The sequence below is a fragment of the Balaenoptera borealis genome (assembly GCF_965194805.1).
Source record: "Balaenoptera borealis genome assembly, chromosome: 12".
Lineage (NCBI taxonomy): Eukaryota > Metazoa > Chordata > Mammalia > Artiodactyla > Balaenopteridae > Balaenoptera > Balaenoptera borealis.
In genome coordinates, this window is record NC_138869.1 from 35497996 (window position 1) to 35786353 (window position 288358).

At 37.8% G+C, this 288358-nt stretch overlaps 4 protein-coding genes, 1 long non-coding RNA gene and 2 pseudogenes across 74 annotated transcripts in view; 4 read left to right on the top strand and 3 right to left on the bottom strand.

Annotated features, from left to right (window-relative positions):
• Positions 1–270: 270 nt before the first annotated feature.
• SLMAP (sarcolemma associated protein) lies at positions 271–151184 on the bottom strand. Of its 50 annotated transcripts, none has more exons than XM_082344728.1 (25): positions 151069–151184; positions 149546–150858; positions 88506–88653; positions 70416–70488; positions 66333–66369; positions 64599–64661; positions 59948–60043; positions 59615–59686; positions 58125–58265; positions 56907–57048; positions 55146–55310; positions 55010–55060; positions 54469–54519; positions 49213–49275; positions 36011–36070; positions 30879–30959; positions 30538–30597; positions 17189–17311; positions 16119–16193; positions 13524–13844; positions 13007–13124; positions 9674–9845; positions 5707–5841; positions 3536–3625; positions 271–2159 (listed from the first exon to the last, which is right to left on the bottom strand). In XM_082344728.1, exons 2-24 carry the CDS (start codon positions 149741–149743, stop codon positions 3542–3544), a joined length of 2529 nt encoding a protein of 842 aa, XP_082200854.1. In that variant the 5' UTR covers positions 149744–150858; positions 151069–151184; the 3' UTR covers positions 271–2159; positions 3536–3541. The 50 variants fall into 50 exon arrangements, with proteins under 50 accessions (XP_082200854.1, XP_082200877.1, XP_082200851.1 ...); XM_082344751.1 differs by having other exon boundaries at positions 88500–88653; XM_082344725.1 differs by having other exon boundaries at positions 35945–36070; positions 88500–88653.
• Positions 111513–118840, top strand: LOC309607347 (pyruvate dehydrogenase E1 component subunit alpha, somatic form, mitochondrial pseudogene; annotated as a pseudogene). The gene is made up of 2 exons: positions 111513–111558; positions 112334–118840. The product of its transcript is annotated as a pyruvate dehydrogenase E1 component subunit alpha, somatic form, mitochondrial pseudogene (transcript).
• Positions 151185–153340: 2156 nt separating the features above from the next.
• Positions 153341–178599, top strand: LOC309606964. Of its 9 annotated transcripts, XR_014232159.1 has the most exons (8): positions 153341–155166; positions 165361–165451; positions 166089–166195; positions 166728–166805; positions 166927–167110; positions 167753–167816; positions 172140–172222; positions 178450–178599. It is a non-coding gene; the product is annotated as an uncharacterized lncRNA (long non-coding RNA). The 9 variants fall into 9 exon arrangements; XR_014232154.1 differs by having other exon boundaries at positions 153341–155181; positions 166728–167110; XR_014232155.1 differs by having other exon boundaries at positions 166728–167110; positions 167690–167816.
• A 13272-nt stretch (positions 178600–191871) lies between these two features.
• On the top strand, positions 191872–245520 carry DENND6A (DENN domain containing 6A). Of its 9 annotated transcripts, XM_082344776.1 has the most exons (22): positions 191980–192116; positions 203951–204054; positions 204398–204444; positions 206195–206233; positions 206334–206376; positions 214574–214686; positions 216765–216845; positions 218344–218449; positions 219054–219133; positions 220224–220286; positions 221093–221148; positions 226788–226910; positions 227397–227492; positions 229551–229645; positions 237947–238012; positions 238101–238165; positions 238746–238835; positions 240620–240673; positions 240780–240889; positions 241423–241525; positions 242725–242799; positions 243267–245520. In XM_082344776.1, exons 3-22 carry the CDS (start codon positions 204442–204444, stop codon positions 243396–243398), a joined length of 1593 nt encoding a protein of 530 aa, XP_082200902.1. In that variant the 5' UTR covers positions 191980–192116; positions 203951–204054; positions 204398–204441; the 3' UTR covers positions 243399–245520. The 9 variants fall into 9 exon arrangements, with proteins under 9 accessions (XP_082200896.1, XP_082200897.1, XP_082200899.1 ...); XM_082344775.1 differs by lacking the exon at positions 203951–204054 and having other exon boundaries at positions 192010–192116; XM_082344770.1 differs by lacking the exons at positions 203951–204054; positions 204398–204444 and having other exon boundaries at positions 191872–192116.
• On the bottom strand, positions 243945–260767 carry LOC309606959 (ATP synthase F(0) complex subunit C2, mitochondrial pseudogene; annotated as a pseudogene). Its single transcript has one exon. The product of its transcript is annotated as an ATP synthase F(0) complex subunit C2, mitochondrial pseudogene (transcript).
• An 8320-nt stretch (positions 260768–269087) lies between these two features.
• ARF4 (ARF GTPase 4) overlaps positions 269088–288358 on the top strand; it is a 19612-nt gene continuing 341 nt past the window's right edge. Inside the window, exons 1-6 of one of the 3 annotated variants that reach the window (XM_082344834.1) lie at positions 269088–269469; positions 276671–276751; positions 277199–277308; positions 282075–282146; positions 283670–283795; positions 285567–286528. In XM_082344834.1, the coding sequence (XP_082200960.1) occupies positions 269403–269469; positions 276671–276751; positions 277199–277308; positions 282075–282146; positions 283670–283795; positions 285567–285653 (543 nt within the window). In that variant the 5' untranslated portion in view covers positions 269088–269402 and the 3' untranslated portion in view covers positions 285654–286528. Of the gene's footprint in view, positions 269470–276670; positions 276752–277198; positions 277309–282074; positions 282147–283669; positions 283796–285566; positions 286529–288358 lie in introns of those variants that run through there. The other 2 variants (XM_082344835.1, XM_082344836.1) reach the window with 2 other exon arrangements.
• PDE12 (phosphodiesterase 12) overlaps positions 277316–288358 on the bottom strand; it is an 18177-nt gene continuing 7134 nt past the window's right edge. Inside the window, exon 3 of the mRNA XM_082344769.1 lies at positions 277316–277491. Within this exon, the coding sequence (XP_082200895.1) occupies positions 277451–277491 (41 nt within the window). The 3' untranslated portion in view covers positions 277316–277450. The remainder of the gene's footprint in view (positions 277492–288358) is intronic.

Below are 288358 nucleotides of genomic sequence, written 5' to 3' on the forward strand. Positions count from 1 at the left end.
GTAAATATTGACTTTATATTTAAAGAGACTTGTCTGGCAAGTGAGTCACGTTTTAACAATAACCATAGTAAAAGGGAAAAAATTTAGAGCAGTAAGTTAAATAAAAGGCTAATAAAACCTGGAGGAAACAGCTCAGTGTTTTCCTTTAAACCCTGAAGAACACTAAACGTACATTATGTTGCATAAAGAGTCATTTCATGAAAAGACTATTAACAATACAATAGTAGAGTCAGTACTAAGAATTTCAATGATATCCAACTCAAAAATGCATAGGGAGAGTAAAGTTATTTTATTAAATCATGCACATCACGTGTGTTAGTGCAAATAGTTTAATCTGTACTCCAGAAATTCTATTGTACTTTATATCTTTACAAAATAGATTTAAAACAATTATTTACTTTAAAAAATGTAATTCTGAAGTTAAGCATTTCAGAACAATATTTGCAATAACCTATATACAGGAGGTACTGGGTACCACTGGCATATTAGCATTCTGTGGTGGAGTGGCTTCCTGCAACAGAAAATGATGAAATGAACTATATGACAGTATTTTCTACAAGTCATTTGTGACTAATTCCTCCATAAATCTAGTGATCCTCCCAACAGCAAACCCCAAATGGCTTAAAATACAACCTTTAAAGTATAAACAATGACTGCCAAACATCACAAGGCAAATTATATCCTAAACTTCTCTTTCAATATTTGGCCAGGCCTGTGGATTGCCACAGAACACTCAAGCCAATTCACTGACATTCCCTCCCAGTTTTCATTGACTGAAAAATGTAACTATGTGATACTTTAGGATATTCTATGACCTAAATAAACTTCATTGACATAACTGTGGTGCCGCACAAAAACCATAGCTAAACCTTCACTTCCGTGTTTTAAATTTGTAACATCAAGCAGTGTTTAGGTGCTTTACTGTGCATGGAACACTATTAATCTTGGGAATAGTGCTTCTCGTTAACAGAACGTCCCAATTAACAACAATAAAAAGAAAATAACCATTTGCCTCCCCAACCAGGAAATCTGTTGGTAGGTAACAACTGCTCCCCTCGAACATGAATTAGCTTTGAAATATCATTATCCAAATTAAGTCAGTAAAAGCTTATCTAAAGAGATATTAATTCTCTTTCTTCAATTAAACATGCTTGGAGGAAGAGATGATAGGAAAAAAAAAGTCATGCTTCCTAAAATGCTGTATATGAGAAAGTAACTTGGCTTTTAAAGAAAATATCTCTTTAAATACATGAGGTTTAATAAATTACATTCCAATTGACTCAACAGTTTGGTTTACTGCACTGAAACTGTATAATTACTATGTTTTTGCTCCCAGAAATACTTCAGTTTGCTCAAGAAAATACACACTCTCATGGAAAGTTTTTCAAAGTTGATGTCCTCCACATCGTCAAGTCACATTAAGGCTGAACAAACGTGCACATATTCCCCAAATTATCACTAGAACAGAGTATTTTCCAAGTGTATTTCTCCTTAAAAAAAAAAAAAAAATCCACGCAAATAGTTGTCTCTAAGTCTTGTTCCCAATAGCTCAGTGGTTTTATAACAAGTAAAAATGGCGTAAATATGTAAAAAATATATATATATATGTGTATATATTCAAACTGATAGGCACTGAGCACACAGGGCCTCTCTTCCCATGTATGTATCAGTTGTTTGGTTTGGGTAGTTATCGAATCAAAAAAATGAATTATCTGGCCATTAGAATTCAGAGTAAAATACCCATAAATTTAATGTTATAAATAATTTGGTGTACCAAGAAGCCTACTTTAGGCCACCATAATATTCAGAATTTCAACATACTAATTTAAAAATTACATGAAAAATTGCAAGCAAATTATTGCTTACAGTAGAATAAAGTCACAATTTTATATCCTCTTTATAGACAGATACATTTTATATAATTTAAAGCAATGACCCTACAGCTGTATTCTTGCACTTCTGCTGTTTTAAGAGGTAAAAAGGAAGAAAATGGTTCTGTTTGTCCCCAGCATGAGTGTGGTGCCAGCTTCTAGAGGGAGGACGGTGTACGGACTCAAGAAACGCTCTCATGGAGAAGCTCTGGCCAGACCTGGCACGTACAGCACGATGGCTGTCACCGCAACCAGGGCAGCCAACATGGGCATCCAGGGCCAGGGTTTCTGTGTGGAAAGAAACCAAGAGTCAAAATCACATTCTCCCTTCTTTTTTCATACCTATTAACCCCTTGGTTCCAGAGAGTCCTGAATACTTAACAGAATATTAGAAAAACCTTATCTTTGCATAAGAATAAATTTTAAAAAAAGAAAAAAAGGTGAGGGAGTGCAGGTGTGAGGAGAGCCATAATAGCAGGAACTGTTTTAGAGGACCATTGTGTGGAAGCCAAATACATTGCAGGAAACTCTTGGGCAGTTTTCAATTTTCTTTGAAGCCTAATAGTGACTTCTCTAAGAAACCCTTTGAGCTCAGCCTGTTTTATTTACTCCGGTATCCACATATTACAGCTAACTGATGTCCACAAATGCCTGGAGTATGTTTCTGCCTAAAATGTTTATTTCTTGATAAAAACCAGACTCACATGTTGGCATAGTTTTATACAAGGGGCTGGTGGGTAAGGTGATAGAAAGAAAATGGTCTAAGCTTTGATCCTCTAATCTTAAACCACAGAAGACAAAATCAGAAGGGGTTCAAGATGGCAAAGTGATGTTAGAGACCCTGCTTCTCTGATGCTTTTGGTAAACACCATGTCCAGGGTCATAATGCCACGTGATCATCTCATACGCTCTACTAACCAGTATGCTTGTTGGGGGCGAACATGGATGGGCTGTTCTCTGTTAACTATCAGAGGGCTTTACAATATCAATTTGCATTGTTTGAAAACTTTATTTTCACTAGTGTTCTGAGTTGTATTGAGAAAGCTAGCTTTTAAAGAAATATTGTGATGTTGCAGATCAGGGCTCAGAAAGACATGGGACAGGCTGATACTCTCACAAGTAAATGCATACTGAGGTTGAGATTGTGAGCCAATGGTCCATTATGCTACTCTCATCCTTTTTCATCTTCTTAGCCACAGTGTAATATAGGCAAAGGGTTGAAACAACGAATCTCTACACCATGGAAAAGAAGAGGGAAGGAAGGAGGGGGAAGAAAGCTCGCTGAAAACTTCAAAGAGGCAAACTCTTCATTTCTCATTCAGAGCTGATTAAACATATAATTGGGAAGGGGGTACTAAGCTGCAGCAATTCACAGTTTACTCCGGTTTGCTAGAGACAAAGACTCAGTTAAAGACAGCATATTAACATCTGGTTAGGTTGGAATTAATTCATGGTTAGCATTACTACAAAGGAAACAAGACAATATGTTATGTGATTAGTTGATCATTCAGTTCATTTGTATGACACAATACATAGCATACTAAATGAAAGGTTTGCTTCAGGTAACAAAATACCTGTGTGGTTTTGCCATGCACTATATTACAAATATGGCACAAACAGGTGACGGGGACAAACAGACAAGGACTCAACAGTAGTGCTTGTACCTTTCTCTACCACAATGGACCGAAACACCAAAACAGGAAAGCCAGGAATAGGCCGATGAATACGGCTGGGACGGGTTGTAATATGGAAGGCTAAAGAAGGGAAGGGATATTAAAATCATTTTATGCTATAAAAGAATCAGATAAGATGATTTAGAACCCAGGGGGGTGGGAGGGAGGGTAGAAAGACATTTTAAAGACATCTAATACAATCCAGAATGATGGACTGTGGTATGTAAGTTGGCAAACTACCAGTTTAAAAGGAACAGCTGGAGGCAATGTGGGTGTCCCTACTCCCTAACGAAATGTAGCACATTAAGACAGAGCAATGAAAATACCTCACCAGCTGATGCTCTGCTTGACAGTACATTATTTTTGTTCCATACTCAGAAACCATTATTTGACAATGTACTCCTTTGGAAACAGCTAAGGTTTATTTTATCCCTCTAGCAAAACCTTTTTTTTTTTTTTAAACCAAAACTCTTTTGCTTGAGATAGTATTGCTTTCAAGCTTAAAAATAAATGCCCTGTGATGCATGGCATTTATTTTTCTAAATCAAGCAAGAGATCTGACATAACATATGAGAAACATTTATTATATAAAGACAGGCAGCTGAATCTCAGGGCTTTCAGTGATGTTACAAGAATATAAGTAATTTTTAATTTAATTTTATTATTATTATTTTTTTGGCTGCACCACATAGCATGTGGGATATTACTTCCCCAGCCAGGGTTTGAACCTATGCCCCTTGCAGTGGAAGTGTGGAATCCTAACCACTGGACTGTCAGGGAATTCCCAGTAATTTTTTAAATTGGAAGGGAATTACTACAAGGAGTGTTATTACAGAGTAATATTTCATTACCATAAGTCTAATGTCATAAAAATAGGAAATCCACCCTTAAAGTAAATTATTTGTATAACTATAAATAATAATAGCAACGTTACTTTCAAATAGGCTCTAAATCATATAGAGGGATCCATTCTGATTATCCTAGATGTCTTCATAGGTTAATTTAGTAGAAGGTAGACTGAAATTCCATAATCAGAGAGATATGAATTAACACAAAAGAGAGAAGTAACCAAACCATTATGATCTGATTTCAGGAGAGTTCTGTAATTGACATTTTCAAAATAAATGCAATCCATTTTTGCTTATCATAAAGCCTCCATACCCAATTCATAAATTTCTGAAAGGCTTCTACTTAAGCAACAAGTCTTTATTAAAAAAAAAACAAACTAGGACTTTCTTTAGCAAAGAACAGTTGGACACAACTCATAAGCATTCTGAGTGTGACTGTGTAACTGGATGGCCATGCAACATTACTCTTTTGTACTTGTGCTGCAAGTTAAGCAGAGTGCCTTCCTCCATAAGAAGTATGCGGCTCATGCCCACTGCAGTGTCCAAGCCATGACAGGGGTTTGGAATAAGTCAGAGCACAATCAACCACACTGAACATCCATCAATTAGGGCCCACAAAGGCAATGATCACTAAAACGTGTAACACAACATTTATTTAGTATAACATCTTTTAAAAGACCATCTGCCTCTCTAGCAAATAAAATACAAATTAATATTATTAAACTCAATTTATACCAAAATGTTCCAATTTCACACCACACACCCCCCTAGAGAAACTCACCAAATACTTCCTAATATTTATAGGAGGCCCAGAAGACACTAAGCTTTTTAGAAATGTGCCTTAGTGAGAACATTATTACTACAAAATGAAAACCATCATTAAGTCTCCATTTTTTGATACAGCCAAATGCTAAGGAATCGTCATGTATTACTCTTTCTTCAGTGGGTCCCTGGTGGTATAGTGCTTTGTTTCCCAGAGGGGGAAAAACAAGAGCTAGATGAAGGCTTAGTGACAGAACTTCAGATTCATTCGGGAAAAGCTGACAGTTCTTAGGTAAATTATTTTTTTGCAAACAAGGCTCTTCCTCCAGGTAGTCCTTAGGCTCTTCTAGGTGTACAGGTTAAAGGGGCAAATTCTTACTCAAAAATCTGACAGCCCAATGATTCCATCATAGAATTTCATAATAAAAAGCTTAGTTCACGTGTACTACAGGTCTTAGTTTCTCAAATCAGTAATAAAGTCCTCTGAAAAATCAATTTCAGGGCTCTCACCTGCCTCTCAATCAAAGCTAAGCCAAGTTTGCAAAGACTTACATTATTTCCTTTCTCTCGGAGCAGCTTCAGGTTGTCTTTACATTGTTTGAGCTCATCTGTGATTGATTGTTTTTCCTGCTCAGTCTTTTCAAACTTCAACTTCAGTTCTGAGAGTACAGTCTGTGTCTTTTCATACTAAAGGCAAAGAAAAAAGAGTGTGCAGACTCAACTTAAAATGGGTATGAAGTTATGCGTCTAGTCAGGCTTATATACCAGAGCCTGTTTAGTCACCTGCAACACCACAGTCAAGCCTTTTTGTTATAAGGAGAATAAGAATCACTTGCACTAATAATAAGAAGCCTTTAGTGTTTACTTGATTCTATGTAAGAATTTTGTGGCCCTGGTGTTAAAAAAAATTGAGAAGTCACCACCGTGTCATCTGTTTCTAATATAAGGGGTCACTTTTTCCACTAAGAGAATTAGAGGAGAAAAGTAAAATTCCAAACTGAGCAAAAGAAAAGCAAGTGAAGAAAAACTCCATAGCCTAATTAAATGGCAAGGTTAGGAAGTCTGAGTTTATATCCTGGTAAGTAATGTCAGCCAAGCTATTTTAGTCTTGAAGTAAAAAGTATTAACTCTCATTAGGCCTCCCTGTACCCAGCATCATTGGGTATTAAAGTGTTCTGGACAAGGAATTTCTAGGCAAATGAAGCAAAGAAATGTATCTAAGGCACCAATCACTATGATTGGGACATTTCTATCTCTCTATTTAAGACTTATAAGCATCAATTAAAAATAATTTAAAAAAATCTGTTTCTGATATTTTTCCATAGTGAAACATGCCATTTCCTGCTCTGGAAAACAGTTCACTGTATATAATATGACTTTCAGACAGACTACCTAGCCCTTGAACACAGGTGAGATCAATGCAAAACACAGTATGGTTTGCCCCTACTTTAAATGCCCCAGAAGGCAGGAATGCTAGACTGGTTTCACTTCTAGATATTGCATCTTACATGCAAGCTGGGCTCTCAGTCAAAGAGCAAAGACTGTTCTGCTGCTGGCTGTGCCTCTGTCTCGGCCTCCACTGCCCCACTCTGCCATTTCTGAAGGTTTTAGAAGGAAGAAAGACAGACAAGGGCTGATTATAAAATAAATATGCCACAGGTCTGGCATACCAGAAAGATGCCTCCTCTTCCCTAAACACAGCCCACGAGGCTGGAAAGTCTATAGTTCCTTTCTGCCTGTATACTAGAAATTTCTCAATAAAGGACACATTTATATAGTGCTTCTGAATAATCCAAACACCTTGGAGTGATTAATCAGGAGCTCATCATTATGCACCCCAAAGATAAATATTACAGATGCAAATGTATAAAAACATTAATCAGAAGTGGTGGAAGCAGGGGGTTAGGGTCAGCAGCGAGTTCACCATAAAGTGGGAAGAAAGATACGGGTACAGAGAGGGAGGTAAAATATGAAAGGAACTCTCTGTTACCTAACAACGTTCCCAGAACAAGTCTGGGTAGTATGCCAGAGAATGAACTAAGGAGTAAGATTCATGGACTTCATGACAGCTTTTTTTGTGGGGTCTGTGGACTTCCTTCCAGAAGGCAAAAGGTTACCGGCAGGTTGCCAAAGCAAATTCAGTGTACCTAGACTAGTCTCCGCACTAAGTCTCTTAGAACATAATCAATTCTCAATGATCTGATTCTTAACAGTGACTAATAAAGAATAAGTGAAACGTGCTTTGCTGACCAAAATTTTCCTTTTCCACCATTCTTACATCCAGCCTGCCCTTTATACCAAAGCACTTAATCATTTCTCCGTTCCAGGAGTTGTGGAGAATGACAGGAAGGCAGCTTAGTCCCGAAGATCCTGCTGTTTACCTTCAGCTTGTGAGTGGGTGGGAAGGACTCTGGCCCCAGGGCAAGATGGTGAAGCCAAACAACTTTCCTCAGTCAGTCTTTGCAGGGTGGACTTGTGTGCTCAATGTTTTATGAATTCTTAAATTACAGATATTCCTACTAAATCAAAATATATAGCCGCTTTCTTAAGTCAAATATAAAGATGGTATACCATTATTTTTCTCTTAACACTGAGGATTAGATTTTACTTTGCTCATGTACTTTTTCTTTTTTAAATGTTCAAACAAAAGCTGCCGCATATATAAAATTTAATTGTCAGAACAAAGGTCACCTTCTGTAGCCTTAGTGTCACACCTCCCTTGGATATCATTTTGCTCCATCTTGCTTTCTAACTCAGAGATGAGAAATGAGCTCAGTTCTGATTAAGAGGGAAATACCACACAATATTACCAGCACCTTTGGTTCTTCTTCACAAAAATAATCATATCTGGGCTTGCTTAGTTTGTAACATTTGAACCTGTGACAGTGCTGAAGATACACAATCATTACATTGTGCACATTAAGTATGATTCTATGAGAGAAAGGAGACAAAGGGGAAATGCTGAAAGGGAATGTATGTGCATTAATAAAAGGTAGTAATTCATTTGCAGTGGATTACACAGATATAAGAATCTCATTAAAGAAGGTTTTAGTTACAGACTAGTATCCAATAGTTGACATCAGGACAAACGGAAAGAAAAGCCATTTCACATTATAAAGGAGCATGGTATGGTGACTACACTTCATTTCACAATGAAAACATTGAACAAGAAAATAGGAAAGAAACATACTGACAAGATCAGACATATTTTTAAATGTGCTGCATTTAATGCAATCCAAAGGCTACCAACAATTTAGATGCTGTGACAACATGCCACTGCCATTTGTGGGAACAGTTAAAGCATTTCGCACTGATTGCTCAGTGACCAAAAACAGGCAAACAAATAATGCAACAAAATGGCTAACGCATTCAGAGTAACATACAACAGAATCATCTTCCGACCACAGCATTCTTCCCAGATTTTGAAAGAATTATGGCATGTGGACTGAAAGGACACAAAGTGCTTACAGTATTAAATACTAGTATATTTACTTTGGCACAAAATTTGTGTTCCAACCAAATAAAATGAGATTTCTCCCAAAATACATATCCTTAGCAAGAAGATAAAAGATGAACATATTACAAAATCAATATGGCCACATGTGAATAAAAAAACGTTACAGTTTTTTTCTTTAGGAACAAACATGAAGACAGAAGAACAACAATCATTTCCAAGTTCAGGATACTACAGGGAAAGAAAAGTGCAAAGGAAAACTACATTGATTAAACAGATTTTCTAAAAACAATTTTGGGAAAATTTGTTATTGAAGACAAAGAGTTGTCTTCAACTTCCTTCTGTTTAAAACAAATCCTTCATTTAAGAGGGTCTACAACTGGGGTGAGCCCTGCTGGGTAGATGAAACTGCATCAGCCTTCTCCATTCCCTAAGCTGGCCAGAAGTCAATGCAGGGAATAGTACAAGGCCAGTAGGACTGATCGCAGCTCTTACTGCCCCACTCTCAACTTCAAGGCTCTGCTCAGGAGAAGCCTGGGTGGGGTCTCTGCTCCAACATCAACCCTCACCATTTTAAACATGATTTTTTTTTTAAAGCCACCAAAAAAACGGTCACAGAACATGTGTTTGGCTGGCTGGGTATGAGCTGAGTTTTCTCATAAGCAACTTTTCAGGCCAGTGTCACCTGAGGGGTTTAGACAGCATTATGGTGTGGTCCCAGTTAGCTTTCCAAAAGTATTCTAAATTAAATATGATACTGTCTTTGAAAGATAAACAGTGAATTAAGTAATGTGGTACAAAGGACTTCTCATATAGGTCAACTAACTGGTAGAGAAAAACTTTTAAAGTAATTTTGTATATTTATATTTTTGAGACCAAACCTTACTGATGAATTCTCTATATATGGATCATGATACACAGCTAGAAATCACCAGGCAGAGATGCTCCTAGTATCAACTCTGTGACAGGTAATGCTTCCCTTTAGTTCTAACTAGCATGAATATCTGATTTGCTTTTGGCTTTAAGTCCAACCATAATTGGGCTCATAATGTCTTTTCGCTTTACCTCTTTCTGTACATCCTTTGCTTGGTTTTCAGCCTTACTGAGAAGAGTTTTTAAATCAGCTGAATCCCGAAGATGCTGTTCTTTCAAGGATCCCACTTGATTCTCAAGCTCTTTCCTAGTCATCTGCAGGATGCTGAGATCACTGGTAAGCTCTAAACTCTGCTTCTGAGAACTGCAACATAAATATTGACAGAGTTATTCATGTAGAAACCAGACACAGCAGGAAGTCCAATTTCTTATACATTTTACTAGGACGGATGAAGTGGATTTCAGATGAGGAAAGAAAAGTGTAAAAAAGAATGATATTTTCAATAAGTAAAAAGCATTAAAACACTAAAACAATGAAAGTTTAAAGCTGTGTCCTATTTTCAGATAATCAAATACACACAAAGTTTGAAATTGTAAAAATAGAAGGTGACTAATTGTATATTTTGTCATATCACATTATATTAACTGTATCATAAAAAGATTCAGTGTAGGTCTTCTACAGGAAAAGAAAGCACATATTCCAACTATTTTCTTTAAGTACTTGACAAATAGGATGGCTGACAGAAACTTAAAGCTTAGGAGCCACTTCCAACTTAAGTAAAGATAAACCTACTGAAATGAGAAGACACCAAATTGGGGGGGAAAGCACAAGACAAAGAACCAGGAGTCTGGGTTCTAGACCCCAGATCTGCCACTATTTAGTTGTGCGATGTTGAGCAAGTCATTTAACTGGTGCCATTTCATTCTCTGAGTAAGCATTTCCTGAGCTCTGAGATCTGTGCCAGGCACCATTTGCACAGACACAAATAACACAAGGAGAGTCTCAGTGCCCTCCACTGTCAAACAAGAAGACAGAACTCAATAATTTCTGAGGCTGTTTTCCAGCTTAAATTCTATAATTGCTGTTACAACCTGATGTAAAAAAAAAGTCCCATTTACACACTAGGAAAACAGCTTGATAAGCAGGAATAGAAATTCTTTGTTCAATTCCTTCTACCCCATGGACAACCAAGAACAAAAGACCTGTCTACTGTAGCTGTGTTAAAGAATCTGGCTCCCATCTACAGCAGAAATAGCTAAAGGAGGATAAGGTTTTCGAGACATCCTCTCAGGATGGATCATGAGACTCAGACTCAATAATGTAACTGAAGTACTAGAGTATAAATCCCATGCTGATTAGATGCTAGGCAGATCGTAGGGTGTAAGTGTGATGTTGTCAGGGCAATATAGCTAGGACTATATGGCATGTAAGACACTGTAAAGGGAGACTAGCTTCTAAATACTACTTACATGCTGGGGAGGCTTAACAAATTAACTTAGAGAACTATTAAATCAGAAAAGTTTAAAAAACAGAATTAATGTCTTTAAATAGTTTATGTGAGTTTAGACAGATAACTTGACCAATGATCTAATATATTCCACCCTTCTGGGGCCTAATATTATTAAACCATATGCTTCTAACTCATGAGGAGTTTGTAGGATTGCTTTTCAACATTTAAACAAAATTTGAAGTAATTAAAAAAAAAACATTTAACAATCTGCCAGATTCCAAATTAATCATATCTCAAAAATAAGGGATCAAGTCTGAATCTTTAAAGTATCAAAAATTCCAAAACAAGAATAGTTTAAGATAATCAGTACTGGTAATCAAATATCAGTATTTCTTGATAGAATACCAAACTAAATGGATTCACCAAGATCCAAATGTATTCCAAATATGAAGAACTTGAGTGTCTGTATCATCTTACATACACTTTATACCAAACAATTTGCCCACATGTTCTGTCACACAGATGAGCAGTTGGTACACACATATACACAAATGTGTGCATGTGTGTCTGTGTGAGAGCATCCATTTATTTGTTTGTTTGTTTGTGTTTTGGGCCTTTATTTTGTCATTTTCATATTTTGAAATTGCTTTTACAAACTTTTACATAAAAAACAAACATTTGTTTTGTTCTTTATTATTAGTTATCTTTAAACATTCAAAAAGTAATACACATAGAAAAGACTATGGAAAGATATGACACTGGAAGAGAAAAAAATGCTTTAAAGATACTGATATTGACCATATGATCTTGTAAGGCATTTTAGAGAATAAGTCAGCACATCTTGCTCCTTCAACTAGTTCTTGATTTTTTAAATGTAAAACCGATATTACAGTTGCCTTTTTTTTTTTTTAATTGAGGTCCAGTGAGGTTAAATAACTTTTTTTTTTAAGATTTTTTTTTTGATGTGGACCATTTTTTAAAGTCTTTATTGAATTTGTTACAATATTGCTTCTGTTTTATATTTTGGTTTTCTGGCTGAGAGGCATGTGGGATCCCCAACCAGGGATCAAACTTGCACCCCCTGCATTGGAAGGTGAAGTCTTAACCACTGGACTACCAGGGAAGTCCCGCCTTTGTTTTTATAAGAGATAACGAGGAATACTATTTTCTGATATATCTAGTCCTTTCGTTATCATTTTTCCCTAAAGCTTGTTTTCTATGGGAACTGACCTTGGTCACTGAGTTTTTGCTAATCTTAAGGCTCTTCAGGAATATAAATGCAAGGCTAATAAGAGAGTAATGACTCCCATTTTTGGTGTACTCTGGGGAGGGAGATGGATTAAAGAATGGCTTCAATAATAAACATGTACTACTTTCATATCTGAATTAGAATGTAAACATTGTTTAAATAAAAAACATGGAATGGATCAAATATTTAAGGAAGAAATAAATTTTAAACTGTGCAAAAAGTGTTGATGAGAAAATAGGACTCCACTAAATTTGCTGGAATAAATCTATTACATTCATTGGTTTGCCTGTAAGGTAATGGATGTTAGAAAGATTTAATTGGTTTTAGCAAATTTTTGATCTCATATATTATTACTTTTTATATAACCCTGTTTGAAATTCAAAAGCTGAATTTGTATCTTTCAACAGTATCAATTCTTTATCATAGCCACCTCCTGATCACCCTTATAAACAGAAGGGATCATTGGCAAGAAAGAAAAACAAACTTGTATTTGAAATTTATTATCATTTAGTTTGAAGGGCAAGTTCAATCATAGACCTTTTGCTGTCTGTTTGTTTAGATCTTCTGTCTGTCTTTTGGTGAGGAGAAGGGGCATTTAATGAATCTGTATTCCATGAGTACACCAAAAGGAAAGGACATGCAGGTGATGGCAGAAAAAAAGTGCTGAAGTACTCATTTAGCGTGGTTAACCTGCCAGATAGCCAAAGAGTCTGGCTGAATATTTTGCTCCAAAAAGGTATTTAAGTATCAAAATTACACTTAAAATTTAGATGAAAATCTAAAGATAAAGAAATATTTTGAACCTAAAAAAGAGTTCTTGCATACTTGTGCAATTCTTTTTCTTGCCGCTGCAGTTCTGATGATAGCAAAACATTTTCCTTTTTTAGAGAACGGCATTCGGCTTCCAATACATTCCATTCCTTTCTCAACTTCTCTAGTTCACCTAAAATAGTCCCAAAACACATTTGTTAATATAGGAACATAACTATTTTTTCCCTTAAACACGTAGATTTTACATGGCTATTCTTTGACTCCTGTTACTTCGCAGTGGCGCCTCAGGGAAGTTCCCATCACCCTAAACTTCAGTAATATTTTTTTCTCACTTCACTTTTATAAGACAAATAATTTTTAACAGTATTTAAATAAAATGTAAAATTGTAAAGATTTTCAATTTATTGTAGAGCTTACAGACCTGAAGAATGCTTATAGCCCCAATATAAAAACACTGCTTTATACAACCAATCATCGTCAAAGACAAAACTAGCCTGAATGGTTATTTTGTACAAGTTATAAAGTTATCGTTATCAAGAGTTAAGAGCTTTATGTAAAATACATTTCTTACCTTGTAGCCTCGTTGCTTCTTCTCTCTGCTGGTCCTCACATTGCTGACATCGAAGCTGAAAAGTATTTTGCAAACTCATGATTTCTTTCTCATATTCAGATGCTGCTTTCCGCCACCGCTCAAGCTCGGCTCGCACTTTCTTAAGCTCTTCTTGTAGAGAAGCAATGTCAGTGTCCCGCTCAGAGGCAGCCTTTTCTGCTGCTTGATGAAGGAGTAAAATTTCATCTCGGGCACTAAGCAATTCATCTCGAGTGCTTGTGATTTCACTGTCCTTCTCCTCCCGGAGATTCTCAATATTGATGTGTAACCTCTGCAGTTGGGCTACAAAAGTATATTTACTCATCATTTTCTTAGTCCATAGTAATCAGGAATAAAAGAACAGCCCATATGGGACTATAGTTACTGCATGGCCCAGGCTGTCAGAGCTGTTTGTTGCTTTTGATTAAACTGTACAAGCAATCCATGTTTAATGCAGAAAATGTCAAAATACAGAAACACAAAGAGAAAAAACCCCCAAAGCGATCTTTATTTCTCCCACACAGAGAAAATTGTTTCTAACATTTGGTACTTCCTCTCCTAGATTTTTTCTATGCATTTATACACATATAAAAACAAAAATAGGGAGGGATCATAATAAATACAATGTTCTCTATGCGGCTGCTGATGAATATTTTTCAATAATAAAAACCAGCTTTACTAACTTTTTTTTTTTTATACTAACTTTTTTGACTAATCCTTTATTTTAGACACTTGAGGCTGTTCAGATTTTAATTACTCTAGACAATACACCTTATAACGCAATCTTGATTTTTTTTTTTCCTTAGGGTGAATTTGTAGACATAGAATTGCTTGGTCAGAGCGTAAGCATTAGTAAAAGCTTTGATGTTCTTGACTCAATTTTCTGTTCAAATGTCAATTCCTTAAAGAAGCTTTCTCTGATGGCTTATCTAAAAATAGCCCTCTGTCATTCTCTAGCCCTTTACTCTGCCCTTACTGGACATCATATTATATACTTATTTGCTTATTCATCTTTTCCACTAGACTGTACATCTCATGCGTGCTATCTCCAATACTAGAAGAGTAAACAATCAAGAATTATTGGTTGAATTAATGAATTAATAAAGTTAATGAATATTGCCTAATGAAAGAGGTATATTTTTTAAGGATCTGGTCTTGTTGCCCTCATGACTTGAACTGGAAACAATTTGTATAAAATCATACTTGGTTCAGAACTAGAATACTGGTCTTGATTATAGTAACACAAGAAAATTATAGGTATAAAAAGTTCCGTAGGTAGAAAAGAAGAATAATTAAGATAATTAAGAGGATTTAAGGCTTGCGTAGGAAGAAGTTGCCTAATAAATAAACATTAAAGAAAATATTAGACCTTTTAAGTCTGTGGGAAGCATTAAGAGGTAACAGGTTCAAAAATCTGAAAAGACACAATGGCCATGGATAACATGACCATGGACCTGTGGATAAAATCCTGAAATATACATGCTGGCACTAGAGAGCACTCAACGATGCCCACGTAAGACAGCTTTAAGACAAAAGGAAGCACTACATCATAGAACCTTTAGGGATAATAGCCCATACACAATACAGGATGGAAGTATAGATTCAAATCAGATTTATATAAACTAATGGATAATGGCATTAAACTATAAGAGTATAAAGAGCTTTCAATTTAAAAAGATATACAACCTACCCTAGAAATTCTTGTTGGACCATAATACAATTTTTTAAAATAACTCACATGTCCCACTCAAAAATAAGAAAACCCAAAAAGAGGTTTTTCTTTGGGATATTTTAGGGCAAATATCATAGGCCTTATACAATGACTCCCCATTTCGTCTCAACAGAGATTACTTGTCTACTATGTAACTTCTTACCCTACCTCTCAAACTAAAATTTTAAAATAACATTGGTTCCTTCTTTGACAATGAAGGCAAATTAATTTTACTTTAGGAATTTTACAGTGGCACAGGAAAGACATCTCCTGGAGTATCTCACAATTATAACCTCAAAGTACCAGGAGCTCTGGTTCGAAGAAAACCCTTGACAGGCAGGGGTCTTTCGGGTCATTTCTGTAATGACCCTGTGATAGCCCATACAAAGAGATAGCAAAATGGTGGATATGAAGAGCAGCCTTTACCAATGAAGGGAGTGCAGGGACCACTGTTCTATTCCATTTGGTAAATAATTTTTGTTGCAGTGAAAGTGTGCTATGAGCATTAGAAATAACATCACCAACAAGCTAAAAGTGCTGATGCACAGAGCTACTCAAACTGATTTCCTGTCTGAAGGCCTCCTTTGTAGTAAGTCACTACATAACCCAGAAAATGACAGTCTTACCAAATCCATATCTTCAATCTTCCTCTTCCCACTCCAAGTGGGAGGTACTACTGGAGTACTAGGGAATCTTCCCTTAAAAAAAAAAAGGGGCCACAAAGAGCCCAGTTACAGTCTCAGATTCTAGGGAAGAACCAAAGCCTTGAAAAATGGGAACCCTTTGCATTCTTACTTTCCATTTCTTTTGAATTGCTACAAACAAAGAACCAATAATAATCCCAAATAGCCTCGGGTGTTCCATACCTTGAAGAACCTGTATTTGTTTACTGGATTCCTCAACTTGATTTCGATAGGCTTTTCTTTCTTCTTCCAAAAGAGCTAAAAGTAAAGCACAGTATATGTAATTTTGTGATTTAATGAAAATATTCAGAATTGAGCAGCTGGAAGGTTCTGAGAAATTCTCTCCTAAACCTCACTGAAGGAATCAAAAGTTAGGCAGTGTTATCAGTGTTAGCAGTTAGGTAGTTTAAAGATTTTTTTAGGAGCACAAAACAGTAGTAAGTAATAAATATATTCAACTGAGTAGTAGTTGTCTATACCTTGTATTGCCAAGATAACATGTGCTGTTCTTTACTTGAGAAGCATTCTTGATAGTTGTTAATCAGGATTTTGAGCTTAAATGTGAAAAACAGACTTAAAATCCTCATGTTCACTGCCAAGTACATAGTAAGTACTTACTGACAGGAAGTTCACAGTTCCCCGTGGGATGCAAATCTTCCTCCTGGTCAGGAAGGCCCTTTTAGAGAACATGAGGATTCTAAGACTTTGTAAGGTACTAATTGACTGCAACTAGGTAACTGCTGTGAACGCTATAGAAATGTAAGCTCTAGGGAATAGCACAGACTCCAACTGGCCTATGACTCTTAATCAGTTGGGACATTAGAAAATTCTATACCTTAACCTTGCCTGGTTCCTCTCACTTACTGAAGAATCCACTGTAAAACTGCAGGGAATATAAATTTCCCTTATCTTATACTGAGTAGCTAATATTAGGTATAACTAAAACGTAGAAATTTATATTTCTATGTTTTTTCCTTTTGCTGTACTTAATGTGTAATTAACTTTTAAGATCTTTCATTGGTACAGGCCTTTCTTAATCTTCACAAGAAAGTAGTACAACTGTAACTCTCCTCACTTTACTGATCTGAAACATAAGCTCAGAGAGCATAAGTGATGTCCCAAGATCACATATCTAATAAAGTTGTAGATTTGGAAGAAGATAACCATGCCTCTGGGCTTGGAAGTTTGGGGCCATTCAGTTATATCTTGTTGCTTTCACATCCCCTAAAGAATCAAAGTAATCTTGATCTCACCTTGAAGTTCAAAGCATTTTTGTTTACTTGCTCTAGCTAGTTCCTGGGCTTCAATCAATTCCTTCCGAAGATGCTGAATTTCTTGTTTTGCCTCAGTTTCTGACTGTGCACCCTGCAAGTCATCTGACAAAAATATGTTTATTTTAAAAGCAAGAGTTAGTATCATACCATAATCTCTACAACCAAAGATTAGCAATCTTTCTCATGTTTGGAACATGCATAGTTAACAGCATAGCACAACTAAGTTTAATAAAATTTAGAAGCAAACTGTATTAAGCATTTTAGTCATTTTACCTTGGAGAAAGAACACAAATATGATTAAATTATTTTAGTAATTCATGGCAATGGTACTATAACATACATACTAATATATACTAAATTATATGTTTCACTTATATAAGGCTTATGTAGAGCTTATGAAAGGTTTGAAATTTAGTAGTATGATCATAATGCTATTCTTCTTTATCAATTTTGAAATTTCTTCATAACAAGTCAGAAAATTTTCACTTGGAACTTAACTGGAAATGGAAAAACAGAAAGAAACTTTTCTTCAAGAAAAAATATTTTAGCATGATTTCCCCAGCTGTGGAATACAAAATAAAAACTAAGCTGAAAGCTCCACTGTGCTCCCTTCATCATCACTGTTTCCTCAACACTACATACATAACAAGCAAATATTTGCTTAATTATCATTATTATTTAAAATTAATTAATTAATTAATTTTTGGCTGTGTTGGGTCTTTGTTGCTGCGCGTGGGCTTTTCTCTAGTTGTGGCGAGCGGGGGCTACTCTTTGTTGCGGTGCGCAGGCTTCTCGTTGCGGTGGCTTCTCTTGTGAAGCATGGGCCCTAGGCACGCAGGCTCTAGAGTGCAGGCTCAGTAGTTGTGGCTCGCAGGCTCTAGAGCGCAGGCTCAGTAGTTGTGGTATACGGGCTTAGTTGCTCCGTGGCATGTGGGATCTTACCGGACCAGGGCTCAAACCCATGTCCCCTGCACTGGCAGGCGGATTCTCAACCACTGCGCCACCAGGGAAGCCCTGCTTAATTATTATTATTTTTTTAGAAATTTATTTATTTTATTTCAGTTATTTTAGTTTTGGCTGCGTTGGGTCTTCGTTGCTGCACGCAGGCTTTTCTCTGGTTTTGGCAAGGGGGGGCTACTCTTCGTTGCCATGCGCAGGCTTCTCATTGCGGTGGCTTCTGTTCTTGCGGAGCACGGGCTTTAGGCATGCGGGCTTCAGTAGTTGTGGTACACGGGCTCAGTACTTGTGGCTTGTGGGCTCTAGAGTGTAGGCTCAGTAGTTGTGGTGCACGGGCTTAGTTGCTCCGTGGCATGTGGGATCTTCCCGGACCAGGGCTCGAACCCGTGTCCCCTGCATTGGCAGGCGGATTCTTAACCTCTGCGCCACCAGGGAAGCCCAGCCCTGCTTAATTATTAAATGATGTAACCTAAGTGATTTTATCAAAATAAATTAGAGCCAGCATTACATCTCAAATAAGCTCCCTCCCTAATTCTTTTCTCTCTAGTTACTCTGCTCATCATCTTTCATTGTATTAGAACTTTCTACTACAGAACACTGACTGAAATAAATGTATCATCAGGTAGGCCATATTCTTCTAGTACATTCTATTTGACTACTACTTTGGTTTACAAACAACTCAGGCATAACAACTTCAATCTATCAAAAAAGAATTAAGAATAAAATTTCACAGTGTAATCACTGCAGGTCTTAGATATTACAAACCCATGTTTTCATCTTCATATCTTACTTCTCCTTGTCAAAAATCTGACTCTAGGGGCTTCGCTGGTGGCGCAGTGGTTGAGAGTCTGCCTGCCAAGGCAGGGGACACGGGTTCGAGCCCTGGTCTGGGAAGATCCCACATGCCGCGGAGCAACTAGGCCCGTGAGCCACAACTACTGAGCCTGAGCGTCTGGAGCCTGTGCTACCAACAAGAGAGGCCGCGATAGTGAGAGTCCCGCGCACCGCGATGACGAGTGGCCCCTGCTTGCCACAACTAGAGAAAGCCCTCACATAGAAACGAAGACCCAACACAGCCAAAAATAAATAAATTAATTAATTAATAATTAAAAAAAAATCTGACTCTAGGTTCATCTATTTTAGCCAGTCTATCAACTCTTCCTTCAAACAGTCATGGTAAGGGTGGAGGCAAAGAGAGAGAGAGATTGAGAGAGATTTTCCAGTGGCAGGTGCATTGTCACAGCAACTACAAATCTTCTCTTTCAATATCACGCATTGGGGTCTGCAAAGGTTCTAGCTGCCCATCTCTGGACCTGTCATTATGTAGGACAACGTCCTTATTCTTAGGAGTATTAAAGCAGGAAGTATCATGATGCCTTTATCTTCTTTTTTTTAAAAAAAGTTGATTTACAATGTTGTGTTAATTTCTGCTGTACAGCAAAGTGACTCAGTTATACATACATTTATTCTTTTTCTTATTCTTTTCCATTATGGTTTATCACAGGATATTGATTATAGTTCCATGTGCTATATGGCAGGACCTTGTTGTTTATCCATCCTATACATAGTAGCTTGCATCTGCTAATCCCAAACTACCAGTCCTTCCCTCCTCAACCCCACCTTCTCCATGGCAACCACAATCTGTTCTCCATGTCTGTAAGTCTGTTTCTGTTTCGTAGATATGTTCATTTGTGTCATATTTTAGATTCCCACATACAAGTGATATCATATGGTATTTGTCTTTCTCTTTCTGACTTACTTTGCTTAGTATGATAATCTCTAGGTCCATCTATATTGTTGCAAAAAGCATTATTTCATTCTTTTTTTATGGCTGAGTAATATTCCATTGTATATAGATACCACATCTTCTTTATCCATTCATCTGTTGATGGACATTTAGGTTGCTTCCCTGTCTTGGCTATTGTAAACAGTGCTGCTATGAACATCGGGGTGCATGTCTCTTTTCGAACTGGGTATATGCCCAGGAGTGGGACTGCTGGATCATATGGCAAATCTATTTTTAGTTTTTTGAGGAACCTCCATACTGTTTTTCATTGTGGCTGCACCGATTTACATTCCCACCAACAGTGTAAGAGGGTTCTCTTTTCTCCACACCCTCTCCAGTATTTATTATTTGTAGACTTTTTAATGATGGCCATTCTGATGGGTGTGAGGTATATTTTGATTTGCATTTCTCTAATAATTAGTGATGATGAGCATCTTTTCAGGTGTATGTCTTCTTTGGAGAAATGTCTATTTAAGTCTTCTGCCCATTTTTTGATTGGGTTGTTTGTTTTTCTGTTATTGAATTGTATGAGCTGTTTGTATATTTTGGAAATTAAGCCCTTGTTGGTTGCATCATTTGCAAAGTATATGTAAATATCATTTGCAAATATCATGATGCCTTTATCTTACTTTCAAGTGGTTTGGCAAAAAATATCTACATAATATCCTTCAGTAGATATTTTCCTACTTGTATGTTAGGGTTTTTTTCTAAGCACTTTTGACAATTTGGGCTAAATAATTCTTTGTTTTGGGGCTGACCTGTGGATTGCGGGGTGTTTAGGAGGTTCATTGGTTTCAACCCACTAGATGCTAATAGCACTGCCTCTCAGTTGTAACAACCAAAAATGTTTCCATATATTGCCCAATGTCCCTGGGGGTATAAAATTGCCCCACCTTGAGAACTACTGTTCCATGTTAATAACTTTATAACAAAGAGAAAACAAATCTACACATAGGCTTCTTTCCCACAGAAGCATTGGTTAGTAATTCTGAAACTATTTTCTGTATATTCTAAAAATGTTTTAAAAAATAAATAAATTGTAGATAATGGCATCCAGGTTTCTCACTATTGGGAAAGACAATTACAGATATGGAAATACGAAAGACAATTAATTCTGTGGTGTAAGGTATGAATTAGAAGAAGATCTGAATGTATAAAATAGACTCTAATAGATCTGAATGTATAAAAATAAATAGATATAGAAATAAATATAGACATGTGAGGCAGTAAATATAGCCATACATGTATGTATGGATATGAATATACATACATCTATTTCTTAACTCTGTCCACTCAAGTGGGCCTAGAAGTAATGAACACATCATATACTCAGATCTTAGTTTGTCAATACCATTCTCTAGTTTAAAAAACTAGGGCTCTGTGGAGAAATGGCTGATTTCAGGACTAAAGCTAAGTACAAGATGAATGTAGAACATCTTTTTTTGTGTCAGAAAGTAAGAAAGGACTCAAAGAATGATTGGGTCCAAAAAGACATAAGGGGCTCCCACTGGCCAAACATGAGACAATTTGAGTACCAAAATAAATAATGATAGTGACAGATGATAATCGACTGAATAAAACATGAATCCATGAATTCACACTGATATAGAAAAAGAAAGGAAGGAAGGAAAGAAGAAAGGGAAGGGAAGAGAAAACTTTTCCATACTGTAGAAAGCTTGCTAATAAATGTAGAAGGATGACAGAATTATGAAATCACTACTTGGCAACTATGATTATAATAAATGATTCAGGCAATCATCATAAGGAGACATTAAAGCTAAGAAGATAAATGTTTGAGGAGTGGGCTTCCCTGGTGGCACAGTGGTTGAGAATCTGCCTGCCGATGCAGGGGACACGGGTTCGAGCCCTGGTCTGGGAAGATCCCACATGCCGCGGAGCAACTAGGCCCGTGAGCCACAACTACCGAGCCTGCGCGTCTGGAGCTGGAGCTTGTGCTCCGCAACAAGAGAGGCCGCGACGGTGAGAGGCCCGCGCACCGCGATGAAGAGTGGCCCCCGCTTGCTGCAACTAGAGAAAGCCCTCGCACAGAAACAAAGACCCAACACAGCCAAAAAATAAAAATAAATAAAATTAATTAATTAATTAATAATTAAAAAAAATGTTTGAGGAGTAACAGGATATTTATTTAAAGTTGACATCATCAGCGACAGAACAATTCAACATCAGGTGCCTCCTGATATGATGCCCAAAATTATTTCTGTTACATTACTGCCAAAGATGCACAACTTTAATCTAATCATGAGGAAACATAAGATACAACCAAACTGAGGGACATTTTAGAAAATGACCATGGTTCTTCAAAAATGTCAATGTCATGGAACACAAAGAAAAACTGAGGAACTGTTCCAGATTAAAGGGACTAAAGAGACATGACAGATGAATGCAACGCATGACTCAGGATTTTCTGAGGACATTATTGAGACAACTGACAACACGTGAATAAGGTCTGTGTATTTGATAATAGTAATATATCAGCTTGTAGTTAATTTCCTGATTTTGAGAATTATATGGTAGTTATGGAAGAGAAACAGAAAACACACATGAAAATATTTAGGAGTAAGGTTATCACGCCTGCAATTTACTCTCAGTGGTTCAGGGAGAGAGAGGGAGGAGGAAGGAAGAGGGAAAGGGAGATGGATAAATCAAATTTGGTAAAATGTTAACAGCAAATAGGGTGAAATGTTAACAGTTGGAAAATCTGGATGAAGAGTATATGAGGTTCTTTGTTCTATTCTTGCAACTTTTCTGTAAATCTGAAATTATATCAAAATAAAAAGTCAAAAGGATAATTTCTACATATATACATAAACAAATAAAGAAAATATGGCAAAATACTAACAACTGCTGAATCCAGGTGATGGACACATATGGAAGTTTTTGGCATTCTTTTTTTTTTTTTTTTTTTTTGGCATTCTTCAATTTTTCTTGTGTTTGAAATTTTTCCTAATTAAAAAAGGTCTCTTGAAATTACCAATCCTAACGCTACAATCTTGGAGCAATCATTTCTCCCTATATTCTTATCCTTAACCTATCTTCCCCTTCTGCATTCTATATTGCATTGTGACACTAGAGCAATTTTCTTACTGAGATCAAGAACCTACACTGCCGGGGCTTCCCTGGTGGCGAAGTGGTTAAGAATCCGCCCACCAATGCAGGGGACACGGGTTCAAGCCCTGGCCTGGGAAGATCCCACATGCCGCGCAGCAACTAAGCTCGTGCGCCACAACTACTGAGCCTGCGCTCTACAGCCTGTGAGCCACAACTACTGAGCCCGAGAGCCACAACTACTGAATCCCACGCACCTAGAGCCCATGCTCCGCAACAAGAGAAGCCACCACAATGAGAAGCCCGTGCACCACAATGAAGAGTAGCCCCCGCTCGCCACAACTAGAGAGAAAAGCCCGTACACAGCAACGAAGACCCAACGCAGTCAATAAATAAATAAATAAATAAAATTATTTTTTAAAAAAGGAAGATAAATGAAAGCCTTATTGAGCTAAATAAAAATCCATTTTATTTAGATGTGCAAGTCAAATGGAAATAAATGTTTTTTAGGAACTATGATGAGGTGAAAAGATTAATAGAATCTGTTTTCCTTTTAACACAAATCGTGTCTTTAGAAGTGCTTGGTGTATAGTCTGGGCCAGGAACCAGCTTTTCTCAGACTAAGGCTAAATTCTATAAAAAGGTCTACACCACACAGTAACCCACTAAAGAACCAGCCGTGGCACAGAGAATACATGATACTCTAAATTAAATTTGTTGTCACTATTTCTTCATAAGAGTGACTGGAGATTTAAGTTAAAATCTGACCTTTGCTTTAAATGTGGGTGAGACACTCTGAACCACGTGGTAAAGAGCCAAATCAAAACATTTCTGCCTGAGTTCTATTTTGCACGTGCATGTCTGTTGAAGGCTAATGTAGCCATAACATCTGTTACCTCAGCAACTGATAGAAGTGACCTAGCAGAAGCAGCTGTCCAGGTGGGTGCCATCCTCTTTCTACTACTATCACCCATTCCTTTGGAAAGTCTGGTAGTTTAGTTGCAGGCTTGGTTGATGAGAACCTTCACAGTGGAGGAAGACCACTTTCTTGCTGTGGATATGTGTAGTCATGTGAGATAGTCCTAGGTGGTAGCCTATGAATTTAGCTTTGGCAGCAGCCTCTTACTGTTGATTCTCACCCCTTTGCCATTCCTTCTGACCAGCCGGGTTCCCTCTTGACAACTGGATCTTTTGTTGGCTCCTTTGTCCTTCCCATTGTTCTTCTCTTTCTCTATAAATTCCCTCTGCTATCACAGTCTATCCCTATGCAGAGAATTCCCAAACACTGTTACTGACTTCTTTCTGACCCAGTCTTATCTTTCTCCACATCTGCCCCACACAGCCTGTGTTGCACCACATTTTCCTAGTGGTAAATGTTAATTCTACATTAAACATTAGTCCTATTTGTAAATGTCAGTACTATTTTAAGGAAAGGCATGGCGCCCTTTTCCCTCTTGGTGTACCCTGACTTATCTTTAACCAACACATTTGGGAAGCCCATTCTGACTACTGCTCCACTCCACCCCTGCCCCTAGCCAGGAAATTAGCTCTGCTCTCCAAAGTTTTCACCACACCTATTAAAACACTTATTACACTATCAACCTGTCTCCTTACTCCATAAGACTGTAGCCTCCTCATGTGTCTTATCTCTGTGTCTCCTGGGCCAATAAATGTCACAGAATTAAATGAAAATGGCTTTCCAGTCCTAGTTTCTGTATCACACTTCCAACTGCATTTCTGGTTCCGAGGGTGACAATACAAAACGTCTGAACGTGAAAGGAAGAACTTTTAATAATTATGCTGGGACAACGGGTATAAATGGTTTCAGGCAAACCAGAACCTATGGAAAACCTTCCTGTTCAACATGTGCCAAACTAAAAACATCACATTGTCTTTCCACCACATCATTTAGACTATGTCCCTAGTTATTTATATGTCCTGCAAGTTGGCAGTTGGATCTAGAATCTTGATCAGATTCAGGTTCAGTTTTTTGTCACTGAATACATCACATGTAGTATGACACACTTTCAGGGTCATCTCAAATGATACTTCTTCCATGAATCGCCTTTCCTCCCCATCTTCTAAGATAAACAAAAAGAAACAAATATAAAATCTGGACATTCTTTCTCCTTTCTTTGACTCCTAATGGCAACAACCACCAAGAAACAGTTTATCATCTATACCTCTTCTATAGCCAATTTGTCTAGAAACTCCTCAAATCCCAAAGAGAGTCTTACTAGACTTTGAAACCACTGGAGTCTCTGGCACAATTCCCTAAATAGAGCAAAGTTGCATTAGACACTAATTGGACTGAATTCCAGTTTTCCTTTTGTCTTTTTTTTGGGAAATGATTTCAAGCATATAAAAACCTGTGGATCAAGCCACAGCTTTATTTCTCTCAAAAGTGGCATAAATTGGTTGAAAATAATTAATATTTCAGGAAAAATTACTACTGCTATCATCATTTCATTTATATCTCATGGTGAATGTTTAATCTACTTTAGATTCTTTTCCCAACCCTAGATGACTAACATGACAGGTAGCACATTATAATTCTAAAAAAAGATTGGCTGTTTTTTAAAAAGGAAATAATAAAATTTGAAAATAATGGTTCAAGAAGCCAGGCATAGGGTTTCAATGAATAAAATAAAGGGGCTACTTTCTACAACTCTCAAGGTTAACACTGTGGTCTAATAATTTATACTCTTCATCTAAGAGAAAAATTCTGTCGGTCTACTGAACCTAATTACACAGACAACAAAACATAACCACATATACTCAAGCATAACCCAAATGTTTCTAATAAATGTCAGTAAATACATTATTTTAAAGAATTTAGGACTTCCCTGGTGGCGCAGTGGTTAACAATCTCTGCCTGTTAATGCAGGGGACACGGGTTCGAGCCTTGGTCCAGGAAGATTCCACATGCCACGGAGCAACTAAGCCCGAGTGCCACAACTACTGAGCCTGTGCTCTAGAGCCCGCAAGCCACAACTACTGAGCACGCAAGCTGCAACTACTGAAGCCCGCGCGCCTAGAGCCCGTGTTCCAAAACAAGAGAAGCCACCGCAATGAGAGGCCTGCGCACCGCAACAAAGAGTAGCCCCTACTCACGGCAACTAGAGAAAAATCCGCACGCAGCAACGAAGACCCAATGCAGCCAAAAATAAATAAATTTATTAAAAAAAAAAGAATTTACACAACTCTTACAAAGAAAAACAATGGATGAAACAACCATTTAGGGCTATGATGACTGTTTCTTGGAGACTCTTCTAAAATTTGCCGCTTCTAATGGGTGATTTTTCTTCATCTAATTACTGACTGACTTAACAATTCTATTCTTAAAATCAAGCTGCAAAATCTTTCAAGAGGTGTTGATAAAAATACCACTTCATTAAACAAAAGTTGGCAATCATATAGGAACGTAAGGAAAGTTTTTGGGTTCTGTTTTTGTCACCTTAACTGAAAGCAAGGTTAGGGAAACTAACCCATTTTCATCAATGGCACTCCAAGCAATTACCAGTAGCATTCGTACACCCACCCTCCTTCCACACGCACCTTGTGTTTTCCAGTCTCTATCTCCTACAACTCCCCCTTTTATACCCTCTTCCTTGAGTCTGATTCTCTAGCCTATATCATGGGCACTTTTACAGATATAATTTAGCCTTCCCGTTGTACTCAAGGATTAAAAAAATTTTGCCCTGACATCTGGCAAAGTAAACAAATAAATACATTATTAACTGGAAAAGATCCACAACCAACAACTGCTTTTCCCTAAAAGATAAAGTAGGAAATATTTTTTTAAATCCCACAATCTTATTTAATTAATGAAAAGTTACCCTTTAACTGATAGGTTTGCCTTTTATTAAAAAAAATAAATTTATTTATTTAATTTAGTTTTTTGGCTGCATTGGGTCTTTGTTGCTGCACACGGGCTTTCTCTAGTTGCGGTGAGCAGGGGCTACTCTTCATTGCAATGGGTAGGCTTCTCATTGCGGTGGCTTCTCTTGTTGCGGAGCACGGGCTCTAGGCATGTGGGCTTCAGCAGCTGTGGCACACAGGCTCAGCAGTTGTGGCTCGCGGGCTCTAGAGGGCAGGCTCAGTAGTTGTGGCGCACGGGCTTAGTTGCTCCACAGCATGTGGGATCTTCCCGGACCAGGGATTGAACCCGTGTCCCCTGCATTGGCAGGTGGATTCTTAACCATTGCACCACCAGGGAAGTCCCCGGATAGGTTTGCCTTTGTTAATCACCATCATTATTATTATTATCAGTATCTTCATTATGGGGCTTAACATGTTATGTTCCCAACAACATAGTAAGTGATCTACTTGTACTGTTTCATTTAATCCTCACAAGAATCCTATGAAGTTGGTTTTCCCCAAACCAACAAACCAAAAGACACTGAAGCACAGAGGGGTTACGCAATTTGCCCAAGGATATATTACAAATAAATGGCAGGGGCTTCCCTGGTGGTGCAGTAGTTAAGATTCCACGCTCCCAATGCAGGGGGCCCGGGTTCGAATCCTGCTCGAGGAACTAGATTCCACATACATGCTGCAACTAAGAGTTCACATGCCACAACTGAGACCCAGCACAACCAAACAAATAAATAAGTAAATTTAAAAAAACCCCACAAATAAATGGCAGAGCTGGGACAGAACTCAGAGATCTTTGGCTCTTAGCCTCTTGGCTAGAGCCTGTCACTTTCCTAATGCTCTTGTGGTTTTATAACTTTGATGTAAGAAGTCTATTATTAATTCATTCAACAAACATCTGAGTTCTTCCAAATATCTGGCATTGTGGTAGGGAAGAGGATAAAAATAAAATCTAAAGCAGATGGACACATAAGATTACAAAAGCACTAATAACATTTGAATATAATTAACACAGTCATAAACACTATTTACAGGAGTTACTCAGTTTTCCTGGGTATCTCCCTTGTATACCGGAGGTATACATGTTATTAAACTCCTGTTGATGTTGTTTTTTTCTAAAAAAAAAAAAAAAATGACTACTTATAAATCAATCTGGATTTGGCTGCTGAAAAGCCTTCTGGGAGATTTCTACAGTAAAAAAAGATCATGAGAACAGCTACTTCTTTACGACGGGTGTCCCTTCCTCATTCACCTCCCTTCTTGTTTCTGTGTGTCCCCCAAAGGCCCAAGGTTCCCAAACTTTTTCAGGATCAGCAACAACATTCTATGCATTAATGGTCTTACGTTTCTGAGAAGAATCAGAAATGCTCCAAGATGAGATTTCTGGCCTGTACACACATTAACTTAGATTTACTATTACCACACTAGAAAAAAGGTATGTCTCGTAAACACCAAAGGTCACCTGAGAAGAGTGCGGATCGGTAAGAATACTGGAAACTATTATCATACTTAAAAACAGGTTGGCAGTTGGTTGCCCGGGCCAGTAATCCTCAGGGCTTCCCTTGGTACGGGAATTCAATCAAAGGTGGCTCAGAGAGCCATGTCAGCTTCAGTATCCATGGGGGAGAAAAGAGAAGGCCATGATGCCCAGACTAAGGAATTCGAGAGAATCTGGGTAATCTCTTGGTTAACCAACCCCAATGCCAATCATTATACAACTAGGAGAGCAGCAGGATCATGCAGGGTGAAACTAAGGCTTCCTTATATAATCCAAAACTTAGGGTCTGTACTGGGAGATCCCTTAACAGCCCAGCCAGAAGCAAAGGCATTTCTATACAAAGAAACCTCCACAGGCTGCTTTTGCTGCTAATTTCCGAGAGTTGCCTGGTATTGGTCCACTGCTACTAAAATGCGTAACCTAGTGAGCTGAACTTATATGTCAACTTTTCTTGTGTACAATAAGGCAATTATAAAAGAGACTAAATGCTGGGTGGGAGAGGGAGGGGATATGGGGGTATATGTATACATATATAGCTGATTCACTTTGTTGTACAGCAGAAATTAACACACAACATTGTAAAGCAATTATACTCCAATAAAGATGTAAAAAAAAAAAATAATTTTCTCTAAATGAGAAATGGATCAAAACACTTAAAAGTGAATCTTTTGTGTGGCAGCTGTTGTCATGATTGCAAAAAAAAAAAAGGAGACTAAATGCTGACAATCACAGATTTATCAATAAGCCATCCCCAAGCACTTTATTTTAAAAACACTTTTATAAATGCTAATTTAATTCCTACCCATTTCATTCTAAACAAGTAAATATCAAATAAATGTACTTCTTATTTAGAAGTGACACAAGTGAAAGAATTTATTATATGCACTGCTCATCTTAGCCCCACCCAAAATTTCTAGAAGAGTCCTAAGAACCTGGGGTTATTTACTGGAGAATGAGGAGGGCCAGAAAATGAGGAAATTTACAACTGCTACCATATGATAACAGAGCAAACAGGTAGTTCTTTCAAGAAAGTTAATATTTTTGGGCTTCCCTGGTGGCGCAGTGGTTGCGAGTCTGCCTGCCAATGCGGGGGACACGGGTTCGAGCCCTGGTCTGGGAGGATCCCATGTGCCGCGGAGCGGCTGCGCCCGTGAACCACAATTACTGAGCCTGCGCGTGTGGAGCCTGTGCTCCGCAAGGAGAGGCCGCGATAGTGAGAGGCCCGCGCACCGCGATGAAGAGTGGTCCCCGCATGCCACAGCTAGAGAAAGCCGTCGCACAGAAACGAAGACCCAACACAGCCATAAGTAAATTAAAAAAAAAAAACAACAAATACTTAAAAAGAAAGAAAGTTAATATTTTTAATCTTTTTTTAGTTTACATTAAAAGTGGTAATGAGTTTCTATCAGAGACATCAAGGTAAACACAAAAAAACCACAGCTGCATTTCACATTCTACCACTTATTGCCTTGCCTTCATTTAACTTTGATTGATACAAACTATTTTACAATTTAAATGTTTTTCTTTAAAGCACTGGCACCAACATCAACATTTTAAATTTTAGTTCCTGCTACTTTAGAGAACCTATCTTAATCTTTTAAGTTAAAACTTAGTTTTAACTAAAGCTTAAAACATCATATAATACATGATTTTGTGGCAAAGGGTGAATCTGATGCCCTGGTTTAAAACTGACTGTACTGCTGAACTGAATGAATAAGCATTTTCAGAACTAATGAAAAACTGATGAACTCATAAAAGTACTAACAAAAGATGAAGATGAAAAAAAAAATTAATTACATGGGACTGAGTGAACTGATGAGGATGAGTATAATTTGTGTGACTTTCTGTCTGAATTTAAAAAAAAAAAAATCCCACAAGGACTCAGAGGCAAAGAATATACAAATCAATTTTCACTGCAAAGTAAAGGAGCTGTTACGGTGAAGGATTACTGGACTGAATGTCAATATTATGACACAGTATGAGTGTGTTTCATGTTTGGTAATTGCAATCATTGTTGCTTTTGTTGTGGTCATCCATGTACAATGCTTGGTGTCAGTCTATTTATCTCTTGTAAAAATAAAATACAGTGTGTGTGTGTGAAAAAAAAATAAAAAATAAAAAAAAAATAAAAACAAGTTAAAATACCTTTTAATAGGGACACTTTAGCAAAGGGTTCATTTAGGTCTTGCTCATCCATTTGGGCGTCTACAGAGGGGGGAAAAAGATAATTATAAACAGTAAACTCTATTAGCAAGCTATCATTATCAAAATAAAAAACTGAAATTTATACAGCTATTGTATTTGGATCATTGAAAGTAGTTTTTAAATTTATCCAAGATTCAAGGGAGTGACTTGATAAATAGAAGTATTGCTTTTTCCCTCAAACACAAACTTTGAGATCTCCACCCACACTAACCTGCATACCTAAACTGCTTGGTAGGTAACAATAACATCTACAGATTTATAAATATTAGGTTAAAACTGACCTGTAGTGTCGTCACTACTTTTCTCCTTGCTTGGACTCAGAGTATCTGATAAATCAGATTCCTTTGCTCTTGCCTGGTTCTCTAAGAAGAAATAAATAAATAAATAAATAAAAGTAGAATCTCTTTACAATTAAATAGCTTATATCAATAAAACTGCTTCAGGCTATGCGTGCTCTAAATCTACTGGTATGCAAAATACTTTTAAAATTAACTGAGGTCACTGGATCTCTTACTTCTTCACCACTCTAGTCCAAAATGGAATGCTGGTTATTACACGTAGCTCATATTAAATTATAATGTGGATCATGATTGCTGTGCAGAGGAGGGCTGGGGTTTTTGTTCAAGGCTGTCCACTGGCCAACTGGAAACAAAAATGAAGCAAGCTTTGCTAAAGTATTCAGAGACCTGCAACAAATATAGCAAAATTCCCAGGACAATGTGGATACCGTATGAAGATGATGAAAGAAAAGGATTCTATTATATAAAAACACTAGTTAGGTTGCCTTAGTAATATTTATACTCATGATAAAGACTCTTTTTAAAAAAATCACCATTGTCTTTTATAAAAGTAACATTTAAAACAAGAAAATTAACAGCCTTTTATATCTAAAGAAAGTATTACTGTACCTGAACCACAGGCCTGAAATTCTTTGCTTGAGTTGTTATTTCCTTAAACTCAAGGACCATTCTCACTACTTGGCCTATTCAAGCTATATTAAGATATAGCTTAAGCCCCATCACCTCTAAGGAAGTCTTCATTTCTCCAGCATGTTGCTCCTTTTTATTTATCTTCTCTGGGACATAGGGTTTTATAATTAATCATGTTCTATTTTATATCATTCTCGTGTATACATATATCTTGTTTCCTTAGTGAGATTATAAATTCACTAAACATATAATTACTTTTTATAATGTTACGCACTTAACTATACTGTCTGTGGTAATCTGTATCAAAAATTTAAATGTGTACATTCACTTCTAGTACTTTTCCTAAGGAAATAATAGGCAACATATAGTATATATATATAAGGACGTTCATTGCAGCATTGTTCATTATGGAATGGAAAATGTCCAAGATATATTCACTACTATTAAGTAAAAGTAAAGTCTGTTAAGCCATGTATAAGATGACCCCCTTTAGACTGAAAATAGCTATACACTTAGCTATGAATTTTTTGTTGTATATATTTATTCAAGTCTAGAAGGATCTACAACAGAGATACCATGGTCATTTCTGAAGGTAGGGATGAACATTTATTTTCTAACTTCACATTGTTATATATTGTTTGAAAAATTATAGTGAACATATATTGTTTTCATAATCAACTAAATCAAGAGATATTTTTCATTTTAGAAGCAGTCAGAAACATATCTAAAACCAATACTGTCAAAATAATTAATACAATATTAAAATATAACTTGTTATGGCTATTCCATGTAAGAATACATTAGAACTTATGGCTTCACTTGTGAAATGAATGATGGATTACAAGAAGCCTTTTGCTTCCTTTCTCACTGCCATTTCTAGTCAAAGGCCAACAGGGGAGAGACAGTGAGTTTAGAATAGAAGTGAAGTCACTGATTACTGAGGTCCATGGGAATCTAATCTGTGACCTCTGGTGCATTCACAGTGTACTATAGTCAGACATTTCTGAATGTACTAGTTTTGATCACTAAGTTACAGTCTCAAATAAGGCAGGCTAACACATCTTGTCTATATATAGAAAGAAAAGAAACCACTGTGGGAACAAAAAGGAAAAGACAAAAATGACTCTTTCCTAATTTTAATATTCTTGGCAATTTTATGATCAAGATATAGAGGTAAACCAAGAGGAACGTATTTTCAAAAGTATTCTTCTGGCTTAGAAGGAACTTTTATTTCCTATTTGGAGAAGTAGCCAGGAAGGTAAAATTGCCTTAGAAGTGGGACTATCTTCCATTAAGATCTTATTAGAATATAAGCTCCATGAGTGCAGGAATTTTTGTTTTGTTAACTGCTATAATCCCATTGCATAGAACAGTGCACAGTACATAGTACGTGCGCCAAAAAGAGGACCATTAGAGACACAATTTTACTTTGAGTAAGAAGGCAAGCTTTTAGCAAGTCAAGTCATGGTTCACCATTGTTGTGTCCTGATACTAGAGTTATTATATGGAGGCAAACGAAATCTATTCAAGATGAAACACAGGACACAACAAATGCGTGGTAGAGTCTCTACTGTTCAAAACATCTACTTTTCAGCTATTAAAAGTCATTACTAGCTGATTTTCTGTGCAATATTTAATCATTAAAATGCATACCAATAGTATATAGAAGTAAATGGAAGAATGGCTACCAACATCAATACCAAAATTGTTCCCAAACTGGCAAGTCTACAATAAGGTGAATATTTTCACTATATCTTCAAGCAGACATAACGACGGATGGGCAAGACAAACACAGACCACTTCCTAAACCACTGGAACCATTATTTGCAAAGAAAGCAAGGTCAAGGATCAAGGGAAAAAAAAAAAAGGAGAACTAACATTTGTTGGACAACGGACCAGTGCTTCCTGCTTTATAAGCAATATTTCATTAAATTCCCACAAAATTCTCTAAGTTATATACTGTCAATCCCATCTTACAAATGAGGAAACTGAGGTTTAAAGAGCTAAAGTAAGTTGCCTGAGGGCACATAGCTAGTTACTGGTAGAACCTGGAATTAAAAGCTACTGTTTGACCTACTCTGTATTCTTTCTACTTCCACCTTGAAATCTACTGTAAACTGCACGTTGAGTTAGGACTTAAATAGAAGGCATATGCAACTTATGATTACATTTTTCATTAGGTGAAATACCTGAAGGGAATACTACCAAGACTTGTAACAGCTGGTAATTGGCAATTTCCAACAACTGATATTTAAAATCAGTTTTAAATATCATTCCATTAAAAACATCAGCAATGAAAGCATTTAAAAAATAAAACAATCCAGCCAAACCCAAAAGAAAATACTTTATAGCCAGATATAAAGCATTTAAAATGTAATTTATTTCAGCCAACTAGTTTGTCACAAGGATTAGTGTACCTCTGCATGCTAACTGTGGGAAGTACCAGTAAAATGTTGACTGCTGATAGAAATATCTCTGGGTATATAAAACATCTGTATTATCATTCTTTTTTTTGGCCACGCTGCACAGCTTGCAGGATCTTAGTTCCCTGCCCAGGGATCGAACCTGGGCCCGGTCAGTGAAAGCTCCAAATCCTTACCACTGGACCACCAGGGAATTCCCTGTATTATTCTCTTTTATTGGGCTGCGTTGGGTCTTCATTGCTGCGTGCAGGTTTTCTGTAGTTGTGGTGAGTGGGGGCTACTCTTCCTTGCGGTGCGCGGGCTTCTCATTACGGTGGCTTCTCTTGTTGCGGAGCACGGGCTCTAGGCGCGCGGGCTTTAGTAGTTGCAGCACGCGAGCTCAGTAGTTTCGGCGTGTGGGGCCTAGAGCACGCAGGCTCAGTAGTTGTGGCGCACGGGCTTAGTTGCTCCGCAGCACATGGGATCTTCCCGGACCAGGGATCGAACCTGTGTCCCCTGCATTGGCAGGCAGATTCCCAACCACTGCGCCACCAGGTAAGTCCCTGTATTATCATTCTTAAAGGATGTATTCTATTCACTTGCATGGACTTACTTGCCATAATTTATTTAATAAATGCCCTTATTATCGGACACTTACGTTTTCCTTTTTTTGCCTTTAAAACAACACAAACAAATGCCCTTGCACATTTGTCCAATTTGTTCCTTAAGATAAAAACTTAGAAATGAAATTGCTAGGTCAAAAAGCATGTTTTTTAAAACTTTCAATACATATTTTATAGCCAGATTTCAAAAGGAAATCATAACATTTTCTTTTTCAATAATGACATAACATAATTTCAAGGAAATATATTCTAATTCAGAATGCATTAAATAGAAGCACTTGGGTAGCAAGATACTTTTCTTTAATTATAAGAAGCACTGATTTTTTTCCAAGGCTCTACTTCTACATCAAAGTGTTGGCTATTTAACCAACTAATCTGAATAGGTATTTAGATGGTGAAGTAAAAGCTATTTTAAAATCTGTTCTCATCTCACTTTAATAAGATGAAATAAATTGCCATACATACTAAAAATAGTTCACTGTTCTGAAATTCAATGCCTGTTTGCCAGAACAGTATTAGTGACGCATATTTTATGCATTCTTTCCCCAAATATGGCATCTGCCATGCACAAAATTCCAAATGGAAGCCACCAGATATATGAAATAACACTATCCTTTTAAATATTTTTAAAAGCCAAATGGATCCAGTTACTTTCATAAAACAAAATGTAATGAAATGGAGTATTGCAAACTTTTATCACTCATTGTTTTAGCTAACCAAAATGATTGTCAATTTAGTTTTAAATTTTATACGGGTATGTTCTTCTGATGAAAGTCCTAGAATGAATAATGAGCATATCCCACTAAATTTATTTGCACAATTTCCCTATATATAAAAGTGACTTGACAATACGATGCTTTAAAACTCACTTTTCTTCTCTAAGCCTGACAATTGTAACAGAAAAGAATCAACAGAATAAATTACTTCAAGCAATTACAGGACTGTTCATTAAAAAATATAAGGTTCTACATAATCACTTTTGTTTAAGTCAAATTGAAATGCTAACAATTAAGATAATATTAAATATCGTAAGGACTATTAAAGGTACGATAACCAACAAAATGGAACTGCAAGCATTTTTCACCTGTTTCAAAAAAGATTTACATTGCGTTTGATTAAAATTTTGAGATCAAAGCTGAAAATAATGCTGGAAGTGAGACAGAGAGATTGCCACAAATCTTTAATACCTAACAAAACCTATTCCAAGCATTTAAAAAAAACCCACACATATATACCCACTTAAAAAGAAACTTTCTGATGAACATATCCTTCTTAAAACAGAACTCCAACTATTTTATATTATTATCTGATATTGTCACTGCATTGCCATTTTGTGAGCTGTAAGACATAAACTGATGGTTAAAGTACTATGACCTTGGAAATGTATACTAACCTTCATTATCCAAAAGAGTTGTCAAAACCCACAGAAAAATGCCACAGAAACCCACAGAAAACGAACCTTTTGAAAGCTTTGTTTCTTCTACCACTTTGGTTAGATGCCCCTCGACGATCAGCTTCTCTGCCAAAGAAAATAAACGTTACTATCCAAGCCCAAACTGAGTAGCAAGCACTTCCCTGAGCTGGGCAGTGTAACACATTCCATGACCAAATTTAAAGATGATGACATTACTCCCATGACTAGGCTTGAACAAAAACTTGAACCTGGAAGGGGAACTAAGAGAACTGGAACGATACTAGAGGAATCAGGTTAATGCAGAAATCCGAGGGTAAGGGAGATGAACTGCCTTCAGTTTTCATTAGCTTTCACATTATTTTAAAAGCCTTGAACTTTTAAAAAAGGACTCAGAACAAACAAAGCAACCCTCTTTAAATCAAGGATATTAAGTTGAAATAAAGGAATTCTGAGAAGGTATTCCATTTAAATAAAGAAGTAATACAAATCATACTATATCAAGTTTACTTTTCCCTATTGACACAATTTAGCAGAGATGCCTATATGACGTTTCAGTAAAATGAGTAATTTTAGAAGAGCTAATTATTGAAAGAAATTTAAAAAATTTTTTTTGCTTTTGTTTTATGGGGGATTCTCTGCAAATGTATAATGTAGTTTCTTTGTAATTTATTTAAAGTCAGATTTTCATATTCTGCCTTTCAGTCAGGAGGATAATATATCTATTCTGTATACACCATTATCTGATCCTATATGTCACTTGGTCTCCTTCATTTTACACTTTTGCAGTATGTGAAATAATTTCTCTATTCTATCCTTTAACCCACTGCAACTTGGTCTACACCCATTACTCAACCACTGAAATGGCCCCAAGATCACTATAACCTATCTGCCAAAGCCCATGGTTCCTTTTCTTAATTTTCATTTAACATAGGCTCTTTGCAGCATGTGGCACTGTTTGCTCCTGCCTCCTTGAAAAATAGGAAGTCGAAGTAACAAATTTAGATAATTTTAAAAGGCATTAACCCTACAAGATATGTAACATAAGCTGTCTTACCCATCCTCTGTCCTACTCCATTCCATTCTTGAAAAATCACTGCCTACAAACAACAACTTTTAACTTTTAGCCATTTCTTCTGGTATTTACATTTATATTTCTAAATAATACATTGCTATTTCTTAATTTTTCCATTTTAGGCATTATTTACTGACAATCTCTTACAGATGATTATGCTCTCATATCCTATTATCATCCTCATAAGAGTTACATTTTGTCCATCTGTAATCAGTATTTATATTATGACCATTATCTATTCCTGAGTCATATAATATGCGATAATTATATTTCTTTTCCTGTACAACATTTACTATTTTGGGAACTTACAATGCCCTCTTTTGTTTTGCTAATTTTTAAAAATATATCTCAAACACAGCCCAAGTTCTTATAGAACCATAAAACTCTCAATATCCTCAAACATATCAGGCCATCTATCACATTATATATCCCTGTCTCTCCCTTCTCCTGGCCCTTTAATCTTCCTGCTCCAGTCTGAGCTGTATCCTGTACAAGATCCCCTGCCCCCAGATTCCAAATCTTCCTCTTCCTGTTTTATTCCCTTGTTTTAGTGTAATATATCCTCTGATAATTTCCTGATAAGGGGTGGATAGAAGGTAAATGTTTTGTAATTTGTTCCTCTGAAAATGTTAGTGTTCTACCCTCACATTTGACTGGTTTGACAGATACATAATTCTACAGGACATAATTTTCCTTCAGAATTTTTAAAACATTGTTCCACTGTCTTCTAGCTTCAAACTGGAAGGTGAGTCTAATGCCAGTCTGACTCTTGTTCCTCATTATGCACTGCAGAAACTTCTTGTGCTCAGCAATGCCTGGTTTGCCTGTCCTTTCTGGGCACCTGAGAAGACTGCACATTCCAAGTCCCTAGCACTCAGGAAGGTCCGTGTGACTGGTTCTAGCCAGGGCCGAAGCATTTAAAAGAGAGTACGGTAGGATTTTCATATACTTGTTCTCCCCCCACTCTAGAAACCATGTGTTCAGATTAGCCTAGATTCCTGAGTAACAGTATAGAGCAGCGTGTTCTCCCTCACCATGCACATGTAGCATAAATGAAAAGCAATGTTTGTTGAATTAACCCATTATGATTTCAGGATTTATTTGTGGCTATATTATAATTTAGATTATGATTAATAATACAGTATGAGATCCTTTGTTTCTCTCTGGCAATTTTCAGAATCTTTTCTTTATCCCTGGTGTTCTTAAATTTCATATACCTCAGTATGTGGTCTTGTTTTTAAAAACTGAGGTTAAATTCACATAGTGTATTAATTTTAAAGTGAACAATTCAGTGGCATTTAGTATATTCACGATAATATGGAAGCACCAACTTCATCTAGTTCCAAAACATTTTCATCATCTCAAAAGAAAACCTCATATTCATTAAGAATTTACTTCCCATCCTCCAAAATCTCTTACAACTCAATTGATCGTTTTATATTTCTAAAATTAGTCTCTACTCTCATTCCCTTTGTCCTTGTGTCCTATGTCTTTTATAATATTTTACTGTGAATGGATCCATTCACCATATTTAATCAAAAGTTTACTGCTTCCCTTTTAAAACTCTTTTCCTTTGACTTCTAGGATACTACTCATTCCTACTTCTTTTATGCGCCTGCTCATTCCTTCCTTCTCAGCTTTTCACTGACTTTCCTTTATTCTATGATCTAAATCTGTATGTACAACTCAACAGCAAGAAAAAAAAAAAAAGACAAAAAAAAAATCTGATTAAAAATTGGGCAGAAGATCTGAACAGATATTTTTCCAAAGAAGAAATACAGATGGCCAATAGGTACATGAAAAGATTCTCAACATCACTAATCATCAGGGAAATGCAAAGCAAAACCATAATGAGATATCACCTCACACTTGTTAGAATGGCTATTATCAAAAAGACAAGAAATAACAAGAATGTGGAGAAAAGGGAACCCTGGTACATTGTTGGTGGGAATGTAAATTGATACAGCCACTATGGAAAACAGTATGAGGGTTCTTCAAAAAATTAAAAATAGAACTATATGATCCGGCAATTCCACTTTTAGGTATTTATCTGAAGAAAACAAAAACACTAACTTGAAAAGATATATGCACACCTACGTTCACTGCAGCATTGTTTACAATAGCCAAGATAAAGAAACAACTGAAGTGTTCATCAATGGAGGAAGAGATAAAGAAATTACGGTAGGTATACATAATGGAATATTATTCAGCCATAAAAAAGAATAAAATCTTGCCATTTGTGACAATATGGATGGCCCTCAAGAGCAATGTGCTAAGTGAATTATGTCAGACATAGAAAGACAAAGACCATATGATCTCTCTTATATGTGGAATCTTTTAAAAAAAAAACAAAACAAGCTCATAGATACAGACAGCAGACTGATGGTTGGCCAGAGGAGGGGAGTGGGAGGTGGGAGAAGTGAATGAAGGGAACACAGGGTTTAAAAAGGGGGAGGGGAGGTAGGCAAAATGTAGACTTCAAAAGCCTCGTGTGAAAAAAGTGATAGAATTGACATCATATAAATTAAAACTTTCTATATGATCAAATTCACCATAAACAAAGGAAAAGGGCAAGTGCAAACATGGAAAAAATATTTGAAACACAAATAACAGATAAAAGGTTATTATTCGGGCTTCCCTGGTGGTACAGTGGTTAAGAATCCGCCTGCCAATGCAGAGAACACGGGTTCGAGCCCTGGCCCGGGAAGATCCCACATGCCATGGAGCAACTAAGCCCGTGCGCCACAGCTATTGAGTCTGCGCTCTAGAGCCCGTGCGCCACAACTACTGAAGCCTGCACGCCTAGAGCCCATGCTCCGCAACAAGAGAAGCCACCGCAATGAGAAGCCCGTGCACCACAACGAAGAGTAGCCCCCGCTCGCCGCAAATAAAGAAAGTCCACATGCATGCAGCAACGAAGACTCAACGCAGCCAAAAATAAATAAATAAAAAATAAATAAATTTATTTTAAAAAAAGGTTATTATTCACTCCATTCATTCATTCATTGAACAATTAATTAGGGAGTGCCTACTATATGCCAGACACTGTCCTAGGTGCTGGAAACACTAGAATGAACAAATGACAAAATCCCTGCCCTCCTGATTCTTACATTCTAATGGTGTGGGGAGGGACAGGCAATAAAAAAATAAACAAATAGTATGTCAGATGGCAGTTACAGAGAAAAATAAAACAAGAAATGAGGAAAGGGCCTGTGGAGAAGGCAAAGATATGACGCCTTCCAAAAATGAGTAAGAAAAAATCAAACACAAGAGAAAAAAGGCCAAAGAACAGGAACACAGAATTCACAGGCCAAGAAATGCAAATGTCCAGTAAACATGAAAAATTCTTGGTCTACCCACTAACACAACGCCACGGCATTATTTGCCCATCAGGTTGGCAAACATTCAGTACTGGGAGGAGTGGGTAAATGAGTAATCTTGTGCCCTTTCACAGTGGAAGTGTAAATTAGTATCAATTTTTTTTTTAGAGGGCAATTTGGCAGGAACTATCCAAATGTTGAAAGCACATGCCCTTTGACCCCACAACCCCTCTTCTGTATATCACACTGGAAAGAGAGAGGCTTGTACAAAGATTTCCAATGCAGCACTTGTCTGTACTGGGGGAAAGGAGAATACAAATTTTTAAAGTTTGCCAAGCAAGAAAAAAAGAAAGCATTAGCCTTTGAGATTTCAAAAATTCTTTTCTAATAGCATTAACTACCTGCTACACTTGAATAATTTCTAAATGTTGATGCCTAGTCTAGCTCTCTCTCTCTCACATCCCAGAACCCTAATGCCTAACTGCTTCTCAAACATCTTCACCCAGAAATCCCACAGGAACTTAATCTCACCCCTCAGAACTGCATTTATCTTCTCTTCCTTTCTCCTACATGGATCTGGTATCTCTCCTCTCCTCTTCCATAGCTCTTCATTTGTATCTCTATTAAGCTATACTGCAACTATTTATTTATGTCCACCTTTCCCAACATACTACAAACTCTTTGAGGAATATACTCATTCCTTCAAGTACTCACTATGCACCAGATACAGTACTAGGTACTCTTCATGGATTACCAAGATAAATGTGATAAATCTAGGAATTTAGGGTCTAGTGAAAGCAGGGAGGCATCTTATTAATAATTTAATTCTCAACACAATTATGTCACATAATACAGGTTCCACAAAAGCTTGTTATATGAATATAGCAAATAATGAAATAGTATAAACACAGGTTCTGAAAGCCATTCCATCTTTCTCTAGGATGTTGAAGATTGAAGTACCAACTTTAAAAAATTATAAACACACATTAGGAATAATTTATTGCTCAAAACTCTCTCACCCTTAGAACAAAATCTTAAGTCCCTACCATGATCTACAAGGTCTATAAGCCAACTATGGCCCCACAGAGCCAAATCCAGCCTTCTGCTGCCTCAGTAAATAAAGTTTTATAGGAACATAGCCAGGTCCATTCATTTACATATTGTCCATGGCTGCTTTCCACAACAATGGCAGAGTTTGGTAGCTATAACAAAGACCTTTTAACACACAAAGCCTAAAATATTTACTATCTGGCGTTTTATTTTTTAAAGGCATTTTTATTCTATAACTCCAATTTCAGACCTGCCTTGGGTTTTCATATGGTTTCTCTCCATCTCACACACTCTTTCTGCAGACACATGTACAACTCACTCAGCTTAGTCCCAAATCTGTTCAAGTCCTACATAATACTTTTATCACTCCCTATTGTCTTATAATCTTCCATTTTTTCTTCAGTGGATTTATCACTACCTGACATATTATTAGTTTATTAGTTTTTATCTCCTCAAGAGAATATAAATTCCATGAAGGCAAAGCTATCTTTGTCTTGTTCATTTCTATACCTCCCAAAGCTAAAATAATGCCTGGTATATACATAGTAGATGCTTAATAAATATTTGCTGAATGAATGAATTAGGCATTTATGTTTAAAGAGTTCAAACTTGGAAAAATTATTTGAATATTTTCCTCATTCTAAAAAACTAAGGATTAAATACATATAAAAAGTTTTGAACAGTACCAGTATTAAGCTCTAGATAATAATTACCTGCTGTTATTATCACTATTGAAATTATTTAAGGTTATATTACCAATCTAGTGAATCATTAGTGGCCTGTGATTAAAGTGTTAAGGAAAAGAATATGGTTTTTAAAAAAGTTTCTAACCGCTAGTTCTAAAACTTGGGGTGGAGACCTCAACTCTTTTAAGAAGTACTGAAAATCGGAGACCCCTCAGAGACAAAAAAGAACTTCCATATAATAATAACTACAGGTCTTGAAAGAACTATTTGCCTTGGCACAAATGAAAGATAGATTTTCTTTCTTTTTTTTTTTTGATGTGGACCATTTTTAAAGTCTTTATTCAATTTGTTACAATACTGCTTCTGCTTTATGTTTTGGTTTTTTGGCCGCGAGGCATGTGGGATCTTACTCCTCAACCAGGGATCGAACCCGCACCCCCTACATTGGAAGGCGAAGTCTTAACCACTGGACTGCCAAGGAAGTCCCCAAGATTTTCTTTCTTTTTTAAAACTCCCTCTTTTTGAGGGTTACTCTGGAGAGATTATTATTCATTTTCCCCTGTTTTAAAACCATATTTATTATTTATTATGAAACAACACTTAGAAAGGGGCATAAAACACAAAGGTACAGGTTAATAACATTTTTTTAAAGTTAATGTCTGTATGACTACTGCCCAAATTAAGAAACAGAACCTAACCACCACCTCCAAAGCCTTCCACATTTCCTTTTCCAATCAAAATCCCATGAGGTAAGCATTATCCTGACTTCTATGGTATTTAATTTCTTGCATTTCTTTATAGTCATACTACTCAAATATGTGTGACTAAATAATATAATTTTAGTGGTTTTGAACTTTATTCATCCTATATACCTCAGTGTTTTTTATCCATTTAACTACTGATGGTCTTTCGGGTTATTTCCAGTTTTGAATTACTGTGAATAATGCTGCTCCTGCGAACATTCTTGAATTGCACCTGATATACGTGTTTAGGCATTCTGTAAGGAACCTACCAAGGAAAAGAACTGATGGGTATAAGTTTGACATTTGAGAACCACCACCAAAGCACTTTGTTTAGTCAGAAAACATATTACAGAATTGCAAAAACTGCCAAATATTGTCAAAGACTGAATAGAAGAGAACCAAATTTATTTCTTGGCTGATAAAAATATATTATATACTATCTGTATTACTATGTGGCGCAAAATGAAAGTGAGAAACAACGCAAACAAAAGAAGCTCAAAGGGAGTACAGGTGTGCCTAGTTCTTAGCCATTTTCCTCACATGACAGCTACAACCAATTGAAAGCAGAAGATAAACTCAAACAGTACTATCAGATACTGATGTCAGTTCCCTTGGGATCTTAAACAGACAGAAAAGTAGAAGAATAAAAAAGAACTGCATAATCTGCTGTTGTAAATGCCAATCTGGAGAATATTTCTAAATCTCAAAGTTAAATTTCATTAAAAAAAAAAATGTTATGACTAGGGCATCAAAATAATGTGCTTGAGACCAAATTTTTAAAATGGCATGTATATTGTTAATTTAAAAGTTAAACAATCCCTAGATTGTTGGAAACAGATTACTTTAACAGGAGCAATAAAGCTAGATCAATTAGCTTTCACTGTCTTGAAAATGGGAATAAAAAGGAGGAAAACAAGTTACTTCAACATGAAAGCTCCCACTAACACCCTCTCCAAACTCTGCCCCACGCCCCTGCAAAAAGTCTTCTCCCTTCTAGTTAACACGTATTTCTGTGTGCCAGGAATTACTTAGAGCACTTAGTAAACATTATCTCATTTAATTCTCATAATCCTATGAAGTAGGTACTACCATCCCATTTTATAAATGAGGAAATTGAGGTTTGAAGAGATCATACCACCCAGAGTCATACTGCCAATGAGGGACCAAATCAGAATTCTCATAAAGGTTCCTCTGATCCAACTCTAAACATCATAAATGAAAATGAGCTAACGTTACTTAGAAGGTCATTAAGGGAAATACAGCTAAGAAACTGAGATTAGAATTAACATCAAGGGGCTGGTAGTACAGTGGTTAAGAATCTGCCTGCCAATGCCGGGAACACTGGTTCGAGCCCTGGTCTGGGAAGATCCCACATGCCGTGGAGCAACTAAGCCCGCGAACCACAACTACTGAAGCCCGCGTACCACAACTACTGAAGCCCACGCGCCTACAGCCCGTGCTCCGCAACAAGAGAAGCCACCGCAATGAGAAGCCCTTGCACTGCAACGAAGAGTAGCCGCCGCTTGCCCCAACTAGAGAAAGCCCGCGCACGGTAACGAAGACCCAAGGCAGCCAAAAATACATAAATAGAATAAATAAGTTTATTAAAAAAAAAAAAGAATTAACATCAAGATACAACCAAAGTAAAAATTAACAATCAGCATTCAACATCAAGCCAACAATTTATTTCCCTTCAGAGAATAGCAGCTCACATAGTAGAAAGAAAGCTTTAGAACTGCACAGGGTGACTCTGAGAGGTTGCTAATGTGAATAATAGAGACTTTTTCACAAGGTTATTTGTTTCTGCAGCAAAATACTTAAAGCAATTCCTATTACAGAAGATAATCTGCCTTTCCCTAAAAACAGTTCCAGAGGCTGTCTGTCTTAAAATCTAAGAATAAGGAAGAACAAGAGAAAAAAAAAATTAGAATTCAATGACAGATTTAAAATTCAACGAAATGAACCAATTTCCAGAATACAGAAATGGATTTTTTTTTTTAAAGGAACAGTCTATATACCAAAACACTACTGGCATGAATTTAAGACTATATTCTGTGCAGTTATACTGGAAGAAAATCTGGCAGAAATATTGGAAAGCTAGCTGACTGGGGAAATGGTTGGTACAAATCAACAACAAACAAAAACCCTCCAATACTCTAAGAACAAAGAAATAAAAAATTAGCAACATCTAGTTTAAACTCAAGAGTTTTCCTGTAATGGGGACATTAACTACTAAGAGAAGGGAACCACACCAAGTGTTTTCTATTCTCTGGCATAAATAAACTGCTTTGGCTTAGAGAAATAAAAGTTTAAAAGATGAAAATTTAAAACTCTGTTTCAAGTACAATATGTAATCAGAATAAGCCTGAAATTGTTCAGAGAGGCTGATCTCATAGAGTGATGAAAAGTAAACAGTCACAAGAGCAACACTGATTCAATGCATTACTCCAAATAAGGCAATTTCTATGTGAGAGCAAAGCCCTAAGAGCACAGAGGGTGGAATGAGAGAATCATACACAGATAGTGACTGTAATTTCAAAATGGGGGTGGGAGGCAGGGAGAGAATTTTTTTTTTAATCAGGAAAAAAAATAAGACATGAAATATTAAGAGAATTAGACTTTTGCCTAATATGATAGTAAAAATGATTAAGTCGCATAGTAAGCATGGATTAAGAATACAAAGACATGAGGTTTATTTCATAGGATTCTTAACTCCATCATCAAAAGGGAGATGCCCTTGGGGGAGTGGGTAGTTTGTCTCTACAAAGCAGACCTCAGAGGAAAGTTTCTCTGGCACCCAGACACTGCGACAAACAGTAGCAAGAGAAATCAAAGGGGCAGGCAGCAGTCCAGAGAAGGCTGTTTTTCACTCCATGCCCACCAAGTGATGGCAGGTCTCTACATCCTTAGCTTCTCTACCTTTTACGCCCTTCATCCTTTCACTCAGCATACAAGTTAATCAAGTGGCAGAATTCACAAAATATGTATGAAACAGATTTAGAGATGTACAACTTTTAACTCAGAAAGCATCTTTAGCAAGCATACAAAAGTCTCAATGTATTCATTAAAGTTTATATGGTAAACCTTGAGTGACTAAAATTTGCAGGGAACATGGTATGTGGAGTTCAGCTTAAACCAAACTTCATGCCTGAATCTCTGAAGAAGAAAATTTGCGAAAACTTTTTAGTAAGTTTTATTAAAGTTACTTGTTAATTCTAGATTTTATATGATGTATTTTTATATAGAAAATTTACTTCACAGTTCTGGAATTATGCAAAAGGTTATATTTGAATCTGTTCAAAATCCAATCTCTATGCCAGAGATTAAAAGCTTTTCTCCTAGTGACTTCCCTGGCAGTCCAGTGGTTAAGAATCTGCCTTCCAATGCAGGGGACGTGGGTTCCATCCCTGGTCGGGGAACTAAGATCCCACATGCTGCGGGGCAACTAAGCCTGCGCGCCACGACTACTGAACTCCGGCGTGTCAACTAGAGAGCCTGCGTGCTGCAAACTACAGAGCCCACGTGCTCTGGAGCCTGAGCACCACAACTAGAGAGAAGCCTGCCCGGTGCAGCGAGGAGCCCACGAGCGCAACGGAAGATCCCACGTGCCACAACTAAGACTTGATGCTGCCATAAATGAATGAATGAATGAATGAATAAATATTTTTTTTAAAAAGCTTTTCGCCTAAAAGATAATTAAAAGAAATAGTCTGTTTTACCATAAAAGGAAAACAAATTGAAATGTGTTCCGACCCATTTAATTTCCTCAAAATCACCTTATAAATGGAGAGAGCCAACAACCAAATTGTCCTCTTACGGAGTCATACACATAAACTGAAAAAAAATCTGTCAATATATTTAAAATAGGCATGATGAGACTTCCCTGGTGGCACTGTGGTTAAGAATCCGCCTGCCAATGCAGAGGACACGGGTTTGAGCCATGGTCCAGGAAGATCCCACATGCTGTGGAGAAACTAAGCCCATGCGCCACAACTACTGAGTCTGCACTCCAGAGCCCACATGCCTGAGGCCCGTGCTCCGTAACAAGAGAAGCCACCGCAATGAGAAGCCCTCGCACCACAACGAAGAGTAGCCCCCGCTCTCCACAACTAGAGAAAGCCCGCGCACAGCAATGAAGACCCCACGCGGCCAAAAATAAATAAATAAATTAAAAAATAAAATAAAATAAAATAGGCGTGATGACTCCTATGGAAGTGAACTATTTGCTTTCTAATTTTTAAAACACCAAGTGAATTTACACTATACAAGCACAGTAAATAATGAAAGCTAGGTACTTAATATTTGCTTTTTAAAAGACGAAACAAAAATATGAAGTATTACTGCTCACAGAATATAAGCTTCATTGTCAAGATCATAAATCAGTTCAAGATGCCTATCAATGAAAATAATGGCAAAAAAGTTTGTGTGCTTGTCAAAAAATAATCCAAAATTGTTTCAAAAGTTCACTTGAGTAAGATTTTTGCTGAATTTGCCTAGCTTGCCATAATACTTATTATTAAGCATGACAATTTCAATAATGGCACCTTGTCATCAAACAATAAAAATGTCATAAAATAATGAAAATGAGAACAAATCAAACCAGAGGTAACCCTTACTATGCCAGCTCCAGCTATCCAAATTTAAGGAGCCAAACAGATTTGGAAAATTTGAGATACAACTCTTGCTACTTGCCACCAAAACTCAGGAACCAAACAGATTCAGATAACAAGCTATATCCCTAGCTACCTGAATTTACAATCCAAACTTCCACTATTTATACTTAAGAACCCAGTGGATTCAGACATCTAGGAATGCTTATATTTTATTTTTTCTGTTCTTTGGTTCACTCTTTGTCCAAAAAAACAGGGTTTTATATTCTCATTTCCCCTCTGTGTATCACATTTAGCAATTACCCATGCCATTACATAGTCCTTGTAAACATTATTTTATTGACTAATATCCTCACTGAGGGGATTCCTGTAATTTATATAACTTCTGCTCAATCTCTGAATGTTTATTTGCCCCCATAACTATGACCCCATAAAAATCTCCAAACATCTTTTTCTTTATTTAAAACAAACATTGCTCTGTGTTAAAACTACAGCTAATTATTTTACACATTTTATAATAACACTTTAAATGATTTTTGCAAACTGTAACTTAGTAAAACATTATTTTGATAGTTCTCTGTTCTTATTTCTTTAGGCTCAAAATATAAATCCCAAAAGCGCAAAATAAAAATAACTTATTTTAAAATGGTCACATGTAACACAACTAAGCATAAAACCCTTCTCCTAAAGATTTATATTTTAGATTACATATTCTACTTTTAGTTGGTTTCAGTGGGTACCAATTATTTTGCCCCAATCCCTGCGTCTGCTGTCTGTAAAAATGAGATTTAGTAACCAGAAGGTAACAAAAAGATGCACTAATCTATGCTTTATGAAAAGACTGTTAAAGAACAAAGAAATGTGCCATATTTATTAAACAATTTGGCTCAAAGTAATATTAAACTTACATTCAACATTAGAGTCTCTAAAATGGACAAAAACAGAAGTTCTTCTAAAACTACTAAATGAAATTCCATGTTTCCTTAAAGCATCTCTAAGGAGTATAACGTGTGATCTGTTGAGTTTGTGCCTGCTATAACTACCAGGTGTGACCCTTACGATCCACGAACGCTCTTGAGATTGGCGGGGTGGGAGCAAAGGGTGGAACAGTAACCACACATGCATGCACACCCATAAAATGAATTCATGAGCATAAATACTGGGAAAACCACTCATTTCAAAGAGAGAGCGAACAGGAAGAAAAAAATGCCTGACAAAGTGTGTGTCTGATAGGAAAAAGTATAGATTTCACCAATGAATCTTTACTACACATAGTGACCTTTAATTGTTACTAAGAAACTAAGAGAATAACACAACCTTGTGATTGTTACAGGTTTAAGCAGTCACATGATTTTCAAGTAAGACGGAATACACAATTCTTTTGTTCAGAATTCAGCATTCAGAATTCTTTTGTTCTAAATCACCTCAAAAGCCAACCTGTCTATCTTTAAAATATTATTAAAATTAGCCTTGTACAACTTCCCCAGGGTAGGTAGTAGATGTCACACTGTCGGACAATCTATTACTACTTCTTCTCTAGAAAGCTCTTGCTACCCTAAGGGGTATCTCCAGATCTGAGTGTCCAAACGAAATCGCTATTTTTGTGATTCATAAATTATAAATTTTTGAAAAGAACCACTGCTCTGAAGATGGCCTTTGTGCACTTCTACCATAAACAAACACGTTGAGATGTTAATTTTTCCTCTCATTTTTCAGTTTAGACCCTGACTTCATTAAAATCAATGTGAAAAATACTCTGTACTCACTCTGGCATTCTATGAATTGATGAATAAAAGTGCAGTCCCCGCCACTCTTTGAAAGCAAGTGCTCTAATAAAGAAAGAAACACCTTTAAGGATACAGTTTTTGTTGCTGTTTTTGAAAACCAACAGCAAAGGTAGGAAAACCAAAATGTATTAACATGGGTAACTGAATAAGATTAATAAAAGTTTAATATATTTTAATACTAACAGCAGACATATTTTGGAGTTAAAGTTAAATGACTGAAAATTATAATTATATAATCTTAATCTGTACCCCAAATGGTTAGCTTTTAAAGGTGCAGTTTCTATCCAAATAGCTCAAGAAAACCATAGAAATATATTGCTTTAAAAAGCTTCTCCCACTTTTAAAATACATCTTTTTCTATGAGAGCTTAACAAATACCCTTAAATAATTTAAAAATTTTATACTTGTTCTTACTGAATTAATTTTCAAATGACTGTTCTCTAACAGTCCCCCTTCAAAGATATTCATCTTAGTTAAGAGGCAAACAGTAAATACTTTAAGAATACCAGAAAATGCCTTAAAATTTTTAAGAAACTGATATAATATTTTAATTTTTCCACTTTCATTTCACTAGTAGTCTTTCCCCTTGAGTCACTTAATCTATACTTCATACACTATCAAATCATTACATTATTATCTCTGCCTAAATGATTAAAATCAATGCCCGTACATTTTAAAATTAGAGCTTGGTAAATCGTTTCGCTCAGGTCAAACAGATATTTTTTTTTTCAATAAGTAAAGAGAATCAAAACCTAACACAGTAGTTTAATAAACGTTTCAGCCCTTTTCTTACAATAAGCTTTATTTACTTTGATTCAAAGAGTTAACTTCTAAATCTGGATAACATCCTTCAAGTACATATTTGTATCTTTCAAAACTACCAAACAGACATTGGAAGTTCAAGTGTTAAAAATATATTCCAACATGATGACTATCTAGAAGGTGTAAAAGCACAAAAACCTGTCAAAGAGGACGAGTCAGTACCACTCTGACTGTAAAAGCTTCTTTTCTCTTCCACCTGGCCTCACCCCTCATCATTTCAATTTTGCTTAAGAGGCAGGCATCTCCCACTCTGATGGCTGGACAACCTCTCTTGACACCCTTACTGATAGCCTTCTTCTTTACCTTCATATTCAAATCTCTCATTATCCTTTATCTACTTACATGGTATGCTGATATATATTTCTATATAAGTATACATACACAGTTATATATAGTTGTAACTGCATGTAACACATACATATATATAACTACATACAGTTATACAGAAATACAATGAAAAAGAAAAAAAAAAAAGGCTAACTGCAATAGAAATTAGAAATTAAAAAAAAAAATCGAATAAGTAGCATTTGCCAATTGCAGCCAAGAAATCCAAAACAGGAGTCTTCAGTTGAATAGTAATTACCAAAATAAAAAGTTGTTTACATAAATCCTATGTAAGCTATATAACATTTTCAAAACTCAAACTGTACAATATCACTGTTAAATATGAAAACTCAGTAAAACCAAATTTTAGCCTAACTAAAGGACTTTATAAAACATATTTAAATATATATATATTTGAAACCAAATTTCAGAGAAGCATCACAAGACTTCAGATGAAATTTATTAATGCAGGACATCCCACCATCACACACCAAGCCAAAAATCAAACTTTTTACCTACTCTGATTTTACTATTGGACTCTACATTAAAATATCTACTATACTAGTTTGGATAAAATGCAAGATTAATATAAAAAGATAAATATACATGTGACTTTCACAAAGGTTATTTCCTAAGATACATGAGAGAAAAGTCTTTCAGGTAGTATATGTAAAGGATTTGGATCATGACACTTTTAACACTTCATTACTTGAATTCAGGCCCTTGGGAATTTCACTTTGCAAAAAACTATAAAAGATGTCACTGATAATCCAAACCAAGAATCAAGAATCAGATACTGAAAGTGCCGGGGCGGGGGAGGGGGTGTGTCCTATGATACCAAATAGAGCTGTAGGAACGTAAAGAAAAAGCAGATACAGAAACATAATAGAGAATCATGACACTTAAAATGTGTTTTATTTATACATGAGTTACCTATGGGTTTTGATTTTTTATACCTGTGTTGTCCAATACAGTAGCCATTAGCCACATGTGGCCACTGAGCCCTTAAAAAGTTGTTAGTTTGAATTGAGATGTGTTGTCAGTGTAAATTAAATATATACTGATTTCAAAGACTTACTAAGGAAAAAAGAATGTGAAATCCTCATTTGTAATCTTTTAATATTGATTACATATTGAAATAATATTTTGGATATAGTGGGTTAAAGTAAATATATTATTAAATACATTATTAAAAATTTACCTATTTCTTTTTATAATTTTAATGTGGCTACCAGAAAATTTTAAGTTATGTGTGTGGCTCTCAGAATAGTTCTATTAGACAGAGCTTTTCTATGCCTTCTAAGATATATTTAAAATATGCTTATAACATTTTAAAAATTACAGTACAAAACTGTGCTTATAGCAGCTACTTTAGATTTAAGTAATCTCAAAAATGGGATTTAGTGGAGAAGTATTATTAATCTTAACTTCTCCAGACATTTTTGAAATATTCTCTTACAACCATACTTGGTTCTCACTCTATTTAAAGAGTAGTTTTAGTTAAAATCATATCTGATAGCACATTATGATTGTGGACTTTCGCAATATTTGAATACTTGACAATTGGTTTCTTACTATATCATAAATGATTCAGAATAGACCTATCTTATTCCAAAATCTACTTTGTAACTAAATCCAGTGTATGAATCTTTTGTGCATATCCAGATATTTACTACTCAGTTTCTTTAAAGACATTCTATTAGTCACTCTCACACTACTCAATTTAGCACTACCAAAAAAACAAATACCAGCAAGGGGAAAATAATCATAGCAAGGAGCACCCTAAAGTGTCCGAAATATCTTATTCAGTGTTTTTTTTTTTTGGGGGGGGTGCTGCATTGGGTCTTTGTTGCTGCCCTCAGGTTTTCTCTAGTTGCAGTGAGCGGGAGCTACTCTTCGTTGCAGTGCACGGGTTTCTCATCGCAGTGGCTTCTCTTGTTGTGGAGCATGGGCTCTAGGCATGGGCTTCAGTAGTTGCAGCACGTGGGCTCAGTAGTTGTGGCGCACGGGTTTAGTTGCTCCGTGGCATGTGGGATCTTCCAGGACCAGGGATCTAATCCATGTCCCCTGTATTGGCAGGCAGATTCTTAACCACTGCACCACCAGGGAAGTCCCCTTATTCAGTTTTAAATCAAGGAGCTGTCTACAACTATTCTCATCTAAATCAACTGGAATTGGCAAAAAATTTTAAGCAGTAATTTGACAATTCTAAATAGTATAAAGATGGTTCAATGTATATAAAAAGATTTAAAAAAAATATATATTTGTTATTTATTTTTGGCTGCATTGGGTCTTTGTCACCGTGCAGGCTTTCTCTAGTTGCCGCGAGCCGGGGCTACTCTTCATTGTGGTGCGTGGGCTTCTCATTGTGGTGGCTTCTCTTGTTGCGGAGCACAGGCTCTAGGAGCACGGGCTTAGTTGCTCCACGGCATGTGGGATCTTCCCGGGTCAGGGCTCGAGCCCGTGTCCCCTGCATTGGCAGGCGGATTATTAACCACTGCACCACCAGGGAAGTCCCCTTATTCAGTTTTAAATCAAGGAGCTGTCTACAACTATTCTCATATAAATCAACTGGAATTGGCAAAAAATTTTAAGCAGTAATTTGACAATTCTAAATAGTATAAAGATGGGTCAGTGTATATAAAAAGATTCTTAACTGAAGGAATAGAATGTTCCCAGCTCTGAGTTAACACTAACATTATCCATGAATACATGCTCAAGTCAAAAGGGTGATGGATTTGAATAAGAAGTGTACATGCCAGAAAGAGAAAACAGGGCAAAATAATGACAAGAGAAAAATATAAATTCATTTAAGAATGAGAAGCTTTTAGAAGATGAGGATTAAGTCTTTTTACATGTTTGCTAAATATACTTCAGTAATAGTGGTGCAATGAATATAAACTACACCTTTAAAAAGTCTCAAATTGAAACTCAAACTGAAATTTTAAAATGTCAATGTATTTCACAAAACATACATAAAATAGCCAAATAACAATGATTAATGAAACATTTTTAAAATTTAGAGTTTCAAGATTTGTTATATACAGAGCATTTAGCTCTTGACCTTGCGGCTCACGTATACATGATTACCTGAGCCTATTATCCAGTTCTTGATTAAAAACCAACCAACCAAACTGAATCAAAACAAACCAAAAAAGCACCTCCTAACTTTATCAGAGTTTGGTTGCTGCCCAAGAACTATAAAGATATCCCCTGATACATGGAAAAAGTATTTAGTAAGAAATTCTTGGGTATCGACCTTGATGTCTTCCACCAACTTCTGTATAAAAACTGAGTTGAGAGGCACATATATTTGTAAACACAGAAAACAGTTTTATTCATTTTGTACTCTAAGCAACCAATGCAGAATTTGGCATATAGTTGGTGCTCAATTAATGCTGGGTGAATGGGGTGGGGAGGAGGAATCTTCATGACTGAAGGAATATAGAAACCATTGAGTAGAAACCCCATGTTGCTGTAAGAAAACCAACAGAGGCTGTACATTTTTGGCAAGAGATAACCCAAGCTATCCAGAAAGAAGGGTCATGTATCAAGAACAAATAAAGAATTTTTCAGATGGCAGAAATGACTGACCCTGTTATCTCTAATTGATGAAACAGACGGATAAAGAGAGCAATTTCTATGACACGTCCAAAGGCTCACTGGCCTCTGAAGTAAACTCTTGGCCAGGAAGGGGGCAGGGGGTGCACAAACATTAAAAAATGGCGGCCAATTATCCCCAGGAAGCGGTATTTGATGGAAGAAACTGGTAGTATCATCTCTGAAAATATAGTGGGGGAAAAAGGCTATACTATGTTATATAAGCCAGTACTAAAGTTGAACATTATCATTTTCTTGTTATTTGAATAATTGAAATTTCCATATAACAAGGGATATCTAACCATAGATCACAGAATTAAGAATTACAAAATAAAGGGAAGCTTGATTTTTAAAAGATGGGATTTAATAGTCAATGAGCAGCATGCTTTTCATTCCAAACGCTTAAAACCTAAAAACCCTGACTTCTCTATCCTCCTTAAATAGTAAAAGGATATCATGAAAGAAAAATATTTAAGTTTTTTACACTACCTTTTTCTGTGCTCCCATTTATTTTAGGTAAGAAGTCATCAACTTGTATCCCTAGGATTAAGACAGTGTATCATTGCCTGATCAAAGAAAGTATTATTTAAAACTGGTCTCAAGTGTAACCATGGCATTTTGTATCCCTACTTACATTAAGACTGATAGAACACTTTAAATTTATTTTTACAAGAAGGGTTCAACTTGCCATTTTCTATCATCTCAGAGAAAACCTACAACTGCTTAGTAAGCTGCCAGTGACCCTCAAAAGAAAAAGGATCCTGCTGTTGATGTGTTTTTCTTATTTAAATATCTCTAAGCAGACCGTCTCAGAGGTAGAAATTTCATTCATCTCAAGGACTAAACAATGGTGCCCACTGGTGGCAATCAAGCATATTTTTAAAGGAAATTTTCTGAAAGAGGGTAGATACTTTACACCTAATACGTAAAACACCCTTCTTAAAGAAATAAGTACCCAATGTGAGATAGTAAACATCAAAAATCTAATAATAAAAATTCAGCTTTAAGTAAGAAATTTGGTGACACCTACCTAAGCTGCTGCATTCTTTAAGAGTTTTCTCTTGAAGATGTTCTAACCGTACTGTAAATAAAAGTCCAAGAAAAAGATATTTCACAGATAAAAAGAAAAAATCAAATCAAATCAATTTCTGGATTAGCTAACTTACCTTGTAAAGCTGTTAGCCTTTCATTGGTGAAGTCATTATCAGCTTGCAAAGCTTCTATTTTTGCCTGGAGCTCCTGTTCTTTTTCTTCCATTTCATCTATTTTATGTTGTAATTCTTTTTTCTCAGCTTGTCCCTTCTGTTGGATTTCCTCTTGTTTTCCCTCTGCTACCTGTTGAAAAAGAAAAAGAAAATTCAGCTGTTTTAATAAAATCGAACCTTGATTTAAGAGGTCTAAAGCAGGACTGCTTTTATTCACATAAACTTCTAAAGAGAATATTCTATATTATAGAACATATCTGTAAATGTCAAAATGATGTCAAAAGTGATATGCACTGTGTCATGCCTCCATATCACCTAGGAGAGAAAAACTTGTAGCAAGCAAGCAAACTCAGTACATACGGAGATTATAGGGGTCAAAATGAAAAACACATTTTTGAAGAGGGAAATAACGGTTTTCCCTGAAATTACTATTGTTCCAATTAGTTTGTAAGTTCTAAAATGTAACTTATTCTGAAATTTTAAACAAAATTACCTTTAGCTAAAGGAATGATGATTACAAGCACTTTTTTAAATGACCTCTTTTTAACAAGTCCAATATTTAAAGCTATTATAGGTTAACCAATCACACAAAGGGGAGGTACGCTCTGGTCTTCTCTAACAAATGTGTATCTTCTAGCCACTCAATCCATGGTTTGAATTATATAAAGATGCGTCTTCACAAACTCAGTTCTAACATTTTACAGCAGTAGTCCCCAACCTTTTTTTTTTAAAAAAAGCATTTTTAAAAATTTATTTATTTTTATTATTAATTAATTAATTTATTTTTGGTTGCACCGGGTCTTATTTGCAGCACGTGTGCTCCTTAGTTGCGGCCATGGGCTCCTTAATTGTGGCATGCAAACTCTTAGTTGTGGCATGCATGTGGGATCTAGTTCCCTGACCAGGGATCGAACCTGCGTCCCCTGCATTGGAAGGTGGATTCTTAACCACTGTGCCACCAGGGAAGTCCCAGTCCCCAACCTTTTTGGCACCAGGGACCAGTTTTGTGGAAGACCATTTTTCAACAGATGGGGGGGATAGGGATGGTTCAGGTGGTAATGTGAGCGATGGGGGGGATGGTTCAGGTGGTAATGTGAGTGATGGGGAGTGGTAGATGAAGTTTCGCTCGCTTGCTCGCCCACCACTCATCTCCTGCTGTGCCGCCTGGTTCCTAACAGGCCGCGGACCATTAGTGGTCTGCGGTCCGCGGGTTGGGGACCCCTGTTTTACAGGACCAACTTGGCATTACCTATGGTCTGGTCTGTCCTCATCCTAAATGTCCTACAGCTACAAGGAGATGCAGCTGAAGCAAAGCCAATGGCCTCCTTGGAAGGAATCACTCCAAGGTTCCCTCTGGGCTTGTACTAGCACTAACATAGCTGGGCCCTGATTTTGGGACACCCGAAAGATAAGCAGATTCCAGTTTTTCAAAAGTCTAAAATAAGTATCTTGGGTTTTGCTGACTCTCATCTATTTCCTGTTACATATTTTTAAATGCCTATTATGAAGTACTACTTATTTCCATCCAAAGGAAATATGTCAGCTTTTACAAACTTTCAGTTATCTGTGGTAAGGGTGTTTGGGCTAAATGGCACCTGATTTTTACTATAACTTTAAACCATTACCAAATTTTACATCAACAACTATTCAGCAATAACTAACTCTTAAGCTATCCAGTGTATTAGGGACGATTAATTTACATACTTCTAGGTTGAGAAATACCTACCTTTAATTTATCAGATAAATCTTTAATCTCATTAACTGCTCCATTATATTTATTGGCTAATTCTCTTAATTCTTCCTGAGTCCGTTCATTCATTTCTTTCAGGTGGGTACATTCATCTTCAGTATTACTCAGACTTCGCTGTAATTCAAATTCACAGGCAATTGATTTAGCATAAATGCACATTCTAAATTCAATTTATAGAAAGTGTAACTCTATGGGCTGTTCTAAATCAGCATCTACCTTGGACTTTATATAAAGCTGAGTTAAGTAACATAAGAATTTCAATTTACTTCAGGTACATGCTAAAACAGAAAATACCAAGAATTTGGAAAAACAAAAAACAGGGGGAGGGAGAAAAGGACAATACTTTATATAATTACACTTTTTAAAGGCCATTGGTTATGAGTTTTAGCCTTGAAAATATTTTAAGCCTATCAATTCCTGAAAGCAAGTTTAATAATGTGCACAGAGTCAATTTAATAAAATTAGAAGACAATTAGCAATTCTCTTTCCTTGCATGTCATATTAATGACATGACAGTGAATCAGTCACTTTGGGATGGGGCTATTATAGAAACTACCCTTATATTAAAATATGTTTACTACTTAGCTTACAATGGACATTTTAACTAAATCCAGTAACATGTAACTTCTGTGGTAATTTTCCAGTAGTTCAAAAGAATAACCCATATTATAATTATGTTGTTTTAAAGCAATGAGAATCACATTTTGATTATTCCTAAAAGACCTAGAAAGGACCTCAGAGATAATTTCCCCTGTGAACCTCCAAACAGGCACAATTTTCCTCTCTGGAGGATGGGTAAAGTAAGAATAGCGGTGTTGCTCTCTACCTTACACTGACTATCCTCAACTGCAAGAAAAACAAAACTATGTGAAATGAGATCAATTCCCTGGCACATATCGTGGTCCATTGTGTGGAGGCTGAATCCTAACCAAAGTGCAAATAGTAAAATTCCCTGGTTAGGCTTTTATTTCCTCAACCACTGACTAGAGACCATAAGCACCAGAACTCACAGGGTTATGTTGAGAATTCCTGACAATGAAAACAGCACACTGCTCCTTCCCACCAGACAGACAGGAAAAATTTTCTAGCTATATAATAATACCCAAGTTTGAAATGTCCTGAAATGCTAGCACTTTTAGGCTAAAATTTTAAAATCATAGTACTATTTAGTATTTGTTAAATTTAAATACCTCAACTTCTGAAAGTTTTCTAACCACTTCAATTTTCTCCTGAAGAACCCGCCTCAGGGACTCTTTGGCTGTCGTCTCATAGTTGTGTTTATCCTCCTGTAATGCTATAAGTTCCTTCCGTAAACTATCTTCTGTTTGATTCTAGGATTAAAAAATATTTATAATTATAGCCAAGTTATTTTTTCAAAGTATTTACCATTTGAAAAAAAAACACATTGTGATGCTCTTTGAGTTCCATATTAAGGTACCTCCAAACACTAATTATGTTGACTCTGTATTAATTGAAGCTGTATTTAAAAGCTGCATTAATAAATTATGCCTTCACAAATATATTAATCACACTTCCAACAGAAAAAAAAAGGTCGAAATAAACTGAAAATTTCTCTCAAGTATACAAAATGAATGAACTCTTCTACTTGCCATATTCTCTGAAAGCCACAACATTTACATTTATGGGCAAAAATAATCTCTTACCTCTAAAGGGGCCAAGCGTTTTAAAATAATAACTAAACCAAAAGGAATAACAGCACCCTGAGGAAAAAGCTGATTCCACGGCTAAGGCAGGAAAATGTACAGGATGAGTCTGGACTATCTTGTCTGATATGACAGCAGGAAGCTATCAAAGTCTACCAGGGTTCTACCAAAAGAACTCAGGTGCCAACCTGAAGAAGTTCCCATAGACCAAAGGTGGGATAACTGGGAATCAATAAGGAAAACAAATGAAATAGGTTTATACACATGAAATATATTTAAATCTAAGTTGGGGGGAAAAAAATACTTCATTGGTCATTCTTTGGTGGATGAAAAGGAAGCAAACCATTATTTTGAAATCCAGTAAATAAAGGGAGAAAATCATTTATCCTGCTTTGCCTAAAGAAAATGTATCTCAGGATAACAAAATGGTTTATGCGGGGAAGTTTCTCTTTATAGAAGTAACTCAGCTAGTAAATGAAGGAAAGATAGAATTACAACATCACCATTTTTGCAATCCTTAGTAAAAGAATGGATCTAGGAAAGGATAATCAAAGACTGCTAATATCTCAAAAAGAAAGACAACTAGACACTATGGTGCTTCCTGGTGAAAGTACACAATATTATCCACGAAGTGTTGTTGAAAGAAAAAAAATTTGAGCCTACATCAGAGTTGATCTAAATCTCTAGATCAAACTACGAATTTATGGTGTGGAAGGAGGAGCTAGAAGACTGTTTAAGTATCAATCCAGATTGAGGGAAATTATACAGAACAAATAACCCAGTTTCTCCAACAAATATCAACTATGACAGAAAAAAGAGAGAGCTGTACATGGGTATTCACTATACAGTTCTTTCCATTTACATGTATGTCTGAAATTTCCCATAATGATAGAAGATTAAAAAGAATGGTGAAAATGTATAAACGTTTTTGCATGTATTCAAAATGACAGTCAAAGACATGAAGTCGCATAAAAAAACTATGCATTCTTCTTTATGTACTTGAGATTAATACTTACTTTGGAGCAAGCCTGTAATTGGTTTCCCATAACCTCTAACCGTGATAAGAGTCTATCTTCATCTATTAAAGCCTGTTGAAGAAAAATTAAATATCAATAAAATCCCAGAGTAATAAAAAAATATATATATCAAAAAGGTTGCTACTGCCAGAAAAGATCTAAAATCATAACGTTGACCAACATCCACTGTAAAATGCTAAATTTTCATTATTTGTTCATTAGGAAATAACTTTGCCTTTGCTTGCCACAAAATTTTAGTTTTAGCTTAATCAACAGCTAAGGGATATTAAACTGTGCTTAAATGCTTCTTGAATATAAAGACAACTGGAATACCTGCCAACTGGTATCTGAAGCCTCTTGGGTGATGGCTAGTAGCCGCTGAAGCGTGGCTAACTTCTGTTCCAACATCTGTTCCCGATGTAAGGCTTCCTAATATTATAAATCACAAAAGAAATTCTAATAAACTCAGCATGATACCTTTGAAGAGTAATCAATTTTTAGCACATTCTGAAAATATTCTCATATTACATCCCACAGTGTATCTTACTTTCAACTCTGATAAATCTACTTTGTAAAATATATTTAGGCCACATCATTATAGCCTCATTTGTTGAGCTGTAAGTAGTGCTATTAGGGGTGCTCTAGCTGCAACTTCCCCTATAACAGAAAACAGGTCATCTGTTTTTGTTTTTTTACTTGTAATTAATAAGAGTTTAAAAAACCAAAAACCTAGAGTAGAAAATTTGACAAATGTTTTAACCCTACATTTTATATATACACATTTAAAAGATATATATGTGTGTGTGTGTATATGTGTGTGTGTGTGTGTGTGTGTGTGTGTGTGTGTGTGTGTGTGTGTGTATATATATATATATATATATATGGCGAGAGAGAGAGGGCGAGGTGAGAACTCATTCCAAACTAAATCCAAACAATCTGGTTAGCAGCAAAGATACTTCCTAATGGCTTAGCTACATCAGTAGACATCTACAAAAGAAATAACTTTTAATTTTTCCTTTTAAAAATGTTATATAAATATAAACACAGTGTTATATATATATAAAAAGAGAGAGACTGCTTTATTCTCACAGTCTACTCCATTTTCAGGTGTTCTAATTCCCCCTGTGACTGTAAAACACTTAGCTGTAGTCGAATATGCCAAATATAAGTAAGAGTCCACCCAGTGTTAGTTCAATGTAATTAAGGGGTCAAGGAGTTATATAACTATTTGGTAGCTCCAAAGTAATATTTTTACAGAGAAAGACACTGGCAAGCAAAGCCTTATCTCTAGGTCACTTGTTAAAATTTGATAGCTGTTAAGAGGGTCTCCATCACTGGAAGTCAAGGTGAAAATGCTCACACAGCATTCAGTTGCGGTTTTGGCACATCTTTAAATTCACTTTCTTCTATTTCTGTCATTATCCAAAGAAGAACATTTACTACCATAATACCTCTGAGGCACCTCAACTGAGAAGTATATACTTCAAACACAGCATTTGAGGTTTAAAGCGTTCATTTGTTGCTCTCCACATCCTTGATAAATAATGAGGGAAAGTTTGGTCTAATTAGAGTTAGAGGTACTGCTTCTTTTAAAAAAAATAAATTTATTTATTTTATTTATTTATTATTTTTGGCTGCGCTGGGTCTTAGTTGCTGTGCACGGGCTTGCAACTCTTCGTTACAGTGTGCGGGCTTCTTATTGCGGTGGCTTCTCTTGTTGCGGAGCACAGGCTCTAGGCGCGCAGGCTTCAGTAGTTGTGGCTCACGGGCTTCAGTAGTTGTGGCTCGTGGGCTCTAGAGCGCAGGCTCACTAGTTGTGGTGCACGGGCTTAGTTGCTCCACGGCATGTGGGATCTTCCCAGACCAGGGCTCGAACCTGTGTCCCCTGCGTTGGCAGGCAGATTCTTAACCACTGCGCCACCAGGGAAGCCCCAGAGGTACTGCTTTTTAATATAACTCTAAAAGTACAGATTAAGGAATCTAATAAAAGTCATTCTGCCTCAGAACACACATTAAAACACAGCTTACACTTAAAAGGGACTAGGTGCCAAGTTTATTTTAAACTTCTAAAACATTCCTAATATTCAGGAAGTTACACTAATGCTGCAAAAAGTTTTACTTAAAAACAAAACCACCAAACAACCACTACTTCCACTAGATGGTGTAATTTCTCCTTTTTTACTCAATTCCATTTAGAGTTTCATAACTCCATGAACCACATCCTAACAGAAATCTAACACTTCCAGGAACGGGCTTTTAGTTCTAAGGCATGAAATGCATCTATTTCAGTTTTTATTCAAAAGGTTTACAACTTATATTAGAACTTCAGCAATTCAAAAAGACGGATACAGAAAATACAATCCAGTATAATTTTCTCTCAAAGAATTAGAAAAAGAACAGTGAAAGATTATGCCATTATGAATATTCAAAGAACTGACAAGAAAGTTGGAAAGAGTATTGGAGTGAGTCAGAACATTAGATTCACAGTCCACGATGACTAGTAACTGTAGTATATACCCCTGGGAAATCATTTTACCATATTTCTCATATGAAAAGTGAAGGTTAGACCAGATTAATCTCAAAGTTTTCTTCTACCTCTAAAAATAAGAGATACTAGGCTTCCCTGGTGGCGCAGTGGTTGAGAATCCGCCTGTCAATGCAGGGGACATGGGTTCGAGCCCTGGTCCGGGAAGATCCCACATGCCGCGGAGCAACTAAGCCCATGCACCACAACGACTGAGTCCACGCGCCACAACTACTGAGCCTGCGTGCCACAACTACTAGCGCCCGTGCGCCTAGAGCCCGTGCTCTGCAACAAGAGAAGCCACCGCAATGAGAAGCCCGTGCATCAAAATGAAGAGCAGCCCCCGCTCACCGCAACCAGAGAAAGCCCGCGCACAGCAATGAAGACCCAATGCAGCCAAAAATAAATAAATAAAATAAATAAATTTTAAAAAAAATGCGAGATCTATGTTAATTAATGTGACTTCCTACTGAATGGTAAACAACTACTAACATTTACAGCATACGCTCTATGTGCCAGGCACTGTTCTAAGTGCTTTACATGTATTAATTCTTTTTTTTGTTTGTTTTGTTTTGAATATTTATTTATTTGCGCTGGGTCTTAGTTGTGGCACACAGGGATCATCGTTGCAGCATGTGGGATCTAGTTCCCTGACCTGGGCCTCCTGCATTGGGAGCTCGGAGTCTTAACCACTGGACCACCAGGGAAGTCCCTTGCAGCTTGTGGGATTTCAGTTCCCCAAGCAGGGATCAAACCCGGGCCCTCGGCAGTGAAATCACCGAGTGCTAACCACTGGACTGCCAGGGAATTCCCTGCATTAATTCATTTATTCTTTACAATTCTGTGAGGTAAGTGCTATTATTATACACATATCATAGATGAGGAAAATGAGGCACAAACAACTTTCCCAACAGGTCAGAAGTTAAAGCCAAAGATCAAATCCAGGGAATTCTGGCTAGAGTCTACCTACGTTCGTAAATACTCTACTAAACTGCAAGCGTGTAAAACCACTTTTCAATCCACCATCACATTATGCCCAGTGGAATAAAAGATCTGATTAATACGTTGATAATTTTCACAGATGTGTACATTCTTAACTGAGGTAGAACTGCTCTTAGTGATTGACCTATAAAAGAATGTAGGGACACAGGATCACTGGTTTGGTCCTACCATTTTAAACAAAAAGCAACTGAAGACCTACATATGTAAACTGACTCACCCAAGGTCACAGAACTCATTGAGTAGGAGCCAAGATAAAAACCTCAATCTCTAAACTCCTGATTCAGGGTTTTCCTTAATCATGCTCCCTCACTAGAATAATAAGAACCATAATCCGGTCTAAATCTATCAAACTCAGAAAAAAAAAAAAAAAAAAAAGAAAGAACAACCACTTGTTTTCTTTTTAGAGATCTGTATGGCTCTTTAAATACGGCATTAACTTCTTCAGGAGCCCATTCTAAGTATCTGCCCTACCAAGAGATCTTTCTACAGATTGAGCAGCACAGAACAGTAGTTAAGAGAGAGACTCTGAGGTCTGACTTGTCTGGGTTCAAATCCCAGCTCAACCACAGAACTTGGTGTGTGATATTGTGCAAACTATTTAAACTTCATGTCCCTCAGTTACTCCAACTATAAAAATGGGAATAAAATATGTACCTCACAGGAATTTTGTGAGGATTAAATGAATTAATATAGGTAAAGTGCTAAAGTCTGCTAGAGTCTGGCATATAGTAAGTGCTACATAATTATTTGCTATTAATAGTTAATATTTTAATAGTTCATATTATTTGCTATTATAGCTATTAATAGCAACCAAAATCTCTCCGGATTTAATTTTATTTAAAAGTCACCTTTGGGGCTTCCCTGGTGGCGCAGTGGTTGAGAATCTGCCTGCCAATGCAGGGGACACGGGTTTGAGCCCTGGTCTGGGATGATCCCACATGCCGCGGAGCAACTAGGCCTGTGAGCCACAACTACTGAGCCTGCGCGTCTGGAGCCTGTGCTCTGCAACAACAGAGGCCGCGACAGTGAGAGGCCCACGCACGGTGATGAAGAGTGGCCCCCGCTCACCACAACTAGAGAAAGTCCTCGCACAGAAACGAAGACCCAACACAGCCAAAAATTAAATAAATAAATAAATTAATTAATTAATTAATTAAAAAAAAAAGACACTGCTTAAAAAAAAAAAAAGTCACCTTTGGACAAAGAACAACTGTGGAACTTCCTCATATGTGAAGAAAAAAACTTCTCTTGTACAGAACCTTATCTTCTCTAGACTTAACAATCCGGATTTTTTAAATCCTTTTTTTTTATAAGACCTATTTTTTTTTGGGTACTTTAAAAAGATATTTCTTTTGTACTTGTATCCAGCCAGTATTTCTTTAGCCTATATTTGTGAACTAGCAAAATCAAATCTAAGTTCTGCTTTTAAAGACTAAGAATTCTCAAGATTTATTTTACCTGAAGATACTGAGAAAGCTGGAATAGTTCCTGAGAGTACATACTTGGAGTGTTAGCAGCAACCTAGAAACAAAATGACACACCATTGGCAGTCACACAAAATATTTGCAGAAGACATTAAAGCCAAATCAAGTCCTTGCAATGCCTATTTACTGAACTATGCAAAATAAAAATTATTTTTCAAATGAACGATTTCCTTTAGTTTTCAAAATATTTCTGCTCCATGTCTAGAATTTATAAATGGTATTGTATTATGCTGATCAGTTTGAGATTTACAAGCAGGATGGTGCAACAGGTGCTACCCATGAAAACATTCCTTGATAAACCAAACCACAAACTTAGGGCACAAAGGCAATACAGCCTTTTCTTTACCCAGAAATAATACCTGCTAAATCAACAGATCTACATTTTTCCCCTTTAAAATTCATTGTCAAATAGTTCTTCAATATGTCAACAAGTCACAATTCGTTTAGAAGTAGCCATCTTCAAAATGATATTTGTATGTGGGCGCGTGGGGAGAAGCAGGACACGAAATACAATACTTTGTCCAATGGCCAGAGGCAATGAAAAAAGGTCTGTCTTTTTTTTTTTTTCCCTTTAAACTGTAGGTAGGTTTTAAGAAGAAAAAGATGGGAAATAATGGTGTTTAAACATTAAAGTCACAGCCAAAATGCTTAGAACTCAAGAGTATTGGAAGAAGTAACTTCTATAAAGGGTTTCTCCTGGGTGTGGAATATAGAACCACAGAATTATTAAAAAAAAAAAAAAAGGCACTAACAGGTTGCTGTATCATTCATTTATCCACATTCTCAACACTACCCAAGCCTTATATGTTAACTTATTAGTGATGTTAACAGCATCATTCCTTATTAAGCTCAGAAAGTCTATTTTTACTAATATGCTAAGTAGAAGACAGAGAGGTGGCATTATTTTTTTAAAAGTTAGTCCTAAATCAGCAAGGCCATTATTTACTTCTGAAATGACTCTTGGTATTGCTGAAGTTGATGATTAACCACTTTTACTTCTAAAAAAGGAATCTAACAGTGAACTTCAGTTTCAGGTAGGCTTTCATTCTTTATCCAGATGGAAGGGAAAAAAAGTAAAATGTTTTTCCCAATAGTTTAGTTACTTTACTAAGAAAACTCAACATACACTTTAATGCCAAAAGATACAAGAGATTTTTTTTTTTTGCTACCTAGCAATGATATCTACAGTTTAATACACCATTATTTCTGAACAAAAGAAAAATATTTTCTAACAAGTAATTACTGCAAAGTTTCTGTCCAAATCAAGTTAAAACTGATCTTCAAGAACAATTAAAGAGGAATTTCTGTAAGCCCACATTTCTGTGTTATTTCCATGTGTAGGTATATTTTGAGTAAATTATCTGGGTGCAAAGCTTTAATAAATATTTCTAGACAGAAATGTATTATAGAATAAAAAGTAGTAACTAACACTTCTTACCTATGGCTAGGCACAAAACAAATGCTTCTAGTCTAGAGTCTGCCACTGACTTGAGATAACAAAGCCTTTGTCCTAAGAAACATCCATCCTAAATTCTCCAGTTTTTGAAGATCAGACTAGAATAACTCTACAGCTATATGCATTCTTGTATTTTTGTTACAAAAGAGAAATAAGTTTCTAGGTAAAGCATATTAAAAACGAACAAACAGAAACCTTTTCAAAAGCAATATAGCTGAATCAGCTTGGAAAAAATAATCATTAGCAACTTACTTTGTCAACAGGACTTGGTAATGGAGCATGGATGACACTGAAAAGTAAAATTTAGAATTTTTATCTAATTTCCTGACAATAGAGGAAATAGAGTATGACAGTACAAGAATATCTTAAACCCCAAAGTTGACACACTTGTTTTCATATAATTAAAAGAATGTGAATTATTTTTGAATCCTTCATAAACATACAGAATTGTTAGAAAACAAGGTAATAAATACACAAACCTTTTACACATTAATGTATTTCTAAACACAAATTCAAAATCCAAAATGTATTAAATGCCCTTGCCAGATCTACTATTAATGAGGGCTATGGTGAATTCCTTAGTTATAAGAACTTCTAAACAGAAAAGAAGCACTCCTTAAATTATCCATTTAAAATTTTAGAATGTGTAAATTAAGTTCTCTTAAAATTAAATAATTCTATACAGAAAGCCTTAAAAAGCAAAGTTCTACTGTAAAGAAGGCTATAATTTGAAAATACATTCTAGTGGAGAACAACTTCAGCTAACCAAAACATTAGTACTACTCTTCTCTACCTAGCCACCTCACACACTGAAAGCTTACATGTAGTTATGATTCTAACTCAGTATATCACTTTAAAACTAAACAGTAACACAGTATTAATTGGTATTAATTGCCTTTTGGGCCTTATAAAGTACATAAGAGGCAGTACAGTGTAGCAGTTAAGCATGCAGGCTCAGAAGCTATACTGACTGGGTCCAAATTTTGGCTATACTTACCAGGTATAAAATCTTGGGCAAGTTATCTAACCACTATAGGTCTCAGTTTCCTCATCCATAAAATGGGGATAATCATAAAACTAACCACATAGGGTTATTGTGAGTATTAAATGTGTGAATATAAGTAAAGAGCTTAAAACAGTACCTAGACATAGTAGCACTTGATCACTACTACCACTCCTATGAGAACAGAGCCGCTAAGGAAGCCAGGGTTCCTGTCTTACAAGCACTGCAAGATACTGTAATGTGGGCTGGGAGGGTAAGTAGACGGAGCACAGAGCAAGACTGCCACCCATGGCCCCTACCAGTTGCTCCTCACTCCACATCCTAGAGGCCAATCTGGTAATGGTCTGCTTGATGGTTGATTAGGTAAAGTTCCTAGATTCAACAGGTTAATCACGTGTAAGTTGCTGACAAACTGATCTTACAGGACTTAAAAATAGGGATAAGTCTGATTCCATTGTAGTAACTGCAAACATCCTAAGAATATTTCAATTCAATTAGTCACAAATACACTAAGATGCTGAATAAAATGGAATATTAAGTATTAGCACCCACTTCCCTTCTGAGCTCCCATGATATCCTGTACAGACTCCCACTGAGACCATATAATCCCCTGCTCTACTCCTTTGATTCCACGTCTGTGTTCTCAGCACTTTGAACAATTCACCTCTGCATCCCCAGAACCTATACAAGGCCCTAACAAACCTGGTGCCTAATGAAGGTTTAAAAAATTACATACAGCTTTAGTTTTTTTCTCTGCCTCATAAAAATGGAATAGACATTTTAAACATAAGTTTCTTTTTCTTGATTTTATACAAGTAATACATATTGACTAGGGAAAATGTGTGAAGTAAAGCATGAGGAAATAAATAAAAACTACCCAATGCCAGCACCCAGATATAGCCATTCTGGGTATATACCTTTTCTCTGTAGATATGCACATACAGGGAAATGAACTTGAGAAAGTATAAATAGAAGCAAATGGTATTAATGGAGGTTTTTTGTTTTTTGTTTTTTATTTTGGCTGTGCTGGGTCTTCATCACAGTGCCTGGGCTCTTTGTTGTGGCGCACGAGCTTCTCTAGTTGCGGCACGCGGGCTTAGTTGCAATATATGGGATCTTAGTTCCCTGACCAGGGATTGAACCTGGGCCCCCTGCACTGGGAGCACGGAATCTTAACCAATGGACCACCAGGGAAGTCCCAGGAGGTTTTGTTTTTGTTTTTTTTAAAACCAGTTTTCTTAGTGACCCAAGTACAAAATTTTCTGTTCTCATGAAAATCTGGTTGATAAACAAAAGGCTAAATATCTAGCAAAACATTCCATAAGTGATATATATTTGTACTTTACAAAAACTATTGTGGATACAGGTGTATTTTGTTTGAATTATGGAAAAAGTTCATATGCAACAAGGAACTGTAGAAGGAAAACTTAGGGTGGTGGGATTATAGGCAATTTTTCTCTGTTATTATTTGAAAATTATTTGTGCAATAAAAATAAAAATCAAGGAAGAAAAATGAATCAGCTTTTTGAGAACAGTATACCCACTGAAGACCTTAAAAATATTAAATGCTATGTATACAATGTACCTCGAACTCTAAGCATTCTGGCATACTTAAAAGCATCTTGATTGCTAGAAAATATTAGATTACAATAAGAGAAATAGTATTCATCGTGTGCTCATTATGCACCAGGTACTACACTAAACTCTTTAAGTGTACAATCTTGCTTAATCCTCCTCATAAAATTCCTGCTCAATAGGTACTATTATTAACTTCATTTTTCAAATGAGAAAAGGGAGGCCTGATCAAGTCACAGAACACGTGGAGTTGGGCTTTGAACCAGACTATCTACCTCTAAAGACCATTCTGATCTTCCTCCAGCTCGAGGATTGCCTGTTCAAAATTCATCTTCTCCAGAAAGTCAACCAGATTACACACAATGAAACTGGCAGCAAAATTTTAAATGATGCTAACATTTAACCACATAAGAAAAACCAAACAAAGAGAAGGAAAAAGGGACAAAGATGAAAAGCACTGGGGAAACAAGAGGGATAGGAACACAATTCACTGATGTAGACTTTGAAAAAATTCATATGCCCTATCGGATGGAAGCTGAGAACAGACATGACCCTTTATGCAGCTGCTCAAAGCTTTTGAATCCATGAAAGAAAAATCTCATTATCAAATACAAACATCCAGGTCTTTAAGAAGCCATTTGTTATTAGTTGATTAATAGTTACTCTTATTTTTAAAACCTTAACTCTTGACTAACTCATTTTAAAAGCTAAATCACATTAATGTTCCCAAAGTTAACTATATTTTTAATAATTAAACTATAATTTAGAATAGGGAACAGATTAACATTTTAAATTTAAAATGTTTTAAAATTTCTGTTATATTCAGATATCCTGAAAGGTTTAAAAAAAAAATTGGTAGCCTCCAACTAAAGCATAATATACAATAATTCTAATGAAAGCACTATCATAGTAATAAGAGGATCTCTCTCTGTTTCCTTTCTCCTTCTCTCTTTCCTACTCACTACTCTACTTCACCTTCAACTTACTGCTGCTCTCAACCTCCCACCCTCAGATATTTGTTTCTGCTTTTGTAGGACAGAAAATATTATGCTGGGTGTAGAAACAAGCCTCTACCATATCCAATATTCATATTTATTTACTCAGAATAAAAAATGCTTAAGTTTAAAGACTGTTTAGCTCCCTCTAACACTTCATAATAATAATCTGTGAAAAGTACAAGATCAAAATGTATTTATGCTTACATTTTAACGTTTGCATTTTATGAGCAATTTTTCCCTCTCAAGTTTGTCCTCCTCTAAGTGACCTTTCCACTGCTTCATTTAAAAAAAGAAAAAACTACAGAATTGGAAAATCCCTCCAAAAACTCCCACCAATATAGACTACTAACTGTGTCAACATCCTTAAAGTCCTTTAAGATTATGACACTGGCATTAACTTCAGAGGCAACCGTAGTTTAAGAAGTCATATATGAAATGCAGATCAAAATGAATACAATTACCACTCATCAATAACTTATATACTCCAAATATTCTAAAAAACTAATTTTCCATCAACATATAAGTTATAAAGTTAATTTTGGAAACAAAATAACTGTGCCTCCTTACACATTATTATTTACTAGAATTGTAACTAATGTGAAAAGCAATTATACTGTAGTACATTATATTCCAAAAGTACTACATCAATTTTCTAACATTATTAGAATAATCATGAAGTATAAACAGTATACTATCGTCTAGAATATTATTAACCAATGTAATTAATACAAAAAGTTCATAGCTCTATATTATACTCACTCTGAGCGGAGCCGGGCTTCCATACCATCTGGTAGAAAAAGTTTTATTGTGGAAACAATACACCCATGGGTAACTGGTTAAAACAAACAAATAAGATGGATAAAATAATTGTATAAAAATATAAACCTTCGTACCTTTCATGTCTAAACATATATTTTATTCTTAAATATAATAACTTCCGGGAAAGAAAATAATTTTGGTGGTTTAACGACAATATTCATTCCCCTGAAGAAACTCATTCTTATCCACAATGAATCACAACTGCAAGGCAGAATCACAGATAAAATTGCTTTGAAAAGTGTCCTAACGTCCAATGCTATAGCAACAATAAACCAAAGGTCATTGGAGTATATGGAAATACAATTGAGGGTTGGGGTGGGAGTGAGAGGGAGACGCACTTTCTCCTCTATATGCTAGCATCAAAACCTAAGCACAACTAGTTCCCAGTTTAAAATTTAGCCCTTAGTCCTAAATCTCCTGTCCCCAACCTGTAACTCCTATCCATACCTCACAAAACTCTAAAGTTCTGTATAATAACAGCTTGGAATATGCCATTCAATACCCCATTTTATGAGCGAGAAAACCAAGACCTCAGACAAGTGAAATTGCTTCTACAACTCTCTGCTATTAAGTATCAGAGCTGTTGGCTAGAACTCAAATCTGAAGTTCCCAGTTCAGTATTTAAAATTATGGTTTTGTTTTCTCGGTGGTTGTTTCCTCCTCCATCTCCAAACATCTTTATATAACATTACATCAGTCACTTTGTAGATAGCTTCTTTTTTTTTTTTTTAAAGGCTTTTAATTAATTAATTAATTTATTTTTGGCTGCGTTGGGTCTTCATTGCTGCACACGGGCTTTCTCTGGTTGCAGCAAGCAGGGGCTACTCTTTGTTGCGGTGCACAGGCTCTAGGCTCACGGGCTTCAGTAGCTGCAACATGCAGGCTCAGTAGCTGTGGCTTGCGGGCTCTAGAGCGCAGGCTCAGTAGTTGTGGCGCACGGGCTTAGTTGCTCCGTGGCATGTGGGATCTGCCCAGAACAGGGCTCGAAGCCGTGTCCCCTGCATTGGCAGGCGGATTCTTAACCACTGTGCCACCAGGGAAGTCCTGTAGACAGCTTCTTACCATTGCTTCTTACTTCCTCCTTCGTCTGAAGATTTCAAGAGACAAAACCTCTCAAAAGCAGTACTTGTACAGAGCTTCTTTTTCTTTTACAGAAAAAAATTATTTTCATAGTTTAAAAGTCGATGGTTTGGGGGACTTCCCTGGTGGCACAGTGGTTAATAATCCACCTGCCAATGCAGGGGACATGGATTGGAGCCCTGGTCCGGGGAGATCCCACATGCCGCGGAGCAGCTAAGCTCGTGCACCACAACTACTAAGTCTGCGCTCTAGAGCCCACATGCCACAACTACTGAAGCCCGCGGGCCTAGAGCCTGTGCTCCACAACAAGAGAAGCCACCGCAATGAGAAACCCGTGCACCACAACGAAGAGTAGCCCCCGCTCCCCGCAACTAGAGAAGTCCCGTGTGCAGCAACGAAGACCCAATGCAGCCAAAAATAAATAAATAAATAAATAAATTTATTTTTTTTAAAAAGTTGATTTTTAAAAATTTCTCTATTCTTCAGATATTATGTCCTTCAGGGTTCAAAGAGTTAATTCATTTAGTTTAACAAACTCTAATTAAAAGCTAATGTAGGGTGATGAAACTCTCTGCCTAACACAGCAATTACTGCCATGAATCATTGACCTTCATTTCAGGTCTCACCCTCCCGTCCTGCTACCACAGATACGCTATACAAAACCAAGCTACCTGCATCTCCAAATTTCTTACTTTTCATAACCCCATGCCTTTTACACAAGCTGTGCTCTCTGTCGGTGATGTCCTTTATCCCCTTGCCTGCATAACCAAAGGCTATTTATCTTCCAGGGTCAGACTTTTTACTTCCTTCATAAAGTTCAATACCTGAGCTAGGTGTCCCCAGAACCTATGTCTACTTATAACACTAAACACACTGCACTGTGAATATTTACCATTTCCACAACCATTCTCTCACCAATTAGAGTCAACTCTTTGGGGGTAGCAATGACTGTTGCTTCTCACTTTTTAAACCTGGTAATTAGCAGAGTTATCTGGTACAAAGAGGGTATTTAATAAATGAATGTCAAAGAACATGTCTGGTTAATATTTTACAGTTTCCATTACTCGGGGGAGAAGGTATCTCTTACTACGAGGACAGTAGTGTTCATCTCTACTTACAAGAAGCACCTAACTGCCTCCTTTCCCTGGCAGAAGATAGGGAAGGGATGGATTTATCCCAGCTTGATGGCTCCCCCAGAGATTTACTACAAACAGGCTACAATAAATAGAGGATCACAAAACAAGAAGACCCAGCAATACTGATAATTTACCAATATATTTAAACTGATAATAAAATTGTTTTTTTAAAAAAGGTACAGTGAATTACAGAATAAAACTGTAGTGCCAGAGCTGACAGCCTACGACATGTTACATAAGGATTTCTTCTGCTCACATATATCACGCTGAAGCCCAGCAACTGGGCCAATGTATAGATTTGTGAGATGAACCAAGGGCTAATACTACCTGGGCAGTTTGAGGCTGCTGTACTATTGAAAGCAGTTAAAGATCATGTCTGACTAAGCTGACAATCTAGTCTAGTCAAACCTGCCTTTGGAAAGGTTCTTGTGACAGCATAGAAATGTTAGTAATCTTTTCAATTTGCAAAAGGCAAGTATTTAAAGCAACCTGACAAAAATGTTTCGTTCTAATACTTTTATTGATGACTCTACCTAGCAGCATTTCCTAAAATGGAGCGCTAGCAGGTATTAACAAAAAAGGATTTTGGGGTCAGAAGAGTTTGGAAAATACTTGGTTAAAAGACATTTAAAGAGTTTTTATTTATTTAAACCACAGGCTTTCTCAGAGCTTAATGGGTTTTTTGTCCATAATGAGGCTCTAAAGGTTAGATGTGTTTTCCAAACTTATTTGACCATTGAGAATCCCTGCTCCCCTTTTTAGGAACACTGGAACCGGCACTATGGTATAACATATACGGTATACATGGTATTATGAAGAAACTACTTTGGAAATAGGAAGCTTTTTATTTATTTATTTATTTTTGGCTGTGTTGGGTCTTTTTTTTTTTTTTTTAATATTTTATTTATTTATTTATTTATTTATGGCTGTGTTGGGTCTTCGTTTCTGTGTGAGGGCTTTCTCCAGTTGCGGCAAGTGGGGGCCATTCTTCATTGCAGTGCGCGGGCCTCTCACTGTCGCAGCCTCTCTTGTTGCGGAGCACAGGCTCCAGACGCGCAGGCTCAGTAATTGTGGCTCACGGGCCCAGTCCCTCCGCGGCATGTGGGATCCTCCCAGACCAGGGCTCGAACCCGTGTCCCCTGCATTGGCAGGCAGACTCTCAACCACTGCGCCACCAGGGAAGCCCTGTGTTGGGTCTTTATTTCTGTGCGAGGGCTTTCTCTAGTTGCGGCAAGTGGGGGCCACTCTTCATCGCGGTGCGCGGGCCTCTCACCATGGCGGCCTCTCTTGTTGCGGAGCACAGGCTCCAGATGCGCAGGCTCAGCAGTTGTGGCTCACGGGCCTAGCTGCTCCGCGGCATGTGGGATCTTCCCGGACAAGGGCTCGAACCCGTGTCCCCTGCATTGGCAGGCAGATTCTCAAGCACTGCGCCACCAGGGAAGCCCTAAAGCATTTTTGAAGCACTTTTAAAACAAACTTTGCTCTCGAAATTCATCCAGAAACATTATTACTGTCATACTGCCAAGATTCAAAAACAAAATTAATTGTAAAACACAATTTTAAAGTTTTTTGGGCGGGGTACAGAGGCTGCAGGAACACTGCCACGTTAAATGTACACATGTATTGTAAGCTAAATGCAAATTTCAGAAACGTTAAAACATGAAAAACATGTGTTGAGGAAAAACAAGGTATCTGCAGAGAAAAATCTGCAATTACCTGCTGTATTTACGGCACTTTATTAAAAATCAGAATTAAGACTATACAACCTGACTGCCATTTAAATGAGTTGTTTCTCTATTACCTTATACAGATTATTTATTTTGCTTTTGAGTTAATATATTTACTTTATGATATACAGTCAGCCTTTTCTATTACCTCTTTACACATACACCACTTAAAGAACCAGTGTTCACTGTGATAAGTTTAAAAACTGTTTAAGACACTTGACTGGGAGACTGAAACTACTAGTATGTTGGAGTCTGGTTCTGTCTCCTTCCCTGCACTGAGTAGGAAGGTCAATACTACAATCTACTTGAGTAGGTTGAAGGGTCTCTTGAGATGACCGGCAGTAACGGGAAGTAAAACTCCAGAAACGTTAAAAAGAAAACAAGACCCAAATGAGAGGTTTTAACATTTCCAGGATGGGAAATTATTCATCTGATTGTCTTTTAAAAAAATAATTTATTTATTTATTTATTTTTGGCTGCTTTGGGTCTCTGTTGCTGTGCACGGGCTTTTTCTAGCTGCGGAGAGCGGGGGCTACTCTTCGTTGCAGCGTGCGGGCTTCTCATTGCGGTGGCTTCTCTTGTTGCGGAGCACGGGCTCTAGGCGCATGGGCTTCAGAAGTTGTGGCTCGCGGGCTCTAGAGTGCAGGCTCAGTAGTTGCGGTGCACAGGCTTAGGTGATCCGAGGCATGTGGCATCTTCCCAGACTGGGGCTCGAACGCTTGTCTCCTGCATTGGCAGGTGGATTCTTAACCACTTTGCCACCAGGGAAGTCCCTCTAATTGCCTTTTGACTGCAATCTAAGATGAAAGTTACCAAACCTTCATTCTGGTATTTTTTGCTACATAAAGCTTCTGATTCTAAGACTTTTTTTTTTTAAGGTTAGAAAAGAGACAGGGCAAGTTAGCTGGATAGACAAGTACTCTTCAAATTAAGAAAAAAATTTTTTTTAACTTGAAGTATAGTCGATTTACCATGTTCTGTTAGTTTCTGGTATACAGCAAAGTGATTCAGTTATACAAATACATACATATTCTTCTTCATATTCCTTTCCATTATGATTTATTATAGGATATTGAATATAGTTCCCTGTGCTATACAGTAGGACTTTGTTGTCCATTTTATGTATAGTAGTCTGTATCTGCTAATCCCAAACTCCTAATTTATCCCTCCCCCACCCCCTTTCCCCTTTGGTAACCATAAGTCTTTTTTCTATGTGAGTCTGTTTCTGTTTTGTAAATAAATTCATTTGTGTCATATTTTAGATTCCCACATACAAGTGATATCATATGATATTTGTCTTCCTCTATCTAACTAACTTCACTTAGTATGATAATCTCTAGTCCATCCATGTTACTGCAAATGGCATGATTTCATTCTTTTTTATGGCTGAGTAGCATTCCATTGTGTATATATACTATATCTTCTTTATTCATTCATCTATCAATGGACATTTACGTTGCTTCCATGTCTTGGCTACTGTAAACAGTGCTACGATGAACACTGGGGTGCATGTATCTTTTCAAATTATGGGTTTTCTGGAGTTTTCTCCAGATATGTGCCCAGGAGTGGGACTGCTAGATCCATATGGCAACTCTTTTTTTAAGGAACCTCCATACTGTTTTTCCATAGTACCTGCACCAATTTATATTCCCAACAACAGTGTAGGAGGGTTCCGTTTTCTCCATACCCTCTCCAGCATTTGTTACATGTAGGCTTTTTAATGATGGCCATTCTGACCAGTGTGAGGTGGTACCTCACTGCTGGTTTTGATTTGCATTTCTCTAATAATTTGCAATGCTGAGCAGCTTTTCATGTGCCCCTTGGCCATCTGTATGTGTTCTTTGAAGAAATGTGTATTTAGGTCTTCTACCCATTGTTTGATTGGGTTTTTTTTTGTTATTGAGTTGTATGAACTGTTTGTATATTTTGGAAATTAAGCCCTTGTCGGTGGCATCGTTTGTAAATATTTTCTCCCAGTCTGTAGGTGGTCTCTTCATTTTCTTTATGGTTTCCTTTGCTGTGCAAAAGCTTATAAGTTTGATTAGGTCCCATTTGTTTATTTTTGCTTTTGCTATTGCCTTAGGAGATTGACCTAAGAAAACGATGGTACGATTTATGTCAGAGAATGTTTTGCCTATGTTCTCTTCTAGGAGTTTTATGGTGTCACGTCTTATATTTAAATCTTCAAGCCATTTTGAGTTTATTTTTGTGTATGGTGTGAGGGTGTGTTCTAACTTCATTATTTACATGTGGCTGTCCAGCTTTCCCAATACCACTTGCTGAAGAGACTGTCTTAGAAAAACTTTTTTTGAATTGATATTCTATCATCCTGTCTTCATTTGTGAGCTGGAGTTCAGTGATTAAAAAAAACATTTTCTTCAACTACTTGTTTATCTCAGGTATAATTCCTACAGGAAAGGTAACATAAATGCTTTATTCTTCTCTTTATCTACCTGTTTTCAGAATGAGAAATGGGTTTCCTAAGTTCTTCCAGAGGTGATCAAATCTTTTTTTCTTTTTTAGTATCATTGAAACTTTATGGATTTAAACATATTTGATATATTTCAATCCACTGCTCTTATTATTGTTTGATGCTCAAATTGTCTAATCTTTAATCAGTCAAAATTCCACGTTAATTCCTGAGTTCTTCTAACAGAACCTCAGCAGTCTTAGATAACTCCATTGCTTCCTGATATAACAAAAATCTTATAAATTCAATTTATACATTTCCTGCCCTAGATTCAGAGTCAGCTATTTCCCAGAGAAGTCCTGTTTCGACCTATTTATTTGATGGGAGGAATCCTTTCTCTAGGTATGTGGATTAATTTGCTACTTTATTTCTCTTGGAGTGATATTGCTTGTTGGTTTATCTTTTGACTTGGTTGGTTCTTTGGCTTTACCTGTTGGCTCAATATTCACTGAAAACATGCTGGCTACAAAGGAGCATGCTGGGAATGACAGGAAAAACCAAGAGGACTACAACCAGGTCCTTGTCCTTGAGATTTCAATTCAGTTTGTAGACAGAACTAGAAATATCTAACATAACAACAAAGGGGGAAAAATGCTATAAAGCACTGTGGGAATTTGAAATGGACAACGGCAGGGGCATTTATGAAGAGGGTAAAGAAAAAAAAAAAAGAATAGGATTTCAAAAGCTATAAATGGAAGGAAAGGCAGAGAGAGTGGCACGAGCAAAGAAAAAGAAAACGAGAAGGATGTGAGAGAGTTGCACATCTAATGAGGGCAGCTGGAGGAGACTGGAGGGAAGAGGTAAAGAATATATTTCAAGGCCCTTTAGGTGCCAGTAGTTAACATGTATAGGTGCTAAGCACATTATACATGTTAACTACTTATGACAAACCACATAAATAGTTATTTTTTTGTTCTATTTTTACAGATGAGGCAACTAAAGTCAAAGAAGCTAAACTTGTTTGAGATCTCATTTTGGCAAATGGCAGCGCTAGTATTCAAAAACAGTTTCTTCTCCCTCTTTCCTCTAAATAACGTTGCTTAACATATATTAAGGGAAGTAATGGGAAATAAAATCAAAAGGTTGAATTGAGTCCACATTTTTGAGGGCCTCAAGTGTACAGGTAAGCATTTCAGACTTTATTCTACAGTATGACACGGCTACTTAAGGCTTCTAAAAGCAGGAGAATGACATGAATAAAGCTGTAATAGAAGAATATTCTGGAGGCACTGGGTTGGCAAAATATGGTGGCCAGAAGTGGAGAGCTACTGTAACATTCTAGGTTGGCATCTGGAAAAACAAGTAGTAGCAGGGAAGGGAGGCAAATGGTGTAGGTGACAACTGCTAAAGGTAAAGAAGAGACAGGATTCAGAAAAGTTACCAATATTCTGAGCTAGAGTGTTTACAGAATGATGGAGCAATAAATGAAACTGGGAAGTTAGTGGATTGCTCTAGTTTGAAGGTGGAAATTAGGCTTTGTACAGAGTAATTATAAGGTGAAAGTAGGACATTCAAGAGGAAACAACCAAGCAAGCAGCTGGAAATACAGGTACAGAGCCAGGAAGCATGTATTCACAGCAGACAACATGAGAAGGGAAATTTGGGACTTGAGGATAAGGGAAAGCACATAAAACCGTTGCCAGAAACTTAACAGAGCAGAGTTCTTAAACCTAGTTGTCCAAAAGAACAACCCAAGGCTTTTTAAAAATAGGTATGCCTAATAGACGGAACCTACCTCAACATAATAAAGGCCATATATGACAAACCCACAGCCAACATCGTTCTCAGTGGTGAAAAACTGAAACCATTTCCTCAAAGAACAGGAACAAGACAAGGTTGCCCACTCTCACCACTATTATTCAACATAGTTTTGGAAGTTTTAGCCACACCAATCAAAGAAGAAAAAGAAATAAAAGGAATCCAAATCGGAAAAGAAGAAGTAAAACTGTCACTGCTTGCAGATGACATGATACTTTACATAGAGATGCTAAAGACGCTACCAGAAAACTACTAGAGCTAATAAATGACTCTGGTAAAGTAGCAGGATACAAAATTAATGCACAGAAATCTCTTGCATTCCTATACATGAACAATGAAAAATCTGAAAGAGAAATTAAAGAAACACTCCCATTTACCACTGCAACAAAGAGAAGAAAATACCTAGGAATAAACCTACCTAAGGAGACAAAAGACCTGTATGCAGAAAACTATAAGACACTGATGAAAGAAATTAAAGATGATACAAACAGATGGAGAGATATACCATGTTCTTGGATTAGAAGAATCAACATTGTGAAAATGATTATACTACCCAAAGCAATCTACAGATTCAATGTAATCCCTACCAAACTACCAATGGCATTTTTCACAGAACTAGAACAGGGATTCCCTGGTGGCGCAGTGGTTAAAAATCTGCCTGTCAGTGCAGGGGACACAGGTTTGAGCCCTGGTCCGGAAAGATGCCCACATGCCGTGGAGCAACTAAGCCCATGCGCCACAACTACTGAGCCTGTGCTCTAGAGCCCACAAGCCACAACTACTGAGCCTGTATGCCACAACTACTGAAGCCCACACGCCTACAGTCTGTGCTCAGCAACAAGAGAAGCCACCGCAATGAGAAGCCCGTGCACTGCAACGAAGAGTAGCCCCTGCTCACCGCAACTAGAGAGAGAAAGCCTGCGTGCAGCAATGAAGACCCAACACAGCCAAAAATTTAAAAATAAATAAACAAATAAAGAACTAGAAAAAAAAATTCAAAATTTGTATGGAAACACAAAAGACCCTGAAGAGCCAAAGCAATCTTGAGAAAGAAAAATAGAGCTGGAGGAATCAGGTTCCCTGACTTCAGACTATATTACAAAGCTACAGTAATCAAGACAGTATGGTACTGGCACAAAAACAGAAATATAGATCAATGGAACAGGATAGAAAGCCCAGAGATAAACCCACGCACATATGGTCACCTTATCTTTGAAAAAGGAGACACGAATATACAATGGAGAAAAGACAGCCTCTTCAATAAGGGGTGCTGGGAAAACTGGACAGCTACATGTAAAAGAATGAAATTAGAACACTCCCTAATGCCATACACAAAAATAAACTCAAAATGGATTAAAGACCTAAATGTAAGGTCAGACACTATAAAACAGAGGAAAACAGAGGCAGAACACTCTATGACATAAATCACAGCAAGATCCTTTTTGACCCACCTCCTAGAGAAATGGAAATAAAAACAAAAATAGGACTTCCCTGGTGGCGCAGTGGTTAAGAATCCACCTGCCAATGCAGGGGACATGGGTTTGGGCCCTGGTCCAGGAAGATCCCACATGCCGTGAAGCAACTAAGCCCATGCGCCACAACTACTGAGCCTGCACTCTAGATTCCGCAAGCCACAACTACTGAGCCCTGATGTCACAACTACTGAAGCCCGCACACCTAGAGCCCATGATCTGCAACAAGAGAAACCACCTCAATGAGAAGCCCGCGCACCACAACAGTAGCCCCCGCTCACCACAACTAGAGAAAGCCCACGTGCAGCAACAAAGACCCAACGCAGCCAAAATTAAATAAATAAATAAATTTGTATATATATAAAAAAATAAAAATAAAATAAAAACAAAAATAAACAAATGGGACGTCAGGAAACGTAAAAGCTTTTGCACAGCAAAGGAAACCATAAACAAGAACAAAAGACAAGCCTCAGAATGGGAGAAAATATTTGCAAACTGACAAAGATTAACCTCCAAAATCAACAAGCAGCTCATGCAGTTCAATATCAAAAAAAACAAACAACCCAGTCCAAAAATGGGCAGAAGACCTAAATAGACATTTCTCCAAAGAAGATACAGATTGCCAACAAACACATGAGAGGATGCTCAACATCACTAGTCATTAGAGAAATGCAAATCAAAACTACAATGAGGTATCACCTCACACTGGTCAGAATGGCCATCATCAAAAAATCTACAAACAACAAATGCTGGAGAGGGTGTGGAGAAAAGGGAACCCTCTTGCACTGCTGGTGGGAATGTAAATTGATACAGCCACTATGGAGAACAGTATAGAGGTTCCTTAAAAAACTAAAAATAGGGGGCTTCCCTGGTGGCGCAGTGGTTGAGAATCTGCCTGCCAATGCAGGGGACATGGGTTCGAGCCCTGGTCTGGGAAGATCCCACATGTCATGGAGCAACTAGGCCCGTGAGCCACAATTACTGAGCCTGCGTGTCTGGAGCCTGTGCTCCGCAACAAGAGAGGCCGCGATAATGAGAGGCCCGCACACCGCGATGAAGAGTGGCCCCCACTTGCCGCAACTAGAGAAAGCCCTTGCACAGAAACGAAGACCCAACACAGCCAAAAATAAATAAATAAAATAAAATAAAAAATTAAAAAAAAACAAACACTAAAAATAGAACTACCACATGACTCAGCAATCCCACTACTGGGCATATACCCCGAGAAAACCATAATTCAAAAAGAGTCATGTACCACAATGTTCACTGCAGCACTATTTACAATAGCCAGGACATGGAAGCAACCTAAGTGTCCATCGACAGATGAATAGGTAAAGAAGACGTGGCACATATATACAATGGAATATTACTCGGCTATAAAAAGAAACAAAATTGAGTTATTTGTAGTGAGGTGGATGGACCTAGAGTCTGTCATACAGAGTGAAGGAAGTCAGAAAGAGAAAAACAAATACCGTATGCTAACACATATATATGGAATCTAAAAAAAAAAAAAAAAAAAAAAAAGAAAGGTTCTGATGAACCTAGGAGCAGGACAGAAAAAATGACGCAGATGTAGAGAATGGACTTGAGGACACGGGGAGGGGGAAGGGCAAGCTGGGACGAAGTGAGAGGGTAGCATTGACATATATACACTACCAAATGTAAAATAGATAGCTAGTGGGAAGCAGCCACATAGCACAGGGAGATCAGCTCAGTGCTTTGTGACAACCTAGAGGGGTGGGATAGGGAGGGTGGGAGGGAGACACAAGAAGGAGGGGATACGGGGATATATGTATACATATAGCTGACTCACGTTGTTATACAAAAGAAACTACCACAACATTGTGAAGCAATTATACTCCAATAAAGATGTTAATAAATAAATAAATAAATAAATACAAAGGGAAACAAACAACAACAAAAAAATAGGCATGCCTGGGTCCCACACCTAACAAGTCTCCTTCTTAGGGCTGAAGGGTGGGATACACACATGTGTAGTTTTACAAAGCTCTGCAGGTAATTCTGGTGCATATCCTGGGTTGAGAAGCCACCTTTTAAATGAACAAAAGAAGACTGCCATGCCATCAGACAGATTCTCTCAGTCAATCTGGCAAATCTGGCACATTCTGTGGTGAATCAGCTTTGTGATTTCTGCTAGTAGCAGGAGAGTGGAAGTATGTAAAGCTTATGGTGAAAGTTTCCAAGAGCTAGAAATAAGCAAAACAGCATGGCCAAAAATCACGGAGTAGTCAAGGAGTTGGTGAGAGTACCTCTGAAATGCCAATGATGGGTTCCAAAGGACAGATGGGTAAAGAAGCCTGGGGCTGAAGCTACTGAGAAAGATGGGCAAACTTGATGGTAAAAAAAGATGGTGCAAATGATTGGCAAGGGTTTCAGTAATAATTAAAGCACCTGACCCTGAGCTAAGCACTTTATGTTCACCCTTTCAGTGTTCACATTGAACTGTGAACTGTGAACATTCAACTGTGCCACAATGTGAACACTCAATATTATACCACAAACCTTGAGATAGTAGTATCATGAGTCCCATTTCACAAGATGAGGAAATTAAAGCTGAGACAGGTTAAGGAGAGGTAACTGAGTCACAGCAGAATAAAAAGGGCAGTGGGTAAGAAGAAGGTTGCCAATACCCAATCCTCATATAAGCCTCCAGATTAGGAGGAAGGTTGTCAAAATCTTAGTTGAGATGAGGTGGTAGAAAGAACTTTTGTAAAATGGCAGATAAAGATTTATGAGACGTTTGAAAATTTATTCAACCAATATGTGCCAGGTTAAGTGTGGAGAGTCTACAATGAAGACAGACACGCTGCCTGTTCTTGAACAGCTTACAGGTTAGTGAGGGAGGCAACCATACAAAGGGGATGAGTACAGTGTGCAACAGGGACATGGAAGGGCATTTTGTTCAGCCTAGAAAGGTTTCTAGGTGAAGGAAAGATCATGTGCAAGGGCTTGAAGGCCAGAAGGGGCAAGATCTACTGCGGGGAGTAAAAGCAATTCAGTGCAGTTGTAGCAGAAAGCAAAAGGAAGATACCATTTGCCTTACTCATAACAGGCCCTTTGTTCATAGAGGCTTAACCTAGCAACAGAGTGGGTAAAGTGGGACCTGGACTGATCAGCTAATTGGAGTTATATGTGAAGTTTATAGAACTAAATGGTCCCAAGATTTGCAACAGAGGGTTACTGTAATGTATGACCCAGAAAACTCATGCCATCTGAGCAGTTTGTGGGTTTGTGAACAGAGCAGTGGCCAGCAATCGGGTTGTTAAGGCTCCCATTCCAGGAGGATCTGATAGGTTGGCTTTCTCTCTTTCTCCCTTCCATTTTCTTTTTCTTTCTTTTTTTAAAAAAGTCTGTTAGAATGTCATCCTATTTGTTTGCAATAACATTTTATATCTATAGGGCAGGGTGTTACTAAAGTGCTGACCAATGAGTCTTTTCCCTGAAGCCACACTGTGTGGAAAGCCAAACATCAAAATCAGCTTGTTTTGGAGAGCTTGGAAAAGAAGACACACTAATATGAACTGATATGTTCAATGACCTCAGACTCATCACATTTTTAACAAAAATCCTGATTTATATATACATACACACACAAATATAAAAACACTTTTATATATTATATATATATATTTTTTTAATTTCCTTTTACACAAACATTATTTTATACAAATACATAAATGTCATATATCCTAGAGGGGTTTTATTTCAGTTTTGCTAGTCTTGCCCTTTTTAATTTGGCTCCCACTTCTCCTTTACTCCTCCTCTCCAATCATACTCCAGGAAGACTCACATTAATGACTAGTATGTATGCATTCTTCCATGTTTTCCCCCCATGTTCATAAAATCATACACAAACATATGCATATAAATGTACATTTATAGGGATTGATGAGACTTTTTAAAAATAATGAAATTACTAAAAGTAATCCTTTCCTCACTCAACATCTTACAGAAATCCCTGCAATTCATATAATACTAATGTATTCTTTTTAATACCTGCATGAAGGGCAATTTAAAAATTATCCTTCCATTGTTTTTTGTACTATGCACACTGATGCAAAAAAATCCTTTCATAGATCCCCACAAACTAGTTTTTATCATTTCAAGTGTCTAATTTGATATCTTTATTATAAATGTATTCAAAAGCACTATAGAGCATCTGTCTCCTAGAGTAATGGAAATATAAACAAAAATAAACAAATTGGGCCTAATTAAATTTATAAGCTTTTGCACAGCAAAGGAAACCATAAACAAAATGAAAAGACAACCTACAGACTGGGAGAAAATATTTGCTAATGATGCTACCAACAAGGGCTTAATTTCCAAAATATACAAACAGCTCATACAACTCAGTAACAGAAAAAAAACCCAACCCAATCAAAAAAATGGGCCCAAGACCTAAACAGACATTTCTCCAAAGAAGACATACAGATGGCCAATAGGCACATGAAAAGATGCTCAACATCACTAATTATTAGAGAAGTGCAAATCAAAACTACAATGAGATACCACCTCCCATGGGTCAGAATGGTCATCATTATAAAGTCTACAAATAATAATTGGTGGAGAGGGTGTAGAGAAAAGGGAGCCCTCCTATACTGTTGGTGGGAATGTAAATTGGTGCAGCTACTATGGAGAACAGTATGGAGGTTCCTTAAAAAACTAAAAATGGAGTTACCATATGACCCTGCAATCCTATTCCTGAGCATGTATCCAGAGAAAACCATAAATCAAAAAGATACGTGCACCCCAATGTTCATAGCAGCACTATTTACAACAGCCAACACATGGAAGCAACCTAAATGTCCACAGACAGATAGACATAGACAGATGAATGGATAAAGAAGATGTGGTTTATATACAAGATGGAATACTACTCAGCCATAAAAAGGAATGAAATCATGCTATTTGCAGTAACATGGATGGACCTAGAGATTATTATACTAAGTGAAGTAAGTCAGATAGAGAAAGACAAATATCATATGGTATCACTTATATGTGGAATCTTAAAAAATGATGTAAATGAACTTATTTACAAAACAAAAACAGACTCACATAGTTTCATTTCTGAATTTAATTTATTAATATCCTAATCAGGATTTTTTATCTATTGTCACAAATGAAATTAGTTACAATTTTCTTCTTTGTACTTTATCTGTATCAGAATTTGGCACTAATGACAGGCTGCTGGCTTCTTCAAAGGATTTTGAGAGCTTCCCACCTTCACCTATGTTGGAGTATTTAAACAACATTGGATTTATCTTTTTTTTTTTTTTTTTAAAGCTACTTTATTTATTGATTTATTTTTGGCTGTGTTGGGTCTTCGGTTCGTGCGAGGGCTTTCTCTAGTTGCAGCAAGTGGGGGCCACTCTTCATCGTGGTGCGGGGACCGCTCTTCATCGCGGTGCGCGGGCCTTTCACTATCGCGGCCCCTCCCGTTGCGGGGCACAGGCTCCAGACGCGCAGGCTCAGTAGTTGTGGCTCACGGGCCCAGCTGCTCCGTGGCATGTGGGATCTTCCCAGACCAGGGCTCGAACCCGTGTCCCCTGCATTAGCAGGCAGATTCTCAACCACTGCGCCACCAGGGAAGCCCCCTGTTTTTTATTAAGACCTAATTCGGCTGTGAATGCCCGTTTCTGGTCAATCTTTAATAACTTTTTTTAGTCTCTTTTAAAGAAATCAACTTAAAAGTCTCCTACATCTTGGGATAATTTTGCCAGGAAAACATTAATTTATTCTAGTTTTTTTTTTTTTTCTTTGCCATAGTTTGGCATGTAACAGTCTCTAATAATTCTTTTGGTATATCCCATATTTGTGTTTATATCTCCTTTCTCATTCCTTACATTTTTTTTTCACCTAATAAAGGAATCAAGGCTTATTAATTACCTATTTTACTGTTTTGTTTTAAAGATCCAGCCTTTGGGTTTGTTTAATCCCTTCCAGAGTTTTTTGTTCATTTCATTAATTTCTGCTTTTTTATTTCTTCTTCGCAACTTCTTTTTCTTGTTGTTCTTTTTCTAATTTCTTCTAAGTGCCAAGTTCCTTCATTGTTTGTCTTTCTTCTTTAATACGGAAAATATTTAAGATTATAAATTTTTATCTGAGTAAAGAATTTACTGTATTTTGGTATGAAAGTCTCCTTTCCTTTCCACATAGTTTGAAATTCCCTTTTTGATGTCTTCTTTGATCCAGAGGTTATCCAGTAGTGTTGTACAATTTCAGTAGGATTTTCCAAGTGATATAAAGCTTATCATAATACTGTTTAGCATAGAGCATCTTTTTTTTATTTTTTAAAGCATATGCTTAAACAGTAATACTCAACTCATGACACAGCTGTATCCCAAGAGGCCATGCATAATATAAGTCAACTTTTTGAAGGCAATAAATACCAAAAGAAACAACATTTTAAATGATGAAGAAATTTTTCTTTACTTCCCTTACAGTTGGCATAAAAGATAAATTTTCAAAGAAGCCTGCAAGAATCTATGTTGTCAAAATAATATTGTACTAATAGTAACCCTGAATCTCAGAGTTGCCCTCTTAGCTTTCTACAGCATTTTCTAAAGTGGCCCCCACAGCTAGATGGGGAAGAAGAGTGGGAAGGAGTTTGGAACTTACCTACATTTTATAACAGTCACCCCCTTGGAGATCTGCATATATGTTAGCATGTTATAAGGTCGGAGAAGTCCTGACTATCTTTGGTTAACTAAGCATTCCTAAATGTATTTGATTACTTCATTCTTCTATCAATTAACACCTTTTAATTCTCTTTGAGAAATGCAAGCCAAGAAAATAGATATTCCTTGGAGAGAAAGATGGTGTAATCAAATTCTGTCTTCTCTGTGGGCTCCTCACAGCTGGGGTTCAGTAAATGTTTGCTGAATGACTTGCTAGCAGAGGAGGTGTGATGTGGCAAGAGCAGATATCAGAGTGTCCACTGCAGCTGTTCTCAGTATGTTTATACATAAGTTGAGTTCTCTTAGTAAGGAGCACTCAATATTTTGCATCAAAATACAAACTTTCCGTTCTATTTTAAATTGTAAATGAAAATTCCTAAGACGTTGGCCCTACACACATCCAAATTTCAAAACCTAACACCTTAAAAAAACAAACAAGCAAACAAACAAAAAACCTAACACTCTGAGGAGGCCAACAAAACCCAGCAAAAATAATACTGCAGTTGCAGTATGTAAACGTATATGCACGTGTACACACACACACTATCATCACCAGCACCCCCTGGATTCCCATATCTACTGTGCAAAATGCCAGAGACTAATGACTTAGGGTATTACCAGATCAGAGTGTGCTCAGAGAAACAAAAGGAGAAACTTGCCAATCGGTTCCACTGTCTATACTGAACTGCGACAGTGGGACTGCATACTTTTGGTTCCTACTTATTTAGTTTTATGATTCAGTCATATAATTTCATGGTCATAAAGTAAACAGTGAACTAGGTAGGGCCAAAAAGCCTCAGAATTGTAAAATTAATCTAAATTTATTTAGCTAGAGAAATCCTAGTTTCAAAAACTTGAGACATGAAATTTTATATTCGTGGTAGCTGCCTACAGAATTCTGATTTTGTATGGGGCAACAATGAAGACACAACCAAAAGGGATAAATCATAATTGTTCTATGCCAGTCACGGATCTCCTGCTCCCCTTTGCCAAGTAACTTCCTTCCCAGGCTCCTTTGTAGCTACAGTTAAAGGTATGTATGTGACCTACCCATGCAGCCAGTGAGACAAAAGAAAGAATCTGCTGGAAGGAGTCTATGAAAGATTGTTCTTTCAAACATGAAAAGAGAGCCACACAAAAAGGCATTTTGCCCCCACCTTATCTTTTTTGCCTAGGACACTGGTGTGAGGAAAATAAAGCCTGGGGCTGCAGCCATCACCCTTAGACCATGAGGCAACAAGCAAAAGCGTAAAAAACCAACATGTAAGGGATAACAGAATGGGAGGACCTTGGATAAGTAAGACCCTGGATTCCTGATAACGTCACTGAGCCAAGTGAACAAAGTCTGGACCTACCTACCTCCAGGCTTGTTAATAAGTTAACAAGAAATATCCTTATGGTTTAAGCTCCTATTGGTTGAGTACAGCATCACCACAGCCAACTGTTTCCTAACTGACACAGTAGTGCCCTGTGTTTTCATACTGTGATAAAGATTATAAAGTATTTAACATTTTAGAATTTAAAATTTTAGAAAAACAATAGGGAAAGTGAGAAACTCAACTTTTCACTGCATAAAATGTTGTACTTAAACTGCTTCTGCAAGCATGAAATGTTTTGTAACATTAAACAATAGAATAAAAAATTAAACAAACAAGACAAATAATAGGAAAAATCGATCCATACCCGTACCTTTCCGTGTGTTCTCTGTCACATCTACCCCAAACTGGATAATGTCACCGGAAAGAATTTCACATGGTGGACTTTCTTCAGAGCCTCGACTCAATCTCTGACTATTTATAAAGGTACCATTACTACTTTTAGTGTCTTGGAGATAAAACTGCAAAAATAAAATTTAAAAAAAGAGCCAAAGATTAGTAGTAATAATTCCAAACTTACTTTTTAAAAAAAGTATCAATACTTCCAACTTTGCAAACTACTGCAGGTAGATTTTTTTTCCCCTATCAATTCAAACCGCTTATTTTAGCTAAGATTCTCCTTCATTACATATGAAATTAGAACCCTGAAACTGGGTGATTTAAAATCCAGCTGGACAAAATGGTATATCACTTCAGAAAACAGTTTACAAGGTCCTCAAAGTGTTAAACAAAAAGTTAGCATATGACCCTGCAATTCTACTCTGAGGTATATACTGAAGAGAACTGAAAACATATGTCTTCACTAAAACTTGTACACGAATGTTCATAGCAGCATTATTCCTTATAGCCAAAAAATGGAAACAACCCCAATGCCCATCAACTGATGAACGGGTTAACAAAACATAGTATATCCACATGAATTATATTATTTTGCAATAAAAAGGAATGAAGTACTGATTCAAGCTATAACATGGATGAACTTTTAAAACCTTATGCTAAGTAAAAGAAGTCAGTCACACAAGACATATATTATGTAATTCCATTTATATGAGATATCCAGAATAAGCAAATGCATAGAGATAAAAAGCACATTAGTGGTTGCAAGGGGCTGAGGTGCTGGGGCAGAGGGTGGGATGGGGTGGGGTGAATAACTGCTAATGGGTATAAGATTTCTTTTTGGGGTGATTAAAAGGTTCTAAAATTAGATAGTGGTGATGGTTGCATAACTCTGTGAATATACTAAAAACCAATGAATTGTTCATTTTAAAAGACTGAATTTTATGGTATATAAATTATATCTCAATAAAGCTGTTATTTTTTTTTTTAAGCCAGCTACACAAAACTCTGATTTTATCTTTCCATCTCACTCTGACTTTGTAACTTTGCTCCTAGGATTTCTGGGTTAAGTCAAAGGAAGTGCTGTTTATTCCACAGGCAAGGACAATTGGTATTAAGTAACACCTATATTAATTGCTATCAGTTAACTAACATACGTGGTATCAGGCCCAACACATCTTCAGTAAACTCTTTGTGATAAACATTTTGGAGACCCTAGAAACTAAAATACTGGAATCAACTATGAAGGTACCATTTCCTGGCCCCCGCCAAACTTGCCTTTCATCACTTGGGTAATCTTCCCTCTTTAAGAAGGGAAGGGACAGCAGGAGGCACAGGAAGCCTACCTATTTATTATCACCTACCTATTCCAAGAGAAATTAGGAACAACTGGGATCACACAATAGACTTACTAGGAAGAGAACAACCAATAAAAAAAGATGTACCTTTCTTTTTGCATCTTTCTACACTCTCCAGCCCTGCTTATTCTAGCAACACATTTTCACTGAATGCCTTCCTAAGGAAGAAAGGAAAGAAGAAAACTAATATTTATTAAAATACATGTTGCACCACCAGGCCCTCATTTAACCTTAACATTAAAGCTATGATATAGATATTATTTCCATTTATAAGTGAGAAAAATGGGGCACAGGCAAGTATCTTTCCAAAGTCACAGAGCTATGGAATACAGAAGCAGGGATTTATATCATAGAATTAAAATGGACATTTTCCCCCACTACTTCACACTGACCTTTATGTTTCATTTATCCTTCACTCCTCCCAAAAACCCTCTTCTAAAATGAAACACAACAGAAGAATAAGCAATTTGCAGAAGATACGAAAATGACATTTCTTTTCATTAATTCCTAGGTGACAATTTAAAGGCCACCAGGCTGTCTATAAATGACTTAGTCTCTGTTTATAATTCAAAAAGAGACCAACGGTTACTTTGGCTAGCAGTTTATATATTTAATTACAGACCATTAATAAAGAAAATTGTGTTGATATTTTACAAGTCCATTTGAAACTTAGAGGCCTTAATATTTCACACCAGGGAGATAAGCACAGGCAATATGCTTAAGTAGGAACAATTATCCTCAAGATTTTTTCTACACTGGAACCTACTGTTGCACTGTATAAACGAGTTTGTTTTTTGTTTTTTAATTTTAATGTATTCTTGGGAAATGTGGCAATATCTGAATTCTGGTTTGGTCATTTTCAGTTATACGTGCCTTGGCAAGCCAAATAAGGGGATTATAGATTTACAGTGGTTTCCAAACTTCAAATTCTGATCCATTAGTGTGTTACTAAGTCAATTTAGTGGGCTGTTACTAGTGGTTTAAAAAAAAAAAATTAAGAGAACAAAAGTAAGACCAAATGTAAAACAGATAGCAAGTGGGAAGCAGCCACATAGCACAGGGAGATCAGCTCGGTGCTTTGTGACCACCTAGAGGGGTGGGATAGGGAGGGTGGGAGGGAGGGAGACGCAAGAGGGAAGACATATGGGAACATATGTATATGTATAACTGATTCACTTTGTTATAAAGCAGAAACTAACACACCATTGTAAAGCAATTATACTCCAATAAAGATGTTAAAAAAAAAAAAAGAAACTCAAATTTTATCTTAAAAAAAAAAAAAGAGAACAAAAGTAAGAACATATGAAATGAGGTTCAGTACTGTTTAGAAAACTTTGTTTGAAAAACAAAAATGTGTGTGTGTTTTTCTATGTGTATACACATACACACACATATATCTCAACACCTCATGTTTGTAGCTCTTAACTCTAAAACCATAAATTTTCAAATTAAAAAAAATTTTAATCAATATTAACCCATGTTCTTTTCATTCTAACATGTCTATATTATGTCCAAAGCACACCATGGTATCTTTGGCCTTCATTTAGCTTGAACATACCATTTACGTTAGTTGCTCAATGATCAACCTGTTAATGGCTTCCAAACACCCTGGAATAAAGTCCAAAGTTCTTACCATTACAGCCAATAAAGCCCCACATGATCTGGCTCCTGGTTCCCTCTCCAAACTCATTAACTCACACTATTTTCCTCCCTTATCCCTCTCAGCCACACTAACCTCCACTCATGCCCCTGAGCCTCCACACTTGGGTATAGCCAGACTGCAATTGTTTACTTCCCTGCAGAAATATTTTCACTGATTTAACCTTCTGCCCTTGGTGTTTTGAAAAACTGTTATTAAAAATAATGTTTCTGCACCTTCTACGAAACAACCTGCCACTATTCAGTCTACATTGTACAGAAGCTATTCTATTTACTATCAGGTTAGATAGGTATAAATACGTCAACTTGTTTGCAAGGCACTGGGAAGTGACTGTGCTTACAGTCCCCGGATGCATTTCCCACAGCAGGTATGTCAGTTGGTCCTTTGTCACTTTCAAACCAGAAATATCTTTCTCCTCTATGCTGATACACCTTTTTCTATCAGGCCTTTTTTTTTTTTTTTGATTTATTTATTTTTGGCTGCATTGGGTCTTCATTGCTGCGCATGGGCTTTCTCTAGTTGCTGCGAGCGGGGGCTACTCTTCATTGCAGTGCGTGGGCTTCTCATTGCTGTGGCTTCTCTTGTTGTGGAGCATGGGCTCTAGGTGCGTGGCTTCAGTAGTTGTGGCACATGGGCTCAGTAGTTGCGGCTCTTGGGCTCTAGAGCGCAGGCTCAGTAGTTGTGGCGCATGGGCTAAGTTGTTCCGTGGCAAGTGGGATCTTCCCGGACCAGGGATCGAACCTGCGTCCCCTGCACTGGCAGGCAGATTCTTAACCACTGTGCCACCAGGGAAGTCCCAAAAGAGATAATTTCTAACTACTCTAAAAAACAAATCTTGTTGAAGCTTTAACTATCTTTATTTCCTAGTAGCCTAAGGAACGCCCAAGCATCTCTGGTGTTTGTATTAGCCACTGGGCATTCACTTTGATGTTGAGCAGATGCGTAAGGAGCCCGGAATTTATAAAACCCCCTGTAGCTCGTGGCCAAAGTTCAACTTTCACTGTTTTCAGGCTTTATCTTCAATTAACTCCCTGCCTTACCCTGATTGAAGGTTAAGCTCCCCCAAATCAAGCACTGATGGTGATCCTTGAACTGAAAGGTTGTCCTTGCCCCATCAATCACTTTTCCTTGTTTCTTGCTTATTACGATTACCTTTAAAGACGCAGGCACAGCACTTTACAGGTTGCATAATTTGCTCTTTGGCCTTCAGAAAGTTTCTGCTCTTTCACTCCATAAACAAATACATTTTGCATCACTTTCAACTTCGTTACAATTTGTAAATGCTTTCATTTCCACTATAATGATAAACTGCTTCTTTCTAGCTTTTCTACGTTGACAGGTTTTTGCAATATCCAACCACCAATAGGGATTTCCCTGGTGGTCCAGTGGTAAAGAATCCGCCTCCCAATGCAGGGGACGCGGGTTCGATCCCTGGTCGGGGAACTAAGATCCCACATGCTGTGGGGAAACTAAGCCCATGTGCTGCAACTACTGAGCTTGCACCCTCAATGAGAGAGCCTGTGTGCTGCAAACTACAGAGCCCACGCACTCTGGAGCCTGTGCACCACAACTAGAGAGAGAGGAAAAAAAGAAACCCACGCGTCACAACTAGAGAGAAGCCAGCATGCCACAAGGAAGAGCCCGCGAGCCGCAACAAAAGATCCCGCATGCCTCAGTGAAGATCCCACACGCCTCAACAAAGACCCGATGCAGCCAATAAATAAATACACACATACATACACACACACACAGATATGATGATAGTAATTATAAAAAAAATCTAACCACCAATAGATTAATAACATTTGAATTAAAGCTTCAGAACAAAGCACAAACACAGGAGACATGCCACAGGCCAGAGGCCAGAAATTCTAAGTCCATACAGAGGGGTTTTAAAAATGTGAATGCAGAGTAGATTCTGGATTCTAGATGGCAGATACTACATCATATATTTTTTTTTTTCTTTTTCTTGGCCTGCACCACGCGGCATGCAGAATCTTAGTTCCCCGACCAGGGATCAAACCTCTGTCCCCTGCAGTGGAAGTGTGGAGTCTTAACCACTGGACCACCAGGCAAGACTCCATACATCATAGATTTTTAATTTACTTGAATCACCACCTAAAATCAAAAAGAGTGACTAAGATAGCAAAACCAAAATCCCATGGGCAACATTTGCAACAAAAATTGGTGACGAATTATCCATATGAACCTCAAAATACAAGCGGGGAAAACCATCAACAGTCACAAGACCTTCATGAAATCAGCATCTGTGCAGGAGGATGTATATGGAAACAATGCGGGATTTGAGGGACTTGAGAACCTCAAAATAGTCACTAGATATTTACTGGACAATATGATAGCCAATTTGAGAAGAGAAGATGAAAATGGGAAAGGTTCAGCCCAATCCACTAACAAGTGAGTATGAGGTAGATTCTGAAAAAGGCTGGAGCAGTCTGAGTCATATAAATTCTTAAAACCAACCTACCAACCAAAGCTGCCTTCCAGGATACGGCTCCACACTGTGGGAAAGCTGTTGGGTGTGGAACCAAAATTGATCAGGGCAGGGATAATAGAGACAAGGAAAGAAAAGACCCAGATAAACGTAGAAAAGGGGAAAGGAAGCCATCATATTTTTTAACATTTTACAAAAACAACAGAAGAGGGAGCTCTGTGACATTAGAAAATTTATCCTGAACCATGACCCCCCTCTGTAAGTTCAGGAAAACAAATTTCACATAAAAATGAGCCAAAGAAAAATATCAATGTCCCATGCCATACAGTTATTTTTTTAAAAAAAGAATAAAGAGCAAAATAACATTCCCTACACATAATGACAGACATAGCTTGGGAACAGATCAAAATTATATTATTTCAGAACAAGCTAAAAGACATTAAGAAAATAACTCAAGGCACGAAAAAGAAATATAAATCACAATTACAAAACTCAGGGAAAGGTGAAAGAACTCAAGAAGAAATAGAAAAAAAGGAAGTCATTTCAGGAATGAGTACAAAATTAAAAGGACACAAGTAACTAAATATAACAAAAAATGCCTTAAGAGAAATAAGAAATAAAAAGAAGGAAATTTTTTTTGAATCAAAAAAAATGAAGAAAGTTAAATCAGCAAAATGGCAGAGTAGGCGGCTCCAAGCTCTCATCCCCACACAAAGGCTGAAAAAACAAGCAGAAACTGTCAGAACCAACTTCATCAGAACCTTGGAAAGCAAAGTTTTACAGCAACCATGTGAACACTGAATCAAGAAAAAGGCAACTTAAAAATGGTAGGAAATCTTGGGACTTCCCTGGTAGCACAGTAGTTAAGAATCTGCCTGCCAGTGCAGGGGACACGGGTTCAATCCCTGGGCCAGGAAGATCCCACATGCCACGGAGCAACTAAGCCCATGCACCACAACTACTGAGCCTGTGCTCTAGAGCCCAGGAGCCACAACTACTGAGCCCGCGCACCACAACTACTGAAGCCCATGAGCCTAGAGCCCGTGCTCTGCAACAAGAAGCCACTGCAACGAGAAGCCCACGCACTGAACGAAGAGTAGCCCCTGCCTGCCACAACCAGAGAAAGCCTGCGCACAGCAACGAAGACCCAACACAGCCAAAAAAAAAAAAAGGGGGAAATCTTCATGGCATTCCTCACTGTTGTCCCCTCCCTTCCCCCTGTAAAACAGAAGCCTTGAAGACATAAGCCTGAATTCCCACTGTGGGACCCTGCTACCTGGTTCCAGAGAGAGCAGACCTAAATTGCAAATTATTGTGTCCGTCTACTCTAACGTGTCTGGGGGCTACCTGAAGGTCTGACTAGAGGCTCTCACCTCTGTTTAGCCTAACTCAGAACTCACCCATGCTGGAAAAGCAGTGGCTTGGCTTGCTGAAAAAGTGGGATTTATCCAAAGTGGTTCAACATAAGTCAATCAATATAATATACCACATTAATAGAAAAAAGGAAAAAAACAAAATGAAACCACAAGATCATCTCAATTGATGTAGAAAAGGCATTTGACAAAATCCAACACCCTTTCATGATATTAAAAAAAACAAAACAAAAAACAAAAAAAAAAACCAGAAAGCTAGGACTGAAAGGAACTTCCTTAACATGATAGAGGACATTTATGAAAAACCCACAGCTAACATAATACTCAATGGTGAAAGACTGAAAGCTTTCTTCCTAAGATCAGGAACATGGCAAGAAAGCCTACTTTTCACCATTGCTACACAATACTGTACTGAAGTTCTAGCCAGACACAAGAAAAAGAAATAGAAGGCATCCAAATTGGAAAGGAAGAAGTATACTATGTCTATTCACAGATGAAAAGATTCTCTATATGGAAAATCCCACAGAACCCAGAAAAAAGCTATTAGAGCTAACAAATTCAACAAAGTTGCAGTTTACAAGAAAAACACAGAAAAATCAGTCGTATGTATACATCAGCAATGAACAATCCAAAAAGGAAATTAAGAAAGCAATTCAATTTATAATAGCATCTAAATAAAATACTTAGGAATAAATTTAACCAAAGAAGTAAAAAACTCGTACAATGAAAACTACAAAATACTGCTGAAAGAAATTAAAGACAAATACAGGCATAGCTCGTTTTACTGCACTTAACTTTACTGTGCTTCACAGACATTTCATTTCTTACAAATTGAAGGCTGTGGCAACCTTGGGTCAAACAAATCTATTGGCGCCATTTTTCCAACAGCATTTCTTTTAATTAAGGTATGTACATTGTTTTTTTTAGACATAATGCTATTGCACACTTAATAGACTACAGTATAGTGTAAACATAACTTTTATATGCACTGGGAAACCAAAAAATTTGTGTGACTCGCTTTATTGCGATATTTGCTTTATTGTGGTGGTCTGGAACTGAACCCACAATATCTCTAAGGTATGCCTGTAAACAGAAGGACATCCTGTGTTCATGGATTGGAAGACTAAATATTAAGGTGTCAATATTACCCAAAGTGGTCTACAGAGTCAATGCAATCCCTACCAGAATCCTAATCACCTTTTTGTAGAAATGGAAAAGTCAATCCGCAAATGTACACGGAATTGCAAGGGACCCTGAATAGGCAAAACAATCTTGAAGAAGAAGAACAGCGTCCATCCAATAGGAAAAGAACAGTTTCCTCAACAAATAGTGACGGGACAACTGGATAACCACTTGCAAAAGTTGGACCCCTTCCTCCCCCTATATACAAAAATTAACTCAAAGTGGATCAGAGACCTAAATGTAAGAACTAAAACTGTAAAGTTCTCCTCAGCCATTATTTCTTCAAATAATTTTTTTCTGCCCCTTTCTTACTCTCTTCTGGGATTTCCAAAATGCATATGTTGGTACACTTGATGGTGTCTCATAGGTCCCTTAGGTACTGTTCATTTTTCTTCATCTTTTTTCTTTCTAGTCCTCAAACAGAGTAATTTCAATTGCCCTATCTTCAAGTTTGACTCCTTCCACCTACTCAAATCTGTCACTGAATCTTCCACTGAATTTTTATTTCAGCTATTGTATTAATACTTTTACAATTTCTATCTCTCTACTGATCTTCCACACTTATTCACACATTGTTCTCCTGTTTTTCTTTAATTTGTCCATGGTTTCCTTCAGCATTTTGAGCATATTAAAAACGGTTAATTTAAAAAGTCTTTGTCTAGTAAGTCCAATGTCTGGGCTTCCTCAGGGATGCCTTTTGTCAATTTCTTTTTTTTTTCCTGTGAATGGGCCATAATTTTCTATTTCTTTACATGTTTTGTAATTTTTTTTGAGAATTGGACATCTTGAATACTGTAATGTGGTAACTACAGAAATCAGGTTCTCTCCTCACCCTAGGGATTGCTGTTGTTACTTGATGAAGGCTGCAGTCATCAGTTTATTTACTGACTTTTCCAAACTATTTTTTGCAAAGACTATATTCTTTGTCGTGTATCATCACTGAAGTCTCTGTTTTGTCATCTCCATGGTCATCCAGTGACCTAACACAGATTCCCTTAAATGTCAGGATCCAATAAGAAAAGGCAGGAAGGGTGTGTTTTGTCTCTTTAATCCCTTTGGCAGATGCCAGAGAAGCCATTCTAGTCTGTGGGGTTTGAAACAATGGCCAGCCTCTGTGCCAGGCCCTCAGCAATAAAAAGCAGTGACAAAAACACACAACCCCAATTTTTGAAAGACAAGCAAAGTCACACCAGGAATCATGGGCCACCATACCCACAGTTACCCGCCACAGGGCTAGGGGATGGAAATGGTAGCCACTGTGCATAACTCTGAAATTCTCAGAAATTTATCACCCTCTTCTTCATTAAGCACTCCTCTGGATGCTGCAAGTGTTTGCTTAGACTCCAGAGTTCCAAAATAATTGCTTCAGACAGTTCATGCTAGCTTAACAGTCATCCTGGTGAAGAAAACCAATTTTTGGAGCTCCCTCCTCCATTATTTTTTATGGCGTCACTCCACAAGTCCCTAATCTATAATAACAGCTACCATTTATTGACTGCCTGCTATGCACAAGCACTTCTGATCTTCACAACAATCCTACCAAGTAGCTATTACCATGTCTATTTTCTAGATTAAGAAACTGAGGCTCAGGTATATTAAGTAGATTGCCATGGTCTCACAGATAGTACAGATTTGACATTGTTATTCCTTCAAAACCTCTACAACGCCTACCTTCTCTCCTACTTAGACTAAACAGTCTCTGGTCTTTGAGTCCAAAGTTATGAAATCCCACTTTGTTTATGAAGTTTTCCTGAAGCAATCAGAATAGGAAGAGCCAATTTCAACTCTAACTCCACTATTAAGGCAAATCATTTAATCTATAACGTTTACTTGGCACCTGTCTGGAGAGATTGCACATCCATAAAATCAAATGCGGAGCAACTCTACACTGAGAATAAATTAAGAGAGTATGCATTAAGTACCAAAATCCTGAGAGGCAGGATTAGGATTAATAAAGTTAGGCACAGTCAGTTGCTAACAAGACACTTAAGAGTAAGAGAGGTGATCTGAATGAAAGGCAAGGAGAAGGAGGAGATGGAGGAGGAACAGGTACTACAGTATATTTATATATAGTTAAGGCTCAGCCCTAGAGGGTAACCAAAAACAAACAAAGGAAGAAATGGGGAAATATAAAACAGAGTGAAGCTATAAAGAGAGGGCCTGAGCACTGCACTTAGGAGTTGAGATTTCTTAAGACAGAAGCTACTACTAAAGGATTTGATGAAAATACTGTTTTAGGGAGATGATTCCAACAGCTCTGATAATCTAGCAGCTGTGTGTAGGATGAACTGCAGTGGGAGTCACTAGAAATAGGGAGATCCATAACTTGTACGTTTTTGCCACCAGCAATTTAGTTATTTCTTAGAGTACACAAACTTAGTTTATATGCATGTTCAATATGGATTTGTTTATATAACCTTCCTGGCTTCCTGACTAGCAAAGCACCACGTATTTCAGAGGCTGGAATTTTTAAGTTGTGCCACTGAAGGGGGAAATAAAAGTTTTATTCACATGCCGTAGGGAAACACATAGAAAAGTGGTAAAATGTTCTCACCAAAATAAAATCTCACAGGTAAACTAGAATGAACTTGTCAATATATACCCAAAGGTCTTACAAATGTTATGAAATTGCCAGGACATTTTCCATCTCCAAGTGACATCCCAGACACATTTGTTGTAAAGTAATTCTTTCTTGTGGAGCCAGTCCATAATAGAAAGAGAAAGCAAAAGTATTTCTATCTCTCTACGTAGGAACAGAGATACGATTATGAAGAACAGAAGTAGAGAAGATGGGCAGAAGAAATTTTTTTAATTTAATGAGAACATTACAAAACATATAAAACACAGAATGATTACACCCTTCTAAAATATGCAAACAAAATTGTGACAACCCTTCACTGAGAACTCAAGACAAAGTAAATTAGATTTCTGAATCTCAGCAAGATGCAAAATAAACATATTATCAGAACATTACAGTTCTGAGAGGTGACGCTACTGAAAGCCTGTACCAAATTCCAATTTGGAAGAGATTAACCTATTTCCTATAACCGAAAACTGATGGGTTGACAGGCAAATCCTGATTATTTTCTCCTCTCATGGTGTGTTAATCACAGCAAGATGCATTCTTCTTTGTCTTTGAAGCTCCTACTGAGGTAATTAAAGAACAGATACTGATCTCAAACTCAATCTTTTAGACCCCAAGAGGTCTTAACCTCAAACGTTAAAATTTTAATGACAACACCTAAAATAAACATGTATTTATTAAAATGCCACATATTTTAGCATATTAAGGATAGAGCAAGGGGATATTGTGATATTTTAAATACACAATACTCTGACAATAATTTATAGATCATTATTTTCCTCACAAAATGTTAGCTTAAACCATCCTGAGATCAGCTGAAATAACAATAAAATAATTGCACCTCCATTCTTTACCTCTGATAGTTAAAAAACCTCACCCATAGAATAAGTCTTGTTTGCCACAAAAGGAAATCACTGTGATCACATTTGTGGGAAATACAGAACAAGGTCACTATATTTAAAGGATGTAGCCCTACATATTGTTTAATAATGCACACTATGGGCTAAATCTAAGGACAGTTGATATTGACTTATACAGTCACTAGGAGGTAGGGGAGAAGGAAAAATTAATTTTTTTCCATTAAAGATTAGCAAAATTGGCAAAACAGGAATCTAGATCTTATTTAAGAAAACAAAAACAAAAACTGCCCACACATGAAACAGTCTATTTGGCAAACAAACTAAATGGAAATGTTAAAAGACACAAATAGTACATCTGCCCCCCAAAAGAACATACATAGCTTTTTAAAATGCTTAATAAAGTAATCAAAATGACTATGATGGCCTTTTCTATTCTTTAAGCATAACCACTCAGGTTGGCATATAATTTTAATGTTTAAGACAACTTGTTCTTTACTCATGTCTCCCTGTTTTTAGTGACAGTTAATTCTTCAAGAGATTTATCTCCTCAAGGCTTTGACAATTCACACATCCATAGGGGAGTTCTTTAAAAATTATAATACTTCTACTTTGAAAGAGAAAAGGAAACAGTTACTGAGGACTATAAGTGAATATATAGAAATAATAATGATGAAATTTATGAAACAATGGGAAATGACTATTGGGACCAAAGAAAATAAACCCCTTACGGGGTTGAGTATAGTGCAGAGGCTCCCATTTTTCTGCCCCCCACATGATTCAGATATTCAAAACATAGTCTATTCCCAATATCTCTCATGACATTTCCCAATATCTCTCATGACATCCACTGTTTCTCAGGATGAGTAGGTAATGCCTCCAACTAAGTCACTAATTCTTTTTTAATTTTGAACAGAAATTTAGTAACAGAAAGTATCACATTCAAATTCCACCTCCATCTACCGCTTAAACACAAGGTCTTAAACATTTTTCCAAGGTTTTTTTTTTTTTGGGGGGGGGTTATTTATTTATTTATTTATGGCTGTGTTGGGTCTTCATTTCTGTGCAAGGGCTTTCTCTACTTGCAGCAAGTGGGGGCCACTCTTCATCGCAGTGCGCGGGCCTCTCACTATCGTGGCCTCTCTTGTTGCGGAGCACAGGCTCCAGACGCGCAGGCTCAGTAATTGTGGCTCACGGGCCTAGTTGCTCCGCGGCATGTGGGATCTCCCCAGACCAGGGCTCGAACCCGTGTCCCCTGCATTGGCAGGCAGATTCTCAACCACTGCGCCACCAGGGAAGCCCCTCCAAGGTTGTAAGGGCCAAAGGTGAAGCTGCTGGGAAGTTTTTCTTTTAAAAGGGTTGTTGATTTCTTTTACTACCATGAAACGCAACATCACTTATACCCAGAATTCACCTATGTATACAGAAATTTTAAACACAGAGCAAAGCCAAAGAAGAGTTAATTGTTCAACAGTGTCAAAAAGATACCACATAATTTACAATAATCACAAGTTTTTGAGTTCTTACCATATGCTTGGATAAACTACTTTCCATGCATTTTTCCACTTACTCTTTAAAACAGTCCTATGAGGTAGATGTTTTATTATCCCTATACCACAGATAAAGAAATTAGGACTAAAATAGGTTAAGTAAACTGCCAAAGATAGTAATGGGGAGAGATGTACATTTTAAACTTTTTAATCTCAACTATTCTGCTATGCTACTTATGTCTGTCTGGTCATTTCACATCCACTATCTCTAATGTTTCTACCAACCATCACATGAATTAGGAATGATTTTGTTCATTTGATAGATCCGCAGGTTGAGGCTGAAACACAAGCAACCTATCTAAGTAACCTCTCTACGGTCACAATAAAATCATAAAACAGCAATCAGGCCTTATGATGCCAAATTATCAGGAAAAGTAAACTTTTAAAATTTCTTTCAGAAATGCCTTCACTACCTTCTACCACCTATTTGACATACAATCCTAATAAATTTGAGTTTCCCAGCTTCCATGTCCATGGCAGATTAAAAGGGAACAAGCATATGCCAGGGACTATGCTAGGCACTTTATACACATAACCTTATCTAAACTTCAGAATACTATGAAATAAGTAGTATTCCACATGAACAGACAGGTTAAGAAGCTAAATTATATGCCCAGAGATTACACAGAAAGTAAGAATGGCAAATAAGGTCTATTAGACACCTCATGACCATGGCAAATCCCTTGAAGATCAAGATAAGTTATATCCCTTTAACTCACTGACATCCCTAGCCCTTAACAAAATGCCTGCTGAACAGGCATCAAACAAGTATTTTATTTTTTTAAATAAATTTATTTTATTTATTTATTTTTGGCTACGTTGGGTCTGCGTTGCTGCGCGCGGTCTTTCTCTAGTTGCAGTGAGCGGGGGCTACTCTTCGTTGCGGTGCGCAGGCTTCTCGTTGTGGTGGCTTCTCTTGATGCAGCAGGGCACGGGCTCCAGGTGCACTGGCTTCAGTAGTTTTGGCACATGGGCGTAGTTATTCCGCGGCATGTGGGATCTTCCCAGACCAGGGCTCGAACCCGTGTCCCCTGCATTAGCAGGTGGATTCTTAACCACTGCTCCAACAGGGAAGCCCCACACAAGTATTTTAAATAAATATTTCGTGAGTGTGATATTTATAGCCCTGACTCATTCCATCATTTACCCACCATTTCCTGAGCACCTGTGAATAGGAATTCAGCCATCAGCCACTAAAAATAGAATATGTGACTTTCCAAAGTCACTTAGAGCAAATGCAAAACAGTAATAACAACAAATACTATCAGTAGTAATAATGTCAATAACCCCATAGGGCATTCAATGTCACCAATTCCTAGAATTCTGATTCAGAATAATCTCTCAATTCCACACTGCCTTTCCCTCCCCATTACTGTTCCTCTAACTCAGGCCCATAACATTTGCAAAGACGATGGCTATGATTCCACACTCTTCACCCTCTACACTGATGCTAGATTTATTTCCTAAAATACAAACCTGACCATTTTGTTTCCCTTTGTAAAATGGCTATTGACCCTTTGCCTTCAAAATTAAATCTGAGAGCTCTGATAACTTTCAAAATCTTTCATAATGACCTCAATCACCCTATCAAACTGGATTTTCCACTTTTCCTAAAAGTACCATCCATTCTATCCTTGCTTAACTACTAGCAATTCCCTACACAAGCCCCAGGTATGATTCTTGCTTACGTTGTGCTTGGACCCGAAAAGCCCTTGCTTCCACCCACCCACACTCTTTACTTGTTAAAAGCCTCCTTTTCTTTCTGAAGCCCCAGTTTAAATATCTTAACAAATAAGATTTCTCGTTCAGATAACAATTCTCACTAAATAATATTACACCTAAACCAGAGACTCAAGGCTTTATTCCAGGTTAAGTCTCTAACTCCCAACCCTTTAAGTCCAAATCATACTCTGAACAGCATTACAATTCCATCTTTTTAAAACTATAACATTTATTCCCTGTCAGAAAGTTCCAATAGGCACAAGTAACAAATGATGTTTTGTTTTTTTTTTTTTAAGAACATGAGTAACTTTTTTTTTTTTTTTTTTTTTTTTTGGCTGTGTTGGGTCTTCGTTTCTGTGCGAGGGCTTTCTCTAGTTGCGGCAAGCGGGGGCCACTCTTCACCGCGGTGCGCGGGCCTCTTACTATTGTGGCCTCTCTTGTTGGGGAGAACAGGTTCCAGACGCGCAGGCTCAGTAGTTGTGGCTCACGGGCCTAGTTGCTCCGCGGCATGTGGGATCCTCCCAGACCAGGGCTCGAACCTGTGTCCCCTGCATTGGCAGGCAGATTCTCAACCACTGCGCCACCAGGGAAGCCCACAAATGATGTTTTAAAATACATTTCGAATAAATGAAATAATTCATACTTTAGAATGGAAGCTATAAAGTTTTGATTTACCATAGGATAGGCCAAACTGTATTACATCTAAATAGCAATATGCTATATGGAACAGAGCATACGTTAAAGGTTTGAATTCCAGCTCCATCACCTTCTAACATACTGTGTGACCTTGAGCATGTTATTTAACCTCTCTGAGCATCCCTTTAGTTATAAAGGGTTATTTATAAATCCCTATTTATAAATTGGGGATAATATCAGTACGTACCTCTGAGTGTTTGTTGTAAAGGTTAAATGATGTTAAGCATGTAAGGTATTTAGCACAGCATTTGTACATAGTAACTGCTAAACAAATGGCAGCTATTATTACTAAATTCACAGAATATGCATAAACGTGTAACCACTGCGACCTTCTTCAGTCAGAGAACTGATGCAAGACTTTCCTTTATGTCTTTTCCTTATAACCTTTCTTAAGCTAAGGTTCTTAAAAATAATTTACCAGTTAATTACTTAAACAGTAAACAGCTGATAGAGATATAAATAAATCAGTAACAGCTGAACTCTAACACATACAGATGTTAAAAATAGCATGCCATTGCCCCATTACACATGAATATTACCATAAATAACCACAACCTGTGCAAAGAAGCAGCTAAATCTCTGTCTCACAGCACAGACTGAAAACCATTTATAAAAAATATGAAACACACATCACAATATGGATCAGGGAATTCCCTAATCAAAGTTATATCAAAAGGAAATTACTACCCTCAGATATATGTAAATACACTCAGAATATATAGCACAGATTAGCAATCTACAGCTCACTTGACAGTGTGAACTAGCTTCTGAATAAATTAAGCAAGTGATATTTAACAGATGTCATATAATTCCATTTCTAAACCAGAGCCCTACTATACTCCTGGCCCTGAGTGAGTGACAGGGTTGGAAATCCAGTGAAGTCATGGAATAATGCTCACAGAAGCATTAACTCACTCAGTTCAAAACTCAAAATGCTCCTTAGGACACCTAGTAGCATATAAATTACTAGGGCAGGGCAGAGGTTTTCCCATTACCCCCTCCTATACTATTTGAATTTTCTGTTTAAAAAAAAAAAGAGAGAGAGAAAGAGACATGTATGGGAAGGGGCAAACAAGCATCTAACTCCAAAACTTTCAAGAGACCAAAAAGCTCAGGAAGATGGGCAATTATCAAAGTGGTCAATATCAGTTTGGCAAAGATTAAGAATAGTGATACCTGGCTCTGGCAAAATAAAAATGTGGAGAAACAGCTCTCTCACATACTGGGCATATGTACACTGGGCATAAGAGTGTAAACTGCTACACCCATTTTGGAAAATGATTCAGCAACACCTATTAAAATTTTAAATGCTTATATTCTTTGACCGAGCAATTCCACATCCAGGAATCTAACCTATAGAAACAATGAAATGCACACATGTACAATGGCAAATGCATAAGTATGTACCAAAGCAATGTTAATAGAAGTTAAAAACTGGAAACTACTAATGCCCAGCCAAACTGTCTGTCTGATTAAATATCAGACATCATAATCATCAAAAATAATGTAACGGTATGGGTACTGAAATTAAAATATATCAAGACATACAGTGATCCCTTTTATAAAAAGAATGATAGGGACTTCCCTGGTGGTCCAGTGGTAAAGAATCCACCTTGCAATGCAGGGGACGCGGGTTTGATCCCTGGTCGGGGAACTAAGATCCCACATGCCATGGGGCAACTAAGCCCACGCGCCACAGCTACTGAGCTCGCGCACCTCAAGGAGAGAGCCCACGTGCTACAAACTACAGAGCCCAGGCGCCCTGGAGCCCGTGCGCCACAATTAGAGAGAGAAAACCTGCACGCCACAACTAGAGAGAAGCCCAAGCAGTGCAACAACAGATCCCGCGTGCTTCAAAAAAGATCCTGTGTGCCGCAACTAAGACCCGACACAGCCAAAAAAATAAAATAATAAAATAAAATATCCTGAAATTGAGATTCATCTTTAAAAAAAAAGAATGATATATGCTTATACACCATTAGAAAACAAAAATCTGAAAGAATGTATACAAACTATTCACAGTGCTTATCTCCACAAAAAAGAAATCTTAGAGTTAAACTTTAATATTAAAAAAGATATAAAACTTTATTCAATAAGGCTAACAAATCTTCAATTCCGCATTATCATCATTTGATGGAAGAAAGTGGAAAGAAGATGAAAAGAAGAAACAAACAAAACAAACCCCCAAATAGAAAAATATAACTACACAAAGAGAGAAAAACACAGAAAAACAGAATTTGCCAGGAAAAAAAAAGGAGGTAAACATCAAGGGAGATCAAAGAAGGAAAAAGTTCAATAAATTCAAAAGGGTTAATAAACTAGTCATCTCCTTGACACAAGAACAGACTTCAAAAGTAGAATCACTGACTTATGAAAGGTACTTAAGAGGGTTAACAGCTCACTTGCTCTTTGTTCTTTCAGATTACAGGACTCAGTTCTGAATGGAAGAGCTTCAGCAACCCACCAGAGTTCTTTATGGGGCGGCGGGGGGAGAGGGGGGAATCAAATCAAGGCATCTGGTATAAATATGGTCTTCAGGATCCCTGCCCTTAAAATAAAACAGGGCTATAAAACTGGAAGAGCATAACTTTTTATACAACACACACACAAAATGATAATATTTGTACAGCACAAGATTTCCTGACAGACTGGATGTAAAATATGAAAAAAAGGAGTCAAGAAGGATACCAAAGTTTTTGACCCAAGCAACTTAGAAGGATATACAAGTGACCCTTGAACAACACTGGGGTTAGGGACACCAATCCTCCATGGAGTTGAAAACTCCCATATAACTTAACTTATAGCTGGTCCTCTGTATCTGCAGTTCCATATCCAGGAATGCAACCAACCTCGGATCGTGTAGCACTGTAGTATTTACTACTGAAAAAAATCTGCATATAACTGGACCCATGCAGTTCAAACCCATGTTGTTTAAGGGTCAACTGTAACTGCCCCCACGTGAACTGGAAGGGCTGAATGTCGGAAGGTTTTTTATTGAGGTTAGGGAGGTATCAGGAGTTCAGCTTTGGACATATTAAATTTGAGGTGTATGTTAGATATCAGGTGAAAATGTCAAAAAGGCAGCTGGATATGAACCTAGAGTCCAGGGAGAAAGTCTGGGCTTGAGATAAAAATGTGGTTGTCATCAGCATATACAAAGAACTGAAAGTTAAGAGACAGAATGAAATCATTGAGAAAGCAAGTACAGATAGACAAGAGGACCAAGGACAGAGTCTTGAAGCAGTCCAAAGTTTATAGGTCAAGGAGATGAAGACCAAGCAAAGGAAATTTCAAAGATGGCCAGTGAAGTAAAGTGTTGTGTCCTGGAAGCCATTGTGAATGATGTTTCCAAGAACATGGAAGAGATCAACTATGTCAAATGATGCTGAAAGATCAAGGAAGATTAGGAACAAGAACTGACCAACGGAAATAGCAACCTGGAAGCCACTGATGACCCTGACAAGAATTGTGGATGTAGTGGACAATGAAAGCCTCACCAGAGTGATTCAAGAGAAAATGGATGGAGGGGAATGAGAAAGTGTACATACAGACAAATCTTTTAAGAAGTTCTGCCCTAAAGGGAAGCAAAGATATGGGCAGTAGCTAGAAAGTTAAGTGGGGTCAGGATAATAATTTTTTAATATGACAAAAATTACACTCTTTCATATACTAACTAGAATAATCCAGTAAAGAGGAAGGGTACTTGGCCCAATCCTGAGGATTCAGAAAAGGCTTCTGATGGAACTGTCCCACGCTGAGTCATGAAGGCTGATTAAGAGTGAATCAGGATGAGAAGGGAGGGGACTGAAACAGCATGAGCAAACAGAGGTGAGAAACAACTTAGTGGGGGGGTGGCATGCGAAGCACAAGACTGAGAATGACAGGAAGTCATGCTGGAGAGGTGAGCAGTCACCAAGCCTTTTAAGACGTATCAAGCAGTACAACCTTTATGATATAGATGATAGGGGACTTGCCACTATAGGGTTTAGATAGGTAAATACTAAGATCAAACTGACTTTCACTCAGGGAGGGAATAGCTTGAGGGGTACTAGACTGAAGGTAGGGAGACCAGTTACAGTTATTGAAATAAAGAAATAATAAGGTCCTAAACTGGACAGTGTTAGAAGCAGTGAAAGGGGCTTAGTGACAGATCTTAAGTGCTCAGTGTTGAAAGCAGCAGTTTCTAGTATGAGCTACTGAGATGATAAGGCCATTACCAGTATTTGGAAATACTGGGGAGGGGGTGGTGAATGATTCATTTCAATTTGGGGTATATTGTTTTTAGAGTCTCTATAGGACATTCAAGTGAATAAATGTAAGCAGGCAGTGGGTAGAAAACTCAGACCTTAGAGCTCAAGATATCGGAGAGGCATTTGAGAAGTAATTAAAATTATTGTACTATATGAGATGATCCAAAAGTAACATTTACAAGGAAAACAATGATTGAACTTTTAAGAACACTACCACTTTATGGAGAGTTAGTGGAGAATATGCTTGAAGGAATTTCAGACAAAACAGTCAAAAGCTACAGAAAAAATCAGGAAAAGAAATAACCAAGAGGCCAGGGAACCAGCCAAGGACTAACACCTTTACCAGTTTAAAAAGAGATGGTGTAGTGACCTGAATACACTGGTGGGGATCAGAAATCAAGTCAAATCACGTAACAGTCTGGACTTTCCAATTCTGTTGTATTAATTTTTCAAAAATTAGTAGAATCTACAGGCCATCTCTTCCTGAGGTCCCTAAGTAGTCAAGCCAATCTGAGTGGAAAAGACGAAAGGAACTAAATACAGTTGCACCACTACCTCTCGTAGAAGAGTATTTATAGTTTTAGTAGAAGAGTATTTGTGGTTGCTCTATACAAAGAAAATTGGTGATGTATTTCTTAATAAACCAAAAATTGTTGTCAAGTATAATAAAATGAATAGGAAAATTTTTACTTTTTATCATACCTGACTTCTTCATTGTTACATAATACTTCACCCACAACTTTACATAAACTCAACTAACAATAAATCTCATAGCCTTATATAACAAGGAAAAGTATTTAAGTATGGATGATGTAAAAACCTATAATGCTAGTACTTAGGGAAAAATATTACCAATACAATAAAAATTTGTCAGGAATGGAAAGAATTTTTGACACTGGAAGAAAAAAGATAACTTGAAGATACAGGGGGAAATAAACAGAGCAAGGATCAATTTCCGTTTCTTGATTTTAGCTCTACAATTTTTTGGCAGACAATTTGTCACACTGAAAAATCACTTACTCTTGGATGGCTGTACTGTACTAACTGGGAGTGACTCATAAGTGCTTGGTCCCACCCATACAGAAGAACTCTGCAAAGAACTTTAAAAAAAGGAAAATCAACCGGAAGCGTATTTTCATATGAGCACCTAACACAAAATCATTAAAGCATAGAAAAGATGTGACAGAATTATTACTCGCTATGAGAAAGTTAAAAGCATTTTCTTGGAGTGGGGTGGGGGTGACTCTCAAGGTGTGAGTCATAGGATTAAAGAACAACTGGATCCAGGATTTAGCGAAAGCTGGAAAAGCAGGATTCAGATCACACGCAGCTCTCCAGGCCAGAGAGAAAAAAAGTTGAGTTGGGTTAGTGCCTCCAGAGTTTAGGTGAGTCACAGAGAGAGTAGAGAGAGAAAAGCACGACCAGACTGGACTTCAGCACATGGGAGAAATCTGTAGCTGTTATCTTTTGGTTTATTTCTTCCCTTATTAATTTACTATTAAAATATGTTAATTACATTCAAAGAAGCTAAAACAGAGGTTACCCCAGAATCTTACTACTCCACAGATGTGGACAAGCTCTGCCCCATTGCTTTGCATGTGGACTAGACCAAAACACAAAGCTAACGTCACTATCACAACCTTTCTAGCACTACATATTTTGATTTTGCTAATTTAATATAACAAGCATCTTGTAAGATATTTATTTCTGTGGTTACTAGCAAGGATGTCTGTTTGTTTACTACATATACTCACCTTGAACGAACTGACTGCATAGTTCTTTGGTCTACCTACAAAAATCTTGTTGACCTTCTTTTATATTGCAAAGGACATTTTGTGTGTTATATATACTCATTTTTCTGTCATAATTAATGCAAATGATGTTCTATTTCCATTTTTCTCATTTTTCATGGAACCAAAGTAGTTATCAATGTTTATTTAGATATTCATTAATTTTTTTTTTTTTTTTTGCCTTCACTTGGTTTTAGGCTCTAGCAGTTGCTCATGTACCAATAAATCCTGAAGGGGTTTCCATTATTATACAGTCATACTGCATGTCTTAGAACTTTTCACTTGCCTGATCCAATCATTCCAGTTTAACTCTTTTATATCATTTATTTATGTTTCTTCTCAAATACAGTGCTATCATCCTTTCTTTAAAAGAAACATTTTTTGTGGCTAAGTAATGATATAAAATGTAATGGGTTCCAAGCAATTCTACACCTAGGTATCTAGCCAAGAGAAATAAAAGACACAAAGTACTGTACACAAATGTTCCTAGCAGCGCTGTTCATAGTAACCAAAAGTTGGAGGCCATCCAAATATCCATCAACCACTGAATAAATAAGATATATCAGCAATAAAGTGAATGAACTATTGATACATTCTATAAAATAGATGAACCTCAAAAACATAATGCTAACGGAAAGAAGCCAGACACAAGTGACTGCATATAGTATGATTTTGTTTATTTAAAATTTCTGGAATATACAAACCTATAGAGGCAGAAAACAGATCAGTGGTTACCTAAGGCTGCATGTGGGATCAAGGACTGAATGCAAATAGGCACAAGAGAACTTTTGGGGGTGATGAAAATGTTTTATAGCTAGATTATGGTGATGATTACAAAACTACAGATTTACTAAAAACCATTAACTTCAAGTAAACTAAACTTACTTTTATAATGGGTAAATTTTATGGAATGTAAATTCTACTTCAATAAAGCTGTTTTTAAAAAGCCAATGAACAGAGGAAGGATGAAAAGAATATATGAATATATACACGCACATAGAAAATAACTTTGTAATATAAAAATTTAAGGGATTCAGCTTGTTACTGATAAAAGTGGCAGAAAGTATTTTAAATAACACTCAGTGCATTCAAGAGTGACATAAGAGAAACATTTTCACAAGCTGGTCATGGGAGTGTAAATTGGCACAACCTGTCTGGAAAGCAGTTTGGCAAAGTATACGAAGCGAGCTTTAAAACAATGTCCCCTTTGATTTACTTCTGAGAGCTCAGCCTACAGAAGTAATAAAAAACATAAATAAAGATCTAGGTATAAAGATATTCAGCAAAGCAAAATGTATAATAGTTTTAAAAGATGGAACCTATGTAAATATTCAACAATGGAAGAACAGTTAAGAAAACTACAGCCTATCCATGAATATTCTGCACTCTTTAAAAATATCTGTGTGCCTATGACCCAGCATAGAGCATGACATCACTGCTGCCACCACCACGACCTACACTCAGGAGGAAGATCCTCTAAGAGGAAGATTCTCACCATTTCCTGCGGGTCATGGCTAGCAGAGCACTGGTGGCATCCCGTAACTGTGCAAATGATGGTACATTTGAAATGAAGAAATGTGACCTTCATGGGTAGTAAGAGGGCCCTCTTATCACAACAGTGCTCGGTAGTGAAGAGAGACTCAGACTCTATGGGATGATACAGACTGTTTGCCAATGGAATCAAACAGAAAGTTATTCGTGGTTTTTGTTACTTATGTAATGTCAAGAAGATTGTGGGGGACTTGAGGTCGGGATAAATATCATAGATCATCTCATCACCGCTTACTGGGCTCATGGCTTTAGCTTTACTTGTGGACTTTCTGTCCTAGAAATTTGTAGAGTTTACAGGACAAAGAGAAGGTTGTGCTAAAGGAAAAGTAGGATTAATACACATGTACACTAAGACCTTCTACAGGGATCAGGGCATTGTCAGAGCTCAGGTTCCCCTGAGCACTGGTCTGGCCTGTAAGTACAGTTACCACTCAGTATCCAAGGGGGATTGGTTCCAGAACTCCCATGGATACCAAAATCCTCAGATGCTCAAGTCCCTTATATAAAATAGCATTGTATTTGCATATAACCCTATGCACATCCTCCCATATACTTTAAATCATCTCTAGATTACTCATAATACCTCATACAATGTAAATGCTATGTAAATAGTTGCCGGTGCATGGAAAATTCAATTTTTGCTTTTTGGAACTTTCTGGAATTTTTTTCCCAAACATTTTCAATCTGCAGTTGGTTGAATGGGTGGATGCAGAGCCCATGGATAGGGAGGGCCAATTGTATAATGGAAAAAATGAGGTCTGTTTTACTTTATATTTGAAGCATACAATATGGCAACTTTGTGGAAATGACCATTTATTTTCATCTGTGAGAAAAACCACTGTGGAATGGAAACATCTGTTTAGAGAGCAGCAGCCATCACTGATTACTACAAGAAAGGCAGTTTTCTTCCTGGGCTTAGGTCAGATGGAATGGATGCTCTATGTGTCCAGGAGGCAACAAAGATTGCAGCTGCCTATTATAGATCTGTATAGGGGATCATACTGATAGAGCTGCAGACTCAACATTATGAAGGACACAGTATGCATGATCTTGGAGCCAGTTACTATACACAAGAAGAAATACAAGAAGTAAGAAGAGTGACCCTATTATGCTTCTCCGAGATAGAACAGCACACAGCAATATTGCCAGTGTTGAAGAATGAAAGGAAACTGATGTTGAAGTGAAGAAAGAAATTGAGAGCACAGTCTAGTTTGCTACAGTTGATCCCAAACCACCTTTAGAAGAGCTAGGCCATCACTTCTATTACAGTGATCCACCTTTTGAAGTTTATGGATCAAGTGAATCATTTAAAGGAAGACTGCAGGGACTTCCCTGGTGGTCCAGTGTTTAAGACTCCATGTTCCCAGTGTAGGGGGCCCGGGTTTGATCCCTGGTCAGGGAACTAGATCCCACATGCCACAACTAAGAGTCCACATGCCACAACTAAGAGTCCGCATGCCACAACTAAGAGCCTGCATGCCACAGCGAAGATCCCGCGTGGTGCAACTATGACCCGGAGTAGAATGAATGAATGAATGAATAAATAAATAAATAAATAAAGGAACACTGTAAATTTACTATTATGCCTTCAACAGAACATTCAATGGTCAACTTCAAGAAACTTTGTGTTCTCAACTTTAAAAGAAATAAAACCCATCAAACAAACAAACAGTTTGTAAACGTGTTTATGCTACTCTATAAAATTAAGTTTAAAAAGATGGGAGAAAAATTTAATGGGTTCCAAAATTCCAGTGGTACAGTGAAAAGTACATCTTCTTCCCCATGTCCCACAGTTTCCCAATTTCCCTCCACAGAAGCAAATATGTTACTAGACTCTTCTACAAGAAAAAATGAAAATTTTAAAAACTGAAACAAATCGACAAACACAAAAGACAATTCAAAATGTTTAAAGGAAAAGTTCATAAACTCTTACATTCAGAAAGAAAAATATGGAGGGAGAAATAGGAACACTTTGTAATTAACGTGAACCAAGTAGCAGAAGATAGGAAAAGTATAGGCTGGGGGAATTTGGAAGCATTGAGTTAAATCTATGGGGAGATAGAATAAGATATTAGACATGTAGGAGAGGAACTCTCTCATATCTATACTTACACAAACAACTCATCCTAAAATAAAATCCAATTCCGAAGTCAGGCAGAGATTTTTCCCTCTTGTGTCAGTGAGTCACAAAGCTGTCTCAAGCTGATTTTACCTATCAAGCCAAAAGACATACCACTCTCTTGTTATGAGGATTATAGCTAGGTATGTTTAATGAACAAGTTATTACAATTAGAGGAAAATACCTTATATTTGTTATAAGTAACAAATTGTATCACTTAACTGTGGCAGTCAAACTACTGCCTTTTGCTTCCTGGCAATGTTAACTCTACTAATTTATTCTCTAACACAGAAATAATGCCTCCCATGGTGGGCTGCCTACTGCAGTTACTCCATGTAGAAAAGGAGAGAGCTTCTGAAGATCTAAGAATAAGTGTATTAAAATACAAATTTCATCTTCATTTTGACTGCCATTATAAACTGAGGTATCACAGAGTGACTTGTTCGCAGACAAAAATTTCCCAAGCAATGGAATAGCTGAGTCACTATTCACCAAACACTTAATTATCTCATATAGCCAGTGAAAGAAAATGATATAATATTATAAAAGTCATCTATTTTTGTAGTCTTAGTTCAGGGTTCCAAAAATGAATTTCAATATGGTTGCTGACTCTGAAAGTAATTTTCACACTCAGATTTACCTCTTAAAACATTTGGGTACATTCTTTTTCTGGGATTACATTAAATAACATCTATGCATCAATCGAGTTACACCAGAGGTAATGCTCCACCAACTTCTAGCTGAGTTTACAATATAATGTTAGCTTTTTCTAGAATGGGCAAGTCAACTGAGCTGTAACATTCCCTTGGGCTTTATGCCATTTCTCAAGTTTAAAACTGAAACATCAGTTGAAGAAAAACAGGTACAACCTAACAGCCTATGCAACTTAATTACAGGCAGATTAAGCTGCACACATCAGCTTCAGAACAAAAAGAGTCAGAAAAAAACTAAAAAATCAAATATGAGATTTTTACTGCTGAAATGGTCTATAAAATACTCTCATGGATGAGATAACTTAGGACCTCAAAGAAGCTGCCTGCACAAGAACACAAAACAAATAAGGCAAGCTGGGGGTGGGGGCCAGGGCCTCCAAAACATTCTATTTCACAAATCAATAGCCTCCACAATCTCAAAAATATCTATATAGAAAATTGACTAAACTTTCAAATGACAGATTTAAGAATCACTCACTTGACTAAAAATATTGGCAATAAATAACCTCATTAGAAAGGATCTACATACCAGTAAAAATGGTTAACATTTACTGAATTCTTACTGTGTGCCAGGCTCTAATATTAAGTCCTTTACATGTATTTAATTCACTTAATTCTCACCACTCCCCTGTGAGGTACTATTATTAACCCTACTTTAAAAACAAGAAAATTGAGGCAGAGTTTCTGGCAAATTACTTGCCAGAAGTCACCAAGCAAATAAGAACTAGGGTATGAACCCATGTAATGATCTCCTCAGCTGTAGTCCCTAACTCCCCACTTCTGACCTCCCAGCTCTTAACCATTCTACTATACTGCCTTTTAAATTTTAGTCCAATTTCTCATTTACATATAAGGAAACTATGTCCCCAAGGAAGAGATAAAATTCAATCAAGGTTTAAAATCATTTAATAACAGTACTCGTATTAGGATGCAGCTTTCCTATTCCCATTATGCTCTCCTATTTCACACTGGGCTTTTCCTATTTTTCTATCATCCTATTATCCTCTTTCACATTGGGCTTTTCCTATTTTCCTATCATTTTTCCTATTTCACATTGGGCTTTTCCCCTCTTCTGGTCTTTTTCAAAATTAATTTGTTTTTCTGAGTATAAAATACCTATCACTGAAGTCAAGAAAGTACAATAAAGTATAGAAGAAAATTAAAATTATTCCTCCCAGCTTCCAAGGATAATCATTGTCAACAGTTTAACTTATTTATTTATATGCATTACAAGACCAACACTCCATTTCCCTGCCCCATATGTTTAAAGAAGTTTATAGACCTACTTTACAAGTAGTTGTATATTAATTTGACTTTTTCACTTAAGTCACTATTTTCCCAAGGCATTAAATATTTTTTGAATATGACTAAATGGCTACATGACATTTCATAAATTTCATTAAGATATTTAACCATAGGTCTACTGACTATATATATGGAAGACTTCTTGCAATTAATCTCTTTGATGAAACTGTTATACATACATCTTTATGCAACATATCTGTTAATATTCTTAGATTAAGTCCCTGGAAATGATATTACTGAGTTAAAGGGTATAATAATATGTAACACACATGTGCTGCTTACTATTGCCAAACTATTCTAAGTGCTTCACAGATATTAGCTTGTTTAATCCTTGCAACAACCCTGAGAGATGAAATGAATGCCCAGAGAGAACAAGTGACTGGCCCAAGATCATATGGCTAAGAAAGTGGCACAGCCAGGATTCACACCCAGCTAGTCAGAATCCAGGATCCAGGCTCTTCATCATTATGCTGGACTATTTTAATTCCACACTTTTCAACCACATGATGCCAAGTCTCCTAGACATTTACTACAAATGTACAGAAATCATCTGAGGAACCTGTTTTCAGTAAGCATCTCAGGAGATTCTAAAGTTTGAAACCACTATCCTGATCTAAAAATTTTTAAATAGTACAACATCTAATAAACCCTTCTCATAAAACTACTGACAGACCACTGACAGTTTATATTGGTTGACGTTTAATATACAAATGGGAGGGCCAAGTAAGAGAACACTCAAAAATGGTTAGAATATGACCTCATGACCTGGGATTAGGCAAATGGCTTCTTGGACGTGATACCAAAAGCACAAATGGTAATATAAATTAAAAATTTTAGGGTTGTTAGAATTATTTTTAAAATAAAGGATAAACTGAACTTCAAAATTTAAAAATTCTGTGCTATAAAAGACACCATAAGGACACATATTATGTGATTCCACCTATATAAGTCACCTAGAATAGGCAAATTCATAGAGCCACAAAGTAGAAATAGCAGTTATTAGAGCCTCAGGGAGAAGAGGAGAGTTATTATTTAATGGGTAAAGAGTTTCTGTTGAGGATGAAGGAAAAGTACTGAAAATGGAGACAGCAGAAGCCAACAACTACAATCCTGCAGCCTGTGGAACAAAAACCACATTCACAGAAAGATAGACAAGATGAAAAGGCAGAGGGCTATGTACCAGATGAAGGAACAAGATAAAACCCAAGAAAAATAACTAAATGAAATGGAGATAGGCAACCTTCCAGAAAAAGAATTCAGAATAATGATACTGAAGATGATCCAGGACCCTGGAAAAAGAATGGAGGCAAAGATCGAGAAGATGCAAGAAATGTTGAACAAAGATGTAGAAGAATTAAAGAACAAACAAACAGAGATGAACAATACAATAACTGAAATGAAAAATACACTAGACGGAATCAATAGCAGAATAATTGAAGCAGAAGAATGGATGAGTGACCTGGAAGACAGAATGGTGGAATTCACTGCTGCGAAACACAATAAAGAAAAAAGAATGAAAAGAAATGAAGACAGCCTAAGAGACCTCTGGGACAACATTAAACGCAACAACATTCACATTATAGGGGTCCCAGAAGGAGAATAAAGAGAGAAAGGACCAGAGAAAATATTTGAAGGGATTATAGTCGAAAATCCCTAACATGGGAAAGGAAATAGCCACCCAAGTCCAGGAAGCGCAGAGAGTCCCACACAGGATAAACCCAAGGAGAAACACGCCAAGACACATGATAATCAAACTGGCAAAAATTAAAGACAAAGAAATATTATAGAAAGCAGCAAGGGAAAAATGACAAATAACATACAAGGGAACTCCCATAAGGTTGACAGCTGATTTCTCAGCAGAAACTCTACAAGCCAGAAGGGAGTGGCATGATATACTTAAAGTGATGAAAGGGAAGAACCTACAACCAAGATTACTCTACCCGGCAAGGATCTCATTCAGATTCGATGGAGAAATCAAAAGCTTTACAGACAAGCAAAAGCTAAGAGAATTCAGCACCACCAAACCAGCTCTACAACAAATGCTAAAGGAACTTCTCTAAGTGGGAAACACAAGAGAAGAAGAGGACCTACAAAAACGAACCCAAAACAATTTAAAAATGGTCATAGGTACATACATATCGATAATTACCTTAAACGTGAATGGATTAAATGCTCCAACCAAAAGACACAGGCTCACTGAATGGATACAAAAACAAGACCCATACGTATGCTGTCTACAAGAGACCCACTTCAGACCTAGGGACACATACAGACTGAAAGTGAGGGGATGGAAAAAGATATTCCATGCAAATGGAAATCAAAAGAAAGCCAGAGTAGCAATACTCATATCAGATAAAATAGACTTTAAAATAAAGAATGTTACAAGAGACAAGGAAGGACACTACATAATGATCAAGGGATCAATCCAAGAAGAATATATAACAATTATAAATATATATGCACCCAACATAGGAGCACCTCAATACATACGGCAACTGCTAACAGCTATAAAGGAGGAAATCGACAGTAACACAGTAACAGTGGGGGACTTTAACACCTCACTTACACCAATGGACAGATCATCCAAAATGAAAATAAATAAGGAAACAAAAGCTTTAAATGACACAATACCTCAGATAGATTTAATTGATATTTATAGGACATTCCATCCAAAAACAGCAGATTACACTGTCTTCTCAAGTGTTCACGGAACAGTCTCCAGGATAGATCACATCTTGGGTCACAAATCAAGCCTCAGTAAATTTAAGAAAACTGAAATCATATCAAGCATCTTTTCTGACCACAACGCTATGAGGTTAGAAATCAACTACAGGGGAAAAAACGTAAGAAACACAAACACACGGAGGCTAAACAATACGTTACTAAATAACCAAGAGATCACTGAAGAAATCAAAGAGGAAATCAAAAAATACCTAGAGACAAATGACAATGAAAACACGACAACCCAAAACCTATGGAATGCCGCAAAAGCAGTTCTAAGAGGGAAGTTTATAGCTATACAAGCCTACCTCAAGAAACAAGAAAAATCTCAAATAAACAATCTAACGTTACATCTAAAGGAACTAGAGAAAGAAGAACAAACAAAACCAAAAATAGCAGAAGGAAATAAATCATAAAGATCAGAGCAGAAATAAATGAAATAGAAACAAAGAAAACAATAGCAAAGATCAACAAAACTAAAAGCTGGTTCTTTGAGAAGATAAACAAAATTGATAAACCATTAGCCAGACTCATCAAGAAAAAGAGGGAGAGGACTCAAATCAATAAAATTAGAAATGAAAAAGGAGAAGTTTCAACAGACATCACAGAAATACAAAGCATCCTAAGAGACTACTACAAGCAACTCTATGCCAATAAAATGGACAACCTGGAAGAAATGGACAAATTCTTAGAAAGGTATAACCTTCCACGACTGAACCAGAAAGAAATAGAAAATATGAATAGACCAATCACAAGTAATGAAATTGAAACTGTAATTAAAAATCTTCCAACAAACAAAATTCCAGGACCAGATGGCTTCACAGGTGAATTCTACCAAACATTTAGAGAAGAGCTAACACCTATCCTTCTCAAACTCTTCCAAAATATTGCAGAGGAAGGAAAACTCCCAAACTCATTCTATGAGGCCACCATCACCCTGATACCTAAACTAGACAAAGATACTACAAAAAAACGAAATTACAGACCAATATCACTGATGAATATAGATGCAAAAATCCTCAACAAAATACTAGCAAACAGAATACAGCAACACATTACAAGGATCATACACCATGACCAAATGGGGTTTATCCCAGAGATGCAAGGATTCTTCAGTATATGCAAATCAATCAATGTGATACACCATATTAACAAACTGAAGGAGAAAAACCATCTGATCATCTCAATAGATGCAGAAAAAGCTTTGGACAAAATTTAACACCCATTTATGATAAAAACCCTCCAGAAAGTGGGCATAGAGGGAACCTATGTCAGCATAATAAAGGCCATATATGACAAACCCACAGCAAATATCATTCTCAATGGTGAAAAACTGAAAGCATTTCCTCTAAGATCAGGAACAAGACAAGGATGTCTACTCTCACTGCTATTATTCAACATAGTTTTGGAAGTCCTAGCCATGGCAATCAGAGAAGAAAAAGCAATAAAAGGAATACAAATTGGAAAAGAAGAAGTAAAGCTGTCACTGTTTGCAGATGACATGATACTATACATAGAGTATCCTAAAGATGCCACCACAAAACTACTAGAGCTAATCAATGAACTTGGCAAAGTTGCAGGATATAAAATTAATGCACAGAAATCTCTTGCATTCCTATACACTAATGATGAAAAATCTGAAAGAGAAATTAAGGAAACACTCCCACTTACCATTGCAACAAAAAGAATAAAATATATAGGAATAAACCTACCTAGGGAGACAAAAGACCTGTATGCAGAAAACTATAAGACTCTGATGAAAGAAATTAAAGATGATACCAAGAGATGGAGAGATATACCATGTTCTTGGATTGGAAGAATCAACATTGTGAAAATGACTCTACTACCCAAAGCAATCTACAGATTCAATGCAATCCCTATCAAATTACCAATGGCATCTTTTACAGAACTAGAACAAAAAATCTTAAAATTTGTATGGAGACACAAAAGACCCCGAATAGCCAAAGCAGTCTTGAGGGAAAAAAACGGTGCTGGAGGAATCAGATTCCCTGACTTCAGACTATACCACAAAGCTACAGTAATCAAGATAATATGGTACTGGCACAAAAACAGAAATATAGATCAATGGAACAGGACAGAAAGCCCAGAGATAAACCCACATACCTATGGTCAACTAATCTATGACAAAGGAGGCAAGGATATACAGTGGAGAAAAGACAGCCTCTTCAATAAGTGGTGCTGGGAAAACTGGACAGCTACATGTAAAAGAATGAAATTAGAACACTCCCTAACACCATACACAAAAATAAACTCAAAATGGATTAGAGACCTAAATGTAAGACCGGACACTATAAAACTCTTAGAGGAAAACATGGGAAGAACACTCTTTGACATAAATCACAGCAAGATCTTTTTTGATCCACCTCCTAGAGTAATGGAAATAAAAACAAAAATAAACACATGGGGCCTAATGAAACTTAAAAACTTTTGCACAGCAAAGGAAACCATAAACAAGACGAAAAGACAACCCTCAGAATGGGAGAAAATATTTGCAAATGAATCATCAGACAAAGGATTAATCTCCAAAATATATAAACAGCTCATGGAGCTCAATATTAAAAAAACAAACGACCCAATCCAAAAATGGGCAGAAGACCTAAATTGACATTTCTCCAAAGAAGACATACAGATGGCCAAGAAGCACATGAAAAGCTGCTCAACATCACTAATTATTAGAGAAATGCAAATCCAAACTACAATGAGGCCTCACACCAGTTAGAATGGGCATCATCAGAAAATCTACAAACAACAAATGCTGGAGAGGGTGTGGAGAAAAGGGAACCCTCTTGCACTGTTGGTGGGAATGTAAATTGATACAGCCACTATGGAGAACAGTATGGAGGTTCCTTAAAAAACTAAAAACAGAATTACCATATGATCCAGCAATCCCACTACTGGGCATATACCCAGAGAAAACCATAATTCAAAAAGACACATGCACCCCAATGTTCATTGCAGCACTATTTACAATAGCCAGGTCATGGAGGCGACCTAACTGCCCATCGACAGATGAATGGATAAAGAAGATGTGGTACATATGTACAATGGAATATTACTCAGCCATAAAAAGGAACGAAACTGGGTCATTTGTAGAGACGTGGATGCATCTAGAGACTGTCCTACAGAGTGAAGTAAGTCAGAAAGAGAAAAACAAATATCGTATATTAACGCATATATGTGGAACCTAGAAAAATGGTACAGATGAACCGGTTTGCAGGGCAGAAATTGAGACACAGATGTAGAGAACAAACGTACGGATACCAAGGGGGGAAAGCAGTGGGGGGTGGGGGTGGTGGTGTGAGGAACTGGGAGATTGGGATTGACATGTACACTGATGTGTATAAAATGGATGACTGATAAGAAAAAAAAAGTACTTAAAATGGATGAAGGTGATGGTTGCAATACATTGTGAATGTATTTAATACCACTTAAAATGGTAAAAATGGTAAATTTTCTGTTATGTGTATTTTACAATAATACTTTTTTAAAGGCACCATTAAGACATTCTACAAAATGGGGAAAAATATTTGCAAATCATTCATCTGATAAAGGAATTGTATCCAGAATATACAACTCAACAATAAAAAGATAAATAATCCATTTTTTTAAACAGGGAAAGGATATGAACAGACATTTCCCCAGAAAAGTATACAAATGGCCAATAAGTACATGAAAAGATGCTCAGTATTACTAGTTAGTAACTGGGGAAATACAAATCAGAAACACAGTGAGACACTTCATACTCACTGAATGGCTACAATAAAAGAGACAGATAATAAGAAGTTTGAACAAGAAGTAGAGACACTAAACCTTCATAAGTTGCTGGTGAGAATGTAAAATAGTACAGCCACTTTGGAAAACAGTTTGGCAGTTCCTCTACACAAAAACTTGTACATATATGTTCACAGCGGCAATTTTCTTTTTCTTTTTTTAATATTTATTTATTTATTTATTTGGTTGCATGGGGTCTTAGTTGCGGCAGGTGAGCTCCTTAGTTGTGGCACATGGACTCCTTAGTTGCGGCCTGTGAACTCTTAGTTGTGGCACGTGAACTCTTAGTTGCGGCATGCATGTGGGATCTAGTTTCCTGACCAGGGATCGAACCCGGGCCCCCTGCATTGGGAGCGCAGAGTCTTATCCACTGCGCCATCAGGAAAGTTCCGGCATTTTTTAATAGCCAAAAAATAGAAATGACCCAAATATCCATCAGCTGATAAATGGATAAATGAAATGTTATATATATCCCTACAAAGGAATATTATTTGGCAATAAAAAGGTATGAAGTACCAATACATGCTACAACATGGACGAATCTTGAAAACTTATGCTGAATGAAAGAAGCCAGGCACAAGAGGTCACATGTTGTATGATTCCATTTATATGAAATTCCCAGACAGGTAAATCTATAGAGACAAAAATTAGATTAGTGGTCACCAGAAGCTGGGAGAAGAGGAAATGGGGAGTGACTACTAATGGGTACAGAGTTTCTTTTGGGGGCAACGAAAACATTCTGGAATTAAATGTGGTAATCACTGCACAATTCTGTGAATATACTAAAAACAACTGAAGTGTATCAAAACACTAAAAATAAACTAAAAAATATCATTAAGAAATTCATGATAAGGACATAAATTTTGAAATTAAGTGCTTAGAAGTGGTAATTTAAGACTGTAAATAGGGCTTCCCTGGTGGCGCAGTGGTTAGGAATCCGCCTGCTAATGCAGAGGACACAGGTTCGAGCCCTGGTCCGGGAAAATCCCACACGTCGCGAGCAACTAAGTCCGTGCGCCACAACTACCGAGCCTGTGCTCTAGAGCCCACGATCCACAACTACTGAGCCTGCATGCCACAACTACTGAAGCCCACGTGCCTAGAGCCCGTGCTCAGCAACAAGAGAAGCCACTGCAGTGAGAAGCCTGTGCACCGCAACAAAGAGTAGCCCCCGCTCACCGCAACTAGAGAAAGCCTGTGTGCAGCAATGAAGACCCAATGAGGCCAAAAAAATAAATAAATTAATTAATTAATTTAAAAAAAAAAAGACTGTAAGTATATGAATTTTGAGAGAGAATGGGGCGTGGAATCTAAAGGATAAAGATAAAGTCTTTATGGAAACCATAAACAATGGAAACAGACGGAAATGTCAAAACTGTCAAAAAGTCAAAAAAATTAAGAACTAGGAAAGTATGTGTCATGCAAACAAAAGTTTGAAAAGTTCTATTAAAATTCACACTGAGGAAAATGGAAAAGTAAGTTTCAGAGTAGGGAGAAAACAACCAAAACAAAATCATTCAATGACTCATGTAAAGAGATTCCCTGATGACTTAAAAAAAAAAAAAATCTAACTTAGTACATAAAAAACAAGGTTAAGAAAATACACATACAGTCTAAATTTATAAAATTGAAGGCGATATGGACAGATTTTACCAAGTGTAGAGCACTAGCAATTGAGGGCAAAACTGAAATTTAACCAGAATACTTTGGATACATATTAACAGTATTGCTTTTACACAGCAAATTTATAGGACAAGATGAACTGAACTATGTTGGATTCCCTGTCAGTAAATCAAGCACTCCCTTTTGTCCTAAATACACTGAGGTGATGATGAAAAACTGATGATGGCACACTGCACGCCAGAATGTCAGCTCCATGGGGCAGGGACTTTGTTTTGTTTAACTAGAACAATGCTTAGCACACAGGAAGAACTCAATAATACTGGCTAAATGAATCAACAGCACTTTGAAATCTAGAGAATACTGTGTATATGTTTTAGGAATTCCCATCTAGATTAGGGAATTCTTCACATCTAGAAATGGAATTTTAATGAAGAGCCAGAGATAACTGAGCTCTAAAACTAGAGTTTCAGGGAAGAAAAGAATTTTCCTTGAAATACCACACTGACTGGAGGCAGATAAGAAGCCTACATAACTTGCTTGTGTTGTTAAATGCTTAAACATAATCATAAATTTCTTTTATTTTTTACATTGCCAGTATAATGAAAAACATAAATGAGTCCACACAATTCTAAAGAGTTAACTTTTTAAATGGTAAAAATAACTATATACGCTTAGAATTCATCATGGTCAAGTTATAGGAACACACAATACAGAAGATAAAAACCCCTAAAGACAAAGATATGATTTAAGTAAAATATAATAGATAAAGCCACTATCTAAGAGATCAAAGCAGAAAATATAAAACCTAACTGTTAAAATCTATTCAATGCTAACTAAACTTAGAACGATGAACACAGAAAGAAAACAAAATCCTCCAGCTTAAAGGAATTCAATTCACGATAATAGAGAAGAAAAAACTACTAGACAGTGATAAACACCATAACAACGATAAAAACAATTTCTAACAATGCCTGATTCAGCTAATTTACTTATAAATTTACATGGAGGATCAAAAAAAGACACATCTTCAGATGGGAAAAGACACATACTATAATTTCACTCATATGTGGAATATAAAAAACAAAATAAGTGAACAAACCGAACAAAAACAAACATGTAGATGCAGGGAACAGAGTAGTGGTTACCAAAGAGGAAAGGGGGAGTGAAATGGATAAAGGGGGTCAACTGTACGCTGTATGGTGACAGATGGAAACTGAATTTTTGGTGGTGAGCACAATGTAGTATACATATAAGTAAAAATATAATGTTGTACGTGCAAAATATATAATGTTACAAACCAAATTACCTCAATTTTTAAAAAGACACATCTTATTTTAAAACATTACATGTATAAGAAGTTTCTATACCTGTCACATAAATAGTAAAATCAATACCAACGAAACAAATGGTGTTTTTTAATAAAAATATCACTAAGAAGGTTGCATTTAAATATTTAATCAACACAATTATTACAAAATTTTGTTCTTTAAATCAAAGCACTCTATTGTTAGAATAATGACAAATATCACTAGTTAGTTCATTTCACCTCACCTCTCTTTTTAAAAAAGATACTCGTGGTCAATAGACATGCAATTAAAGCTGTAGTTCAAGTTCAAACAACTCCCTCTGAACACACTAAAAAGACAGCCCACTAAAACATCCTGTTATATTTCTCACATTTGAATACTGTCTTAGATTTACCTCTACTAAGAATTTTATTTGAATCTAAAATATCAAGCAAATTTTGGGACTTCCCTGGTGGTCCAGTGGTAAAGAATCCACCTTCCAATGCAGGGGACACGGGCTTGATCTCTGGTCGGGGAACTAAGATCCCACATGCTGCAGGGCAAGTAAGCCCGAGCGCCACAACTACTGAGCTCACGCGCCTCAACTAGAGAGCCCGCGTGCAGCAAACTACAGAGCCCAGGTGCTCTGGAACTGGCATGCCACAACTAGAGAAGAGAAAACTCGCACACCACAACTAGAGAGAAGCCCATGCGCTGCAACAAAAGATTCCACAAGCTGCAATGAAGATCCCATGTGCCGCAACTAAGACCCAACGCAGCCAAAAAATTAAAAAATAAGAAAAAAATTTTTTAAATACCAAAAAAAAAAAGCAAATTTTGAGATGAAATGTTGTTTTGCTTTCCATTAATAAATAGGTATGTCTTTAAATCAGTTTCAACTCTAAAGTTTAGTAAAGAACATAAACTGGTTCAAGTATCAGAGATTTCTATTACTAAAACTAATTTTAGAGTATTTAATCTGAGCAAACTTGATGCTATGTAAAAAAGCTTAAGCAATTTTTGGCACTTTCTGTTGATACAGGAGTTCACTTGATAGTTTTCTGAAAATTATGCTGCAAATACTGAACTTTTAAATAGTCATAAACCAGAAAATTAATCATACCTTAACTTTTTTGTTCATTCTCAAATTGTTTTTCAAGATCCTGAGAGATTTACGCTCTGTTTCAGGCACATTATCTTAGTAGCAAAGCCGAATTTACACTAAGGAAGTGACAGTGCAGATTTGGGGTTTTGACATACATGCTTTACAATAGAAAACATTGTGCAAGTAAAAAAGTACTAATGTTGAGAACTACAACATATGCTAAATAAAATGGTACATTTTTTAAAAGTAAGACTGCTGCTATATACTTATACTGGGCCAAAATTCCTAAAAGGCTATTCCTCCAAAACCTCCTTCTTCCCCTACCCCCTGCTCAAAATAACTTTTTCCATCCTAGAACTCGTAAAATGTATTTAAAATACATATTTCAGTACATCTTTATTATCTTTCCATTAATGGATATAACTCTCTGAAACTGAAAATAGTTTATTTGACCCCTTTGCTCCAAAGCAACTTAATTATGTTTTTCCATTAAATATATTTATTTATTTATTATTATTATTATTTTTGGCTGCATTGGGTCTTCGTTGCTGCACACGGGCTTCCTCTAGTTGCGGAGAGCGGGGGCTACTCTTGGTTGTGGTGCGTGGGCTTCTCATTGAGGTGGCTTCTCTTGTTGCGGAGCACGGGCTCTAGGCACGTGGGCTTCAGTAGTTGTGGCTCGTGGGCTCTGGAGCGCAGGCTCAGTAGTTGTGGCACACGGGCTTAGCTGCTCCAAGGCACGTGGGATCTTCCTGGACCAGGGCTCAAACCCATGTCCCCTGCATTGGCAGGCGGATTCTTAACCACTGAGCCACCAGGGAAGTCCCATTAATTTTAAATATAAATGTTTAAAATTCACTCTAAATTTAATGGAGGGCCTTAATCCATTGTCAGTGAGCTTCCATACCCACCACTCCACTGAATAGCCCTCAAGTCACTGATGAGACTACTACCTGACAAATCCAAGGACTGCTTTCAGCTCTTAAAAGGTGACATGAGTATTTTCTCAAAAACTCTTCCCTGCCTTGTACCTCACAAATCCAATCTTTCCTGGTCCTCCTACTTCCCTGGTTGTCCCTTCCAACTCTCTTTTCTTTTTCCCTCACAGCAGTTCAAATGTTGATCATCCCCAGGGTTCTTTCCTAGCTTCTACTTTTCTAGAGATGTACAAACCTCCCTGGGCGTGTATTTCCTACAGCCTTCACTATATCGGGTAGTGACTCCCAAATCTGTCTCACTCCATGCAGATGATTTGGTTGCACTCTGGGAATTTGTCTCTAACTGATCTTTCTACTATATCATTCTACTGGGTCTCCTTGCCTCTGAGCACAATTCCAATGTCTTTCACATTGTCACTAAGACTGCTGCTCTAAAAACAAAGTTTTAACCGTGTAATTCTATTACTTAAAATCTTTTGGCACTCCTCACCACTTGTCCTAAAGGAAAAAGGAGCATGACATTAAAATCCCTCACAACCTCATCCTGAACTATCTTTTCTGCCTCATCTTCTATTCCTCACCTAAATGATATCACACAAAATCAGTTTCTCAAACAAGCCAACTATTTTTATTCCTATCAGTACTAATAAAACGATCACTCATGCTGCCTAAAATGTACTTTCCCCTCATTTGCATGCTAAAACCTGCTCTTCTTTTAAGATTTGTTTCACATATCACCTCTGGAGAAGCCATTCCCTCCTTCATTGCCTTCTCAATTGGTCATTCCATCCTCAACATTTCTACTGCAGTTCATTTGAATAGTATCTCTCTAAGCAATTATTTCACTGAATTGTAATTTTTTGTAGACATGTCCACTTACACAGAATCTCTAAAAACAGGTGTTATATCTTTTCACCCCTTTATCCCTGTCAGCTAGCAAACATGCCATAGTAGATGCTTAATAAAAAGATGTCCAATAAGCAAATGCTATGTAATTATGTTGCTCTCTATTTTAAATACTCTAATGTTTTACAGATGGCCAACAGGCACATGAAAAGATGCTCAACATCACTAATCATCACAGAAACACAAATCAAAACCACAATGAGGTATCACTTCACACCTGTCAGAATAGCTATCATCAAAAAGACCACAAATAATAAATGTGACAAGGATGTGGAGAACAGGGAACCCTTGTACACCATTGGTGGGAATGTAAATTGGTGGTCACTATGTAAAACAGTATGGAGGTTCCTCAAAAAACTAAAAATAGAACTACCATATGATCCAGCAATTCCACTCCTGGGTATATAGCCAAAGAAAATGAAAACACTAAATCAAAAAGATACTTGCACCCCAACGTTCACAACAGCATTATTTATAATAGCCAAAATATGGAAGCAACCTAAGTGTCCATCAACAGATACACACACACACACACACACACACATACACTGGAATACCACTCAGTCATAAAAAGAATGAAAAATTTTCCATTTGCAACAACATGAATGGACCTAGAGGTTATTGTGCTTACAGAAATAAGTCAAAGAAAGACAAATACTGTATGTTATCACTTACATGTGGAATCTAAAAAATAAAACAAGCCAATTAATGTAACAAACAGAAACAGACTCACAGATATAGAGAACTAATGGTTACCAATGGGAAAGGTGAGGGGAGAAGGGCAAAATTGGGGTAGAGGATTAAGAGGTACAAACTATCAATATTACGTATAAAATAAATAAGCTTCGAGGACATATTGTACAACACAGGAAATAGAGCCAATATTTTATAATAACTTTGAGTGGAGTTGAATCTATAAAGAATTTGAATCAATATATCATACACCTGAAACTAACATAATACTGTAAATCAACTATATCTCAATAATAAATAAATAAATACTCTAATGTTTGACCCTATGAACTAATATATCCCAGTGTTTTATTTTAAAATATGATCAATACAGATTCAGTCCATGACAAGGCAGATAAACTGGCAAGATAAAGTTGATGAATAGATGTCTGGGAAAAAAACATCACTTATGACTAAACCCCATAACTCAATGCCAGAGTTATTCACAAAAGATACTAAGTACTGTATCAACGATATAGACTTCTCTCATAAAAAGGAGATCGCTACTTCAAATTATAATTTCTTTAGGCCTTAATTTTCTCTTCTCTGAAAGAGATACAAACCATTTACCTTATGGATATTAGAATACTCAAAAGAGACTAGAAAACTTTATTTTTGCTAAAATGCATTCTTCTTTGACAGCTCCCAAAGCTGTATAATTTTCACTGAGTTGGGAAGTAAGCTGAGTGTAGCAGAATGGATGACAGTACTCAATTATGCCACTGATTTTTCCTAAATGAATATTAATTACACTTCCCTGCCCAATTATGTCATGTTTGACCATATGACTTGCTTTGGCCAATGAAATGTGAGTGGAAGTGACATGTACCACTTCTGGGCAGAAACTTTAACTGTACTTCCATGGCTCTGAATAGCTCTTCTCCTTCTAATACCTACTACCAGAACATGTATGTCCCAGACAGGAGTTGCTCCTTCAGCCTGAATTCCAGAAAGGAGAATGACTGTGGATGGAGCTGCCATCTACCTAAGTATTTAACACAAGCAAGAAATAAATCTTTATTGTTATAAGGCACTGAGCTCTTCGGGTTGTTTATTACCACAGTATAACTAGCATAAATTAATCAACACACTGAATCAGCTGTTCTTCCTCTATAATATAATACACAGGCATATGACACTATAAGATATTATACTAAAGGTTTTTTATTGTCTTATGCAAATAGACTTATGATTTTAAGAAGGCAGACACTTCTTTTTTCACCTCTAGCACCTGGTAGTAGAAGACTGATAAATTTGACTGATAGTTTGCTGAAAGAACTATAGAAGTACCCATTATGTATTTTCCAACAAATGAAGCTACATAGTTACTGAAAATTTTTAAAATGTAATACAAAAATAACTTGTTTAAAAAAAAAAAAGCTGAAGAAATCAAAATAACTTATACTCTAAAGAAAAGTTGAAGAGATCTGATGACCATCTATTACCTGATCTTAGGTAAAATATCTTAACATTATTCTAAAAGGTTTCGACAATATATTTATCAAAGATTTCAATAATACCAGTTTACTTACAACATATTCACTTGATAACCAGAAAGGAAAGAAGTGTGGGAACAGATGTCCAAGCTGATGCACTGTAAAGTTCACATGCTTCCTTATCGGTTCATATTTACATATGTTTAGTTATTGTTTCTAAACAGTTCCTATAGGAATGGCTGACCTAGAAAACTGACGAATAACAACCCAGAAGAACCAACACATAAAAATGCATAATTCAGTAATTTTAAAACTGCTAATCTAAAGTCACTTAGCACTGGGATAAAAAACATATAACCTCTAATGGTATTAGTAAATTAGGTCATTAAGAAAAGGTTATGTCCAATACCACATGATATCACTTATATGAGGAATCTAAAACATGACACGAACCTATCTACAAACAGACACAGACTCACAGACATAGAGAACAGCCTTGTGGTTGCTGAGGGGGAGCTGGTGGATTGTGAGTTTGGGGCTAGTAGATGCAAACTATTATATATAGAATGGATAAACAACAAGATCCTACTGTACAGCAAAGGGAGCTATTTCAATACCCTGTGATAAACCATAATGGAAAAGAATATAGAAAAGAATGTATATATGCACAACTAAATCACTTTTCTGTACAACAGAAACTAACATAACAGGAACTTCCCTGGTGGCACAGTGGTTAAGAATCCGCCTGCCAAAGCAGGGGACACGGGTTCGAGCCCTAGTCCGGGAAGATCCCACATGCTGTGGAGCAACTATGCCCGTGAGCCGCAACTACTGAGCCTGAGCTCTAGAGCCCGCGTGCCACAACTACTGAAGCCCGCATGCCTAGAGCCTGTGCTTCACAACAAGAAGCCTGTGCACCGCAATGAAGAGTAGCCCCGCTTGTTGCAACTAGAGAAAGCCTGCGCATAACAATGAAGACCCAACGCAGCCAAAAATAAATAAATAAATAAGTAAACAGATAAATAAATAATTTTTTTTAATTTAAAAAAAAGGAAAAAAGGAACACTTTGGCCATCTAAACACTAACTTTTCCTATTTTTTAAGTTAAATGATGTCAGAAAGCTCAAAGTCACAGTACCAAAGCAGTTTATAAATTATAAAACTGTTTAAATATAAGGTTGTATTATTTTAAAAAGCCTCCTCATTAAAAGGAAAGTTCTGCCTATAAATGTACAACATCCAAAAGAGGCAGAAGGTAATCAAAGAACTAACACTGGAAAAGGGGACATTCTGGAAAGACTTTGAGAATCTAACTGAAAAAGTCCTCTTTGAACTTAAACCCTTATTAATTAATGGCATAGTATTCCCCAAATTTCTACTATTTCAAGAGATTATAAAACCAAATCTCCTGGAAATGGAAATATCCTATAGCCAACAAATAAATAAAAGGACATAAATCTGAATCTACCTAAAAGAGCCATAGTAAACATATTTTCTTTTTAAATGAATAAATTGCTGTTGATTTATTTAGAATAGATGGTATAGTTGCACAGTTCCAAAAGAACTAAAAAGGTATATACGCTGAAAAGTCTTCCTGCCACCTTATCTCAGATCAACTCAGTTTTCATCCCCGAACCCACTCTCAGGTAACCACAGTTACTAATTCCCTTGTATCCTTCCAGATCTCTTTATGCATAAGCAAATAAACAACAAATATAGATTCTTATTTTCCCTCCTTTGCATAAAAGCTAGATTACTATATACACTGTTCTGTGCCTCATCTGTCATGTTGTTTTGTTACCTGACAATACATATCATGGAGAATTCTCCGTATCAGTACAAAGACAGCTTCCTCATTCTTTTTATAGACTTTACAATGAAGCAGAATCTCAAAAAGTCAGCCTCTTTACTTTATAACTCATTTTATAATCCCCTTGTGATCATCTCAACAAAGACATATGTAATGTTGCTGTAATAAGAAATCTTCGGGGGGCTTCCCTGGTGGCGCAGTGGTTGAGAATCTGCCTGCCAATGCAGGGGACACGGGTTCGAGCCCTGGTTTGGGAAGATCCCACATGCCGCGGAGCAACTAGGCCCGTGAGCCACAATTACTGAGCCTGCGCGTCTGGAGCCTGTGCTCCGCAACAGGAGAGGCCACGATAATGAGAGGCCTGCGCACCGCGATGAAGAGTGGCCCCCACTTGCCGCAACTAGAGAAAGCCCTTGCACAGAAACGAAGACCCAACACAGCCAAAAATAAAAATAAATAAATAAATAAATAAACCCAAAGTTAAAAAAAAAAAAAGAGCCCAGTGTGTTGTAGCCAGAGAATTGAGCTGCTCAGGCCATGCTCAGTCTAAAAAAAAAAAAAAAAAGAAAGAAATCTTTGGAATTTAAAAAATCTTATCTGATATTTTTATTATAAAGAATTTATTAAAGTATGGAATACCTATAGAGAAGTGAACAAATAAAAAGTGTATAAGCCTGATGAAACACCACTAAGCCACCACACTCGTATAACTATGATTTTTTAGTATTTCATGGTCTATTAGTATCTAGGAAATATGTTAGAGAAAATTTAAAGTGTTGACTTCCTACACTTCCATTTGGGACACAGTTTGGGGGCTTATGTTTCTTATATTCCATTTCACATAGCTTGATCTTTGTTATTTTTCTTTCAAAATTTTAATTAAGTAGTTCATACATATAAAAATAAACACAAACATATGAATAAAAACTAAAAAATAATAAAAGAAGTATTCATGTACCTAACACCTATCTTGAGAACCCCCTCCCTACCCCTCCCATGAGGTAAGCTGTATGCTTAAGGGTTAACAGTACAGACTCTAGAGCCAGACTGCCTGAGTTTGATTACAAGGTTTACCACTTATTAGCATTATGATTTGGGGAAGTTAAAGTTTTCTGCACTCTTATTTATAAGCTCCTTTACTAATAAATGAGAATAATAATAGTGCCTGCTTCACAGCAGGTACTCATTTAATTATGAGAATTAAATAAGTATATATTCGTAAAGTATTTAACACTTTCCAGCATATACTACATAAAATTTAGCTATTTTTATATTCACTCTCTGCCACCCTCACAAGGAAATATGTTTACCATTCTATTACTATATATGTAGTAAAATGGATGTATGGATGAGAATTGTGATCTTTAAATTTTATACTAACTGGCATCAGAGTCTAAGTATTCCTTTGCAACTTCCTTTTTTCATTCAAAATTTCTGAGATTCATCTACATTGATACATACAGCTATTGTTCATTCATGTTCTTTCTTGTACAGTATTCTATGGTGTAAATTAAAAGAAGTATCTACATATTTCTGTCAATAGACATCTGGATTATTTCCAGTTTTTGCTATTATGAAAAATGCTACTACTAACATGCTTGAACATGTCTCCTGATACAGATTTGTAAAAAAGTTTTTCTAGAGTATATATCTAGGTGAAGAACTGCTGGGTCACTAGGTATATACAAGTTTAACATTATAACAATGTCAAATTGTTTATCAAAATGGTTATATTATAGCATCACATGCTTTATTAGGAAAGAAGCGGTATTAAATCACTGATCTAAGCTTCCAATTTAAGAAACTAGAAAACAGAAGAGGAAATTAAACCTGAAGAAGGCAGAAAAATGGATATAATAAAGGACAGAAATCCATGGAACAGATAACAGAAAAAAATAATAAAGAAAAATCTATTTAAAATAACTGATTCTTTAAGAAGATCAGTAAAGTTGATAAGTTTCTAGCCAAAAGGATAAAGAAAAAAAGAGAAAAGATACAAATTATCAGTACTGGGAACAAGAGAGGTAAGTAACATCACTACTGATTCTATAGATATTAAAAGGATAATAAGGTAATGTTATAATTTTATGCCAATAAATCCAACAAATAAGATGAAACAGAGAAATTTCTTGAAAGACAAAAACTACCAAAGTCAATGCGAGAAGAAATAGACCTGAAAAGCCATATAGCTAACAGAGAAGTTAAGCTTATAGTTTAAAACATTCCACACACACACACACACAAAAAGACACAAACAGATCCAGATGACTTCACTGGTGAACTCTAACAAGGATTTAAGACTAATCTTTCACGAACAAAGAAGCAAAAAGCCTGAACAAAATATAAGCCAATCAACCAGCAATGTATAAAAGGATAATACAGTACAATAAAGTGGATTTTATCCCAGTAATGCAAAGTTGGTTTAACATTCAAAACTCAATGTAACTCATCATATCAACAATAGAGCATGAGAGTTCCTAGTGCTCTACAGTGTCACCCACACTTGATGTTATCTTTTTTTTAATATTTATTTATTTGGCTGTGCTGGGTCTTAGCTGCGGCACACGGGATCTTCGTTACAGCATGCAGGATCTTTAGTTGCGGCATGCGGGATCTTTAGTTGCAGCACGTGGGATCTAGTTCCCTGACCAGGGATCGAACCCAGACCTCCTGCATTGGGAGCGCAGAGTCTTAGCCACTGGAGCACCAGGGAAGTCGAATACTGTTCAACTTTTAAAATGAGTACAGGGACTTCCCTGGTGGCGCAGTGGTTAAGAATCCACCTGCCAATGCAAAGGACATGGGTTCGATCCCTGGTCCAGGAAGATCCTACCTGCCGCAGAGCAACTATGCCCGTGTGCCACAACTACTGAGCCTGTGCTCTAGAGCCCACATGCCATAACTACTGAAGCCCATGCGCCTAGAGCCCATACTCCGCAACAAGAGAAGTCACCACAATGAGAAGCCCGTGTACCGCAACGAAGAGTAGCCCGTTTGCTGCAACTAGAGAAAGCCTGCACACAGCAACAAAGACCCAACACAGCCAAAAATAAATAAATAAATTTATAAAAATAAAATGAGTATAAATGGTATCTCGAGGTTTCCGTTTACGGTTCCCTAGTTACGCTGAACTTCTTATTATCCATTCTTTCTTCCTCTTCTTTGAAATTCTTATTTGTCTCTTTTGACCATTGTTTCCGTTGGGCTGTATTTCTTATTAATTTGGACAAGTTCTTTCTATATTCTGGATACCAATATTTTACCAGTGTATGTACCATAACTATCTTCTGTTAGTTGTTTTTCTTCATTTTTTTCATTCTATTTTAACGAACAAAATTAATTTTAATGTATTTGAATTTATCAATATTTTACTTCAATGTGTTCTTTTTGTGAATTATTTATGATATCCTTCCCTACCCCAAGGGCATAAAGATAGTCTATATTCTCTAACGAGAGACTTAAAAAAAAAAAAGACATTTTTTTTTTTTTGGCTGTGAGGGGTCTTAGTTGCAGCAAGCAGGATGTTTGTTGAGTCATGCGGGATCTTTCGTTGCAGAGTGCAGGCTTCTCTCTAGTTGTGGCGGGTGGACTTCTCTCTAGCAGGCTTTTCTCTAGTTGTGGTGCATGGGCTTCTCTAGCGGGCATTTCTTTAGTTGTGGAGCATAGGGTCCACAGCGTGTGGGCTCTGTAGTTTGCGGCACGCGGGCTCTCTTGTTGAGGCGCACAAGCTCAGTAGTAGTGGCGCACAGGCTTAGTTGCCCCGTGGCATGTGGGATCTTAGTTCCCCGACCAGGGATAGAACCCACATTCCCTGTGTTGGAAGGCAGATTCTTTACCACTGGACCACCAGGGAAGTCAAATTTCTTTCTTTTTTTGGCTGCATTGGGTCTTCGTTGCTGCAAGTGGACCTTCTCTAGTTGAGGCGACCGGGGGCTACTCTCTGTTGCGGTGCACAGGCTTCTCATTGAGGTGGTTTCTCTTGTTGCAGAGCACAGGCTCTAGGCACGCAGGTTTCAGTAGTTGCAGCTCACGGGCTCAGTAGTTGTGGCACGTGGGCCCTAGAGCGCATGAGCTTCAGTAGGTGTGGCGCGTGGGCTCAGTAGTTGCGGCATGTGGGCTCTAGGGTGCATGGGCTTCAGTAGTTGTGGCATGCAGGCTCAGTAGTTGTGGCTTGCGGGCTCTAGAGCACAGGCTCAGTAGTTGTGGCACAGGGGCTTAGTTGCTCCACAGCATGTGGGATCTTCCCGGACCAGGGCTTGAACCTGTGTCCCCTGCACTGGCAGGTGGATTCTTAACCACTGAGCCACCAGGGAAGCCCCCAGAAATGGTACTTAAATAAGTTTATTCCAGAACTTAAAGTGACTGACAAAAAAAAAAATACCTTAAAATGAGGCACACAAATGCAGTCTTTTAACATGCCAAGAGAGAAACCATCTTGAAAATAAGAAGTCATACTTTGGAAACTTCGAATTTTGTCTACTCACTATGAATCAAATCCTCACCACTTTCCAATCACTTTATTATAAAGTCAGCTTATTAAAGCAGATAGGTGTTTCATAACCCACTACAGAACATACCATTTTAGTTATTAGGGTTATTTGGCTGGGTTAAGGGGAGGCACAGCTTTCCCCTAAACTACAAATCCAAGATTCCTAATCCCAGGGCTTGGGCCTTGGTTCCCTAAAGATTTCTGCCCTATTGCCCCACCTCCACAGCCTTCCTGAAATGGAACCTGACAAGTTCACCTCTGTCATTTAACCTAAACTACCTGCTCAATCCAGTAGTAGAGCTCCTTAACACACAGTTCCCTCCGGACTATCCCTCTGGCCTTATGCCTTTTCATGCAGACCTTTATACACCAAGGACACCTGTTATTTTCTATCCTAAATCTTCAGGGTCCAATTCAAGCCTTCTCCACCTTAATCACATAGAGCTTTTAATTCCATTTAGAACTTAATTCTTCCCTAGTTGTTTATGAGGCTAGGTCTGGCTTCCCAATTAAACTATAAGCTCCTCAAAGACTGAAGTGATATCTTAATACTTTCATTATGCCCCATGTTGCCTAATATAGCATATACACTCTCTTACATGTTTCCTGATTGATTAACTAGATTCTCATCATATAACTTACTCAGCTCCTTTAACTCCATATCTTCAAGTAAGGTAAGCCAAGTATGCTAATGATTTTTATTCCTTTTAACAGGGAAAGCATACAAACTTGGTAGTACTGGATAATGGATATTAATTAGAAGACTATTTGAACTGCTTTTACCCACAACACTTCTGATACCAAATGTGTGGCTGTCTTTTCTAACACTACTCCTCCAACTTTCTAAGAAAAGCCGAGTGTCCGACAATTCAATTCAACTCTGACTCTATCTACCTGGAGTTAATGTCAGATCCCAAAGGTTAAGGGCTCAGTTAAGGGCAAGACTGCCCCCACTTCTACTGCCAGTCAAAAGTCCCAGGTTGTCACCGATACTTGCAACATGGATACAATTTAGGAATGGTCAAATGAAAGAATTGCAAAGGGCAAGGTATGAGGAAAAGGGCTAGGAGCTTCCATGTCTTCTCCGGTGAGCCACCCTCCTAGCACCTCGATGTGATCACCAAACCAAAAGCTCCCTGAATCTCACTGTTCAAGAGTTTTTATATAACTCAATCTTCATCCTGCTACTCCTCCTCTTCCCAGAGATTGGTAAGCGGGCCCCAAAGTTCCAACCCTCTAATCACTTAGTCTTTCTGGTGACCAGTACTACCCTGAAGCTATCCAGGGGCTCCCAGCCACCAGTCATCTTATTAGCATACAAGAGACACTCTTATCACTCAGAAGATTCCACGAGTTCTAGGAGTTGTGAGCCAGGAACCTGGGCCAAAGACCAAATTTTTTTTACTGTATCACACTATTTCTTTAACACATTCAAAAAAGTTTCAAGGTATCAAATAACTTAGTTGAGGAGACTCGAAAGGCAGATATTCGAAGAAGAAAACCTTTTTAACAATAAAAAAAGAACACTTATAGAAAATAAGCATACAGGTCTTACTGTGCAAACACACCAACTAAAAATATAAAGAAAAATTAAAATAGCCACAAGCTACTGAACACAGATCTTCCTAGACTTACGATGATGTTATGTTCCAATAAACCCATCGTAAGTAAGTTGAAAATGCATTTCATACACCTAACCTACCGAACATCATAGCTTAGTCTAGCCTACCTTAAACATGCTCAGAACACTTATTTTAGCCTACAGTTGGGAAAAAACATCTAACACAAAACCTATTTTATAATAAAGTGTTGAATATCTCATGTAATTTATTGAATATTATACTAAAAATGAAAAACAGAATGGTTGTATGGGCACAGATGGTTATAAGTATACTGGCTGTTTACCCTTGGGATTGGATAGCTGACTGGAAGCCGTGGCTTGCTGTCGCTGCCCAGCACCACAAGGGAGTATCATACCACATACTGCAGGAAAAGATCAAAATCTTAAGTACTGTTTCTACTGAATGTATTATCACTTTCATACCATCATGAAGTCGAAAAATCCTAAATTGAACTACTGTAAATCAGGGACTGTTTGTACTTATTCTGTGCCAAACATTCTACTAACTGCTTTACCTGAATTCTCATATCTCTACAACAATCCTATGAGGTGAATCCCACTATTAGCCTCATTTTTAGATGAGGAAAACTGAGGCACAGAGACTCCTCAAGGTCACACACCTGGCAAGCAGTGGAGCCAGGATTCCAACTCAGGTAGTCCAACCCTAAAACTTCTACCAGCAGTGTTCAATGACCCCCAAAGATTTGATAGCAGCTCTATTTTCCCCTCCTCAATTCTGCTAACTTCTGGGTTTGCATTTCCCAGAATACATCATTCTCTTCAGGCTTTTCTGCCTTAAACACACACTATTCCCTGGGGCTGGAATGCCCTGCTCTATTTTATACAGAGAGTAAAGCCCTCACTCTTCAAACAGTAGCTTAAAAACAACTTTCTCTATGAAGCCCTCTTCATTCCTTCCATATTTGCCGCCCCCAATCCTAGGGAAGGAATACATCACTCCCTTAGCTCCTTGGAAACAATGATTCGTAGATACTTCTATTGTTGGGTTTATTTGTATTGTAACTGTATTTTTCAGTACTATCTACCGGGCACTACACTGCACGCCTGAGACATTCAGATACTTGTTAAGGACTAGGAATGGTCCCAGTTTAAGTTCAACTATAATTTAAACGACTACTTCCTTCTAGTCAAGACAACATCATTCATTCTAATAATATTTTACCACGCTCTATAGGCCTGCATATGCAAGATTCACTGGTGAGAAAAATTAATATCTTAAGATTCCCAGGTTCAGATTGGGACTTATAAATTGCATCTTTCCAACCATTTCTCAACTCCCACACTAAGACTTTGGCACTAGAGCTTCTCAATAATACCAAAATTTTGTCTCTACCTCTTTAGTATTTGTATCTTACTCTTGGTTAGACTTTTGTTTCAACAAATGTAGTTAAATTTTGAAACACCATCTACTAAATTCAATAAAACAAAAGTCTAACCAAGAGTAAGACATTCACACTAAGAAACTAGTGACAGAAATTAAGCCACACAGTACTTCAAAAGCTGCTCTGCTAGACTATCCACATTGAACTCTACATTCTTCCACTTCCTACACACTAACCTGCTTTCACTAACCTATTACTCCATCTAACAGTCCTCTTTTTTTATAAGAGCATTTTGAGATATAATTCACACAACATACAATTCACCAATTTAAAGTGTACAATTCAGAGCAACCATCACCGCGATTTTTAAAAAATTTTTTTAAATGCCACAATCAATTTTATAACATTTTGGTCATCCCAAAGAGAAACCTGTACCCATTCAGCAGTCACTCCATGTATTATATTAGTCAGGGTTCTCCAGAGAAACAGAGCCAATAGGATGTGTATATATACAGAGAGAGAGAGATTTATTTTAATTAGCTCATATAACATCCTGGGGGCTGTCAACTGAAATTTGCAGGGCAGGCCAGCCGGCTAGAGAAGGGAAGAACTGCTGTTGCAGTCTTGAGTATGATGGCTCTCTGAAGGCAGAATTCCTTCTTTGGGGAAACCTCAGTCTTTTCTCTTAAGGCCTTCAACTAATTGGATAAGACTCACATTCTGGAGGGTAATCTGCTTTATTCAAAGCCTACTGATTTAAATGTTAATCACATTTTTTAAATACCTTCACAGCAACATCTAGACTGGTATTTAACCAAAAACTGGACACCATGGCCTCACCAAGTTGACATATAAAATTAACCATCACACTCCCTGTTACTTCCTGCTCCTGGCAACCACTAATCTACTTTCTCTCTATGGATTTGCCTATCCTACACATTTCATATAAGCAGAATTAAACAATATGTGGCCTTTCACTGAACATAGTGTTTTCAAGGTTCATCCATGTTGTAGTATGTATCAATATTTCATTCCTTTTAATTACCAAATAATATTCCTTTATATAGTATACCACATTTTATTTACCCACTCATCAGTTGAAGGACATTGGGTTGTTTTTTTTTCTTTTTACAATGAACATTTGTACAAGTTTTTGTGTGGACATATGTTTTGATTTCTCTTGGGTATATACAAAGGAGTAGAATTGCTGGCTTATATGATAACCCTGTAACATTCCTTTTTACTACGCAAAATTTTCCAAAAAATTCAAAGCTACAAATTTTGTTTATTCTACAAGCATAACTACCATTGCTATACTAGTAACATACAGCATGATCTTATCTTCTATCCCTGAACTTCTGAAGTGGAAGGAAACATAACTGGCATCTAATAATACAGTTAATATTTCTATATTTAAAGTTAAAAAACCAAATATATTCATTTTTTTCTAAATTAGATTTACTTATAGGGGGAGGTCACATATATAATTTAAAATACAACCTCCAAACATATTATACTTAGAAATTATCCAATGAAGGATGTGGAGAGAAGGGAACTCTTGTACACTGTTGGTGGGACCGTAAATTGGTGTAGCCACTGTGGAAAACAGTATGAAGAGTCCTCAAAAAACTAAAAAGAGAACTACCATATGATCCAGCAATTCCACTCCTGGGTGTATAGCCAAAAAAAAAAAAAAAAAAAAAAACCCCTAAAACACTAATTCAAAAAGATACATGCACCCCAATGTTCATAGCAGCATTGTTTACAACAGCCAAGACATGGAAGCAAAGTAAGTGTCCATCAACAGATGAATGGATAAAGAAGGTGTGGTATATATGTACAACAGAATATTACTAAGCCATAAAAAAGAATGACATTTTTCCATTTGCAACAACATGAATGGACCTGGAGGGTATTATGCTTAGTGAAATAAGTCAGAAAGAGAAAGACAAATACTGTATATTATCACTTATACATGGAATTTAAAAAATAAAACAAACCAATGAATATAACAAACAGAAACAGACTCACAGATATAGAGAAGAAACTAGTGGTTACCAGTGCGGAGAGGGAAAAGATAGGGGTGGGGGATTAAGAGGTACAAACTACTATGAATAAAATACATAAGCTACAAGGATAAATTGTACAGCACAGGGAATATAGCCAATATTTTATAGTAACTTTAAATGGAGTATAATCTTTAAAAATTGTGAACTACTATGTTGTACACCTGAAACTTGTATTTTGTAATCAACTATACCTCAATAAAAATAAAGCATACTAAAAAATTATCTAATGAAAGAGTATCTTTTTTTAGTATATTATAGTATCTGAACAGTGATACTCTAATATCTTTACATGTAGAGTTGGGTTTTTTTTCAAATTGTAGAATTTTAAGTAATGAATAAATATTGTTTGAGGAACTGGTCTTCAATTAAAACTCTACACAGATTTACTACCAAAATATCTATGAGTTAATGGACAATAAGGTTTTTATTTCAATATATTTTTTTCTTTTGATCTATTGCTCACTAACTGGTTGGTGATGAGATTAACGATGACTAATTGCGCGGAGGTGCTGAGGTAGCAAGCAACAGAGCGATCAAGAGCATGCATTCTGCAATCAGATGACTGGGGTTCAAATCCTGACTTCACCACTCTCTGTGTTACCCTGAACAAATTCCTTCACCTTCCTGAAGCTCAGCTTTCTCATCCTGAGGATAATAATACTGACAAATTCAAAAGTCTGTTGTGAGGATTAAATGAGATAATGCATATAAAATTCAGTGTACCACCTGGTAAGTGCTCAATAAAATAATATTAATTTTACAGCAGTCTGGATGCTGGTCGTAACCTAGAGCATATTAACACATTTCAGATAAGCTGACCATAATTCACTTGATATCATCAGCTAAAAAGTACATTTAAAATTATGATCCAATTGCTTATGAAAAAAAGTAACAACAACAAAAAACCTTACTTATCTACATACCCAAGAAGACAAATGCACAGAAAAAGCTCTGAAAATTACATACCAAACTAATAACAAAAGTTACTTCTAGAGGAAGGGAAGAGGATAAGAGGTACCTATGTGAAGGAGGACATATATATACTCCACATACGTCCTTATTGCTTCAATTTTTATGAGAATGTATCCATTATTTTTATAAGTGAAAAATAAAAAAAGGAAGAATAGCTTGAAGGTCCATATTGGAAATTCATTTCTACTTGACTCAGCTAGAATAAGTCAGTAGTTATAAATGTAGATAAAACCATAAGCCTGAAAGTATTGATAAAACCTTAATGCAAATAAATAAGAAAACAAAGTTTCCTATGTCTTTAAATTAAAATCTAACCCAGATTACATATTTGACAAAGGATACAGCAGAATCACCAAAGGCTTCCATGTTTTCAAGTGCCTATATAAACTTTACTTTTTTCTTTACACCTATCAGCTATTCTCTCTAAAGAATTAAAAATTTACATGGCACACAAGTTTTTCCAAGGCTGTTTCATTCATTTGCATAAACACTCAAATCCATATCAGTTGCCTGAATGCAAACTTAAGAAAAAATATATTTATTGCTAGGAGTAGTAGGGGTATGTTTAAAAAAATGCTAGCTGACTCAGAGAAATAATTAACTCAGATTCCCTCAGTCTTTGAAAGACTGTCATATGACAAGCTTTTTAGTTAATACTTCCAGAAAATAATAGCTTAGATTACCCTTCAAGAGAGCAAAAGACAGATTTTCATTACAATAATTGTTCATTCCATAATAAGACAGTTCAGAATAAATGTCTAGCAGTTGGTTTTTATTTCAGAGGCAAACAATCTAGATTCTAGTTCCAACTCTCCACAGTTCCTAAGAGATGACCTTGTGCAAATAACCTCTAAACAGCAAACTCTTTTTTCATAAAACGGAGCCAGTCTGCGGTTGCTCTACCTACCTCCTAAGTGTTATACAGATCAAGTGAAATAAGAAAGCATTCTGAATATCATTAAACCCTTAAAAGTATTATTTTGCACGAGAATGGATATATATACGTAATGGCTCAAAATTAATAGTATCACCAATCACAAGATTATCTAAGATACCATAACACTTGGCAAAGTGTCTTGCACACTGCAAATTCTCAATAAGTAATGATTTATACAAACACCATGTATTGGAAACTGAGTCCATGATCCCAAATTGAGAACTAACTCGAATGACCTTCTGCTCTTTGACCCTCCTCAGGGTCTGCCGAAATAGAAACTGCTCCATTGTTCACATTTCACTCATTCAAGCATTTATGTAGTGCCTATTCCCTTGATCTCAAGAGCTCACATCTGGCAGAGCAATAGTGCATTTGCGTCATAATTATTTTGTTGTCTGTGTCTCATAACGAAATTATATACAAAGTTCTATGGGAGTATAGAGGAAGAAGCAATTAATTCCTCAGTTAGTGGGAGTCAGGGAAGGTGTCACATTGGAACTGGGATGAAGGGGAAAAGTCATTCTGGAAGTCAAAACAGCAAAAACGGCTCTTTTTCTAGGAACAATGAGCACTGTCACATAGCTACTGCACAGAGTCTGGGGCAAAGGAAGAAAGGAGTAATAGAAAACGAAGCTGGAAAAAAAAAAGGAATGAGAGATGGATTTTGAAGGTTTTGTATATCATGTTAAAAATTAATGGGGCAAAAAAAAAAAAAATTAAAGGGGCAAACAACCTAGATTTTGAGCAGGGGTATAAACTGTTCAACTACTGGTAGTGGTGGTGAGAGAAGCATGGGCAGGAAAGAGTCCTTAGAACATTTCTGCAGCTAACAAATGCCACCATTTTTCTGGATTCAAGTAACTGACATACATTGAGAACCAATCTCACAATCTTTTCACTAAAAACTCTAAATGACAGACACCCTCCTCCCTATTTATAAAAGAGAATAGATACTAAGCTCTAACATAAATACCACTTGAGAAAACCAAACAGGAGCCTGAGAAGATAAAGAATAAACTTAAGCCAAGGAGTAAAGTCAAATAACTAAGTAGAACAAAAATGTTTTAAGTGTATACACCAACCATATTTTTAACAACTTAAAATAAGACAAAATATTTCATTAACTTTCCACTACTGTTAAAAGTAACATAGAAGGAAATGATGATGTGCTGTGGATACATAACCAGGCCTTCTGAACATGTTTACATTAATGCGTATTAAACATAACGTCAAATACATGTCTTTCTCACAAAAACTAGCTCTTAATGACCTTTGTAACTTCTGTAAAAAAAAAAAAAAAAAAAAAAACAGACATCTGTTGAAACATAATACAAACAAAATCAATGAATGTATGATCTGCCACTCTCCCCAGAAGCTGAGGCCAGGATCTTTGCAGTCATACGGAAGGAAGAGGGAAGAAACAATCCTGGTTGTCAAATTCTGGAGATTTCTCCTTTGCAATGACTTTCTTGCAATGTCCTTGAAACGTGCCACATCATTCCTGCTTCTATGCCTTTACTTGAGCAATTTTTCCCACCCAAAACTCCTTTCCGACTGACTCTATCTACATTCCGCCCTATTCAAAAAGTCCTAAGGTCTAGCTCAAATTGCATCTCGTCCATGAAACCATCTATCCATGAAACCTTTCCTAAAATCTCCAGTCCACACAGACCTTCTCTCTTTGCTGAAGTCCTAACAGACAAGTTAACACATTTGTCTTTTTTCATTTTCTGGCATTTAGTCATTTTCCTTCCTACTATGAACCTGGCCCATGCCCCTACAACATGACATCATATCTAAACTTTTACAAAGCCTTGGAATAGCAAAGTGGTTAAGAGCTTGGATTCAAGAGTCAGAAAACCTCAGTTCAAATCCCACCTCTACCATTTATTAGCTATATGAACTTGGGCAAGTTAACCTAATCTAATCACTCTGCCTTAATTTCCTCATATGTTAATATGGGAAAAATAAGCACCTATCTTAAATAGATATTTAAGTATTAAATAAGTTAACATGTAAAGCATTTAGAACAGGGCATGGTACATAGTACACAATAAGTTTAGTTAAGCTAACAGTTACCCATTTTTACTTGCTCCAGGCCTCTCTACATGTGGACGTTTTATCACTCTTAAATAATGGTTTTGGTATGTCAGTGCTCGGCACAGAACTCTCCTGGGCCTTCCATAACCCATGGGTCCATGCCCTTAGTTTGGCAACAAAGGCATTCCACAACCTGGCACCAGGCTATCTACTCAGCTTCAGTTACTCAACATCTACTTAACAAGAAATAATAGGAAACAGACACATAAGGCAGAGACCCTCGCCTCCAAGGTCTGAAAACTAATTCCAAAAACAAGGCCCAAACATGAAAACACCACACACGACGAATGTTCACCCACAGCTACTCTCCAAGACCTTCTATCCAACAAAATCAGTTTCCTCAGTGTTTGGAAGATGCCAAAAATCATTCAAAATAACTTGCTTTTGTCTGTTTTATTCCAGCCTCATTCCCTCACACACAAACACAACCCACAAAAGCACCTTTTCTTAACCTGTACCTGTCCACTCCTATTTTGAAGTCTAATTCAAACACCATCACTCTCTTGCCATTTGAACTTATATAATACTGTCTTATCTCAAATCAACTGTTCTCAAGGTGTTTAGTCACCCTCTCTATCCAAATATAAGCCCCTAAAAAGGAGTAACAATTTCTTGCCAATTCTCCTCATTTTCCCCCCATGCCCCACCCACCACTATGCTCTCCACTGAAACAGATCATGATAGAACAGGTGCCCAAAAATATGTAGTGAATTTAAGTAAAAAAGTGAACCTGGAAGTAGACAACTACTACTACTACTTACTACGAGGTAAACTACAGTGAGACTGGAAGTAAACTACTGTGTCGACCACTAGACTATCGCTGGTCCACAAAGCCTCAAATCAAATAGGGCCATCCAAATCAGAAGGAGGCAGTCCACTTACTATCTCTTCTATGTAACCACCATATGGGTAGATTTGCTTGTTCAGTGGTACCTTGAGTCAATAGAAGAGTTAATGACCATCCTATAATCTGCCATCTAATTTGAAGAGTCTGACCTCCAAAAACGAGTGAAGGATGATACACAGGGCCAGAATCCAAGCAGGGCAATATTGAACTGCTACATCCCTGAGTAGATGATTTGGGGAAGCTTATTAAATTCCACTCTGTGGCAAACCTGTCACCCTCCAGCATGCAGGTTTTTAGTACCATAACACATTCCATGAACTTAACATTAAAAAATGTCACCTAGATTTCCATCTGCCTACACTCTGCAAATTTCCTACAATAAACATGTATTACTTGAATAATCAGAAAGTTTTAAGTGTTTATTATTTCTTCCAGCTTTTAATGGTTCTCCCATAATGATGAATGCAGAATGCAACACTCACAAATTGAAAGTCAACCAAAGGGCATGTTACCCCAATTTTCCACTTCCCAGGTAAGGTGCCAATTTGGACAAAGTTCTTCACATGTTTCAATTTTAAAAATTACTTCCACATATGCCATCACATGAAAGAAAAAAATGTCTCATTACCTTCCTGAGATTCCACAGCACTACAGCAAATTGCAAAGACCTGCCTAGATGGTTCCCTCTTCCCCTGACCCCAAACACCCTCTTCTCTAAGGACTGAGCCCTTATTAAGGGCCAGTAACAAGGTGCTAAGTGATTTACATGATTATCTCAATGCTGGAAACAACAGTAGGTCCTATTATTATCCCCAGAAGAGAAAACTGAAGTTTAAAGATGTTTGAGGAAAAAAACAAACAAACAAAAAGAACTTGCCTGAGGCAATGCTTAAAGAAGGAGGGGATTCTAGTGTTGTACAAAGAAATTTGCTGGGAATATATATTAGGCCCTAGGGACTTTTGTTATGATACAATTGTAACAAATCCTCACACTGGAAATTTATTACAGAGAAAACAATAAATGATATTTGGTCTAATTGTGGGTTTTCTTTGTAACTGTGTACCTCACGCTATCTGGCACATAACAGACGCTCAATCAAAACCTACTGTCTGGGGTTTCCCTCGTGGCACAGTGGTTAGGAATCCGCCTGCCAATGCAGGGGACACGGGTTCGAGCCCTGGTCGGGGAAGATCCCACATGTCGCGGAGCAACTAAGCCCTCGTGCCACAACTACTAAGCCTGCGCTCTAGAGCCCATGAGCCACAACTACTGAGCCCTCATGCCACAACTACTGAAGCCCGCGCTCCTGAAGCCCGCGATCTGCAACAGGAGAAGCCACCGCAATGAGAAGCCTGCACACTGCAACGAAAAGTAGCCCCCGCTCGCCGCAACCAGAGAAAGCCTGTGTGCAGCAACGAAGACCCAACGCAGCCAAAAATAAATAAATAGATAGATAGATAGAAAAAAATTTTTAAAAAATAATAGAAGAAGGACTTATGCTTCAGGAAAGATTGAGTAGGTGTACTTCTCCTTATTTCTCCTGCTGAGAACAAATTGAAAGATTTTAAAAAAACCAAACCTACTGTCTGTTCAAACCTAAACTTTAAATAGTTAATTCTTAAAACAATTCGATCACATGGCAAGATGTGACAGGTTGTTTTATTTGACTGCTGGAAAGATGAGCTCTTTCAATTACTATAGGTAACCTATGAGGTCTTTCAGGCACCCAAACTTTACTTTCCAGGGAGAAAAAAGGATCTGTTCCACAGGTAAATAAATGAGCATCTGGTGTTATACAGAAAAATTAACATACTTTTTAGTCTTTATCCTACATACAAAGTAGGATATAGATATTACGCAAGCACACAGCACTTGGGCAATCTTTTCCTCCTTTCTTTGAAAAATGATTTATATAATAATTCCTTAATTCAGAAGTAATGCTTTCTTCCTTTTGAGGCTCAGGTTTCTTTCATTTCAAAACAGTACTCTTCTAAAAGACTTAAATTCTTCTTTTAAAAAAGACTTAATCATTTAACTCAGAAAGAGGGACCAAAAAGTCAGGAGGTGAAACCGGAGATATTCTTATTAGTCTTACATAACTTACTCTAAGTTAGAACTAATTCAGCAGATTAACTAAAACTTGAGGTTTAAGCACAAACATAAGCTCTTTAGTATATTCTCCTCATACATAGATAGTTTTTAAAATTGAAAGGGACTTACTCAATTTTTTTCTTGTATTCTTAAAATATAAGCAACCACATGTATAGTTAATTAGGATGCCAACATAAAAATGCTAAAATAGTCAGTCACTTATAATGAAGAGTGCTAAATTCAAGCTATCACATCCAGGTAATGCAATAACTGATAGAGTTGGATATAATTTCAGAAAATAATTTTTAACACTGATTTTTAAATATCACCTCTGTAAGTATGCATTAAGTGTTTTTATTAAGTGCTGAAGGGAACATCAAAAAGTGATTTTCAAAAGCAATTGGTATACATTCACCCAACCTGCAAACAAAACTCTGAAATCATAAAGTTAGTTGTTCATGCTTAATTAAATTGGCTTTGATAATTGCAAATTATCCCTTCCTAGGTAAATATGTATCAAATCTTCCAAAATAAATTTACACAAACACTGTCCTTGCTAGAAAAGCCCTGATCTGAACTCAACTAAAAGCTACTGTGTTGTTAACTACATCTCACCACTGAGTCATTTGAGCCCCAGAGTAATACTGGCCGCAGATTCCCTGCATTGCTTTGGGAACTGCTGCTTGCTTCATCAAGCACTGAACTGCAAATTCACCTTTCTAAAAAGACTGAAAGCAAGAAGCCAAGTTTCGCTATCTAGTTTTCTAAAATGAATTAGGGTTTGGGATTTCACTGGGAATGACCACGTTATCAAGATGCCATCGCCCTCTCGAGGCATTTAATTAACAATACCTTCTCTGTTTTCCATTCAACCACCTCAATCAAATTTCCACTAGAACCAGACACACAAAAAGTTGGTTTCATGGCCTTGCTGAAACTCTCCTCTGGGTGCAAGCCCTGGGATCCCACATTCATTATGCAGAAGAGGCAAAGGGAAACGAAAAGCAACAATTGTTAGACAACGTAGTGACATTACCTTGCCCGTCTTGTGATCAAACCAGACGAGAGCATGGTTCCTTGACAGCACTTTGCAATCAAAGGTAGCATTATTCTGCGCTGGTCGACAGCGGGCCACCGAGCGGCCGATTTTAATAGGCTCGTCCAGGTAGACATGACGCTCCTGAAACGGGTGTGAGTTCGGGCGACAAGTGAAGATGGCCAAGGCTGACGGCATCGAGGACAGACTTGGGGTGTCTCTCCTACCAGGAACAAAGAGGAGTTCCACCGGATCCGGACTGCCCTGCACAAGCCTATACCCCTATCCCCCCCAAAATTTTAAATTAAAGCAAACTGCACATTGTCTAAACATAACCAGTGAACATCAAAAACTCTTCACTGGGGTGGGAAGACAAGCCAGCGCAAGCCCCATCACCTCCTTTAAAACCCAGCAGGGCCCTGATCACAAAAAGTCCCCAACTGGCAGCTTTCAGTCCATCTTCTTCCCTGGGAAAAAAAGGCTCAAACATTGGACAGCTTCGGCCAAGAAAACTCCTGGAAGACAGTTTGGGGACTGGAGGTATACAACCAGATGAGTCACACACCAATTCTTGTGTTTTGTTTGGGATCGCGGCCGCTTTCCCCCCTCGGTGGCGGAAATGTTGCAGCACTGCAGCATGAAGAAAGGGTCGGTGCGGCCAGAAAGGTCCTTTCGGGCGGAAGAAAGGTGGTGTAGCTGAACACCTCTGGGCAGCCACCGCCCGTCCTCGAGGGCCTCGGGAGTGGAGGGACGAGACGCGATGGGGGCGGCTAAGGGGTCTAGACGGCCAGCGGGACAGTCTGCATTGCCCCTGCTGCGCGGAGGCCGGCCTGGAGGTGGCACGGGGTCCCCGGAACGCCGTGGGCCGAGGCGGCGGTGGCTGAGGTCCTTGGCACGAGGAGCGGGGACCGGCGGGGGCGCGGGCAGCGGCCGAGACGGGACTCCGGGGCACCTGGCGGGCGTCCCCGCGACCAGGGCGGGGATCCGGCTCCGCAGGCGGGTGCGGACCGAACCAGGCGCGACCCGGGGGAGGCTCCGGGGTCTCGGCACGCAGGAAGTTGGTCCCTGAACACCTGGGCTCCTGGCTGCTGCTCAGCACACCGGCCGCCTCCTTTTAGGGTCGCCCCCGCGAGGGTCGCATCTCAGAGGCGGCAGCCGAAGCTCCGGGCTGACGAGGAGGTGGGGGAGGGAGGCCGGCCCGGAGGTTGGGGGAGAGGCCTGGAGGCCCCGGGCTGGGTCCGCCGCAGCCTCCACCACTCGCGGCCGGTGGGACACCCTCAGGCTGTGCCCGACGAGGCAGAAAACTTTCCGACCTGGTGGGGCAAACATGAAAACAAACGGCCGTCAGCCGCCGGTGCCCGCCCGCCTCAGCACTCGCCCCTCTCAACCCACCCCAGCCAGCCCCCGCGACTGGCCACGACCTCGGCCGGCCTCTCTGCGGACAGGCTGCGGGGATTGGGCGCCCGGACGCCACGACGGGTCCAGCTTCCCTTGCCGCCGCCGCCGCCGCCGCCTCAGCTTACCTTGCCAGCGCCAGCCGCCATAGTGACTCTGACTGAAACCTACCCGGTGCACCGCCACGGGAACGCGCACCCTTCAAGGGCCCTCCTACCCTCTCTCCCGCGCCGTAGTCCGGAAGTCACGTGATCGATGCCTCGGAAGCCATGATGGACAAGGGCAGAAAAAGAGGGCAAGCTAATTTTTAACAAGCCTCCGAACGCCATCTTAGTTAAGGGTTAGACGCTTCAGCACCGTGGGATAACCTGTACCATTTTGGTTAAGGGCAGGAAAAAATTTCGACCTGTTGAAGGTTTTCTAAACATAACTGGCCAAATTCCTACTTTAGCGTCTTGGTAAAAGGCGCCTACTTTTACTAAATTTTATTCACTATAGTCGTCGTTGAAAATACCACTGAGCAAGGCGAACAACCCCATCCAAAGGAGAGGTTGTTAGCATCCATCTTAGCTGTGGGCAGCACAGTCCCCCACGGCCGCCTTAGGTGTGAGCAACTAAATTCCCACAAGCCTTGGGATTTGTGCATCTAAAACAAGGTCTATCCTCCCCTTGCTGAAGTCGTCACTGTGTTATCCTGCCCGGAGGAACACTCTTTCTTAGTCCCTGCATTCCATTTCAAACGACCTTCCTTCTCACTGGGCCTGTCTTGTACCCCAGGGCTCCTAACTCAGATTCAACCCCGGAATGAGTGTGCCTTCATAAAGTCTAACATCACGTTGCTTCCAGAGAGTGACAGAACAATTTCTAATATGAAGAAAGGGGGACTGCTTCCACTCAAAATATTAAGGTAGATGAGGAGTCATTAGTCCCAAGAAGGAAAGATTTGCAAAATCTAAACGAAAATTTCAAGAAAAGACAGTGGGAGTGAGTCTTACTCATTTAGAATCAGTGGTGGCTTCATTCTTCAGATTCCTTTGACAACAGGCTCCATCACTTTGTAACCTTGGGCACGTTTCTAAACCTTTTCAAGCCTCGTTTTGTCATCTATTACATGGAGATAATACTTAACTCACTTCTTGTGAGAATTCAAGGCAGTAATCCATTTGCTCCTAAAAGAGTAACTACTTTGCATTTCAATTCTTATATACAGGGTTTGGGCCCTATCCTAAGCTCTGTGCTGGGCCCTGGGGACACATAGGTGAACAAAACCTCAATCCATGCCCTCTGAGAGTACACCTGAGTATTGTGAGATAGGGATGGGGAGAGGAAGGTGACAAACAGGGATCACTTCACTTTGATGTAATCAAGGCTAAGATGGAAACAAGCACTGGGTGCTAAAGGGGTCAGAGACTGCCTTCTACAGGAGGTAACTGAACTGAAACAAGGCTGGTAGGAAAACCACAATGAACATGGTATTTGATGAATGGCTTCGGAAGTTTCCAGGAAGAAGGTTTAGCAAGAAAAAGAATAAGGCTATTTGAAATGGTGGACCAGTGTGTCTGGCACATAATAGTAACTCAATAAATATTTGATACGTGATTGAAAATTACATACTGTTACTCATTATTACAGGATAAAGTAGGAGTGGCACAAAGTGAGTCTAGAGAGAATATGTGTTAGATTACAAGGACCTTGTATACTTTTCTAACACTCTTCACTATTTCAGCAGATATGTATTGAATTATTACCATGTTCCAGGTACCTTTTTTTTTTTTTTTTCTTTCCAGGTACTTGATTCTGGAGAAAAATAAGGATATGTTGAAAAGTTTTAATATTAAGAGGATGAAAATTTTTCATTTGTGGTAACTTTTAGGCTTCTGTGGAATAAAGTAATATAGAACCCCCCACATCCCCTAATGAGTTCTGTGCATGAACTTATAAGTCACTTATGCATTTTTGTCATTCATTCACTCTATAAATATTTAATTTGAATGTGAAAACAGCTACTGCGACAGGCTCTGGAAATACAACAATGAAAAAAAAAAAGACTCCCTTGAGTTGCTCACAATTTAGTTGATGACACAATAAGATTCTTGCTGTAATGAGTTTATCAAGAGGAATGGGAGCATGGCGGAATAGTTTAAACTGAGATGAAAAATGAGTAGGAGTAGACCAGCTAGTCTGGTAGTAGTGGGATAATGAAATTTTAGGCCAAGGAAACATTACAAACACCCAGAGACTCGGGAGAAAAGGACTTTATGGGAATTACAAGTAGGTCTGTATTACTGGAGCATAAGGAGAGGTGGTCAAGAAAGAAGGGCACAGAAAAGTGGTTTCAGTTGCTGAAGGACTTGCAGGCAATGCAATGGTCTTCGGAGTATTTCCATCTTTCTCCTAGAAGATCAAAGTAGAGTAATGAAAATCAAGGTTTCAGAATCACACATTACATCACCATTTAAAAGCACTGTAAATTATAAATTATTAAGCTTCTCTAAGTTTCAATTTCCTCATTTTGAAAAAAGTAGATAGTACCCCCACGGAGTCTTGTTAGGATTAAATAAAATGATGTTAGGATTAAATAAGATAATGATGCCTAGAAAATAATAGATGCTCAGAGAATGTTAGTTTCTATTATTATTACTAATGTTAAGAATTCTTCCAGGGCTTCCCTGGTGGCGCAGTGGTTAAGATTCCGCCTGCCAATGCAGGGGACACGGGTTTGAACCCTGGTCCAGGAGGATCCCACATGCTGCGGAGCAGCTAATCCCGTGCGCCACAACTACTGAGCCTGCGAACCACAACCGCTGAGCCTGCATGCCACAACTACTGAGCCTGTGTGCCACAACTACTGAAGCCTGCGTGCCTAGAGCCCGTGCTCCGCAACAAGAGGAGCCACCGCAATGAGAAGCCCGAGCACCGCAACGAAGAGTAGCCCCCACTCGCCACAACTAGAGAAAGCCTGTGTGCAGCAATAAAGACTCAACACAGCCAAAAATAAATAAAATAAATTAATTAAAAGAAAAAAAAAGAATTCTTCCAGCCTTCCACATACAGTAAGGAGCAAGTTGTAATGTCTCTAATTAGTATATGGAGAAACCTGTTCATAAATGTGGAAACAAAAAGTGTCTCTTTATGTTCAGTTCTACTACAATCTCTTAAAATTAACGTTAAATAGAATATGCTTTTTCACATTTTTTTCAAAGAAAAGCTGGGACTGCTATAACCTGGAAGGGTAGAGAATCTCACCAAGCTACACAGGGTGCTGGAAATGCTAAAATGGCAATGAAGGCGTTCTTCACCCACTGGTATTCAGTAGGCACAGAAAAGTCTTAAATTAGACATCTCATACATGAGATATTTTGAATGCTAAGCCATGTGGGTGTTCCTCTATACGATTCTGTATCCATACAATATTTTAATTAAATAAAAAGCATGTTATGTTTTGAGAAATTTGGAATGATAGTATTTCCCAATGTGGTAGCTTTCTCTTCCTTTATTATTTTTACTTTTTTAATAAACTGATCATTATTACCACTGCTATGATCCATGCTACTTTTCAATCTAAGAAAAACAAAGAACGAATTGTAAAATTATTACCCTGGTACCACGAAAGATAGGCAATCATTAGCATTTGAGATGTGTAAGAGACAGCTCAACTTACAGAGTTTACTCTGTAAACTCATTCAGTATGCAACCCTCCCTAAATGATACTCATCTAATTGGATTTTAACCAATGACATATGATATCATGAATTATGGAACACTTGCATAATTGCTTAAGGAGAGTATCTGGTTTGCAAATACGTATAAGTAAACTAACTAAAGAGGAAACCTGGAGTAGTCAAAGATTAAAATTGAGAGGATATAATATTTTAAATGGCACACACTAGCTTCTTGAAACTGAAGTTTAATCTTCTTCACAGTAAGGAAAGCTCTCCTCATCAGGGAGATTCTAATGAGTGGAAATACTCTGTCATTTCCCAGGTGCCCAGGGTGGAGTTGCCCAGACATTCCAGAGGTACTGCTCATTGGTTTTTGGCTTCCTGGTTCTTCAGGAAATAAAAGAACAATTACCTGAAGACAAGTAAAGACATTTATTTTTCATTTAGCAGTCTTTTTTCTGTGAATATAAAAAGAGGGAATCAGAAGATTAACTCTCGAAAGGATCATGGACAACTAATCCAGCTCCCTCATTTTGCAGGCAAGGAACCTGAGGCTCAGAGAAGGTACATTTATTGAAGGTGTATTTTTTTTTTTAACATCTTTATTGGAGTATAATTGCTTTACAATGGTGTGTTAGTTTCTGCTTTATAACAAAGTGAATCAGCTATACATATACACACATCCCCATATCTCTTCCCTCTTGTGTCTCCCTCTCTCCCACCCTCCCTATCCCACCCCTCTAGGTGATCACAAAGCACCGAGCTGATCTCCCTGTGCTATGCAGCTGCTTCCCACTAGCTATCGGTTTTACATTTGGTAGTGTATACATGTACATGCCACTCTCTCACTTTGTCCCAGCTTACCCTTCCCCCTCCCCGTGTCCTCAAGTCCATTCTCTGGTAGGTCTGCGTCTTTATTCCCATCCTGCCCCTAGGTTCTTCATGACCATTTTCTTTTTTTTAGATTCCATATGTATGTGTTAGCATACAGTATTTGTTTTTCTCTTTCTGACTTACTTCACTCTGTATGACAGACTCTAGGTCCATCCACCTCACTACAAATAACTCAATTTCGTTTCTTAAAAGTATGGAACACTTCACGAATTTGTGTGTCATCCTTGTGCAGGGGCCATGCTAATCTTCTCTATCATTCCAATTTTAGTATATGTGCTGCTGAAGCGAGCACTTGAGGGTGTATTTACCACACATTTTCCTCATGACATCTGTGTGGTATTAACCCCATTTTATAGGTAAGGAAACTGAGGCTTAAAGAGATAGAGTGACTGATCCTAAATCACCATGCTAGATCTAAAGTACGTGCTGGGTTGTTTGTTTTTTTTCTTTTTAAAAATTTTCTTTAGTGTTTTTTTTTTTTGATTGATAAAGCTAATACATATTCATTGCATATATTCATATAAGCAACAGTAAGGAAAGTAAAAATCCTCTCTATCCTCAACACAAATCCTCAGCCTAGGGCTAGCTACTATTAACAATTTATTAGCTATATCCTTCCAGATGTTTTTCTAAGCCATATGAGGCATGCCCTTTTAAAAAATACCATATCATTTATCAGAAATGGGATAATCAACACTAGGAGTCTTATTCCTAAAAGTGATAAATACTTTATATCAATAGCAAAACGCCTGGACAAGGGGAGAAAGAAAAGGAAGAGAAGAAATTCTATTTATTTTTGTCACTCTTGTGTAAGTCCCTTTTTGATTACTGGAAGCGTTCTCTTGCTTTTTATAATCAATTTAAGAATGTTAGCTGGAATGCAGCAAATGCTTAAGAATAAAAGGGATGGGTCAGAAAGCCACATGAGGCATTTTCTTTCTGAATTTTTATTGGTATATTTGGGTTTGTTTTTAAATAACTTAGTTACCAATTAAAATATCAGAGACTGTTTCTATGTGCTGGTTTTGTTCATCTAGTGAGTTTTTTAAAAAATATTTTAAATATATTCTTTATTCTAGGAAGACTATACCATTTTATTTTATTTTATTTTATTTTATTTATTTATTTATTTTTGGCCGTGTTAGGTCTTCGTTGCTGCACACGGGCTTTCTCTAGTTGCGGCGAGCGGGGTCTACTCTTCGTTGCGGTGTGCAGGCTTCTCATTGCGGTGGCTTCTCTTGTTGCGGAGCACGGGCTCTAGGCGTGTGGGCTTCAGTAGTTGTGGCATGCGGGCTCAGTAGTTGTGGCTCTTGGGCTCTAGAGTGCAGGCTCAGTAGTTGTAGCTCACAGGCCTAGTTGCTCCGTGGCATGTGGGATCTTCCCAGACCAGGGCTCGAACCCGTGTCCCCTGCATTGGCAAGCAGATTCTTAACCACTGTGCCACCAAGGAAGTCCCAAGACTATAACATTTTAAATCATCGTTTTTTAATGTAAGTATTTGTATTTCCTTTTTTAAAAAAATTATTTAATTAATTATTTATTTATTTATTTTATTTTTGGCTGTGTTGGGTCTTCGTTTCTGTGCGAGGGTTTTCTCTAGTTGCGGCAAGTGGGGGGCCACTCTTCATCGCGGTGCGCGGGCCTCTCACTATCGCGGCCTCTCTTGTTGCGGAGCACAGGCTCCAGACGCGCAGGCTCAGTAGTTGGGGCTCACGGGCCTAGTTGCTCCGCGGCATGTGGGATCCTCCCAGACCAGGGCTCGAACCCGTGTCCCCTGCATTGGCAGGCAGATTCTCAACCACTGCGCCACCAGGGAAGCCCTGTATTTCCTTTTGATAAGCTCCGTTAGAGCTTTTGTTTCACATAAATGCATTGTTCCTACAACTGTACAACATGGTCATAGATAATGGTCAAAAGCATCTCACTGAATGGTTATAATTTGGAGAATTCATAGATTTCTCAGGAATCTTTGATCTTAAGCATCCCTAAGACGACTGGTTGAAATGGAGTAAAGAGACTATGCAGTAAAATGAGTCTAGAGTGCCTGCTCTTCCTCCAGCCCCATTCCCACCGAGCATGCTCGGCATATGAGGCTTGGTGGGAGGGGACTGTTGCGGGAATCTGCTGGGCTTTGTGTAAGGCTGATTTCATGAATGCGTGACCTTACATGGGGCTTGAGGACTCTGCTGTCTTGAAATTCTTAATACTTTCTCAACGAAAGGTCCCTCATTTTTACTTTGTACTGGGCCTGTCAAATTATAGAGCTGGTCCCACCTTGGGCATACTGCTTTGAGAACCCAGTCTCCTCTGTACAAGTCCAGCATGTTAACAAGCACAACACATGAAATGCTAGGAGAAATTAGTGGGCTACTGACAGCGAACAAGCATCCCTACAGAAATGAGACCTTTTCAAGTGAAACCAGTCAGGTCCATCTCTCTAGCTCCTGGAATCTAATTATATAATTTGGTATCAGTGGCAAAGATGGTTGCCAAAGAAAACGTGCCTTGATTTTGTGACTTATCTTCTCACTCTTAGACTCTGAAGTTATTCTTGAAAATGATAATTAGAATAATATAAAATCAACACAGAATCTCTGTCCATTAAAGTTATGCTTTTTATTATAAAACATTTCAAATGTACAGGAAAACTACAATTGCAATGAACGCACATATATACTCCTCTTTGAGTAAGAGTTGTTACCATTTGGCCATATTTGCCTTATCTATGTATCTGTGTGTGTGTGTGTTTTCTGAACTTTTGACAGTGAGCTGCAGACATCATGACACTACTCTGAAATAGTTCAACATGCACTTCCTAACAATACAGACATTCTCCTAAATAACTAAAATGTAATGGTTTTTTTTAAAAAAGTATTTTATTTGTAATGTAGAAAACTTGGAAAACAGAGAAGTATAAAGAAAAATTACCCATAATTCCACTGCCCAGAGATAACCACCATAAGTAGAAAAACGGCATCACCTTGTATCTATTTGTCCACACAGAATGAAGCATCTCTACTTATTTTCACCCTTACCAACATTTTCCATGCCTTCTGTAGTAGGCAGAATAATGGCCCCTCAAAGATGTCCATATTCTAATCTGCAGAACCTATGAGTATGTTACGTTACAAGGCAAAGGAGACTTTGCAGGTACAATTAAGGGTACAGAATTTGAGCTGGGGATCTTATCTTGGATTATCTGGGTGGATCTCTTTTTAATCACATGAGTCCTTAAAAGTGGAAGAGGGAGGCAGCGAGTAAATCAGAGAGATGTGACATGAAGACTCAACCTGTTGCTGACTTCGAAGATAGAGGAAGCCTCCAAGAAATGAAGGAAGCCTCTAGATGATGGAAAAAGGCAAAGAAACTGATACTTTCCTAGAAACTTCAGAAAAGCCAGTGCCTTGATTTTAGCCTAGTGAGACCCAGTTGGACTCCTGACCTATAGAATTTTAAGGTAATAAATTTGCGTTAAGTCACTACATGTGTGGTAATTTATTATAGCAGCAATAGAAAATGAATATATCTCCCCATTTGTATTTGCCTTTGAAATGGAAGTCTTTTATTCTTTAGGACATTTTTTAAAAATTTATTTTTGGCTGCGTTGGGTCTTCATTGTTGCACGCAGGCTTTCTCTAGTTGTGGTGAGCAAGGGCTACTCTTTGTTGCAGTGTGCAGGCTTCTCATTGCAGTGGCTTCTCTTGTTGTAGAGCATGGGCTCTAGGTGCGTGGGCTTCAGTAGTTGCAGCATATGGGCTTCAGTAGTTGTGGCTCACAGGCTCTAGAGCGCAGGCTCAGTAGTCGTGGCGCACGGGCTCAGTTGCTCCATGGCATGTGGGATCTTCCTGGACCAGGGATCGAACCCGTGTCCCCTGCATTGGCAGGCGGACTCTTAACCCTGCATCACCAGGGAAGCCCTCTTTAGGACATTGTGACTGAATTATTTTCTTATTCTATTTGGCTTTGAAAACAATAATGACTAACACAATGAGAAAATAAAGGCAGAACCCCTACCTTTTGCTCTGAAAGGGGGACTAGATCTTCTATGGTTTTTTTGACCATGGCTGGGCTGATACATTCACAGACTATTTACAGACTCATAGGGCAGGGGGAGGGATTGCTCTCTAGTCTTTTTATGAAATTCACTTGGAATTATGGAAACTGTTTTGAGGAAAACCATTTACTCTTAATCTCTCACAGATCTTTGTACTTGTCTTTCATAGCACTTATAACACACTGTAATGGGGTACAAGTATAACATCTTAATTAATGTCTGTTGTCCCTCTGGACTCTAAGCACTGAAAGGGTAAGGACCCCGTTGGTTCGTTTTTGCTACGTGCCTAGCACATAGTTGACCCCAAAATATTTGCTAAATGACTGGATGTTTGGCAATGCAAAAATCTGGTTCTTGAGTGGCTAATGAGAAGCTAAACTGCTCTGTGTAATAATATTAACAATTATAATACTAAACTATATATAAGATTAATTATATGTAATTATATTATTTTAAAGAATATTAAGACAAAATTTTAAAGGAAGAAAAAGCTGTTTTCAACAAGAGCTTGGGAATCTCTTTGAAGATAATTTTGTTTTCTTGGAGACTTTTTTTTTCCTGGATGCAAATTCAGACTACACTGTCTGAATGTCATTCTGGAGATACCAACGTGTTCCTGCATATGTGTAAGTTCCTTCCAAAAATCCTCTCAGGAGGTCAGGAACAGATTGTCAGGAAAGACAATGAGTAGTGTCTTCACCTCCTACTGGCAGCAAGCCCTAGAATCAATCAAGCAGGGAGCCCACTCTGGGCTATTGTGCTCAAGTCAGATTGTATTTCACCACTCTAACCACCCAGATGGACAGTCTGGGGGCAATGGAGTTAAAATCACCACTGACTAAGCGATGCCCCCTTGCTGGAGACATTTCTAAGAGCTACAAACTAACAGAAAGGTTGCTCTGTGAAGGAGCAGTCACTTCAGGGAATGTGAAAGTGGAATGTCATCAGTTAGACTGGACAGCAGAGCGATAAGCCTGAAAAGCACTTTCACACTAAGCTTTGAGGGAGGGTGTACCCAAGGCCAACTTTTTCCTATGGAACCTACGTTGCAGTTCTGTTTCGGCAAGTGTTTCTGAAAGCAAAATTTTTTTCAAGTCAGCTGTTATTGGTTAGAATCCTGTGCTTGCAAACGACAGAAACTACCCCTGGCCAACCTAAGCCTACGGAAAGTATTGGAAAGACATGAGGTAGCTCAGAGAATGGAAATAAACACTGAAGAAGCAAGTCTCAGGCAGGATGGGAAGCACAGCTGATGAGCAACAAAAGCCAATAAGCAGCCTCCTTATCAGCTTGACCTTTTTCAATCCTTGAGTCTCTCACCTCAAGATCACCCCAGAGAAGCTGATTGACCTAGGCTGGGTTACATGCCCATTTCATGGCCAGAAGGGTGCAGAACTTTGAAGGACAGTCCCACTAACTCTATATCTAATGGAAGAAGGATGGTTTCCCAAAGCTGTTGCCAGGAGGAGGGGGAAGGATTGCTGGGCAGGCAAAAGCATTAGATGTCCATTCATCAGCTTATTCACTGAGTGCACATTCAGGAAAATTAGTCTTCTCCTTGAGCCCCATAGCAAAGAACTATAGCTACCTATGGAATCCAGGCAAGTAACTTCCTGTGTGACCTTAGGCAAATCATAAACCCCCTCTGGGCCATAGTTTCCTCATTTATAAAATCTATTGAATGGTTTGGACCAGATGATCCCAAGTGGCTTGTAGAGAGGAAAGAGCCAGAAGAGAGGATCTCCTCCCAGATATTGGCAATATGACCTTGGCTGACTCATTTGCCAATTCTGGGTTTCCCTGTGTGTAAAGGGGGTGAACTAGACACCTTCAGGTTACTTCTAGCTGTTAAAGTCCATGATTCTAAAAAAGAACAGATGGAAGTAGCCAGGTCAGTCTTTCCTCTCAGAATCAATGGAATATCCCTGTTTTTAGGAAATATACACTGAAGTATTAAGGAGTAAAAGGGCCTTATGTATACAACCTACTCCCAAATAATCCAGAAAAAAAAACTCATGTACATACATATATACATACGTGTGTGTGTCTGTGTAAAGAAAGGTTCTACAAATGTTAAAAAGTGTCCAAATGTTAAAAAGTAGTGAATTTGAATAAAAAGTGTGTGGGAGTTCTTTGAGCTATTCTTGAAACTCTTCTCTAAGTGTAATTATTTCAAAATGAAGCCCAAAAAAAAGTCAATGGGAAGGGCAAGAGGAAATCTGTTCCTCTGCTTGCTTGCCCAAAGGCTTTTTGATGAATTATTTGTGTGACAAGTGAGTATTTGTATGTCTATACTGCTAGATCCGAACTCTCTAGGGGAAGTTCTTAGTGCCAAAGCATGGACTCTACAATGCGTTCTCACTACTAGTGTGACAAAGCTCCACTGTGAACCTGGAAGATACTGGATAAGGCCTGTCTATTTACTGCTCCTGAGGAGTCTGACTAAGTGGGTGGAGATTTCCTGTTGGCTCTTATGCTTTTCTTTTGTTTTAACAGTGGTTTAGGGGAACATACTTCAGACACAGCATATATATTTAATGCTTCGTACTTTTAAATATTCATCTATAACCCAACAAATGTCTCTACCGACTACTTACTAACTTGATTTGAAGCCAAACATTACTACCTTCACACAATCACTTCTTATTGAAAATTGATTTCAGTATCTAGAAGGGTATTCATTGCAGGATCATATTAGCAAAATATTGGGACCAACCTAGGGGTCCATCAATAGTGTACCGGTTAAATAAATACATTCACGCAATGGAATGTTGTGTAGGTGGTAAAAAAGAATGAAGAAGCTCCCTAAGAGTGGCTATGTAATGATCTCTAAGTTAAAAATAAATGAAGCACCCACATATGAGTAAATATGGAACAATCTCCAAGGTATAATTTTAGAGCAATGTGCACAATTATGTGTAGGTATCATACAATTGTATTTTAAAATTGCTTGAAGGAGTAAGCAATGAGTGGACAATTAATGTTTTTGCCTGCTCAGCATATGCCTGTATATGCAGAGCATTTTCTGGGAAGAGATACAGGAAATCAGTAACAGTGGAAAACTCTGGAGAGGGGAACAATGGGTTGGGGTAAGAATCTGGGGAAGAAGGACAGGAGGGAGGCTTGATTTTCACTTACATCTTTTGAGTTTTGTACCAAATTTAATGGAGGACTCAGTGCCCCTTCAGGAGTAGATCCTTCTGATCCTCCCTCATCATGTAGGCTCAAGTGAGGATAAATCACTGTAGTCAAGAAAACTGTCCTGTTAGGGTATGAGTATTCTGCATATTGGGTTCATGACTTATCTTTCTGTTCCCAGCAGCTATTCTTATCTTTGCTTAGTAATTGTTTATTGAATTGAGTTCAACTGGATTGATTTGCTGTGCTTTTAGAGGCACTTATTAGCCCTTCATGTGTTTCCCTCTTTTCTACCCTAAAGGAAAAAATATAAAACAAACATTTATTTTCCATTCTTAAGAATTTAACTTAGACAGTCAGTGGATATAAATTGGTGCCTCCTTTTTGGAGGGCATTTTGGTATCATAAATCAGCATGTAAAACGTACTCATGTTGTAACCCAGTACAGCATTTTGTTAAGATATAGAAACAGATCTTACATGTGTATGATCTCATTTTTATCAAATGTCATTCATAGATCACTATATGTATATATGTATAGATATCTAGGAGAAATGTCATCAAAATATTTAAAATGTTTATTCCTCCATGATGGGTGATTTTCCTCTCTGTATTTTTTCATATTATTCACATTTTACACATTGTCATCATTTTTACCAAAAAATGAAACTATTAAAAAGAAAAAGCTGGGAATTCCCTGGTGGTCCGGTGGTTAGGACTCAGAGCTTTCTCTGCCAAGGGCCTGGGTTGGATCCCTGGTTGGGGAACTAAGATCCCGCAAGCCGCGCAGCACGGTCAAAATAAATAAATAAATAAATAAATAAATAAATAAATAAATAAATAAATAAATAAAAAAGAAAAAGCATTCAAGTGATTTCACTAGTTTTACTCTTTGACTCATCATATATTTCTTGATTGTACCACATTATTCTAGAATTATCTTTCCTATTTTACAGTCTGCTGAATTTTCTATGCACCCATTTGAGAAAGCACTGAAGCTAAATACTTATCAAGTACTTTTGAAAAATTTAAGCTCCAGAAAAAAAAAAATCAGAACAGTAGTTGTCTCTTGGGGAAGCTGGGGATGGAGATAAACTGGGAAAAGGTATGAAGGAAACTTTTAGGGTGATGGATTATGTTTTAAAGGTTTGGGTCACAGAGGTATATGTATTTGTCAAAACTCAACAAATTTAGCCAAGATTTGTGCATTCCTCTGTATGTCAATTTTACATCAGAAGGGAAAAAAAACAAATTGGATTTTAGTAAGTGATATTGATATCTGGAATTTACTTTGAAACGCACCAAAAACAAGATAGATTAACGGATGGTTTGAGGAATGGATAGATGAATAAATACATAATAAAGCAAATATAATAAAATGTTAATTGTAGAATCTAGGTGATGTGTATATATATATATATGTTCATTATAAAATTCTTATAATTTTGCACTTTAACATTTTTCATAATAAAATGTTGAGGAAAATGTAATCACCGATCATCTATTGATATACTGATATGTTGAATATGCTTATTCATTCTTATAAACTAAATTCAACAGATTAAGTTCTAGAAGTTGCGTCCCCCACCCTCCCAATTCAAACTTCTCGGATAGTTAAGCTATTTAAATCTATATATATGATATAATTAGTGACAGGGCTGTCTTCATGACCGTGTTAACTATGCAGTCACACAGGGTCACGAAGTTGGTTCAATGCTCTGCTGTTGCTGTCTTGAAATTCTTATTACTTTTTAAACAAGGGGCCCTGTACTTTCATTTTACAATGGGCCCCGCAAATTATGTAGCTGGCCCTGACTAATGAGCAGTAATAATAATTACTAACATACATTATCTTCTCTTTTTGCCAGGCACTATGTTAAACACTTTATATACACTATTTCATTGAATCCTCAAAGACAGACTAAAGAGGCAGTCTTAATATCCCCATTTTACAGATGAACATAATGAGGCTCAAAGAGGTTAAGATATTTGCTCAAATTCACACATTTAGTGTACCCTCAGTATGCATAGTAGCACGGTACGCATGGTAGATACTCAATAAATATTTACTGAATTAATAATAATGATAATAATAGTAATTATTATAGCAGCTCCCATTTATTGAGCACCTTCCAGCAGCCTACAATGCTCTGACTGAAACCCGACATGTTCTCCCTAACCCAGACTCCCCACCTTTCGCATCACTACCTTAAGACCACATTCTCTGCCAGCCTAAATTAGGTCAAGTCTTCTCTTATGTTACCCTGTGCTTCTTTGTCATAGCAGTCATCACAATTGTAATTAGGTAGTTCTTTGTTTAATGCCTGTCTTCCCTTCTGGACTGGAATCTCAGTGAAGACAGTGACTCATTTTTATCTGCTCACCACTCTATTCCTACCATCCAGTGCTGTAGCTGGAGCGTAGCCTGCTTGCCAGGGCTGGATTATATATTTTTTTCATTTAACCCTCAAATCTGTGAGGTAGAGATTGTTACCATCATTTTACATCATTTACAAGGCTCAGAGAAGTTAAGTCTGAGTTACCCCACCATAAGGGAAGCATCCACCATAATGTGGACCTACATTTGCCAGGCTCCAAAATCTTTTTTGTCTTTTCATGGCAGCCCACTGTTTCTATATGACAATCTGCCTGACATTATTTTCTATCTCCAGGCACTACTTATTCCCTTCAGCTCCTATTTTTGCTGTCTGACCTCTGGGCTCTCTAATGAAGAGGAGACATGCTTTCCCGGAAGTAATTACGGCAAGTGATATAACCAGGCTGGCTGAAGCCAGGATTTTATTTTTTAACCTTGATGAGTAAAGCAGCTGGAAATACTACCTTCTAAAAGCAAAGGATCCAATTTCCCCATGGTACTAACTCTTCCTTAGTGCTGGGAAACACCCTGAAGTCGTCTCTTGGGCTATGTAAATATAAAGCAATCTACCCAGGTCTAGTCTTGGGGAAGGCCTGAAATAATTAAGGTAAAGCAAACGTAGATGCTTCAGGCTGTTAACAAGATGTCTCTTAGTAGTTTTAGGCTTCTATAGATTAAGATTTCTATACGAAAATGTTTTTCCCTAAGTGTGGATTTGGACTATCCTATGCTTATGCATTACTGCCTATCTTTGCAGAGTTGAGAGGACTATTCTTTGGATTATTCTTTGTTTGTGAGGATCATAGAAGTGGGATGGAAAGGAATGCTGGGAGAGTGCACAGGCTTATTCTCTTCAGCTAGTGCTGGAGGATAGGCTGTGAACAAGAAATGGAGAGTGCTTGGCCCAGCATGCCCTGGCGTGGATGGTTGAGTTCTACCTGTGGTGTTAAAATCCCAGACTGAAAATCCCAGACCTTAGGAATTAGACTGATGACAGATTGTGCTGTACTTTGTCTTTTGTAGGACATAGGGCATCTGGTGGTGGTAGAGTTTCCAGAGGACCTAGGTTTGTACCATTCTGAGGATGTTCAGACTGTGGACCTCTCAGAGTAGCCACTACTAATAGCAGTGTAAGTTACCCTGTCTATTACACTTCTTTTCTGGTATTCCCAAGCCTTCTGAAAAGACTTGTTAACTGTCACACCCTGGCCTCAGTTGTGCTCTTGAGCTTGTTCTACTTTCTTGGAAGAATATCAAGCACTTCCTAAAGTCAGTGGTAGAAGCAATGGTGACAGTCATCTGTGCAAAACAGTGGTGCCCACTGTCCTCATAAGGGTGAGAGATAGTAAGGCTGCAGCAGGTCCAGAAAGCTGGGGCAGAAGTACAGGAGGGACTGTTTCTGAGAACACAAAAGCTATGTCAGAAATACAGAAGAAGAAAAAAAAAAAAGAAATATGGGAGAGAAGGAGGTTGCCTTTTCCAGGAAATAGGCCATGAGGGCTTATGCCATCATATTTGAACAATAAAAGTAAGTATGATCATATTTTGTAGTCACTGGCTAGTGAGATAGGATGTACTGTATCTGTTACTCTATGTGCCATAACCAGTCTCCAAGATGGTTCCCAGAGATCCTTGCTTTTTTGTATTTATGTCTTTATATAGTCTTCTTCTTCAATGAATCAGGGCTAGTCTATGTGAACAACAGTGTATGGCAGAGGTTACAGTGGTTGACTTCCAAGGGTAAGTTGTAAAAGACTTGCAACTTCTGCTTTGGTCCCTTGAATTGCTTGCTTTGGGGTAGGCCAGCAGTCATCTCATGAAGACTCTTATTTATTTATTTATTTTTGGCTATGCCACGCAGCATGTGAGATCTGAGTTCCCCAACCAGGGATGGAACCCTTGCCCACCTGCATTGGAAGCGCAGAGTCTTAACCACTGGACTGCCAGAGAAGTCCTCATGAAGACTCTTAAGCTGCTCTGTGGAAAGGCCCACAAGAGGAGAAACTGAGGCCTCTACCACCATCCAGGACCAACTTGCCAGCCAAGTGAGTTAAGTCATTGAAGGTGGACCTTCCAGCCCCATTCAAGCCTTCAGATGACTGCAGCCCCAGCTGACATTTGACTGAGCCTCATAAGGACATCCTATCCAGAACTACCTAGCCAAGTGGCTCCCATATTCCCAGCCCATAGAAACTATGAGAGATAATAAGTGTTTATTATTGTTTTAAACTACTAAGTCTTGGGATGATTTGTTATGCATCAATAAATAAAACACTATACTATAGATTCTATGGAATAAACGTCTATGTGAAACTCTGCCGAAATAGATCAGCCAAGTCCTCAGATAAAAAGAGGACATGGGCTGTGTCTTCAAAGATGAGTAGGAGCTTGCAGGTGGAGGTAAAGTGGAGAAAGGGGAATCATTTCAGGCTGAAGGAACAGCTTGACTATAGGGCCAGAAGTAAGAGGGCATGGCTTGTTTGAAAAACCGGCAGTTAGTTCAGCATGACTGGGGTGCAGTATGTTTAAAGAATGAGGTAGAGAAAGATTACAGGAGTAGACAGGAACAAGCTCAAAAAGGACCTTAAATGCCAAGTTCATGTATTTGTTTTTTTATCCTGAAGGCAATGAGGAGCCACTAAAGAATTTTTAAGCAGGCAACTGACATGATCAATTGTACATTTTAGAATGATGGCCAAATGGAGGATGATTGGAGGCAGAAAGACCATTTAGAAATAATTGCAAGTCCAGGTAAGAAATGATTAGTGTCTGAATTAAGGTCTTAGCAGTGTGAACAGAGCGGGGTGGGGGGAATGGATTCAGAGGGCTATTAGGAGGTATAATTTTCAGAATATGAGGGAGGAGGAAAAGGGAATATGTGGGATCCAGGAGGAGGAGCAAGTTTTTAAAAAATATTTATTTATTTATTTATTTATTTATTTATTCGGCTGCGACGCGTCTTAGCTGCGGCATGCGGGCTCTTTGTTGTGGCGCACAGGCTTCTCTCTAGTTGTGCCATGCAGGCTCAGTAGCTGTGACGCATGGGCTTAGGGATCGAACCCGCATCCCTTGCATTGGAAGGTGAATTCTTAACCACTGGACCACCAGGGAAGTCCTGAGGAGCAAGTTTTGAAGGGGCGAGTTTGAGTGGTGTGTAGGACACCAAGGTAAACATGTACAGTGGACAACTAGAAACACTGGTCTGGCTTGGAACCCAAGAGGGAATGAAGTCAGGCTGAAGATGGACAGAAGTTTTGAAGGCTTTTTCATACAAGCATCCCTTATTAAAAGGGAAGTAATTCCATGGGTGAAATGAAATCAAACTACAATTTAGAGTTTTAGATTTATCTTTCATTGATAGCAAAGCCATTTAGAAATAAGATTTACAGTAAAAACCTGGGATAGGATCAATGGAATGAAGTCAGAACCAGGTATAGGTGGAAGGCCCTTTTGTAGTATCTTCCAGTTTTGCTGGGGATTCAACCATCAGCAGAATCTGGTGACTAATTAAGTATAGAGATTGAAGGAGAGGGAAGAGTCTAAAAAATTATTTCCCTCCCCCAAAGTTTCCTTTTTTAGATCTACATTTTCCATCATGTATAACATCTTATGATCTATGCCCCATTTCAATATCACTGATTTAAAAATTTTCTGAATTAAATTTTGCTTCTGTTTTCTTTACCTATTTTCCAGTAAATTTGTATCAGTTTCATGATCTTCTACTTCCTCCTTTTTTCCCCTTTCTCCTCTTCCTGCTTTTTGTGAACAATAGAAAATAAAACCTCTCCCTTTACTGACTATATAACAGGTGTAGCAGAATTCTTGACTTTTTTAATTGAATATTTTACAGGCATTCATTCTTGATTCACTGTCAATAGCTGTCTAATTCTTTGAAATTGTTTTGTAACTAATACAGTGATTTTCACCTCTAACACCTAAGTATGGCCTAGTAGTCAATGCTCCAAGACTTGGAATTCAACCAATTCACCTGATTTGACCTATCTACTTACCCAAGAGGTATATATTTAGAAAGATCACATAGATAAATGCAGTGTCCATAGCACTAGCATTTCAAGGATTAAAGAAAAAGTAACTTGCCAGGTCATATAGTTTTGTAATCAAATTGAGAAGAAAGATCACTGTAATAAATGTGCTAAAATCCCAGATTTTGAACAGGACTTTTTCTTTTGGTTGTTTCAAAACTATTTCTGCCTCAGTAAAAATTAATATCAGTGGACTTCATGTCATCTTATTTGTGGAAATAACTGCAGTTTTAAAAAATAATTACCACTTAATTTTTGTTAGCAAGAAAGCCCAAGGAAAGTAATGTTAAAAATAAGTAAATGGAGCTGAGTGCTTAGTGGTTAGCATCTGGAGACACCACTTAATGTACTTAACTTTTTCAACATCTAATTGATGAAAATTGAGGCTCAATAAAAATTTTCTAAGGAGCAAAATGTCTAATGAATATTTTAAATTTAGCTTTAGATAAAACAGTTTTACAGCATAATTAAAGGTAAATCTGCAAAATCCTAGGTAATAGGGCTTCCCTGGTGGCGCAGTGGTTAAGAATCCGCCTGCCAATTCAGGGAACACGGGTTCAAGCCCTGGTCTGGGAAGTTCCCACATGCCGCGGAGCAACAAAGCCCATGCGCCACAACTACGGAGCCCGCGCTCTAGAGCCACAACTACGGAAGCCCGCGTGCCTAGAGCCCATGCTCCACAACAAGAAAAGCCACCGCAATGAGAAGCCGGCGCACAGCAACGAACAGTAGACCCCGCTCGCCATAACTAGAGAAAGCCAGCGTGCAGCAACGAAGACCCAACGCAGCCAAAAATAAGTAAATAAAATAAATAAATAAATTTAAAAAAAATCTTAGGTAACAGATTTTTTTCTAAGATGAAAAAGTTCTTTTGATTACATAATTGAGACATGCTCATTTAAAAAAATTCAATTGATCCAGAAAAGCAGGAAATAAACTAAATTACATAAATCTCACCAGCCACAGATAAGCATTGTTAAAATTTTGTGAACTTGCTTCCAACCGTCTCTTCATACATATATTTGTGTATGCATATGTATGCCCATAGCGTGACCTACACAGAATCATACCGTTCTGTAAACTGATCCTTTCATTTTGCAACACGTTGTGGACACCTTTCCATTTCCATAAATATAGATCTGGTTCCAGCTTTCTAAACAGATGCGTAGTATTACGCTCTATATAAATACCGTAACTTAACCAACCATTCCCACACTGTTGAACATTTGGGTTGTTCCCAAGGCTTTCTTTTAATTAGCAATACCATGGTAAACATCCCTGTCATATTTCTTTCTTTCTTTTATTTATTATTATTATTTTTAAAGATTATTTGATGTGGACCATTTTTAAAGTCTTTACTGAATTTGTTACAATATTGCTTCTGTTTCATGTTTTGGTCTTTTGGCCCTGAGACATGTGGGATCCCAGCTCCCCAACCAGGGATCAAACCCACACCCCCTGCATTGGAAGGCAAAGTCCCAACCAATGGACTGCCAGGGAAGTCCCCTTATTATTTATTTATGTATTTATTTATTTGTTCATTCAAATAAAACATGGCTCGGGACTTTCCTGGCAGTCCAGTGGTTAAGACCCCGTGCTTCCACTGCAGGGGGAATAGGTTTGATCCCAGTTCAGGGAACTAAGATCCCACATGCCGCACAGTGCGGCCAAAAAAAAAACCAAAAACGGAAACAGACAAAAAAAAAATATGGCTCAGAGTCCCCACTCATCACGGTGGACAAGAGTTATTTCTGGGATTCTTTTCCCCGCTACAATGAATTATATATGACCTCCAGGGTTTGAGTGGCCCTAGGAAACTGGATTGGGGTTATGCTGTTGATCCTCCTTTGTCTGGCCAGAGACAGTCCTCTCCAGAGGTCTTCTCCATTCTAGGCAGGGAAGCAGCCCCCCAACACTTAAAGCTGCTTTCAGGGTCTCAGTGCTTAGTGACCCGTCTCCCAGGCATCCTGCAGCCATCCCAACCTGGGTCTGTTCTTTTCCGGGTCTCTGAGAGAGGGAGATACTTGGAAATCCTAAAATTCCACAACCCCTCCCCAGCCTTAGTGTTGTCTTTATACTAGTAAAGGCTATTTTCTTGAGGAGATGGGGAAAAGGAACTACCACTCAACCTCTCCATATAAACCTATAACAGAGAACTAGACAGTTGACTGTGGAGGAGTTACTTAACCTCCTGAAACCTTAAATTCTTTACCTATCTATAAGATAACAACAAATAGCAACTCCATCCTGCCAGTTGTAGAGACCAGAAAATTTATGTCTTTAGCGTCCCTCATTCTCTCACTGCCACTCATATTCTGCCTCCTGAACCTTCAGAATAGATTGAGAATCTGACCACTTCTCTCCACCTCCCCTGCTTCTACCTTGGGCCAAGTCTCCACCATGTCTCACCTGGATCTTTGCAGTAGCCTCCTAATAGGTCTCCTTGATTCTGCCCTTGTTCCCGTCATCAATTTTCTTTTGAAAAGGATGATGGCTTTCATCTAACTTTGAGGAAAAGGCAAAATTCTTAGACTAACCTAGAAAGCCCTCTTATATGACTTAGCACCACCTCCCCCACTTCTCTGACCTCAGTTCCAACCATCCTCTTCTTCAGTCACACTCCCCTTGCCAAAACATGTCAAGCGTGCCTTTTGCGTTATCCTCAGGATAACAGTTATCTCCATGCAGGTATCTGCTCAATTACCTTTATCATTATCCCCAGAGCCTGCTTCATTTTTCTCCACAGCACTTATCACTGACATAGAGTAAGTTTATTTCATTATCTCTTAAAACTGGAATATAAGCCTGTTGAAGGAAGGACTTGTCTATTTCTATTTAGGTTTTCAGTGCCTAGAGAGTACCTAGCACACGTTAGGGGCTCAATAAATATTTGCTGAATAAGTGAATGGACAATCATATCTTTCAGAATTGGAGTGAGGGTTCATTCAGATAATGTAATGCCTATCGAATAGGAAGGACTATGTAAACACAGATCGTTGCTGTATCATCATTATTTTTATATTTATACTAGTCTTTGAAGACTATATTAGAAGAAGGGTATTCCAGCAAAGAACTGACTGAAGCAGAGGCTTACAAGTAGGAAATACCCTGTAGGTAGGTGTGACCTGCACTAAAAACTAAATATTGCTAAGAGCTAGTGTTGGAAATGTAGGGATGAATGTGGAGGGAACTGAATTCAAGGCTCAGAAGTACGGGTTTGTCCCTAACAGTGGGGAACCATCCAGGATTTTCAGCCAAGGAAGATATGATAAGATCTTGGTTTTTGAAACTTCTGTGGTGATAATCAGTTATCCTGTGTTGCAAAGTTGCATTTTCTGGCTTGTGGGAGGTGTGTTTGTTAATCAGAGAAAACAGTGTGTTTCTTTAAGAAACTTTGCTGGACCTTTTTGTCTGATAGGACCTGGCCTGTGACCTTATTTATGATCCCCTCTTTTCATGCAGACACCAAACATCCTCCATGTGGAGAAAAAGAAGGCTGAGAGCCAGAGCCTTGGTGATTCACTCTTAGTTATTTCCCCTTTCATGATTCTAATTTGCTCACCCTTTGGATTGTCTTCTTCAGACTGTGGCTGTATTTCATGTCTTGGTTTTCCACTTCACAGGCAATTTCTGACCATATCTTTCTCCATGACATAACCTCAATCTCATTTAAAATCTTGCCATCCAAAGTGCGGTCCTGGGACCAGTAGCACTGGCATCACCTGAGAGCTTCTTAGAAATACAGAATTTTCAGGACCCACCTGAATTAGAATCTGCATTTCAACAAGATCCCTGGTGATCTGTGTGTACATTAATGTTTAAGAAGCACTACACGTGGGCTTCCCTGGTGGCGCAGTGGTTGAGAATCTGCCTGCCAATGCAGGGGACACGGGTTCGAGCCCTGGTCTGGGAAGATCCCACATGCCGCGGAGCAACTAGGCCCGTGAGCCACAATTGCTGAGCCTGCGCGTCTGGAGCCTGTGCTCCGCAACAAGAGAGGCCGCGATAGTGAGAGGCCCGCGCAGCGCAATGAAGAGTGGCCCCCACTTGCCGCAACTAGAGAAAGCCCTCGCACAGAAACGAAGACCCAACACAGCCATAAATAAATAAATTAATTAATTAATTTAAAAAAAAAAAAAAAAGAAGCACTACACGTAAGTATCCCTTAACCAATGGATGCACCAGTGTCCTCCAGGAGCCCCTCATCACCTCAAATAAACATACAGAGAGGGCTTCCCTGGTGGTGCAGTGGTGCAGTGGTTAAGAATCCGCCTGCCAAGGCAGGGGACACGGGTTCGAGCCCTGGTCCGGGAAGATCCCACATGCCGTGGAGCAGCTAAGCCCATGCGCCACAACTACTGAGCCTGTGCTCTAAAGCCCGTGAGCCACAACTACTGAAGCCCGCGCACCTAGAGCCTGTGCTCCGCAACAAAGAGTAGCCCCCGCTTGCTGCAACTAAAGAAAGCCCACGCGCAGCAACGAAGACCCAGTGCAGCCAAAAATAAATAAATAAATTTATTTTTAAAAAAACAAACCAAAAAACCATACAGAGTGTTTGCTTTCTAAACAAACTTCCGGACAAGTCCCCCTAGCCACCCTTTGCAACTGGAGAGCTTTCCACACTCTACCTTCTGTATAGAAAATCTGAAGCAGCAATGCTTTGAATGTTCAGTGTTTCTCAAGGTACAATCCTCGTATCACCTGCATCTGAATAACCTAGAGAGTTTGTTAAAAATGCAGATACCCCATCCTACCTACATCTACTGAATCTGACTCTTTAGGGGAAGGGCACTGCAAACCACTTTTTCAACTAATATATGATACATACCAACAATCAGAGAACCATCAGAAAACTCCTGGCTGCAAAAACAAATGCAGCTTTAATAGCTCCCCCTTCTTGGTATTGAAACCTTTTTCCAGCTTTGACTCCATTCCCTCATCCAGCCCTGCACTGGGTTATTTGAAATACAGTAATTTTAGTTATGATCCTATTGTTAGAGAGTGCTAGTTTTGCAAGAGATCTCATACAAGTGCTGCTCTGATACCTCTTTTACAAAACTATGTAAATAGCATTCCAGAATTTCTTTTTTACAAGTTATCAGTCTTAACATACAAATGAAATATAAATGTTTCTATCAAATAATTTAATGTTTATTTTTCTGCTTCTTAGTATTTTCTTATGCAATAAAAGAGAATATTTTTCCTGCGTCTGATGCTTCTTTGAAGTCACTGTGCTCCTCTTCATCAATGTCTTATATCAGGACGGCTTGTTTCATAGTCAGTCCTGTTGGAAAAGTACCTAACATGACTTTATAATAACATTCTCTAGGGTCTGGGAGTTTGGGGGCAGGGACAAGTGCTGAAATAGGCACATGGTGCCTGCAGTTTGCTGGTCTACCTCTATTGCTACAGTCTACATCAAGGCCTTCTAACACTGACGTTAAAGTTGAGCAGAATGGGTGAAAGAATGGCAGCACTAGTTGCATAACTATTATGAAATGAAATTATACAGTTTGAATGCACATTAATAGATATTAAATGTTAATATCTATTAACATTAGATGTTAATAGAAAGGTTAATATCTATTATCATTTATTACTAAATGATACCTCTTGCAAATAAAATGATACCTCTTGCAAATAAAATTTAAACAAAGTCTGAATCTTAATGAAGAGGGATCAAGAGAGAGAATAAAATGTTTTCCAGACTTCTGCATCCACCCCCAACAGTGCTGTTTTAGATCTTAAAATCCTTCTTTCAAAAAAGTAGAAAATCAAAACGAAAAATCTCTTTTCTCTCTTAAAGGAGTTCAAGACTTCAAAGGCATTCTTTAATGAGTCTATCTTTATGTATCCTTTTCTGAACCCTCAGCAAGATCTAATCTTATTCTTTTAGAGCGCCTATAGTACTTCCTTTTCTCATTTCCAGTCCTATTACTCTTCCTTGATTCGTGGTCATATCTGGGCCTCTCCTTCTCGGTTGTACTTCCTTGGCCAGTTGTAAATTTCTTTAGGCAGAAACTGTATATTCTCCTTTTTGTACCTATCAACAATATTTATTGCATTCTTTATGCTCAGCAAAGTGAGGCCTACAAAAGTATAAATTATAAAACAAACAGTTTAGCTTGGAAGAAAAATCTTACCCATGTAAAACTGTAGCAATTACTGTAAGAGAATATATAAGTATATAACTAATAGAGACATGAGTCTTGATCCCATACAGTTCCGTCATGGGAGGTGCAAACCCACTGAAGAAGGTGAGTATGGAAGCCCGGGCTCTCAACACTAAGCACATTTAGCCTTAGGATCTACAGTTAAAATTCCAGTGGTCTAGAGAGGGTAGATGCCCTCAGTAAGAGCTGCTGAGATTCAAATGGAAAATGAGGGCTTGGAGTGAATATCTCCAAGGTACCATGATGAACCAAGGCCAAAGCTCTTGGTTCAATTTTTCTGGATTCCATAATTGCCAGCATTTATGTATGCCTCAAGGGGCAAGGAGCACCTGAAGATTGATCATTAACATTAGCCAGGCAGGTGCCATTCTAGTCAAGTCATTATTATCTCTCACTTGGATGGATGATTGAAATTGGTTCTTAAATGGTTTTTCCACTTCATTGTTATCGCCTCCTCCTCTGTGTCAGGGGTCCCCACGACCACCTCCCGTGTTCAATGATTTGCTAGGAAGACTTAATAGGACTCAGAAAACATATAATCATACTCATGGCTATGAAATACTACAGAAAAAGGGTTCAAAACAAAGTCAGCAAAGGGAAAAGGCACAGGGGGCAAAGTCCAGGAAAAACCAGGCCCAAGCTTCCAAGAGTCTTCTCCCACTAGAGTCACACAGGATGTGCTTAATTCTCCTGGCGATAAGTTGTGACAGCACGTGTAAAATGTTCCCAACCAGGGAAGTTTGTTTAAAACTCAGCATCCAGGGACTTCCCTGGTGGTCCAGTGGTAAAGAATCTGCCTTCCAATGCAGGGGACGTGGGTTCGATCCCTGGTGGGGGAACTAAGATTCCACATGCCATGGGGCAACTAAGCCCGCGTGCCACAACTACTGAGCTCATGGGCCTCAATGAGAGAGTCCACGTGCCACAAACTACAGAGCCCACGCGCCACAACGAGAGAGAAGCCCGTGGGCCACAACAAAAGGTCCGCACGCCTCAACGAAGAATCCTGCGTGCCGCAACTAAGACCCAACACAGCCCAAAAAACTAAAGAAAATAAATAAATATAAAATTTTAAAAAAGAAAACCTCAGCATCCACAGATTGGGTGCAAATCACATAGACATGTTCTGCCTAGCAGGTACCAAAATCCCAGATTCCTCAAAGGAAAGCAGGTGTTCAACATACAGCACATTGTTTATACAAACAGTTAAGGCAAAGTGAGCCAATCTTATCAATGGGGTGATGGGAACCCTCCCAAAACCCGAGTTTCCAGACATCTGCCAAGGACCAATCCTGTAAGCCAGACTTTCAAAAGACAGCACTCAGGCCTACTATGTTAACTCATTTCTGCACATCTTCTAACCCGTTCTCCAGTCAATACCCAAAGGAATCTTCTTGAAATATAAACCAAATTATGTGTATTGTATTTGGACTAAAATCCAAACTCTTTACCATGGTCCACAAGTCCCTGCATGATGTCAATAACTCCTTCCCCTCAAACTCACCTTTTGTCACTCTCCTCAGCAACACCCTGCAGCCACATTGGCCTTCTCTAAGTTTCGAAAATATTACTGCCCAACAGAACTTTCCTTGCTAACGGAAATGTTCTTCTGCACTGTCCAGTCATCTCTTGGTGTCCACCAACCACACACAGTTATTGAGCACCTGAAATATGGCTAGTGCAATTGAGGAAATGAATTTTTAATTTTACTTAATTCTAATTAATTTAAATTTAAATAGCCAAACGTAGCTAGTGGCTACCATACTGGGCAATGCAGCTCTAGAACACATTGAGTTTTTCCAATTTTAAGGCCTTTTGTTGTATGGGAACTTACAGATCAAACCAAAATGCTTGAATCACATAGTTTATTAAATTAATTTAAAACACACAGCACAAAGCAAGGGAAAAGAGTTAACACATTATTAGGAAAGGTTGCATGAATGGTGGAAGGATCACACTGCTCAAATCCTGGGTTATGTAATGCTTGTATATCCTCCATCTCTTTGCTGTGTCAGCCTTCTCTGCTGACAGACCAGAGTTGAGGTCCAATCAAGAGGACCCACAGGGCTTCCCTGGTGGCGCAGTGGTTGAGAATCTGCCTGCCAATGCAGGGGACATGGGTTCGAGCCCTGGTCTGGGCTCGAAGATCCCACATGCCACGGAGCAGCTAGGCCCGTGAGCCACAATTGCTGAGCCTGCGCGTCTGGAGCCTGTGCTCCGCAACAAGAGAGGCCGCGATAGTGAGAGGCCCGCGCACCGCGATGAAGAGTGGCCCCCGCTCGCCGCAACTGGAGAAAGCCCTCGCACAGAAACGAAGACACAACACAGCCAAAAATAAATATAAAAATAAATAAAAATAAAAAAAAAAATAAGAGGGCCCACAGATAGAAGGTGCCCTGGGCCAGTGGTACACACTTGTTCTACCAGAAAGATGCAGGGACAAGTACACCTGGCCAATAGCTGTAGCTTGCCAATTACCCTGCTGAACAGCTATGAGTTTTTATGTTTTGGGCAGAAGACACATGGACCAGAACAGTTATTACCAATGAGTGGCTGGATTAAGAGCTCATAAATATTAAGTGCTCATGTATATTTAGTGTATCCTGGACATTAAATATCTCATATATATTTAATTTGTCATGAATATTTATTTAGTGCTTATGTGCCTTATGTATACTTAGTGCCTCTTAACTATTACTCTTGGTCTTTTAATTCCTTTCTACTTACATTTAACACACATGCTCTACCCACTAACTACTTATCTAAACTTAACATATCTTATGAGTTTCATTTATCCCATTTGCTTTTTCTTTTCTTCTGCATCATAACTCAGTATTCTCAAACAGTATAACAAATGTACCTTATATCTCTGCACATATTTCTTCTCTGTATGGTGACCGTCCTCTGGCTCATCCCATAACAAGCTCCAAGAGCCTTTAGGTCTCAGTGGAAATGTCACCTCCTCTGAAAGGCCTTCTCTGATCACCCATCTGCTATGGACTGAATTGTGTCCCTTCCCAAATTCACAGTTGAAGCCCTAATCCTAATATGACTGTATTTGGAGATAGGGCCTTTAGGGAGGTTAAATGAGGTCATAATCTGATAGGATTTGTGTTCTTATAAGAAAAGGAAGAGACACCAGAGATTTCTCTCTCTCCTTGTACACAGTAAGGAAAGGCCATGTGAAGACACAGCAAAAAGGCAGCTATCTGCAAGCCAGGAAGAGAGGCTTCACCAGAAACGAATCCTGATGGCACCTTGATCTTGGGTTTCTGGTCTCCAGAACTGTGAGAAAATAAATTTCTGTTGTTCAAGCCACTCAGTCTATAGTATTTTGTTATGGCAGCCTCTGAAATTTTTTTACTCATGATACTTCTAACACCAAATGTATGGATATTTTCCTCACACTAACCAATTCTCCAACTCTTCAGACACCAAGTGGGTGTTCAACAATTCAATTCAATTCTAACACTATATACCTGGAGTTAGCATCAGACCCCGCAAGTCAAAGGGTTCAGTTCCACAAAACTGCCCCCACTTCGGACACCAGTCACAAGTCCCAGGTACTTCTGACCAACTGGCTATTAATCAGGAGTTCCCACAATTCCCTCTGCATGTTTGATAATTTGCTAGGACAGCTCACAGAACTCAGGAAAACACTTTACTTACTATTACTAGTTTATTATAAAAGATACAACTCATGAACAGCCAGATGGAAGAGATGCATATGGCAAGGTATGGGGGAAGAAGTGTAGAGTTTCCATGGTCTCTCCTAGCACCTCCATGTGTTCACCAACCCAGAAGCTTTCTGAACCCCATCATTCAGGGGTTTTTAGGGAGGTTTCATTATGTAGGCACAATTGATTAAATCACCAGCAACTGGTGATTAGCTCAATCTCCAGCACCTCTCCCCTCCCCTTCTGTGGGGCTGAAAGTTCCAACCCTCTAATTATGCCTTGGTCTTTCTGGCAACCAGCCCCCAGTCTGAAGCTATCTAGGGGCCTCCAGTCACCAGTCATCTCATTAGCATACAAAAGTCCCTCTTATCCAGAGATTCCAACGGTTTTAGGTGCTGTATGCCAGCAACCTGGGACAAAAATCAAATATTTATTTTTATCATATCATTCAGCCCTAGCAGACTAATAAACTATCCATCAAATCCTTCTAAAGTAGGTCTTTCCCACTCCCATTAATCTGTATCTTACCACAATATTTACTTCTTCACACATAATTCATCATTATTTTTAGTTATTTGCTTGCTTACTTTTTAAACAAATTTTTGGCCGTGCTGGGTCTTAGTTGTGGCAAGTGGGATCTTCGTTGAGGCACGTGAGATCTTTAGGTGCAGCATGTGGACTTCTTAGTTGCGGCATGCAGACTCTTAGTTGCGACATGCATGGGGGATCTAGTTCCCCAAACAGGGATCAAACCCGGGCCCCCTGCATTGGGAGCACAGAGTCTTACCCACTGGACCACCAGGGAAGTCCCTTGTTTACTTTCTTTTTACCTGTTTCCCACAACAAACTGTAAGCTCTGCTATGGCTGCAACTATGTCTGTTTTGCTCATTTTTGTAACCTCAGCTAGTTGTCAATAAATATTTATGAATGAAACTTCAAAGCAATTATTAAAAAATGAGTGAATGAAACTCTGAAGTACATATTATTGTTTGACAACAAACAAACCTATAATTCAGCAAGCCTGGCTCTTGAAAATAATTGAAAATTATTTTCAATGTATGATTGTGCCTGAAGCCAACATTTTTTTTTATTGTGGTAAAATATACATAACATAAAATTTACCATTTTAACCATTTTATGTATACAGTTCAGTGACATTAAGTCCATTCAGATTGTTGTTCAACCATCAAAGCTATCCATCTCTAGAACTTTTTCATCATTTCAAACTGAGACTCTGTACCCATTAAACAATATCTTCCCATTCCCTCCTCCTCCCAGCCCCTGGCAACCACCATTCTACTTTCTGTCTCTGAGTCTTATATGAGTCTCTAGGCACCTCATATAAGTGGAATCATATAATATTTGACTTTTTGTGTCTATCTTATTTCACTTAGCCTCATGTCTTCAAGGTTCATCTATGTTATAGCATGTGTCAGAATTTTAATCCTTTTTCAGGCTGAATAATATTCCATTGTATGTATATACCACATTTTGTTTATCCATTCTCCTGTAGCTGGACATTTGGGTTGTTTCCTCCTCTTGGCTATTGTTAATAATGTTGCTATGAACACTGATGTACAAATAATTGTTTGAGTCCCTGCTTTTTTTTTTTTTGAGTCCCTGCTTTTAATTCTTTGGGGTATATACCCAGAAGTGGGATTGCTGTATTATGTGACAATTGTATGTTTAATTTTTTTGAGGAACTTCTACACTGTTTTCCACAGTGGCTGCATCATTTTACATTCCCACTGGCAATGTGCAAGGATTCCAATTTCTCCACGTCCTCACTAACATGTGTTATTTTCTTTTGTTTTTGTTTGTTTGTTTTTGATAGTAGCCTACTTAATGGGCGTGAAGTGGTTTCTCATGGATTTGATTTGCATTTCCCTAATGATTAGTGATGTTGAGCATCTTTTCATGTGCTTATTGACCATCTGTATATCTTCTTTGGAGAAATGCCTTTTTAAGTCCTTTTGCCCATTTTTGAATTGGGTTGTTTTTTGTTGTTTTTCAAGTTGTAGGAGTTCTTTATATATTTTGGATATTAATCCCTTAACAGATTAATGATTTTCAAATATTTTCTCCCATTCTGTAGGCTGTCTTTTCACTCTGCTGATGGCATCCTTCGATGCACAAAAAATTTTTAATTTTGATAAAGTCCAATTTACCTATTTTTTCTTTTGTTGCCTGTGCTTTTGCTGTCATACCCAAGAAATCATTGCCAAATCCAATGTCATGAAGCTATTTTCCTATGTTTTCTTCTAAGAGCTTTATAGGTTTAGCCCTTATATTTAGGTCTTTGATCCATTTTGAGTTATTTTTGTATAGGGCGTAAGGTAAGGGTCCAACTTCATTCTTTTTTCATTCTTCTTCTATCTTATGGATATCCAGTTTTCCCAGCACCGTTTGTTGAAAGTGTATCCTTTCCCCATTGAATGGTTTTGGCACCCTTGTCAAAAATCATTTGACCATATATGCAATGGGTTATTTTTGGGCTCTCTATTCTATTCCATTGATCTATATGTCTGTCTTTATGCCAGTCCCACAGTATTTTGATAACTGTAGCTTTGTAGTAAGGTTTGTAATCAGGGTGTGTGAGTCCTCTGACTTTGTTTTTCTTTGAAACCAAATTTTTAATCCTACAAATAATCTCCAAAATTATTTGTAGGGGTTGCCATCTCAGCAACAGTGCAAAAATACACATTTCACAGCAATTATTTCCAATAAGAACTGGTCTTCTATGTAAATTCTTCACAAGAAGGTGTCTAGGAATAGCAGTCCTAGTTTGGAGTCACTGTATTTCTGTTATTTTCCTTAGACAAAACTCTTACTCACACTTGAATTAGAATTTGCAGTATCTTAGCCTTTTGTGCAGGCTGGCACTGCCCAGCTGGGATATCAGCCAAAGAAGACTTCCTGGATTAAGTTTAACTTAGGTAACTCTTTCAGTTTGGGCTATCAGACTCCATTAGTTTGCCCAGAATACAGAAGAGAACAAACATGCTCAAAACAAGCTGGTTGGGATTTTATCAGGCAGGGTTGCTGCACATTCAAGGTTAGACTAAAAAAAAAAAAAAGAGTCAATGAGAGAAAAATCATAACAGAAAGTTAAAGGCAAACTCTCAAAACTAGGCAGAGCCTTGTTGGATTGCCTCTGTATATGACAAAAAGAGAATCAAGCTTATTTTAGTGGGGTCTTTGAGATTTTCTCTCCATTTCAGGTTGTGCAGAAGAAAAATTATAGTCTGAGAAACTTGCCTGGTATTTTGCTTTTCTCCTAACAGAGGTAGGGTGGGGTAGTAAGAAAGAATGTTGGACTGTGTCTAAGGAGGTCTGGCTTCCAACAGGATTTTGCCACTGACTTGCAATGGGAAATAAGTCACTGGCTCTCCGAGCTACAATTTCCTCAACCATGTGTTGAAAGAATTGTTGGATCTTTAAGAACTCTAGCAGCTCTAATAATATGACAGAATCATGGTTTTTTGGTTTTTTTTTAACCTCCTCTAGATACTTTTCTTATTATTCTCTAATTCTTAGAAAATGGTGTAAAACTGTTATTAGCATTCATGTTTTGTCTGCTCTGCTAAATTGTACGGTCCTAGAAAACATCACATTCAGTTTGCTATCCCTCACAATTTAAGACTATAACTTTTATAAGTTAAATATTTGAAGGTAGGAAGGGAGAATGAGTTGAGCAATCTTTTTCTGAAGATTATTTTTCAGTGATAGTTGCTTCATAATTTTGTAGAGATAAATATCCTTTAGCTAGCTGATAATGATTATGTTATAGTAATAGTATTTCTCCCTGTTTTGTCCAATTAAAAATAATTTGTGGATTATTTTATAATATAAAAACCCGGAAGCAATGCATTATGTGAGTTTTAGTATTCTATTATACTGCTTTTTTGGTAAATGAATTCTCAGGGAAGATTTCCTATGAGCAACTCGATGTGATAAAAGGCTAACGTAATGAATCAGGATTATTTACCATGTGCTGCAAATGTTAGAAGAGTTAGCTCAAACTAGCTCAAACTAGTTCAACCAAAAAGGAAAATTTATTTGACTCATATATCTGAAAAGTTCAGGCTTGGCTAAATCTAGGGCCAAATGGATCTCTGGGGCCATTTCTTCATTTATGGTGGTAAGGCTGCTAACGGCTCCAAGCTATCCTCTCAGTAATCCTGGTGTTAGGACAGTGCCTCTTTCAGAACAGTTCTAATGCCTCCCAGAGTTGAGCTGCATTGTTTAAATGAGTCACACATGGAGATGTGCCTGCATTCATCATTGTTCTAGGTACATGGAATACACTGATTAGCTAGGATTGGGTTGTCTGCCCACACTGGCATTCAGGTGCAGCATTTACCTCCTCCTGAACCTCATGGACTGAGAATGATCATGGGGTGGCTTCCTGTTGGGAAACTGGGTACTCTTTTTGGGTTTTTTGGGCCGTGCCACGCGGCTTGCAGGATCTTAGTTCCCCGACCAGGGATCGAACCCGCAGTGAAAAACGCGGAGTCCTAACCACCAGGAGATTCCCAGGAAACTGGGGACTCTTAAGCAGAAGATGCAATGGGTGATAGGCAAGTAGGAGCAGTGGGAATTCACAACAAAAAACAAATCCTAGCTCTGCAAAACAAATTATTTTTAATTCTGTTTTTATATAAAAGTAATGAACTAAGAATCACCTCTATACACAAACTTGTTTCTAGCATTTAACTTCTAAAGCTTTCTGATGTAGCTTTGTACACTGTGAAAGCTTTAATGCAAAAGCCGACTCATGTCAGTTATGAATCACATTTGGCTGCAAATGACAGATCTAACTATAGTGGCTTGAACAGATAAGGGTTAATTTTTATGACGTTCAGAGGTAGGTTGTTACTGGTATTGGTTTGGTGCCTTATGGATATGAGTCTCTTGATATTTCCTTCATGGACCCAGAATGGCTGCTGCAATTTTGGGCTTCATGCCCAGGGTGGCAGTAGGAGGAAGCAGAGGAGTACAAAAGGGCAAGAACTGCTTGCTATATATACATATATTTTTCTTTTTTCCTGTGTACTTTTTAAAGAGTATAACCAGGGCTTCCCTGGTGGCGCAGTGGTTGAGAATCCGCCTGCCAATGCAGGGGACACGGGTTCGAGCCCTGGTCTGGGAAGATCCCACATGCCGCAGAGCGGCTGGGCCCGTGAGCCACAACTACTGAGCCTGCGCATCTGGAGCCTGTGCTCCGCAACAAGAGAGGCCGCGATAGTGAGAGGCCCGCGCACCGCGATGAAGAGTGGCCCCCACTTGCCACAACTAGAGACAGCTCTCACACAGAAACGAAGACCCAACACAGCCATAAATAAATAAATAAATAAATAAATAAAAATTAAAATGGAGATTTCTTTAAAAAAAAAAAAGAGTATAACCAGATGTTCTAATCAATAATCTTGCATACATCACATGGTCACATATATCTTCTGTGAAGCTTGAGAAACGCAGGCTTTTAGTTGGGCTCAGTGCCACCCCAAATTAAACCAGCCTGCATTACTAAGGAAAAGGGGGATAATGGATATTGGGGGGCTGTCTCAGTCAGCTGGGGCTGCTATAACAAAACACCACAGACTGGGTGACTTAAACAATAGATATTTCCTTCTCATAGTTCTGGTGCTGGCTAACTCAGTTCCCTGAAGAGGGCACTCCTCCTGGCTTGCAAATGGCCCTCTTCTTGCTGTGCCCTCACATGGCAGAGAGAGAGGTCTAGTTTCTTCTTACAAGGACATTAATCATAACAAGGGGCCCCACCATCATGACCTCATATAAACCTAATTATCTTCCAGCTCCAAATACCATCACATAGGGAGTTAGAGCTTCAACATATGAATATTCAGTCCTTAACATTCCACCCCTGACCCCCCTCCAAAAAATTTACATCCCTCTTGCATACAAAATACATTCATTTAATCCTAATGGCCCCCAAAGTCTTAACTCATTCTAGTACCAACTTTGAAGTCTACAGTTCAAAATCTCATTTAAACCAGATATGGGTGAGACATGAGGTATGATTCATCCTGAGGCAAAATTCCTCTCTAGTTGTGAACCTGTGAGACCAGGTAAGTTATGTGCTACAGAATACAGTGGTGAGACAGGTACAGGGTAGACTTTACTGTTCCAAAAGGTAGAAATTGGAAGGAAGAAGAGGGTATCAGATCCCAAGTAATTCCAAAACCTCATAAAGTAAATAATATTAGATCTTGAGGCCTGAGAATAATCCTCTTCGGTTCGATGCTCTGCTTTCCAGATCCATTGGGGTGATCCCACCTCTGCAGCTATGCCAGGTGGGGGGCCCCACACCCCAAGCTCCAGGTGGCTGCAGTCTGGCCCAGCGAATCGGAAGCAACTGATCCCCCCCAACCCTTGAAACTGAGGAGGCAGCCCCGATGATCTATGAATCACCTTTGTGGTCATTCCTCCTTTGCCTTGAAGAACAGCACACATTTGCAACTGCCTAGCTCCACAGTCCAGTTCTGTAGGGTCTAAGAAGTCTGACAGCCTTCCTTCTGTGCTGGGGTGGCTGATTAGGTCTGTGGCTCACACCCAGTATAAACAGGGTGAGAATTTTCCAAATTTAAAGTTCTAGTTCATTTTTCCTCAACAATTCATTGTTTTGACTCATTTCTCTCTTTGCCTTTAATGCTAAGTGGCCAGAAGGAACCAAACTGCTTCTTCATCACTTTGCTTAGAAATTTCCTCAGTTAACTATCCAGTTCCATAGCTTGCAAGTTTTTCCTTCCACAAAACACTAGAATATAGTTCAGCCAAGTTCTTTTGCCACTTTATAACAAGGATCACCTTTTCTCCATTGTCCAATAACATGTTCCTCATTTCCGTCTGAGATCTCACCAGAATAGCCTTTACCACCCATATATATACTAACATTCTACTGATGATTTACATATTCTCTAAAAAGAGGGAAGCTCTCCCTCCAGTTCTCCCCTTTTCTTCGTGAGTCCTCACCAAAATCATTGCCCTTAATGGCCATAATTCTAGCAGGCACCTCAAAACTCCTCCAGCCTCAACCCCTTGTCCAATTCAAAGCCACTTCAATATTTTTAGGTATTTGTTACAGTAGCACCTCACTCTCAGTACCAAAATCTGTATTAATTAGCCTCCAGAGAAAAAGAACCAATAGGACAGAGATACATATACAGAGAGAGAGGGAGAGGAAGAGACTTATTATATGGAATTGGCTCATGCGGTCGTGTAGGCTGAGAAATCCCATGATCTGCAATGGCAAGCTGGAGACCCAGGAGAGGCAATGGTATAGTTCCTGTCTGAGTTCATAGGCCTGAGAACGAGGAGAGGTGATGGTGTAAGTTCCAGTTTGAGTCTGAGTCTTACCTAAGGCAAGAGAAGACTGTTGTCCCAGCTCTAAGACAGTCAGGCAGAGAGGGAATTCTCCTTTATTCAGCCTTTCTTGTTCTATTACGTCTCCAATGGATTGGATGAGGCCCACCTACCCTGGGGAGGACAAACTGCCTTACTCAAGTCCACCAATTTAAATGTTAATCTCATCTAGAATCACCCTCATATACACACCAGAATAATATTTAACCAAATATCTGGGCACTCCATGGCCCAGTCAAGTTGACACATAAAATTAATCATCACAGTGGCATAGCAATTTCTGCCACAAAGATATTAGTGAAAACATTGTGATTTAATTCCCTTCCTTTCTGTTTCAGTTGTCTTCTTATTATATATATATAAAGAAAGCTTTTAGTTAAATAGATATTACACCGATGAAAAAAAAGAAATGTTTAATTCCAAGCAAAAAATTTCTCCTAAGTCAGGATATTTTTTTATCAACTCCAGTGTCTTTTTTTTTTTTTTTAGATAGTCTATACAAAGAGGATCATTCATTATACTTTGTGACCTACCTTTTTCTACTTAAAATATATAATTTGAACATTTCTGTGCTACAAAATATTCTTTTATGACTTTTTTTTAACATCTTTATATGACATTTTTAATGACTGCTGAATAGTCTATTGAATGGCATTTTTCAGTCAATCTCCCCTTGTTAGACATTTAGGTAGTTTCCAATTCTTCACTATTATAAGCAACTCCATCACACTCTTGTTATCTCTCTCTTTTTTAAAAATTTATTTATTTTATTTAGTTTTGGCTGCTTTGGGTCTTTGTTGTTGCGCGCAGCGAGTGGGGGCTACTCTTCATTGCGGTGCACGGGCTTCTCATTGCAGTGGCTTCTCTTGTTGAGGAGCATGGGTTCTAGGCGCGCGGGCTCAGTAGTTGTGGCTTGTGGGCTCAGTAGTTGTGGCTCGTGGGCTCTAGAGTGCAGACTCAGTAGTTGTGGCACACGGGCTTAGTTGCTCCGTGGCAGGTGGGATCTTCCCGGACCAGGGCTCGAACCCGTGTCCCCTGCATTGGCAGGCGGATTCTTAACCACTGCGCCACCAGGGAAGCCCTCTTGTTATCTCTCAATGTTTAGTTACAAAAGCAATACATGCCCTCTCCAAATAACTAAAACAATACAGAATTGTGTAAGATAAAAAGCAAAGCTCCTTATTTCTGTTCATCAGCACTTCTTTTCCCCAGCATTTCTATTCCCCATGGGGCAACCACTGTTAATAGTTTACTGTGTGTCTTTCTGAATTTGTTTTCTGACTTCTTTCTTCCTTTTCCTTCCATTCTGTTAACTGCAGGTTTTTGCTTCCTGCTCTTCTCATCCTCAGCCTCAAGCAGCCTCTTCACTCTTATTTGCTGCTTAGTCTGGGAAACCAGACTAGCACATCTACTAGAATTATGTGTAGATTTAGTCAAAATAATTTATGAGTAAAAGCCTCAGATCTCTCTGATTAAAGAGCATGAACTTCACTGGTTATCCTTTCTGTCTGGCATTTCGTAGTGAGCCTTTTAAACCTATCTCCTGGTACTAACTGGGTCAAACAGTTGGTAAAGTAACCTTCAAATAAAGTGAGGTGTTACTATGTTTACTTTTCATAAGCTAAGAGTGAACTACATTTAAGAAACATTTTTTTTTTTGAACTGAGGTTTTATTTATTTATTTATTTATTTATTTATTTATTTTTGGCTGTGTTTTGTCTTCGTTTCTGTGCGAGGGCTTTCTCTAGTTGCGGCAAGCGGGGGCCACTCTTCATCGCAGTGCACGGGCCTCTCACTATCGCGGCCTCTCTTGTTGTGGAGCACAGGCTCCAGACACGCAGGCTCAGTAGTTGTGGCGCACGGGCTTAGCTGCTCCGCGGCATGTGGGATCTTCCCAGACCAGGGCTCGAACCCGTGTCCCCTGCATTGGCAGGCAGAGTCTCAACCACTGCGCCACCAGGGAAGCCCAAGAAGCATTTTTATGTTAACTTTTCATGTGTTCATACAACTGACCATGAAAGGAAAATTTTGTAAAATAGGAGAAGAGCAATTAAAGACTTTTTTTTAGTGTGTTCATTCATTCAGTAAATATTTACTGAGTACCTGTCACATGTATAGATACTAGGAATGTAAAAATGAAAAACCAAAGCTCTTCATCTTCTTTTTTTAAAGCTTTCACAAGTACTATTTAGGAAGCGCCTAACAGTGTATTTTGTCTTCTTTGCCTGGATCTTCCCTTCAAAATGTGCATTTGAGCATTCTGTCTCTGAGTCATGTGGCAGTAAACTCAGTTCTCTATTGATAACACATTGGCACTTGAGCCTCTGTATTCTCTTTATTTTCTTGCCCGAGCAGATGCAGCAGCATTTAGCTCAGGAGCAAGAGGGAAGTCCTCTGGCTGCCCAAGTAGGTGGATATCTAGGACATTTGGATTCCCTTCAGGTCCTTTTGGTAAAACTAAGTCCAGAGACATTGGCATTGCAATTTACACCATTATCTACAGCTCACCCTTTCCTTCTTTCTTTCTTCTTCTTCAACTATGAAAATTGCTGAAACGCCAGGAGTTTGGTTATGGGTGAATAGGGAAGTATGGAATGTTTTTAATCCTGCTCTCAGTATTGTTGGTAATATAAGAAGAGCAGCAGAGCCGTGAATCCAGTCATGCTCTTGGCTATAGCAGCCTACCCTGACTTAAGTGCTCCTCACATGAAAAAAGACCGAGGGCTTTAGTTGACAGTAAAAGCAACCTGAGACAGTGATGTGACCTAGCTGCCAAAACTAGCGAATGTGATCTGAACCAGCATTAATCGAAGGCTGTGGCTGGGACAAGTAAGGTAATAGTCCCAGAGTACACTCCGCAGTGGTCAGACCACACCTGGAGGATGGTGTTTCCTCCTGGGCACAGAATTTTAAAAGTGATGTTGACAAGTTGGAGTACACCCAATTTGGGCAACAGGATGATGAATGGCCTAGAAACTACATCCTTTGAGGAACAGTTAGAGGAATTGGGGTAGTTCACCCTGGAAACTAGAGGCATAAGGATGTGGGATAACCACTTCCAAATATTCGCAGGGCTCTCATGTAGAAGAGTTGAACTCTTCTGTATAATCTCAGCAAGCACAACTTAGACCAATGGGTGTACATTACAAAGCGGTTGATCTTGTCTCCATAAAAGGAAGAATTTTCTAGCCCTTACAAACACCCAGAAAATAGGAGCTTTGCAAGGTAGTGACTTTACCTTAATAAGGGGTGTTAGAATGGTGACTGGCTGACCAAACACCAGAAGATTCACGAATAGGATGGGAGGTTTGGAGAGACAAACTGATCTAAGATCCTTACAGATTCAAAGGTTCTAATGACAGAACCTCAAGAAGGAAGGAAGTGTTAGTACCTTTTCGCCTCAGATCTCATACAAGTATTAACCATAAAAACTATGCTAAAATTGACTCTAAGGTCAAATATCAAAGTTATGAGGATGGAAGGAAAAAAAGTCATAGGAACTTGCTCTTTTCCCTGGTGGTTGTCAATTTTGTGTATAAAGATTTGTGTAGTAGCGTTTGTTTGTTATTTTCGAAGCAGACGGAATGATTTTTTTTTCTCTTTTAAGATTCTTTAAAGCCCTGGTTTGCTTTCTTTCTCATCAAACTTATGGTCCTCTTAATAGTTTTCAGGATATTACATTTTGAAAAGATTACTCTTAATCCAAAATTATAAAGCAGCATTTCAGGGAATGGCAGTCTGTCCACATGTCAAAGAAGCAGCCCTGTGGAACAACTGGTGTTTAAAGCTCATTAATCATTAATAATGAGGTAGTGTCCAGTAAAACGTGTACGTTGCAATAGTTTGGCTCTTCCCCATAATCAGTTATGTAGGTAGGCCAGAATGATCATTCCTATTTTACCAATGCAGAAACGGGGTCTTGGAGCAGCTTGCCTACCATGATTGTGGATGGAGCAGGTGCTAAAATCCAAATCCACTAGCACTTGTCTAGTGCTCTTTCTAATACTGTTTTCAATACTAAAAACTGTTACTGTTTTTTCCTAATAGCAGGTCTAGAGACTTACTTAAATGCAGAATATATTTTTTCTCTCTTAACTACAGTGGTTCTCTGGAGTAGGCGGGCAGATAGCTTCGGCCAAAGAATTGGCCTCTTAACTTTATGCTGTCTCTAGTTCATCTTATGTCCTAAAGAAAGTCTCTTGCAAACATCACTACTGATGTCTGAGGATGCTTGACCCTCTCCTTGAAAAGAGAGATGCTAACACTTACTTCAAATAAAAATTCTATGGATGTGGATAGAACAATGCTTGTCAGACAGGGTAGATTTGACTGGGTGGTGTAGCAAAATGCTTAGGAGCTCAGGTTCAGTGAGAGAGATGTGGGCTTAAGTCTTTGTTTTGCCACCTACTGGCTGTGACATTATCATCATCTCATGGAGCCTCGGGGCCCTTATCTGTAAAATGAGAATAATAGGACCTACCTTTTTGGCTGTTGGGAGGATTAGGTAAGATAATGTGTGTAAAAGCATGAATACTGTGCTGTTTTTTAAAAACACGTTTATTGTGAGTTATTATTCATTGTCTTTTACTCACTTTTCTATTGGGGTATTATTGTGTGTTTCTGATTTACTTCCACTTTGCAGTTTATGCTCAGCACAGTAGGGGCTAAATAAATCCTAGTCTGTAGCACCACGCTGGACCCATAATCAGTAACAATTCAATAGACTAAGTGCCTCCTGGGTGTCCAGCCCAACGCTGATCTCCAAGAATACTAAGCTGCCTGAGACTAGACCCCTGCTGAGAGAAAGTGATCCACAGGTTGTTGTAGAGGTGTTCCAGAAAGGTCTGGAGATGGGTGAGTGCTGAGTGAGTCACAGGCAACCAGGCCAAGAAAGGTGGGAGGGGGCTTGGTGGAGAGGGAGCTGCTGAATGAAGGCACAGATCCCTGTCAGCAGACTGCCTGAGTGAACTGTAAGCCTGCATCAGAGTTTTAATACTTGCTTGGCTAGTCACATAACCTCTCAGAACCTCAGTTTACCTGAAAAGAAATATACAATGATGTCTACCTACTAGATTCAATGAAGTAATATTTGCAAATACTTGCTTGGCACATCATCTGGCACAAAGTAAGTGCTCAATAAATGTTAGCCACCGTTACCATTATGTTCTAACAATTTGATAATACCTTATAATTATGAACGGTGTCATTCCAAGAATAATTCATTCCCTGGTCGTTGGACTGCGAAGGAGGATTCCAGGATTCACTGCTTCAGTCTTCAAGAGCTTTAAAGCACGGAGGCTCTAGAGCAGGCTTCACAATCCCAGTCACGGGCCTGCGCGACGTCTTCCACTCCGGGAGGCGGTACAGGAGGACCCGTGGAGAGCCGGGCTCCCAGGGTCACATGGGCCGCGGCCCCGCCCCGGCCGAGCCCGTCCCCCGCGGCTGCGGCAGCTGCGGCTGCGTCTGCGCGGAGCCGAGCGCGCTCTGTGGCGCGGTCCGCAGTGGAGGCGGCGCAAACAGCCAGGGGGCGGCGGATGGCTCTGCGGGGCCTGGCAGGCTCGGGGCCCGGCTCCCGCGGGCTGTTGGATGAGGCGGGGGCAGCGGACGAGGAACGCGAGGTGCCGGCCGTGGTGGCGGCGGGAGACGCGCCAGAGGACGTTGAAGAGGACGAGGGCCGCAGCCGGGGCCTGCTGCGCTGGGACGGCTTCTCAGCCTGGCTGCATTGCGTGTGTGTGGTGGGCTTCGACCTGGAGCTGGGCCAAGCCGTGGAGGTGAGGCCCGGCCGCACCTGGCCCCCGCGCCCCGTCCCGGTCCCCGCGCTGGGGCAGCCCCAGCAGAGCTTGTGGCCCGCGGGCCGACCGGCCTGGATCCTGTCCGCTGCGCATCCGGGCGTGGCCGGCAGCCCCTCCGCCGTCTGCCGGGCTGCGGTCCAGAAGCAGTTCCCGTGGGAGGATCGTGGGCTGTGGCTAAGGGTGAAAAGTTCTCTCTAGGCCCCTCCTAAATACTTGTTGATGGCCCTGTTTCCTTTTTCTTTTTCTTTTTTTTTTTTTTTAACCCGGTGTCACAGGAATAACTAGAATGGTTAGCGGCACCCGGAGAAGACTGCAGGCAGGATGTTTGGGACTTTTTCAAGGAGCAAACAATGCCCCTGACATATGGTGAACTATAATAGCCAAACCTCACACAACCAACTTTTTTTAGACTCATGGATTGTTTTGGTCATTTGCAGCGACTCTCAGAGCATTCCACTCAGCCTGAGCCGAAATGCTTGTCTCAGCAGGGGTATTCTCCTTTTCCTCCTTTTGTTCCTCATCTCTGTTATTTCTTGATATTGCTTCTGAGACGGCCTGAAAGCTCATAGCAAGATGAACATAAGGAAAATCGTTCGCTTGTGAATTTGTCAAGTTTTCCATTTTTATAGCGCCTTGTTGAAAGGCCTTGTAATCTTGACATTATTTAGGGTTCCTTTTGTAGCGTAAGAGATTGCTTGTCTTTATGTAGCCAAGAAAAACGTAGTCAGAGTCAGAAGGACCTATATGTTTAGAAGATTTTTTTGTTTGTTTTGGTGGCAATGACAGATTTTAATGAATCATCTCATTCTGACTTTAGTGGCATGAGTGGGCTATGAAAATTGGCCAGGGAGGTATTTCTTAATGCGGAGTGTGTATTCAGCCTGTCTTCTCTGTGTTTTATCATTACACAGCTCAATACACTTCAAGTTTCCACTAAGATTTAGGCATTATCTTGGTTGCTGGGCAGACGTATATGAAAGATATACTCTAACCTATATTTATAGAGTAAGACTACAATTTAGAGGAGAACCAAGAATTAATAACACCAGCAGATAGGGCTAAATGCAGTGCCTGGCACGTGACAGTGTTCAATAAAAAATTGATAGAGTGAGTGAATACATGAACAGTACTTTGAGATGGAAACAACACTTCCCAAAGACTGTGAAGAAGAGATTTATGTCATCTATCATTTACACTGACATATTAACCTGAAGCTCTATGTGTAGCAAAATACGATTTAATCAGAAAGCATAGGATTAAGTTGTTGTAGTCGATTACATTTTTGAATAGTTAAAGGAGATCCTTTTGGACTCTGACCATTTGGGCATTCTTTTTAACGTGTATGTTTTTTTCTGACCTAATAAACAATACTTAGCAAGTCTTGAGGTGCTACAAAAATGTGAATCACTGAGACTATTTTGAATTTCATTTCCCATAGTATATGCTACTGCACAGAGTTTTCTTTAGGTCTTTGGTTCTTCACATTTTTAAAAGGTCCAGAATGCAGATAAGTTATGAACTTCATGAACTCTCTCCCTTAGGAAAATGGTAATACAAAATCATGTATATGCTTCCATTGACTATCTGGGGGTCATTTATGGACTTTCTGTTGCATTGTCCTCAGGTGAAGAATCACTGATTTTAGAAAGTGTAGGGTGAGGGTGGGGAAGATACCCTAATAAAGGATCCCAAGAAAGATAAACACATTGAGAGGCAACACAATTTAATCTTGTTTTGTTTTCCTGAGAAATGTAGAATATTGCCACTTTTAAAATGAAGAAAAAGGAATACGAATTAATAATTAATATAACAAAATAGTTGAAAATATACTTCACTTTTGTAATACGGCCATATCCAGGCCAAAAATGGACAGGAGGGGTGGCTGTAATGGGGCAAGAAGATAAGTATAGAATCGTGTTGGAGAAATGACATAATAGCCCCACCCTACTTCCTATAATGCACAACCATAGGGATTCAGAAGGGAAGTTAATTAAATAGGTTAAAAACTAAGTTTGGACAGTATATCCTCCAACTCAGTTATGTTATCAGAAATGCAATCATTTAGTCTTAGGCTTGAGAGAGACTTAAGTCAGTTCTGCCATGATAGAAAGTACCATTTGCAAATTTTAAATGCATAAACAATGTCACTTATTTAAGCTTAAATCCCTACTAAAGAGATAATGTAGAATATCGACCAAGAACTCAGACTCTAGAGCTAAACCGCCTAGGCTTGAATCTGTGTGACTTGGGGTACGTTACTTAGCTCATCTGAGCCTCACGCTCCTCTGTGACAGGATAACAGTGCCTTTATCATGGCACTGTTGTGAGGGTTAGGTAAGTTAATGTTGATGAAGCATTTGGAACAGTGCCTTGGACTCAGTAAGACCTAGGTAAGTCTGTATTTGGGAAGCACTGAAATTCTCTTTTTCATTTTCAATGAAGAGAACCCCTAACTTTTGCTTTGTGAAGATGAGGCCTTTGGACCTTAGTTTTCTCACTAGAAAAATGAAGTTGAAGTACTAGAATCAGTATTCTTTGTAAAGTAGGGGAACTTTTTTTCTGGTTAGATGAAAATCAGATGTACCTCAGCGGCTAATCTGGTTGAAATGGCGCCTGTGTGTATATATTTGGTTGTGGACGACAGAAACTAAGCTATAGCTGAAGGAGAAAAGGCACATTTGTTGTAAGGCCACAGAGGTGTTTCAAGATGTCCAAGGTACAAACCTAGAGGGACTTCCAGAAAATGGCTAGAGCCCAGAACCAGGGAAGCCTCTTGTTTATGCTTCATGTTTAATGGATTTTGTTCATGCTTCATGCTCTCCTTTAAAGTAACTTCTCTGCTTCTGTGATCTTTCTGGCGAAGTTGCCCTTTTCAGCCACTTCAATGAAGAGAGTGAATGTCATTCTCATTCCAAACACCAGAGGAAGGTACTCAGGCCTGGTTTGGAGCAGATTCTCGCTCTGCTATAATCAGCTGAAGACCTGAGTGGTTGGAGGAGTGGTCTGTGTTGCATAAAATGTCTGTTGGGGACCCTGTCCTAGACGAAGGGGACAGTGAAGGGGGTCTTGTGAGCTGGGAAGAGACTGCAAAAGGTGTTGACTACAGGAGGTGTGCTCAGCTTCTTTCTTTTCCCCTGAGATGGCTCTGGCATCACCACAGTGACACTAAGGGTCCTCTGGAACAAGGTTTGAAATCCTCTGAATTTTACATACTCTATGTCACTTCCAGCTCTGTGAAATTACCTGATTTTATAGTAAAGCCTTAATTAATTATCTGAATCCAGAATTGCCTCATTCCAGGGTTTTTTTTTCCTCATTGAGTAATAATATGTTCATTGTTGAAAACTTGGCAGGAAAGGGAATTATAAACACTAGAAAACATCACTCATAATTATATTAGGAGATTAATACTTGGCATTTTTGTTAATGCTTTTTTTCTTTATATAATTTTGTATCAAGGATTAGTTTGATTGTTAAGAACAGAAATCCTCTCAAATTTAAGTGAAGAGAAATTGATTGTAAGGAATCTTTTGGAACCAGTTGCAGGAAGCAGGGTTGAACCTCATGGGATTTGGAAAGCCCCAGACTTTTGCCTTTGTCTTTGTGGAGCTGTGTGGTCTTTTGTCTCTGCTTCTCTTTGCATGTCTGTTCTATGCTCTGTGCTGAGGCTGGTTTCCTCTGCAAGGGTCTCAATTTCTGCTCCCCCATTTCACTTGACTTTGGGTTTCCACGGTACTGATACTAGCCAAACTTCTACTTCTGTATTCTGGAACCAGGCAGAAGCTTAATTCAAATACTAGAGTATCTGATTGGTTCAGCATGGGTCAGATGCTCCCTTTTGTTCAGTCAGTTGTGGTAAGGAGACAGTGTTTCAGTAACCATAGTGGCCACTTAGGCTCACCCCTGCAAAAGGAGGGGAGACTTGAAAGCATGGTCTGGGCAGCAGTCCCCCAAATAGGTCTGCTGTAAGAGTCTGCCATTACTGATAAGCATTCTCATAAACAATTTGCCATATCGTTAAAGAGTCCTCATAAAGGTTTTTGTATGGACCATAATTTATTTAACCATTTTCCCAAATTTGGATATTTAGTAGTTTCTTTTTTTCTTCATAGTGTGAAGAGTTGTTTGCCACCTGTACACACTTCCTTAGAGATGGTCTTCATTTTTTGAGGGCCTTTAAATCATGTGAACTCATGGAACTCACAGAACATCATGGGAGGTGACACATCTGTAATTTGAGATTACCTCTTGAACCTCTCCAGCCCCCACCCCAATTTTATAAGACTCGAGAAATCATTGGTGGCTTTCCCCCTGTTGAAGGCTATGACCTATCAACTTTTTGGACAGAATATCAATCTAGTAAAAAGAGTACAAGCTTTGGGGTGTTGAACATATGCTCATTGTCCGATTTTTGACCAGTTTCTTTAGTTCTCTGAGTTTCATTTTCCTCAATTATAAAATGGCAAAATAACATCCTGAGCGTTGTTGGAGGTACTAAGTGAGATAAAGCATGTAAAAATTAATATCTGCCATTTAATGCATGCCCAATACATTAGCCCCCCTTTTTAAAAATATTTTTTAAATTTTGTTTTATTTTTTTATTTTTGGCTGCATTGGGTCTTCGTTGCTGCGTGCGGGCTTTCTCTAGTTGCAGCGAGCGGGGGCTACTCTTTGTTGAGGTGCGCGGGCTTCTCATTGCAGTGGCTTCTCTTGTTGCGGAGCACTGGCTCTAGGAGTTCGGGCTTCAGTAGCTGTGACACGCGGGCTCAGTAGTTGTGGCATGTGGGCTCAGTAGTTGTGGCTCACGGGCTCTAGAGCGCAGGCTCAGTAGTTGTGGCGCACAGGCTTAATTGCTCCGTGGCATGTGAAAGCTTCCTGGACCAGGGATCGAACCCGTGTCCCCTGAATTGACAGGTGGATTCTTAACCACTGCGCCACCAGGGAAGTCCCTAGCCCCTTTTTTATAATTAGTGTCCTTGCACATTCAATAATCAGTGTGGGACTATCTTGGCTATTCCCTCACTCCTATTATTTTGCCTTAAATTTATTTAAAAAAATACACAGCTTTGGATGTGAATCATCCAAGCTAAACTTGTGTCAGTCACAAGTACTTAAAGCACTTTCTGGGAATCAAGTTTATTAGGTTTCACTTTGCTGATAATCTATGACATAGCCTATTTGTATGTACATATATGTGTACATACATATATGTATATGTACATAGTTTGTATTTCACCTCTTTGGTGGAAACAATTTCAGGCCAGTTAAATTATCTATAAAAAGCAGGACAATTTCTAATCATTTCATTACTGATTCCCCCCTACTTTTTTTCTAACAGATTGAAGATAAAGCCCTGCTTTTGGGTGAAGGCAAACTTACGCCATTTTTAAAAGAGCAGGTAGCAGAATTGACTCCCCTTTTTTTCCCACTTCTGTTTTTTGTTGAGTCACTGCCTGTTTATTCCCCCTTATCCCCTAACAGGGTGGAACCTGGAGTAGTCAGCACAGTTTTCTTTATCTTAGCAAAGTTTCTGTTTATTTTTCTGACAAGGATAAAGGCAGTTGTGTGAAAGGTTTTCTTGTTTCTTCCTCTCTTCTGGGTGACCCATAGCCTCAGTGTTTGATCCTCAGCATGTTCACTGTTTTAATCGAAATGGGTGTGTATAATTGCATGCTGCTATACTGTCTCATTGAACCATCTATTCAGATATTTACTGGGCAACTACCATATCCAGACAATGATATGTTCTGGAGATAAAGCCTTGATTATCTCTTCCTTCATTGAGTTTGCAGTCTAGCATGGAAGGTAGACCATTCAACAGTGACTGTTAGGATAGGATTTGCAGGGTACTAATAATGCCCTTTAAATTTCCTTGTGAAATAGTAGCACTTCGTGGTAGCTTGATGTAGTTCTATGATTTGAGGTTTAAAACCTTAGTGACCTCTTGAGCTTCTTAGGCTCCCAGATTCTACAGAAGCTTCCTTGGTGTTACTAATCTCTGATTCAGTTATGAAATTATATAATCTGGAGATAATCTGGGACGTTCTCCTGTCTAGTTAGTTCTTTCACAAGTACTTTATGTTTTTGTACTTACTGTGATGAATGATGTGAAACATGGAAAACTGTACCTAAACTTTACTTTTTTTTGAGAAATGCTTTACCGTCCATTCCATTTTCAAACTGATCAAGTTTTCTAGTAGCGTAATTTAACTTCAGTCTTGAGCAAGCGGGACTCTTAGGCTTGAGGATACTGTGATTTCAGGCCATTTTTTCCACTTTTTAAAGTAAGTAACATTTTCATTGAAGTGTAACACACATGTAGAAAAGTGCACAAATCCTAAATCTGTATTTTGATGAATTTTCGAAAAGTGAGTATACCATGTCACTACCATAGAGATCAAGAAGCAATATTATTACTGCCCCCAAACTTCCCTTACATCCTCTTTCAGTCATGACCTATTCTCCTTTCCCCTCCAGCTCCTGGCAACCACTTATCTACTTTGTCTCTATGGAGTCTCCTTTTCTGTATATTTCATATTAATGGAATCATACAACATGTGGCCTTTTGTGTCTGGCTTCTTTCTCTTAGTATGTTTTCAAGATTCATCCATGTTGTAGTATGTATTGGTACTTCATTCCTTTATATGGTTGAGTTTTATATCATTATATGGATACATCACTTTTTTTTAATAAGTTTATTTATTTATTTATTTATTTATTTATTTTTGGCTGTGTTGGGTCTTTGTTGCTGCGCGCGGGCTTTCTCTAGTTGCGGCGAGTGGGGGCTACTCTTAGTTGCGGTGTGCGGGCTTCTCATTGTGGTGGCTTCTCTTGTGGAGCACAGGCTCTAGGCGCGTGGGCTTCAGTAGTTGCGGCGCGTGGGCTCAGTAGTTGTGGTGCACGGGCTTAGCTGCTCTGCGGCATGTGGGATCTTCCCAGACCAGGGCTCGAACCCGTGTCCCCTGCCTTAGCAGGGGGATTCTTAACCACTGCGCCACCAGGGAAGGCCGGGTACATCACATTTTGTTTATCCATTCATCATTTGATGAAAATTTGGATTATTTCCACTTTTTGGCTATGATGAATAATGCTGTTATGAACGTTCGTGTACAAGTTTTTGTGTGGATGTATGCTTTTCACTTCTCTTGGATGTATACCTAGGAGTGAAATTGCTGGGTCATATGGTAACTCCATGTTTAATTTTTTTTTTTTTTTTTTTTTTTTGGCTGCTTTGGGTCATTGTTGCTGTGCAGGGGCTTTCTCTAGTTGCAGCGAGCAGGGGATACTCTTCGTTGCGGTGCGTGGGCTTCTCATTGCAGTGGCTTCTCTTATTGTGGAGCACGGGCTCTAGGCTCGCGGGCTTCAGTAGTTGCAGCATGGGGGCTCAGTAGTTGTGGTGCCTGGGCTCTAGAAAGCAGACTCAGTAGTTGTGGTGCACGGGCTTAGTTGTTCCGTAGTATGTGGGACCTTCCTGGACCAGGGATCGAACCCGTGTCCCCTGCATTGGCAGGCGGATTCTTAACCACTTTACCACCAGGAAAGTCCTCCATGTGTAATTTTATGAGAAGCTACTAAATGGTTTTCCAATGTGACTTCATTTTCACATTTTTATCAGTAATGTATGAGGCTTCTAATTTCTCCATATCCTTGCCACCACTTTGTCCTTTTGATTACAGCCATCCTAGAGGTATGAGGTGGTATCTTACTGTAATTTTATTTGTATTTCCCTAGTAACTAATGACATGAGCGTCTTTTCATGTGCTTATTGGCCTCTTGTATATCTTGTTTGGAGAAATGTCAAATCAAATCCTTTGCCCATTTAAAAATTGGGTTATTTGACTTTTTATTGTTGAATTATAAGAGTTCTTTATAGATCCTGTACTCTAGACCCTTATCAGATATATGATTTGCAAATACTTTCTCCCATTCTGCAGTTCGTCTTCACTTTCTTGGTAGTGTTCTTTGAAGCGCAAAAGCTTTAAATTTTGATGAAGTCCAATTTATTTATGGTTGCTTGTGTTTTTGGTATCATAGCTTAGAAACCATTGTCTAATCCACAGTCATAAAGATTTTCTCCTAAGAGTTTTATAGTTTTAGCTTTTACACTTAGGTCTTTGATCCACTTTGGGTTACTTTTTGAATATGATGTGAAGTAGAGGTGTTACTTTTTTAAAAACCTTATTTTGAGATAATTTTAGAGTTACGAAAGTAATTCATTCAGCTTCCTTTAATGTTAACATTTTATATAAACAGTACAATTATCAAATCTAAGAATATAACATTGGCATGATACTGTGTACTGAGCAACAGAGTTTATTCAGTTTCACTAGTTTTTCTATTAATGTCCTTTTTTTCAGGATCCAATCCAGGTTCCTGCATTGCATACAGGTGTCATAACTCCCTCTCCAATCTGTGGAAGTTCCTCAGTCTTTTCTTATATTTCATGACTTTGACACTTTGGAAGAATATTGGTCAGATATTTTGTAGTATGTCTCTCAATTTGGGTTTTTCTGGTGTGTTCCTATGATTAGTCTGGGGTTATGCATTATTGGGAAGAATACCCCAGACGTGATGTGCCCTTCTTGGTGCATCATATCAAAGAGTACATGTTGTTAAAATGTCTTATTATTGGTGATTTTAACCTTGATCACTTGGTTAAAATGATGTCTGCCAGATTTATCCACTGTGAATTTACTGTTTTTCTCTTCATAATTAGTAAATATTTATTTTGTGGGAGGTACTTTGAGACTGTGCAGTATCTTCTCAAACTTAGCTTGCTAATTTCAGCATCCAAAAGTGGATCTTTCCTGTAGTAACTATTATTACTCTGATGTTCTAATAGTGATTTGCTATTTTCCTTATTCCTTCTATATTTATTAGTTGGAATTCTTTTTTTTTTAATACAGTATTTCAGTTTCATTTTTATTATTTTATTATTTTTATTTTAAAATATTTATTTATTTTTGGCTGCGTTGGGTCTTCGTTGCTGTGTGCAGGCAGGCTTTCTCTAGTTGCGGTGAGCAGGGGCTACTCTTCATTGCGCGGGCTTCTCATTGCGGTGGCTTCTCTTGCTGTGGAACACGGGCTCTCTAGGTGCGTGGGCTTCAGTAGTTGTGGCACGCAGGCCCAGTAGTTGTGGCTCATGGGATTAGTTGCTCCGCAGCATGTCGGATCTTCCTGGACCAGGGCTCGAACCCACGTCCCCTGCATTGGCAGGCGGATTCTTAACCCCTGCACCAACAGGGAAGTCCCCAAAGTTATGATGATGTTTGTTTGTGAGTTAATGTTTCTGTAGGAGATCAAGGCAAGGTTTCTTGGGAAATGTAGTCTCTGTCAGGCCTGGGACACCAGGCAGGGTCATGCAGTAGAGACAGACACCGAGTCACGTGGCATCAGGTAGACACCCATTCACACACAACTTGGGTGTATGGCAGGCATGAATTTTTCCCATGTCCAAATGATACTGGCAGTAAGTTAGCTGGTATTTCTAATTTTCCTCCTCCTGGGACCATGATTATTTTCATACTGAGTTGGGAATGCTAGAGAGATGTAGATGTATGTAGAGAGATGTACCTTTGAATAGACCCATTTAAAACATTTTTTAATACTCTTTTCCAGTATATATATTAATATTTTTCTGAGACACATTTTTTCTATTGTAACATGATGTGAAATATGTCATCATTTTTAGGCCTTAATAATTATATCAAATAAAACTCACTTTTCTCTTGGGTTATTACCTGGCCACCTCTCCCGTATTTGCTGTAACATGAGAGATCTTAACATAGGTAACAAAACCAGAGTGACATTAGTTGATGCTCTCTGTCGCCCTTTAATGCCACCCAGAATGCCAGTGGTTGGGGGAACAGAGATGCCTTTACTTGAGCTATGGAGAGAGGAAGCTTCAAGTGAGAGGCATCTCCAGGTACTGGAGCTAATCCACAGTTGATTATTTCCCATATAGGTATCAGGAGTTAACTGACTAAAACTAAACTAACAGTGATTGCCCAAACTTATATTTAAACTTTTTTTTTTTAACAAAATAAAGTATGTACACAGGTAATAATTCTAGTTAACTGTGGCAATTTGTGCAGTTCTAGATACTTGGTAGTGGTTACTTTTCTTTCTTTTGTTTTTTAAATAGAGAATTGAGGTTTTTAAAGTTAAGTATGAGTTTTTCTTTTTTATTTTATTTTTTAAAAATCTATTTTCATTTGTTTATTTTTTTCTTTTGCCCATGCAGCAATCAGGATCTTAGTTCCCTAACCAGGGATCAAACATGTGCCCCTGCAGTGGAAGCGTGGAGTCTTAACCACTGGACCATCAGGGAAGTCCCTGAATTTTTCTGATTTTTCTGATCTTAAGTACAGTGTGGCCATTTCAGTAGCTGTAGCATGTAAATATGCATTGTTTCTTTTTGAATATCATATTTGTTCCAAAATAAAACACTGAGTAGTCCTAACAGAGTACATTAAAATGAAATTCTAGATACTATTTGACAGTGTAGTACAATCAGAGTTTTTACTTTACTTTTTTTTTTTTATTTTAATTTTATTTTTGGCTGCGTTGGGTCTTCATTGCTGCGCACGGGCTTTTCTCTAGTTGTGGTGAGCAGGGGCTACTCTTCGTTGTGGTGCGTGGGCTTCTAATTGCGGTGGCTTCTCTTGTTGCAGAGCACGGGCTCTAGGCGTGTGGCTTCAGTAGTTGCAGCGCTTGGGCTTAGTAGTTGCGGCATGCGGACCCTAGAGCGCATGGGCTTCAGTAGTTGTGGCGTGTGGACTCAGTAGTTGTGGCTCACAGGCTCTAGAGCGCAGGCTCAGTAGTTGTGGCGCATGGGCTTAGCTGCTCCGTGGCATGTGGAGTCTTCCCGGACCAGGGATTGAACCTGTGTCCTCTGCATTGGCAAGGAGATTCTTGTGCCACCAGGGAAGTCCCACAGTCAGAGTTTTTAAAAGGCAGACTGTTTTTTTGTGGGTTTTTTTTTGGGCTGCGCTGTCCGGCTTGTGGGATCCTGGTTCCCTGACCAGGGATTGAACCCGGGCCCCCTGCATTGGAAGTGTGGAGTCCAAACCACTGGGCCACCAGGGAGTTCCCTAAAAGACAGACTTGATAGGTTCTGTAGTTTTTATATCCTTTTAACTTACTTAAATATATAGAGCATATATAAGCCCCTTAAATACATGCATATATACACATATATACACACACACGTTATATATATATATTTAAGGTACTCATATATATGGGTAAAACATACCAACATTTTTTTCTATACTGTCTTGCTAGTATTTTAAACCTTAGGAAACCAATGACCAGATGAACCATGGTTGATATCTTTATGTAATAAAAAATGGAATTTTGTATATTTGCTTTTAAGTTGGTATTTTAATTTGAGCAAATAAAAATTTGAAGGGCATTCACATAGAAGTGAATTTAGAGTCTAAGATTAAGCTGTTACAGGCCGCTAAACTTCTCAATATGTTTTAGACCAGCAAACTCCAGGTTAACTTAGATGTAAAGAGATTTTCATGAATATGGCTAAATAGGTTATAAGTTTGCCATTTCTCCTTTATTTTTACTTATTTATTTAAATATTTATTTATTTATTTATTTACTCGGCTGTGCCGGGTTTTAGTTGCGGCATGTAGTATCTTTTCCATTTCTCTTTTAAAGGTAACAAAGTAAAATGGTCTCAAGGTGAAGCAAGGAAGATCTATGTACACTTAAAGAAGAATTACATATTACTAAATACTGAGTTGTTTAATAGAGCTAATCTGAGAGTATATCCACTGATTGAAGAAATATTTTTTTAGTGTCTACTATGCACCAGAAACTGTTCTAGGTGTGAAGATAGACTGTTGAACAAAACAGACCAGCTTCTTGCCTTCATGAATTGTGGAGACAGAGGTTAAGTCAGGTTGGTCAGAACATGGGATACAAAGCAAAGTAGAGTGAATATTGGCTTTGGTGTCATTCTCTATTCCAGGAGTGCTGGGTGGTTTTCATGTAACAATACCAGCTCTGTAGACCCTCCTCATACTCCTGAATTGAGAAGGATTATATGCCACATGCTGGCTAGGGGAGGAAGCGGGCTGTGATTGTGTGTTAATGATTGCTACTATGGGTGGAGTGAGGAATGGTGGCTTGTGTACTTTGGAATCAGACAGACCTAAGTTCAAGTCCTGGTTCCGGCACTTACTAGATGCTAAATTTCGGGAGAGTTATTTAACTACTGTGAACTTGTCCCCTCTTCTGTAAAGATGTGAAGAATTGACAGAGTTGTGAAAATTAAAAACTCTAGAAGATGGTGAGTAATGTGAATTCTCCCCATCTTTTTTCTTACCTTAGTTTTCTTATATGTAAAGTGGGGATACCACTACTAGCCTTGTCTGTTATTGTGAGAACTAAATAAATGAAATAAATATGTGAAACCGGGCTTCCCTGGTGGTGCAGTGGTTGAGAATCTGCCTGCCAATGCAGGGGACACGGGTTCGAGCCCTGGTCTGGGAAGATCCCACATGCCATGGAGCAACTGGGCCCGTGAGCCACAATTACTGAGCCTGCACATCTGGAACCTGTGCTCTGCAACAAGAGAGGCCGCGATAGTGAGAGGCCCGCGCACCGCAATGAAGAGTGGTCCCCGCTTGCCGCAACTAGAGAAAGCCCTCGCACAGAAACGAAGACCCAACACAGCCATAAAAAAAAAAAAAAAAAAAAAATTGTGAAACCACCTTAATACAGTTTATAATGTGCTATTACTGTATGTTATTTCTGGAAATGTAAGATTTTCAGGCTCCTGGGCAACTCTGGGGAATAGAAGAACTCATGGATTCTTCCAGAACTGGGAAGCCATGGATCCTATTAGCAACCTAGTATTAATGCAGTTCCGCTACACTTTGTGTTGTTTCCTCTCTTTTTGGTTACCAGCCACTAGCTAACCTGCTGCTCCAAATCCCATCTCTTCTTCACATTCCCGAGAGAATCTGTACTGGCCCATTTGAGCACTGGTATTCTCTTGGGCAGAATTTTCATACCCAGCCCCATCTGGGCACTTGGTTGATTGGCCTGTAGAGCGGGTGCCCTTGGGTCTGGTGTGTACTAGTGCTTTTTCTGACAGGAGCTGTGCTGGCCTAGTCTTGCTTCCTGTGTGGGGCTGTGGGGCAGGAATTTCCCTCAGAAGGTGGCTGGGTCACTGCAGGAAGTGCTATAACTATTTAAAGGGATTGGAGGAAAATAGGATAGGCTTTATGGTGGGAAGATGGCCTTTGAGATTTCTTAAATTGCAGATGATTATTTTTTCCTTTTCATTTTTCTTTTAATAAGTAGTTAGTAATTTGTATTACTTCTTGGAATCAATTGAAAATTATTATTTCTTGAAGTAGCTACCAGCTTATAGATAGAGTTCTCTTTAGATTTTAGGCTTCCAAAGAAAAGACTCAAAAAACTTTGAGTTATTAGCAATTCAATTGGTAAATTATTCTTTTTTTAAAAATATTTATTTATTTATTTATTTGGTTGCGCTGGGTCCTAGTTGCAGCACATGGGTTCCTTACTTGTGGCAGGCAGGGTCCTTTAGTTGCGGCTCGAGGGCTCCTTAGTTGTGGCTCACCGGCTCCCTAGTTGCGGCACATGGGCTTCCTAGTTGAGGCACGCAGGCTCCTTAGTTGCAGCTCACGGACTCCCTAGTTGTGGCATGCAAACTCCTAGTTGCGGCATGCTTGTGGAATCTAGTTCCCTGACTAGGGATCAAACCCGGGTGGGCCCCCTGCATTGGGAGCGCAGAGTCCTAAGCACTGCGCCACCAAGAAAGTCCCAAATTATTCTTGATAACTCAAAATTTCACCAATTTTTAGAGATAACTTTGAGTCAAAACTTTTTTTGCCAAATGTAAATCCTACTCAGTTCTCCCAGCTTCTCCTGTGTTTCATTGTTAAATTTGTGAACTGTTTCTTAAACCAATTTGATCATAGCCGACTAGTATTTTAGAAGTACCTGCTAATGTTTACAATATATACTCCATATATGTGTCTAACAAAATTTAACTCTTCTTCTCCCAGGTAATTTATCCTCAACATTCCAAACTTACTGATAAAGAAGTAAGTAAAAATATTGCTCTATATAGTTTACTGTTTTATTTCTGTTTGTTTTTATTGGTGTATATATGTCAGCATATATAGTTTTTGTTTTCTTTTTCAGAAAACCAATATTTGCTATTTGTCTTTTCCAGATTCAAATTCAGGTAACTATTTTCCATGTGGTGTTTCTGTTGAATTTTATACTGAGAATACTGATTATACTCTTAATATATGAAAATTAATTGAAATAACATAGTAGAATGCAAACTCAATTTCATCCTAACAGATTAGTGATTTTGATTCCTACTTCTATGATCCTAGTCATGTCTTACTTATTTTAGTTGGTTCAACTTTTAAAATAACTGTTATCTTGTAATGAGGTAAAACATCATGGAGCAATAAACTGTTGAAATAATGAAGAGATTGAAAATCATCAATGCTGGTATGTTTGAGGATTTATATTAAGCAGTTTTCTTTTAGTTTAGGATTTGGGAGCTTGCCAAGAACTCTGTAAAAGCAGGGATTTAAAAAAAAATCAGGGTAAACATGGTTATAAAGCATGGCCATCAATTATTTGCAATAGTTTATGTGAGTTAGTATATATAAAGCATTTGGAATAGTGCTTGGGTATAGAAAGTACTTTATAAGTGTTTGCTATTATTATTAAGCTTGGTTTTGCTGGTCTCCTTCAAGTTCTTCCTTTGTGTGGTCCTATAAGTTGATATCTTTCAGGTTACCTTTTGTGTTTCACTTTGAAAATAATTTTTCAGGCTTACAGTGACCAGAACACTTAACTTCTTAGACCACACATTTAGAACCCTATGAAGCAAAGGCACTTCAGTTCCCTTTCCTTTTGTGGTTACTTCTAATATACTGTTAATTTAGTTTAGATAATCTGCTTTGGGAGACTTGACATTTTAGCTTTTTAAAGCATTTTCTCTTTTCCTTATAAATGCTTACAGAATTTTTTCCTATAGTTTTGGAACTCAGCTTTCATGAAATATGTTAAAAAAAAAAAAAAGATTTAGTTAAAAAGATGACTTTGAGCGATCCCGGGACGGCTTTTGTTTTGACCTGGAATTATTGGAATCTTTTCACATGTTTTGCCTGTTAACGAGATAATGATACAGCGGTCTTATAGGATCTCCCCTTATTTCGGATAACATTTGCCTTACAAAGTGCACACATGTAGTTCTGATTGTAGTGAGTATTGGATTGGACTTCCATGACTCAAGGTCAGGTGAGTTGTATGGATTACAGGATGAACTGACTTCATGTGATTATACTGCACACTCTTCTTTTTCAGGTTATGGCTGGTTTTCAAGGCTCTCTCCCTTTCAGCTCTCTACATGAGCATCAAGACTAAGAAGTTAATTGTATGATGTCTGATAGTCTTTTTTATTTCTAGTTTTGTAGTTAGTCTCTGTATGAGTCATTTTCTTATTGGAAGTTAAACTCAAGTGTAAATTTGTGTAAATGAGCATTTGTTCAGGGAATTCCCTGGCAGTCTAGGGGTTAGGACTCCATGGGGCCAAAAAAAAAAAAAAAAAAAAAAACCAATTTGTTCAGTATTTTAGGCATTTGAATGATCTACAGATGTTTTGTAATGCCTTTTTTATAAGCTGCATATCAAAGGAAGTGTGGTTCATTTTATTCAAAGTATGGTTGGTACTTAGAAGTAAAGTCAACAAAAGATCTTAAAAATAGACACCTGGCCATCTTAATGGATGAATATTAATCTAGACAGGAAGAGACTATGCATTTATATATATTTGAGATCACTGTTCTCAATTGTGATTATCCAAATAGTTTGTTTCACTTATGTGTTCATTAAATGAAAGTTGGAATCAGTACTATGCCAACTTTGAAGTGGATTTAATTTTTCCCAAGATAGCTTTATTGTTACAGAAGGTGCAGTGGAGCAGTCTTTAGGAAAGAATCATAATCTAGCTTTTGTTTCCACGGTGCACACTTAAAAAAAGTAAACAACATTTAGACTCTATGGTAAGTTATACAGATAAAGAAGAATACTTTTGGGATTCCCAATGGGAGGATTTGCCAGTCCTCCACTTCCTCCACCACCCACCCACACACACCTTAGATACTGTGACTTTAGAAAAAAGTTTTGTCTTGTTTGTTTTTAGCTTTCAGTTTTTTGTTCCATTTGAATGGCTTTTACCTTTAGGAGCCTAAGTTTAAAGAATGTTTTCTCTCTAATAAATATTTGTCAGATATTTTTCTCGTTATTTACCATTAATATCATCTGGACATATGCATTCCTGAGTCTTAAGCTGTGATGGGTACCCAAGGACCGTAATCACTATGCTCTAAACATGGCCAGAGAGAAAACTTAGCATTAGTAGAGAGAGTTTCAAGTGATGATGAATCCGAGGGAGATATTAATCCTTGTTCTGGATGGATTAGATGTGCACATGATATTTGTCTCAACAGATTTTTTTCTATGTAGACAGCTGGAACGTCGTCATGTACCTTACACTTCCCAGTAGTTGAAAGGAGTGCTTCTCACACTCATCTGTGTTGAAGGGCCATTTGGGTGTTTTAAGAATTTCCAATCTGTTGTGGACCAGTGCTTTTATAAAATGCTGTATACATGAATTATTAGAAAAATGAAAGGGAGAAAAACCAAAGAATACAAAATAAAAGCCCAAATTTGTCATGGCAATATCAAATTGCTATAAGGGTTTCTAAGTGTGTATTCTCAATTTGGGTATTTATTTTGTCATGTATTGTAACAAGAGTTTGTGGACTCGCATCACTCTCTGGACTACACTTTGAGAAGCCCTGGTCTAAACTCCTGCTTCTCAGCATTTCCAACTCTAATCACAGAGAGAGTGACTACACAGAGCTGAAGGCCAGGGATGGGGCTAGCTCTTAAGGTCTCATGTTTTATTTTAGTCTTACTCTGAACTGTTCTGTAGCAGTTTTCCGCTTATATAAAAATACTCTGGGACTTCCCTGCTGGCGCAGTGGTTAAGAATCTACCTGCCAATGCAGGAGACAACGGGTTTGAGCCCTGGTCCAGGAAGATCTCACATGCTGTGGAGCAACTAAGCCCATGCGCCACAAATACTGAACCTGCGCTCTAGAGCCCACGAGCCACAACTACTGAGCCCACGAGCCACAACTTCTGAGCCCGCATGCCATAACTACTAAAGCCCATGCGCCTAGAGCCCGTGCTCTGCAACAAAGACAAGCCACCGCAATGAGAAGCCTGTGCGCTGCAACGAAGAGCAGCTCCCGCTCGCTGCAACTAGAGAAAGCCCGCGTGCAGCAATGAAGACTCAACGCTGCCACAAATAAATAAATAAATTTATTAAAAAAACAAAAACAAAAACAAAACTGATCAAGGGTCTTCCCTGGTGGCGCAGTGGTTAAGACTTTGTGTTCGCAATGCAGGGGGCCCAGGCTCAATCCCTGGTCCAGGAACTAGATCCCACATGCATGCCACAACTAAGAGTTCTCATGCTGCAACTAAGGAGCTGGTGAGCTGCAACTAAGGAGCCCGTGAGCCGCAACTAAGGAGCCTGCCTGCCACAACTAAGACCTGACACAACCAAATAAGTAAATTAAAAAAAAATAGTCTGAGGTTGTCTTTTCCCTTTAGAAGAAATATTTAAGCTTTTTTTCCTCAAATCTCAAGTAATTTTTTTTAAATAAATTTATTTGTTTTTATTTTTGACTATGTTGGGTCTTTGTTGCTGCACATGGGCTTTCTCTAGTTGTGGCGAGCGGGGGCTACTCTTCATTGCAGCATGTGGGCTTCTCATTGTCATGGCCTCTCTTGTTGCAGAGCATGGGCTCTAGGTGCACGGGCTTCAGTAGTTGTGGCACGCGGGCTCAGTAGTTGTGGCTCGCGGGCTCTAGAGTGCAGGCTCAGTAGTTGTGGTGCATAGGCTTAGGTGCTCGGCGGCATGTGGGATCTTCCCGGACCAGGGCTCGAACCTGTGTCCCCTGCATTTGCAGGTGGATTCTTAACCACTGGGCCACCAGGGAAGCCCCTCAAGTAATATTTTTGATACAGGAAAGTGTCTTCCGTTTATCTATAGCTTTGCAGTCTTGGTTTGATTGGCAGATGTAAAGGATAAAATCATCTGTGCCCTTGATAATTTTAAAATGGGAGGAGAGCTGTCTGTGGCTTACCACATGGCATTCGCATAGGAGGAGCCGTGAAAACAGTGAGTGTCCCAGAAACCAGTGAGTTCAGCAACTCTTCAGTTGGAGGGGTGCTTTTCAGGACTTCATTTTCTAAGTGAAAAATAGAAGCTTTTGATCTGCTCCAGTTGGCAGTGACATAGCATTTAAAAAAAAAAAAAACAGTTTTATTGAGATATAATTCACCCATGTAAAATGTACAATTCAGTGATTATTAGAATATTCAGAGTTGTGCAAATATTACCGAAGTCAATTTTAGAAAACTTTCATCACCGAAAAAGAAACTTCCTGCTCCAGTTTCCTCCTACCCACCTCTCCCCCTCAGCAACCACCTGTCTACTTTCTGTCTCTATGGATTTACCTATTCTGGATATTTCATATTAGTGGAAGTGGTGTTTTTGAAGTCCATTTTGACTTGAAAGAGCCAGTATGATGTAATGGTCAAGAGCACCAGCTCCAGAGTCAGACGTCGTGGGCTCAAATTCTTGCTCTGCCATTTAGCAGATTTATTTCTTTGGATGATTACATAACTTTTCTGTGCCTTGGTTTCCTCCTCACAAACAGGACTAATAATAGGACCTACGTGAGAAGCATGAAGACCAAATGAGTTAATGTATCTAAAGTGTTTAGGACAGTGCCTGCCACAGAGTGAGCGTTCAGTGAAATTGGTGCTCAATTCATGTATTGAAAGGGGGGAAAATCACTTCTGAAAGCAGACAAAATAATGAAAATAATTTTGACCTGGGATTCTGTTTGATTTCTGTTGTAAGAACTTAGTTGTTTGGAAAAGGATGTTGGGGGAAGTTTACAGGAATTTTCTTGGTTTAAAAAGTGTCGGGTTATTAGTTCTGTTTTCTGGGCTCATAAAGATTATCTTAGATTAATTAAAGTGGAACTTTTCCTCAAGCTGTGGGGATTTGCTGAGCAAATTTGCTGTTTGCTTAATCCCTGCTGCTTTATCAGGGAAAGAGTTTATGTGGTTCTTAGTCAAGAAGCCACGTGAAGGTGTATTTTCTTTGGAGAGCTGTCATTTAATCTTAAAATTTGTATAAATTCATCTTTATACATTGATTTATATGAAGAAAAAATAATTTCCATTAAAGCTTTTTACCTTTTTTTTTGTTAATAATCAGAAAGCTATGGTGCACGTAGCATAACTTTTAGGTCTTTTTGGATCTTTATAGGTCTTTAGTTTTCTTAGTGAATACAGTGGGTAAGATACTTGGAATTCAGTGCAATCGTAGGTCAGTTGTGGAGATTTATTTTAGAATTATTGCATATTACTGCTGGAAGTGACTTTAGAGATTATCTTATGATGCCCCTTAACTTTTGTTCACATGGAAATTGAGAACCTTAGGCTAAGTGACTTCTAGAAGGCTAATTATTGATGGACCTGGGACTAGATCCCATTGACTGTGGTTCCTTTTTCCTCAGATTATAACCTTTCCCTCATGTGCACAGTCATTTAACCATCTTTCATATGTAATCATTATACTGCTTATGTAGAGGTACACTCTCCTGTTAAATAGGCAAATTGGATGGGTCATACTAGCAAGGTAGATTTATTTTTGATGAGGTTGTAGGTTATCAGGATTGCCCTGCCCTCCACAGGTATCATTTTCTGCAAGACAAATGTAAATAACCTGGTTGCCAATCCGTAACACCTCTTTTCCTATCCTGTTAATAGTGAGGTCAGGATGGAGAACAAAGGTCTACCCAGATAAAGAGTTGGTTTTTCTTTAGTAACCTTTTGTGTGTGAGGGAACAGACTTCTGAAACATAAAATGGGAACCATTTACCTCACTTCACAAAGACACTATGGTTAAAGCCTTTTTGACCTGGTGAACTAGCTCCCTGACCAGTTCTGTACAGCTTGCAGGTACAGCTGGTCATCGGAAAGTTCTTACAGCATGCCCATGGTTTGGGAGTGGAGCCAGGGGTGGGTTGGGATTTAAGGCTATGGGAGCTTCATTACTTTCTTTCCACAAAGCTCAGCATTCCTTACATTTTCCAGAGGCCGTACATCTTTCTTAAAATCCATTGCATTTTTTCTGCTACATCTTGCTAAGTGTCTCAGAGAAATTAGTATGTACTTCTCAGTGGACCTTTCTGTCTTCTGAAGAGAAAAACTGAACCATCTGTATATAAATCTGTTGAACTAAAACAATGCTAGGAGTATTTTCCATTATCTCAGGTCTCATGTGTTTTCCTTATTTTGAACCATCTGCTATGACAAGTAAAGAAACCGAACTGACTCACCCTCCAGTCTCCTTTGTTTCTTCCCTCCTCCACCAAAGAAATACTAGTTTCTATAATTGCATTTAGGTATACGTACTGAGTTGCTTTTTTAAAAACTTAAGCATAATATCAAGTTTCTGCTTCCTTTTTGAGAACTTGATGTGCTAAAGAAATATAAGTACTTCTGTGTGTAATAAAATCTTGAGCACATTTTGTATTTAATATAATCTCATTAGTTCTAAATACAGTAACTGGGAAGAATTTGAGTGACAGGCTACTTCTTGTGTCTTTCACTTTTTAGAGTATTTACAGTTTTTTGTAATTATTGCCTGACAGTTCAGGTAATATTTTAAGAGGTTTGCTAAAATGATTGAAGTTTAAAAACTTTATAATTAAAATGATTAAAATAGTAAGTCTATTACTTGGGCTCTTCCTGAGTCTGCTATGTTTTTTTTTAAAAAAAATTCTCATTGTGAAATATAAAACACATATAAGGTCAAGAAATAGAACTTTGGGGGCTTCCCTGGTGGCGCAGTGGTTGAGAGTCTGCCTGCCAATGCAGGGGACGCGGGTTCGAGCCCTGGTCTGGGAAGATCCCACATGTCGCGGAACAGCTGGGCCCGTGAGCCACAATTACTGAGCCTGCGCGTCTGGAGCCTGTGCTCCGCAACAAGAGAGGCCGCAATAGTGAGAGGCCCGCGCACTGCGATGAAGAGTGGCCCCCACTTGCCGTAACTAGAGAAAGCCCTCGCACAGAAACGAAGACCCAACACAGCCATAAATAAATAAATAAATAAAATTAAAAAAAAAAAAAAAAAAAAGAAATAGAACTTTGCCAACACCACAAAAGCCCCCTCATGTCTCTTCCCAAACAGTATTTCCCTCCCCCTCGCCTAAGGTAGCCACTATCTTGATTCTTTTTTTTTTTCAATTTTTTTCTTTTTATTAAAATTTTTTAAATATAATTTTTGAAGTTTGCCTTCCATTTACAGTTATTGCAAAATAATGGCTATATTCCCTGTGTTGTACAATAATCCTTGTAGCCTATCTCACACCCAGTAGTTTGTACCCCCCACTCCTCCACCCCTATATTCCCTGCCCCTCTGCCACTGGTAACCAACCATTAGTTCTCTATATCTGTGAATCTGCCTTTTTTTGTTAGTTTTGCTTAGTTTGTTGTATTTTTTAGATTCCACGTGTAAGTGATACCATACGTATGTCTTTCTCTGTCTGACTTATTTCACTTAGCATAATGCTCTCCAGGTCCATCCACGTTGCTGCAAATGGCAAAATTTTGTTCTTTTTTATGGCTGAGTAGTATTCCATTTGTGTGTGAGTGTGTGTGTGTGTGTGTATCATATCATCTTTATCCATTCATCTGTTGATGGACACTTAGGTTGCTTCCATACCTTGGTAATTGTAAATAAGGCTGCTGTGAACATTGGGGTGCATGTATCTTTTCAAATCACTCTACTGATTCTTATAGTAATAAGTTTCGTGCTTTTCTTTATAGTTTTATCACCCAACCATGTATTCCTAAACACTATTGTTTAGTTTGCCTGCTTTATTTAAAAAAAAAAAAACTATGTAAATGGATTTGAACAATTTGTGTTCTTTTGTATTTGGCTTCTTTTGCTCATAATTATGTTTGTGAATCAACGTTACATGCACACAGTTTTCAAAGTTTTAATTACATAGAGAAAATGGAGTAGGAAAAACAGTAGAGGGACATGGAGTTAAGATGCATAATTTACTAATGGCTTTGCCTCTAACTAGCAAAGATGGCTTAGAGCAAGTTGAACTGTCAGGATCTCTTTTTTCTTCTCTAAAGCATGACAGAATGTGTTTCAGTAACTGATAGGACCCCTTTAGCTCTAAGATGTGATGAAACTGGATAAATAAATGTTATACTGTGCTGCCCTTAATTTCTTTCATTTTTGTTTTCATTAGGTTGTCTTGGAGATACCCAGTTTTGTTTTAGATTTCGACAGTCTTCTGGGAGGAGGGTGTCACTGCATTGTCTCCTGGATCAATTTGAGAAAGATTTACCAGTTTACTTAAAGGTTGGAAAAGTAGTAATAGAATAATGTCTATGTGAGAGGAAACTTTAGTACTCAGTTACTCAGTTACCTCTTATAGCATTCAGAAATATTGTGCTTTTGTTTTGTTACTGTATTATACTGCTGAATTTCCTGAGTCTAATTCATAAAGATTTAGCATGTGAGTGAAAGAGACTTTATAAAGTTACTATTCTTAAAACATAATGCCATTGTGAATTATAGAAATTAGAATGTTGAATTAATTTTCTTTCACGTGTTAAAACTCTTTGTTTAGATGTGGAAGTGGGGTGGTAGTATACCAGTAAATATCACCCAGAGTTGAAGCTTCCCTGTGGTAATCCCTACCTGCTTTATAGTAGAATTATTGTTGTCTCTTTTTGATTTTTGAATGAGCTTTGGTTTATAGTTGTTGTTTATTAAAAACAGTTTTAATAATTCAGATGATTCCTGAGTGTAGAATTTCTGTTTGGTACCTCATACTTTTATCTCTAACTGCATGAAGAACATTTCCATCTGGATGTCCTATTAGCACATCCAATAAGAACTTGACATCTTTTGCCTAAAATAAATATTTACAGCTTACCTTCCTGGTTCCACTAATGACAGGAATCCTCTTCCAGTTAGCAAAGATGTTACCTTTTGAAATGTCTCTTATAGCCGTCTTGTCCTTTTCATGACCGTTTGCTATCACTAATAACATATTCTGTCAACTGCGGATAATAAGAGCTAGTACTTATTAGAGCTTTTTATGTTCTTGGCATTGTATCAATAAGCATATATTATCTTACTAATCCTCCCTGTATTGTTCCAAGAGAGTTCCTTTTGCAAATGAAGGAATTGAGGGCTATTGAGGATAAAAATATTTGCCCAAAGACGTCCATCTTCTGTCTTTTTCAGTGCAATATATCTTACACAGTGTACTCAGCTAAAGTGTACATATATGTTACGTAAAATAAATAAAATCTAAAATGATTACTTATTGCTTAATGAATAAAGAGCTAATGATAGTAATATTTCCTGGTTCTCACTTTTTGGGCCTTCCAAAATAAAACCTTTGCCTTTCAAATTTCCAGCTTAATCTCCTTTCTATACATGTGCCGTATATTAGCTAAACTGAACTGTATGCTTTTTCCTGAGGTAGCTTGTATTTTTCTATCTCTGCGTGGTTTTGCTCAAACTCTTGGCTGTCTAAACTTGAAATGTCTTTGTCTTTGTTTAAATCATATCCATCCTTCAATGCCCAACTCAAAAACAGCTGCCTCCGCAACAAAATACTGATCGCCATAGACAGAAGTAACCTCTTCCCCCTTGGCCTCTTTGTAACACTTTGTGCTTTTTGCATGGTACCTGCCCTCCTATCACATACTAGTCATTTTTGTACTTTTCTTATCGCTCTTAGTTTGTGATCTCCTTAAGGAACTGTGTCTTACACATCTTTTTATCTTTTCTAACACAATGCCTTGTTCAAAGTAGGTAGTCAAAAAATATTTGTTTAAAGAATAACAATCAAATAAGGAACTGGGCCAGAGTTTATTCCATTAGGATGGAAAAACTTTGTAAGTTTTTTGGACCTTTCAAATTGTATGTTGATAAATATTCCAGTGTTTCATTATTGTTGGGTAAAAATATAACTGTCTCTGTAAGATTCAGATTGGCATTTAACTCCTTTTATTTTCTCTCTTGAAATTTTGCATTAGGATACCTCATAAGACTGATGCCTAACTCAGAATTGTAGGCAGAATTTTTTAAAAACTAAGTATAGCATTGGGGAAAAGAGAATTTGATTGTTTTCCTAACTTCCATTAACTACCACAGATATGAATAAAGAACACAAACAGAGTAAGTTATAGGGGGTAAAATCTGACCTTAGTACTTTAGTTATGATTATTTGGGCAAGCTAGCAGGTTTTTATCTGCCAGTTATTGTCATGATTGTTGTTTGCATTGGTGGAAAAGCATAACTAGCTCTTTGTGTGTACCTCATATCTCAGTTCAAGTTTATAAAGGAACCTGCTTTTAATAAGAAAGGATGGCTATATATATATATATTATTATTTTTTTAAATTTTCACTTCTTTTATAGAAGGATCCTGCCTATTTTTATGGATATGTGTATTTTCGACAAGTTCGAGACAAAACTCTAAAAAGAGGCTACTTTCAGAAGGTAATTTTCATACACATTAATAGAAAAATATTTTTACATTGTGGTTAGAAGAATAGAAATTATTAGAACGAACAGTCTTTAAAGTGTTTGATATTTTATCTTTAAACATACTAGAATTTATATTTTATCTTTTTTTTTTAGATTGTAGACACCTGTCCTTAGTTTTTTTGGCTGCATTGGGTCATTGTCGCTGCATGCGGGCTTTCTCTAGTTGGGGCGAGTGGGGGCTACTCTTTGTTGCGGTGCATGGGCTTCTCATTTTGGTGGCTTCTCTTGGAGCACGGTCTCTAGGCACGCGGGCTCAGTAGTTGCAGCATGTGGACCCTAGAGCACGCGGGCTTCAGTAGTTGTGGCGTGTGGGCTCAGTAGTTGTGGCGTGCAGACTCTAGGGTGTGTGGGCTTCAGTAGTTGTGGTGCATGGGCTCAGTAGTTGTGGCTCGCAGGCTCTAGAGTGCAGGCTCAGTAGTTGTGGCACATGGGCTTAGTTGCTTCACGGCATGTGGGATCTTCCCCGACCAGGGATTGAACCCGTGTTCCCTGCATTGGCAAGCGGATTCTTAACCACTGTGCCACAGGGAAGTCCCTAGATTTTTAACTGCTATTGAATTTTGCCTTCCTGCTATCTCTGTATTAGATTCCTGACAGTAAGTTACAGTTATTGTATGAAACTGTCAAAACTCAGAAGAATCTGTTTAATTTTCACATTTTAGAATAAGGGAAAGAATAAACAGATTGTAACATATTTACAGCTAATAAAAGCCTGCAGTATCTTTTTTTTGAAGAGCTAGTAAATATACTTGATCAACATCTTAGTCATTATTGTTCCCACTCTAAATATATAATCTTTTTGTTTCTAAAGATATATATATAAATATCAGTTAATTCCAATTTAATCCCAGCTAACAAGGACACACCTTTACCTTTTGTAACCAGAACATGCCCTGACCACTAATTGATGCTTAATGGAAAGATAAAAAGTAGTTTTCAAGAAAAATAGATTTTTAAAAAGTCAGCATAATCTATATCTGAAGTGGTCACAAACTATAAAGTCACAATTTCTAAGAATGTGGCTAAAACCATTGAACTCTAAAATATAACAGTTATGGGTCTTAGTTTGAAAAAGCATCACAATTTGCGCTTTCCTTTTTAGGAAGAGTTCACCTGGCTAATTCCTAATATTGCTTTGCTGACAACAATAGTAGCTAGGTTTTGGAATTATCCATGACATTAGTTTGTTTATAGGAAATTCTTTTTCCTGCACAGCAGGAAAATCTGTGAATGTGTCTTTATGCTCTTAAAATGTAGTAATAAGGTTAAACTTTTGGTGTTCTGCCACTATAGTTTTATGTTTCTTTTAACCATCTACTGTAAAAGCCTTTTTATTTTAAAATCCACACTTTTTGCTGAATTTGGCTTGTTAGTAATTGATTATATAAGAAATGGCAAACTTAAATTATAATCATTAAGAAATTAAACATTGTTTCTTTTTTCCCTCCAGTCCTTGGTTTTGATCAGCAAACTACCTTATATTCATTTTTTTCACACCGTGCTCAAACAGATAGCACCAGAGTATTTTGAAAAGAATGAACCTTATTTGGAAGCAGGTAAGTTAAACATTGTGTGAGTTAGGTACCTTTATGAAGGAGTTTAAAATTTTTTACTGGAAATGAATGAAAAAAAATTAGTTAAGAATTTTAAGGACTATATGGTAGGAGAGAGAGGTAAAACAATTCTTCTGGCATATTTACCTACAAACACCAAAGATCCTATCTTCTATTTCTTCTTTTGCAACACAGATGATGCCTATTTTTTAGGATAATAATAAACAAATATTGAGTTGCCAATTCTGATACTCAGAGTACTGTTAAACAGAAATCCTTATGTCACTCAATACAGAGAGAAGACCTCTGCTAGGTGGTGTGCTTTTGTAGCTAATTTTAGTAGTAATAAATGAGTAGGAAAACTCCCTTTAAACCTATTCTGTTGCTTTCAAAACATGTATTAACCAATTTATATCCTAGAACATAGGTGTATATCTGGTGAAATATAAGATATTTTCAGTACTTTTGCCTTTTATCGTCCATCTTTCCCAGTGTATTTTTTCTGCTATATAGGAAGCAGAAAGTGGAGTTCTAACTTCTAATGTTCCATTTTTAATATTTTAGTATTTCCACTTATACTAAAGAAATATTTTACTATATTTTTCAGCTTGTAATGATGTTGATCGATGGCCTGCACCAATGCCAGGGAAAACATTACATCTGCCTATTATGGGGGTAGTAATGAAGGTAATAATAGCTTATATTTCATTTGTCTCCTTTTTTAGGAAGCTCACACATGAATTTTGCTTTTTAACTTCCTAATAACATTCAGTCCTGTTGTTGCTTTCACTTGTCATTGATGTGAGGAGTTGCAAAGATACTGCAATTTATCCTGCTGCACAGAACCATTAGTCACACAACTCCAGGGGTCACCAGTCCCATTTTCATCCTGTAGAGTTTACATGATGCTGTCTTTCTTATATAATGCATGTGAATGTAAACACCACCTCCTAGAATTGTGCAACTTCATGGCCCTCCAGAAATGGATGGTATTGCAGAACACTTGTAGAGTTGAGTATGAGTTAGTAAAATTTAAAAGAAATTAGGAAAGCCATTGGTTCTTAGTCTTTTTTTTTTTTTTTTTTTTTTAATACAGCAGGTCATTGGTTCTTAGTCTTAAGTGATCTTTTTAATGTGCAGTTTCAGACCAACATGTCCATCCCAGGGTATTGTTCTCTACTAAGGTTTTTTTTAATACAGTGAATTAGCATTTTGCTCTCAGGCTTTGTATGAATGTGCTGTAAGTGCTTTTGCAATTCATTTTCAAGTTGAACTTATTTTTGGCAATGTTCTCTCTTTAGATGTGCTCATTTCTGTAGGACCTCTGTTCTGTTTTTTCCATGGGAAATCATCAAAAGTAGGTCTGGGTTGAGAGTTCTCATGGTTCCCTGTGAGATTTATCCCATAGTTTGGCAAGCTTGAGAGGGTGTGTTTGGGTGTGTGTATATTAATGAAGCAAAGATTAGAACAATAAACAGGAAGTGGTATGTAGTTCATGTCCTTTTCTGTTTTTCAGCACGTTTGCTTCTCAGTGGGTTAGTGATTTCTGTGTGTATGGGAATGTGGAGACCTTGGTTCACTTACCTTCTGCTGTGACTAAAATATGACTTTAGTTTTTAATCTGACATAAGTATTTTGTTTTTATGGCTTTTTAGGCGTTGTTGAGTGTACCTTTTTAGCATCAGGATAGAGTGCTTCTGATCCCTCATTGTAGCAGGACTCGCAAGTTATAGTAAGGTCATTCTTTTGTAGCCAAAGTTAATTTCTTCTCTTTTAGGTACGGATTCCCACATGTCATGACAAGCCTGGGACAACTCAAATAGTGCAGTTAACTCAGCAGGTAGAGTGCTACTGTGGTAGAATAATCCAGCATATATAGTCTCTTTAACAGAAATTTTAAACTAGCAAATGTAGAGTTTCTTGGGTTTATGATACATTTCTGAATATCACTGAAATATCCCATTAAATAATTTTTAATGAATTGATAATAAGCTTCCTAATGTTTTTCCGATTTTTTTTTCTTGTTCTGTCTCTAGTAGACACTGGAGAACTCAGAATTTATACTGTAATTGTGAGGACAAGGAGAAAATTATCTTTTGAAAAAGATTAAACAAGGCTTAATTCTAACAAAACCTCTTATCTTAGAAGAGTGGTCAACAGACTTCTGTTTTTAGGAAACTTGAATCAAAAGGATTCTGTAGTTATAATTGCCTTTCATTTTTCCCAAAGTTACATTTGTTCGTGGGTGGGGATGAATTTTTCATTTGAAATGATTTAACTGGTATATTAGCACTCCCATTGTCCTTTGAATTAAATAAAAATGGAGAGCAATAGGAAAACAAGTTTTGCCTGTTATATATATCAACTGGTATTATGGTAGTATTTCATACAGTTGAGAATTAATATAACATCTGACCACTGGATTAATGTTTTATCGGTGGAATCTGTGTTGTCCTTGACCTTCTGCTGTGTTAGGGGAGACTGTTAAGACCCATTCTCTTTGTAGCTGCTTCTGGAGGAAGAGACTCTTAGAAGACAGGGCAACATGGCTGATTGACTATGAGATAGATAGGCATATTATAAAAGTCAATTTCTGGCAATTTTAGTGACATCTTGTCTATTTTTTTTTCCTTTTTTCTCTCTTAGGGAGACACACATATATCTGTTATTTTACCTACTGTTCATGAGGTGGATCTTTTCAGGTAAAGACTAAAAAATTTTGTTAACTGCCTTGTCTCATTTGCTTTATGATATTGTTGTTAATTTCTTTAGAAAGTGAATGTTCCTATATAAAATGTGGAAAAAAACTGGAAGAAAATAGTCATGTTTCACATGTTGTAAATCAGTGGTTCATCCCTGACTGCATGTCAGTTGCTTTGACTACTAGGGAAATTTGGATATGGATTGGGTATTACATGGTACACACAAATTATTTTTGTTTGGTTGGGTGTGAGAATGGTAAATAAATAATTTTTTTTCTAGGGATGGCCTTTTTTGGGGAGTTGGGGGGAGTGGGTTGAGAGCATAAAGCATGATACTCCAGAATGGGAATATAAAAGTGGTGCTAAAAGAAGACTGTGATTTCCCTACAAACCCCTCATTTTAGTAATTCTACACTGCCGTTAATTTGATGCATACCACCAATATCTATTAAAGGTTTCCTCTCTTGAATATTTAATACTTACCTCCCCCCAATAAAAACTACTTTGTGTAACAGATATTACTAGTGTAATACAGAGGTTTCAGAGAGTGCTTCAGCTTGTAATTGTACTTCCTATCTGTTTGTGCGCTTGCTGATAACATTACTATACTTCAGAGAAAAACTAATTTGCAACTTTGATGCCTTAAGGGCATCCCACTATTAAAGTCAGTTGGTCAGATGTTTCCATATAGGTCTTTTCCATTTTTCCTTTGCTTATTTTAAAATTATAAATATACATATATAATATATATAAATTATATATTTAAAAAATTATACATATATACTGTACTGATCACTTTTCTGTAAATTTGTGATTATTTCAAAATTTTACATATATAATTATTTATATAAAATTTATGTATCTATATAAAATTTTGAAACAATCACAGATTTACAGAAAAGTGGTCAGTATAGTAAACTTTTTTTTCCTAGAACCATTTGATGGTAAGTTGGAGACCTGATGCCCCATCTTCCCTTAATACTTTAGTGTCTGTTTCCTACAAGTAAGGACTCAATGCAGCCATAAAAATTGGGAAATTAACATTGATAAATTAATACCATCTAATACTAAGACCACATTCAAATGTGTCCAGTTGTCACAATAATACCTAGTTCAGAACCATCTGTTGCATTTAGATGTCATGTCTGTTTAGTCTCAGTCTGCAATAGCTCCTCAGTCTTCCTTTCATGGCCCTGACATTCTTGTGGATTACAGGACAGTTATTTTACAGGAAATCCCTCAGCTTAGGTTTGTCTGGGATTTACTCATGATAAGATTCAGGCTCTGTATCTTTGGCCAGGAGGTAGCTCACAAGGTTGGCTTGTCTCATTGCTGATAATGTTCACTTTGATCACTTTATTAGTGTGGTGTTCTCCAAGCTTCTCCATTGATAAGTTATTCTTTTTCCTTTTGTAGTTAAATATTTTGTGAGGAGATACGTTGAAACTATGTATATTATTTATTTATTGTTCTGTAATAAGTTACCCCAGTACTTAGAAGTTTGAAAGAACAAACATTATTTCACACAGTTTCTGAGAGTTAGGAATCTGGGGACTGCTCAGTTGGATGGTTCTAGTTCTAGATCTCTTGTGAGGTTGCAGTCAAGATGTCAGCTGAGGTTTTAGTCAGTTGGACAAGTGGGGCTGGAGGGTCTGCTTCCCTAGAAAGCTACTTTGGCTGTTGGCTGGTGGTCACAGTTCCTTGTGACTATTGGCAGGAGACCTTCATTTCCAGCCATGTGGACGTTTCCAAAGGGCTGCTTAAATGTTCTCACAACATTCAGCAGGTGATCTGAGAGAAAGCTGAAGTCACAATGTCTTTTATGACTCAGGCTTCAAAGTTGTATATTATTGGGACTTACCTGGAAGTCGAGTGGTTGGGACTCTGCGCTTCCACTGTATGGGGTGCGGGTTTGATCCTTGGTCCGGGAACTGAGATCCCACATGCCACACGGTTGGGGTGACCTCGGAGCACAAAAAAACCTCCGAGTGATTAAAGCTTAGGCCCACTAGCCAAAGCATAATATCACTTATTGATCCAAAAATTTATCAACGGAACAAGTTACCCTAGGGATAACAGCGCAATCCTATTCTAGAGTCCATACTGACAATAGGGTTTATGACCTCGATGTTGGATCAGGACACCTCAATGGTGTAACCGCTATTAAAGGTTCGTGTTCAACGATTATTGAAAAAAAAGTTGTATATTATTGCTTTAATTTACTCTGTTCATTAAGTGCAAGCCACTAACCCAGCCCACCTAAGAGGGCGAGAAATAGGCTCAGTGCTTTAAAAGGAGTGTCAAAGAATTAGTAGAAATATTTTAAAACATTGCACCATGTATGTATATCTGTATGGATTTCTGGTTTCTTGTTTTATTCAACAGGTTATTAAAATCCATTATTCTCATCGGTTTTCATGTTCAAATTGTCCCCAGTTTGGCCAGTGAGAATCCATGTCAAGCTGGCCTCTGTTTTTCTTTTTTTGTCATATCCTTTTCATTCTTGAAACACTAACTTGTTTGTTCCAGGCTTATCTTTTTTTTCTCTAGCTAAAAAAATTGATATATAATTCACATACATAATATTCACTCTTTCAAAGTATACAATTCATTTGTTTTTAATATATTCACAAAGTTGTGCAACCATTACTACTGTCTAGTTCCAGAACATTTTCATCACTCAAAAAGTAACCCTGTACCCCATTAGCAGTTAGTCCCCATGGCCTCTTCCCCGCAGCCTCTAGTAACCACTAATCCACTTTGTCTCTTTGGATTTGTCTATTCTGGACATATCATATGGATAGAATCATACAGTATGTGACCTTTTGTGTCTACCTTCTTTCACTGAGCATATTATTTTCATGGTTTATCCATGCAGTAGTATGAATCATTACTTCATTCTTTTTATGGCTGAATAGTATTCCATTGTATGGATATACCACATCCAGTAATCCATTGAAGGGCATCTGGATGGTTTCCACTTTTTGGCTGTTATGTATAATGCTGTTGTGAACATTTGTATATAAGCCTTTGTGTGGACATATGTTTTCAGTTCTGTTGGGTTCCAAGATTATCTTGTATTTTCTCTTCCCCAGCCCTGGAATCAGCTACTTAGTAGAGAATAGGGTTTAGAAGTCAAGATCTGGGCACTAGTTGTGCTCCTTGCTAAGGGAATATCCCTCTCAGTAGACAGAGCTAAGGAAAATATGTATCTGTAAATGCATGTATACATACTCAAATATAGTAAACACTTTTACATACATATTTATTTCTATATCCATATATATTGAAAACTATAAAGTCACACCAATACCCCTAATTCCAGTGCAACATAGCAGGGTTCACTCTACTTTTTTCCCTTTTCATATTTGTATTTCTTTTCTCTGACAGAGGAGCTACATCCTATTATCCTTGATTCATTTAATTATTTGATCGGTCCCATGTTAGTAACCAATCTCTCGTCTCTGCTGCAACCTTCTCCTCTGAGCAAATGCCTTTCTTATCCTTCTTGGGCTCTGACACTGCCCACCTGGCTGCTCTTCTTCATGAACACCCTCCTTACCCTGCTTAGGCCCTGCTCCATGCCTGACTGACCCCCCACGTGGTTCCCCTCTTGCCCCAGTCGGCTTCTATACCCCACGTTAGGCCACCTCTCTGTGTGGATGCCATCCTCACCCTGTTGTGCTCTGACTCCCAATGCCAAGCCAGCCCCCACATGGATCCCTCCTTTCCCTACTTGTGCTTCTACACCTGACTGCAGGCCACGCCTCCATACGTTCACCCTCATTCCTCTGCTCTGACACCCCACCCTGGACAACCTCCTCAACCCACTCTGGCTCTGACCCTCTGCACCTGCTGCCCCTCCATGCCCCTCACAATTCCTGGGCTCTGTCACCCCAAATCAGATCACCTCCACACATGCACACCTTTCTCACTACGTTAGGGTTCCAACACCCCCACGACAAGCCACCCCCTCCACATGGATGTCTGCCTTATCTCACACAAGCCCTGATACGCTCTTCAGGCCAACAGGGCTCTTTCCCTCCTGGCAGAGATGCCTACCATGCACTGTGTTTTGCTGTAGGATTGAATTGTTTAGGAAGGAAGGAGGAAGAAGAGCTCCTTTGCCTTATCCTTGAACTGTTTATTGTTTTTATTTTTGGTTTTTTGCCCTTCCTTCACATTTCTCTTCTTGCCTTTGAATAGTTAAAATGAACTTTCCCTAATTTCCATCTCACAAATTTGTTTCATATTTTTACACTTAGAAGTTAACTTGTATTTTTTTCCTTTTCTTTCTTGTATGTGTATGTTTTCAGGTAGGTAGATTGGTTACTTTTTTTTTTTTTAACATTTACTTTATTTATTTGGTTGCACCGGATCTTAGTTGCAGCAGGCGGCCTCCTTAGCTGTGGCACGTGTGCTCCTTAGTTGCGGCCAGCGAGCTCCTTAGTTGCAGCTTGCCAGCTCCTTAGTTGTGGCATGTGAACTCTTAGTTGCAGCACGCATGTGGGATCTAGTTCCCTGACCAGGGATTGAACCCGGGCCCCCTGCATTGGTAGCGTGGAGTCTTAACCACTGTGCCACCAGGGAAGTCCTTTGGTTATGATTTTTATAAATAGATAATGTAGTTTTTTTTCCTTCTAATCTACTAGGAAAAATTTTGACCCTACTAGGAGGAAATTACTAAATAAGTAAAAGTTATCAAATTAACTTAGGCTAGGTAATGTACCGGAGTTTTGTCCTATAGGCTTCTGCCTAATTCCAGGGCTACTGTAAAAATATGCAACATTTCTGTAGGGGGAGGATCTGCTTAGGAAAGCATTCTGTTGTTTGGCGTTAGAACACCTCCTTGTGATTTGTTTTCCTCATTCTTTAATATTGAAAGCATTGGCTTTGAAATTAAGTACATCCAGTAAACATCCTTTGGAAAATTAATTTTTCTGGTTTCCTTCAAAATAGAAATTCAAATGGAACAGCAATATTGATAAACTATGTGCTGTATGGTACAATAATTTAATAATTATTTTATATGCTTTTATCATTTGTTAGCCATTCTGTGTGTCAATATATTTAATTTTGTAAAACTTGGAACAAGTAAAATTGCTATATATTTTTGTGTGGATAAAAGGAACTTATATCTATGTGCATCACCATATTCTTTTTTTTTTTGGCTGCATTGGTTCTTCGTTGCTGTACGTGGGCTTTGTCTAGTTGCAGTGAGCAGGGACTACTCTTCGTTGCAGTGCGCGGGCTTCTCGTTGCGGTGGCTTCTCGTTGCGGAGCTCGGGCTGTAGGCGCGCGGGCTCTAGAGCGCAGGCTCAGTAGTTGTGGAGCACGGGCTTAGTTGCTCCGCAGCATGTGGGATCTTCCCGGACCAGGGCTCGAACCCGTGTCCCCTGCATTGGGAGGCGGATTCTTAACCACTGCGCCACCAGGGAAGCCCGGCAGGTGGATTCTTAACCACTGCGCCACCAGGGAAGTCCGCATCACCATATTCTAAATGAATTTGTGTATCAGGTCAAGGTACACATAGCTGGAAGAATTGTATCAATGTGAAGTTTTTAGAATGATTATATGGGAACTTAAAAAAACGAGGGATGGATAAATAACAGTGTCTCTGCTGCGTAAACACCTTTCAGGTGTTTCTGCCCAGTTTTCCTTCATAGTCAGATGCTTTGGGAGCTGGTGCTGTTGGGTGAGCCCCTCGTGGTCATGGCACCGTCACCATCAGAGTCGTCAGAGACTGTATTGGCACTTGTTAAGTGAGTATATTTGGTTCCTCATGGTGATAGTTGCAACAGTTTACCACCTGTGATATGTTTGCACACTCATTGCATTGATCTACACAATAATCCTGTAAGAAGGTAGTGCTCATTATAGCACCATTTATTGATGAGAAAATTAATTCAGATTCCATGTTTTTGTTTTTCTGGGCAATAAGCACATTCATTCACTTACATAAAGTTAGCACCTGATAAAAATCAGTTGCGTGAATGGTCAGTGTCTAGTAAAAGGCATGTAGCTAATGAATGATAGAGCCAGAATTTCACCCCGTCTTCTGCCCCAAATCCAGTGTGTTTTTGGTATGCCATCGACATTACATTTTTCCATTTGTCTTTCTAGTTTCCTGAAATGAGTTATAGATAGATGATCCCACTGGGGTAAACTCTGTGTATAGATGTTTTATAGTTATTGAGTAGGGCCTTTAATTTCTGTCCTTTGTTTTACATGTTATTCTTGCTCTACAGCTGTATTTCTCCATTAAAGTACTTCAGTGATTTCCGACCTTATTTCACTATTCATGATAGTGAATTCAAAGAATATACCACCCGTACTCAAGCCCCGTGAGTAAACAAAATAACTTTTATTGACCAAGTATTACCTTTATAACCAAATTATGTAGAATTATTTTTGGTAATAATTGAAAAGTTTAAATTTTGAACTTATTGGCAGATTGATTTTATAAAGGAAGTTTTGAGGAGCTGCTGGTAATAATTTCACATTTCAAGAGTCATTATCCTATTTTCTTTGAATGATCTTATTTGTTAGTGGAAGCTATATTGTCTTCCACTAATTAATAGCTAATTCCTCTAATATAATAACTATCTGACTACTTTTACTTCTATCTTCATTCTTTACTTCAGGACCCCTTATAGCATCAGTTATCTCTTCTTGCTCTATAACTTCCTTTTCCTTCTCCCTCTTCATTGAATCAGCATATAAACATATAAAAATTCTTCCCAATCTGTAAAAGGGGAAAAAATATCTTACCTTTCCCCTTTAGTTCCTGCTCTGTTGTTCACCTTCTTTTCATAGCTAAGTTTCTAGAATAACAACAAAAATTTCCATTTACCCTCTCCACTTCTTGGTTTCCTGGTTGCTTCTCAGTTCATTGCAGGTTGATTTCTTCATCTCCTCTGAAGTTCTTGTCAAAGTCATCAAGACCTTTCTCACTGCCTTGAACCTGTGGGCACATTATTGCCCTGTTTTTCCTGCCTTCCCTTTCTTGTAACACTCTATTGACGTTGAAAACATTTTAATCTTTGGTACCGTCTCACCTGGCTGTCTGGTGGTGCGTCTCAGTCTCCTGTGCAGACTTCTTTTTCTCTGCCAACCCCTTAAATGTTGGTGTTCTCCAGTATTGTGTTCTGGGTTCTGATTTCAGACTGATATTTCTTTCTGTACAGTCTTATCTGTACCCACACCACAGTCTCTGTTAACACCTGTATACTGATGACTGAAATTTATCTTCCTAGTTCAAATCTTTGCAAGGTCTCGACCTCTGTCCAGGTTTTTGTTGTTGTTTTTTTATCGTATTGCCACCTGGACATCTTAATGGCACCCAAAACTAAACATGTTCAAACTGAATTCTTTTTGTTTCCTTCTTTTCTTCCCGAGTTCCATGCCTCTTCCTGCTTCATGAATGGTGCTTCTTTTCACTTAGTTATCAAAAACCTAAATTGTCATAAATTTCTTGTTCTTAATGTGCTCCATGTGAAGTTTTACCAAATTCTGTCAATTCAACATCCTAAAATATCTCTCATAACATTTGTTATCTTCTTTCCAGAGCTCTCTTCCTAGGCTTACTACCTCCAGTTCTTCTCGTATTTGCTGTTGCTTTCCCCAAACCTCTTCCCCTTTTTGCAGAGCATCTTCCAAATTTCCCCCAGAGTGATCTTCCTAATAAGTACATTTTTGTTCATGTAGCATTCCTCCACTCAGTTCTCTGGTAGCTTCTGTTTGCCTACAAGATAACATCTGAATTTTGTAGCATATTAAGTTGGTACTGAATGATCTGGCCAGCATCTGCCCATCTGCTTTCATTTCTGACTATTCATTCTTCCTTCTTTGTGCTCTAGGAACGCTGAACTATATGTAGTTTTACAAACAGACCGTGATCTCACTTCATTGCTTTGCACATACTGTTCATTCTCCTGCATCACATTTTCTTCCATTATACACCTGGCAAAAGACTCCTGTTCATAACATATCATGTTATATATCAACTATCCTTCAAAAAAAACCTCCTATTCATCTTTCATATCTTTGTGCAAATGTCATCTCTTTGGTGAGGCTGTCCTTTAATCCCCTGGTAGACATAGTTTCTCCTTTGTAATAATTGTACATTTTATACCACCTTCACTGTATTCTAATTTCTGGTATCATAATTGGTTATGTATACCCCTTTTCCTGTGTGCTTTTAGAAAGACCGTGTCTTTTCATCTTTATATACCTAGTGCTAAAAATGGTGCCTGGAATGTAGTTGATATGTGGTACCAATGAAGGAAAAGATTATCTTAGTAATCTTTGAGTAAACAGTAGTTCACTCAAAATAAATTGTAAACTGATGGAACATTCATTTTTTCCTCACTTTGGTTTTGTTTTGTTTTGTTTTAATGTAGGCCCTCAGTCATATTAGGAGTAACCAACCCTTTTTTTGCAAAAACACTCCAGCACTGGCCACACATTATTCGGATAGGAGACCTTAAACCTGCAGGTAAAGTATAAACTTGGTGTTCTCGTTTTAGTATGTAAGGTGGATGAGCAGGTTTATTTCTTCCTCTTTGTTTTCACTGCTTCGTTACTTTTTAATTATGTTGATGGCAACCTTCTTTGAGGCAACTTGAATAAAAGCCTTTGAAGAAGAGCATAACTTCCAACTAAAATATACAGATTCCTATATGTATAACCCATCGTGTCCACCTACCAAAAAAATGCACCTACAGTGTTTTAAACATTGAATTATTTTGAGGTTTCATGAAACCTCAAAAATTTGAGCTACTTTTTGTATATGTATAAGCCCAATTAAACAGGATTTTCCAACACTGCTTGAATAAAACCTTATAGAAAGTTCGAATTAATCAATTTGACACAAAATTCTCAACTAGGACTCCAAACAAGAATTACACATTTCTGTGGCACTGGTATTGATTAAGGAAGTGGTCAAAAGGCTGTGCTTTCCTTGAAAAAAGACATGTAGTACCTTGTTCATGGTAGCTGTTTAATGAATGTTTACTAAATGAGTAAATGAATTCTGAAGTTGGCAATTTTGTTAACCTGGATGACAATTTAATGGTACCTCTGACATTTTCTCACTGGACATTCCTGAATTTTCCATGGAAATAGTTGAGACGTGAGCTATCTAAAATATTTCTAATAACTTTATGATATGTTACTTTTAAAGACTTTTCCTTTGGTGTACATGGGTATTATATTTAAGACATTATTTAATGATTATTTTATAAAATATCCCTTCTGGAATATAAATAAATCTAGATGACATATTAGGGAATAACATTTTAAATCATATTATTTACAAATATTAGACTCAATCTTAGACTGAAATCCTTAGAAACCTTATGAAATAGAGGAAAGGGCAAAGGGCTTTACCTTGGCTGTCAGATCTGTGTGACCTTAGGCAGAACAGCCTCTTTAAGCCTGCAATTCTTTGTCTGCTGGGAGGATTGAACACAGTATCTGACTTATGGCACTCTGTAAATGTCATGGTCCCTTGCCATTTCATTAGTGTTCTGTCTGATAATTCAGAGCACAGCAGTCACTGGAGTCTCATCTATGAGAAGATATGGAAAGGTTTCTTTTTTAATCTTAATTTAATCTTGACATTTACTTTCTTGGTTTTTTCCTATTAATCTAGACTATTTGATTAATCGTAATATAGTAGACTACTGTTTATTGTCTTTTTCCAATAAGAAAAGGCTTTCTGTTGGGGATGTAAGTAGAAGAACTTTTGCAAAGATCACTGGTAAAGTAGCATGGGTTGATAAGTCTGTTTAACTTTTTAAGAAACTGCCAAACTGTTTTCCGAAGTGACCCACTATTTTACATTCTTACCAGCAGTGTATGAGGGTTCCTGTTTCCTCACGTCCCTGCCAACATTTGATATGGTCTCTTTTTTTCATTATAACCATTCTAGTGGGTTTAAAATGCTGGTTTTAATTTGCTTTTTCTTAGTGACTAATGATGTTGAGCATCTTTTCGTCTACTTATTAGTCATTTGTGTATCTTCTTTTATGAAATGTTGATTTAAATCTTTTGTCCATTTTAAAATTAGGTTGTCTTCTTATTTTGTTGTTAAGAGGTCTTTATTTTGGACACACGTTTGTTTTCAGATATATGATTTGCAGATATTTTCTCATAGTATTTGACTTCTCTTTTTGTTTTTTTAAAATTAATTAATTAATTAATTTTTGGCTGCATGTGGGCTTTCTTTAGTTACAGGGAGCGGGGGCTACTCTTTGTTGCGGCGTGCGGGCTTCTCATTGTGGTGGCTTCTCTTGTTGCAGAGCACGGGCTCTAGGTGTGCGGGCTTCAGTAGGTGTGGTGCACGGGCTTAGCTGCTCTGCAGCATGTGGGACCCTCCCGGACCAGGGCTCGAACCCATGTCCCCTGCATTGGCAGGCGGACTCTTAACCACTGCGCCACCATGGAAGCCCTCTTTTTTGTTTTCTTAAGGACGTCTTTTGAAGTGCAAAAGTACTTAATTTTGATGAAGTCTAGTTTATCAATTTTTTTATTTTATGAATTAGGCTTTTGATGTTTATCTAAGAACTTGTTGCCTAACTCAAGGTCACAAAGATTTTCTTCTAAAAATTTTGTTGTGTTAGCACTTACATTTAGGAGCCACTTGGAGTTAATTTTTGTTTATGATGTGGGGTAAGGGTATTAAAATCATCTTTTTTTGCATGTTGATATCCAGTTGTCTTAGCATCATTTGTTGAAAAAACTATCCTTTTGCCATTGAATTGCATTGATACCTTTTTGGAAAATCAGTTGGCCATAAACATAAGGGTTTATTTCTGGACTCTTGTTTCTGTTGCATTGATCTATATGTCTTATCTTTATAAGTACTCTTGATTACTGTAATTTTATAGTAAGTTTTGAAATCAGGAAATATGTCTTCCAGCTTTATTGTTCTTTTTCAAAATAGTTTTGGCTATTCTGGGTGTTTTGCATTTCCATTATAAATTTTAGGATTACTTTGCCAATTTTTGCCAACTGAGCAGAAAACAGAAAAGCTAACTGGGATTTTGTTAGGGATTGTGTTGATTACATAGGGAATATGTAATCAGTTTGGAGGAGAATTGCCATCTTAAAAATACTGAGTCTTCCATTCCAGGAACTTGGAATGTCTCTCCATTGTTTAGATCTTCTCTAATTTTTTCTCAGCAATGTTTTGTAGTTTTCAATATACAGGACTAATTATAATGTTAGATGTAGGTTTTCCATAGATGTCCTTTATCAAGTTGAGGAAGTAGCCCTCTGTTCCTAGTTTGTTGAAAAAGATTATAATGAATTGGTGTTGAATTTTGTTAAATGCTTTTTCTGTATCTGTGGAGATCATCGTGTACTTTTTATCCTTTATTAATACAGTATACTAAATTAATTGATTTTTTATGTTAAACCAACCTTACATTCCTTAAATAAATCCCTTTTGGTTATGGTGTATAGTCCTTTATTATTATTATTATTATTATTAGTTTGCTAATTTTTTTGAGGATTTTTACATCTTTATCCATGAGGGGTATTCTTTTCTTGTGATGTCTTGACAGCTAATATTTTTGCTGCTCTGAGAATCCTCTTCAGACAGGTGAAGTTACCATTTAAAAGTAGGACCTAGGATCAAGGGAGGGGAGGGGACACTTCTTGAGTTTATTTTTCAGAATGGGCATAAGGGCATATATGGAATATTAATTACACTTTATTTTAAGCAGCCTATTTTAGGGATGAGATGCTGTGTTCCCTCTGATTATTTCTGTCACCAGAGTATTTGGACCATATCATATAGAAAAAGATATCACTTTTTCTATAGGAGAGTGATGATGTTGTATGGAAACATTATGTTTTATAGATCCTTAGTGGTCATTGAGGAGTGGATGGTAGAGAGTGTCAATGTCCTCAGTTTGGTCCTTGTTCAATTAGTAGAGGTGATACGTTGTGAACAATGACACCAGGGGTGTTTAAATAATTTTGAGCAAGACTATAGTACCTATTTCTGGGACTGGCTGGTGTCGTTTGAGCATAGGTCTTAACAGACGTGCAAAATTTCATTAAGTTTAGTATGTTTATGATACTTTTTCCCACTTATCTTAAAATTTTTTTTATTATAGCAAAATATATATAACATAAAATTTACCATTCTAACAATTTTGAAGTGTACAATTCAGTGGCATTAAGTACATTAACAGTGTTGTGCAACCGTCACCCCTATCCATTTCCAGAACTTTGCATCATCTCAAACAGAAGATCTGTAGCCATGAAACAATAACTCTTCATTCCTCTCATCTCCCAGCCCCTAGTAAACTCTATTCTAATTTCTGTTTCTATGAATCATACAGTATTTCTCCTCTAGTGTCTGGCTTATTTCACTTAGCATAATATTTTCAAGATTCATCCATGCTGTAGCATGTATTAGAATTTTATTCCTTTTTTTAAAAAGCTGTGGTAAAATATACATAACATAAAATTTACCATCTTAATCATTTTTTAAGTGTACAGTTCAGTGGCAGTAAGTACATTGACATGGTTGTGCTGCCATCACCACCATCTACCCACAGAACTCTTTTCATTTTGCAGAACTGAAACTCTATTGCACAGTAGCTCCCTATTCATTCCACATCGCCCCGCCCCCCACCCTTGGCAACTACCATTCTACTCTCTGTCTCTGTGAATCTGACTACTCTGGGTATCTCATGTAAGTGGAATTCTACCTACTTGTCCTTTTGTGACTGGCTTATTTCACTGAGCATAATGTCCTCAAGGTTCATCCATGTTGTAGTATGTGTCAAAATTTCCTTCTTTTTTAAGGCTGAAAAATAGTCCATCATATGTATATACCACATTTTGCTTATCCATTCATCTGTTGATGGATACTTGGCTTGTTTCCATCTTTTAGCTATGTGAATAATACTGTGAACATGGGTGTACAAATATCTCCAGTCCCTGCTTTCACTTCTTTTGGGTATATAGTCATCCCTTGGTATCAACAGGGGATTGGATCCAAGACCTGCCACAGATACCAAAATCCGAGGATGTTTAACTCCCATAGTTGGCCCTTTGTATCCACAGTTCCACATCTGTGGATTCAGCCAACTGCAAATCTTGTAGTACTGTATATATTCATCAAAAAAAGAAAAAAATCCGTGTATAAGTGGACCCGGGCAGTTCAAACCCATGTTGTTCAAGGGTCAACTGTATACCTAAAAGTGGAATTGCTGGACCATATAGTCATCATGTTTAATTTTTTGAGGAACTGCTGTACTGTTTTCATTTTACATTCCCACCAGTGGTGCACAGGGTATCAATTTCTCCACATCCTCACCAACACTTGTTATTTTCTGTTTTCTTGATAGTAGCCTAATGGGTGTGAGGTGGTATCTTATTGTAGTTTTGATTTACATTTCCCTAATGGTTAGTAATGTTGAGCATCTTTTCATGTGCTCATTGGCCATTTCTATGTCTCCTTTGGGGAAATGTCTTTCCAAGTCCTTTTACCGTTTTTTTTTGTTTTTTTTTAAATTAATTTATTTATTTTTGGCTCTGTTGGGTCTTCATTGCTGCGCATGGGCTTTCTCTAGTTGTGGTGAGCGGGAGCTACTCTTCATTGCGGTACGCAGGCTTCTCATTGCTGTGGTTTCTCTTGCTGTGGAGCACGGGCTCTAGGCGCGCGGGCTTCAGTAGTTGTGGCACGTGGGCTCAGTAGTTGTGGCTCGTGGGCTCCAGAGCGCAGGCTCAGCCGGTTGTGGCGTACAGGCTTAGTTGCTCTGCGGCATGTGGGATCTTCCCGGACCAGGGATCGAATCCGTGTCCCCTGCATTGGCAGGCAGATTCTTAACCACTGCGCCACCAGGGAAGTCCACTTTGCCTGTTTTTTAATTGGGTTGGTTTTTTTGTTGAGTTGTAGTTCTTTATATTCTGGATACTAATGCCTTATTAGATGTATGCTCTGTAAATATATTCTCCTGTGGGTTGTCTTTTCATTCTCTTGATAGTATCCTTTGATGCGCAGAAGTTTTTAATTTTGATGAAGTCCAGTTTATCAATATTTTCTTTTATTGTCTCTGTTTTTGGTATCACATTCATGAAAATCCATTTGTCTTTTAATTTATGAGTACTGGGCATATATCTTGGGATATATTTCTTTTCTGCCCATTGATCTCAAGACTAGGACCACTGCATATACTACACAAGTTAGGAAACACAACAGCTCTGCCTAAGATCCTGGCTTTGAAAATTCAAGACTATCTGAGAGGGTCAGTAAAACTGCAGAAAAAGTATGTTCTGTAGGACCAGCAGGGAAGGCATAGCAGAACTGAGATTTTGCTCTCCTGGGCCCAGCAGTTCGTAGCTTTATTAGAAACATATATATAGTTTTAACCCTGCAGAGGGGTCATTCCTCGTGCTATAAAGGGATGACTTCTTATGGGTTATACCTAGTTTTAGTTCACCCAGATCCTATTAAATGAAGAAATGTAATGCTAGGATAATGGTACTGAACAAGTATTCCTCAAAGAGAAAGTAATTCTACTAGTGTATATTGGATCACATTATAAACTGAATTTCTAACCAGAAATTGGGTTTGATGATTTAATCAAAGGTAAAACATTTGACCTAAATGTAGAAGATTCTTATGCAAATGTGCAGAGGTGCAGAACATTATTAATTTAATAATGTTAAACCCCTCTCTTATGTGTATGTACATAACAGACATTGAATAAGTATTTTTAAATTAAATATCTGTAATTGTAGGACTTCAGTTCATTTTCTGGCATTCTTATTTTATTTTCCAGATGTATTTGACAAATACCATTTAACTTTTTTTGGCAATAGACAATGTATCTTTATGACTAGTTTTCTTTATGTCTATTATATACTACAGTGTAAGAATTATGGTGGCTAGGGTTAGAGTTCAGTATGCAGCTTACACCCGATGAGGTCCCTTGAATCAGAGGGGAATTGTGTGAGTGAAGATTGCTGCGCAGGTAGTATTCTTGCCTTTGCCTTTTAAAAAAAGCTCATATGGATCACCTCATATCTTCATTATTACCTAGAACTTATTGAATGTAAAGAATATATGAAACCTACTGCTGAATTATTCTCCTCCCTGATATTTGGTTCTTCTGCACAGTGAATTTCAGGAAATAATATATAATAAATGGCATTGGTGGATACAGGAGTTGCAAGTCCTTTGTGATCTAGAGCAGAAGGAAACAGAAAGTAGGCACAGAAATATTTAGACTTATTCAAAACGTTGTGGTTCTGACATGTGATGTTCTTTGGGTTCTTAGAGTCAGAGGCAGATAAGTTATTTGAATTTAGTTATCTGTATAGTTAAATATGTATTAATTCTGCACTTTAAGAAAAAGAAGTTTTACAAATCTTCTGACGAAAAGCTACTCTGAACTCTGGAAAGCAAAACCGCGAGATAACATTCAAGATGAGAGACATTATCATAAGAATTAGTATGTGGGGGACTTCCCTGGTGGCGCAGTGGTTAAGAATCCGCCTGCCAATGCAGGGGGCCCGGGTTCGATACCTGTTCTGGGAAGATCCCACATGCCGTGGAGCAACTAAGCCCGTGCGCCACGACTACCGAGCCTGTGCTCTAGAGCCTGGGAGCCACAACTACTGAGCCCATGTGCCTAGAGCCCGTGCACCACAACTACTGAGCCTGTGCTCTAAAGCCCGCGAGCCACGACTACTGAGCCCACGTGCCTAGAGCCCATGCACCACAACTACTGAGCCCGCGCGCCACAACTACTGAAGCCCGTGTACCTAGAGCCCCTGCTCCTCAAGAAGAGAAGCCACCACAATAAGAAGCCCGTGCACCACAACAAAGAGCAGCCCCCACTCGCCTCAACTAGAGAAAGCCTGCGTGCAGCAACGAAGACCCAACGCAGCCAAAAAAAAAAAAGAATTAGTATGTGGGAATATATAGAATAGGCTGACAAAGTAAAAACTGTGAGCTAATAAATCAGAAACATTCCAGAAACCTGAGTGTTTCTGGACTCTTTCCTGTTGTTTCTCCATCTGTCCCCAAAGCCTCTTGTTTTTAATCTCCTCCACAGAGCTACAGTAGCTCACTTTCTTCTCTTCCCTTGCTGCACATGTCTTCAGATTTTCTTTCTACCCAGGAGCAGTATTCAACAACGCATACATTTCATCCTGTAATCTTTTCTCTCTTTTACTTCATACTCCTTTGTGCAACACAGCACCCCTGCTTAGGAGTCCAGAGTCCAGCCCACCTGTGGCTCAGGCCTGTGGTTGTGGCTTCCACTATCACCACGTGGTGGCAGTGTTTCTACACTGCAAAAGCAGAATTTGGGGTGGTACCAGAAAAAAAATCTTTGAATACTACATCTGCATGCTAACTTAGGAGTTGCTTCCAATTCTCTTTACTCTTAAATGGTATTATATTTGGCATCATATTCAAAATGGTATCTTATTCATATATTTAGCACAGAGATTTTAAATTTTAAGTTGAGTGACAAAAAGGGAAATTTTAAAGTAATGATAGATATTAATGAAAGATCAAATATGTATTTTATATAATTTACACAATTGTTTCTGTAATGCTGTTATATAGCCCAGTGTTCCCTTTATCTAGTTTTAAAGTACTAGGAATAAACTCTTAAACATTCATGGATGTTAAGAATACCTTAGCTACAACATCCCTGACTTAAGTAAATAACAGTTAGTGGATTATCAGTCTTAGAAAATTCCAGTTTTGTGATATGTGAAATTCAAATAACTATAAGAATCTTTATGATGTTTCCTTCAGGTGAAATTCCTAAGCAGGTTAAAGTGAAAAAATTGAAGAACCTAAAGACTCTGGATTCTAAACCTGGTATTGACTTTTATAAATTTTTAAAACATATACTATATGGGTAAATGGGTCATACTGCTTACCTTATTTTCTTTTCTTTACTTCTTAGGAGTTTATACTTCTTATAAGCCATATCTAAATAGAGATGAAGAAATCATGAAACAATTGCAGAAGGTGATTACTTGCTCATATTATTAATTTAAATTTCCTTACTCAGGTATGCAGTATCCAGTAAAGCAACATGTTCTTTATGTACAATAATATGAAAAGAGGTCTTTCTGGACTCTGGACTTTGAACCAAAGCTTCATGAAAATCAGGAGACTAATGTAGCAGCAATTATGGGCTAGAAATATGGGACTGCAGCTACCAACCTAGTGCCAATCTTCCTGAAAACTTAGGAGTTATAGTGAGAAAGTCGTGGACTGTACTATGAGGTAGCTTAGCACCTAACAAGATAGTTATCATTTTTTGGAAAATGTAAATATTATTAATACAACAAGTATGAAATAAATAGTCTTTGTTGTGAGCTAATATTTTAAAGTATGGGATGAATGTCTTATATTTTGCTCTAAGGATTTTTTACAGGAAATTGCACAGTGAACTTCACATTAAATTACTTCAAGATGAAGTTCTAGAGTTTTTTTCCTATCAAGTAAAATACATATTTACATATCAGCTAAACTTCTATAAGCATTCATTGTTTTGTATTCTCTGACACTAGAGTGTAGGTTCTCATTTTTTTCCTCTTTTAAGGGTGTACAACAGAAGCGGCCTTCTGAGGCTCAAAGCGTTATTCTCCGACGTTATTTTTTGGAACTGACACAAAGCTTCATCATTCCATTAGTAAGTTAGCATATGTATTTGCTTAATTTAATGATTTGTTGAAGGGCACATGAATGTTTTTTTCATCCGCCAAAACCTTATCTTAAATTGTTTTGCTTGCTCATGTGTGTAGTGATTAAAATAGAGCCCTTTGCAAGACACCTGAATTCTTTGTTCTGGTATTAATTGTGTAATTTGGTAAGTTACTTCCTTTCTTTGACCCTCAATTTCTTTATCTGTAAAATGTGGCTGATTACACTTTTCCTAAAAACTTTTCAGGCTTGTTGTGAATCTTAAATGAGATAATTTTTATGATATATAATTATTGAATTTTGCACCTTAAAAGGTTCTACTGGAGCTTCTTTCTCTGATGTTATTTATTTATTTATTTATTTTTTGATTGGTACTTTTTATTTCATGCTAAGAAAGTCAGATTGTGTTCCCAAAGCAGATGGGAAGGTTTTAAGCAGTGATGTTGTATGCTCATATTTCCATTTCGTCTGAGGTATCAGGACAAAGCTTGAACTGGCTGAAGGAGGCATTGGGGTAGAGATGAGGTTGAACATTTTAGGATTCTATTATTAGTCCAAGATCCTACAATAGTACCTATTCCTTGCAGAGCATATCCAAGACTTCCAATATTACATTCCCAGGATACTGTGCAGGTGAAAAAACATGTTTACTGATTATACTTTCTAAAGAATTAAATAGCAACTCCCTAGGATCATGGTCTGGGCTAAATGGATTTCACTGGGAAGAAGAACTTCACTATGCAGAGCTAAGCAGGTGCTTTCTTAAGACTGCCAAGCACTGGCGCTAGGGACCAACAATTTGTTTAATTCTCCTAACAACTGTATGAGGTAGCTGCCATTATCATCTGCATTTACTATAATGGAAAGAGCAGACGTTTTGAAATCTGATATTATTTTCTTGAGCACAATTTGATATGATACCTGTGAGAATGTAGTTCCGTGATGTAGTTCCTTATCTGTCTTGTTCATTACCTTTTCCTCAGTCTGTCACATGGTAGCACTCAATAAATATTTATGAAATAAATGACTAGATGATATAGTTATTTTTTGAAGTTCAGTGAACATCATGTTAAATTACTGAAAGTTACGCCTCACAGTATAAGGCAATACCATGATGTGGTCCTAGTCTGGAGACTGCATCAGAGAGAGACTCGTGTAGTTGTTAATGTAATCTATCTAAGAATATTATAGGAGGGCAGTCTGGAAATCTTTGCTATTATACTTTGGGAAGAAATATTCTCTCTTAGTCTATAGATGTCAATTTATTTTGTTCCATTTAAATCAGCCTGCTTAAGTAAGTGAACTTTACTGTAGTGCTTAATTAAGAGCATGGGCTGAAGTCAAGTAGACCTGAATTCAAGTTCAAGCTGTGTGAACTTGGGCAGGTTACTTAGCCTTTCGAAGCCTCAGTTTCCCAGTAATACCTGCCACAAAGGATAGTTGCAAGAGTTAAAAGAGATCACGCATGTAAAATGTTGAGTACATTTTCTGGTACACAGTTACTCGATAAGGTTAATTATTATCATTAAAAATAGATAGTTCTTTGGATTATCTGAGATTTAGTTAAATTTTTATTGAAAGTCTGACTTCTCAATTCAATCTAAATTTAGTGTATCTGTTGAGACGAGTGATGGTGTTGTTGATGTCCATTGAAAGAGCATATGATGAAAAACTTGGAAGCCCACTTTTTTTAAGTAGGTCAGTTTAAACATTTTTGAAGACTCTCTGGGTAAGAACACCTAACTTTGACTAACTTTTTTTTCTTGGACTTAGGAAAGATATGTGGCAAGCTTGATGCCTTTGCAGAAAAGCATTTCTCCATGGAAGGTATAAATATATTCAGTTAAATTCCTATTTGAGTTGTCTAACTGCAGTTAACTTCTGTGAATATATCCGTTTTTAATTTTTAAATACAGTATGTCATGTTTTCTAGAGTCCACCCCAATTAAGACAGTTCCTTCCAGAAGAATTTATGAAAACACTTGAGAAAACAGGACCTCAGCTGACTTCTAGAATAAAAGGCGATTGGATTGGACTTTACCGGTTGGTCCTTTTGTTTCTATTTCATCCATCTATAGAGCTTTATTTAAAAATGAAACAAAAAACTGGGCTTAAGCATATTCTTTTTTTTTTTTTTCTTTTTTTATTTTTTGGCTGCGTCACGTCTTAGTTGCGGCATGCAGGATCTTCATTGCAGTGTGCGGGCTTCTCTCTAGTTGTGTCGTGCGGGTTTTCTCTTCTCTAGTTGAGGCGCGGGGCCTCCAGAGCGCGTGGGATCTGTAGTTGTGGCGTGTGGGCTCTCTAGTTGAGGCGTGCAAGCTCAGTAGTTGTGGCGCACAGGCTTAGTTGTCCCGCTGCACGTGGGATCTTAGTTCCCTAACCAGGGATTGAACCCTCGTCCCCTGCATTGGAAGGCAGATTCTTTACCACTGGACCACCAGGGAAGTCCAACGTATTCTTTTTTTAAAAAAATTACATTGTTTCACATGGTTCTCCTAGCTATAGGTAGAAAAAGTATTGAGGAGAGGAAGTTAAGTCATAATCAAACTTGGCTTTTTAAAAATTTATTTTTATAGGCATTTTCTAAAATCTCCAAATTTTGATGGTTGGTTCAAGACCCGGAGGAAGGAAATGACCCAGAAACTGGAGGCACTCCATCTGGAAGCTCTTTGTGAAGAGGTTAGAAAACAGCGTGTTTGTGTGATGATTAACAACTATTGAAAATAAAGTTATTCATAGAGGCTGAAAGGTTATATCCGTATCCACTACTTTATAAATAGTAATAGCTAACTTTTCCAGATCATGTGCTATGTGCCAAGGATTGTGCAGGTGCTTTAAATGGATACTGTCTTTTAATCTTCATAGTTCATTGAAGTAGGTGTGTTATGATCTGCGTTATGAGACACTTGAGGATTATAAATTAAGTGATTTGCTTCAGATCACATCACTGCTAAGTAGTGGAACCAGCAGTGTGCTCGAGCCCACTTGTGCTGGCTCACAAGAGCCAGCCGTGTGCATCTCTTCCCAGCTCTGTATTCAGTGATCTCAGGTTGGTAGCTTGAAATCAGCTACAGAGGGAGAATTACACCACAGAAACTGGCAAATGGTATAAACCAGGAACTTTTCCTGAGAACCAGTTGTTAAATATTTACTAGCATACCACTGGATGGAGTTAGAATTCAGATCCGAGCAGTCTAACTCAACATCTTTTCCACCATGCGTTATTCACCTTTCCCAGTTATTAATACATTTTTCCTGTATTTGGACTTTTTCATATTCTATAATTTGTCAGCAGACTATTTTAAATTAAGCTACTTTTAAAAATATAAAGGATAGTCTCAATTTGTGTTTAGCTTGAGGTGGGCTAGCCTCAGTGTTAACTTTCTAATCATAATCTCTCAGTGACTGTGGTTTTCAGAGAAATAATACCATGAAGGCAACCACAAATAAGCCCAGGAAGAGCTTATTGAAGATGCAAAGTTTGTATCCAGTAATATATTCATGTTCACAATTATCTTGATTTGTTAGTTGATGTACCTTATAAATTACTCACTACTTAGTGGGGTTGGGGGTTAGTATCGTACCTTAAGTTCCAATTTTGTTTTTCTTTATTGATCTAAAAGGGCCAGAAAGGAATTTCTTACATTGTGTTTTACTTCCGAATATTAGACAGTCATTCTGGCTAATGTCAAAAAGTATCTGATTCACATTGTCAGAATATCATGTACAGAATTATACTATAATGCTATGTCTGGGTTAAATACCCTGTTCTCCTTTTCCTTCCCATCCTTTCTTCCCAGTAGCCTTGCCTATTGAAATAGAACGATTTGAATATTATTTTGAGTATTTACTGATTTGAGATTTGTTTATTCTTCTAGGACTTACTTCACTGGACCCAGAAACACACAGAAGTAGAAACAGTAGACCTTGTATTGAAGCTAAAAAACAAGCTGGTATGTAGCCAAAGCAGCCAAAGATCTGTGAAGTTATTTTGCTCTCAGTTGAGGTGATAGCTTTGATGTATCACAGAAGTAAATTTTTAAATGAGAGGACTTATGATTGGTCAATTGATGGTAGATCTGACTGAAAATACTTGGTCACTCAAGCAGATCATAATGAAGCCATATATTTTTTTAGTTATTTACATGGAGTCTAATGAGCTTTACAAAAAACATTGTGACTTACATTTAATACCACATGGTCTGTGTTGATATTATCTATTAATTTACAGTCTTTTTTCGAGCTCAGCAATTGTATTGTTAAAGTGGCATGTTCTTTGCTTTTTTATAGATTCTGTAAATTCTGGTCTCAGTCTGAAGTTTCCAAATCTTTGACCATTAAAACTGTTTATTTAGAGAATATACTGTATTAATACAGCCTCAAAAGGTAATTTAAATGCTTCCAAATGTTCCTTATATAGTTGCAGGCTGATCGAGAGCATTTACCTGTGAAACCTGACACTATGGAAAAGTTACGGACACACATAGATGCAATTATTTTAGCATTGCCAGAGGACCTACAAGGCATACTGCTCAAAACGGGCATGACATGATATTTGCCAGGATTTTCCAGCCAAAAGGATTGTACGCCATGAAGCATACTGACATTTCAACCAGACGCCCAAGATCTCTCGGAGCGGAAAATAACCGTGAATGCTAGCTACAGGGTTGAAAGACTATACTGTATAAACAGACCTTTTTAGTGCATTAGTTTTAAAGAAATGGATATCTGTGGTGGTTCCACTTTAATACTGAAACACCGAAAGGCATTTCTATATTTTTAATCATGTTTTAAAGTGCTCTTATGAGAGACCTGTGGGGCCATCAGTTTAAGTGATTCCAAACTGCAGTGCTGGCATTGCAGATATTTTTTTAAATTGGTGCTTCTCTGCCCAATCATGATAAAACTCAGGGGGATATAAAAATGACATTGACACTGGCTATCTTCTTAAGAAGAAGGAAAAGACTGAACTGTCGGACTGTAATTAGGAGTGATTAATGCTTTTGTAGTGCCTTCCGTTGTCCTATGTGTTTCACAAAGCCCAGCTGCTAGTCTTGAAGCTTTTTCTTGATTATGATATGTAGTTTTTTATAAGGCATTCTTTTGAGTAATCATTGCTTAAAAATATGTTTTTTGCCTCCCATTGTATTCATTATTAGTGGCATTGGTGTTTTTTTTTTCAATTGTCATATAGGTTTCATTTCATTATTTTCTATACCAGTTTCAAATTTAATCTCAGTTTCACCAAAGGGAAGAAGACATCTAGTATTAATTATGGAAGAGTTTATTTCCTCTTACCCTTTGCTAATTGGGCCCAAGTTAATTAACTTGTCTGTTTTTCAAAGGCATTCTAATTATAAACCTCATAATCAGCTACGTTTTTACACTGAACTATTCTTATTTCAAAGGCATTTTTAAAACTTTTATGTGATAGTCATTTGAGCGATATAAGATTGATTTCTAGCATTATTTGTTTGGTAGGGTTTTTTCCCCCAAAATTAATATTTCTCAGAATACTTTCCCTACTGTTGTTTGACATGGAACTTTTGCCTCAATCACTGTTATAGCTAGTTTTTTGTCATTGTTGTTTTTGTTTGTTTCTGTTTTGTTTTGTTTACACTATACTACCTTGCCAAAAATAGAAGATTGTGGTTTGGTAGAATAAGGTTCTTTCGTTAGTGTTTGAATAGGAGTGTCCTGAAGAAGCCACTGTTTAAAATAGGCACACATGACATAGCACATATGTAAATAGCTGTGTCTTGAATTACCCTTTACATATCCAAATTTAGTTGTAGGTTGTAAAAGAAACGGCTTCAGGAGCTATCTCTTATTCTCTGTTAATGTAACTCTTAAGGGCACTCCTGACCTAAGAAAGGGTCCTTGGTGTTTGTAACTGTGGTCTTCTATCCAAATGTGCCCTTTTCTCATGGATACAAGTCTCTTGAAGCATACCTCAAAGTCATGGAGAGAATGTGGCATTTGAAAGAAATCATTTGCCTTGAATCACATGAGTTATTTTGTGAAACAACAGTTGTCCTCATGGAAAAGGGACAACTACTTTTATATGCTAAAGTATTTCATATCTTCCTGGGAAACCTTATTTAGGTATAAATGGTCATCTTATTATTTTTCAAAAAGGTGTATTTTAATAATCTAACAATTTATATGTAGTTTGTGACCAGAGTTTGAAAGTTGTTAGTGTCATATCAAGGATCTTTTAAATTATACCACTACAGGATGTATCATTTCAACTTTATTTTGCACAGCTAAAGAGAAGCAAAGGACGCCAATTAGCATAATAATGGTATCTTCATATTTACTGTACTTAACAAAAAACCTAACACATGTTGAAAACCATATCATACTTACTGGGTTTACCTATTAATTTCAAATTATGTTCTTGTAAAAATAACTTAAAATTGCATTGGGAACCTGAGAAAGACTGGTAACTTTAATTTTTTGTGTGATTTTCAGAGCTGTCTTTTTTTTTTTCCCGGAGGAGACATTAAGATCTAAAACCTGCCATTTAATGTGTATCTTCACCAGCATCAGAAGGAATCACTGCTTTCAGGGTGTTATGTAATGCCTAGTGCCTTCTGTTTTCAGTGAAAGGGATTTTGAGAAGGCATTTATGGTCATTACTGAAAACCTAATTAAAGGCCTTGGATTTTAAAGCCCTTGGATATCTTGTATTATTTCTGAGTAAGACTGGAATGCTTGAAAAAATGCAGAGTAAATGAAACCTTTGCATTATGGGATTCCTTTTAGTTTCTAACTTATTTTTTTAATTTAAATGAAAACCTTCCTCTGTTTACTTCATTATGAACAGATGAATAGTCCATTTTATTAACAGATAGAATTAAGTGATTTCATATCCTTCCTGCCAGTGTCTTGATTTTTGTGAAATGTTCTGATGAAAAATTTTTAGCTTAATAATCTAGGTATTGTTAGATTCTCTGCTTGCTACCTTTTCTTTTCTAACCTTAAATCTCAAATTACTTTTATTTCTTCCTCTTTGTTTTTGAAAGTAGCTAGTATATAATACCGTTCTTTAGATTTTAATTTATTTTTTAATAATAAAATATATTGGGTGTTACTCCTTTTTGAAGTTACTGGGTAATATCCTTCAAAGTATACTGTAAAATATATTGGTACATTTAGAAGAGATGCCATTAAAATCTGTCCTTTGGTTTTCACTTGCCCATAACTTAACTTACTTGTTTTTATATACCTGAATTTTACTTTCTTCTTTTAGCATAACTTGGGGGGAAAATTTTAACTATTAACTTTCTAATATGAGTCCTTTAAAAACAGATAGTTGAAGAAGGCAAAAAGCTTCTCTAATTATGGATGAATGTCATTTAAATAACAAAATATGTTAACTCATAATAATGACTAAATTATCACTAATAACTTGATATCCCTTCATATATTGAAGATACAGTACTTATATGCCATCTACAACTTGGTTGAATTATGGTATTTATTATTGTATCAATAGAAATTAGCATTTGTTAATAGAGCTCCGAGAATTTTCCTTGTTTGTTTGAAATAGATAAAGCATTTGATACAAGGTACAAAATCATGATTCCTAAAATATATCCCACATCTAACCAATTTTTAGAAAAGCAAGTTTAAGGTTGATGGTTAGTTAATGAAATAGGTTTATGACATTTATTTTGCAGTTATAACATTGCCTATCTCATGATGCACAAATGTTGAGAAAAAAAAGATGGCAGTAGAATTCTGCTATATCCTAGTCTCCAGTGTTATTTCTGGACTTTTGAACACCAGCCTTTCTCTGTTACCCATTACTTGAATACCACGCTATGCCTTTCTTCAAGTTAAGATTATTGTTGTCTAATTATCGTAGGTTTCATTCCATTTTACTAGTGTTAACACTAGGCTCGGGTTCTTCTGTTTAAACTTTTTTTTTAAGTTTTATTATAGTTGATTTACAATGTTGTGTTAGTTTCTGCTGTACAGCAAAGTGAATCAGTTGTACATATACATATATCTGCTCTTTTTTAGATTGTTTTCCTATATAGGTCATTACAGAATATTGAGTAGAGCTCCCTGTGCTATACAGTAGGTTCTTATTAGTTACCTATTTTATATATAGTAGTGTGTATGTCAATCCCAATCTCCCAGTTTATCCCCCCCCCTTTTTCCCCCTTGGTAACCATAAGTTTGTTTTCTACATCTGTGACTCTATTTCTGTTTTGTAAATAAGTTCATTTGTACCATTTTTTAGATTCCACATATAAGTGATATCATACGATATTTGTCTTTCTCTGTCTGACTTCACTCAGTATGACAGTCTCTAGGTCCATTCATGTTGCTGCAAGTGACGTTATTTCGTTCTTTTTTATGGATGAGCTATATTCCAGTAATCTTCCAAAGAAGGTATGTACCACATCTTCTTTATCCATTCATCCATCAATGGACATTTAGGTTGCTTCCATGTCCTGGCTATTGTAAATTGTGCTGCAGTGAACGTTGGAGTGCATGTATCTTTTTGAATTACGGTTTTCTCCGGATATGTGCCCAGGAGTAGGATTGCTGGATCATATGGTAGCTCTATTTTTATTTTTTTAAGGAACCTCCATACTGTTCTCCATAGTGGCTGTATCAATTTACATTCCCGCCAACAGTGCAAGAGGGTTCCCTTTTTCTCCACACCCTCTCCAGCATTTATTGTTTGTAGATTTTTTGATGATGGCCATTCTGACTGGTGTGAGGTGATACCTCATTGTGGTTTTGATTTGCATTTCTCTAATGATTAGTGATGTTGAGCATCCTTTCATGTGTTGGCAATCTGTATATCTTCTTTGGAGAAATGTCTATTTAGGTCTTCTGCCCATTTTTGGATTGGATTGTTTGTTTTTCTGATATTGAGCTGCATGAGCTGCTTGTATATTTTGGAGATTAATCCTTTGTCAGTTGCTTCATTTGCAAATATTTTCTCCCATTCTGAGGGTTGTCTTTTCATCTTGTTTATGGCTTCCTTTGCTGTGCAAAAGCTTTTAAGTTTCATTAGGTCCCATTTGTTTATTTTTGTTTTTATTTCCATTACTCTAAGAGGTGGATCAAAAAAGATCTTGCTGTGATTTATGTCAAAGAGTGTTTTTCCTGTGTTTTCCTCAAAGAGTTTGATAGTGTCTGGCCTTACATTTAGATCTTTAATCCATTTTGAGTTTATTTTTGTATATGGTATTAGAGAATGTTCTATTTCATTCTTTTACATGTAGTTGTCCAGTTTTCCCAGCACCACTTATTGAAGAGACTGTCTTTTCTCCATTGTATATTCTTGCCTCCTTTGTCATAGATTAGATGACCATAGGTGCGTCGGTTTTTCTGTTTATTTTTGCCTCCCCATTTTCGTTGTCATCATACTATTTCTGCTTAGCCATTAGAAAGTTAAACTTCATAAATCCTTTATTTATTTATTTTTTTATTATCCCTCATATTTTTCCATATCCACCAGGATGAATACTTTGTAGTATAAATTGCTTCTATATTGAGATAATTTTGAAAAACAGTAACTTTATGTTCCCAGGTTATCATACTTGCTATTAAGTGAGTGGATATTTAGACTTCAGTAGGAAGCTATAAAAATGATTGATTTTGATCAAACGAAATGGGTAAATATTTTTACAGCCAAAGGCTCTGGTGATAGAATCCAGAAATTTGTGTTTTTAAAAAACAGCTTTACTGAGGTGTAATTGACATACAATAAACTGAACACAAAGTGTACAGTTTGATAAGTTTGGACATTTGAATACACCCATAGAGCCATCAGCACAGTCAAGATAAGAACATGTCTTGTCACCCCCCAAAATCTTCTTATGTTACTTTGCACTCCATCCTGCCTCCCCTTTCCAAACAGCCACTGATCTGTGTTCTGTCACTGTAGATTAGTTTGTATTTTCTAGGTTTTACACACAGTATGTACTTCTTTTTTTGATCTGGCTTTTTTCTTTTCTTTTTTAACATCTTAACATAGTATTTATTTGTCTTCCCTCTGTCGAACCCTGAGCCAACCACTTTCCCCAGGCTGCCTGGGGATGTGTAGGAAAAGGAACATACAGGGCCAATTAGACACGGTAGAAAGAACTATGGGAGTTAGAGAGGGCTCCTTAACATGGCAAAGAGAATGGAAAAGACTACCATCAGGGAAAAGAGTCCCATGGCCTCCAAGAGGGCAAAGCCCAGAATGGCATAGGAGGAGAGCTGTTGCGTCAGAGGAGAGTTCCCGGCATAACCAAGGATGAGGCTCCCAAACACAGTGCCAATCCCAGCCACCCCAACTGTGGCAGCCCCAGCCCCAGTGAACGTGGCTGCTGTGTCAGTGTCCCTTAAATGGCACTGGTTTGGAAGCTATGCCTAGGGAAAGGGGAGGTCAAGAACCCTGAGGCTGCCAAGCTGCTGAGGCTCTCATCTGTCAGCTTCTGCAGTTGTTTCATCACTACTGCAGACAGTGGTCGGCCCAGCAGCTCAGAGGTACTCCTCACCAGGGAGGGGAGTAAGGGGCTGTGGCAGGAAAGTGGCTCCCAGTGCAGAGAGTGATCTGACTTGTTTCACTCAGCATGATGATTTTGAGATTCGTTCATACTGCATGTTTAAATAGTTGATTCTTTTTATTGCCCAGTGGTATTCCATTATATGGCTATAACACAAATTTCTTATCCAATCACCTGTTGATGGACGTTTGGGTCATTTTTAGTTTTTGTCTATTACAAATCTGCTATGAACACTCATGTACAAGTCTTTGTATGGACATATATATCCTTTTATCTTGGGTAAATACTAGGAGTGATAGTGCGTGTGATAGCTGAATCATATGGTAGGTGAATGTTTCACTTTTTAAGAAATTGCCAAACTGTTTTTCAGAGTGGTTGTACTAATTTGTTTCCACCAACTGTGTATGAGAGTTTCAGTTTCTGCACATCCTACTCAACACTTGGTATGCGCAGCCTTTTTTTTTTTTTGCCATGCCGTGTAGTTTGCAGGATCTTAGTTCCCCGACCAGGGATCAAACCTGTGCCCCCTGCAGTGGAAGCGTGGAGCCCTAACCACTGGACCACCAGAGAATTCCTTGCCCAGCCTTTTTAAATTTAGCCATTCTAATATGCTTGTATTGTTGTCTCACTGGGATTGTAAGTTGCATTTCCCAAATGACCTGTTATGTTGAACATCTTTCCATGTGCTTTCCATTAGTCATCTGTATATGTTCTTTGGTAAACTGTCTGTTAAAATCTTTGCTCTTTTTAAAGACTGAGTTGTTTAAATTCTACTGGTTGAATTTTGAGAGTTCTCTATATATTCTTTTTTCTTTTTTTAAATAAATTTATTTATTTTTTGGCTGCCTTGGGTCTTCGTTGCTGTGTGCAGGCTTTCTCTAGTTGCGGTGAGCGGGGGCTACTCTTCGTTGCAGTGCGTGGGCTTCTCATTGCAGTGGTTTCTCCTGTTGTGGAGCACGGGCTCTAGGCGCACAGGCTTCAGTAGTTGTGGCACATGGGCTCAGTAGTTGTGGCTCAAGGGCTCTAGAGTGCAGGCTCAGTAGTTGTGGCGCACGGGCTTAGTTGCTCCACAACATGTGGGATCTTCCCAGACCAGAGTTCGAACCCGTGTCCCCTGCATTGGCAGGCAGATTCTTAACCACTGCACCACCAGGGAAGCTCTCTATATATTCTTGATGCAAATTCTTTTTCAGATATACGGTCTACAAAATTTTTCTCCAAAATTAATGCCTTTTTTCATTTTCATGAAACAGGTCTTTTGAAGAAGCAGAAATTTATGAATTTCTACACAAATTACTGCTGGTGATTGGGATTGTAAATTGGGGGAGAAGTGACATCTTAACATTGTCTCTGATCTATGAACAAAATATATCTCTCCATTTATTTATGTCTTCTCTAATTTCTTAGCAGTATTTTATAGTTTTCAAGGTACATATCTTTCACATCTTCTGTCAGATGTACCCATATTCCTATCATATGTTTGATATTGTTGTAAATGGTATCACTTTATAAAATTCAGTTTTCAATTTTCATTAAAAAGTCCAGTTCAAAATTCTAATATATAGTTGACTTTTGTATATTGATGTTGTATCCCACTACCTTACTAAACTCATTTATTAGATCTAGTAACTTTATTTTGGCATATTCCATCATATTTTTTTACATAGAAGATCATGCCATCTATGAATAAAGACTGTTTTACTTCTCCTTTCCAATATGGATGACTTTTGTTTATTTTTCTTGCCTGATTTCACTGGCTGGAACCTCCAATGGAATGTTGAATAACATATATGAGACTAGACATCTGTCTTATTCCTGATCTTAAAGGAAAGCATTCAGACTTTTATCATTAGGTCTGATATTAGCTGTAGGTTTTTTGTAGATGTCCTTTATCAAGTTTATGAAGTCCTCTTCTATTCCTAGTTTGCTGAGTTTTTATCAGGAATGGACTCTGGATTTTGTTAAATGCTTTTTCTTTTTCTTTTTTTTTAAAATTAATTAATTAATTAATTAATTTTTGGCTGTGTTGGGTCTTTGTTTCTGTGCGCGGGCTTTCTCTAGTTGCGGTGAGCGGGGGCCACTCTTCATCGCGGTGCGCGGGCCTCTCACTGTCGCGGCCTCTCGTTGCGGAGCACAGGCTCCAGACGCGCAGGCTCAGTAGTTGTGGCTCACGGGCTTTGTTGCTCCGCGGCATGTGGGATCTTCCCAGACCAGGGCTCGAACCCGTGTCCCCTGCATTGGCAGGCAGACTCTCAACAACTGCGCCACCAGGGAAGCCCTTAAATGCTTTTTCTGAATCTATCAAGATGATTATATGGTTTTGTTTTGTTTTCATTTTGTGAATATGATTGGTTTGTTAACACTGATCAACTTTTGAATGTTAAACCAACTGTATTCCTGGGATTAAACCCCACTTAGCCTTGATATGTTATCCTTTTAATATAGTTTTGGATTTGATTTGCTAAATTTTTGTTTAGAATTTTTGCATCTGTGTTCATGAGCAGTGTTGGGTTGTAGTCTTTTTGTAATGACTGTCTGGTTTTGGTATCAGGCCTCATGGAGTGAGTTGGAAGACTTTGTGTCACAATGGTGTTATTTCTTCCTTAAATGATGGTTGGTGGGAAGGTGTTTACATTTTCAACTTTTAAAAAGATACAAGGCTGTTAAGGTTATCTATTTCTTCTTGAGTGAGCTTTGGTATTTTGTGTTTTTCAAGAACTGTGTGCGTTTCCTCTAAGTGGTGGCATTTAAGGGAATAAAATTGTTCATAATATTCCCTTGTTATTCTTTTATTATCTGTAGAAACTATAGTGATGTAACTTTTCTCATTCCTGATACTGGAGGTTTATGAATTTTATTCATCTTCTTAAAGAACCAGATTTTGGTTATATTGATTTTCTGTTTTTCTGTTTTCCATTTCATTGATTCTTACTTTTGTCTTTCCTTTCTTCTGCTTACTTTGGTTTTAATTTGGTCTTCTTTTTTTTTTGTTTCTCAAGGTAGATAGAAGCTGAGGTCATTAATCTGAGACCTTTTCTCTTCTCTAATAGAGGTTTTTAGTGCTATACAATTTCCCCTAAGTACTGCTTTAGTGGCATCCCATAAATTCTGATATGTTCTATATTTATGTTCATTCAGTTCAAAATACCTTATAATTTCCTTTAGGATTTCTTTGATCCATGGGTTATTTAGAAGTGTTATTTCCTTTTTAAATATTTATAGATTTTCTAAAAATCTTTTTGTTCTTGATTTCAAATTTCATTTAATGTGGTCTGAGAACATACTTGGTATGATCTGAGTCCTTTTAAATTTTTAAGATTCATTTTATGGTCCAGAATATGGTTTATCTTTGTAAATGTTCTGGGTACACTTGAGAACAATGTGTATTTTGCTGTTGTTGGGTAGAGTGTTATATAAATGTCAGTTAGGTCAAGTTTGTTGATAGTGTTGTTCACGTCCTTGCTGATTTTCTGCCTTCTTGTTCTGTCAGTTATTAAGAGAGGGCTATTGAAATCTCTTGACCATAATTGTAGATTTGTGTATACTTCGCTCAGAAATCTAGTCTGATATTAATAGAATTCCAGGTTTCTTATGACTACTGTTAGCATGATATATCTTTTCCATACTTTTACCTACTTGTATTTTTACATTTGAAATACCTTTGTAGGGTCTTCCCTGGTGGTCCAGGGAGTAAGACTCTGCACTCCCAATGCAGAGGGCCCAGGTTCGATCCCTGGTCAGGGAACTAGATCCCGCATACATGCCACAACTAAGAGTTCGCATGCCACAACTAAGAAGTCCACATGCTGCAACTAAGAGTCCGCATGCCGCAACTAAGAAGTCCACATGGGGGCTTCCCTGGTGGCACAGTGGTTGGGAATCTGCCCGCCAATGCAGGGGACACGGGTTCGAGCCCTGGTCCAGGAGGATCCCACATGCCGTGGAGCACCTAAGCCCATGTGCCACAACTACTGAGCCTGCACTCTAGAGCCCACAAGCCACAACTACTGAGCCCGCATGCCACAACTACTGAAGCCTACATGCCTAGAGCCTGTGCTCTGCAACAGGAGAGACCACCACAATAAGAAGCCCACGCAGCGCAACGAAGAGTAGCCCCCGCTCACTGCAACTAGAGAAAGCCTGCATGCAGCAATGAAGGCCCAATGCAACCAAAAAGAAAGAAATAAAATAAATTTATAAAAAAATAAAAATTAAAAAAAAGAAGCCTGCATGCCTCAACTAAGGAGTCTGCTTGCCACAACTAAGACCCAGTGCAGCCAAAATAAATAAATAAATAAGTATTTTTTTACAAAGAGCCAGCTCTTCAACAAAATAAAATACTTTTGTAGGTAACATAGTTCTTGCTTTTTTTTTTTTTTTTTTATGGCCACACTGAACGCCTTGTGGGGTCTTATAGTTCCCTGACCAGGGATCAAACCTGGGCCCACTGCAGTGAAAGTGTCAAGTCCTAAACACTAGACTGCCAGGGAATTCCCTAGTTCTTGCTTTTTTATCCAATTTCACAAAATTTGCCTTTTAATTGGTATATCATTTACAATTACTGTGATTATTGCTATGGTTACAAAAAAAAACATTTGAATCTATTATCTTGCTATTTGTTTTCTGTTTGTATTATCTGCTCTTGTTCCCCTTTTCCTTTTTTTCTGACTTCTTTTGAATTAATGGAATATTTATGATCTCGTTTTATCTCCTTTGTGGGATTATTAAGTATAACTCTTTGTTTTATTATTTTAGTGTAGTTGCTTTAAGATTTACAGCACACATTTGTAACTTATCAGTTCCCCCTCAAGTGATATTATGCCACTTGATGTATAGAATATTAGAATAGTGTACTTCTGTTTGGCTCCTTCCAGCCTTTGTAATATTACTGTTCATGGATTTTACTTTTACGTAAGTTATAAATACCACAATACATTATTGTTAGTTTTGTTTAAATAGTTCATTATTTTTTTTTTAAGTTTTAAATAGTAAGAAAACAAATTCTTACATGTATACTCTTATACTTAACCTTTTCTGGTGCTCTTTATTCCTTTGTGTAGCTCTTTATGGTATCATTATCCTTCTGCCTGAAGAACTTCCTTTAACGTTTTTGTAGTGCAGATTTGCTGTTGATGAATTCTTTCAACTTTTGTATGTCTGGAAATATCTTTATTTTACCTTCTTTTTAAATGATGTTTTTTGCTGCATATAGATTTCTAAGCTGTTCTTTTTTCCTTCTAGTATTTTAAAATGCTGCTCCACTGTCTTCCTGCTTGCATTATTTCCAGTGAGAAATATGTCATCTTTATCTTTGTTCCTATGTAGCTGATAAGTCTCTTTTTCTCTTGCTACTTTTAAGATTTTCTCTTTGTCACTGGTTTTGAGTTATTTGATAATGATAGGCTTTGATGTAGTTTTTTTTTTTTAATTTTTATTTTTGGCTGTGTTGGGTCTTCGTTTCTGTGTGAGGGCTTTCTCTAGTTGTGGCGAGCGGGGGCCACTCTTCATTGCGTTGCGTGGGCCTCTCACTGTTGTGGCCTCTCTTGTTTCGGAGCACAGGCTCCAGACACGCAGGCTGAGTAGTTGTGGCTCACGGGCCCAGTTGCTCCACGGCATGTGGGATCTTCCCAGACCAGGGCTTGAACCTGTGTCCTCTGCATTGGCAGGCAGATTCTCAACCACTGCGCCACCAGGGAAGCCCATGATGTAGTTTTATTCAGGTTTCTTGTACGGGGTCAGTTGAGCTTCTTGAATATGTGGTTTTATAGTTGTAATCAAATTTGGAAAACTTGGTCATTATTTCTTCAAGTATTTTTTCTGACCCCCTTCCCTTCTTTCAGGGACATCAGTTACTCTCGTATTAGGCTGCTTGACGTTGTCCTACAGCTCACTGATGCTTTTCATGTTTTTGTTTTACTCCTCTATGTGTATTTCATTTTGGATACTTTTGTATTGCTATGCCTTTAAGTTAGTCTTCTCTTTTGTATTGTCTAATCTGCTGTTAACTATCTAGTGTATTTTTCATCTTAGACATGGTAGGTTTTATTTCTAGAAGCTTGATTTATGTCTTTCTTTTGTTTTTCATGTCTGTACTTTTTTTTTTTTTAATTTATTTATGTTTGGCTGCATTGGGTCTTCGTTGCTGTGCGCAAGCTTTCTGTAGTTGCGGTGAGCGGGGACTACTCTTCGTTGTGGTGTGCGGGCTTCTCATTGCAGTGGCTTCTCTTGTTGCAGAGCACGGGCTCTAGGCGCGCAGGCTTCAGTAGTTGTGGCTCGTGGGCTCTAGAGTGCAGGCTCAGTAGTTGTGGCACACAGGCTTAGTTGCTCCGCGACATGTGGGATCTTCCCGGACCAGGGCTCGAACCCGTGTCCCCTGCACTGGGAGACGGATTCTTAACCACTGCACCACCAGGGAAGTCCTGTACTTATTTAAGATAACGTCTCTGTCAGTTCTGAGTTCATTTTGACGGACTACCTCATTATTATGGGTCACATGTTCCTGCTTCTTTGTATACTCAATAATCTTAGGTTAGGGACTTCCCCGGTGGTCCAGTGGTAAAGAATCCGCCTTCCAATGCAGCGGACGCAGGTTCAGTCCCTGGTCAGGAAACTAAGATCCCACATGCCACAGGGCAACTAAGCCCTCACGTGCCACAACTACTGAGCTCACGTGCCTCAACGAGAGAGCCTGCATGCTGCAAACTACAGAGCCCACGCACTCTGGAGCCCACGTGCTGCAACTAGAGAGAAATCCATGTGCTGCAACGAAAAGCTCCCACGTGCCTCAACGAAGATCCTGAGTGCTGCAGCTAAGACCTGGTGCAGCCAAAAAAATAAAGAAAATAAATAATAAAATAAAATAAATATTAAAAAAATAATAATCTTAAGTTAGATGCCAGAATTTTACCTTGTTAGACGTTGGATATTTTTGTATTCTTAAAAATTTCTTGAGCTTTGTTCTAGGGTGCAGTTAAGCTATTTGCAAACAATTTGGTCCTTTTAGGTGTTTTATGACTTGTTAGATAGGTTCGAAGTAGTGCTCAATATAGAACTAATTATTCTTCACTACTGAGGGGAGACCTTCTTGAGTATCCTACTCACTAACCCATGAATTATGAGTTTTTTCAGTCTTGCTGATGGGAACAGGCACTGTTCTCTTTAATCCTTTGATGAGTCTTTGGCTTTTCGGTCGTTTCCGCACATGCATGTACTTAACGGTACTCTGCTGAATATTCTAGGGGAATCTTCTGTAGATCTCTTTCTATACAAGGTATTTTTCTTTCTTTGCTCTCTCCTGCCTGGCATTCTGCCCTAAAGTTTGGTTTTCTCAGACTTTCAGCTCAAGGAGTTCACCAGCCTACCCCTCTGTTCCCCTTTCTGTGCTATGGCCTGGAAACACTCTCAAGGCAGTAAGCAGGGGCAGTCTCAGATTCAAGCCTTACTGCATTTGTTTTGTCTTTCAGGAATCATTGTTTTTCATTGCCTGGTGTCCAGGGTCTTGAAAACCATTGTTTAATAAATTTTGTCTTTTTTTAAAAATTATTTTAGGTGAGGGGGTAAATCTGGTCTTTGTTACTTTATCTTGAGTAGAAGTGAGAGTCCCAGCAATCTGGTTTTAACAATCCCTCTAAGGAATCCTGATGCATGTTAAAATTTGAGAACCATACAGATATTTGAATTTAATGTTAGATGATTGTTTCACTGTCAACCATCATTTACCATGAAGACATGAGTCAGCAAATCTAATTTTTGGAGGAAAATTTTTTTTGAGTAAATTCATTTCTGTTTTGTAGCATGGGAGATATGTGAGTAATTATGAGACATTTGAAATATTTATACAGTCAGGATAGATGGAGATTTGGGTAAGGGGAAGAAGGTTTTCTGAAATAAAAAATGATGTTGATGTTGTTATGGTACATAGCAGTCTTAGACATTTCAGCTTCATGCTACCTAATAATTTCTTTAACCATTGTTAAACAAAAGGTCATTTCTGGGAGGAGCTGGAACAGCAATTAAGTCCTGGTTTGCTGTAGTGGGTAAGGGGAAGCAAATGACTCCATTTTGGGTCTGCTTCTTCTTTAACGATTCCTCCCTTCTGATCAAACTCTCAGCATAAATGAGATGTGATAAAAAATTAAGGCATTAGTGCCACTCTCAGCTGCCATAGGTCACTCTCTGCATCCATAGGTCATGACATTTTTCCTTAAGCCCTGTGACATTCACAGGTCATTATTCATAATCATTAAATTGGTTACTCTCTTTGCTTCTTTTCTGTTGTTCTAGTCTTAGGGTGATCATTTGCATGGTGGTTAGTGGCTGCAAACACGCATTTAAAGCTTTTGAGAGGATACAAAGCACCAGGGGGATTACTATGATTATAATAAGCAGGATAATTTCCAGTGTTTGGAGTGGACTTTGAAGCTATGGTCTCCAAGACCCAAACCAATCAAAGACCCCATTCAGAGTCATCTTCTTAAGCCAAGTGGCTTGCTTAATATGTAACTGAATTTCAACCCCCCCAGAAAGTCCAAGGATCTTTGCTGGGAGGCTATTGCTTAGCAGTGGATCCTGCTGTACTTTCAAGAGTTAAGGAAAGGTTCCTGATCATAGCCTCATTTGTATTTATTCCTAACCAGGGAAGTAGGGACCTGCCAAGGGAAGCAAATCCTGAATCATAAATGCCTCCTGGTAGGCCCTTTCGAGAACAGTTAGGGTCACAGTTAGGTAACTTAGGAAGCATTGCCCAGCTGTGCACCAGCCATCTAGGCATTCATATGCCCAAGGAGAATGATAACCACCAAAAAATAAATCCTGTCCACTAAGGTGGCATTGTTAATGGATTCATCTGCAAGAATTGTTGCATTTGCCCATTTAAGGCCGGGGTCGGTTAGATTTTTTTCCTAGCTTGCAATAAAAAGTTGTTCTAAATTCTAGAGATTACCTTCCTTAGGAATGGCCTGGAACATATGGCTGATGACATTATCTTTCCAAGTCAGTGCCAGAATAAAGGAAAGAGAAGAAAAGATTTTGTGTTTAGCTGAAATGGGAAGTCTTGATCTGGTGTCTTGGATGGAAGCAGTCTACATCGATGTCCACTACTTCTCATCCTTGTCAACTTGATTTGGAGGTCTCCAGTGTTTGTACAGGACCAGATGTCAGTTGGAGCCTCCTTTAGCTATGATATATGTATACAAGGCTTATTGCCTTCTAGTTTTGCAGCAGTGCAAGTGGCCAGAAGCACTTGGTAAGTTTCCTTCCAGTGGGGCTTGAGGGTGTTGTTTTTCTGATAATGCCTCCAGAATATCCAGTCACCAGGCTCCAGACTCTGACCAACAAGGTTTCCCTAAATTGGAATATGGGAAAGCTTCTTTAACCTGTTGGTAATAGGCTTGAAAATAAGATATTAAAGACTTACAGTAGCTGATCATACTAGCATGGGACTACAGAGGATCAGCAGAAGGTTGTATACCAATAGACATTGGTCTGCCCATGATTATCTCATGTGGAGTGAGTTTATGTTTCCCAAAAGTGGTATTATGAACAGTCAGCAAGACCACAGGCAATACCTTAGGCCAGGGGAGTCCAGTATAGAGGTGTGACAATTAACAGCACTAAAATCTAATATCTACAAAGGTAAAAACTTAATTTTTCTCTCTATAATTACTCCCATTTTTTTTACTATAGATAATCACAGTAAAACTAAATTTGTTTGTATTAAACTTGGCCTGATTATTTATATACATGCAGCAAGAACAGTGATTGGCCATATAAGTATTTCTGTAAGATTGCTTTGCTAGAACCTTGTAAGCAAAATAACAGCTTGATTTTTCCATACAGTTCCTTGAAGCTGTCTGGTCATATGAGGCTATGTACGTTTCTCTCAAACATTACATTCCAGTGAAAGCCTTGGTAATTGTGTCCTTTTACAAGGAGAACAGGTTCTTTTTCTTTATTTCTTTTTTTTTTTTTTTTTTGATTTCCTTTGCTATTCAATAAAACAAAAGCTGTTATTTTCCTCCTTCCATAGATTCCATGAATTCTAACATGGAGCCATAAAAGCAGTAGATTTTAGAAAATGTACTTCATAACATTACCTATGTTGACAGGATACAATCCAGAATGGTAATCTCCAACTCCAGATTTTATTGTCCTATCACAGGTCCCCCTTGTTAATGCAAAGTCCGTTATTCATATCCCAATTAGAAGTAATGACAAAGAACAGAAGGCAAAAGATGAAAAGAATACTTCACATGTGACGATATAACAACCTTTGTATACTTAACAAATTTATGTCAACTATTTACTAGCAAGGAAAATGGAAAAAGGCTCTTCTGGCCAACAAAATGTAATTTTTCTTATAGGAAAGGTGAAATATATATAATGGGTAAGATATCCAGAACCTCCCACAGGAGGCCAGTTGGAAAAGTCCAACAAATGTCAGTGTCATTTTTCAATGACCCCTTACTTAGAAAACAGTTTTTTAATTATATAAAAATTGAAGCTACTTGCATATTCAAAGTACACTTCAATTTACCCATGGATCCAGCAAACTTCATAATGGAAAGACAAAAATGTTATTAACTGATTTAATGAAAAAACATGACCTATTAAACTTATGTACTAAGGCTAAAAGTACTTACAGAATCATCTCAGTTCAGTGTACATTGGTAAAAGTAACAAGCAGAATCCATGCTCCACAGAATTACTTTATGAATGAGGGATTGATTAAAAAATATATATATTTGTAACTGATAACTTTCATTCATATTGTGAATTTTCAGAAGCATTATATGTGAATTAATTTACATCAGGCTTTCCAGTATTACTTGTATTCGTGGGATTTCTCTCCAGTGGGAGTTTACATATGACTTCGATGGTATTTGTTGAAATTGAAAAATTTCCCATGTTTTTCACATTTATATCGTTTCTTCCTGGTGTTCATTCTCACGTGATTTTGTAAGGATTTGGGCAAATTGAAGGCTTTCTCACTTTGCTTACATTCAAGAGATTTCTCTCCATTCTGAGTTCTTTCATGGCTTCAAAATGTACTGCAGTAACTGAAGGCTTTCCCACATTCCTTGCATTCATAGGGTTTCTCTCCAGTATGAGTTCTCTCATTTATCTTAACATATTGGAACAATTGAAGGCTTTACCCATTGTTCCATTCATAGGGTTTCTCCCCAATGTGACTCTTTTCATGTCTTTGAATAGACTGGTATTAACTGAAGGCTTTTCCACATTGCTTACATTCACAGAGTGTTCTTCCAGGGTGAGTCCTTTCATAGGAACAGATTTGTGGTAACTGAAGGCTCTCCCACATTCCTTACATTTATATGACTGCTCTCTGTAGTCCTCATATTCATATGGTTTGGGTGCAGTGTGAGAAGGAGAACAGATTCTTTTTTTTTTTTTAAAGAATTTCACTTTTTATTTATTTATTTATTTATTTATTTATTTATTTATTTCTTGGCTGTGTTGGGTCTTCGTTTCTGCGCGAGGGCTTTCTCTAGTTGTGGCAAGCGGGGGCCACTCCTCATCGCGGTGCACGGGCCTCTCACTATCGCGGCCTCTCTTGTTGCGGAGCACAGGCTCCAGACGCGCAGCTTCAGTAGTTGTGGCTCACGGGCCCAGCCGCTCCGCGGCATGTGGGATCTTCCCGGACCAGGGCTCGAACCCATGTCCCCTGCATTGGCAGGCAGATTCTCAACCACTGCGCCACCAGGGAAGCCCAGAACAGATTCTTATTGAACTTATGCAGATAAATATATTGTCATGAAAATAAGAATATTCACTGAGAGATTCTGAATTCTGGAGGGACCAGGTAGGGAGAAAAGTAAATGTTTCATCTTCGTTCACGAAGGTATACTTTACCAAACTGTCATTAAGTCCTAGATAGCTTCAGAGAAAAGGTTTCCTTAAATCTGGAAATCCAAAATGTTAGAGCATCCTCCTGAGTTTATGCAGTCCCATGTAATTAATACTTGCTCTGCTTGAAACCAGTATTTCCATTAGTTCTCTTGAACTTACCCGATGATTGAGGGTGATATAGGGACAGTGGTAATTCCAAGAAGTTTGTCAGTTTTTCATTAAGGCTCATATGATTTGCCCAATGAATTGGGTACCTTGATCAGTGGAGATTGTGAAAGGTCTACCCAAAGTGGGAAACCCACTGTCAAACAATTTCCTTGCCACTGTGAGGGCATCAAGCCTTATGGCAGAGGAAGGCTTCAACCCATCTGAAAAACATGCATACAATAACAAAAACGTATTGATAACCCATATTAAGTGGCAGTGGAATGAAGTCCAGCTGCAGGTGTTCAAAGGGTCCAGAGGGAAGAGATGAGGCCTGCGCAGAAGGAATGCAAAAAACGAAAACGGGGGTTTGCCAGAGAGCCTGGAAGAACCAAGTGGCTGTCTTGGGTTTCCTATAGCCATGACTGTTTAAATTACAGCCATTGTTTACCCATCTTAATTTCTCTGTTTCTGGAACAGACCTTTGCCATGTTGGAAGGATATCAGAATGGCAAAGGTCTGGCAATGAGGGGTCTTTTTTTTTTTTTTCCCCAGAAGTAGAATAGACGTCATCCACAGGTACCACAATCTTTACGGATTCTGTTGCTACTGCCTTTGCATAAAAGCTAGGGCATTTCCCTGATATTCAAGTTCAGTCCTTTTCGTGTGAGCCTCAATTTTGATGACAGACAACATTATGCCAGGACATATCAGACTTCCAGGAATTTCATACAATTTCTGGAACACTTATTAACACATATCTATACAGACACAACATAAAGAAGGCTTAATGTTACTTATTTGACAATGCTTCCCATGTAATTTAACATATCAAATAAGCCTAAATTAGTTTAACATCTCCCTTTTTATGAGGTGAGAGAATAAATTCTTTGAGATATTTCAGGGGCCCCCTGAGAAATCCCAAAGTTAACTAGAGATCAAAAGGACTTCATATAGCATTTGATTTGGGGAAGCTATCAAAGAATATCAAAAGTTTGGACACTTGACTAAATAGGATCACAGATCATGAAACAATACTTAATTATCTATTTGGCCAAAATGATAAAAAAAACACTGTCCTTTTAACAGATAAAAGGAAATCAAGTTTTAGTTTTACGTTAAGTACACTACTAATTTTAAAGCGTAATTTAAAAACCCTTATAATTCAGTTTTATCCAGCTTGATTACACAAGGCAAAATTCTCTCTCACTGTCTTCTGAAATAACCAGAAGTTCTAGTTTAGACAAAATTACTCTCATTTCCTTCAACAAATTTGCATCTTTATTCCTCAAACCTCTTCTTAACCAAAAACACATCATGCTGTCCTTACATACAGAGCTGTCTCCTCTACTACTTCCAGTAGTCTTAATTATAATACATGCATTAATTATAACTTTTAACCCTTGGAAACTTTTATTTCTACAAGCATGTTCTCCTTTTTCTTTAGTTTCTCTATAGTAGGAAGCCAAAAGTAGATGAACCTATATTTAGCAATTAATGTATCAGTATTTTATCCCATTTGGAAATGATCCAGATATTCAATAAACCCTATTATTTAATTTAACTTGCAAAATCTTTAAAGTTTCAAGTAACGAGAGAGATCTGGGAAATTTTTTTAAGTACACATAAAATATAATTATTGCTAAAGAGTTCACCTAAAAACGGTTTATCTTATATCTGTTACTTGCTCCTAACAATCATACTTTGATTACTTTCCTGCTGACACATATTTTAAAAGAGGCAACATGAGCCTACCTGACCAGTTAACCCAGGTAAAATAAAAAATTTTATACTTGATGCTGATAATTCTAGAAACATGCCTGTTTTTACACCAGTGAACTTAAACTAGCTTTAATTTATCTTAGATCACACAAAGTTGAAAAACATCTGGGTTAGTTTCTATATTTCTGAGTTTTAGAATACCCAATCCTTAATTTATATATATATATGCACTTGTTTGTTTTTAAGTCAATCAAATAGAGCACTTTACAAATTTTTTTATAAGCGTTTCTTTTTTTTACAGTTTAAAAAATTTTTATTTTATTTATTTTTTTGGCTGTTTTGGGTCTTTGTTGCTGCCTGTGGGTTTTCTCTAGTTGCAGCGAGCTTATTACTCTTCGTTGCGGTGCGCGGGCTTCTCTTTGCGGTGGCTTCTCTTGTTGCAGCACACGGGCTCTAGGCGCGTGGGCCCAGTAGTTGTGGTGCCCAGGCTCTAGGGTGCACGGGCTTCAGTGGTTGTGGCTCGAGGGCTCAGAACTTGTGGCTCCCGGGCCCTAGAGTGCGGGCTCAGTAGTTGTGGTGCACGGGCTCGGTTGCTCTGCAGCATGTGGGATCTTCCTAGGCCAGGGATCGAACCCTTGTCCCCCGCATTGGCAGGCGGATTCTTAACCACTGAGCCACCAGGGAAGTCCCTACAAATTAATTTTGATAATATCATCCAGAGGTGGAGAATATCACACATTTACAACGTGTATAAATATAAACGCACAGAGACACAGAGACCTTATAGTTACTAGTATTTGTGTAAGTCACAAAAGTTTTTTTTTTTAATGATTTTTACCCCTTTTGATAAGAATTACCTCCCTGATGTTTGCATCTCCAAGAATGGCTTTTAGGTCCTAGACAGAATGGGGGTATAAAATCTATATCACAAAGGCACAAAGTATCCAAGTTTTTTACAAGATGGATTTTTGGGGTGTATCTGCAGGACAGTTCTGTTTCTAATGTCACAACGTCTACAAGTATTTTAAGATGAATGGGGAGGTTTTAGGATTAACAAAAAGGACTGACACACCGATTCACCTATTGTTTGAATGTCTCTTTCCCTTTGAGTATATTTAGCTTAGGAGAGAAGGCCTAAAAAAATTCCTAGGAGGCCCTGAATATCAGCTTCTCCCATTTGGCCAAATTTCTTTTTTTTTTTTTTTTAATTTATTTATTTTGTTTATTTATTTTTGGCTGTGTTGGGTCTTTGTTGCTGGGCGCGAGCTTTCTCTAGTTGCGGTGAGCGGGGGCTATTCTTTATTGCAGTGTGCGGGCTTCTCATTGCGGTGGCTTCTCTCGTTGTGGAGCACGGGCTCTGGGCACGCAGGCTTCAGTAGTTGCAGCACGTGGGCTCAGTAGTTGTGGCTCACGGGCTCTAGAGAGCACAGGCTCAGTAGTTGTGGCGCACGGGCTTAGCCACTCCACGGCATGTGGGATCTTCCCGGACCAGGGATCGAACCCGTGTCCCCTGCCTTGGCAGGCGGATTCTCAACCACTGCGCCACCGGGGAAGCCCTGGCCAAATTTCGAATCCTAAAGTTATCAAATCCTTTCAAATATATTGTCAGGTTTCATCCAGGACAAACAATAAATATTTCTGGTGGTATTCAATAACCACATCAATTTTAATTTTTGTTTCCCCTTGGCTGTTTAAGGAAATACATAGCAGTTTGCCAGAAAATCCCTCAGAGAGTCATCAACTCTGGGAGGGACCCATATGAGGCCATTTAAGTTGATGCTGAAGAATTTACATAGGGTTTTTGAGGATAGTTTTTTCCAGTGTCCCAGTTGATTGAAATTGAGACATCATTTTGGGGGCCAATGTTTTGATGAGGAAGCCTAGGAGGGTATAATGGGTTAGACCTAGTTATTGTTTTAGATACCTTTTGTACCTGATTTTTCATTAGCCTTTTACGACAAGTATTTCAAAGAGGCTATCTGGGAATTTCAAAATCTTTTGGAGGCTTCTTCACACTAATTAAAATAGGCATTCCATTCTGTTTGTTCCATATGGGAACCCTTGCTTTGAAGTATACTTAAAAGAGAAAAAAAAAAAAGGCAGTAGTACCATGGTTAAGGGTGTTGACATGAGAAGAAATGGGTTCTTATCCCAGTTCTTACTAGCTGTGATACCTTGGGCAGGTTACTTAACCTCTCTGACTCTGATTATCCTTATCTTTACAATGGAGACATTTCAGTGGGCCATTATCCTGTTTTGTAACCTCCATTAGCTTCTTGATGTGTAGCAAATCTTAAAGGGAAATCTGAAAAATCTATTCCTGACATCTTCATCTGATTTTTTGGTTTAGGTTTTAGAGGCTAGTGATGGAGATCAGGATTCTTTCCATCTGTTTTGCTTAACTAAGCAGAACATATGGATTATATTTTGGAAGAAGTTATGAGGAAGGGGACCCATTTCATTCGTCTCAAGAAATTTAGAAAATCAATTTAAGAAGACCCTTAGATCAGGTGAACATTGTTTTAAGGAATTCTATAAAAACTCAAAGCAGACATAAAAACTTAAAGGATACAAGAATGTTTTATCTAGCAAGCTTCCAAAATGCAATTTTAAGTTATTCAACTGCTAAGCAACTCTTTACATGTATTTCCAGTGAAAAGGAAATTTTCTTCTCAAAAAGGGAGATATAGTCTATAATTCCATTTAATTCAAATTCTGGGAAAATATGTGGATCTCTCAGGTAATTGCATAGACTTTCAGTTATTACAAAATCAAATAGCATTTTGTTGCACACCAGAAATTAATAAGTTGCTTTTAAAGAGTTTCAAAATCTGCAAAAATCAGTTGCTTACCCTTTGCATTTCCCTGTTCTTCAAATGTTGTATATTTAATTGAAATTTAATTTCACCTTGCTTAAGAATGTTATTATTGGAACATTTGGAAATTTAAAAAAAAGTGGGGGGCAGAATAAACCCACTGTAATCTGTGAAGTGGCTTTACTTTATCCACCTGAGTAAAGAAGGTTTTGGTTTTGATTGCTCAGGGTCACTCCTGAGAAATGACAGTTTCTGAAGGGTAGTTCTACCAAACGTAGTTTTACTCAGTAGGCCTTCAACAATATAAAGCTTACTCTTTTTGAAACTTCACAGGTTTTTATCTTATTCAACCCCATCCTGCAGAATGCACCAGCTGGAATAAGCAACTACAGAATCGCCTAGGATAGCACTATTAGGAAAAGAAATTAAATCTTTATCCTGGCAATGGGTCTAATAACTGTCTTCATTTATTACTGTCATAAATTCATAAAATTGCAGCAAAGCAAAAGCAAAATTGGAATGTCTGGACTAGTGACCAGTGAGGAAAAGAAACAAAGGAGTATTTAAATATTTGTTTTGGGAATTCCCTGGCCATCCAGTGGTTAGGACTCCAGGCTTTCACTGCCGAGGGCATGGATTCAATCCCTGGTCAGGGAACTAAGATCCCACAAGCTGCATGGCCAAAAAAATATATTTATTTATTTTAAATGATGTTTCCAGTTTTCTCCATTACAGTGCTGTAATGAACATTGAACATCTTACAAGTATCACGTAGGAAACTTGAGGGAAATTTTGGTACCGTAAATTATTGAAAGTGGAATTTTGATCAAAGAAATTCATGTTTTACAATTTGATAGATCAGTTAAATAAGTTATCTTACATGCATACAATGAAATGCAACCCTTAAAAAGAATGAGTTAAATCTGTAAGTACTGATATTTTAACATGGCCACAGTATATTAGTAAATTGAAAAAGGAGTTGCTTAGCAGTATAAAATCCCATTAATATTTATATAGGGATGTTAATATTTCAGAGAGTAAAATCTGGAAGAATAAATGTCAAACAGTGGTGAACTTAGTCATTGAATTAAAAGATTATTTTTTAAATTACATAAGTGCATGAATAAATTCATCTTGTAAAAATAAATTAATACAGATTCACAGACACTTGTACTCAAATGTTCAAACAGTTTTATTCATAAAAGTCCAAAACTTCAAACAACCCAAATGGGCCATCAATTGATGAATGGATAAAGAAACTGTAGTATATCCATACAATGGAATATTACTCAGCAATAAAAAACAAAGTATTGGTACATGCTATAACATGGATGAATCTCAAAATCATTCTGCTAGGAGAAAGAGGCCACACACAGAAGACTGACTACATACTGTAGTATTCTATTTACATGAAATTTTGGAAAGGGCAAGTCTATAGTGACAGCACATCAGTGGTTGGCCAGCAGCTTGAAGTGAGGGAAGAGAACGACTACAAAGGAGTATGAGAGAACTTTTGGGGGTAATATAAATGATTAATATCATGATTATGGTGTTGGCTACACTACTGTATACATTTGTTAAAATTCATAGAATTGTACACTTAGAATTGGTGAATTTTGTTGCATGTAAATGATATCTCAATAAAGCGGATTTTTAAAAGTATAGATAAAGCTCTTTTGACTACCGCCCCCAAACTAGGTTCCCTCACTCTGGGGAAGGTGCCCTCCTCGCTCCACACAGGTTAGATAGGTAACCAGTAACTATCATTGCTGCAGATTCTACTTGAAAGTTATTGTTCTGCATTCACACACACACACACACACACACACCCCCACACCCCACCCCGGGTGAAATCTACATTTTTATATTCCTTCACGGTACTTACTCATTATTTGGCGTTTTTTCAGTAACTGTATCTCGGAGATGTTTTCATTAGAATTTATAGTTCTACATCCCTTTAACTCCTGAGAGTATTCTCAGGAATAGTAACGGATACACCATAGTTTATTCAGCTATCCCTCTATCATTCAACCGTGTGTGAGTTTCGCGGTGTGCCAAGCCCAGCGAACACAACGTAATATAAAAACGGGCTAGAGGCCGGCCTTCTAGAGTTTTCAGACAAGTGGGAGAGGGGAAGCGGGTTGTCAATAGTAATATTAAATGTGAAATCATAACTGTGAAGAGCAGTTATGATTTTTTTGAGCCTGAGTAATTTAGTTAGGAGGTCAAGAATGTATTTTCCCAGGGAGTTAAACTCTAAACAGATCTGAAAGGTGGGTGAGCATGACTTAACCAGCATAAGGGTGTTGGTCGGGGGTGCTCCTAATCCTAAACTGCACCAACAGTATGGAGGAAGTATGTAGGAGGCGAAGATTGTGGGGAACTTACGGATATACGTGTAGATATGTGTATTTTAAACAAGATGTATACCTTATTTTGTAGTCAGGAAAACACTAAGATTGTAAATATTTTTTAAGTGAGGAGGCTTTCCACTTTCTTAACATCGAGAATAAATCTTCCATGCTTCTTCTGGGAGAGAATACAAGAAAAGCCTTCCCCGTTGGCTTCTCTTAAAAAGCTTCAATAGTCCACGAAAATGTCTCGGAGTTCTCTTGTTTTGACAAAAGATTAGGGATCTTCAGTATGACCTGGCGTGGGGGCGGAGGTGTTTAGGCCTAGCTTCATATTGGATTGCTACAGCCTCTTCCCCTGCACGTCGGCTTTTAACAAGTTATCTCTTGGGAAAGCAGGGCCCGTTTTCCCCCCTCCATTAGAGCAAGTGTGTGGTCCCGTGCGTGAACCGCGTACCTTCGTAGAGCAGGAAATCCCCAACGCGCGTTCCCTTGAAGAGGACGCGCGCAAAGGGCGGAAAGAACAGAGGTTCACTACCTAACCCATAATGCACAGCCCGCCTTTCCGGAAGCAAGGAATACAACCGCCAGGATGCATTTCTCTGCGCAGAAACGTCCCTCCTTGAGTCTGATTGGACGTGACGAAGCGAGGCAGTGTGGGACTGTGTCCATCGCCCTTTACACAGGGGCTAACTGGCCTCTCCCAGCTCCAGGAGCCACGTCCGGGGGGTGACGCCGGCCAGCGGCGCACGTCAGCGAAGATGGCCAATTCCCCTGGTGCGCAGGCGCAGTGGTTCAGGCAGCGCCGGAAGCGCAGGGGGATGGGGCGGCGGTGACGCGATTCTGTCCGCGTTGGAGGGGCCGGGCCGCTGCCGGAGTCGCCGCGGCTGCCGCGTGACGTGGCACAGCCGAAGATTTAACGCCAGAGCCGGAGCTGCCCCGCCAGTCGTCAAGCAGGTCATCACCCCGCTAATTCCTGTCCCGGAGGGGAGCTCCGTCCTACACACCGGCTGGCGAGCCGTCCCTGCGGCCCTCGGCTCCTCTTTCCTCCCTGAGTTTGCCGGGAGCGTGAAAGGCTCGGGGTCGCGCCAAACCCCTTCTGCTCCTGCCCATCGCAAGTGCCACTACCGCCATGGGCCTCACCATCTCCTCCCTTTTCTCCCGTCTCTTCGGCAAGAAGCAGATGCGCATTTTGATGGGTGAGTCAGGGGCCGAGGGACGAGGCCAGGCCCTGGTGGGGCGGCCAAGTCTCCACGCTTGGGGCGGCCTCGGGGCCTGTTTTTTTTTCCCCCCCCCCGTCAGCTGTGGTGGGGGAGGGGCGGCGGGCTGGGGGTCGGGAGGAATTCTTAAGGGGGAACAATGGGGCGAAGGGTGGGCTGTCGCCCCAGATCTGTCGAAGAGGCTGGAACGGGGCCGCGGGCAAGGTTTCCTCCTTCTGGGTTTGGCTTTCTCTTCGTGGTCTTATTGAAAGCCCGACACAGTTGGGCGGAGATGTGAGAGTAGCGAACTGTCGGATCTTGCCGAACCCGAAAGACACTGGCGAGGCCCATTCTGTGAGTACGGTCTGGCTCCCCTCTTCCCCGGGTGTGGGCAGCGGTCGGGAGGGAGGCCGAGCGATTCCAGCCTTCCTCCTCCCCCTTTCTGCCCCGTGTACACACTATGCACACTCCAATGGTGTGTGAGCGAGCGGTCGCCGAGAGCCCGGAGCCGGCCGGAGCAGGAAGTGACCGGGCCCAGTGCGGTGGCAGGGGAGCACCCACGGTTTCAGGAGAGTCCGGAGTCCTCAGCGCTCACTTCGCTAAACTTTGCTTCGCTCAGGGTTCCGCCTCATGTTTTTTTCTTTTCCTTATTAATGTCCCTGAAAACTGAGTTTATCATGAATGTTTCTTTTGGCCACTCTCAAGGGCTAAATATATTTGGCTTACTCTCTTTGGTTTTCAAACTATGTAATTTTTATCTAGCTGGCTAAAGTTTAATGAAAAAAAAAAAAAAGCTTAGAAACTAATTTTTTTAAGCCGGGGACAAATTTTCAGTAAGTGAACATCTTGACGCATAATTTTAGGGAGGCCTTGTTAAGCAGTAATTACAAGGGTGTTTTTAAAAATTCTTATGGAAAGTGGACTTTTTAAAAATTACTTTTTAGGGTCGGTTTTCCGCTCTGCTGAGGGAGAAGGGGCTTGTCACTTGATGTAAGCAACGCCTCCCCCATAGTACTGTGAGTAGTCTTTACATCACAGCTAAGCTCCATGGACCTAAATAATGCTATAATGAGCCTCGCTAACTTTAAACATTGAATTTTGTTGGTTCATTAGCTTGTTTTCTAGAGAAGTGCAGTGGGGGGAGGTTTTATTTGAAAGTTTCCCAAAGCAAGGTTCCGTAGTATTTCAAGGTATATGAAGATTAAGGGTGTGCACATTTGTTTCTTTTTTCACTTTCTTATTGCAACTTATTCACAATCCATGAAACAGTTGTTGATAATTCATTCACAAAGATAAATCAAAATGTTTTCTCTTTCAAAGTTTGTCAGATTTCAATTATGAAAAAGAATTATTTTAGCAGGGTAAGCATATTATTTACGCTTTAAAAGTACCTGAAAATCGACCGTCTAAAAAAGGATCTGAAGTCACTGGGAGAACTTTGGACTGTGCTAAATGAATTTCCAGCCTGTTCCTTAAAGAGATTAACTAGTACATGGTTCTGTTCCTGGAAGTGTAGTGTGTTATATTTGAAATGTAATATGTAATATTTTACTTAAGATTTTTTGTAAATAATTTGTTGTTTCTCATTCCACTAGTTTTTTGTGATGGCTGACAGTCTCAGAGGGAGAAGAAAGGTAGAATTATATACGCTATAAGCACTTTCATATATTTTCTATATTAGGGAAGCATTTCTCCCCCTTATTCCCCAGAAATGATTGATAGAAAATGGAAGAAGGAAAGTAACTTTGTGCATTTGTGCAGGGAATAGAAGTCATGGTTTGAAATTATTCATTCACATTAAATGTTTTATTACTCAGGTTTGCTATTCTTGTTTTGCACTTTAACTCAGGATAATTAGGTTTCCTTGATTAAAAACAGTTTAGTCACAAGGTCACCTTTTATGGTAGCTCATCAAAGGAAGTATAACCATATGGGGAATATGTGTATGGATAGTGAAATAGGTGATTCGGAGGTTTGATCATTCTTAGGTTTTTATATCTAGCTTTATGAGTGATAGCATATATAATAGATCACTCCTAATGTGTCTGCCCCTATCCTAGTTTAGAATTACCAATTAATGATTGTTTTTTCCATATTAATTTTCTCTGACAGGCATGTGTTCTTCCTTTCCCTTTGTATGGCTTAGGTAAAATTCATGCTTTCTTGAGTCAGTGACCATTTTAAAATGTTGTTGAAAGATAGAAGTTAGCTACTGAATCTGGTTTGCCAAATTACTGTTGGAGAAGTTTTAAATTTTATTTGTACACACTTTCCTAAAAGTTAAAATAATTTTAAAAGGTGTTTGAAGTTGCAGCTTATGTTAACTAATTAAAAAAATTTTTTTTTTTTGGCCGTGCTGTGAGGCATGCGGGATCTTAGTTCCCTGACCAGGGGTCAAACCCGCGTCCCTTGTGTTGGAAGCATGGAGTCTTAACCACTGGACCGCCAGGGAATTCCCTAATTAAAAAATTTAAAATCAACACAGTGTATCAAATGTAACATCACTTAAACTATAGATTGACAGAAATTTTGTAGTTTTTGTAGTTTTACAGAAAAAAATCTTGTAAATGATATTATTGAGCTTAAATTCAAAGATGACCAGTTTTCACCTTAGATTTCTCATGTAGTCCGTCATTATCCTGTTTTAAGTCTGATCTCCATATCTGTGATGAGATGTAATTTTGGTAAATGACTCCCCAAATTTTGTTTATATTTGAAACAATATGTTCTATAGAGGAATTATTAATTCTCCTCTCTTTGAACTTGCAAGTTCTTGCCTGTTGAAAAGCTGAGGAAGTATTGCTTTCGAAAAGATTGCTAATACCAGTGTAGTTTTGTGTTGTCTTTCATGTGACTGTGGCTTTTTGGGACCAGAGAGGTTCCGGAGGAAAGGATCTTTTGCCAATTTGAAAAATACTAACAATATTTTAAAGTGAGTGGTGTCTCATACTTTTTTCCTAGCATATTTTATAAATACATTTACTATTTAATTTTAAATTTTTGGTCCTGATTCTAAAAATAATGTCCTTTTTGTTAAATTTAGAAAACATGAAAAAGAATAAAGTGATAATTTCTTATCATTCTACCATTCCACTATTAATATTTGTTATATTTACTCTCAGCCTTTAAGAGGAGGTTTTTATTTCTCCAAAATTGTAGTCCTTTTTGACTTAGTTCATGATGACCATCTTCTTAGGTCATTAGTTGAAAACTTAGTTGCCAGCCTTTAAAAAAGGGGGCGGGTCTTCTGATTAGTTATGTGATATAGGGAAACAATAGAAAAGGCAAAAATCCTTAGCTTCATGCCATTAGAGGTTGATACAGCCACCCTTAGGTGTACCCTCCTGCACTGTTATAAAGTATGACTATCAGAGACTGATAATTTGCTGTTAATTAACACATTGATCAAAGTGCTGATATTCCTGACCTGTTAGGTAGAAGCAAAACTCAAGGTCATTATAGTTTTTCTGTACATCTGGTAGCCTCAGTTTCAGTTTTGATGGTCAAACCTCTGAGGAATTAGGTAAAATATTAAGATAGTGTGTGTCCACCAAAAAAACCTAAGGGCAGGATGGCAATATATGAATACTACTTGAGAGCTCTGGCATCAGACCTAGGATTGTTTGTTTTTAATTTTTAAAAAATTGAGATGTAATTCACATACTATTCCTTAAAAGTGTACAGTTCAGTGGTTTTTAGTATATTCATAAAGTTGTGTAACCATTACCACTGTCCCCCTCCCCGGTACCACATGGCTTGCGGGATGTCAGTTCCCCGACAGGGGATCCACCTGGATCACAGGGCAGTGAAAGCCCGTAATCCTAACCACTAGGCTACCAGGGAACTCCCACCACTGTCTTAATTCTAGAACATTTTCGTCAGCCCAGAAAGAAACCCCACACACGTTAGCAGTCACTCCCCTCCTCACCCCTCCCTCTTGCAACCACTTTTCTGCTTTCTGTTTCTGTGGGCTTGTTTATTCAGGATATTTCATATAACAGAATCATACAATATATGGCCTTTAGTGTCTAGCTTCTTTCACTTAGCGTGTTTTCAAGATTCATCCATATTATAACATGTATCAGTATTTCATTCCTTTTTATGGCTGAATAGTAATTCTGTTGTATGGATATATTCCACATTTTGTTTATCATTCATCAGTTGATGGAAATGTAGTTGTTTCCACTTTTTGGTTCTTATGAATTATGCTGCTGTGAACATTCATGAAAAGTTTTTATGTGGGCATATGTTTTTAATTCTCTTGGGTAGATAAGCTAGGAATAGGGTTGTTGGGTCATTGTTAACTATGTTTAACACATTGAGGAACTGACAAACTTTCTCAGAGCAGCTACACCATTTTACATTCCCACAGCTATGTATGGATCTAATTTCTCCAGAAGACCTAGGGTTTTAAAATCTGTTTTACTACTCCTGTGATTCTGGGGATGTTTCTGAACCTCAGATTTTGCATCTGAAAAATGGAGAGTTATTGTGAGAATTAAATTACAAAATATATGGAATCACCTAGTATTGTGTTTGGAACACAATAAGCACTCAATTTTTAATTATTGAAAAATTATTATGAAGTTTTTTTCAAGTTTCCTTGTAGAAAATTTGAAAGATAAACAAAACATGAAGAAAAATATCCTAACTGAAACTTAACTGAAAATATACTTTTTTCTTCTCAGTCTTTTTCTTTTCTGTGTTTGGTTTTTTCCCCAAGATGAGATAATTGGAATCTAATTTTTAAACTTAAAATATAAGTATTTCTTGCTGCCATAATTTGGTAGACATACTTTTTAATGATCGGCAAAGATTTTGGGGAAAGTTTTGCTGCTTTTAACACTTTGGTCAAAGTGCAGGTCCAATCAAGGAGAACAAGTAATTCCAGTATATCTTTCAAAACAGTGACTTGTTTATGAGGGTGAGAGGGAGGGGAGGACATTACTGGACTGTACAGATTAGAGTCTTATCTTGGCTACTTGAGAATTGGTTATAGTTTCATTTTGTGGAGAAATTTCATTGCCAAATATTGCAACATTAAGGAAATACATACTTAAGAAATCACTAAAGGGGTACAGAATTGTTAGACCAACATGTTTTTGAGTGAGGAACTATATAATGAGTGATGATATACATTAATTTGTGCATCTTAAATCTCACAATAGAAATACCTTAAAAAAAACTTCTGGTTTGCATTTATACAACACTTTTATTTATTTATTTATTTATTTACTTACTTACTTACTTATTTATGGCTACGTTGGGTCTTCGTTGCTGCTCACGGGCTTTTTCTAGTTGCTGCTCACGGGCTTTTTCTAGTTGCGGCGAGCGGGGGCTACTCTTCGTTGTGGTGCGCAGGCTTCTCATTGTGGTGGCTTCTCTTGTTGTGGAGCGTGGACTTCAGTAGTTGTGACTTGTGGGCTAAGTAGTCGTGGCGCACAGGCTTAGTTGCTCCACGGCATGTGAGATCTTCCTGCACCAGGGCTCGAACCTGTGTCCCCTGCATTGGCAGGCGGATTCTTAAGCACTGCGCCACCAGGGAAGCCCTACGTTGTTTTTAAACTAAGGTCTGAGGTCAAGTTGGACCACCAATGAGGACTGGTGTGTACCATAGTTCTCAAAACTTAATGCAAGTGTTTTTTCTAATCATTATTTTAGTTTCAGTTCTTCCTACCTGGGCTAATGGTATTTGGACTTAGCTAAAGGTGAATTTTGCTTTATTTTAAAATTTGATCAAAATCTCCTGAGGAGGACTTAGGCTCTCAAGACACTTAGCTTTTTCTAACAATGAAAAAGATCCTGTTTTTCACCTCCTCATATTCTGTATTTTTATTGAAGATGCCAAACTCTAAGGTAGCTGCTTTTGTTTCTTTGTATATTTTTTAGAATTATGTTTTCTGATATGTTTACTCTTCTGTTCCGTAGTTAAAGCATAAAACAGTTCCTGTTAACAGTTGGTTTTTCTTATGCCCATGAGTGAGGGGGCTGCTCGTTCTGACTAGTAAGTGTCATAGTATTTTGGACAGAATAAACAATCTCAGTATGAAGAAGTGGGGAACAGAGTTTGATTAGAGGATAGAGTAAGAAAGCATAAAATGCCTGAGTCTCCAGGGAGATCTTTTTTTTTTTAAGCATGGGTTTCCTGTGCTAAGTCATGCTCTGATATAAATACTAAACAACAACAAAAAAACTATCCTTAAAAAACAAACAAACAAAAAAAAACACGAAAAACTATCCTTGCTTAAATCAATACTCGGCTGAATTGATTTCAAAATCTGTGGTAGCGTTAATCTAGGTGGCCAAATGTGATATCCTTAGACCAATAATCAGTGAGGTTTTTAGATATTGACCTTCCATTTATGAAGGCTTTAGCAAACAATGTAGAATATGCAGCTTTTCAGAGATTCATAAACATTTAATTTGCTCTTCACCCTCTTCTACACCTTCTTGTTGTAGTATGGATTTTTTTTTTTTTTTTGGAAACAAGTACATTCCTCCCTACTTATATCTGCCTGCCTCAAAGGAATTATTTTAAGAATTTAGACATTATATTGGAGATGAATATGACAAGGCCTTCTTTACAACCCAAATTAACCAGTCTTTTGTTATCATTTCGGCACATTTGATGTTGAAATGGATTTAGGTAGGGGTAAAATTGGCCTCATCTTCCTTTGTTACATATATATTTTTTCCCCTAGCATCAAGACCTTTTACCTAAAATTTGCTTGTTATATTAAAAGAAATTGAGTTTTTGAATCTTAAAGATAGTTCTTAATTTGTTCTTATGTGTTCTCTGATTCAACTTATAATGTGTGTTTTTAAAAATGGTAGTAGGTCATAGAATTAATGAGGACTTGAATTGGAAGAGATCTTAGATTACTTGATCTGGTCCCCTTATTTTATAGCTGATTTCTCTGGCCTCTTTCCTAAAGTGATTTGTTTAAAGCCATTCAGCTATTGTGTGGCAAAGCAGATCTTGAGATTAGACCTTGTGCTGTCTCTCTAGGTCTAAAAAGAAAAATGGAAAGGCTTTTGTAGGAGGTGTTGCCTTTGGGAATCAGAAATGAGGTGATTTCATTTCTAACTCATTTGTGCCTTGACCACTCAGCTTTTGCTTTCAAAATAAAAATTTGTTGTAAAATTGTTTCTTAGTGTGTGCTTTTGGTCTAGATTTAAAATCTGAAATGTCTTTTTCTAGTTGGGTTGGATGCTGCTGGCAAGACGACCATTCTGTATAAACTGAAGTTAGGAGAGATAGTCACCACCATTCCTACCATTGGTAAGAAAGTTTACAGTGATTTTAATTTATATCATAATAATGTATTATAAAGTGAAATAGAATATAGTTTAATTCTGACTATTTTTTTTCAGAGTAGTTTTTGGTTCACAGAAAAATTGAAAGGAAACTACAGAGATTTCCCATATATCCACTCCCCCAACACGTGCATAGCATCCTCCATTGTCAGCATCACTCAGTAGATGAACCTACATTGACACATCGTAATCACCCAAAGTCCATATACCTTAGGGTTGTCCTACATTCTTTGGGTTTGGACAAATATACAATGACATATAGCCATCATTGTAACTGTCTTGGGTATTTATGTTTGTTGATTATCTATTAGGACTTAAAAAAAAAGCAATTCTGGGAGAATTCTACAATAAAGGGGTTTATTTTCTGAATGACATTGTGCACAGCAAACTTTTTTTTTTTTTTCCTCTATAGGTTTTAATGTGGAAACAGTAGAATATAAGAACATTTGTTTCACAGTATGGGATGTTGGTGGTCAAGATAAAATTAGGCCTCTCTGGAGGCATTACTTCCAAAATACCCAGGTAAGTTAGGAATGCTATACATTTTTATAACTTTTCTTTATATGTTTCATGCTCCAAAATTTATGTTAATATATACTGTTTACTTGGATATTGGTGTTTACTCCATGAGTTGGCATTCTTCTTATCACTACTTCCATGTTCTTCAGTGGACTCTCTCATTCATGCCTTTGTAGGCTAAATTACCTAGGGTAGAAGAGTTACATAATTATCATAGTAATATTTTGGAAGATGGGGTGGGGTGGTTCTCAGGGTTGAATTAGATGTTTCATCAGTAGTTCTATTGGTTTCATTCTTAGTTTAGGAAGTAAGATCTGTATAACTTTCTGTCATTGTAGTTTTAAATGAATGTAATACAATTAATAGCCCTTCATTTCACCCAGTTAAGTGTTTACTTTATTAAAATACATTAAGAAAAAATATATTAAGGTAGACCTGCTCTGTTGATTTGTACATGATTTTTATATTATCATGTAGTATGTATAATGCTGGCATGGTAGCGACCTTAGTGATCCTGTAGAGCAGGCATTCTCAAATTTGACTGCACATTAAAATTACCTGGGGAGTTTTAAAAGTCCCAAAGTCCTGATCATAACACCTGACCACTTGAATCAGAATCTCTGGGGATATAAACTAGACATCAGTAGTGTTTCTCAGATGTTAATCTGCATATGAATCACCTGGGTATTTGTTAAAATACAGATCAATTCAGTGGGACCTGGCTGAGTAAGGCCTGAGATTCTTCATCTCTAGCAAGTTCTCGGGTGGTGGTGCTGATGTTGCTGGTTTGGGACCTTACTTTGAATAGCAAGGCTCTAGTACAGGGTTTTTCAACAGCAGCAGCGTTGACATTTCAGACTGGTTAATTCTTTGTCATTGAGTGAGGGGAGGGCTCTCCTTTGCATTGTACGATGCTTAGCAGCATTCTTGGCCTTCACACACTAGTTGCCAGTAGTAGTCTCCCCCACCCAATCCAGTTGCAACAACCAAAAATGTCTCCACGTATTGCAAAATATTTCCTGGGGACAAAATTGCTCCCTCTTGAGAACTACTGTGGTAGTCTAACTCTTATATATGAGTAAACTGAAGCTTGGAATGACTTAATTAAGAGTGGAGAGCTGGTTCTTGTTTTACATTTTTTATTCAAGTAGGTCCCAACTCTGGTGTTTTCTACCACATGAGAGGTTTCTTATTATTTTTTGTTTACTACTGGAGTTGATAAAATTTTTTAAAAATAATGTATGATGTTAGAAGCACTTCATATGTTTAAGATGTACAGATGTCATTCTTTTTTTTTTTTTATAAATTTGTTTTATTTACTTTTATTTTTGGCTGCGTTGGGTCTTCGTTGCGGTGCGCGGGCTTCTCATTGCAGTGGCTTCTCTTATTGTGGAGCACGGCGCGCAGGCTTCAGTAGTTGTGGCGCACAGGCCCAGCCGCTCCGCGGCATGTGGAATCTGCCCGGGCCAGGGCTCGAACCCACGTCCCCTGCACTGGCAGGCGGACCCCCAACCACTGCGCCACCAGGCAAGCCCCAGATGTCATTCTTGATCTCCAGCTCTTATAACATTGTAGACAAGTGAGGTTTATTGCCACCGGGTGGCAGTGAATACCCTAGGTGAGTGGCTGGAACAACCAGGTTTAAGTAGCATGTCATGTTAAGTAAGTGGCATACTTTTTTATTTAAAAATTAAAATGTTTCTGTTCATTAACATAGCTGTGGTTAGAAAAGATGTTTTGATATGAGGTACATGTTTTTAAAAACTTTACTATGGAAATTTTTGAATGTATACAAATGTAGAGAATAGCATAATAAACTCCCAGTATCTATTGATATTACCCAACTTCAGTTATTAGGATATGGCCAGTATTCTTTAATCGGTACTCCTTTATAATGTATTTCACCTTTTGGATTATTTTAAAGTAAGTCATAGGCATTTCACTTAGGGAACATGCTTTTTAAATACATTTAGTTATGAAGTAAAACTGCTAATCCTAAGCCTGTAATTCTTTTTATTTTATTTTTAAAAATTTTATTGAAGTGTAGTTGATTTACAGTGTGTTAATTTCTGCTGTACAGCAGAGTGACTCAGTTATACATATATGTATTCTTTTTCATATTCTTTTCCATTATGGTTTATCACAGGACATTGAGTATAGTTCCCTGTGCTATACAGTAGGACCTTGTTTATCCATCCTATGTATACTATTTTGCATCTGCTAATCCCAACTCCCAATCCTTCCCTCCCCCATTCCTCCTCCCCCTTGGCAACCACAAGTTTGTTCTCTATGTCTGTGAGTCTGTTTCTGTTTCGTAGATATGTTCATTTGTGTCGTATTTTAGATTCCACGTATAAGTGATATCATATGGTATTTGTCTTTCTCTTTGTGACTTTGCTTAGTAAGATAATCTCTGGGTCCGTCCATGTTGCTGCAGATGGCATTATTTCATTCTTTTTTTATGGCTGAGTAATATTCCATTGTATATATGCACTGCATCTTTATCCATTCATCTGTCGATGGGCATATAGGTTGTTTCCATGTTTTTATCTTTAAGCCTTTACTTCTTCACCAAGGGTAACCCTGCTCTTATCCCTAGACTTGTTTAGAATGCTTTTTAATTTACTTTAACTTGCAATTAGACCCATTCCTGGCCTCTGTGGACCACCTTAGAATCAAAAGTCCAAGTACTTCTGGGACTTCCCTGGCGGTCCAGTGGTTAAGACTTTGCCTTCCAATACAGGGGGTGCAGGTTCATCCCCTGGTCAGGGAGCTAAGATCCCATATGCCTCACGGCCAAGGAACCAAAACATAAAACAGAAGCAATATTGTAACAAATTCAATAAAGACTTTAAAAATGGTCCAAATTTAAAAACAAAAAAAATCTTAAAACAAAACCCCACAGAAATCCAAGTACTTCCTAGGGACTTCAAGGCTGCTGGAGAAAGCTTTACATCAAGGTTGCCTGATGTAATCACAGCTAAGCTATTAAAGCTGTCTTTTGCAGCATTCATGATCAGTTCTTTTAGCTATAAAATTTAAAAGAAACTAATTATTCCATTTAACCATGCTTCTAACTTTTATTAGCAATTCAGGACACAGTGTTTATTATAGTAAATTCCTCTTACCTCATTATATAATTCAAATTATTTCCCTGTTCTAAATATTTGGCCTTTTAAGTAATCTTTTCTTAGAGTAGCTATCTTTAGAATCCTAGCTTTTCTACACTCTTGATTCTGTGCTGTCCCAGGAAGTGAATAACTTAGAATTTATTTCTCAAATAATCCTCCCTCTCAATAATGTTACTTTGGGACTGACAGTGTTATTTGCATTTTAAAACAATAAAAATGGATTGTTAGTAGTCTAGATAAAATTAGATCCCTTTTAGAGGCCTTACCTCTTCTAGAGAAGTAGGTTCTAAATAGGAGTGGTTTTGGGGATAGGAGGAAAAGGAGGAGACATTTACTAAACGCCCGTGATATGCTAAGGACAATGCTTGATTCTTTTATACCTCTATGATTATGTTTAAAAATAGGCTTAAAAAATTGGTGGTATTTTATTTTATAGAAGAAGAGGCATGTTCAAGGATTAGGTAATTTATATAACTAATAAGCATTGAATTTGGTATCTTCCCACTATGCCACACTAGCTCTGAAAGCACCAAAATTTTTTTCAAAGGATAGGATGTTTAAAATTATGATTTCCTGCAGAGATAAAGGAAATGGGTTTGAAGTTTTTTAGACCAAAAGAAATTATGTCATTTAATGACTGTAGCCTAAAATAATTATTAAGTACCCTGGCAAGCTCAGTACTATGGTAATACTGAGGGGATTAATCCCTCAGTGGATTTAATCTGGTGATTTACACAAATCAGTAGTGGCACAACACGGTTTATGATAAAGTGACAAATGATTAAAAATACTTTAGGGGTCAGGGTTGTGGGGAAAAGAATAATACTTTAGTGTATATACTAAAGAATATACTTTAGTGTAATAGGAATAGATTTTAACAAAGCTATAAAATTAATCTTCCCTGTCTCTCTCTAACTGAAAATTTTATACTTTCCCATTTGAAAGTTTTTGGAAGAGTCTTAATTCAACTAATTCCTTCCCAATTCCACTTCTTTTGTAGTATAAAATTCTAATATTTGAATATCTTTAAGAATGGTTACTACCTTCCTTTTTGTTAAGAATTTCTTATTCGATCAAGTCAGCCTTGAATTTTTCTTAATATATTTTGCTGACGACTTTCTTCTGATTCTAGAGCTGGCAGGCAGCATTCTAGAGCAAGACTCTCTTTTCCTGATGAACTGTATAAAAGCTACTGTAGTGCACTCCTTCCGCTTCTTTTTTTAGTTTCATTTTGTGCATGCTTTTGAATAAGGTAATTCAGTTAGTAAATTCATGAATCCTTAGGATCTGTGGATTGTTCTTTTTCCTTTTGTGCCCACTTTGTGGCCATTTTGTTACTTCTACTTACCTGCATTTAAATGTGCAAGGGTAGGGGAAAGGGATAGAATTTATTCTTAGTGTAGTTGAAAAAAGTGATCAGTTGTTAAGAGGTAGATTGTTTTTATGGAAATAACATTGATAAGTTAAAATCACAAATAGTGCTCAAATCTGTAATGCCCTGTCTTTCCTTTTTTTTTTTTTTTTTGTAAGGAGACTTTCTTCCTAACATGTTATTAACTCTTGATATGGTTTTGCTGCCTATATACTTAGGTTTCATATTTAGTGTGTGCTTTAAATTTAACTTTTAATTTATTTCAGGGTCTTATTTTTGTGGTAGATAGCAATGATCGTGAAAGAATTCAGGAAGGAGCAGAAGAGCTGCAGAAAATGGTGAGAATAGTTTTTAAATTTACCATTTCCAAGATGTGTTTTTCTGGGTGACAGTGGTGGTATTAGTGGTTGGTACATTTTAACTGTAATTTGATTACATAAATCAACTTTTTAGAGCTAGAAAGAACCTTGAGGAACTATATATTATCACAGGTTCTTAAGACTGCACATAAAAATCTTCTGTAGAGCTTTTAAAAAAACTGATGGATGAGTAGTTACTTCAGTAAGTTGGGAGGAAGGCCCAGTTTGTTTGTAGAATGCTCCATGCGTGATTTTGATGCATATCTCCGGTTGAGGATGTTTACTTTAGTCCAGTCTTTTATTTTCTAGTTATAAAATCTCCAGTTTTGAAGCTTTTGTGACCTAGGAATCCTGGTTCAAATCCCTTGTTCCCAAGGTCATTGGGTTCAGTTTTCGCTATACTATACCTATAAAATATACTTCAAAATGTTTTGTAATAGCAACCATGATAAAAGAATTCCACCAAAGGCATGTAGCATTTTGTTTGATGGTGGCATTTTGGCCTTGCCAAATATTGGATAAATGTTTTCATATGTTCATACTGTTAAAAATCCTGAGGGGGGAAATTGTTGAGGAACTTTGCTAGAGGAATGTTGTCATGGTTTCAGACTTGTAGGTGTAAAATATTTACTGAAATATTCTCATTCAGTGGTCCTAAGACTGGAGTGCAGTTTGTAAAACCATTGTGCCAGTATGTGTGTAACTGGTGCTTTTTTGTCTCAGTTAACTATTACCCCTTCTACTCTTTTTTTTTTTTTTTTTGTAAACAGCTTTATTGAGATATAGGTCACATACCATAACTTCACTCATTTGAAATGTACAAGTCAGTGGTTTCTAGTATACAAAATTGTACAATCATTACAATTGAATTTTAGAACATTTTCATCACCTCCAAAAAGAAATCGTATAACTATTAGCATTTGTTTCCCATTCCTTCCCCCATTCTACCCTGCCCGCATACAATGTGTGGTCTTTTGTTACCTTTTTAAACTTTTTGTTTCTTTTCACTTAGCATAAGTTTTCAAGTGTTGTGTCATATATGAGTATCTCATTTCCACTGGCTTCTGCTCTTGGTATTATTCTTGTATTTTGCATGATACTACTAATGCCCTAATCACTATATTGTTTTCCCACTGTCGTTTGATCCAACTGGCTGGAAAGGATAAAAGTCCAAAAAGAATCATCGTCTAAATATGTTTACTACTGAGTACCATAAGATCCTGCCATAAATGTTTATTCCCATGTGTGTTTCTTGTCCTTGCCAATCCTGACCCTCCATGGATGATCATCAAGACTGAATGAATGATTTACCCTAATGGAGTGTAGGATGATTGACTTGGAAAATAGTTTTGCTTTACTTGAGGGTGTATGATTATTGATTTGATGTTTGATAATGTATTTAATGTTGAATAAATGATGTATATACGTAGGAAGCCTGTTTTACTTAGTTTGTTACAATAATTGGATTCCAGTTTGGTAGTTGTTAATGTCTTTATTTTCAGCTTCAGGAAGATGAGTTGCGAGATGCTGTGTTGCTGCTTTTTGCAAACAAACAGGATTTGCCGAATGCTATGGCCATTAGTGAAATGACAGATAAATTAGGTCTTCAGTCTCTTCGTAACAGAACAGTAAGTATTTGGAGTTTCATATTAACCTCCTGACTATTAGATTAATAGGATAATTGTTTAAGCTGATATTTAGTTTAAACATTTATTAGTTAATTGTCCCCTTTGAAATAGATGATGAGCACATCATTTAAAAAACTACAGGGACTTCCCTGGCAGTCCAGTGGTTAAGACTCTGCATTTCCAATGCAGGGGGCACGAGTTCGATCCCTGGCTGGGGAACTAAGATCCCGCATGCCTGGCAGCACAGCCAAAAACAAAAAACACTACAATAAGAGACTCTTGCTTATATAAAAATGAGCCCTTTCAGGCTTTATTTCAAACCTTTGTAAATGTTGTATTCAACTTTAAAGTACATTGATATCTTCTCCATTTTTAAACTTTTTAATACATATCCTTTAAGGATCCGAAGGTTTTAAATATCTTTATTTCATTTGAATTTTGTTAACATTATCCTCAAAATGATTAGTACTGATAAAGATGTGAATAACTGTACTGTATGAGAATTGTAATATCTAAAGGTTATTGATAGTCAATTTAAATTTTATCTTTTATATAACTCTGCAGCAGATATTTTGTAATTGGGTTTTCTTATTGAAACTGCAATATTTAGCAGCCATATTTTAGATAATATTTTATACTGTGTGCGTGGTAGCACTGAGAGCTTGTGGAGGGACCTGTAATTATGATGTTAAACAAGTTTTGAGTTTAAAATTATAAAAAATATCTACTTGCTCTCCAATAGCTTTATCATTTGAGATCAGTGGTTTAAATATTGGCAAAATACAATATACTGTTTTATTTATAAAGATGATATCACAAACTATTATTGTGGTTTGTGTTTTACAGTAGTTTTTCATTAACTTGTCAACAAGATGAAACTGTGGTGTGGCAATAACTGTATACAGTGTTTAAGGTGTCCCAGCCCAGTTTAAGTAAGACAGACTGTAAATGATGCAGTTTTCCATGCTGTGAAGATATGAATTCATGCCTTTTTCCCAGCCTTCTAGGTTATTGGGGTCTTTGGTATTAAAGTAATAATTGGCAGCATATGGTAGACTTGAAGTGACTTTGCAACATTAAAGCAAGGTCTTTATTTTAAGGCAAAATAAAACTGGTCAGTAAAGAAAATTAATAAACCATCCCTGAAAGGTAATTAAATTGCTTTCTAGGTCTTTTTCTTGGTACTTGAAACTTTTCATGGCATTTCATACAGTTACTGAAGATAATATTCATAAACATTTTAAAGATTGGAACTTTGGGGGGTGGGGGGTACATGAGACTAAAGACAGTGAAATTCCCGAAAAAGCTTGCCTCTAAAATATCAATAATCCCTACTCTTTCAAAATTTTGCCTCTTCTACTCTGAACTTAGTTTTGTGGGAAACAAGAGCATCATAAGGACCAAGTGGGTAGTTTATTAGTTACTAATCTTCCCATGAATTTTCTTTTCAGATTAAGTAGTAGTTGGTTAAATGTAATGAATGGGTAGTAGTAGCTTTAGACATGAGAAGAGTTTTGTGAGAAGCAAGAGGTAGGAGAACAGTTCTAATCTATACAGTTACTGAGATCATTAAATATAAAATTAATCATTTGTGAAATATACTTTTAACACATTTACAACTTTAGTTCCTATGGCTTTATGTATTTTTCCTTTTTCTCTATACATTTATGGCACCTGCTCACTAATACCTCTGGAAAATAATTTTCTGAGTAAGGAATTTTAAACACTGGTTATATTAATCAAGTGTTTTCTTGTTGTCCTTTCTTTACAGTGGTATGTTCAAGCCACTTGTGCTACACAAGGAACCGGTCTGTATGAGGGACTTGACTGGCTGTCAAATGAGCTTTCAAAACGTTAAATGAAACTGGATATCTAACCAAGGACATGTTTGATAGAATTGGTCTAGGCTTGTTACAACAAAATTAGTTTGCATCTTGGTTATTAAACAGTATGTGGGACTGGTTTGGGCAGAATATTACAGCGTTTAAACTTATTTTGTTGCCAATTATTGTTTACCAAGTATAATGTTGCCATTTAGCAATATGCTTGGTTTTAAAGAGATTCTCTTAACTTGGGGAAAAAAAAGTGTCCTCTTTTAATTTTACTTCCCTTAAGCCTAAATGCCTGGACATAGCTAATGTGACACCTTTAAATAAATCCATTTTGAATGTTTTTTTGAGCCCACAACAAATAATGTTTTAAAGTTATCCCCTTGCTACTTTACTGATACCTTTATCATTCCTGGGACAGTCTGCTGATTTAAAAAATGTAGCATTCCATTTGTATTTATTTTTCCCCCTTGCCAAAAAAGATTTTTAAATACTGCTTGTACCAGCCAGGGAAATGCTCCAAAACACTATTCAGATCTTTTGCACTGAGGAACTTATATTTCCCTCCCGTTATTAACTCCTGGCTTCCATCAGCCAAGCTTACCTTGGTGTGGTTTGGATTTGATAGCTAATTAGTTCTGTGCTAGTTGCAAAGAGTTCATATTGAGATGATTTTTAATACTCAGCAGATTGTCTTCCTTTATATTGTATCTTTTTTATGTTGCATGTTGCTTTTGGTATCAGCCTGACTCTTTTCCCAGTATATGATAGTTCTCCTGATGTTTTATTGTTTGTTGGTGAACATGTCTTCATTAAGAGTTTTGGAAAACTCATCAGACTCAATGAATAAGTTTTCTTCATAACCCATTTGGAATTATTCCTAATAAAATGATAAAACATGTAATGGTGTTTGTTTTTCTTGTCTTGAAGATGTTTGAAATAGATTTTTTAGTTGATTTGCATATATTACATACTGTGAACAATAATACAGATCCCAGTGAGTTTATTTATTGTTTGAATTGGAAATAAAATGTGGGTTGCTATCATGTGTGTAACAGAGTGAGGAGCAATTTCAAGAATTTAGTTTTCTTTGATAAAATACCATTTTGATGCTGTACATTTTCTAAAGTCAGATCAAGAGTAAAAAGCTGTAATAAAATGAACTGCTCCCAAAGTATGTATGCATGTGTTTGTTTCACAGCTAACATTCGTTTAAAAAAAATTCAAGTGTTGTTTGTATCTCATAATACATAGACTGTTAGTGATGCTGCTCTCCTATGTAGGAGAACAAAGTTCACAAACACTTTTCTTTTTTAGCTTCACAAATTTTCAGAACTTCTGCAGAAAGTGACTAAATCTTTGTCATAGGGTAGTACCTCATGAATTACATGTTAATTTCTTAAGCACTCAACTTGGTAACCTTATGAGTAACTTAGTTTTTGTCTATAATCTAACGTTTTATGTATTTCATAAACCTTGCATTTTTATGATTATTAATGGCTTAGATTTAGATAAATTTATGGATTGGAATCTTGTTTTCAAAACCAATACATGCTTGTAAAATAATGTGTATATTTGAATTGTAAACAAAACAAAACAAAATACTAGACAAAGCGAAAAGAATTTAGAATTAAGTAGTTGGTGATTGTGAAACAGGTTACTGGGAGAAAGTGTATGCGAAACTTTTGTTATTTCATTAAGTGCATCTTCTCTAGCCCACCGGATGAATTCTTCCTTCTTCCCTCCGAATAAGAAAGGTCTCATTTCTTGGATAAAACTAAGATAAGGTATATAGTGTGTGTGGTTTTTATGGGGTTCAACTAGGGGATACAAAACTTCAGTAGGTTCAATGATAGGATCATAGTTAAATTACCATTGTTGTATTAATTTAAAAAAAACTAAACCAAGTAAGTCAAAGGTGCTTTCATGAACTCTGAAGATAGAATAAAGAGAATCCATATAATCTTACTTTCAAGATATGGCAGCTCTTACTACCATTGTTGGAAATGACTGCATTAGGAATCTAAAATTGCCTAATTTTTGCTAAATGGGTTAAATAAAGATTTGCAAGATTGCTTGTTCTTTTTTATTTTTTAAAGAAAACATTAACTTGGTGATTTGGCATGTTTTTAGCCCAAGAAATTATTCTTTTTCTTCAGTCCTGGTTGTAGTTTTTTGTTTTTGTTTTTAAATTAAATTGAGAAGTTCCATTTTTTTCCAAGTAGAAGTGAGTAAATGCTTTGGGAAAAAGTATAAATTGAGAGATAATCCCTAGAATGCCTTTCACTGTGTTTTAACATTCTTTGAAAACAATGCAAACTTATAAAATCACTATCACTGTCATAATTTATTGACATGATCAGTACTCTTTTATGAAATACTTGACACTATATTCAATGCTTACTGTTTACACAAATGTTAAACGTAGTGTTGATCAATCAAAAAGAGGTCTCTGTGACCCTCCCGTATTATACAGAACAGTTGATTATACTCACAGATTAAAAAATACTCTGTCAAATAATTGATAAGTATGTTAACAGAGAAGCTGAAGAGGAATTGTGGTTCCCTTAAAGGCTGACTAGCAGCATCAGAGTTGAGGATAGAACCATTTTCTGTTTTCTGTCCCTCTGTTAATAGGCTTTTTTGTTGTTGTTGTCCATAATATTCCCCATTGTCTTTTGTCTCAAATCATTCAGTTGCTTTTCTGTGGTGGTATTTTGTTACATGTTTGCTT

What these genes read in the sequence shown, in the direction of transcription:
- SLMAP (XM_082344703.1), bottom strand. Translation starts at nt 149,743, where the DNA reads ATGCCGTCAGCCTTGGCCATCTTCACTTGTCGCCCGAACTCACACCCG. An exon ending in TACCAAGTCCTGTTGACAAA is followed by an intron (nt 64,662 to 66,332) that starts GTAAGTTGCTAA and finishes TTTTGTTTCTAG; the next exon opens with GTTGCTGCTAACACTCCAAG. An exon ending in AATTACAGGCTTGCTCCAAA is followed by an intron (nt 58,266 to 59,614) that starts GTAAGTATTAAT and finishes TTTTAATCCTAG; the next exon opens with AATCAAACAGAAGATAGTTT.
- DENND6A (XM_082344770.1), top strand. Translation starts at nt 191,880, where the DNA reads ATGGCTCTGCGGGGCCTGGCAGGCTCGGGGCCCGGCTCCCGCGGGCTG. An exon ending in CCAAACTTACTGATAAAGAA is followed by an intron (nt 206,234 to 206,333) that starts GTAAGTAAAAAT and finishes TTTCTTTTTCAG; the next exon opens with AAAACCAATATTTGCTATTT. An exon ending in AAAGAGGCTACTTTCAGAAG is followed by an intron (nt 216,846 to 218,343) that starts GTAATTTTCATA and finishes TTTTCCCTCCAG; the next exon opens with TCCTTGGTTTTGATCAGCAA.